Below are 266457 nucleotides of genomic sequence, written 5' to 3'. Positions count from 1 at the left end.
CGTCTGGAAAAAAAAAAAAAAAAAACAGGTGGGAACTTGAAGATATGATTAGGTCATGAGGGCTCTGCCCTCATCAGTGGGTTAATGCTGTTATCAGAGGAGTGGGTTAGTTATCCCGGAAGCAGGCTCCTGGTAAAAGGATAAGTTCAACCCCCAGTTCTGTCTGTGTCTCACACTCTCTCACCCTCTCTCACCATGTGATGCCTGCCACTATGTTATGATGCAGCACTAAGGCCATCACTAGATGCAGTACCATGCTCTTGGACTTCCCACCCTCCAGAACCATGAGCCAAATGAATCTCTTTTTTTATTTTTTTTAAATTACCCAGTCTGTGGTATTCTGTTATAGGCAACAGAAAATGGACAAAGACAATGTGGGGAGAGAGAAGCAACAGAGCAAGTGCAAGGATGGAGGCAGAAGAAAAATAAAAACTATACCCTACTTTGCACTCTACAAAATCCAGCCCATAAAATGACCCAGTTTCACAGAGATAAGACAATTTCAGATCATGACAGGTGCTATGAAGAAAATCAAACAAGACAGAGGTGATAAGAGTATGGCTAGAAGGTAAGGCAACATTGGAGTGGCTGGTAAGAAATGAAATCCCCAGAAAAAGAAGGTGACATTTGAGATGAGACCTTGATGACAAGGATGACCTGGCAATGTAAGACAATCAGGAGAACAGCATTCAAGTCAGGGTAACCAATGAGGCCAAAGGCCTGGAGGCAAAAGGAGCATGGAGTAATATCTTGGTGAGGGAGAGGTGGCAGAAAGTACTGAGGCAGGAGAGGTGATCACAGACCAGATCCTGTTGGTCAAAAAGAGGAGTGTGGGGAGAATTTTAAGCAGGAGCGTGACTGATCTAACCTAGTTTTCTAGATGTTATGGCTGCTTAGTAGAAAAAGACTTGTTGGGAAGGGCCAAAGTGAAGCCAGGAGACCATCAAGGAGGCAGTTTGCAATCCTCCAGGTGAGAAAGTATGGTGGCTTGGACCAGGGTGGTAGCAGTGAGGTAAGCAGTATTGCTCTCCCCACTTTACAGATGAGGAAGCAGAGGCCCAGAGAAGCTAAGTGACTTGATGAAGCTCATGCAGCCCTTAGGTAGCAAGATGCTTAAAATGGTAAATTTTGTGTTATGAATATTGTATTACTTTTTATTGTAATGAAATATATACAACACAAAATTTACCATTTTAACAATTTTTAAGGGTACAATAAGTGGCATTAAGTATATTCACGATGTTGTGTGACCATGACTATTATCCATTTCCAGAAATTTTTCATTATCTCGAATAGAAACTCAGTACCCATTAAACCATAACTCCCCTTTTCCCCCTCTGTGAGCCCCTGGTAACTTCTGTTCTACTTTGTGTCTCTGAATCTACCTGTTCTATATACCTCCTATAAATGGAATCATAAAATATTTGTCCTTCTGTGCCAACTTATTTTCACTTAATGTTTTTGAGACTCATCCAGTTGTCATCGTTTCCTTCCATTTTAAGACTGAATAATATTCCATTGTATGTTATACCACATTATGCTTATCCATTCATCTGTTGATGGAGGGCCGGGACTTTTACCAAGATGTCTGATTCCAACGCTATTCTGGTTGGCTCTGTTGAGCCCTGTGCAGTACCCGCTATAGCCACCAGAGGGAGCAGAGGGAACACCAGGCGGGCGCACTGCAGGCACCGGGCGGTTTCTGGGAAGAAGAGGAACAGATGCAGCCTTTTGCACACAAAATCTTACACGCAGAAACCATGCAAATAGAGGGAAGCTGGCCGCCAGGAAAGCACCCAGACTATAGAATCGGCCACAAGTGGAAGAAAGGAGAAGGAAGGGTTAGGGCTGGAAGGAGCTGCCCCTGTGATCCTGGTCCAACCCCTAAAATGGAAACAGAGGCCTCTGGCCACCCACAGTTTCCCTGACAGCTGTCCTCAGCGTGAACAACCTCCGTGCTGAAGAGCTCAGGAGGGAGGCGGAGGGGGGCCGGTCCAGTAAGGCTCGGGTTCCCATTTCTGCCCTTCTCCAGCAGCGGCGTGACCTCCAACCTGTGGCTTGCACATTTTACGGATGAGGAAACTGGGACTTGGAGCTGTTGATTGTCCAGAGCAAGTGGAAGAGGCAAGATCTGAATGCCACCACGTGCCTTGTGATTCTCTTCTCCAAGCTCAGCGCCCTGGTTTCTTCAGCCGCATCTCATGATATGTGGTCTTTAGGACTCTTCCCCACCTCATCTGGTTGGCCAGCCTCCCTACAGGCGAAACGTACAAGGGTCTGTGGCTCTTGAGGCTGGTCTGACCACCGTGGCCTCCCTCTTCTGAGCACCCAGCCTCTAATAATGCTACCCAAGTTTGCCCTGGCTGGTTTTGGCAGCCACCTCATGTTGACTGAATTTCTGTCAGTTTCAATCCCTCGGCTTTTCTCACATGTGCTGTTGCTAAGCCATTTCTCCCCCACTGCATCCTTGTGCAGCTGGGTCTTTGGATGCGAGTCCAGGAACTGACATTTATCCCTGTCAAATTCATCTTGTTCATTCATCTGACAAACATTTGTTCAGTGCCCACGCCATACCAGGCACCAGGAATACAGGAACGAAAGACAAGGCTCCTGGCCTAAGGAGCTCACATTGGTATTCATCACAGCCGTAGCCACTAGTGAGTGAGGGGCTACTGTGTGCCAGGCATACAGCCTCTGCTGGGTGCTCTATGTAGGCTGTCTTCTTAACCCTTACAGCACTGCAGTGTCGGTGGCATTGTCCCCATTTTGCAGATGGGAAAACCAGGGCTCAAAAACTTTATGAGACTTGTCTGAAATTACATTGCCAGAAGGAAGCAGGCCCAGTATTCAACCTTCCAACTGCTTTGGATCTTGATTCTGTTCTCCTACTTAGACACCTTGTATCCCAGCTTTGGGTTCTCTGAAAACCTGATAAACTTTACTTCTCTGAATTTCATCAACAGCACTGATGAAGCTAAGATGAGATCAGAGCTCTGGGGTGGGCCACCAGTGCCCCCCTGCCCAAGATAAACAGCCATCTATGATTCTGAACACTGTTGGGTTGGCAGATACGAATGCACGCAACAGTGAACTCCTGCCCTCACCCCCAGCACCAGGTTCCCTCCCCTGACAAGCAGCTATGTATACGGTTGCTGTCATTTTTATCATCAGACTGGTCCCTGCTGCCGAGTCCTCTACATGCAGGAGCTCAGCTGTGACTGGCCCTTGCCTTCATCATGATAAAGTTTCATCTGCCAATCCCCCTCCCGAGGAGGGACATGCAAGTCCAAGGACAAGGTTGGTGGGGGAGGGGAGCAGTTGAGGGGATTTCACAGGCTCTGAGTATCTTCCCTTGCATCTGTGACTTCTGTCCCATGCCGTCTGCTCCTGGAAGCTCAGCCCATCTTTATCATTAAGCTCTTCTGCCATGCTGAGGGAGACCAACTGCAGAGCAGGCCTGTGCAAGGGCTGTGGGCAGGAAATAAGGCAGGCAGAATACATGCACTACTTGGGGGTAGGTATAAAATGGGCTCCGAGCTCCCAGCCAGGACCCAGGGGACACCATGCTTCATGACAGAATTTGGGGTTACCACCTCACAGGACGACGTGCACTCCCCTCCTCACACCCCTATGAGCTTGCAACAGTTATCATTCTGCCCATTTTTGCAGGCGAGAAAACAGGCCCAGCAAGTGTGGTCTGGGACAGAGCACTACCTCTGCTAAGAATGTTTCCTGAAAACAGATCTGGGATTTCCAGGGCCCCAAAGGACAGCAGAAAGCAGGGCCCTGCCATGGACACACCAGTGGAGATAAAAGGACTACCGATGATGGCGGTGACTCCAGAGTTTTAAAGACCCTTTGGACATTGTTGAAAACCTCTAGTCTAGCTTTTTGTGCCTGAAGAGCATCTGGGGAATATAAACTCACAAACTCCTGCCAAGGGTTCAGAGAGCAGCCAATACATCCTTCAGGAAGGCCCTGCCTTTGTGGCCTTATAGTTGAGTGGGGAGAAGGCAGATAGATAATAAGCAAGTGTATCATTTCAGACAGTGATGAGTGCTATAAAGAGTGTACGGTTGGTATAGAGAAAGCTGCTCTAGCTAGCATGGTCCAGGAAAGCCTCTCGGAGGAGGTGTGATTTGAGGAGCCAAGAAAGACCCAGCCTTGGAAACAATGAGAAAAGAGATGCTGAGTGGGAACGAGGCTCTCCACCCAAAGCATGGATGGCATAACAGGGAGGAGACCTCACAGCTCAGATAGGAGATCCCAATTGGGAAGTGGTGGTAAGGTGTCCCAGGGAGCCTGACACCTGTCCCCTCCATTCTTCCTTCATTCTCCAAAGCAATGCTCTGAGTCTTCTCCATTTCCTCCCATCTTCAAAATCCATTTCTGCACAAGGCCTAGCCCAGAGCAGGTGCTGGATGTTTGCTCGGTGAATAAACTCCTGAAGGCCAGCAAGGAGGAACTGTGAGGACGAATCAGAGGAGATCCTACCTTCGTCTGCAAGGAATCACTTGAGGGAGTTGACCCCTTTAGGGGGTTCAAGCAGAAAAGACAAAGGGATTCCAGAAGGTGGGAGGAGGGGTCGCCTACACAATTGGAAAATTTCACACAAAAGTCCAGATTTCAAGCTATTTTTAAAATATCTGAAGATCTGGCAACTGAAGCCTGCATATCCCCATGGCAACACCAGCTGGTGCTGAGCGGGCCGCTGCCCCCTTCAGACTGGACATGCGCTCTGCAACTCCCCGTGGCCCCGCGCTCCCTTTCGCTGGCACTTGGCCCACCTCACTTGGCCACATCACCTGGCCCCGTGAGTTGAGTTGGCCAACCCTGGCTTAAGACATCGGATGAACAGAAAGCCGTGCTGGGACATGGGGACAGTGGCATGTGTCCCCTCCGCCTGCTGCTAAGGAGCGTCAGCCTGGGGTCCCGCCCTCCAGTTCTTAGGCAGGTGTCTGGTGTGAGGAAGCTCCGGGATCCACATAATCCGTTCCCTGCGCTGGGTTCTTTGCCAGGTGGCGCGAGGGCTCCAAAATGCAGCCACACCCTCCTGAGGAAACAGGTGCCGTTCCGGTGCACACCAGAAGGGGGCGACTCTCCCGACCGTGCCTTCAGAGCTGCCCATGAGGACATTTCCTAGCCTTGCCCTGGCAGCTGGAGCACAGCCCTCAGAGCGTCCTGTGTCCCTGCACTGTGCCACTTAGGGTGGCAGCTGAGACCCAGGCTGCCTGGCAACATGATGGGCTTGACCAGAATTAGTTGGGCCAGGGCTGCCTCCAAGGGCCCAGGGAGGGCCTCAAGAAGCCCACCCACATGGAAGGGCTTTCGGCCCGTGCCCCAGGAGCTGGAGAACACTCCTCCTGTTCTGGCCTCTCTTCCTCCTCCTCTTCTGGGAGTGTCGGGCCTTGCTGAGGCCTGTGCCCTCAGGGCTGACCCTGTAATTAAATACTGTGTGCCCAACACTGGGCTCAGGCTTTATACACTTTTATTTAAAACCCCAACAATCCCATAGGTAGGTTTTATTCCCCGTTTTGCAGTTACAAGTGATGAAACTGAGGCTTAGGCGGGCATCACTACGCAGCTAACAAGACGTAGAGTCGAGATTCAAATTCAGGCTTGTGCAGCTGGGCACGGTGGCTCATGCCTGTAATCCCAGCACTCTGGGAGGCCAAGGCAGGTGGATCACCTGAGGTCAGGAGTTCGAGACCAGCCTGACCAACATGGAGAAACCCCCGTCTCTACTAAAAATACAAAATTAGCTGGGCATGGTGGCGCATGCCTGTAATCCTAGCTACTCGGGAGGCTGAGGCAGGAGAATCACTGGAACCTGGGAGACGGAGGTTGTGGTGAGCGGAGATTGAGCCATTGCACTCCAGCCTGGGCAACAAGAGCAAGACTCCCCCTCAAAAAAAGAAAAAAATTCAGGCCTGCAGAATCCTCATTCCCTGAACTGCCTCACTCCCATAAAGGAAACTTTAGAATCAGCCTGTGAAGGGAGAGAGAGATTGGGGTTTGAGGGCAGAGGACATCCCATGGCAGGTCAAGCCTGAAACCACCATACAGAGGCCACCAAATCTGTTAGAACCACCCAAGCACAGGGGCTGAATCTGGAGTCCCTAATAAGTCACTGACGAAGCCACGGGCTGAGAGGCCCCCAGTCAGCCACCAGAGAGGAATAGCTCCTGGCCCTTGGGAATTTACGGAATGTCTCGCCATCCCTGCCAGGGACTGCAGTCTGGGGAGCAGGACAGGGGCCCACACGTGCTGCAGAACTGCCTGGAACCACCCTGGAGAGGGTGGTGAGTGGGCAGCCAGCAGGCAGCAGCCACAGCAGGAGCAGGGGCACAAATGGCCCCATGGAAGTTTCATGATGGGTGAGAGACCCAGAATCTGCCCAAAGTAAGGCTAGGCACCACTGAGTGTGACTCGGTGAGCCCCTGGAGCCTCACGGGTCACAAGCCTCAGGAGCTTCCCCACTCCCACCCCCAGGAGGACAGAGAAGCCCAGGGGATTATCGGCCCCTCTGAGACTATCGCAGAGATGTCCCAGCCCCTGAGACCAAGGCCACCACCCTGGATGGAAGAGAAATTCTGCCCAAGCTGCTTCATCCATTTTACCTCCCATTTCCCCCCAACACACCTTACACTCACATCCCTGGGTTGGCAGGTCCCTCTCCGGTTTTATCTTTTGATCCCCACCCTCCACATCCAAGTTCAGTGTAAAGGCCACCTTCTCCAGGCAGCCCACCCTGATCCCATTCCCCAAACCTGGTCATTATTACCCTCTCCTTTGACCCCTGGAATGTATGGACTTCTCCCATGACATTGAGGTCATCTCCTTCATGCTGTGATTGTTTCTGGGTGGCTGCCTCCTCTGAGGCTGGAGGGTAGGGCAGGCACCATAGCTCCTAGAACGGGGCCTCAGATATACAAGCCCATGGCGCACATTGGATGGAGGGAGGGATGGATGGATGAATGAACGGATGGACAGATGAATGGGCAGATGGACAGACAAATGAGTGAGCAGCTAGGAGGGTTGATGGCCCACAGAAAGTTCCATGAGGCCACCTGGAATTGTCCAGAATGCCCAGACTCACCTACTGCTTCTGAAGATAAGACTTGTCATAGCTCCTCCCCTGCCTGAGTGAATTTAAGACTTCAAAGAGTGTCCACTGTGTGGAGGTGCCAGGGAAGCGGGGAATCAGGCCAGTGCTGCTCCCCTCCCTGCACCTCAGTTTCCCATAGATAAGATGAGAATGTCGGACTAGATGATTTCATAGGCCCTTCCAGCTCAAAACACAGGTCCATGCCAGGACCCAGCAGAGAACAGGGGAGACTGAACCCAGGTCAGCTTAAAGGAGCCCCTGGAAGAGTTCAGAGAAAAGATGAAAAGAGAGAAGGTGGGAGGAGGAAGGGTGGGAGTGGGGAGAGAGGGAAGGAGAAAAAGAGAAAGAAAATCTATTTCCATATCCCAAATTAAAAATGCATCTAGCATGTAAGATTTCCCAAATTTATAGTGTCTTTAAAAAAAAAAAGTTAATTTGAACATATTGAATTTAGGATCACAGCATGTAAAAAGTGATAGATCCCCCAATAAGGTGGATTTGACTTGGGGAGGGACTGCCTGGGGCAGAGAATCCCAAAGGGAAGGATGAAGCGTGTGGGATGGGAGAGGAAGGGTGACGGAGGGAGAGGTAGGGTGACGGAGGGAGAGGTAGCGTGACGGAGGCAGGGCTCTTCTGGTCACTTTCTCTCCCACTTTAGCTGAAGCATCCCCCCACACCCACAGTCCCCACTTTAGCCAGAGCACCTCTATTGTCTGCTTTATACATTGATCTTATGAACCCAATATATTGTTTGAATAAAAGGTTTCTGGTGCTTTTTTTTAAAAAGCCACTTAACTAATGAAGAGAAACAAGAGGCACAGAGAGAGTGATTTGTCCAAGGTCATATAACAAGTGCATCACACAATTCCTGATATCACTAATCCAATCACATCCATTAGGGGTTGGGGGGCGCTGCCCGGATGCAGCTGCCCCTGGCTGGGCAGTTCAGATATGTATACTCTGGCTTAACTCCAGCAGCCTCAGCGGGGAGTCACCAGGCTCCTTTAAACAACATTCCACTAGGACAGGAACAGATGGATAACCCAAGCCAATTAGGAACCAGAAAATCTCCAAGAGGCCAAATGCCCAGAACAGGGGGAGCTCAGGGCGGCAGCCCAGCTCACTGCAAGCCTCACAGTCGAAAATCTTCCTAAAACAACCCCTTGGCTGCCTTGGAGCATAATTTAATCTTCCTTTGATGACTCCAGATCTCGCCCTGCCTCAGGCCACTCTGAGAACATCAATAACTGCTGGGCCCAGGTGGGAAGCCGAGGGGCAGGGCTGGACCCAGGTTGACCAGCTGACCCTGCCCTGCGGTAGGAGGGAAGCTCAGTCTGGACCCTGGGGGCTGGATACTGCCTTGGTGGAGAGGGGGGCCCAGGAGGAGAATGGAAAGCCCTCCCCAACCAAGAAGGGGAGCCCTAAAGGGGCCCCTCCCTAGCCCCTAGAGCAGGTGGGAAGGGGCAGCTCCCAGGGGTTTCTGGAGGTAGGAACAGAGAGGTAAAGGCAGGCAGGAGTGATGTTGAAGACCAGCCTAGGTGACTTTTTTTTTTTTTTTTTTGAGACGTAGTCTTGCTCTGTCACCGAGGCTGGAGTGCAGTGGCACGATCTTGGCTCACTGCAACCTCTGCCTCCTGGGTTCCAGTGATTCTCCTGCCTCAGCTTCCCAAGTAGCTGGGACTATAGGCGCGTGCCACATGCCTGGCTAATTTTTGTATTTTTAGTAGAGATGGGGTTTCACCATATTGGCCAGGCTGGTCTGGAACTCCTGACCTCGTGACCCACCCACCTTGGCCTCCCAGACTGCTGGGATTACAGGCTTGAGCCACCCCGCCCAGACCTCTAGGTGGCTCTTTAAGGGAGAGGCAATATATTAATAGTACAGTGCCCCCATAGGCTTCGTAGAGAATGTTGGTTCTAAGGGAGGGAATAGGCTTAGGGCCACCCTGCCCCTGCCCTGTGCTTCCTGGCTGGGGGATGGTGAGGAGGTCACTTAATCTCCCTTTGCCTCAGTTCCCTAATTATTAATGCTAGACTAGTCACAGGGCTGCCGTGAGGGTTAAAAGAGCCTAATGTTGGTGGCTAGAAGTTGAGGTCTTAGACTGAAGTCTCTGCTGAGGAAAAGACCAGAAGAACAGATAGGCTCTCAGGTGAGACTGGACATTTTGCTTTGTTTTGATTTGTTTTGTTTGGCTTGTCTGTATTTCCCATGTTTTATGCAGGAAACACACATTATTATATAATTAAAATAATATTCAGAGTGAAAATAAAACAGCAGGGACTACATTTGGTCCCCAGGGGGAAGCGGCTGATCAGGAGAGAAGCCTGTCCATTGAGGGTGGGATGGAAGGGGGCAGTTCACCTGTGTCAGAGACACAGACACGGAGGTCCTGGCTGCCCCAGGGGCCCAGGAGATGGCAGCCCTGCGTCCTCAGGGATAGATGAAAGTGACATTTTCTGTCTGGGTGTGCCCTAACACTTCCTGAGAGGCAAATCCCCTTCCCCTACTCGGGAGGTGCCAGGCAGGGGAGGTAGCACACAGGAGAATGCTGCCTGCTTACGGGCACCAGTGCCTTTCCCATTGGTTGTCCTCAGCATCAAGTCCTCTGAACATCAGTTGAGAGGGACCTTGAACCCTCAGAGGTCAGGCCAGATTCCTTCCCAGAATCTCCCCTCGGTGAGCCTGCCAGGGCTGCTCGCGTTGGGCGGATGTACAAAACGGAGGCACGTCTCAGACTTCCCATTTGGGCCCGTGGTGTCCAGCCAGCAGCCCTGCTAGGCTCAGCCACGCTGCCCCACCCCCAGCGGCCCTCGCTGAGGCAGCCCTTTGAGGAGAGCTGGGCTTGGTGGGTCCACAGCACTCTCCCTGCCAGTGACGTTAATCCGCAAAAGAAAGTCAAACATTAGCCCGGGAAACAGCTTATGCCTTATATAAGCCCCCCTGGGGGAGGCACAAACACAGCTTGTTAGAGCTGAGCTGCCCTACTACAGCAGCTGCCGGCCCCTAGGACAGAGCAGGGACCTCAACTACACTGATCACCAGCCCCATCGGATCCAGACCCGGCCACCAGGTGAGGAGGGATGGAGGGCCTCCCCAGCCCAGGCACCTAGGAATCCCAGGGATCTCCCAAGGCCAGGCTCCACTTGCGACTAGCCAAGCCCCTAGTGCCCTCTGAGACCTGCTTCGGGCTCTTACAGATACTCCAGCATGGTGGGCCCAGCCCCAGGGAACTGCCAGAAGCCAGGAGGCTCTGAGCTTGGGGAGGCCTTTCCCAGCAGACAACCTGAACTCTGCTAACCCTGTGTATCTGCCTGGAGCAACTGGGGACATTCACCACCCACCCTCTAATCTGTCCTTTGTAGCCAACATCCAAGGCTGGGCCCCTTGGTCCCTGCTACGTGTCCTGCACTGCTCCATGCATGCAGCATGTGCAACCAGCCTAGCTGAGCACACACATGCTCGTGTCCGCAGGTGCACACGCTCACAACACATACCCGAGCTCACGCAGCTGTGTCCTTATGCTGCAGCCTAAATGAGCACATACCCATAGATACCTTTGTGTCCACACACCTGGACACACACTTCCACCTTTGATCCCACAGCCCTCCGTGCAGCTGGGCTCTTCCTCAGACATCCACACAAGAATCTGCGGCTCCACATGCCTGAGCTTCCACATCTTTACACACTTACACATGCTCTGCTCCACACACCTGTGCTCGCATATCCACCTGGTTCACCCTCCCACATATCGTTCCATAGACCCACGCACTACCAGGCACAAATATACCTCTCCCTGGCCTATGCCCTGCCCACAGCTCTGGCTCGTCTTGCCCCAGTGCCATGACCTTCTCGGAGATCCTGGACCGTGTGGGAAGCATGGGCCATTTCCAGTTCCTGCATGTAGCCATACTGGGCCTCCCGATCCTCAACATGGCCAACCACAACCTGCTGCAGATCTTCACAGCCGCCACCCCTGTCCACCACTGTCGCCCGCCCCACAATGCCTCCACAGGGCCTTGGGTGCTCCCCATGGGCCCAAATGGGAAGCCTGAGAGGTGCCTCCGTTTTGTACATCCGCCCAATGCCAGCCTGCCCAATGACACCCAGAGGGCCATGGAGCCATGCCTGGATGGCTGGGTCTACAACAGCACCAAGGACTCCATTGTGACAGAGGTATGCCTGGGCAAACCCTCTCCCTCCACTTACCCACGTACCCCCATACCCTGCACCGCTGGTGGGCAGCAGAGGAGGCTGGGGTCTGGTGTTCCCAGGAACTGAGGACAGGTCACTGGGCAGGCAAAGAGGAAGGACCTGAGTGCAGAAGCTCATGCACCAAGACCCTTGGCTTCTTCCCACTCAGAGTCCAAGCAGTGCTTCAACAAACTGCTACTGAGGGCCTGTTCTGTGACGGGCACAGAGCTAAGCTCTGGGAATACAAAAATGCACCATGCCTGCTCCCAGGGGGTCTACAGCCCGGTGGAGATAGCACCCATTAAGGAAAACACCACACAAATAAGTGTAAAATTGCAACTTCAAAGTGACCTTGCACTATGACCGACCTCTGGGGTGGGTGTGAGAGTGAGGGCGTGGGGAATGGGTGTTGAAGGAATCCTCCCTACAGAAATGCCCCTGGAACTGAGATATAAACATCAGTCAAGGGCCAAACAGGCAGTGAGGGAAAGGAGGAAAAGTCCGTCTTGTGCAAAGACCCCAAGGTGGGAGGGCTGTGGAGGAGGGACCGCACAGAGGGGAGGCTTGAAACACTCCACAGCAGACCCAGAAAATGTCTCATCCACACACACACAGTCACTCATGGGTTCACCTCTCATTCCCACAGCCCTTCACTGATTCATTGACTCTCTCACCTGCCACCTCGGGGAAATCCAGAGTTAAATCAGACTCTTCAATGAACTGACAGGCCAGTCAGGAGCCTATGATAGGATGAAGATGAGAAATTGGGGATTGGCATGTATTGGGCGTCACTAACTGACAGGCACATTTGGGGGCTTTGTAGACACTGTCTTGTTTGATTCCAACGTGATGCTCCGTTGAAGGTGATTTCTATCTCCCCTTACAGAATTTTTAAAAATAAAAAACCTAAGACCCAGAGAAAGGAAATGATTGTCCAGTGCCACATGGCTGGTCAGTTTCAGAACTGGAATTTACAGCTAAAGCCCATAAGAAGTACAGGGAGACAAATGTTTACGGGGGTCCAAATGAGGGAGAAACTGTTGGATTCAAGGGAGGCTTCATGGAGGAGGTGGCGTCTGAGCAGTGAGCAGAGACCAGTGTTTTCATCCTCCCTTGGGTACCATGAACCCCTCAAGGGCAGGAGCCTGTTTTGCCTCATGAGAAGAGATGCGTTCGTTGCAAAGCCCTTACCTGGTGCCAAGCACTATACATCTGTGGGTTCCTGGAGGCCCAGGAGATGTAATCTCTTTAAGAGAAGTATTATCTCCAGTTCACAGATGAGGAAACTGAGGCTCAGCTTGATTCCATGACCTTCCCATGTTATACACGGCTAGAACCTGGCAGAGGCAGGATTTGAATTTAGGGCTATGTTCAGAGTCTGTGTGATTGTTATTCATTTGTTTAACAAATATTTTTATATAAAGTGCTTACTATGTGGTAGGCATTGTTCTAAGAGCTTCACAGATATTAACACTTTTAACCTTCCTGAACACACTGTAAGATAGTTTGTATTGTAATTCTCTCTCTCAGATGGGGAAACTGAAGCACAGAGAGGTTAAGTAGCTTGCTCGAGGTCACACAGCTAATAAGTGGCAGATTCAGGACCCAAACACACACACCTGCCCTCCACACCATGACATTTGCTGCTCTCATATACCTAGATTATATCTCCTCCCTGTCATGTTTGCTACTTTCTCCCCCCAGCACCAAGCATAATGCCTGAAACCCATCAAGTATCCATTTATTGACACCCAGTGCATAATACTGAGGACATAAAGTCGAAGAGCCGCTAGCCCTGCGTTCCCTCCAGGAGCACACCACCAGCGAGACGCAGACCCGCTCTCAAGGATCATGGGCAGTTTGGTGGAATACACACGTTTCCCAAGGCAGGGATTTTCTGCTGCTTTGTTTACTACTCTTATCTGCAGCAGCTAGAATAGTGCCTGGTACAGAGGAGGTGTTCTGTGGAATGAATGAATATGCGCTTTGTACACTCAGAGTGCTCTGAGGCCCAGGGGAGGGTTATCTAACCAGCCTGGAGTGAGGATTGAGGCGGGCTTGCTGGAGTCAGTAATGCCCACACTGGGCATGGAGAGGTAGGAGTTAGTGAGCAGCGCACTCCAGGCAAAAGGAAGGATGGTGGGGGAGAAGGGTCAAACGCAAAGACACAGAGGCAAGAAGAAAGGCCGGGCGCAGTAGCTCATGCCTGTAATCCCAGCACTTTGGGAGGTGAGAGTTAGTGAGCAGTGAACCCCAGGCAAAAGGAAGAGTGGCGGGGAAGGAGGGTCAAATGCAAAGGCACAGAAGCAAGAAGAAAGGCCGGGTGCAGTGGCTCACACCTGTAATCCCAGCTACTTTGGGAGGCCAAGGCAGGCAGATCACCTGAGGTCAGGAGTTTGAGACCAGCCTGGCCAATATGGTGAAACCCTGTCTCTACTAAAAACATAAAAATTAGCAAGGTGTGGTGGTGCACACCTGTAGTCCCAGCTACTCAAGTGGCTGAGACAGGAGAATTGCTTGAACCTAGGAGGCGGAGGTTGCAGTGAGCCAAGATCACACCACTGCACTCCAGCCTGGGCACAGAGCAAGACAACCCCATCTCAAAAAAAAAAAAAAAGAAAAAGAGAGCAAAAAGTCAAGATTGCAGTTTCCAGGGGAAGGCTGGAGGAGTGAGCAGTAGGATATGGAGGTCCCCAGACATGGAGCTAGAGAGGACAGCAAGAGGGCCCAGCTTGGATGCTACAGAGGTAAAGGTGTGGCCTTTGTCCTAAGGGCAATGGGGAGCCAGTGACTGTGGTGGTGTTAAGCAGGAGAGTGACACCACAGGTCACCTTCGAAGGCTCGTCACTCTGACTGCCCCTTAGAGGGTAGTTTGTGGAGTGTTTTAGTCCAGCAGCAGGGAGACCCGTTAGCAAGCTGCACAGGGATCCAGGACAAAGACGACAGATAGAAGGGACAGTCAGAATAGATACCAGGAAGGCCAGGAAGTTGGAGTCTCTGGGACCTGGTAACTGAATGCAACTGAATGATGCAGGGAGTGAGGGACAGGGAGGGAGTCAAAGATGCCTCAATAGCCATAAGTAAGTTTCCAAATGTACAGGTGACTTGCCGTGCACCTGAGACCTGGGAAGACAAAGAGGAGTAAAACCCACCGCCCATGTCCTCCAAAAACACAGAACCTAGCCAAAGAAACAAAAATCTCACAGAGAACAATTAAATCACCATCACAATAACATTTACTGCATGCTCACACTGTGCCAGATGGTTCTAAGCACTTCGGCCACATAAACTCATTTCATCTTCACAATAACCCTCTAAGGTTAGCACCTTTCTTATCCCATTTCACAGATGAGGAAACTGAGGGACAGGTCATTGGCCCAAGGCCTCACGTTTCATACAGGATGGAGTGGGGAGTCAAAGTCAGGAGTCAGGCTCCAGAGCCTATGCTCCTCAGGAATGCACAACCCCCAACCCACAATCCGTGAGGCTGACTGTGCACCCTGCTGCCCAGGGACATCACAGATCCTCCTTCCCTGCCTTTAGTAGCTTCTCCAGGGCAGAGACTGTGCCTCTCTCACCCACCCTGTCATCACAGGACTAGATGCATGGCAAGTGCTCAATCAACACTGAATGAAGGACTTGCCCCCTCAGAGCCTGGCGGGAGAGACAGACGGGAGGGATGTAGACACCGCTCACTGCTGGGAAGTGGCTTCCTTTCCAGAAAACCCCTCGAGAAGCCTCTAGAAAGGCCAGACGGAGAGAGAGGTTGCAGGTCTTGTACCCAGTCAAGCATCAGTTCACGCTTGAGCCAGTTCCCAGTCACCATTTCAGCAGCTGAGATAGTGTGAACCGCCATCCCAGCAGGACGCCGGGGGTCACCAGGCCTCAGGGCACCGCACCCTTCTCTGGGTCAGGTCTGGCCCAGGCATTCATCAGGTGCCAGATCCCTAGAACTCTCAGCTGTGAGAGCACTTAGGAAGTGTCCCTGCCCGGCCATTAATGCATTAGTGGCTGGACCCAGCCAGCCACACTGGTACCAGCACAGCAAGGGCAGAACCCTTTCATCTTTCTGTTTGTGGTTCAGCCATAACAAGTCCAGTTCCATGTGCTTGGGTCAGGTTCTGGTGCCCCTCAGCTAGAGAAGAGCAGTAGCTGGACCTTACCTAGAAGTAGGTCTCTGACACAGAGGCGGGAAACCGATGCGTTGGCTCCAGGTGAAGAGGGTGGTAATGAGGAAGGCAGGGTATTTGGTGAAGAGCGAGATCAGTCCAGGTGACACCTGTTAGTAGAAGCAAGGGGCCATCTCGCAAACAGTGTGGGATCGTGAACCAGAGCTCACAACCTGCCTCTGCCAATGATCAGGAATATCATGATCCCTAGAAGTCTCGGATTCCTCATCCGTAAAAAGGGCTAAGAAAGCAAGTGTGAGGGTGAACGGGGATAACGCAAGCACAGTACTGAGCCCAGGGCCTGGCACACAGCATTCCATCTTCATGTTAGCTGCACTCCTTGCTGGTGCCATGCTTTTTTGCTGTTGTTGTTAATAGGGATGTCTGAGAACTAGAGGGTTTGTCCCCATCACAAGAGAGGGGGATCCCCTGGTAAAAAGGGGAGCCAGCTCTCACAGTTGTTTCTAGCTCACCCAGGCCCTGACTTTGCCTCCCTCCTCAGCCTGGCCCTCCTCTTCTGCTCAGATCCAGCTCCTCCCCCACAGTCAGCAACCTGGCAAGTGACCTCGCCACTCCAGCTTCAGTCCCCTCATCTGTAGAATGGGGATTTTAAGGAGGGTCCCTCTTGGAGGGGGCAAGAGGGCTGGAGGGCTGAGCTGGTGGAGTGCACAAGCCCAGCACTGGGTCTGGACAGGAGTGGAGGCGGTCTCCCTCCCCCTTCTGATCCCCTAAGCTTTCCTGGCAGGGGTGACCACAAATTCCTTTCTCTTGGTGCAGCAGAGAAGGTCAGGATTTTTCAGAATGAGCTTTACTAGGACATTAAGAGGAAACAAAGGCCTTTAAGTCTAGAAAGCATGGGAACACGAATTCTGGACTCTGGGCTCCCTGGAGAGGCACGTACCCCATAGTCCCCACCACTGAACCTCAGCTTGTGGGCCTCAGGGCCTGGGCCTGGCCATGGATGAGCAAGACCCATCTCTCTAAGGGCCCTGGGCTTCGTCTCTGGGCCTTGAGCCTCCCTGCCTTGTCTCCAGGGCTGCAAGAAGCCCGTCCCCCACCCTCTCCAGGGTGGAAGACTGCTCCAAGGAGGCCCCAGGTCAGCTGCTGGAGAAGCAGAGAGGCTGCCCAGTGAGGCCTCTTGTGAGCAGACTTCCACCCTGGGAGGGTCCCCTGCCGGGTCTCTGGTCAGCCGCCTCTGACCCTCCTTCATCCCAATCCCCAGTCCCCAGTTGCCCATCTCTCATCTCCAGCAGCACTTCTGCTTCACACCCCCATTTGCCCACCCTCAGCCCTGCCGGGGGCTCATCCTCCTCCATCTCTTTCCTCGCCTCCAATCTGACTCCTGGGAAAAGGCCTGAGAGCCCCACCCAAACCACTTTTCAAGCCAGCCTGATCCCTATTGACAGCCCTGACCGAGAAAGCCCCTGATTATGTGCGCAGGAGGAGGTGGGACCTTCCTGTGAGCTCTCCAGGATCAGGAACTCACCAGTGAGCACCCACTGTACGCAGGGACCTGGGCTGGTGTTTGCATCCCTTCTCTCGTGACCCTGCAAATCAGGCACTATTGTCCCCATTTTACAGAGGAATACACCGGGCTCAGATCCAGAAGGTGGCCTTCCCAGACATGATGGTGGGTCAAGCTTTTACAGAAGACGGGGGGTGTTGGGAGGTCCTGACTACAGAATCCATGCCCTTTCTACTGCATGAGCTGTCCCTGTGAGCACAGGCCTTACAATGACTTAATGGCATTAATAGTGACAATAATAATAAGACAGCTATTGTGAATTGAGTGCCTATTGTTTTCCAGGTATAAGTGCTGGGTGCTTTTCATTCCTATGTCATTCACAAGCCTGAGAAGCAGGTACTAGGTACCTGTGGGTACTGATGAAGAGGCTGAGCCACACGGAGGTTAAGTAATTGGCCCCAGAACACATAGCTCCTAAGTGGCAGAGCTGGAAACTGATGTCTTTTTGACTGTCCCCAAGATACCTGGCTCATCCTCTCTGGTCCTTTTGCCCCAGCACAGGTTCCTCTAGGGATCCAGGAATGCACATGGGCAGCAGCAATTCTCCCCTAAGCTAGACCTGACCTAGCTCCAAAAGGCCCCTGAACTAAGGCAGGCTGTTTCCTGGTTCAGCCAGCTCCCCGCACACACAGCAGGGCCCCATCCTGCTGATCATGGTCCTGATCACAAATGGCTCGTCCTGACTCTCTACAGCCCACTTTCTGCCTCATGCTCTGCAGGGGCCACCTAGCCTCACTTCTTGCTGCTCACACTTTGGATATGATGTCAGAGCAGCTTATCTGGCTCTGACCTTGACTGCCTCCTTGACCACAATCCCAGCCTATGCTGGGCTATGCTGTCTTACAGTGGCTCACAGTAACAGCTCCCGTGTATGGTGCCTTTCCTTCAGCAGCCCAGGCCTCAGAGCACGGCACGCAGGGAGGCATCAAGGAGCTGTGCTCAGGGCCAAGGGTAGCATCTTGGGTCCAGCAGACCTGAGTTTGAGTCTCTTTCTTGAAATGAATTAAGCTATGCTTGAGCAAGCCACTTACCCTCTGAGCCTCAGGTTCTTTGTCTATAAAAAGAGATAACAATAGTACCTACTTTATAAGGTTATTACGCCATTAATTGCAAAGCTTTCTCCTGAGCATCGTGCTTTTCTCTTTCTTCCCCACCACCTTCCTGATGCATCAGCCCATACAGAAAGGCATGGCAGTGAGTTTCCTACCCTTTCCTTCCAGAACCCAGCTCCCTTGGGGCTCGGCTACATTCCAAGAAAGGAAAAAGATGGTCAAGAACACTGAACTAGGCCAGGCGCAGTGGCTTATGCCTGTAATCCCAGCATTTTGGGAGGCTGAGGCAGGTGGATCACCTGAGGTCAGGAGTTTGAGACCAGCCTAGTCCAACATGGTGAAACCTCGTCTCTACTAAAAATACAAAAATTAGCCAGGCATGGTGGTGGGTGCCTGTAGTCCCAGCTACTCCGGAGGCTGAGACAGGAGAATCGCATGAACCTGGGAGGCAGAGGTTGCAGTGAGCCGAGATCGCACCACTGTACTCCAGCCTGGGAGACAGAGTAAGAAAAAAAGGAACACTGAACTAGAATACTGGGAGCAAGAACATTATGTGGAATTGCCAAAAGTTGATGAGACGGATCAGCCAAGGTCATGCCGAGGACTAAACAGAACCACCAGGAGGTTGAGTAACTGGCTCTGTTCAACCAACAAGTTGCCTTTCTTCCCTCTCTGGGCTTCCTCAGTAAAATAAGGATAATTAAATCCAAGGACTCCAAGTGGCACAGCCTATGCATGGAGACACAGTCCAGGGAAACACAAGTCACACTCAACACTTTGAGTAATAATCAAGACATCTGCTATAGGTTTTCTTAACAGGGCCTCCTCAGGGTCTTGGTACAGAAAGCATGCCAAAATTCTCCCAGCCCTGTTCACTCATTAATTATTTGTTGAGGAAACATTAACATATACTATGTAGCAACTATTCTGCTAGCTATTAGAGATAAAACCTCAAGGCTGGGCGCGGTGGCTCACGCCTGTAATCCCAGCACTTTGGGAGGCCTAGGCGGGAGGATCATGAGGTCAGGAGGTCAAAACCATGCTAGCTAACATGGTGAAATCTTGTCTCTACTAAAAAAAAAAAAAATTAGCCAGGCATGGTGGCGCATGCCTATAATCCCAGCTACTCAGGAGGCTGATGCAGGAGAATCACTTGAACCTGGGAGGTAGAGGTTACAGTGAGCTGAGATTGCACCACTGTACTCCAGCCTGAGTAACAGAGCAAGACTCTGTCTCAAAAAAAAAAAAAAAAAAAAAAAAAAAAAACTCAAATGAGACATTCTCAGTCCTCAGCAAGATTACAGAATACAGGACAGCAAACAAGTGAATAAGCAGTTAGAATGCCATGTAATAGGTGCCCTATTGGAGGTAAGAACAAGAAAGGGAAATGAGGAGCACCTTACCTACCCTGGGCGGCTAGACACTCTTATCCATTTATCGAACTGACAAACACTTATTGACCACCTGTTTGTGCCAGACGACCATAAAAGAAGTTCCTGGCTCTCCAAAAAGACGATATTGACATGAGTTTCAAAGGACTGCCAACACTACTAGAATAAGGGGATCATAACCAGCACCAAAGCAAAGAGAAATGCAATAGCATGGAGCTTCTGTAGTGTAACCTGATGGAATCCAAGGACTTGCATGGCTCAGACTACCATGGAGACACAGTCAAGGGAAACACAAGTCACACTCTTGACACCCTGAGTAATAATCAAGACATCTAGCCTAAGTTTTCTTAAAAGGGCCTTCTTAGGGTCTTTGCACAGAAAGCATGCCAAAATTCTCTCTAAATACCTTCCTCTCTCCCAGAAATTCCAGGATGCCTTTAAAAATCTCTCCCATTTGCTCCACATCTGGTTCCCTCATTGCCATGCTTGTCTAGTCCCAATCCTCTTCCAATCACCCCTTATAAAGCCAGCAGTTCCTTCAAATATTCAGGAATCGTGCCGTATATTAGTTTCCTAGGGCTACCATAACAAAGCACAACAAATTGGGTGGCTCAGAACAACAGATTTTATTGTCTCACAGATCTGGAGTCTAGAAATCCAAACTCAAGGTGTTGGTGTGTCCTCTCCAAAGGCTCTAGGGAAGAATCCTTCCTTGCCTCTGCCAGCTTCTGGTGGTTGCCGGAAACCCTTGGCATTCCCCAGCTTGTAGACGCATCAGTCCAATCTCTGCCTCTGTGGATCATAACATCCCCATGTGTCTCTCTCTTGTCTTCTTATAAGAACACGAGTCATAGTGAATTAAGAACCCACTCTACCTCAGTATAATCTCCTCATATTATAACTTAGCTAATTACATCTACAACAACTCTATTTCCAAATGAGGTCGTATTCTGATCCACGAAGAGTTAAAACTTCAATGTATTTTTTGGAGGGACACAAGTCAACCCATAACAGTTGCAGATCTCAGATCTGAGTTTCAGTCTCTGTCTTGAAATGAACCAAGCCATGCTTGGGCAAGCCACTTACCCTGTGAGATCAGATTCTTTGTCTATAAAAAGAAATAACACGAGTACCTACTTTATAAGGTTATTATGGCATTATTTGCAAAGCTTTCTCCTGATCTTCAGGGAAGATTTGTGTTGGTCTTCAGGGAAAACAGATTTGTGTTGATCTTTAGGGAAGCCATGGCCATATTTTTCTCATCAGTTCTGATGTGCTTCATTAACCATGAAATCTCTGGGAGCAATTTAGAGTGCAATTGAAGTTCAATTTTTTAAAAATATTTAACCACAAATCACTCTTCCTTCCAAGCTTCTAAATGTCATTGAAGGATGATAATCCTCCAGTAGACAATTTTTCCATAGTAGGTTTCCCAGTCTGACTGTGAAGAAAAAACACTTCTCTCCTGCTCACTGGCGTGTGGTTATATCCTCAGCACATACAGCCTAGACACTATCCATATTGACATGCACTCATTCTGGTGAAATGAGGCACATAGCATTTGGAGTGTGGGCCCTATGACCTCTCATGTAGACACTGGCAGATCTCTAACTTCTAAGGCTCTCAATCCCTCTGTTCTTTCTGTGGAATGTTCACACATTCAATTCCACAAGTATTGAGTGCCTAGTATGTATCGGATACTGTTCTTGATAATGAAAGTACAGTAGTAAACAAAACAGACTAAAAGCCTTATCTTCATCAGGCTGATATTCTTGGGAGAGAAACATGCAATAAACCAAAAAGATGGAAAATCATTCAGCATTCTGATGGTATAAGCACTACTGAGAAAATTAAGTAGGGTAGAGAGGTATAGGCTGCTGGGAGTTATAATTGTAAATAGGGAGGTCTCACTGAGAAGATAACATTTGAGCAAAGATCTGAAGGAGGTGCAAGTCAAGTAGCTATCTGGGAGAACATTCTAGAAAAAGAGAACAACATACACCAAGACTCTGAGGTAGGAGCATGCTTGAAATGTTTATGGAGCAGCAAGGCGAACAATTCAACGAGAGTGGAGTATGTGAGGGAGAGGGCAGTAGCAGGTAAGAGCAGAGAGGTGACAGGGATAAAGATGTTGGCTGATTTTCCAGGGCCTCGTAAGCCATTGTAAGGATTCAGGCATGTTCTAAACAGGTCTCAAAAGTTTATTCCAGGAATGATATTTTCTGTAAATTGCTCAATTTTCTGGTAGAAACCAGCTCATGACAGTTATTCTAAAGCCTACATGATCACAAGTATCATGGTAGAAACCAAGATCCAGCAGATCTGGTCTCAGATGGTGGAGCAGGACAGCAGCCTGAAACCTTCCAAGCAGGTCTGACAATTGACCTTCTCATGATCCAAACAGATTATTGATTTCTTAAGGCACTAATTATCATGGAGGTTGGGATAAAAATCTAATTTCCATTTGCAACTTCTTATGGGATGTATCAGGATAGGCTAGGTTATTATAACAACAATAATTCATGGCTCGAAAAATATTGAAGTGTTTCTCTTTCTCATGTAACAGTTCCAAGGTGAGTAGCATTTTAGGCCAATGGGTGGTTCTGCTTCACAGAGTCATTCAGGGACCCAGACTGACAGCAACTCTCCAGAGTTGTTCTAGTTGTCACCATTCCCACCAACAGGAGGGGAAGAAAGCATGCAAGTCCAGACTAGGGAATCCCTCTTAAGCAAATGAGGTGGAAGTAACATACATCTCTTCTACTCACATTCCATTGTCAAGAACTACATGGCCCCACTCAGTACAAGGTCATCAGGGAAATGTGCTATTTACTATGGAAGAAGGGGTGAATGAATTTAGGTGAACAGTAGGTCTCTCCTTTAGATTTTCCTAAAGGGACTTTACACAGCATGCCACAAAGTACCAGAAGTCTCTCTAGATGGCCCCTTGCACATTCCTCCACCTCACACCCCCTTGCTTCTTCCTTTACCTTTGTCCCTCCTCCATCTCCTCCCAACACACATACCATGCAGGCCCCCTTCCCAACTAAAACGGACCACCAGGCTTGCTGGCCATGCTGGGCCACTCTGAGACAGCTGTAGGACCCGGAGATTCCATCCACCACCATTCTCCCTCACTTCCAACTGAGGAAAGTGAGAAAGAGCTCCCTGGAATGTTTGGTTCTTCACCTTTTGGAATGTTTTGCTTCCAAAACATTCTTGTGAGGCATTTCTATTGAATTAAATTCTCCACTTCATCGCACAAGTAATTCAGATGGCTGGAGCAAAGGGTGCATGTTGGGGATTAGCAGATTAGACCAGACAGGTAGGCAGGGGCCAGAGCATGGAGGGCCTCATAAACCCATGTTAATGGGGCATTATCTTTACCGAAAGGGCAAGGAGAAGCCAGTGAGCACTTTAGGCAAGACAGGCACCTGATTTGAGTGGCGTTTTAGCCCTTCAGGTTATCAGGGAAAGAATGGCTAGGAAGGGATGAGGCCGAAGTCCAGTAGACCTGTCAAGAGGTTGCTGCAGCAGCCTCATCTGGGCCTCAGGTTCTTTATCTGTAAAATAGCATGATATTAGCACCTACATAATAAGGTTATTGTGAAGATTAAAGTTAAAACATGGAAAGAGCTTAGAACAGTGCCCAGTACCTAGAACACCCTCAATAAATATCAGTTGTCATTATTAATCTAAGTGCAAGATGATGAGGCCTACACTAAGGCAGTAGTATTGGAAATAGAAGAATCCAGATTCAAGAAATATCAAAAAGCTAGAATCTTGAAGATCAAGTGATTGTGGAGTAGGAGAGGGAGGAAGGAATCAAGAGGGTTATCAGCATGATCTCATTTATATATGGTATCTTTAAAAAAAAGTCCAATTCACAGAAGTAGAGAGTAGAATGATGGTTACCAAAAGCTCGGGGGGAAGGGGCTGGGGAAAGGAATGGGGAGTTACTGATCAAAGGGTACAAAGTTTCAGCTAGATGGGTGGAATACGTTTTGAGATCTGTTTCACAGCATGATGGCTACAGTCAAGAATAATGATGTATTGTTTATTTCACCATAACTAGAAGGGTGACTTTCAAAAGTATCACCACAAAAAATGTCAAGTAAATGAAGTGATGTTAATTAGCTTGATTTAATCACTTCACATTGCATACATATATCAAAACACCACATTGTTTTCATATATGTAATATAATTATGATTTGCCAATTAAAAATGATATAATTTTTTTTAAATAAAAATAAAAAAGAGGCTGGATGTGGTGACTCACATCTGTAATTCCAGTATTTTGGGAGGCCAAGACAGGCAGATCACTTGAGGCCAGGAGTTAGAGACCAGCCTGGGCAACATAGTGAGCTCCTGTCTATATACAAAATCCAAAATTAGCCAGGTGTGGTCATGCACACCTGTAGTCCCAGTTACTTAGGAGGATGGCTTTAGCCCAGGAGACTGAGGCTTCATTGAGCCATGATCATGCCACTGTAGTCAGCCTGGGTGACAGAGTGAGACCCTGTCTCAAAAAAAAATTAATTTAATTAATTAATTAATTAAAAAGAGAAGGTTACCAGTCCCTGAGATTGGGACTTTAATGAGAAGTGGGGTGATAAGTCCCATTGAATCTGGGATGTGCCTGTGACTCTATCCAGGCAGAGTTCTCAAGTGGGACCACTGAATCTACTCCTCTGTGGGTCAGAAGATAGGTTGGGCTGGAGTTGTAGATTTGGAATCTTCAGTATAAAATAGGAATTGAAGCCGCAGGAACAGATGGCATCGCCTGGGGAAAGTGGAGAGAGAGGAGGATTCAGGAAGAGCCCTGGGAAAGCTTCAAGGACTAGGCAGAGAGAAACGAGCTGTGAAGGAGACGAGGAGTGCAGAACAGCAGGAAGCCTGACGGAGGGCGAGATCAGCAGCATCCACATCTGCCAGAGGGCAAGCCAGGCCAGGATTAGGGACGTTCCATTGTGCGCCGTAAAAATGAAACTTCAGTGACCTTGATAAGCACAGATTCAGTGGATGGGTTGGGGGCAGAAGTGAGACATGAAAAGGAGATGAGGATGGAGTGACAGCAAGTACAGCTCCTCGTTCAAAGGATTTGGCTTTGAAGGGAAGAGAGAAATGGAGTGAATGAGGAAAGGAAAGAGGTTTTAAGATGGAGAGATTTGGACACACCTAAATACTGATGAGGAGGAGCAGAGAGAGAGAGAGACTGGATCTGCAGGATGAAGAGAGGTGGCAAGGATAGAGGAACGTCCCTGTAGAGGAGAGAAGGCAAGGTCAAGGGGGTACGCAGAGGGACTGGCCTGGGCTATGTGAGGGGCAGGGAGGAGGCAAACAGGGAAGCAGGCAACTTGGAGAGGAGGAAGCAGTTGAGGCCAGACCTGGATGTGGTAGCTGAGTGGACTTTGAGAGCCATATGACAGGCCACACATGCCTGAGGGATGCAGGTCAGGGGCCGAAGAGCCACAGACAAACCCAAGGAGCTCCGAGCCGGGCTGAAAAAGGAAACGGTCCTTGGGAGGTAGGGGCAAAGTCAGGGCGCTGGGAGAGGAAGCCCACATGTATGAGGCCACAGGCTGAGCATGGCTGAGCAGGCTGTCTACACTGAGTTAGGCTAGCCCTACCTTTCTCTTGTGCAGTGGGACTTGGTGTGCAACTCCAACAAACTGAAGGAGATGGCCCAGTCTATCTTCATGGCAGGTATACTGATTGGAGGGCTCGTGCTTGGAGACCTGTCTGACAGGTGAGACATGGGGGCACAGCCCATGGAAGCATGACCCATGGGGACAACCCTTCCCTACTCTGCTCCACCCGTGCACCCGCAAAGAGGCAAAGAGCTGGGGGAGGGTGGGATGGCTCTTGCTGTGTGGCCTTGGGCAAACCTCACTACCTTTCTGGACCACAGCCTTCTCTCCACCCCAAAGCCCTTACAACTGGAATCTTCCAGCCTTCCTTTTTTTTTTTTTTTTTTTTCTCTTAAGACGGAGTCTCACTCTTATTGCCCAGGCTGGAGTGCGATGGCACAATCTCAGCTCACTGCAACCTCCACCTCCCGGATTCAAGTGATTCTCCTGCCTCAGCCACCCGAGTAGCTGGGATTACAGGCGTGTGTCACCACGCCTGGCTAATTTTTGTATTTTTAGTAGAGACGAGGTTTCACCATGTTGGTCAGGCTGGTCTCAAACTCCTGACCTCAAGTGACCCTCCCATCTTGGCCTCCCAAAGTGCCGGGATTACAGGCATGAACCACCGTGTCTGGCCTCCAGCCTTCCCTTCTTCCAGGGGAAAAAACCTCCAGGTTTTGGGACACAGCGTAGTGGCTGTGTAGCAGTGGAGGCAGAGGAGATGGACTGCTTAGAGATGGGCGGTCCTTTGACCCCTGCTCAGTCAGCTAAGCTGAGGCGGATGTAGAGGAGATCACTCATTAACTCAAACCTCTAATTGCAAACTTGTCAAAAATAGCAATTACCAAGAAAGCTGTGTCTGGGGAGGGAGCTTTATGTGCCCAACAGGGAAAGGTTGGGGGTCGGATTCAGCCCTTTGCCCCACAGCATGCAGAGTCACTCCTCTTGGCAGGCACACTGTGGCTAACCTGGCCCCTCCTCTCCTTCGAGCTACAGGTTTGGCCGCAGGCCCATCCTGACCTGCAGCTACCTGCTGCTGGCAGCCAGCGGCTCCGGTGCAGCCTTCAGCCCCACCTTCCCCATCTACATGGTCTTCCGCTTCCTGTGTGGCTTTGGCATCTCAGGCATTACCCTGAGCACCGTCATCTTGAGTGAGCTGCAGTGGGGCATGGAGCTGGGCTTTGGGGAGCACCATCCAGAAGCCAAAAGAGAATGGGGTCTGGGTCTGGCTCAACCACAGGCTCCCTGTGACCTTGGTCAAGGTGCCACCCCCTCTCAGGACCTCAGAGGCCTCACTTAAATTTAAAAATGACAACAAGCATAGTAATAGCAGCTGTCAATACTGAGGACTTACCCTGGACCTGACACTCTGCTAGGTACACAATCTCATTCAATACCACTTGCAAGTAAGTGACACTATTATTCCCATTTTACAGATCAGGAAACTGAGGCAGAACAAGGAAAGTCACTTGCCACTGGAGAAGCAGTGGTTAAGAGCATGAGTTTGGAAACAGACACACCTAGGTTTGAGTCCTATCGCCTTGAGCCTCAGCTGTGGCATCTGTAAAATGGGGATGATGAACTTAGGGTCAGCATCAGAACAGCAGGAAGACCCAACGGAGGGCGATATCAACAGCATCCGTGGGGAGGATGTCAGTAGCCGTGGGGATGCAGAAGCTGGTGCCCCTTCACGCGGAGGTGCCTGGGACCTAGCAGAACACTAATCTGGTGCTTGGACTCCTCCCACAGATGTGGAATGGGTGCCTACCCGGATGCGGGCCATCATGTCGACAGCACTCGGGTACTGCTACACCTTTGGCCAGTTCATTCTGCCCGGCCTGGCCTACGCCATCCCCCAGTGGCGTTGGCTGCAGTTAACTGTGTCCATTCCCTTCTTCGTCTTCTTCCTATCATCCTGGTATGTGGCCCTCTCCTCTTCATCTGTTTCCTTAGGTGCCCCAGGGCCAAACAGGGGAGCCCATACCTGCCCAGGCTGGCCAACTCTGTGTCCCCGGGCACCCAGTCCCAGAGTCAGGGAAGGGCACTCCAGGGAGGAGGAACTACATAAACAAATGCATGCTGCAGGAGAGAGCAGGGATGGGGGCACGTGGGGAAGGAGGGCCTGCCTGCAGCTGAAGAAGAGGGTAAGTGGAGGTGGACGGGATGGAGACTGGCTGGGAGAGCACAGAAAGCTGGGGGGCCTGGACTTCATATGGAGGGAGGTAGAAAGCCACAGAAAGAGTCTATGGTGCTACAGGCCTGATCAAGTTTCCATTTGTGAAATAATAGCCCAGAAGGACAGACCCAACTGAGTGGGGACAATAGACAGATGGGAGGGGATGGTGCTGGGAGGAAGATTCGGGGAGACTAATCTGGGATATATCTTGAAGGAAGAATCTGGAGAATTGGGGACTGCTGGAGTCGAAGTACAAAGGAAAGTTTAAAGAGAAGCCTGAGCCTGGGAACCTGGGAAAATGGAGGTGCCTGGGTCAGAGACCCAGAGTGGGCAGAGAGCTCATTACCAACATGTTGAACCCGAGGCCACACTGAAAGACAGGAAATGGGTCTTTAGAAGGTAGTCAGAGCTGGCCGGGCACGGTGGCTCACACCTGTAATCCTAGCACTTTGGGAGGCCAAGGCAGGGAGATCACTTGAGGTCAGGAGTTTGAGACCAGCCTGGCCAACATGGTGAAACCCCATCTCTACTAAAAATACAAAAATTAGCCGTGCATGGTGGCGCATGCCTGTAATCCCAGCTACTCAGGAGGCCGAGGCAGGAGAATCACTTGAACCTGAGAGGTGAAGGTTGCAGGGAGCCAAGGTCACGCCACTGCACTCCAGCCTGGGCAACAAAAGCAAAACTTCGTCTCAAAAAAAAAGGTAGTCAGAGCCAAAGAGCAGGAAATCCCACAGGCGCTCAGGAAAAGAAGTGAAGTCTTGGAGCGACCTTTTATTGAGCATCTGCTATGTGCACAGCCCGTTTTGGGCATCAACCTACGTCGTCTCTGATCCTCATGGCTTCTCTGTGTGAGGGAGACATTATTGTCCCCATTTTGCAGATGAGGAAACTGAGGCTCAGAGATGTGAAGCAGTTCCTCAAAGTTACACAAAAAGATGCAAAGCTGGGATGGAACCTCAGCTCGGAAATGAGAATAGCAGCTCCCAGAGGGGATGGGCAACCTAGGCGTGAGAGCACTCAGAGTCAGGAGGCAAAATAAGGGTGGGCGATCAGCAGAGCACAGTTGAGAGCTTGGGCCAGTTCACTGTGTGACTTGGGGCAAGTCTCATGCCCTCTGAGCATCAAGATTTTTCTAGGTGGCTGGGTGCAGTGGCTCACGGCTGTAATCCCAGCACTTTGGGAGGCTGAGGGGCGGATCGCGGGGTCAGGAGTTTCAGACCAGCCTGGCCAACACAGTGAAACCCCGTCTCTACTAAAAACACAAAAAATTAGCCGGGTGTGGTGATGCGTGCCTGTAATCCCAGCTACTTGGGAGGCTGAGGCAGGAAAATCACTTGAACCCGGGAGGTGGAGGTTGCAGTGAGCAGAGATCATGCCATTGCACTCCAGCCCAGGCGATAGTGCGAGGCTCCATTTCAAAAACAGGAAAAAAAAGAAAAATATTTTTCTAGGTAAAATGAAGATAATGTTGCCTGTCACCCAGAGTTTCATGGGCCTGGTACACAGGAAGGCTCACTAACTGTAAGCCATTCCTGCCATAATTCTCGGGAAGAGGAGGATAGAGTGCCAGGCCCTTGCCATGGTTTTGGGAGGAAGTCACTGATAATCTTGGTAAGAGCAGGCTCAGAAGACCATCAGGGCAGGAGGAGTGATGGGCCCAGGAAGCTGCCACCATCAGCTGGGGCAGTGGCCTGAGGCCAGGCAACCAATGTCCACTCCCTGAGGGCCTCACCGGATCCAGGTCACCCACAGGGGCTACAGCTAAAGCTGATCCTGCCTTGGACCAGACTTCTCCAAACACCACTCCTTTCTCCCCACATCTCAACCTCTTCCTTTCCTCTTATCCTGGTGACCCTCAGGAACTGCTCAGAATGAGCCAATCTCAAAAGCATAGCCTGGGGGCAAGGGAGAGTGGGGGTGACTGCCTATTTGCCAATCCCAAGACCCCATGCTGTGCTCACTCCCTCCCCACAACTCCCCCAGCAGAGTTAGTCCTTTGCAGGGAGAATCTGAAGGTCCCAAAGCCTAGTCCCTGACCTCACCTTAGCCTCCATCCCCCTCCCAAGCTGCCCTGTGGCTGCAGCCCTGCCCTTTCTTCTCCAGAGAGACTGGGAATGCAGCCCAAGGAAGGCTGGGGAGGTGGATGTGCAGGACCCTCCAGCAGCAGTCCAGCCTTGAACATGCCATCCCCTCCCCCAGCCCCACCTGCCTTGGCCTAGAGCCTGGGGCTCCTAGTTAAGGAAGACACCCAACAATAACAAGTGGCCCAGGTCGGGGGCAGAGGAAAGTGTCTTCTGGAAGGGGAAGAAGAGAACACTGGAATTTGTGCTGGCTGCAGGCAGCCCAGGGGCAGAGTTTGTCCAAGTTTAAATTCCATGAAATCTGCAGTGAGATAGCTCAGGTTTCTGGTCCTCCTACCCCTTGGCCCTGGCTGTTGATGTTCTTCCAGCCTCTCAAAAGGGGCTCTGGAGTGGGAGGAGCCACTGTGACTGGTCTCTGGCCCCCAGGTGGACACCAGAGTCCATACGCTGGTTGGTCTTGTCTGGAAAGTCCTCGAAGGCCCTGAAGATACTCCGGCGGGTGGCTGTCTTCAATGGCAAGAAGGAAGAGGGAGAAAGGCTCAGCTTGGAGGTAGGGGCTGAGGACTATAGTCTGGGAGCAGAACCCCTGTGCTCCACTCTTGGGCTGGCCCCTCCCCTTGCCTCTGTTCCCCTGGCTCACAGCCTATACCACATCTGATTCCCTGAGCTCCTCTAGAGGCACCACGCCTGCATCTCCCTCTCTTCGTCCTGCCCACTAGCTGGTCATTAATGGCACCCCTCCCCCTCCTCTGCCCGAAGGAGCTCAAACTCAACCTGCAGAAGGAGATCTCCTTGGCCAAGGCCAAGTACACCGCAAGTGACCTGTTCCGGATACCCATGCTGCGCCGCATGACCTTCTGTCTTTCCCTGGCCTGGTAACCCCCCTCTCCCTGCCCACACCCTGCCAAGGAAGGGGTGATAGACAAGGCCTCCAGTAGGCTCACTTAAGGGCAAGGCCTAGGGCATCTGAAAGAGAAGTCAGAGAATCCCCTCTCCTGGGCCACCACAGCCCAGCCCCAACCCCAGAAATCTGCTGCATTCCTGCCCCACACCCAGGTCCAGCCATCAGGGTCTGCTTCCCTCTGGGGTCACAATGCCCCACCCCTCACCCACAGGACAAATGTTCCAGGCCCCTTCCCCAGCTCACATCCCTGCCGCTCAGTGTCCCCATGCTCTCCCTCTCTGTCACTGCCCCCCTCTGGGTCAGCTCTGCCCTCTGGAACCCCACAGAGCAAGGCTAGACCAATGGGTTTCAGACTCGAAGACAAAAATTATGTTTATCTCAAGTTTTCTCCTCTGTCTGACTTTCTCCTGCTCCCTGAAAGCCCTTTCTGTGACCTGGTTTCTGCTTCCCATCCTGGCCATTTCTTTGTGAATAGGATTCAATTTGTCCAGGAACCCTTCAAAGGGATCCCACAGTTCAGAGAGAGGAAGGGAAACATCTGACCCAGGCATACAGCTCAATGCTCACCTCGCCAGTCTGGATGTTAAACTGCTGCCCAACCAGGAGAGATCATTTACTGCCTCCTTTGGTCTCCGAGATTCCCTCCAGTCCTGATCTTCTCTAGAGTCAGTTATTGGCACCTTTGCCACCACACCCTGGACCATGCCCACGTCAGACATGACCAGTCAATCACAGCACTTTCTCCCTGAGCCCAGACACGATCTCAGAAACCTCAAAAGGACACTCAAGCAGCCCCTATCATCAGTTGCAGTTGGCACAAGAAGTGAAGCTATTCATCATCCTGGTGACCCAATGACCAGCATGGGGAGTGGCCTCTGCCTGGCTGCAGGTGCTAACCAATCCTTCTCTGCCTCTCAGGTTTGCTACCGGTTTTGCCTACTATAGTTTGGCTATGGGTGTGGAAGAATTTGGAGTCAACCTCTACATCCTCCAGATCATCTTTGGTGGGGTCGATGTCCCAGCCAAGTTCATCACCATCCTCTCCTTAAGCTACCTGGGCCGGCATACCACTCAGGCCGCTGCCCTGCTCCTGGCAGGAGGGGCCATCTTGGCTCTCACCTTTGTGCCCTTGGGTGAGAGACTGGGGCTACCCCAGAACCCTCTGGAAGAGGCTGCCAGGTTGGGTGCCAGGGACTTCACTGCTGGCTCTGCCTCTAAGTCACTGTGTTACCTTGAGCAGGTCCCTGCACTCTCTGGGGCTCAGGGTCTCTCTTCTAGAAAATAACGCAATTGGGCTAGATGACATGAAAGCTCCTTTCCAGATCTGACTTGGACTGGGCAAAAAGTATGGTGGTATCTGGATAGTGTGAAAATTTTTGAGGTATTGAGAGTGTCCTGAGTGACATCACTGTAGAGATAAGCTGAGATGGTAAAACGACAGAGCTCATGCTCAAGAAAGACCCCACAACCTACTCCATCATGACCTTGGAAAAGCTACGTTTATTTTATATGGGTGTTAGTTGGTTGATAACACCTATACCCTTCCAAAAGAACTTGAGGTATTTTAAGACAAGAACAAGAACATATACAACAAAATATAAATGGAAATAGAGGATCAGAGGCAGGGGAAAACACAAACATAGCAGGACACAGGCATGCAAAGCATTACTCAGCTTTAAGTTTGGATCTGAGCTTCTTGGAAGCCAAAGCAAAAAGGGAGACAAGATCAGCTAAGGAGTGAGAACTCTTAGGTGCTCCTGAACTCCAAGGCCCACCACATTTTCTTCCCTCTGCAGACTTGCAGACCGTGAGGACAGTATTGGCTGTGTTTGGGAAGGGATGCCTATCCAGCTCCTTCAGCTGCCTCTTCCTCTACACAAGTGAATTATACCCCACAGTCATCAGGTAGGTGCTGGACCTGGGGCCAGGCCCAGCCAGAGGACACAGGTCAGGTGGGACTGTGGCATTGTCCTGTCCTCTACCCAGGGGAGCCATCCTTTATGAACCCCACACACAGGCTACCAATCCCTACTCTGAACCCTCGCAGGCAAACAGGTATGGGCGTAAGTAACCTGTGGACCCGCGTGGGAAGCATGGTGTCCCCGCTGGTGAAAATCACGGGTGAGGTACAGCCCTTCATCCCCAATATCATCTACGGGATCACCGCCCTCCTCGGGGGCAGTGCTGCCCTCTTCCTGCCTGAGACCCTGAATCAGCCCTTGCCAGAGACTATCGAAGACCTGGAAAACTGGTCAGTCACTGCCTCTGGCCCCATCAGTGCTCCTCCCTGGGGAAGCAGGTCTGGGCCCAGGGCTTTTCCTTAGCTCTCTGTCCCTAGGTCCCTGCGGGCAAAGAAGCCAAAGCAGGAGCCAGAGGTGGAAAAGGCCTCCCAGAGGATCCCTCTACAGCCTCACGGACCAGGCCTGGGCTCCAGCTGAGGACAACGGAACCCCCTTTCCCTGCCCTCCAGAGACTGATCCTAGCCAGGCACCTTAGGAGTATAGGGAGGCCCCATATAGGTCCATCCTCCTAGGATGAAGCCTTCTGAGAGCTTGGTGAAGGTGTCTCCATCACCACCACCAGAGCCTCCTGCCCAGCCCTGGCCAGTTCAAAGGTTCAGCCATCCCTGCCCTTGTTCTCCCTGCAACCCAGGCCCTGCCATTCTTCTGTCTAGCCCTTCCCCACTGGCCACCTTCCCCCACTGTCCCGGTCCTCTTCCCCTGAGGTCCCCTGATATCCCCTGGCTCAGTCCTAACAAGACTGAGTCTTAACAAGATGAGAAGTCCTCCCCTTCTTGCCTCCCACACTTTTCTTTGATGGGAGGTTTCAATAAACAGCGATAAGAACTCTAGCCATGATGTTCAGGAATGGGGGTGGGATGGGAGCTGGCCACCGTGTGGACACGTGAGCATGCACATCTGTCCATCCACACTTCATGTACGACAGGCCTGTGTACAGGCACCACAGGTACATGCAAGCTGGACTGATGTGAACATGAGCAAGCACATGTGAGTGCTCTGAGGTGTGTACACCACGCCTGTGCATGAAAATACATGTGTGTGTCTACACGTCCCAGCATGCATATGAGCAGATGACTGACCAAGCCCAGAGTGGCTGCAGACAGAAGCCAGAGCCCCTCCAATCCTGATTTCTTTCCCCTGATCACCCCAAATCTCTGATCTATGTCTCAGCCCCATGCCCAGCAGATAGTTTTTCTCGTGTTAACTGAGAAAACTGCAATGGTAGCTGACCGCTGTCAATATCAGAAAACTGCAATGGTAGCTGACCGCTGTCAATATCTGCTGCCATGTTCCCGGTTCCCTCCAGCCACAGCAGAACAGCCAATCCCTCCACCAGCAGCCATCCCTTTCCCTCTGGGGTCTCTGCCCATTCCCTCTGTCTTGGCTGCCGCCCATCACCAGTTAAACAAGCTTAGGCTTCTCCCAACTTAACAAAAATCAACACAAACACATGCCAGGATGTTGTATCTCCTTCCAAGGGCCACACTGGCTCTTTCTCCCCTTCGAAGCCAGACTTCATAAAGGAGCTGTCTGCCTCCCCTGTATCCACCTTCTAGCCTCATACATCTCCCCCACTGCACTCCGGCTCCTACCCCTTCCCTCCCTGGAACCGCTTTCACCAAGGACGCTCATCCCCTCCCTGTGCTGGATCCATAAGTCACTCTTCAGCCCTCCTCTTACTGGCCTTTTGGCAAATTTGGTCCTACTGGTCACTCTCTTCTTCCTTAGTTTCTGAGAGGCCACGTGTTTGCAGCTCCCCCCCACACACTGGCTACTCCTTCTCAGGCCCCTCTGCGGTATCCTATAAATGCTGCAGTGTTCACTTTGCCTATCCTGCCCCCACCCCTTTTCTAAGGATCTGCATCCCCGGAATCTGCCAACTGAACAGTTCCATAATCTGCCATCTCTGGTGGTGACCAACTAGACCACAGGGCACTCCAGATCCAAATCTCATTTATCACATACTCTCTCCTGGGCTAGGATTTGAGATCTTAAGAGGTTCTTATCCATCTCTTTGTCCTTGCCCTGGGAAGGCAGGTTAGCATGAGGCTAGGCTGGCCCAGATGCAGATAGAGCAGAGAAAGCCAGTTGCAGCAAGAGAATAAGGCAGACACACAGAGAAAAAGAGAACAAGAGACCACATGGGCCCAGATAAAAAGAGCTGGTGAGGCGACTTCCACTGGTTCTTAATGAATTCCAGGTCTCGGTTCCTCATCAGCCCTGGATGCGCTTTTTACCCCGGGGTTCTATTAAATATCCCTGAATTCTCCAAATAAATTCCCCTTTCTGTTTAAGCTAACTTGATGGGCTGCTCCTTGTAACCAAAGAGCTCCAAAAGCAGCTCCTCTCGCTCTACCATCTCTTCAACACTGATTTGCCCCAGGAATCTTTCCTAGGAACTCTTCCTGTAACATTCTTCCCCAGCACTGTCCAGTGGAAATAGAATGCAAGCCACATATGTAACTCCAAATCATCTAGTAGCCATTTTTAAAAAGCTAAAAGAAAACAGGTGAAATTAATTTTGAATATATTATGTACATAATATAATAATATTTGACCCACTATATTCAAATATTGCATTTCAGGATTAATCAATATTAACATTATTAATTAGATATTTTATAACCTTAAATTCAGACTAAGTCTTCAAATTCTGGTGTGTATGTTCCACTAGCAGCATATTTCAGTTTGGACTAGCTCAATTCAAGCACTCAGTAGTGGCTACTGGCTACCACCTTGGACAACTCAGACATACTGCAGGGCTTTAATTATCAGCCACAGAGCTAATTACTCTCAAATCTGTATTTAGATATTTGAGAGACAGCTTAATAAATGTGAAAGGGATGGTATTGTACCCCTGCGTCAACCTTCTGGTGACTTCCCACTGGGATAAAATCTAAAGTCTTTCACAAGGCCTGCCATGACCAGGCCCAACCTGCCTCAACAGCTTTGGTTTTTAACACTCTACCTCGTACCCAGAAATCCAGCCTCAACTGATCTTTTTCAGATCCTAGACTGCCCCTGCTCTTCACCATGCCCAGCACTTGGCTTCTCCCCATCCAACTCTACAGCACTTGGCTCATGCCAACTCATCCTTAAGGCCTAGCTTGGATGGATTCCTCTGAAAAGCCTTCTGTGACCACCCCTCAACTGCCCCAGAGCCTGGGTTGAGCACCCTGCTTATCAGACAATGAACTGTGATCACAGTTGTGTCTTAGTGGGTGTTTCCCTGGAAGCAGACTCAAGACAAGAATTTAAGTCCAAGTACCATAGATTATTTGGCAGGAGATCCTAGAAAGCACAAGTAGGGGAGTTAGGCGGTAAGTCAGGGAAGAGAATCAAGAGGCAAGAGGAAAGAGAATGAGAAGGGAAGAAGGTTCTCCCATCCTAGCCCATCTGTCATCCAGCCATGTGGGAAGCTGCTGGGACTGGCCATTTATGATCATGTTGGATGCAGGACTCCCCCCTTGCCAACCTGTAGATAACCTGGGGCTGGCGCCTAGGACCAGCCTTGTGCTACACTGCCCCCTGAGATCTGGCCCTTATGCTGAGAGTGCTATGGGGTTGGATGGGGAGAAGCCACCTAGTTTCTATCTTGGAACCTGGTTTCTACCTATAGAGTTTCTACTGTGGAGCCTAGGATCAGCTGACAACAGAGCCAGCAATGCTTCCCCTTAGTTTGACTGGGTCTCGACCTGGAGGGAGAAGGACTAGGCTCAGGGAGGAATACTGACCCCACTATGCCCCCATCTTTCAGTTGTCCGGAATTCCGAGTGGCTGCCAGGATGTCCTGGCCATGACTATTCCTGTGCTTCAGGGTGCTTATTGCAAGGACACACATGAAGGGAAGGGAAGACACCCAAGAAAATACTTTCCAGGTACATGGTCAGGACTTATGGTGAACTGAGATGTTGTTCAGGACAAACTGGCCACTCACAAGACCCGTTCTTCTTGCAATCCCCAAATCCCCATTCTGGATTCCTCCTTCTCTCCATTGCTGCTTATTCCTCTACAACCCCAGCTCCGCTTGCTTTTTCTACTCCCTCCCTTCTGTCTCTAAGCAGGGACTCCACCTGGCTCGGTACATGGAGATCCAATATGGAGCACCACTTTTGGGCAGAGTCCTCATGCTGCGTCAACTCATAGGTCACTGGCCTCATGTCCAGCCTTTATATGGAAGTCTTTGGATGAATTTCTAATTTCTGCACCATCCGTCAGCCAGGATAGTCAGGCCACAAGGCACAAAGCTCACAGTGTATCTCAGAATTCCTTACTCAGAATGTTGCGAGGGGCCTGGCAGACACTTGGAATCTGCTGGACCCTCCCCAAGTCAATCGTTTCAAACCCATGCTTAGGACATGTGATCTAAGTAAGAGTGTTTTATATGATCTGTAAATTATGTATTTGAAAAATCTCACAAAAGAATAAAAACAAAAATCACAGGTAGTCCCACACTTTAAATCCCAATTATAAAATGGAATAAAGTTATACAAAATCAGGACTTAATCCCAGAAAATCTGGGATATGTGATGGCTGCTGGCATGGTAGGAAGAACAATGGAGTCCAAAGAGTTGAGTTCCAGACTTGTTTGCTGTGTGATCATGGACAAATCCTTTGCCTGCTCTGGGCCTTGGTCTCCTTATGTGTACAATGAGACGTTTTTACCTGAGTGATGGCATTCAACTTAGATGGCATGTGGTTCTATGGCTCTGGGCCAATCAGAGATTCCCATATTTGACCCTTTCTCAGTGAGCATGACCAGAATTTAACTCTATATTCCAGTCAGCACAAGGAAGTCCCATTGTGAGGTTTTAGTGGCCCAGAAGGTTCCCCTAAGGGACAGTTCCTGGCTCTGAAAATCACTTGCTATGAGAGTATGCCCATCCAGAAACTCTCCATGAGCCAGGAGGCTGCTGGGGAATCCCTTGCCACTCAGATGATCCCAAGACCCAAACACAATTCCGGGCCCAGAGTCTGCAATGGAGTCTTTTCTAGACTCAGCCAGGCTCGGAGCTCGTCAGGCATTCAGGAGGGAGCTCTTCTCCAATGTGGGGTTGGCACAGGCTTAGAGAGGGAGGGTGCTTGTAGGGGCCCACTATCCCCTGCTGCCCTCAGCACTCCACCCACTCCCCCATGAGGGCACCAGGTCCTGGCAGGAGACTGGCCCCGCAGTCCCCAAGCTGTTTGTCCAGCTGTCCTCGCATCCCCAGACCACAGGACTCTTATGTATCTTGGCCTGGAGAATGTTGTCAGGCATCTGGACACCCACTGGGTCCCAGCCCAGAACCAACAACGGGTGGGAGGGGGAAGGCTGGGCTGAGTTACATACCTTTCTGGGCCTCCCCTTTTCTCTTTTGTACATATGAGCCCAGATAATTTCCAAAACCCTTTGGGCTGGGCAGTCTACACCTCAACAGCAGCAGTTAAGAACTCATCTTTGAAGTTAGACAGAATGGGTTTGAACCAATCAAAGATTTCATGGATCTCAGAGTCCTGATGAATGATAAATACCCTCCCAGCTTCATGCACAAGGCTGCAGTTTGCACGAACTGTACAACATTCACAAGGCATCTCGACCTCTAACAAGAGAAGTTGGACATCAGACTACATCCCTTCAACAGCAAGACGGAGATTTCTGCCCAGAAGAAGTGAGAAACATCCTTTCTTCTCATGACCCTTGGCATTGGCTCATTTGTATAGGGCCTGGAGTGCTTTCTGTAAAATGATGGAACCCTAATCATCCGTCGTGTTTAGACACATGCCAAGAGAATGATGAAGCTAGGTGGGGGGCAGTCAGCAGGAGCCAGATTACCTAGAGGGATAGTTAGGGACCCAAAATGGAAACACACCATAAAGGGCAAGGAAGAGTCCAGCATGGTAAGCCAAGCTCAACAGTCAAGTGAGGATATAGTGGAGAAGGGTGTTAGAGCAGACACAGGAAGATCAGTTTCCTGATTCAGCCACCCCAGTGGTGGAAGTGGCTGGGTGGGCCCAGGCGGGGAAAGAGCTGCAGGTCTTTGGAGGCCAGGCTATCCAGCTGTCCTCCAGCAGAACAAGGAGGAGGAGAATGTCTCTTCCTGGGGGTTCGTGGAAATATTTTGATAGGAGTCATCTTTCCTTGGCCAAGCAGGTATAGGATTGATTACTACACACACAAACTCTGCAACATCTTTTTTTTTTTTTCTTTTTTAATGGAGTCTCGCTCTGTCACCCAGGCTGGAGTGCAGTGGCGTGATCTTGGCTCACTGCTACCTCCACCTCCCAGGTTCAAGCAATTCTCCCACCTCAGCTTCTTGGAGCAGCAGGGATTACAGATGCGCACCACCTAATTTTTGTATTTTTAGTACAGACGGGATTTCACCATGTTAGTCAGGACGGTCTCAAACTCCTGACCTTGTGATCTGCCTGCCTCAGCCTCCCAAAGTGCTGGGATTACAGGCATGAGCCACCGCGCCCAGCCTGCAACATCTTTTAAGGTAGCGTTTCCCAATCTCAGCACCACTGACATTTGGGGGTCTAGATAATTCTTCATTGTGGGGGCCTGTCCTGTGCATTGCAGGATATTCAGCAGCATATCTCTACCCTCTAAAAGCCAGTAGCACCACCACCATCCTGAGTCATGACAACCAAAAATATCTCCAGACATTGCCAAGTGTCCCCTGGGGGGCAAAATCACCGCCAGTCAAAAATCACCGTTCTTAGGATAAGATATACTTAGGCATATTTTCTTTCTAAAATCAATGTGATAGTCCCACCTTTTCACCAGAAACAAATAAGAAGAGCCAGTAACCACTGAATTACAGGGCATATGAGCTACTTTAAGCTTCTTACCTATATTAGTTCATTTAATGCTCCAAAAACTCAAGGCAGCCAACATAGCTATTATCCCCATCTTGCAAATGAGGACACTGAGGTACAGAGGAGTTTAGTCACTTGCCCCTAGTTCCACAGCCAGTAAGTGTGGAGTGAGGATGTGGGTCCAAGTAGACTGACTCCAGAGTCCATGTTTTATATAATATGAAGTGCATAAGTTAATAACAAGAAGCTGCCATCTACTCTCTCTCACTGTCCTCAATCTGGGATCCAACCAACTGGATCCCATGGAAACCCATCAAATCAGAGCTCCACACTTCCCTGATCACATGTAACTCAGGAGCCAAAACTCTGTTGGAGGAATTCACGTGATTGTCTTAGAGTTGTGGCTAAAAACACAGTGAGTTCATGCTCATTGTTTTAAAAAATAACACTATGGCTGGGTGCGGTAGGTCACTCCTGTAATCTCAGCCATTTGGAAGGCTGAGGCAGGTGGATTGCTTGAGCCCAGGAGTTCAAGACCAGCCTGGGCAACATAGCAAAACCACATCTCTTAAAAATAAATAAATACATGTGTGCTGGTGCACACATGTAGTTCTAGCTACTCAGGAGGCTGAACTGGGAAGATAATCTGAGCCTGGAGAGGTCAAGGCTGCAGTGTGCCAAGATTGTGCCACTACACTCCAGGCTGGATGACAGAGTGAGACCCTATCTCAAAAATAAATTAAAGAGGCCAGGCATGGTGTCTCACGCCTATAATCCCAGCACTTTGGGAGGCTGAGATGGGCAGATCACCTGAAGTCAGGAGTTCGAGACCAGCCTGGCCAACATGGTGACACCCCATCTCTACTAAAAATAACAAAAATTAGCCAGGCGTGGTAGCACATGCCCATAATCCCAGCTACTCGGGAGGTTGAGGCATGATAATCACTTGAACCTGGGAGGCAGAGGTTGCAGTGAGCTGAGATTGCACCATTGCACTCCAGCCTGGGCAACAGAGTGAGACTGTGTCTCAAAAAGAAAGAGAAGAGAGGAGAAGAGAAGAGAAGAGGGGAGGAGAGGGGAGGGGAGCGAAGGGGAGGTGACAAAGGAGGGGAGGGGAGGGGAGAAGAGAAGAAAACAAGAAGAAAAGAAAAGAAAAAAGACACTATGGACAGAAGACAATATGACTAAGGGAAAAATCTGACCCTTGGAAGGGTCAGAAGAATCACTGGAAGAATCACCCGACATTGTGTATGACGTTGGTCTTAGGTCCCACTCCAAGAGCGGCCTCTGACTTCTGTTGTTTCTTCCAAATGAATAAAACCATGGTTCTATAAGATGTGAGCTGTCCCCAGAAGAACAAAGACTGGGGTTGTCACATTTAGCAAATAAAGATACAGGGTGCCCAGTCAAATTTGCATTTCAAATCAATGAAGAATTGCTTAGTATAAGTATGTCTCATGCAATATTAGAGACATACTCATACTTTTAAAAACTCTTCATTGACCTAAAATGCAAATTTGACTGGGCACCCTGTAATTTCCCTGGCAACCCTTCCCAAAAGCAGACTATTTGGATCTCATCCACTAAAAAGGGCAGAAACTCCTCAAGAGGCCACCACACTTCCCAGAGCCCAGTCTCCTTCCTAAAAGGAAGACAAATAGGTCCAATAGATCCCACTCTGGCCCCCCCTGCCCCCAGATGCCCCCCTAATACACCCCTCTCCCTGCTCCTATTCAGTCCACCCTCTCCTGCCCTTTATAACCACTTGGAGAAATTCCACTGACACAAGGAATCCTTGGAGGGTTAATCCTTCTGATACCAAGTCACACTTTAACTCATTCCCTCCAGGCCAAGGATTAAAAACTGCCCATGCAAGGGTCAGGTCTCCAGCAGACCCTGAAAGCTGAGCTGCCCTGACCCCCAAAGTGAGGAGAAGCTGCAAGGGAAAAGGGAGGGACAGATCAGGGAGACCGGGGAAGAAGGAGGAGCAGCCAAGGAGGCTGCTGTCCCCCCACAGAGCAGCTCGGACTCAGCTCCCGGAGCAACCCAGCTGCGGAGGCAACGGCAGTGCTGCTCCTCCAGCGAAGGACAGCAGGCAGGCAGACAGACAGAGGTCCTGGGACTGGAAGGCCTCAGCCCCCAGCCACTGGGCTGGGCCTGGCCCAATGGCCTTTAATGACCTCCTGCAGCAGGTGGGGGGTGTCGGCCGCTTCCAGCAGATCCAGGTCACCCTGGTGGTCCTCCCCCTGCTCCTGATGGCTTCTCACAACACCCTGCAGAACTTCACTGCTGCCATCCCTACCCACCACTGCCGCCCGCCTGCCGATGCCAACCTCAGCAAGAACGGGGGGCTGGAGGTCTGGCTGCCCCGGGACAGGCAGGGGCAGCCTGAGTCCTGCCTCCGCTTCACCTCCCCGCAGTGGGGACTGCCCTTTCTCAATGGCACAGAAGCCAATGGCACAGGGGCCACAGAGCCCTGCACCGATGGCTGGATCTATGACAACAGCACCTTCCCATCTACCATCGTGACTGAGGTGAGCACCTGGGGCTCCCCATCCAGGGGCCAAGATGGGAAGATGGGGGCCTTTGTTAAAAAAAAAAAAAAAGTACATGGAGAAATTAACTGCTGAGTTTTTTAACTGCTGAGTTAAAAAGAAAAATGCTCTCAGCTGTCAGGACCAGAGAGGCAAAGGGCAAAGTGCCGGAGGAAGAGGGTGACATGGACCCCAGAGGACCAGCTGAAGTGGGGGAAGGGGATTCTCTGAAGCCAGGCTCATCTCTGCCTGACCCTTGCTCCTCTCCCCACAGTGGGACCTTGTGTGCTCTCACAGGGCCCTACGCCAGCTGGCCCAGTCCTTGTACATGGTGGGGGTGCTGCTCGGAGCCATGGTGTTCGGCTACCTTGCAGACAGGTCAGTCCTGGGTAGGGTCAAGGGGCTGGGCTGGGCTGGGATTAGGGGCTCAGCTGGGCTCAGGGTGTCTAGGTGGGAGCTTGGCATTGCCAGCCGGCGCTGGTTTGAGGATCTACAGCACCAGCCTCATACTTCAGAGGTCCTCAAAAGGCCCCAGCCCAGGCATCATCCAGGGTGAGCCCTCCTCTCCTGGCTCAGCCTGACCCCCATCAGTCTCCAGGGCCCTGCTACAAGTCTCCCCTCCTCCCACAGGCTAGGCCGCCGGAAGGTACTCATCTTGAACTACCTGCAGACAGCTGTGTCAGGGACCTGCGCAGCCTTCGCACCCAACTTCCCCATCTACTGCGCCTTCCGGCTCCTCTCGGGCATGGCTCTGGCTGGCATCTCCCTCAACTGCATGACACTGAGTGAGAGATTCTTACCAGCCCACTCCCCTCCGGCCACCCAGCCCAGCAACCCCTTTCCAGCCTCCCCTCCCAGCCTGCCCCTCCTGAGCCCTGCCTGCCCTCCAGCCTCTCTCGGGTCTCACCTTCCTGCCAATAGAACAACCTTTTCTCAGGCTCATGCCGCCCTGACCCCTCATTTAAAAACAGGATTGCGGGCCAGGCGCAGTGGCTCACACCTGTAATCCCAGCACTTTCGGAGGCCGAGGCGGGCAGATCACGAGGTCAGGAGATCGAGACCATCCTGGCTAACATGGTGAAACCCCGTCTCTACTAAAAATACAAAAAATTAGCCAGGTGTGATGGCAGGCGCCTGTAGTCCCAGCTACTCGGGAGGCTGAGGCAGGAGAATGGCGTGAACCCGGGAGGCGGAGCTTTCAGTGAGCGGAGATTGCGCCACTGCACTCCAGCCTGGGCAATAGAGCGAGACTCTGTCTCAAAAAAAAAAAAAAAGCAGGATTGCAAACTCCATTGTTAGAGCCAGCAGATCATGTAAGACGGCCAGGTGCAGGAGGCATTAGGGAATGGTGAGAACTGTATTCAAAGGAGAGACACCTTCATCCAGAGACACTACAGGCATGCAGCTGCTCCAGGCAGGAGATCCTAGGGCTGTCATAGCTTCCCCCTCCTCTTTGATTAATGTAAAATAACCCAGTTTTTTTTCATGTTTGCAATTAACTCTAATAATAAACATAGGATGAGGCAGCATCGTGCAGACAAGACACATTTGTGGACTGAGTGTGGTCTCTCCATGGGCCATTGATGAGCATCCTCTGATGGATCAACCCCCGCTTACCCCATGTTTCCCAAATGAGGAATCCAAGGCCAAGAAGAAGGGAAAGGATTTACCCAAGGGCATTCCTCAACCACAGAAGGGAATCCAGGGATTTGGGATTCTCTGGACTAGAGGAATTAACCGGGACTGGGCTAGAGCCTGGGCAAGACACCTAAGAAATCCAACCCCCAAGTCCAGCCTAAGTATCCAAGTCCCTGTCCCAGCAGCCCAATGGGGAGCCCACCTGGACAGGAGGTAGGCCTCTCCAGACCACACCAGAGAGGTGGTCCCACTCCTACTTCAAGACTCCAGGATGGAGAAAAGCCACTGCCTCCTCCAAGATGCTCTGGCCACTGAGAGTGGAATCCAGCCCATAGCTGAGGAAGACCAGAGGAATGGTTGCTGCTGAAGACAGACCAAGTGGCCAGAGGTGCTCTCAATGGAGAAGGAACTCTAGCCAGGAGAATAGGTTGAGGAGGAGCAGAAAAAAAAAAAAAATCAAGAGTGTGGAGGGGGCAGTTCCCAGATATTCTGAACCCAGCTCCTCATCCATACCTCCACTGAAATTCCCCCACTCCCATCACCCTGGCACTCAACTTACTCGATGCATTTTCCACTGAGCCTTGGGACAGGCCAAGGTTTGGATGGAGGGAGGGGCCTTTACTAGCCCAGCAGCCCAGGTAGTTGCAGCATCCTGTCTTAACCCTCTTTCCAGATGTGGAGTGGATGCCCATTCACACACGGGCCTGCGTGGGCACCTTGATTGGCTATGTCTACAGCCTGGGCCAGTTCCTCCTGGCTGGTGTGGCCTACGCTGTGCCCCACTGGCGCCACCTGCAGCTACTGGTCTCTGCGCCTTTTTTTGCCTTCTTCATCTACTCCTGGTGCGTGGGGCCTAGGGTTGGAGGTGGTTGCCACAGGAGCCCAGAGGCTGCAAGGGACAGGACATCTCCCAGAGCTCAGCACACATCCCATCCCACAAATGTAGAGAAGGTCAAACCCAGTCCAATGCCTCTGTGTGACAGATAGGGAAACCAAGGCTGTGGGGAGAAGGCTTTGCCCCAGGATATCCAATTCTCTGGCTTCCCCCACTCCGTTCTCCAGCCTGCCTGCTCTGCTCCCCCTACCCGCAACCAAGAGCTGAGCTTCTGGATTGGGGAATATGTCATTACCAAGCTGGGCACTGCCTCGTGGTCCTAGAGAGAGGGATTTGGCAAGGCCCCTGGGTTCCCAACCTTAAATAAAATCCCATCGCAGACCCCTAGAAAGCCCAGCCCCAGCCCCCCACCCAGCTGACTGGAACTGAAGCCATGCTGACACCCACCCCCACCCCCGCTCCCAGGTTCTTCATTGAGTCGGCCCGCTGGCACTCCTCCTCCGGGAGGCTGGACCTCACCCTGAGGGCCCTGCAGAGAGTCGCCCGGATCAATGGGAAGCGGGAAGAAGGAGCCAAATTGAGTATGGAGGTGAGATCCCCTGAGACTTCCCATGATAACCTCCCAGGGCTTCACCCCCAAACCCCAAACCCAGGACCCAGGGCCCAGGGAACTCCTCTAAGTAAGGGATTAGGCTGGGAGGAGCTCCTTGGGAGGATCCCGGGCCCTGAGCTCTGCCGGTCCCAGCAGGTACTCCGGGCCAGTCTGCAGAAGGAGCTGACCATGGGCAAAGGCCAGGCATCGGCCATGGAGCTGCTGCGCTGCCCCACCCTCCGCCACCTCTTCCTCTGCCTCTCCATGCTGTGGTAGGCCCAGAAAGACAGACAGACTGAGACAAAAGGCTGGCTGGGGCAGGAGGAGACACAATGGGTGAAAGAGGCCAGAGAAGAGGGCAGGAAGGTCAGCAGACCTGCTGTGAGAAGCAGTAACCCCACACTAGGGATCATCCTTAGGAACCAGATGCCCCCAGCCTTGACTCAGTCCCAGTCTCCACACGGGACACCAGTCTCCCCATCTTGTCCTTTCACTAGCCCTGTTCCAATGTGGAGACACCTCATCAGGACCAGTGGGCTCCAGAGTCAATAGACTTACATCATGAAGGCAGAGACCAGTCTGGCTTGCAAAATATTCATAGATTTTACTGGCCTGATGGTGCCTGCCAGAAACACAGGCACAGGCAACAAGATGACTAAAACTCATCTCCAAAGAACACTTTGGCCAAGGCCAAAGAAAATCTTCCTTTCCCTTTGCAACACTCCCCATTATCCTTCCTTCCCATCACCATAGCAATCCCATGACAGTTAAGGGAAACATAGTCAGAAGGAACAATCCTGCCAATGAATTATTTGCTTCCAATTTGGGATTTATTCTCAGTCATGGGCTCTAGCCAATAATCTTGAGCTTCGTTTTTTGGGCTCTTGACATCTTAAAAAGCACAACACTCATCCCAGGACCATGGACAGGTCCCAGAAGGCTCTCTCTACTCTCCCAGCTGCCTTGGCCCTGAAGATGGCTTGGGTATGCACCTGCCCTCCCTCAGTCCAGCATCAATTGATAAGATGAAAACTAAACCTATGTAAATCCTACAGAGCAACTAAGTGAAAATTCCCCCAATTAACTGCAACCCTAGTTATCAGAAGATTGGCAAATTTGGAGTATTACAGGACTACCTCAATACTTAAACTCTGCAGTTTAATGATATGGTTAAATGAAGAAATATTAGCCAAGGCAGATTCCAGCTCCTTAAGCAGGGTACCCAATGCAGTTCCCCCACTGTTTTGAAAGAGCACCCCACTTTAAGCCTTCCTAACAAACTCCATACTCCTCTCTTCTCTCTGCTAGGTTTGCCACTAGCTTTGCATACTATGGGCTGGTCATGGACCTGCAGGGCTTTGGAGTCAGCATCTACCTAATCCAGGTGATCTTTGGTGCTGTGGACCTGCCTGCCAAGCTTGTGGGCTTCCTTGTCATCAACTCCCTGGGTCGCCGGCCTGCCCAGATGGCTGCACTGCTGCTGGCAGGCATCTGCATCCTGCTCAATGGGGTGATACCCCAGGGTGAGCACCCACGAGCACCTTGGCCCCTTCTCCTCAGCCCCATCCCCACACATAACCCAATATCTCAGAAGGGAGGGGGCCAATTCCTCCTAGCCTCCACTCCCAAGCTCCTGCTATCCCCCCTTCTTTCTCTCTAGACCAGTCCATTGTCCGAACCTCTCTTGCTGTGCTGGGGAAGGGTTGTCTGGCTGCCTCCTTCAACTGCATCTTCCTGTATACTGGGGAACTGTATCCCACAATGATCCGGTGAGTGGGAGCCTAATGGGAGAATGACAGCCTTTTCCTGGGGAAAGACATTCTTCTGTGCACAGGTCAGACCCCAGAGCTAAATCAAGTACATCCCAGCCCAAAGGCCCCTCCCAACACTCATCATTGCAAGGCACATAGTAGCCACTGAGTACACACCTCATGGCCTAGCTAACACAGGTGTTACTGTCCTCTAAGCCCTTACGGGACCCTAGAAGATCTCAAAAGTAGCCACCAACTGGGGCAGGGTAAGGAACCAAGAAGACACATCTCAGAGACAACAAATTGAAGTCTTCCTTTAATCTCCAAAACACAAATTAGAAGCTGCCACCACATCTACATTCCATCTATAAACCAAGTGATATATCTGAAAGCAAAGGCCACAAACATGAAAGCAATTTCCTATCTCAAGATTCACTCCTGATAATATCCCAGCAATAGGAATAAATATAGTATTGCTTATTTGAGTCCTAAGATGGAGGGCAGTATTTTTGCATTAAGAAACAAGAATGGGGGCCCGGCACGGTGGCTCATGCCTGTAATCCCAGCACCTTGGGAGGCCAAGGCAGGTGGATCACAAGGTCAAGAGATCAAGACCGGCCGGGCACGGTGGCTCACGCCTGTAATCCCAGCACTTTGGGAGGCCGAGGCAGGCAGATCACGAGGTCAGGAGATCGAGACCATCCTGGCTAACAAGGTGAAACCCCGTCTCTACTAAAAATACAAAAATTAGCTAGGCGTGGTGGCAGGCGCCTGTAGTCCCAGCTACTTGGGAGGCTGAGGCAGGAGAATGGCGTGAACCCGGGAGGCGGAGCTTGCAGTGAGCCAAGATGGCACCACTGCACTCCAGCCTGGGCGACAGAGCAAGACTCCATCTCAAAAAAAAAAAAAAAAAAAGAGATCAAGACCATCCTGCAAGACCATCCTGGCTAACCAACATGGTGAAACTCCGTCTGTACTAAAAATACAAAAATTAGCTGGGCATAGTGGCACACACCTGTAGTCCCAGCTACTCAGGAGGCTGAGGCAGGAGAATAGCTTGAACCTGGGAGGCGGAGGTTGCAATAAGCTGACATCGCGCCACTGCACTCCAGCCCCAGCAAGAGAGTGAGACTCTGTCTCAAAAAAATAAAATAAAATAAAATAAAATAAAATAAAATAAAATAAAATAAAATAAACAAGAATGGGATGCAAAATTTACATGAGATAACAAAGAAATGTCAGGCTTCCCTGGGCTACTTGGAGTGGGCCTGTAAGGTCTGCAAAGTGGAACCCTGAGGGTCATGGTCCTGTGCCCTTACCAGATTTCAGATGAAAGAGCAATAATCCGAAGCACTCACTATGTACCAGGCAGTGTCTTAAACTTTTCACAAATATTAATTCATTTAATCTGCATAACAAGCCATTGTGGTAGGCACTATCATTATTCCCATTTACAAACGTGAAAGCTGAGGCAAAGAGAGGTTAAGTGACTTCTCCAAGATCATGCAGCTAACAAATGGTGAAGCATGCATTTGAACCCCAAGCAGTATGTCTCCTGAGTCAATGTTTTTAACCTCTTCTCTCATGAAGAATGTTCTTAACATGCAGATTCCAGCTCCCTCCCCCTAGGGATTCTAATCCAATAGGTGTATGTTGGCTTGTTGCAACTATAACACAATTCCTCCAGGTGATCTGAGAACCATAGGTGTACCACAACTGAATCATTTGACAGCTGCAGAAACTGAAGCCCACGGAGGGAAAGGGGCTTGCCCAAAGTCACACAGCAAGTTAAGGGCAAAGGCAAAATTCAATCTTAAGTCTCCTTATTCTCTGGCCAGAACCCTTTCCAACTTCTCTTTTTCAAAAGATCACCAACAGCTGTGGTGGGGGAGGACCATTTGAGCCCAGGAGTTTAAGACCAGCCCTGGCAACACAGAGACCCTATCTCTACAAGAAAAAAAAAAATCGCCAAATTGGTTTGCTAATCAAATGGGGAAGAGAGGAGGTACCGGGAGTGTCCTGGGGGCTGAGCCTGAGCTGCCACCCTCCAAATGGGACCAGCATCTGGGCATTCATGCTGGAACTCTAACCAACACCCATCTGCTGCGGGCCCTGCAGGCAGACAGGCATGGGAATGGGCAGCACCATGGCCCGAGTGGGCAGCATCGTGAGCCCACTGGTGAGCATGACTGCCGAGCTCTACCCCTCCATGCCTCTCTTCATCTACGGTGCTGTTCCTGTGGCCGCCAGCGCTGTCACTGTCCTCCTGCCAGAGACCCTGGGCCAGCCACTGCCAGACACGGTGCAGGACCTGGAGAGCAGGTGGGCCCCCACTCAGAAAGAAGCAGGGATATATCCCAGGTAACACATGCAGGGTGGGGTGGTATTGAGACTCAAGCCCAGGCTTCCTCTTCTAGCCCAAAGCTCTGTGTCCCTTTGTCCCCAATTGCCTGAGCTTCTCCTAGAATCCTTCCTGGGGATCCCAGCTCCAGGGAGCAGTAGGTATTTGGGGCAGAGAGCAGGTGTCCAGGCATAGCTGAGCGGAGACCCCCTGGGAGCCTCCATATCCCGGCCCTGGCCTGGAGGCTGCATACCCAGAGTGCCATTCTTCTGCCGCCCTGCAGGAAAGGGAAACAGACGCGACAGCAACAAGAGCACCAGAAGTATATGGTCCCACTGCAGGCCTCAGCACAAGAGAAGAATGGACTCTGAGGACTGAGAAGGGGCCTTACAGAACCCTAAAGGGAGGGAAGGTCCTACAGGTCTCCGGCCACCCACACAAGGAGGAGGAAGAGGAAATGGTGACCCAAGTGTGGGGGTTGTGGTTCAGGAAAGCATCTTCCCAGGGGTCCACCTCCCTTTATAAACCCCACCAGAACCACATCATTAAAAGGTTTGACTGCGCACCATCTCTCTGTGTCTCTCTTGTCTCAAAAGGAATGGCCACTCCATTTTAGTCAGCTTCCAGCCCAAGAGGCCATACAGTCCCCTCCCACCCACTCCATCCCCGGGACTTTACAAACCATCCCAGAAAATTAGAAAAGACTCTTGCCTTTGCCCCTTTCTATCCCTCCCTCTTCCCTCCCCCATCCTCTAACCTATTCAAATATTTCTGTGAGATTTAGCTAAATATCTAATGCTCCTCCCTTCCCTGTCAGGCTGGAAACTGACAAGGGCTGAAATGACAGGCTGAAATGAAAGCAGCCAATCAGAGGCTTTGTTTCAAGCTCCTCCCACTCTGAGAGCAGATGGGAACCTCTGACAGCAAAGGAGAAGAAAAAGGACAATAGCTGGCCAGGTGTGGTGGCTCACACCTGTAATCCCAGCACGTTGGGAGGCCGAGGCGGGTGGATCACTTGAGCCAGGAGTTCAAGACCAGCCTGGGCAACATAGCGAGACGCTGCCTCTATTTAAAAAAAAAAAAAAAAAAAAAAAGACAACAGCTATGACTTCAGGATGTTGGCCCCTCTAGCAGCATGCTCAGGATGATGGAATCTCTAGATTCCAGCAGGGTCTGGACTCAAAACCCGCTCTAGATTAGCCTGCTAGCTAACCTAATCCTGCCTGCTGCACTACCTGAGCTCTCTTGGTTGTTCTGCCTCCTGTAGGCTCTGGGCTGGTGGAGGGAAGAGAAGAGGGAAGGGGGAGTGGGGAACATACCCAGTGAGACCCAGCACTGAATGCTAACTATGTGCCAGGCACTGTCCTAAGCCATTTGCCTATATTAACTCATTTACTCCTCCCTGTAACCCTTGGAGATTACTACAATTATTCCCTATTTTACAGATAAGAAAATCAAGACACAGAGAGGTTAAGTAACCTGTCCAGTTCACACAGCTGGTAAATTGTGGAGTCAGGATGAGAATCCAGACAATCTGGCACCAGGATATGTGTGCCTGACCCCTCTGCTGCCAGGAGCTGTGAGGCATTGAAACTTTAGCCTCTTTCACCCCCAGGACCCAGCTTCTCCTCCTTCCTTCTGGGCTGAAAAGAAAAGGACGAGAAGGGGAGGAAGGGAGATGATCATGGGAGGAACCATGTGAAAGGAGTTGGGGGGAAGGCAATTTAAGGGTTACAGTCAGGAAAAGACCAGGATGTCCAGCATCTGTGTCCTCAAAATAGCTCACTTCAGGGAAGCCTGGGGCAGCCCGAGAAGGGCAGCCCGAGAAATGCAGCCCTGTTCACACCTACAGGTGGCAGGAGTGAGGCCTGCCGCACCCTGCCATAAATGCTCGCTGGCACACTGCCTGGAACCCTATCCCCAGCAGCCAGCCTGGCCCGCGAGCCAGCCCCTTATCCCCCAGGGGAAAGTCTACATTCATTACTTGAGCTGTACACACTGCCTTCCAGGTGGGACCCTGGCCAGGGGCTCAGGTTGACTTAGGGCAATCTGGAAAGAGAGGTTGGCCTGAAGATCCCCTGAAAAAAAACCACACAGCCCGGGGAGAGCTCACAGCAACTCAGACAACAGGACTCTCAGGGCAAATCTGGGCACAGCAGAAATCACCACAACCCACCTCACCTCCTGGAACATCTGAAGCCTTGGTGTTCCCCCTTGGTGCTGAAACTCCTCATGCTCCCATTGGTTGCTTGTGGGTCATCAGCCCCAGTCATCCTGCAGTTTCTCAGGCAGCACTGCCCTCATGGATGAGCCTCGTGGAGTGTCTGGACTGAGACCGGGAGTCGAGACACATGGATTTAGCCCTGCTTCTGCAGATCCCGGGTTTTGAGACCAGTGACTTGGCCTACCACTGGCTCCAGACCCTGCCAGCAACTCTGACATGCCCTGGCTCCTCCTGCAAGTCTCTCATCTCTGTGCTCAGATCACCTGGTATCTGCAGATGCCTCAGCAAGGCTGCCCAGAGCCAGCTGTAGCCTGCCCCAGCTGCACCCCAACTGGTAAAAGTCCTGGGTGCTGATTCAGCCAGCTCAGACCATTCACACAGAATCCATTCCCCTAGCTCCTGGCCTGGGACTTCCTATACTCATCCTGTGCCCTTGACAAAAGAGAACCCTACCTTCCTCCCACTTCTAAGTCACCAGTAAGTGACTTCTGACCTTGCCTCCCCAAGGAGTCAGCCCCAAACACAGGCTCAGATCCCATCCTCTAGCCTTGGCCCTGAGGCTGAGTTGGGACACTGTCATGCCCCACCAGAGTGGCCTCAGATGCTCTCCCCCTTTTTTTTTTTTCCTGAGACAGTGTCTTTCTCTGTTGCCCAGGCTGGAGTGCAGTGACACGATCTCAGCTCACTGCAACCTCCGCCTCCCGGGTTCAAGGAATTCTCACTGCAATGTCAGCCTCCCAAGTAGCTGGGATTATAGGTGCATACCACCACACCTGGCTAATTTTTCTATTTTTAGTAGAGACAGGGTTTCACCATGTTAGCCAGGCTGGTCTTGAACTCCTGACTTCAAGTGATCCGTTCGCCTCAGCCTCCCAAAGTGCTGAGATTACAGGCATGAGCCACTGCACCTGGCCTATCTCCAGTTTTGACCACAGGTCCTATCCTCAGCCAGCTTGGCAGGGCCTTGTAGCCACCCTCAGTTTCCTGGCCAGGATGGCACACTCAGGAGGATCCTCAACTGCCTGGTCCTGTAGAGTGCCACATTCTCAGGGCTCCATGCCATCATCCCAGGTCCCACCTTGACAGCCCCAGTTTCACACCACTCCAAGCCCCTCCCTTAGGCTCTTCTCTCCCCTTTCCTGGGAGTTTGCATGACCCATTTGGGTCACATATAGAGCAGATGCCCAAATAGCTAAATTTCATATCATGTGGGAAGCTGAATAATGGTCCCCAAATATGCCCACATCCTAATCTCTGGAACCTGTATGTTACCTTACATGGTAAAAGCGATTTTGCAGTTGTGATTAAACTAAGGATTTTGAGATCAGGGGTGGGTTATCCTGGATTATCTGGGTGGACCCGATGTGGTCACAACAGTACTTATAGGAGAAAGGCAGGAGATCAGAGTGGGTAGTAGATGAGACAACAGAAGCAAGAGGGTGGAGTGAAGCAAGAAAGGACCAAAAAGAATTTTTAAAAAACACATTCAAGTCAAAACAGAGACCATAAACCTCAATTCATTCAATAACTTATCATTCAAACCACTAAGTAAACGCATTTGGTGTTGTCAAAAAAAAAAAAAAAAAAAAAGAAGGAACCACCAGCCAAAGAATGCAAATGGCCTCTAAAAGGCAAGGAAATGGATTCTCCCCTAAAGCCTGCAGAAGAAACGCAGCTGGGTCGACATATTGATTTTTTTTTCTTTTTTTTTTTTTTTTGAGGCGGAGTCTCACTCTGTCACCCAGGCCGGAGTGCAGGGGCGCAATCTCGGCTCACTGCAACCTCCACCTCCTGGGTTCAAGCAATTCTCCTGCCTCAGCCTCCCGAGTAGCTGGGATTACAGGCACGTATCACCATGCCCAGCTACTTTTTGTATTTTTTGTAGAAATGGGGTTTCGCCATGTTGGCCAGGCTGCCTTCCGAGTTCAAGTGATTCTCCCACCTCAGCCTCCCAAATAGCTGGGACTACAGGCGTGCACCATCATGCCCCGCTAATTTTTGTATTTTTAGTAGAGACAGGGTTTCACCATGTTGGACAGGCTGGTCTCGAACTCCTGACCCTAGGTGATCCGCCTGCCTTGCCCTCCCAAACTGCTAGAATTACAGGCGTGAGCTACCACGCCCTGCTGACATATTGATTTTAGACATCTGGCCTCCAGAATTACAAGAGAACAAATCTGTACTGTTTTAAGCCACTAAATTTGTGGCAGTTTGTTAACAACAGCAATATGAAACTGATATGCATCCCTTGTTCTTAGATTCCTCCAGGGAGGCCTCTGGAGATTTTCTTTTTCCCATGCACTATAATTTTTGTAGGGATGGGTTGTAATGTCTGGATCATCACAGGCCTCACCTCTTCCTACTGTCTTATAGCTTGTCGGATTCACAGAGTCTAAATTAGCCACTAGCCCTTGTAGACACTTAAGTTTGGGACTCCTAGACTGCTCTGTGCTACACTCCCACCACTACCATTCCTTGTGTTTAAAAATTGTGAAAGGAAAATTGTGTCATAGGTGCAGGAAGCAAAAGGAAAACACTGACTGGGTAGACTCCATTGCCCCACTGCACCTCCTCTTTCAAGAAAACCATTTGGATGTTCTCTGAGATGTGACTGTCTCCATGTGGTTCATGTCATAGTCATAGAACAGCGGAAGACTCTACTGCAAAAATGCTGTAGTAATGACCGGGTGCGGTGGCTCATGCCTGTAATCCCAGCACTTTGGGAAGTTGAGGCAGGCGAATCACCTGAGGTCAGAAGTTCAAGACCATCCTGGCCAACGTGGTGAAACCCCATCTCTACTAAAAGTACAAAAATTAGCTGGGTGTGGTGGTGGTTGCCTGTAATCTCAGCTACTCAGGAGGCTGAGGCAGGAGAAGCTTGAACCTGGGAGGTGAAGGTTGCAGTGAGCCGAGATCGTGCCACTGCACTCCAGCCTGGGCAACAAGAGCGAGACTCCTCTCAAAAAAAAAAATTCTGCAGTAATAAGCTAGATGAACTTGAGGCTCAGTTCCCTGACCCATTCTAGTGAGGTCTGCTCCTCCTAAACCCCTCCCCCGATAGAATCCTGCACCCCAGTAGCAATAGTAAGTGCCATGTGAACCACACCCATAGAAGAGACCAAGCAGCCTGTAAGGGCTGAATGTAGGGTTTAGATGTAGGTGGCGGACAACGTTGAGTCTGGATGGATGTCCAGAACTGTGGCAGCCATCCTGTAACCCAGAGGGAAACCGGAGCATGGACTAAGGCAACCAATGAGGATATTGTAATGGAAAGATGGAACTAATCTGGGGTTTGATGATTTAACCCCACCAATTTAATCAATACTGGCACCACCTACCTCTGCTCTGATTGTTAAGGGTAACAATTTAAGTCCTCCTTATACTTTAAGCCGGTGTGAGTTCGTTTTTCTATGATTTGTGGTCAAAGATATCTTATATTTTTACAGCTTTATTGAAATACAACAGACAGATAATTAGTTGCTCAGGTGGTGGTGGTGTTGGTATTGTTGAGACAGGCTCTCGCTCTTGGCCCCAGGCTGGAGTGCAGTGGTGAGATCACAGCTCACTGCAGCCTTAACCTTCTGGGCTCAAGCAATTATCCCATGTCAGCCTCCTGAACAGCTGGGACTACAGGCAAGGGCCACCACTCCTAGCTAATGTTTGTATTTTTTTGAAGAGACAGGGTCTCCCTATGATGCCCAGGCAGAGTCGCTCATATTTACAGTGTAAAATCGGATGAGTTTCAACACATGCATACATCCATGAAACCATCACTACAATCAAGACAATGAACATATCCATCACCACCAAAAGTTTTCTCATGCTCCTTCTAGACATAGGTTTCTACTTCTCTTGAACCAGATTCTCTTGCCCAGATTAGTTTCATCTTTCCATTATATTATCCTTAAATATCAAGGAGTGGAATGGCTGAGTACTATGTAACGTGTATGTTTAACTTTTTAAGAAACAGCCAAACAGCCGGGTTTGGTGGCTCATGCCTATAATCCCAGTAACTCAAGAGGCTGACGCAGGAGGACCCCTTGACCCCAAGAGTTCAAGACCAGCCTGGACAACATAGCAAGACCCTGTCTCTAAAAAATAAAAATAAATAAACAATTTTAAACCATGTTTTTAGTAGAGACAGGGTCTCGCCATGTTACCCAGGCTGATGTCAAACTCCTGGCCCCAAGTGCTGGGGTTGTAGGCATGAGCTAACACACCAGCCAAAATTTTACAAAAAGAAATAGCCAAACAATTTTCTTAACATTTTATATTCCCACCAGCTGTATATGAGAGATCCAGTTGTTCCACATCTTTGTCAAAACTTGGTATGATTGCTTTTTTTGTTGTTGTTTTTTGAGATGGAGTCTCTCTCCGTAGCCCAGGCTGGAGTGCAGTGGTGCGATCTCTGCTCACTGCAACCTCCACCTCTTGGATTCAAGCAATTCTCCTGCCTCAGCCTCCTGAGTAGCTGGGATTACAGGTGCGCACCACCACACCCAGCTAATTTTTTTGTATTTTTAATAGAGATGAGGTTTTGCCGTGTTGGCCAGGCTGATCTCGAACTCCTGACCTCAAATGATCCACCTGCCTCAGCCTCTCAAAGTGCTGGGATTACAGGCATGAGTCACCATGCCTGGTCTGACTGCTGTTTTTAACTTAAGCCATTCTAGTGAATGTGTACTGGTATCTTATTGTAGTTTTAATTTACATTTCTCTGAAGACTAATGATCTAAAGCAACTGTTCACTTGCTTATTTCCATCTAGACCTCTTCTTTGGTGAGGTGTCTGTTAAAAAAATTGCACATTTTAAAATTTTGATTGTTTGTTTCATATTGTTGAGTTGGAAACTTTTTATATATTTCAAAAACAAGCCCCTTGCCAGATATGTGTTTTGCAAACGTTTTCTCCATGTTTACAGCTTGCCTTTTCAGTTTTATAACAGTGACTTCAAAGAACAAAGTTTTTAAACTGTGATGAAGTCCAGTTTACTGATTTTATAGTTAATGCTTTTTGAGTCTTATTTTTTTTTAATCTTTGCCAAACCCAAGGACACTGAATTTTTCTCCTTTTTTTAATAGAAGTTTTATAGTTTTAACTTTTATATTTAGGGTCTATGATCCAATCTGAGTTATTTCTGTAAATAACATGAGGTAAACAGATTGTGGTTCATTGCTTTTTGCATATGGATATCCAATTGTTCCAGCACCATTTGTTGAAAGATTTTCTTTTCCTCATTGAATTGTCTAAACATCTTGGTTAGAGATCAGTTGGCTACATACGTATGGCTCTATTTCTGAACTCTATTTTGTTCCATTGATCTATTTGTCTTTACATAAATCCCACACTGTCATAATTGATGTAACTTTGTAGTTAGCCTTGAACTCAGACGGTGTAGATTCTCTAACTTTGTTCAACTTTTTCAAAGTTGTTTTGGCTAGTCTGGATGCTTTGCATTTCCATATAAAATTTAAAATCAACTTGTACATTTCTACCAAGAAAACTTCTGTGATTTTTATTTGTATTATGTTGAATCATAAATCATCTTGGGAAAAACTGACGTCTTAATAATATTGAGTGTCCCAATCCATGATATAGTTCTCCATTTATCTAGGTCTTCGCAATGATGTTTTGTATTTTCATTGTGTAGGTTTTGTACATCTTTTGTCAAATTTATCCCTACAGATTTCATATTTTTATACTATGTTAAAAGAAAAACTTCAGACAAAATAAATGTAACAGATTTTATTTGAGCATTAAAGCATTAATGAATGGGGCAGCACTCAAAATCAGAAGAGGTTCATGTAGCTGCACTTAAGCACTACAAGCAGATCTTCATAGTCTGAACACAGAAGTAAAGAAATAAATTGGCTACAGGTAGGCATTTGTTTTGTTTTGTTTTCTTTGTAGACACAGGGTTTCACCATCTTGACCAGGCTGGTCTCGAGCCCCTGGCTTCAAGTGACTCCCCTACCTTGGCCTCCCAAAGTGCTGAGATTACAGGCATGAGCCACCATGCTCAGCCACTATTTGTCTTATTTGGGTATGATCTGGTGGAAAGTTCCTAGTTATATAACTAACGGCTAACTGGCTATTTGTGATTGGCTGAAGCTTGGTATCTGGTTTGGTTTTGGTTTTTCAAAATTAATTAGTTACAAAGAATGCCACTAGGTTAAGTTTCAGTTTGCTTGTATAAGGGTTCTGGATACAGAAACAATTCCAGGTTAATAACTTCCTGCTTATTTTGCTTTAACAGCTATTATGAATGGTATTCTTATTTCAATTACCAATTGTTTGTTGCTAGTATATAGAAATACCACTGGTTTTTTAATATATCCTACTTGCATCCTGAAAACTCACTAAAATCACTTATTAGTCTCAATAGCTGTTTTGTAGATTCCTCAGGATCTTTGGTACAATCATGCTGTTTGCAAATAAAGGTATATTTTTTTTTCTTCCTTTCTGGAATTATTTTATTTCTTTTTGTTGCTTTATTACATTGCCTAGAATCTCCAGTACACTGTTAAATAAAAGTGGTGAGAGTGAATATCTTTGTCTCTGAACTTAGGGGAAAAACATTGTCTTTCACAATTTAGTATAACGTTACCTATATTTTTTCCATAGTTGTCTTTTATCAATTATTTTTTGAGATGGGATCCTTCTGTGTTGCCCAGGCTGGTCTTGAACTCCTGGGCTCAAGGGATCCTCTTTCCTCAACCTCCTGAGTAGCTGGGACTACAGGCATGTACCACCACACCCAGCTTATCTATTTTGAGAAGTTCCCTTTATGCCTAGTTTGCTGAGAAGTTTTATCATGAATGGATATTGAGTGTTATCGAATGCTTTTTCTGCATCTATTGAGATGATTATATGGTTTTTCTTTTTTAGTCTATTAGTATGGTGAATTATATTAACTGATTTTTTTAATGTTAAACAAATCTTGCATTTCTGGAATAAACCCCACTTGGTCAAGAAGTATTATCCTTTTTATAATTTTTGTTAAATTTGATAAAATTATATTAAGAATTTTACATCTATGTTCATGAGAGATACCTGTCTCTAGTTTCCCTTTTTGTAATGTTTTGTCTGGTTTTAGTATCAGGGTAATTTCGGCCTCATAGAATGAGTTGTGAAGTCTTTCCTACTTTTCACCTTTCTGTAGGTGTTTGTGTAGAGTTGGTATTATTTCTTCCTTAAATGTTTGACAGAATTAATCAGTTAAGTCATCTGTTCCTGGAATCTTCTTTGTGGGGTGGTTTTTAAGTATAAATTTAATTTCATTTAACATTTCTTGTAGTGCAGAAATGTTGCTGCTGTGTTTTTTCAACTTTTGTATGCCTGAAAAGGCACTGATTCTATTATCATTTTTGAAAGATATTTTTACTGGTAGAGGGTTTTAGGTTGACAGATTTTCTCTTTCAGCTTTTAAAGGTATTTCTCCATTGTCTTCTGGCTTACATCACTTTTGACAAGAAATCTGCTGCTATTCTTATATTTTTTGCTTTACATGAATGTGTCTTTTTTTCCTCCAGCTGTTTGCAAGCAGGATTTTATCTTTATCCCTGGTTCTAAGCATTTGATTATGATGCACCTTGCAGTTTTTATAACATCATCATATCCGAGTTAATTTACCTTCTTGGATCTGGGACCTATAGTTTTTATTTTGAACTTTTTTGTTTGTTAGGTTGGTTTGTTGTTTTGTTTGTTAGGTTGGTTGAGACAGTGTCTTCCCCAGGCTGGAGTGCAGTGGCACAATCTTGGCTCACTGCAACCTCTGCCTCCTAGGTTCAAGTGATTCTCCTGCCTCAGCTTCCCAAGTAGCTGGGACTACAGGCGTGCACCACCACACCCAGCTAATTTTTGTATTTTTCAGTAGAGACGGCTTTCACTATATATCGGCCAGGCTAGTCTCGAACTCCTGACCTCAGGTGATCTGCCCTCCTAGGCCTCCCAAAGTACTGGGATTACAGGCGTGAGCCATCACACCCGGCCTATTTTTGAACTTTTTTCTGGGTCACAATAAGTTACTTTTCAAGGCTTGCTTTTAGGTTTTGTTAGGTGAGAGCAGAGATGCTGCTAATTTTTCCTCTCAAGTGATCTTTCTGAGTTCTCTACCCAGTGCCCTGAATGCTATGAGTTTTATCTTCACTGTGGCTGGTGGGAAGATAAACTGTTCCTGGCCTGTGTGAACTCTGTGAATCATCTAGGTTCTTTCACCAAATGTATGCATCAACCACTACTCACCTGAAGATTCTATTAATAACAAAACCCCCTACAAATCTCCAGTGTTCTATGCAGCTCTCTCCTCTCCAGTCCTCTGCCCTGTGAACTCTTGCCACCTGGGTCTCCCCAGACTCCCAACTTTGTTTCCTCAACCCAGGGAGACTTCTGGGCTCTAAGTAGATCCCCTCTCCCTGTTCTGCAGCCTGCAAATTTTCTCCAGGAAGTAAACTGGTTCATAAGGCTCATTCTGTTTGCTTGCCTCTCTCAGGAACAACTGTTCTGAACTGCTTATTGTCCAATGTCTAAAAACAGTTATCATACAAACCTAATTTGTCAGGTTTTTTTATTAGTTAAAGGCAGGAGAGCATTTACTATTTACTAATCCCTGTTCCTCCATCTTGGTTGGAAGCAGAATCCTAACAACTGATATATTATTGTAGTCTCATGACTTCTTGCCGAATACATTTCCATAAACAGAAATGATTGAAGACATTAAAGACAATATTTTCTTATTTCTATGCATAGCATAACGACGGCATTGCAACATAACTAAAGAAGAAGACATCACTCAGAAATCCTTCACTTGGTTCCAGCTGTCAGAGGCATTCAAACCAGAGCAACTCCATCTTTAATAGGGGCTAGGTCAAATAAGGCTGAGACCTACTGGGTCGCATTCCCAGAAGGTTAGGCATTCTTAATCACAGGATGAGATAGAAGTTCGGCAGGATTGGTAGCACAAGATACAGGTCATAAAGACCCTGCTGATAAAATAGGATGCAGTAAAGAAGCCCACCAAAACCCACCAAAGCCCAGATGGCAATGAAAGTGACCTCTGGTCATCCTCACTGTCCATTATATGCTAACTAACTATAATGCATTAGGACGCTGAAAGACACTCCCACCAGCACCATCACAGTTTACAAATGCCATGGCAACATCCAGACGGTACCCTATATAGTCCAAAAAGGGGAGGAACCCTCAGTTCTGGGAATTGCCTGCCCCTTTCCTAGAAAACTCATGAGTAATCCACCCCTTGTTTAGCATATAATCAAGAAATAACCCTAAAAATAGCCAACCAGTAGCCCTCAGGGCTGCTCTGCCTGTGGAGTAGCCATTCATTTGTTTGCTTATTTCTCTAATAAAATTGCTTTCACTTTATCCTATGAACTCACCTGAAATTCTTTCTTATGTAAGGTCCAAGAACGCTCTTTTGGAGTCTGGATCAGGACCCCTTTCCAGTAACACAGCTACGTGGAGGATGAGGTGGCAGGATGGCTTGAGCTCAGGAGGTCAAGGCTTCAGTGAGTTGTGATCATGCCACTGCACTCCAGCCTGGGTGATAGAGTGAGACCCTGTCTCAAAAAAAGAAAATGCATCTCTTCTGCACCACGTATGGAACCAATTGAGAGACACAGCTGTCAAATACCTTACCATGTGGCCAAAAACAATAAAAAGCACATGCTCTCTGAAGGTAAAAAGGGCCCAAAAGAAAAGAAGAAGAAAGTAGCTATACATGCTCTATTCCTTCTCCCAGATTCACCAATCAAATAACCCACTCCTTATTCCATAAGGAAACAAGAAGCCAGAAGAATGGAAGTTTCTCCCTCTACTCGCTACCCAGCATCCCCCTTTAGAGAGGAAGAAAGACACTTTCAATTATACAAGGAACACTGTTGTTTTAAATGCATTCAGAATGGAAAAGGAAAAGTTCCAGTCATCAGGAAATAATAAACTTCCAAAACAACTCTCCCATTGTAAAAAAAAAAAAAACTAGAAAACTGGGCCCAGCACGGTGGCTCATGCCTGTAATCCCAGCACTTTAGGAGGCCAAGGCAGGCGGATCATGTGGTCAGGAGTTCGAGACCAGCCTGGCCAACATAGTGAAACCCCATCTCTACTAAAAATAAAAAATAAAAATAAAAAAATTAGCCGGGTGTGGTGGCAGGCACCTGTAATCCCAGCTACTTGGGAGGCTGAGGCAAGGAGAATCGCTTGAACCCAGGGGGCAGAGGTTGCAGTGAGCCGGGATCATGCCACTGCACTCCAGCCTGGCAACAGAGTGAGACTCCATCTCAAAAAAAAAAAAAAAAAAAAATCCTAGAAAACTGAAGGAAATGTGAAAAATAACAATGTTCAGACATTGGACAACAGGCAGCGCAGGACTGTAATTTCTGTGAGAAGGGAAACAGATTATTTAAGGCCTACTATTAGGTTGATGCAAAAGTAATTGTGGTTTTTGTCATTACCTTTAATTGCAAAACCTGCAATTACTTTTGCACCAACTTTTATCACCCAGGCCTTCTTCCTGGGAGCAACTTCTGGACTGCAGTGTGGAGATGTGGAATCCAAACAGAGCCAGCAACCTCACTGAGCTGAGGAGAATAAAAGAGAAGTTCAGGATGGCCAAGGCAGCTAGATTTCTCAGGAGAGGAGAGAGCTATGCAAACAAATCTGCAGAATATAAAAAGTACTCCTACAACTCAATAAAAAGAAGTCAAACACCCCAATTCAAACATAGGCAAAAAAAAATTACACATACGCTTCACCACGGTAGATATATGAATAGCCAATAAGCACATGAAAAAATGCTCAACATCATTAGTCATCAGGAAAATGCAAGTTAGACCACAATGAGATGTCCCTTCATATTCATATAAATGGCTAAAATGAAAAGACTGGACATATCAAGATGTCGGCAAGAATGTGGAATAACTGGAACTCTCATCCATTGCTGGTAGAAATGTAAAATTTGGAAACACTTTGGAAAACAATTTGACAGTTTCTGATAAAGTTAAATATATGACCTAGTAATTCCACTTCTAGGTATTTACCCAAGAGATATGAAAGTACATGTCCCCTCACTATACACAAATGTTCATGGCAGCTTTCTTTATAATAGCCAAAAACTGGAAACAACACAAATGTTCATCAACAGGTGAATGAATAAGCAAACTGTGGTTATACACATAATGGAATACTATTCAGTATTAAAAAGGAATGGGGCCAGGCGCGGTGGCTCACGACTGTAATCCCAGCACTTTGGGAGGCCGAGATGGGCGGATCATGAGGTCAAGAGATTGAGACCATCCTGGCCAACATGGTGAAACCCCGTCTCTACTAAAAATACAAAAATTAGCTGGGCTTGGTGGCGCACACCTGTAGTCTCAGCTACTCGGGAGGCTGAGGCAGGAGAATCTCTTGAACCCGGGAGGTGGAGGTTGCAGTGAGTGGAGATCACGCCACTACACTCCAGCCTGGCAACAGAGTGAGACTGCATCTCAAAAAAAAAAAAAGGAATGAACTACTGGCACACTACAAGGTGGATGAATCTCAAAAACATTTTGCTGAGCAAAAGAAGCCAGACACAAAAGAGGATATACTGTATGATATCATTCATTTGAAACTCCAGAAAAGACAAATCCATTGCCTAGGGTAGAAGATGAGACTTGGCTAGGATACAGTACTAGGGAATTGCTGGGGTGGGAGAGGCAGGAGATGAAAATGTTCTATATAGTGGTTACATGGTATAAAAATTTATCAGAGCTGCCTGTAATCACAGCACTTTGGGAGGCCGAGGCAGGTGAATCACCTGAGGTCAGGAGCTTGAGACCAGCCTGGCCAACATGGTGAAACCCCGTCTCTACTAAAAATACAAAAATTAGCCGGGCGTCGTAGTTCACACCTGTAGTACCAGCTACTCAGGAGGCTGAAGCATGAGTATCTCTTGAACCCAGGAGGCGGACGTTGCAGTGAGCTGAGATGGCACCAATGCACTCCAGCCTGGGCAACACAACGAGACTCTGTCTTTAAAAAAAAAAAAAATTGTCAGAGCTTGTAAAAATGTACCCCCAAAATTGATGCATTTTATTGCATATACTAAACCCTAATAAAGTTTTATTCAGGTGCATGAACCATGTTCAACTAATCAGTACTCCCACCTAGGGCCTTGACTCTTGCGATAGAACACAAAGCTGCAGGAACATTTGGGAAATGACACACAATAGCAATGACTGTGAGAGTCCAGGGAGGAGTGGAAATCTCCAGGGAATACTCCAGTGGCATCCTAGCCAAACTGTTTCCTGGCCTCCCTCAGCTCCTGCCCATTTCTGAGCCAGATTCTCATCAATTCCGTGAGCAGCCCATTATCCTTCCAGTGATTTTTCTACAGCTTACATTAGCCACAGTCTGTTTTTGTTGTTTACACCCAACAACCCTGACTAATACAGCCATTCTATCACTCAGCCTAAGAGGCTTCCCTGGCTTCAGTTTCCCTGTGCTTCTGGGTTATGGCTCTTTTTTTTTTTTTTTTTTTTTTTTTTTGAGACGGAGTTTTGCTCTAGTTGCCCAGGCTGGAGTGCAATGGCGCGATCTCAGCTCACCACAACCTCCACCTCCCAGGTTCAAGCAATTCTCCTGCCTCAGCCTCCCAAGTAGTTGGGATTATAGGCATGGGCCACCACGCCTGGCTAATTTTGTATTTTTAGTAGAGACGAGGTTTCTCCATGTTGGTCAGGCTGGTCTCAAACTCCCGACCTCAGGTGATCCACCCACCTCGGCCTCCCAAAATGCTGGGATTACAGGCATGAGCCATTGCGCCGGACTTTTTTTTTTTTTTTTTTTTTGAGAGGGAGTCTCCACTGTTGCCCAGGTTGGAGTGCAGTGGCACCATCTCAGCTCACTGCAACCTCTGCCTCCTGAGTTCAAGCAATTCTCCTGCCTCAGCCTTCTAAGTAGCTGGGATTACAGGTGCCCGCCACCACGCCCGGCTAATTTTTTGTATTTTTAGTAGAGACAGGGTTTCACTATGTTGGCCAGGCTGGTCTCGAACTCCTGACCTCGTGATCCACCCACCTCGGCCTCCCAAAGTGCTGGGATTACAGGCGTGAGCCACCGCGCCCAGCCCAGGTTATGGCTCTTATGATGGAAGTATTAGCCAGGACTCTTTCAGATGTAAGTGACACAAAACTAACTGGCTTAAGCCCCCGCTCCAAAAAGAAAAAAAGCAGATAGCAGATTTGCTGGCTTCCATGATTCAGGCACCTGACATCATCATGGATCCAGGTTCTTTTCAACCCTCTCCTCAGCAGGTCAACAACTCCCCTCATGACAGCAAGAGGGCTGCAGTGGCTACAGGCATCACCCCCTCACACAGCATCCAAAGGCAGAAAAGGAAGTTACTCCTCACATATCTGTTTGGAAGAGCAAGACATCTCTTTTGAAGACCTTTCCCAAAAGCCACCTCCCCCACAATGGGCTTCCTGCCACATTTCTTGGCTAGAATTGTGTTACATTACAGATATAAGTGACAGCCTTGGGCTGCCATAACAAAATACCACGGCTGGGTGGCTTAACAACAGAAATTTATTTTCTCACAGCTCTGGAGGCTAGAAGTCCACAATCAAGCTGTCATCAGGTTTGGTTTCTCCTGAGGCCTCTCTTTGGCTTGCAGATGGCCGCCTTCCCACCATGTCCTCACATGGCCCTTCCTCTGGGCACGTGCGTCCCACCCTGCTGTCTCTCTCTCCTCTTGTAAGGACACCAGTCACACTGGATTAGGGCCCCACCCCATGACCTCATTTAACCTTCATTACCTCCTTAAAGGTCCTATTTCCAAATATAGTCACACTGGGGGTTAGGGCTTCAACATATGAATGAGGGGGACACAATTCAGTCCATAACAGGGGCCAAGATGTCAGAACACCTGGATTCGCCTGGGCCCTGTGCATGGTGCAGACCCCAGTATGCCCAGACCCTTGAAGAATGTTAAAGCACCTGATGGCTGTTTATCACGTCACATACACTGGTACAATTCTGGAAAGGGGAAAAAAATTGGGGGTGAACTACAGAAGATATTATGAGAAAAGAGACCCTACTGACACAAACTTCTAACAAAGAATTCCTCCTTCAAGTGAAGGTTGAGCTGTGTCCTGGCCCTCGTCTAGGGCCGAAGGCCCAGGCTCCGGGATTCACGCAGAGGTGATGCTCACAGGTTAAGGGATGCCAAAGCCCACGTACCACGGCATTTCTGCATGGGCTCTTCAGAGTCTCCCCAGTTCAGTCTGGCTGAGAGTGAGGTAGGACCTGGCCCTGAGAAAGGAGAGCTCAGCTCAGGCTTCATGCTCACACCAGCTTGGGCCCCCCTTCACACTTGGTGCTTTCCCTTCCTCCCCACCTGTTCCAGTGTAGTGAAGAGACTCAAACATGTCCCTCCTTCACAGGAAGGTACTTTCCTCTGCCAAATCCAACTTTACTTGCCCATTTGACCTCCTGGAACAAACCATTGACCTGATGAGTCTTATAATTAAATATCTGACTCTTGAGTCAGTTTAACTTGGTGCTTTAAAAGAAGTTATAAAAACTACTGGGCCAGGCACGGTGGCTCACGCCCGTCATCCCAGCACTTTGGGAGGCCGAGCCAGGCGGATCACCTGAGGTCAGGATTTCGAGACCAGCCTGGCCAACGTGGTGAAACCCCGTCTCTACTAAGAATACAAAAATTAGCCAGGCATGGTGGCAGGCACCTGTAAATCCCAGCTACTTGGGAGGCTGAGACAGGAGAATCACTTGAACCCAGGAGGCGGAGGTTGCAGTGAGCCAAGATCATGCCATTGCACTCCAGCCTGCGTGACAAGAGTGAAACTCCATCCCAAAAAAAAAAAACAAAACAAAAAACAAAACAAACAAACAAAAACAAACTACTGCTGGCCATTAGGAGGCCTAGGGCTACAGCAGACCCAGGAACTGATAAGTGCAGGAGACAAAGGCAGCCCCTCTCCTCCCCTCTCCTCCTCCTCCACTGGAAGAAAGGAAACAGGTTGCTTGATTTGCAGACCCAGCCCCCAGCCACTTGACCAGGCCTAGTTCCATGGCCTTCAATGACCTCATGCAGAAAATGGGGGGTGTCAGCTACTTCCAGCAGATCCAAGTCACCCTGGTGGTCCTCCCAGTGCTCCTCCTGTGTTTGCACACCACTCTGCAAAACTTCACTGCCACTGCCTCTCCCCACCCAACCCCTGCTGCCCCCACCTGCCAACGCCAACCTCAGCAAGGACAGGTGGCTGGAGGCTTGGCTGCCCCAAGACTGGCAGGTGTGGCCTCAGTCCTGCCTCCACTTCACCTCCTCCCAGTGGGGACCACCTTTTCCTAATGACACAGATGCCAACAACATGGGGCCACAGAGCCCTGCACCAATGGCTGGATTTATGACAACAGCACTTTCCCAATGACCACTGTGACTGAAATGAGGATAGCTGGGCCCTCTGCCCCCTTCCAACCCCTGTGCCCTCATCTTACCATCCCACCTACAGACGCAGACTGTGCAACCTTGACCCAACTTTGTCTGAATTTGGGAAGACCCTGGAGCTTCGAAAAGTTTTACCCAGAACGGAGCTAGGGAGCTTCCTGGCAGAGAAGACATGGAGTCCTTGCATAGAGCTGCTCCCTGCCTCCCAGCCCCCACCAGAGAGAGACACTGCTACAGGAATTGAATGGTCTACTTCATTTTCTCAAAATGTCAAAAAACCCTGAGGGATAAAACAATCCCATAAGGTGAAGAGGTGATACAGAGAAAGGGAGAGAGGAGGAGTGCAGGTGGTGAGGGCAAAGGGGACATTCCTGAGCAGGGAATTCTGGACTCAGAGTCTTAGAAACAGAAACAGTTTGCTGACTTCATCTAGAAATAGATCTTAGCAGCTGGGGCCAGGAGATGGAGAGCAGCCAAGGAACTAAGACGGGAAAGAGAAGATGGTTATGGGGCGGGGTTGGCGGGGGGAGGGTCCTTTCATCTCTAGTGATTTAATGCCCCTCCCCGTAAACATACACACACACACACACGTGCAATTGTAGTCACCCTGGCCTGCTGAGTGGTTCATCAGGCTGCATTCTGTACTTAGTAGCTGTCACATTGATCATGTTCTTAACATCTGTTCTAGTCAATGGTCTTTTGGTCATAAAGAAGAGAAACCCCGTCGAATCAGCTCTTGGGAAAAGAGGGCATGACTGCAAGGATACAGAGATTACAGGGAATTCAAGAACAGGAAACAAAGTGTGTTCAGGCCTCAGGGAAACTGAAACCAGGAAATGGAGCACGAGAGGCATCTCTGTACACTGACTCCATTCCTCTCTCCTACTTAAATCCATTTCATCTGTGTGCTCTTCTTAAGGGATGACTACCAGTCCCAGCTCTGATTCATTATTTCTCAGATTTAGAGCCCATCAGCAACCAGAAGATTTCTCTGTATCTTAATTCACATTCCTAGAACAGGCTCTGATTGGCTTAGTGCCTCATATTGATGCGCCTCCCCCTCCCCACTTAAGTCAGGTGTCCACACTTCACCTTATCAGTGTGCCAACGGGGAGTGCAGTGAGATTTTGCCGGCCCATTGTCCATTAGTCACAGCCGTGCAAAGAAAAGATGCCCTTGGTTGGGTGCAGTGGGTCACACCTGTAATCCCAGCACTTTGAGAGGCCGAGGCAGGCGGATCACCTGAGGTCGGGAGTTCGAGACCAGCCTGACCAACATGGAGAAACCCCATCTCTACTAAAAATATAAAATTAGCCAGGCGTGGTGGCGCATGCCTGTAATCCCAGCTACTCGGGAGGCAGAAGCAGGAGAATCACTTGAACCCAGGAGGCGGAGGTTGCAGTGAGCCGAGATCGCACCATTGCACTAGAGCCTAGGCAACAAGAGCGAAACTTCGTCCCAAAAAAAAGAAGAAAGAGGCTGGGCGCGGTGGCTCACGCCTGTAATCCCAGCACTTTCGGAGGCCGAGGCGGTTGGATCACGAGGTCAGGAGATTAAGACCATCCTGGCTAACACGGTGAAACCCCGTCTCTACTAAAAATACAAAAAATTAGCCGGGTGTGGTGGCAGGCGCCTGTAGTCCCAGCTACTCGGGAGGCTGAGGCAGGAGAATGGTGTGAACCCAGGAGGCCGAGCTTGCAGTGAGCCGAGATCGCGCCACTGCACTCCAGCCTGGGAGAAAGAGCGAGACTCCGTCTCAAAAAAAAAAAAAGAAGAAAGAAAAGATTCCCTGAGAAGGGCTGCAGTCAGGCATAGCCCCACCAAACCTGCCTCATGCAGCAACTCTCTGAAACTGGTAAAAGTAGTTAAGCAATATTCCTACTAGAAAGACCCAAGACACAGAAGCAGAAGGTAACCAATATGGCTAGTCTTCCTCTGATGCATGTAGGCATCATATGCAATCCCCTCCATGCATAGTTATGGACACTTTCTTCATTATTTGCTAGCCTCAACCCAAGTTCTTAGATATCCTTGTCCACCACCTTAACTTGTATGTTATCCTCCCAATTCAGCTTCCCTATTTCGCTTCTGAAACTCTACTCTCTGTGTTCCAAAGCCAACAATACTCCAGGAACTATCAACCTACCTGTTGCTCTTCTGTTCAAAACAGCAGGCAGTTCCATCCAAAAGCCTAGATTCCTTGCTGTCCAGAGAACCTGGGTGAGTGAGCATCTTGGATTTCCTTCTAAATGGGGACTCGGTAGTAATCTCCTTACCATCAGGTTATCTCAATAGGCACTGTGGATGGGACCATCATCCACTACCACATATGGGCATGGGGCACTAAAAGGCCTATTTTATGAGCACAGCCAAGATGCCTCTTCCTTGGGCCAATAATGTCAAAGCCTATGGCTGCATCAGGAGAACATCTCATTAGGAGGATGGTTAGCTTGCATGCATAACCTAAGGTGAAGCTGGATTGTTAAGCAAATGAAATGGCTCATAAGCCAACAGGGGTTACTTAAGAACAAGACATTCAGGCTGGGCACAGTGGCTCACACCTATAATCCTAGCACTTTGGGAGGCCAAGGCGGGTGAACTGCCTGGGCTCAGGAGTTCGAGACCAGCCTGGGCAACATGGTGAAACCCTGTCTCTACTAAAATACAAAAAATTAGCCTGGTGTGGCGGTGTGTGCCTGTAATCCCAGCTACTCGGGAGGCTGAGGCAGGAGAATCACTTGAACCTGGGAGGCAGAGGTTGCAGTGAGCCAAGATCGCACCATTGCACTCCAGCCTGGGCAACTATAGCAAGACTCCATCTCAACCAAAAAAAAAAGACATTTTATCATTTCATTGCAATGAAGACACCCCTGCCCCAAGGCAATGTGGCTATAACTGGTAAGCACAATACAGGTAGGTCACCAGAGAAAGACAAGCCCCAGGATGCCCCTCAGGAGGAACTCCTGAAGAACCCAGTCTCCCAAAGGGATACTTCAGCACTCTGAATGCAAAGCAAAAAATTAATAAATATACATGCAGGTCATGGGTTTTAATAAAAAGGCTAGCCAGGTGTAATGGCTTACTTACATAATCCCAGCACTCCGGGAGGTTGAGGTGGGAGGATCGCTTGAGCCCAGGAGTTTGAGACCAGCCTGAGCAACATAGTGAGACTCTATCTCTATTAAAAAAAAAAAAATTAATTAGCTGAGAGTGGTGGTTCATGCCTGTAGTCCTAGTTACTAGAGAGGCTGAAGTAGGAGGATTGCTTGAACCCAGAAGTTCAGGGCTGCAGTGAGCTTGTTACTACAGCAACGTCAGTTCTTGCCTCCTCAGAAGAATTCGACTGAGGGACACAAGGCAGAAGAGACCGAGGCAAGTTTTAGAGCAGGAGTGAAAGTTTTTTTTAAAGCCTTAGAGTAGGAATGAAAAGAAAATAAAACACACTTGGAAGAGGACCAAGCAGACACCTTGGAGGTCAAGTGTCCCCTTTGACATGGGACTTGGGGTCTTATATGCTGGCCTACTTCTGGCGTCTTGCATCCCTTTTCCAGTGGAATGCCCCCAGAAGTTTATATACCAGTTAAACTCCGCCATTTTGCCTCTTAATGCGCACGCTTGAACTCACTCGCCCAACTCCTGAGATCTTGTTGAGAAGCTGCCAATCACCAGTTACAGGTGTTTTTAATCTTTTGTGAAACTGCCTTTCCCTGGCGATAACTGCAACCAATTATTACTTTAGAGAGGCAGTGTGACAACTGCCTGATCATCACCTGATGGTCGCCTGACATTGCTGGTAGGGTGGGGGGACCCCTCTCCTGCCCCACTCATGCCTGGCTAGCTACCTACAGTAACAAGCTATGATCGTGCCACTGCATTCCAACCTGGGTGACAGAGATATCCTATCTCAAAACAACAACAGCAGCAACAACAAAACCCTGCCTGACCCCTCCTGTTATTTTATTTTGAATTAAATACCCTGGGTGATATGGTTTGGCTGTGTCCCCACTTAAATCTCACCTTGAATTGTAATAATCCCCATGTGGCAAGGGCAGGGCCAGGTGGAGATAATTGAATCATGGGGCAGTTCCCCCCCCATACTTTTTCTTATGGTAGTGAATAAGTCTCACGAGATCTGATGGTTTTATAAATGGGAGTTCCCCTGCACAAGCTAATTAAATTTTTTTTAAATAGAGATAGGGTCTCACTATGTTGCCCAGGCTGCCTGCTACCACGTAAGATATGGCTTTGCTCCTTCTTCACCTTCCACCATGATTGTGAGGCCTCCCCAGCCATGTGAAGCTGTGAGTCCATTAAACCTCTTTTTCTTTATAAATTACCCAGTCTCAAGTATGTCTTTATTAGCAGTGTGAGAACAGACTAATACACTGGGCAATAACTAGCGACATCTATCTGAACCTATATTCATTAGGACTCTTGTTTGCAAGTGGCTGTAATTCAATTCTAGCTAACTTGAGCATAAAGGGGTTGTGTAAAGGCTCCCATTACCAAAGCAAAGATGGATGATAGAGGTGAAGCTGGCTCTAGGGACACTGGGAACCAGGGTCATGTCATCAGAATTCTTGTGTGCTCTCATCTTTGCTTGTCTTTCCATGCTGGGCATGTCTGTTGTGCACGGGATCCTTCACACAGTGGCCACTTACCATTCTGGGCTCACCCCTAGTAACCTCGAAACCAGAGAGAGAAAATAAACGTTTCTATCTCCCACCTCCAACTTTGAAATATCTCCCACCTCCAACTTTGAAACACTGATTGGCTGGCCTGAGTCATGTGCCTACACATTAGTCCAATGACTGTAGGGCAGGGGGCGTGAGTTATTATGAATGACCCAGCCTAAGTCTCCTGTTCACTCCCGCATTGCAGATGGATAACAAGCACCATTTCACCTCTCTGCTTCCTGGTTCCACTGTCATTTGTTTTCTCTTTTCCTCCTTTTCTTTCCTCTGAGGCCAGTCTCATAGCATCTGTCACTGATCACCGCCTTTATCAAGTTAGCAGTGCAGGGCTGCCCTGGGCAGTAATTCTCAGTCTCCCTCAAATCCACCACTGTCTCTTCTTAGGTTTTGGTTCCTGTTAGCGATAAAGTAATTCTCTATACTTGAGGCCCAGGAATACACAGAAATATGAGATCCTCAGGGGTTTCAGGTGTACATGAAGAGAACTCAAATGGTGAAAACCATAATAACCCGAAGGTGGTACAAGCCCCCATGCAACTATTGCTTTTGCAGATGAGAAGCACCTTAGAGCAAACCAGAGGTTGAGAGATTCTTGCTAAGTAATTTTTATGCATCAGTCAATTGTTAATCTGGACTACATGTAGAATTTCATTGTTAAACTGCATATAGATTTTTCTTTGCACTCCTCTGACTTCTTGCCTCTTTCCTACATTCTCTTGCTTCTTATCTTCTCATTCCTCAGTTCCTGTCCAGGCTGTCCTCATCCCACTCACCATGACGTGTCCCACAGGCATCTCCACAGCCATACTCCATTCATGTATTTCTATTAAAGTGCTGTCAAATCAACTCCCAGTTTTCTTTGATATTACCCCAGAATCTCTTTCAAATAAAAGTTATGTGGCCGGGCACGGTGGCTCACCCCTATAATCCCAACACTTTGGGAGGCCGAAGTGGCTGGATCACCTGAGGTCAGGAGTTTGAGATCAGCCTGGCCAACATGGCAAAACTCCGTCTCTACTAAAAGTACAAAAATTAGCCAGGCATGGTGGCAAGCACCTGTAATCCCAGCTACTTGGGAGGCTGAGGCAGGAGAATCACTTGAACCAAGGAGATAGAGGTTGCAGTGAGCCAAGACCACGCCATTGCACTCCAGCCTGGGCAACAAGAGTGAAACTCCATCTCAAAATAGCAGTTATGAGAATAAAGTAGGGAAAAAGGCCATTCCTGTTTGGAGAAGGTGTTCAAATGCCAGTATCTCAAATTTTACATCATGTGATATTTGCATCCACAAGATACTAAAAATACCACAGTAATAATTACATTCACAAATAAGGATTTCTTGCCGACAAAATCAACATTATCAAGTAACTATGCTTGAAGGATGAATTCATTTGGATATATATTAACACATTTTAGAGCCATGCCCTAATCATTCTGGTCATTCCAGTCCCTTTTCCTTTTTTCTGTTAACAAAAGAAATGACAGTTTAAAAATCCATTCAAAAATCCATATATTTAATACAAAAATGAGTTCTTAATTTTAAAGAAAATGCCACAACTATTTGTCATTTTAACTTAATTTTAATGGTACCTCCTTCAGCACTATGGATTTTCTACAGGGTATGGAGCTGTTTTACTCCAGTTACAAAGGAAGTACTTTCAAATCAAGAATTTTTTCTTATCTTAATTTAAAAGAACAACAAAATTATTCATCAATAAAAAGAAATGGGGGCCGGGTGTGGTGGCTCACACCTGTAATCCCAGCACTTTGGGAGGCCTAGGTGGGCAGATCACCTGAGGTCGGGAGTTCAAGACCAGCCTGACCAACTTGGAGAAACCCTGTCTCTACTAAAAGTACAAAATTAGCCAGGTGTAGTGGTGCATGCCTGTAATCCCAGCTACTCAGGAAGCTGAGGCAGGAGAATCGCTTGAACCCGGGAGGTGAAGGTTGCGGTGTGTCAAGATCACACCATTTTACTCCAGCCTGGGCAACAAAAGCAAAACTCCGTCTAAAAAAAAAAAAAAAAAAAGAAAAGAAAAGAAAAAAAAAAGAAATGAGCTATCAAGCCATGAAAAATCTTGAGGGAAACTTAAATGTACATCACCAAGTGAAAAAAGCCAATCTGAAAAGGCTATAGCCTGCATGGGTCCAAGTATATGACATTTTGCTTTTTTGTTGTTTTCAGGGGGGCAGGAGTTGTTTGTTTTGAGACAGGGTCTCACTCTCTCCCCTAGGCTGGCATGCAGTAGGACGATAATAGCTCACCGTAACCTCAAACTCCCAGGCTCAAATGATCCTCCTGCCTCAGCTTCCCAAGTAGCTAGCACTACAAGCATGCACCACCACACCTGGCTAATTTTTTTTTCACTTTTTGTAGAGATGCGATCTCACTATGCTGCCCAGGCTGGTCTCAAACTCTTGGAGTCAAGCCATCCTCCCACCTCAGCCTCCCAAAGTGCTAGGATTACAAATGTGAGCCCCTACACCAGGCCCAACTGAAAAAGGCAAAACTATGGAGACAGTAAAAGGGTCAGTGATCACCAGAGTTCAGAGGGGACAAAGAGACAAATAGAACACAGAGGATTTTGTAGGGCAGTGAAACTACTGTATGATACTGTGATGGTGGATACATGTCATTATTCATTTGTCAAAACATGTAGAATGGGCGGGGTGCAGTGGCTCACGCCTGTAATCCCAGCGCTTTGGAAGGCCAAAGCGGGTGGATCACAAGGTCAGGAGTTCGAGACCAGCCTGGTCAACAAGGTGAAATCCCATCTCTACTAAAAATACAAAAATTAGCCGGGAGTGGTGGCACGCACCTGTAGTCCCAGCTGCCCGGGAGGCTGAAGCAGGAGAATTGCTTGAGATATATATATATATATACATATATATATATATATATATATATATATATATATACACACACATATATATATATATATACACATATATATATATATATACACACATATATATATATGTATATATATACACATATATATATACATACATATATACACACATATATATATACATACATATATACACACATATATATACATACATATATACACACATATATATATACATACATATATATATACACACATACATACATATATATATATACATACATACATATATGTATGTATGTGTGTGTGTGTATATATATATATATATATATATATATATATATATATATAATGTACAACACCAGGAGTGAACCCTAATGTAAACTCTGGACTTAGAGTTCAATGTATTCATCAGTTGTAACAAATACCACTCTGGTAGGGGTGTTGATAATGGAGGAGTGTGTGTATGTAGGGACAGGGAATATATTAGAAATCTCTGTAACTTCCACCCAATTTTGCTGTGAACCTGAAACTGCTCTAAAAAATAAAATCTACTTTAAGAAAGAACAACAGACTGGGTGCGGTGGCTCACGCCTGTAATCCCAGCACTTTGGGAGGCTGAGATGGGTGGATCACTTGACATCAGGACTTCAAGACCAGCCTAGCCAACATGGTGAAACCCCGTCTCTACTAAAAATACAAATATTCGCCAGGCATGGTGGCGTGCACCTGTAGTCCCAGCTACTCAGGAGGCTGAGGCAGGAGAATCGCTTGAACCCGGGAGGCGGAGGTTGCAGTGAGCTGAGATCATGCCACGGCACTCCAATCTGGGCAACAGAGCAAGCTGTCTCAAAAAAAAAAAAAAAAAAGAACAAGAAAATTTACGTTATTGGTTTAGTGCCAATTGTTGTTTATTCAGGGTTACAGATAACCATAACTCTCAAATATGCTTATGCAAAAATGAAAAGTTAATGGAAGGATGCAAGAGTATTTCACAGAACACGGGGTCAGGAATTTGAGCCCAGCCTTGTGAAGGACTAAGACCACTCAACTTGACTCTCCATCTACCCTCTGGCACTGACTGAATCCTGGTCCTGACTTCTCTCTAACTGGATTACTTCATTTTACCCTCCCCTCTCACCATGACCTCCTCTTCCTCCTCCTCCCTCTCTCCTGTTTTCTCAACTCTACTTTCACATTGGCCCAAACTTTGGGTCCCACTCCAACGTTGGGTGTCCTTACAAATCCCACTTCTCTGAGCCATATTTCCTTTTTTTTTTTTTTTTTGACACGGAGTCTTGCTTTGTCTCCCAGGTTAGAGTGCAGTGGCACGATCTTGGCTCACTGCAACCTCCACCTCCTGGGTTCAAGCGATTCTCCTGTCTCAGCCTCCCAAGTAGCTGGGATTACAGGTGCCCACCACCATGTCTGGCTAATTTTTGTATTTTTAGTAGAGACGGTGTTTCATCATGTTGGCCAGGCTGGTCTCAAACTCCTGATCTTAGATGATCCGCCTGCCTTGACCTCCCAAAGTGCTGGGATTACAGGAGTGAGCCACCGCGCCTGGCCCATATTTCCAAATTCATAATATAGACTCTCGTTAGCTCAGTCTAGCCCTGGGGTCAGGTGTCCTCAGTTGTGTTGGGAAGAGACAGGCTCAGGAGGTAAAATAAGACTTCAGGAGGCCCGAGGAGGATGAGGGGTTAGTGCTCAGAATAGGAGAATACACTGAGCAGGCAGCCCAAAAGCCATCTTTTCCATACTGTAAAATAACTTGGCCAGGCTCAGTGGCTCATGCCTATAATCCTAACACTTTGGGAGGCCAAGGTGGGTGGATCACTTAAATAATCCAGTTGTAAGTGAGCTGTGGTCCCAGCTACTCAGGAGGTTGAAGTGGAGGATCACTTGAGCCTGGGAGGCAGAGGTTACGGTGAGCTGAGATCGCACCACTGCACTCTAGCCTGGGCAACAGAGTCAGACCCTGGAAAAAAAAAAGAAAAGAAAAGAAGAAAGAAAGGAAAGAAAAGAAAAGAAAGAAAATAGTAACTTGAATAATTCTCACCAGGAAATAATGAGAAAGATTGTGAAGCAGGGGAGGAAGCCGCTCCTTATGTGCTAATCCCAATGTAAGATCCTCCTCCCCACCAGGAGAGACAGATTATTTTCCCCAGGCCTTGTGTGGGTGCCCATCATGCCTGGCCAAGCCTGCCTGAGGTCTCCCAAGAAGACAGTGGCAATCCTTGGATTAGAACCCAGGACTCCTGGCCAGGTGTGGTGGCTCATGCCTGTAATCCCAGCAATTTGGGAGGCTGAGGCAGATGGATCACTTGAGCTCAGGAGTTCCAGACCAGCCTGGCCAACATGACAAAACCCTGTCTCTACTAAAAACACACACACAAAAAATTAGCTGGATGTCGTGGCTCGCACCTGTAGTCCCAGCTACTTGGGAGGCTGAGGTGGGAGGATGGCTTAAGCCTGGGAGTCAGAGGTTGCAGTGAGCCAAGATCACGGCACTGCACTCCAGCCTGAGCAACAGAGGAAGACCCTGTCAAAAAAAAAAAAAAAAAAAGGAACCCAGGACTCCCAATTCCCACCCCAGAATTTTTTCCATCCCTCCAAGGTGCTTTCCTGCTCATCTGTGCCCTCCTCAAGCAGCCACACTCTGCCAACCCAGGCTGAAGTCATGCCTGCCCTGCTGCCATCCCCATCCACAGGTTTGTCATCCAATCTGCCCGCTAGCACTCCCTCGGTGGAAGGCTGGACCTCCCCCTGACGGCCCCACAGACAGTGGCCCAGATCAGTAAAAAGCAGGAAGTAGACACCAAGCTGAGTATGGAGGTGAGAACCCCGAGACCTGTGTGACACCCCTCCAGGGCTCTGCCTGCCCCCACCTTCACCCTAGAATCCAGCACATCATGCTTCCCAGGGCAGGGACTGAGGTAAAGGGCCCCTGGGGAAACCCAGGCCCTGAGCTCCATCTACCCAGGCAGGTGCTCCAAGCCAATCTGCAGAAGGCCATGACCACAGGCCAAGCCCATCACTCAGTGCTGCAGTTGTACGCTACCCTGCTGTTTGCTGCCTCTTCCTCTTCCTCTGTGTTTTGGGTTACATTTAGAAAGGCCTTCCTCTCCCCGTAAGTATAAAACTATTCGCCTAGATTTTCTTCAAGCACAAATGTATTTGTTTGAGCTTTCATGTTGTATCATAGTTTCATCTGAAATTTAGTTTAACATAGGGTAGGAAGTAGAATTCTATTTTTTTCTATTAGAAATTCTATTAGAATTATAGTAGAATTCTATTTTTTCTCCAGCCTGGGCAAAAAGAGTGAAACTCCATATCAAAAAAAAAAATGGATTAGTGGTTGCTTGGGATTGGGTAGGGGATAGAGATGAATGTTTGGGGATTGAAAGCTAAAGGATACCGATTTTCTGTTTGAGGGGATGAAAGTGTTCTAAAATTACCATGGTGATGGTTGTACATATCTATGAGTATACCAAATATCATTCGATTGTATACTCGAAATGGATGGCTTGTATGGTATGTGAATTACATATAAATAAGGCTGTTACAAAATAAAGTGTTCACTGTTATTTGAAATTCAAAAATATTAAATTCATCAGCATAGACTTGTTCATAGATTTTTTCTGCATCTTTTTAATGACTCTGCGTCTTTAGTTCTGTTTCTTTTTTATTCATAATATTTGCTTATGTCCTCTATCCTTCATTTTTTGATTATTGTTACCGAAGATTTGTCCATTTCATTGATATTATTAAAGACTAACTTTTTGTTTTGTTGAGCTTCTATATTGTATCTTAGTTTTCCATTTAATTTATTTATGGTATTATCGTTATTGTTGATATTGTTGTTGTTGTTTTACAACTAAGGTAAATTGTCCCAAATGAACTTAATGAATAGTCCCACCTTTCCTGGCTGGTGTGAAACACCACGCTTATCACATACTATTTCTGGACTATTTCATCCCATTGATTTGTCTGTCTATTCTGGTGCCAATAGTGTTCTGTTTAATTCTTAATTATAGTGTGGCGCATAAATGATTGTCTTCTTGTGGACAGCTTCTCACTGTGCCCTTCACCAGGGCTGAGGCAGGACACAGAACACATCACATCTCAGAGCAAAGCTTCCCCACAAAGTGTCACTAAACATTGTCGATTTTTCCAAGACTCCATGGGGAGATAAAGGAGATGCTTATATCACATACCACACAGCATAAAAAACTTAATAGGCATTTCTGTCCTCCTTCAAATCCTTCCTTGGCTAACAGCTGTACATGCTTCCTCCCTCTCCTGACTCTTCTCCCATTTAATCTCTGAGGTCTCCTCCACTGTCCTAAAAATTCATGTCTAGCTGTAAACTTGTATTCGTCACTCAGCAAAGCAAAACTCCTGCCGTTAAATAAATCTTTACTTCTTAGAATTTATCAGTTCATCAGATCAGTTGTTACTTGAGCTATCCAGTGGGGAGGGACAGACACACGCACACACACACATACACACACAAAACTTCCCAGTACAATCAACTTATAAATGCAAGCATCCACCAAAAGCTGATCTCTTAGGTCGGGGAATTAGGAGGGGAAAAGGGAGACCTATTGCTAAGCAAAAAATATTATTTTTTCCCAGATAATTTTTTTGGGGGGACAGTCTCCCTCTGTTACCCAGGCTGGAGTACAATCAAGCAATTTCAGCTCACTGTGGCTTCTGCCTCCTGGACTCAAGTAATTCTCGTGTCTCACCCTCCTGAATGGCTGGGATTACAGGCATGTTCCACCATGCCCAGCTAATTTTCCCTTTTGTAGTTTTAGTAGAGACAGGGTTTTGCCATGTTGGCCAGGCTGGTCTTGAACTCCTGGCCTCAAGCAGTCCACCTGCCTCAGCCTCCCAAAGTGCTGGGAGTACAGGCATTAGCCACCACACCTGCCCTTTCCCAGATAATTTTTAAATGTTACCTAATTTCTGGCCAGGTGCCGTGGCTCGTGCCTCTAATTCCAGCATTTTGGGAGGCCAAGAAAGGCAGATCACTTGAGCTCAGGAGTTTGAGACCAGCGTGGCCAGCATGGTGAAACCCTGTCTCTACTAAAAATACAAAAATCAGCCAGGCACAGTGGCACACACCTGTAATTCTAGCTACTCAGAAGGCTGAGGCAAGAGAATCACTTGAACCCGGGAGGCGGAGGTTGCAGTGAGCCGAGATCGTGCCACTGCACTCCAGCCTGGGTAACAGAGTGAGACGGTCTCAATAAAGAAACAAATGAATAGAATTAAGGGAAGATTTTCTTATCTGCAATTGAAAGATTAAAAACTCCACTCACACACAGCACAGGGCTAATGTAAGGTCTAAAGGAGAGAAGAGATGTGAGAGTAGTTTGCCAGCTGCAATTGCTATGTAGATGTGTCATGGCTCCTACCCAGAGTACATCCTCTCTGCTCCTGCCCCAGGTCTGTAATAGTCTTCAGCTCCTGCCCCAGGTCTGTAATCGTCTTCAGCTCCTACAGTTCAGTCATAAGTCTGCAAAGTTTGGAAATCAATATCTACCTGATCCAAGTATTCTTTGCAACTGTGAATCCACTATTTTATTTGCTGGGCTTTTTGGTCACCAGATTTCTGGGCCGCAGGCCTACCCAAATGGCCTCCTTGCTGCTTTCAGAGATCTATATTCTGGCTTGTGCAATGGTGCTCCTGAGTAAGCATCTGCCGCACCTCTGCTCCTGTCCTAATTCTTTCCCAGACCCAGACCCAAATCTGCCCCAGGCCAGCTACCTAGAAGGGTGGAAAAGACCCAAGATTCCTTCAAACTTTTCCTAGCACCTTGCCATCATCTTTGTTCCCTTCCATATCAGTTATTCCTCTGCATTACAACGGTCATGTTAAGAAAAGACTATGCTACTGGATCTACGAACTGCATCTTCATCTATGCAAGAGAACTATGCCTATAATAATATAGTGAGTGAGGTTTTGGGGAGGGATCCTGGGATAGGACAATCAGGCCCTAGAGCAGATTTCAAGTTGGAAAGGGCACAAAGGTCAATCAACTATTTTTTAAGGCAAGAAAAGAGGACAAAAACATGAAAATCAAGGTAAATAAAAGACAAAAGGTAAGATGGTATCAATAACTCCAAACATCTCAGTCACCGCAATAAATGTAAATGAATTAAATTTACCAATTCAACGGCAAAGATACTCCAGGTAACATTTTTTTTAAATCTAGTTCATGCGGCCGGGCGCAGTGGCTCATGCCTGTAATCCCAACACTTTGGGAGGCCAAGGCGGGCGGATCACGAGATCAGGAGATCAAGACCATCCTGGCTAACACAGTGAAACCCCGTCTCTACTAAAAACATACAAAAAAAAATTAGCCGGGCATGATGGCAGGCTCCTGTAGTCCCAGCTACTCGGGAGGCTGAGGCAGGAGAATGGTGTGAACCCGGGAGGCGGAGCTTGCAGTGAGCGGAGATCGTGCCACTGCACTCCAGCCCAGGCAACACAGCGAGACTCCGTCTCAAAAAAAAAAAAAAAAAAAATCTAGTTCATGCTATTTACAAGAAACTCATCTAAAGTTTTGTATATATAAATGTTAAATGTAGAGAGATGGAAAAAGATATAGCAGACAAATATTAACCAGAAGAAAGCTGATTAGCCACACTAATAGTAGTCCAAATAAACTTTAAGACCAAAAAAAAGATGCAATGGTTAAGAATCTGGCTCTGGAGCCAAAGTTTTTGGTCCAAATGCTCAGTTACCTTAGTTGTAAAACAACAACATCAACAATAACAATAATACCATAAATAAATTAAATAGAAAACTAAGATATAATATAGAAGCTCAACAAAACAAAAAGTTGGTCTTTAATAATATCAATGAAATGGACAAATCTTGGGTAACAATAATCAAAAAATGAAGGATAGAGGACATAAGCAAATATTATGAATAAAAAAACAGAACTAAAGACTTAGAGTCATTAAAAAGATGCAAAAAATCTATGAACAAGTCTATGCTGATGAATTTAATATTTTTGAATTTCAAATAACAGTGAATAATTTATTTCATAACAGCTTTATTTATGTGTAATTCACATACCATACAAGTTATCCATTTCGAGTATACAATTGAATGGTATTTAGTATGCTCATAGATATGTACAACTGTCACCACAGTAAATTTTAGAACACTTTCATCCCCTCAAACAGAAAATCTGTATCCTTTAGTTTTCAATCCCCAAACATTCATCTCTATCCCCTACCCAATCCTAAGCAACCAGTAATCCTTTTTTTTTTTTTTTTTTTTTTTTTTTTGATATGGAGTTTCACTCTTTTCGCCCAGGCTGGAGTGCAATGGCATGATCTGAGCTCACTGCAACCTCCGCCTCCTGGGTTCAAGCGATTCCCCTGCCTCAGCCTCCCAAGTAGCTGGGATACAGGCACCTGCCACCATGCCTGGCTAATTTTGTATTTTTAGTAGAGACGGGGTTTCACCATGTTGGCCAGGCTGGTCTCGAACTCCTGACCTCAGGTGATCCATCCACCTCAGCCTCCCAAAGTGCTGGGATTACAGGCATGAGCCACCGTGCCTGGCCCCACTAACCCATTTTCTATCTCTATAGATTTGTCTTTTTTGGACATTTCATATAAATGGAATCATATACTATGTAGTCTTTTATGACTGGCCTCTTTTAGCATAATGTTTCAAAGTTCATTCATGTTGTAGCATGTATCAGTACTTCATTCAATTTTATAACTGAGTAATATTCCATTATGTGGAAATACCAATTTTGTTCATCCATTTATCAGTTGATAAACATCTGAGCTGTTTATACCTTTTAGCTATTATAAATAATGCTGCTATGAACATTTCTGTACACGTTTTTGCATAGGCATATGTTTTCATTTCTCTTAGGTATAGATTGAAGTGAAATTACTGAGTCCATTGGGTAACAGTATCTTTAACTTTTTGAGAAACTGCCAGACTGTTTTCCAAAGTGGCTACCCACAATCAGCATGTATGAGGGTTCTATATCCTGACCAACACTCATTACTATCTGATGTTTTTATTATAGCCATTCCTAGTGGGTGTGAGGTAGTATTTTTTTCTTCTAATTTTTATTTCAGGTTTGGGGGTTCATGTGCAGGTTTGCTATATAGGTAAATTGCATGGCACTGGGGTTTGGTGTACAAATGATTTTGTCACCCGGATAGTGAGCACAGTACCTGATAGGGTCGAATTTTTTTTTTTTCTTTTTTGAGATGGAGTCTTGCTCTGTTGCCCAGTCTGGAGTGCAGTGGCACGATCTCAGCTCACTGTAACCTCTGCCTCCTGGGTTCAAGCAATTCTCCTACCTCAGCCTCCTGAGTAGCTGGGATTACAGGTGCACACCACCACACCCAGCTAATTTTTGTATTTTTAGTAGAGACGGGGTTTTGCCATGTTTGCCAGGCTTGTCTTAAACTCCTGACCTCAGGTGATCTGCGCACCTCAGCCTTCCAAAGTGCTGGGATTACAGGCGTGAGCCACCACACCCGGCCTATAAATTCAATGCAATTCTGATCAAAATCCCATTGGCCATACTCAAGAAACTGGCTAAGCAAATTCTAAAATTTACATAAAAGTGCTAAGGGCCAAGTGGAACTAAGATGCTCTTTTTAGAAAGAACAAGGAAGAAAAAATTGCCCTACCAGAAGTTAGTACATATTATAAACTCTTACTTTATCACTGTAGTGATTAAGACAGTAGATGATGGTGCAGGAAAAACAAAATAGGCCAGTGGAGAAGATCAAACCCAAAAACAGACCCACACATAGAAGAAACTTGAGGCCAGGCGCTGTGGCTCACGCCTGTAATCCCAGCACTTTGGGAGGCCAAGGTGGGTGGATCACAAGGTCAGGAGTTCGAGAACAGCCTGGCCAACATAGTGAAAACCCGTCTCTACTAAAAATACAAAAAAAAAAAAATTAGCTGGGCGTGGTGGTGGGCGCTTGTAATCGCAGCTACTCGGGAGGCTGAGGCAGGAGAATTGCTTGAACCTGGCAGGTGGAGGTGGCAGTGAGCTGAGATCAGATCAGCACTCCAGCCTGGGTGACAGAGCAGGACTCCATCTCAGAAAAAGATTAAAAAAAAAAAAAAAGGAACTTGGGAAGTGACAGAGGAGGCACTGCAGATCACTAGCTAAAACACGGGCTATTCAATAAGTAGTACCAGGATGTGTATTTACCCACATAGGAAAGAAATAAAATGCAATCCATATTCCAACCTTAAACACAAATGAATTCCTGCTGAAGGGAGGAGAATTTAAGACATAAAAAGTGGTAGCAAAAAAAAAAATTGATAAATTTTTCTACTTTAAAGTGTTTTAATTTGGGTCATCTGTTTTACTATATATAAGGTGAAAAGAGTAAAAGACAGAATTTCCAAGGATTTGTATTCAGAATTTATAAAGAATTTCTGGAAATTGATTAGAAAAAGGATTTCTATTTCCATTAAAATAACAAAATTACACCGAAAATCATCCCAAAAAAAGGTATATTTTTAAATAACCTTAAAAGCACCAAGGAGCTAGAAAGATAGTAAGGAAAAGATAACCTTAAAAGCACCAAAAAGCAGCCGGGCGTGGTGGCTCATGCCTGTAATCCCAGCACTTTGGGAGGCCGAGGTGGGCAGATCACAAGGTCAGGAGCTCGAGACCAGCCTGGCCAACATGGTGAAACCCCGTCTCTACTAAAAATACAAAAATTAGCTGGGTGTGGTGGCATGCGCCTGTAATCCCAGCTACTCAAGGCAGGAGAATCGCTTCAACCCGAGAAGTGGAGGTTGCAATGAGCCGAGATTGCACCACTATACTCCAGCCTGGGTGACAGAGCAAGACTCCATCTCAAAAAAAAAAAAAAAAAAAAAAAAAAAAAGCACCAAAGAGCTAGAAAGATAGTAAGGAAAATGGGGCCGGGTGTGGCAGGTCACACCTGTAATGCCTTTGGGAGGCAGAGGTGGGCAAACTGCTTGAGCCCAGGAGTTCAAGACCAACATGGCGAAAACCCATCTCTACAAAAAATACAGAAATTAGCTAGGTGTGATGGCATGTGGCTGTAGTCCCAGCTACTCAGGAAGTTGAGGAGCGAAGGATCACTTGACCCCAGAAGGTTGAGGCTGCAGTGAACCAAGATCATGCCACTGTACTCCAGCTGGAGCAACAGAGTGAAACTTTGTCTCAGAAAAAAAAAAAAAGAAAGAAGATAGTAAGGAAAATCTAGGCCAATCATCTAAGGAAAAGTGCAAACCCAGAGAGGTAAGCAGAGCATCTGAACACAAAACCAAACACTATATATAATGAGAAAATGTATATGCATTCTCTTCAGCATCAGAATCAACTATTTAACACAGTATTCGGGGGCCTGACCAATACCACTCTAGTAGGAAAGAAAAAGATATAAGAAAATTAAAAATTAAAAAAGAAAAGTTAAAAATCTCATTACTTAGAATATGTTCTAAAAATCTCATTACTTGGAATATGTTCATCTACCTAGATAAATGAACAAAATCAACAAACAATTAAAACTAATAAGAGAGTTCTGCAAGGATGCTAGATACAAAATCAAATTACCAAAATATCAATAGCAATAGCTTAGAATCAATAATCTAGAAAATATTGTTTTGAAAAGTAAGACACCACTCAGAATAGCACCAAAAGATATATCTCATTAGGGAATTAACAAAGGACACCCTGTTAAATTTGTTTGCAGCTTTTCTTGATGCAAGAAGAAACAGAATTGAGAAGAGAGCTTGGAGATAGACATGTAAATATGTAAATTTGATTATATCAAAAAGGATTTCTGCTTACTGAAGGACACAATGGACAAATTTAACAGATAGATGACAGATTGAGAGGAGAGATTTGCAACTCTTTTTTTTTTTTTTTTTTTTTTTCGAGACAAGGTCTGGCTCTATTGCCCAGGGTGGAGTGTAGTGGTGCAATCTCGGCTCACGGCAACTTCCACCACCCGGGCTCAAGCCATCCTCCCACCTCTGCCTCCTGAGTAGCTGGGACTATAGGCGCTTACCACCACGCCCAGCTAATTTTTGTATTTTTTGTAGAGACAGGGTTTTGCCATGCTGCCCAGGCTGGTCTCAAACTCGTGAGCTCAAACGATCCACCCGTCTTGGCCTCCTGAAGTGCTGAGATTACAGGTATGAGCCTCTGCGCCTTTAACACTGACAAGACTCCTTCGACAAGAAAAAGAAAGGAACACTAGTAGTAGACACATGGGCAAAGAAAATGAATAGACATTTTACAGAGAAAGAAATCCAGAAGATTAATCACCACGTGAAAAATGAGATAGTGGCTGGGTGCGGTGGCTCACGCCTGTAATCCCGGCACTTTAGGAGGCTGAGGCGGGCGAATCACGAGGTCAAGAGATTGAGACCATCCTGGCCAACATAGTGAAACCGCATCTCTACTAAAAATACAAAAATTAGCTGGGCATGGTGGCACATGCCTGTAGTCCCAGCTACACAGGAGGCTGAGGCAGGAGAATCGCCTGAACCCGGGAGGCAGAGGTTGCAGTGAACCGAGATCGCACGACTGCACTCCAGCCTGGTGACAAAGCAAGACTCCATCTCAAAAAAAAAAAGAAAAAGAAAAAGAAAAATGAGATAGCACTTTACAGCCATTAAACTGGCAGCATTAGAAAGCCAGGTAATGGCAGGTGTTACAGGCCATGTTAGAATACAGGACCCCTATATCCTCACGTCTCAAATGCACTGCTGGTGGGAGTGAAATTGGTACCACCATTCTGGAAAGCAATTGGCAGCATTCACACCCACGAACACACACACACACACACACACACACACACACACACACCAGTAATTCCCTTCTTGGGCCTGTATCTCAGAGAACTTCTCACAAAGGCCCTTATGGAGACGTGTACAAGGACATTCACTGCAGTATTGTTTGAGGTCATGGGTGTTGGCAACAATCTAGATCCCCATAGCCGGGGGAATGAGTGTTTAGGTAAAATGTGGAGACCGGCACACCATGGCATAGTATGCAGCAGCAGGTAAACACCATAAAATCTCTTTAAAACAAAGTGCTGAATGGAATGAAAAATAGAATAAGATCTATTGCCTATACCACTTAGGCAAATTAAAATATTTGCACACAAAACAATATACATTTTTTTTTTGAGACGGAGTCTTGCTGGTTGCCCAGGCTGGAGTGCAGTAGCGTGATCTCGGTTCACTGCAACCTCTGCCCCCCAGGTTCAAGTGATTCTCCTGCCTCAGCCTCCTGAGTAGCTGGGATTACAGGCACACACCACCATACCCAGCTAATTTTTGTATTTTTAGTAGAGACGGGGTTTCACCATGTTAGCCAGGCTGGTCTCGAACTCCTGACCTCAAGTGTTCCGCCCATCTCGGCCTCCCAAAGTGCTGGGATTACAGGCATGAGCCACCGAGCCCAGCCAACAGTACACATTTTACAAGAACATATACAAATAAAAGAGTGCACATCAAACACAAGACACTAGTTGACTTTGGCAGGAAGGGAATTAGAAGTGGGTAATGGTGATAAAGGGGAATAAACATTAAAGGGTAAAACAAGGGGCCATTGCAAAGACAAAAATAGAGGGTCATGAAATGAGGAGTATGATTAATTCAACCCTCTGCACCTGACGTTAAAAGAGAACTGCAGAGAAGGAACCATCAGATAGCTAGTTTAGATAAAATGATCAGAGCAATCAGGAAAGTCTCCTCAGTAAAGATCAAAAGTAAAAACCAAGTTAAAGATCAAGTCTGGGCTGGGCACGGTGGCTGACATCTGTAATCCCAGCACTTTGGGAGGCCGAGACAGGCAGATCACTTCAGTCCAGGAGTTTGAGACCAGCCCGGCCAACATGTCAAAACCCCGTCTCTACTAAAAATACGAAAATTAGCCAGGCATGGCGGCGGGTGCCTGTAATCCCAGCTACATGGGAGGCTGAGGCAGGGAGAATTGCTTGAACCCAGGAGGTGCAGGTTGCAGTGAGCCGAGATCGCACCACTGCACTCCAGCCTGGGTGACAGAGCAAGCCGTCGACTCCCAAAAAAAAAGACCAAGTCTGATGGTTTTAATGTGTAAACAAAGGGACAGGGCACAAGATAAGAGAAGAGGCAGGCAGAGACCAGTCATATAAGGACTTATAAGAAGGTCAGATTGGCCGGGCGTGGTGGCTTATGCCTGTAATCCCAGCACTTTGGGAGGCTGAGGTGGGTGGATCACTTGAGGTCAGGAGTTCAAGACCAGCCTGACCAGTATGGTGAAACCCTGTCTCTACTAAAAATACAAAAATTGGCTGGGCATGGGGGCTCACGCCTGTAATCCCAGCACTTTGGGAGGCCAAGGCGGGCAGATCACGAGGTCAGGAGATCGAGACCATCCTGGCTAACACGGTGAAACCCCATCTCTACTAAAAATACAAAAAAAAATTAGCCAGGCGTAGTGGTGGGCACCTATAGTCCCAGCTACTCAGGAGGCTGAGGCAGGAGAATGGTGTGAACCCAGAAGGCGGAGCTTGCAGTGAGCTGAGATCACACCACTGCACTCCAGCCTGGGCAACAGAGCGAGACTTCATCTCAAAAAAAAAAAAAAAAATTAGCCAGGCATGGTGGCGCATGCCTGTAATCCCAGCTACTCGGGAGGCTGAGGCAGGAGAATTGCATGAACCCAGGAGATGGAGGTTGCAGTGAGCCAAGATCACACCACTGCACTCCAACCTGGGTGACAAAGCAAGACTCCATCTCAAAAAAAAAAAAAAGAAGGTCAGATTGTATTCTAGTAATACAATGGGACATCACTGGATGGTTTTAAGCAGAGGGTGAAATGATCTGAATTATGGTTTTAATTTTTAAGAGAACACTTTGGCTTCTGCATAGAGAATGGGGTGGGGCCAGGGAGTCAGGGTCAAGGCCAACAGTAGAAATGGGAAGAACTGTCAGGAGGCTACTGCAATAGTACAGGCAAGAGGTGAAAATCACTTGAAGTGACATGTTTGTGTTAGTTGATTTTCATGCTGCTGATAAAGACATAGCCAAGACTGGGCAATTTACAAAAGAAAGAGGTTTAATGGACTTACAGTTACACATGGCTGGGGAGGCCTCATAATCATCGTGGAAGGCAAGGAAGAGCAAGTCATGTCTTACATGGATGACAGCAGTCAAAAAGAGAGCTTGTGCAGGGAAACTCATGTTTTTAAAACCATCAGATCTGGTAAGGCTTATTCACTCTCATAAAGACAGCACAGGAAAGACCCGCCCCCATGATTCAATTACCTCCCACTGGGTTCCTCCCATGACACATGGGAATTATGAGAGTTACAATTCAAGATGAGATTTGGGTGGGGACATACCCAAACCATATCAGTGGTGGACAGAGGTTGTAGAGATAGAGAGAAGGGAACTAACCCTGTGTGAGTTTGGGAGGAACAGCTATCCAAATTTCTATTTTGGATGTAGAAAAATAAGGGAACAGGAGGCATCAAGGATAATTCCTAGATACTTGAGCTTGAGCAAGTAGGTGGTTAGAAGTGCCATTTACTAAGATGGGGAAGTCTGGGGGAGGAGCAAGCTTGGAGGAAGAAATAAAGAGTTCCTTGACCATATAAAATTTGAGAGGCCTTTTAGACATCCAAATGAAGATGTAGAGTAGCTTGATATGTAGCCTGGAGCTGGAGAGACAGGTTGGTTGAGAATTTGTTCACAGTCACACAGTAAATTCAGATTAGAACTGGAACCTAGACTTCTCAGGTCCAAAATCATTTGCTCCCCCTTTCGTTTTAGCTAAATTAAATGCAATCATTTGACCCTGTAGCAAATGTGAAAAGAGGAAGCCAGGGTGGCAGGCAGTGTAAGGGCACCCACAAGTCCCACGGTCCTCACCAAGGTGCTCCTCCTTCCCATAGGCAGAGGGGTCTGAGCATGACAACAACTGTGACCAATGGTGGCACCATCCTAAGCCTACTGGTGGACATGGCTGCTGAGTTCTACCCTTCTCTGCCTCTATTTATCTATAGTGTGGTCCCTGTGGCTGCCAGTATCATCACTGTCCTCCTGCCAGAGACCCTTGGCCAGCCACTGCCCAACATGGTGAAAAGGTGAAGGACCTGGAGAGAAGGTGGGCTGCACCCTCCCCCAAGCTTCTTTTGTCATAAAAGGCCAGACCACAGGAGAGCAGGGACTTAGCCAGGGTCATGCAGCTGGTCCCTGATGGAGTCAAGGCTGAAATCCAGGCCCCCTGAATCCTATTCTCACACATTGGCTGAGTCCCAGGAAACCTCCCTGAGACTCTCAGCTCTTGGAAATAGTGGGTGGCTTTGGATATAAAGTAGGACAACTGAGCACAGACACCTAAAAAGAAACCCCCAACTCTACTCCTGAACGCTGCTTCTCCTTCCCTCCCAGGTGGAAAGAGAAACTGGGGCAGCAGCAACAGGAACAGCAGATGGTCCCACTCCAAGCCTCCTGAGGACTGAGAAGGAGCAGAGGGTGGAGAGGAGGAGCCCTGTATCTCTTGGATATCCATGCCAGGAGGTGGATGCAGAAATGGCAGCCAGTAGAGGGCAGGGCCTGTAAGGTCTCAGAGAAATGCTTCCCATGGGCCCTACACTCCTGGCCAGACCCACCCAAGACCACTTTATTAAAAGTAACTATGGAGCCAGGCCTCTAGTCCCAGCTACTTGGGAGGCTGAGACAGGAGGATCTCTTGGGCCCAGGAGTTCTAAGCACTATGCTGATGGGGTGTCTGCACTAAGCTCGGCATGATGACCTCCTCCAAGCAGGGGACCACCAGGTTGCCTAAGGAGGGATGAACTGCCCCAGGTCAGAAACAGAGCTGATCAGTAGTGGGATCACACCTGTGAACAGCCACTGCTCTCCAGCATGGGCAGCACAGCAAGACCCTGTCTCTTAAAAAAAAAAAAAAATGCACAATTTATCCCATTGTTCCCCTCCGGCCCATACATAGTGGCCACTTCACATTAGTCAACCTTTGGTTCAAAATGTCCTTCAGTGATTATCTATGTAGAAAATCCAGTGGAATCTACAAAAATACTGCTACAACTAAAACATGATTTTAGCAAGGTTGCAGGTTATAAGATCAATATAAAAAAGGAATTGTGGGCAGGCACGGTGGCTCACGCCTGTAATCCCAGCACTTTGGGAGGCTGAGGTGGGCAGATCATGAGGTCAGGAGTTCAAGACCAGCCTGGCCAATATGGTGAAACTCCATCTCTACTAAAAATACAAAAATTAGCGAGGCATGGTGGCTCACGCCTGTAGTCCCAGCTGCTCGGGAGGCTGAGGCAGAAGAATCGCTTGAACCCAGGAGGCAAAGGTTGCAGTGAGCCGAGATCACACCACTGCACTCCAGCTTGGGTGGCAGAGTGAGACTCCATCTCAAAAAAAACAAAACAAAAAGAATTGTGGCCAGGCGCAGTAGCTCATGCCTGTAATCCCAGCACTTTGGAAGGCCAAGGTGGATGAATCACCTGAGATCAGGAGTTCGAGACCAGCCTAGCCAACATGGTGAAACCCCGTCTCTACTAAAAATACAAAAATTAGCTGGGTGTGGTGGCGCATGCCTGTAATCCCAGCTACTCAGGAGGCCGAGGCACAAGAATCACTCGAACCCGGGAGGCGGAGGTTGTGGTGAGCCAAGATCACACCACTGCACTGCATCCTAGGCAACAGAGTGAGACTCCGTCTCAAAAAAAAAAAAAAATTGTGTTTCTATATACTAGCAATAAACAATCAGAAATTGAAATTTAAAAAACAATGCCATTTACAATAGCATCAAAAAATATAAGGAGACAGCAAAAAGATCAGTGGTTGCCAGGGGTTCAGAGGGAGAGGAGAGAGATGAGCAAGCCAGCACGAGGGATTTTTTAGGGCACTGAAACTATTCTTTATGGTACTATAATGGTAGATACATGACATTATACATATCAAAACCCTCAATAACCTATAAGGTAAGTAATAGCATTATCCTCAAGGTGAGGAAGGCTAGGAGATACACTTGAACCTGGAGAGTTGGCTTGGCAGAATTCAGGGATGTGTATACACACACACACACACACACACACACAGACACACACACACACCCCTTACTCCTTACCTTTCTTGCCATTTTCTCTGCTCCCTTAAAGGTTTTCTTTTGGTGATAGAGAAAAACGTTATGTGTCTTTGCTCCTCCTCCTCCCACTTCAGTCTTTCCTGGAAGGGTAAAAGGAACTAAAATGAAGGCAGCCAATAAGGAGGCTTTGTTTGAGGCTCTTCCCCTCCCTGAGGCAGGTGCAAACATCTGGAAACAGGAGGTAAGAAGAAAGGAGAGAAGAATGCAGAGGGAGGGGGCAATAGCCCCTCCTCCCTAGGCCAGATCCTGGCTGCAGGAGCAGTTTGCCACCTTACATCTGGGCCTTTGCCCAGGAAGTTCAACCCCCCAGCTAACCTTAGCTTTTCTGTTGCACTTTTGGACTTTTCTGTAGCACTTCTGGACTTTTCGGTAATCTGCCTCTAGAGAGCCCTAGGCTGGCAGTAGTGAGGCCCCAGAAGGAAAAACAGCCGGGAGAGTGCCTGAGGTCTGATCTCCTCCATCCTCCATCCTCAGGTCTTGCCTCCTCCCCAACCCCTCCCTGCCCTTCCTGGGCTGGTAGGAGCCAGTGCTGATGGCACTGGGGAGACCACATGAGCAGGATGAAGGACAGCCACGATGTGCAGTCCAGGACAGAACCCAGGATGCCCAGTGCCTGTTCTGCTGCTCACATCAGGAAGGACCTGAGGGTGCAGGCCATGAGGTGCTCTGGCAGGGACTGCAGAGTGGCCAGAGTGGGGTGGGATGCAAGCTGTGGCTGCCCAGCGCAACAGTTAACCATTCATCAGGTCCATCTGCCCACCCAAGGCCTGCTCTGGGCTAATGAGACCCTGCCCTGGTCCTAGGAGCCTGACTCCAGCCACATCCAGAGACAGGCATGCACTGTCCCAGCCCCAAGGAGAGGAGGAAGAGGGCTGGCATGACCCACACCTGGCCCTGCAGGGGAAGGGGGCAACCATGCTAAGGCTAACCCAACACACAGGTACTGGACAGGTGCTAGATTCAGTCTCCAGACCCACCCCGCTTCCTTGCCCTGATCCCATCTCCTAGCCTTGGCCTGACAACCCCCAATCTACCAGCCCAGCCTTCAGAACCTAAACGTGGCTCTGACCCACCCCCCAACCCCCCACCTCTCGGCCTTGGTGCTGCCCCTGAGACCCTATTGCCAGGGTCAATCTAGAGGCCTCATTCCCCCGGTCCTGCCTCAGCTGAGAATGCAAGGATCTGAACGGCCTTCTCTCTCAGCTTCTCCACCTGCTGCAGGTGGCTTCCTGATCGGATGGCTGATTCAGGGCAGTCCTCAACGTGAGCCAGGTGAGTGCCCTTTCCTCCACGTGGCCCCACCCCTGTCCCTGATGCCCCGCCCTTCCCTGGTTTTTAACTGCCTCTCAGCCAAACTTGCACCACCACCAAGCACAGAGTTTCTGTCCATTACCTCACCAAGACTCGCTAATACAGGCGGGGCGCGGTGCCTCACGCCTGTAATCCCAGCACTTTGGGAAGCCGAGGTGGGTGGATCACGGGGTCAGAAGATCGAGACCATCCTGGCTAACATGGTGAAACCCCATCTCTACTAAAAATATAAAAAATTAGCCAGGCATGGTGGCGGGCACCTGTAGTCCCAGCTACTCGGGAGGCTGAGGCAGGAGAATGGCATGAACCCGGGAGGCGGAGCTTGCAGTGAGCCAAGATCACACCACTGTACTCCAGCCTGGGAGACAGAGCAAGACTCAGTCTCAAAGAAAAAAAAGACTCGCTATTACAATTTCACACACCAGAAACGTCTTGTCCAGCCCACTGCCATCCCCTGGGCCAGGCTTCTCCACCTAATTTCTTCCTGGCCCATTGTTTGGTGTCCCTGTCCAGTCCATCCTCCCATGACCCCAGAAGGATCTTGAGTCACTGGCCTGCCATCTAGGGCCAAGACTAGCGTAGAGTGAGTGAAGCAGTGAAGCAATGGACTTACCTCTCCTGTCTGAGCCCTGCATGATCCAGTCTCTTTTTTTTGAGTCGGAGTTTCGCTCTTTCACCCAGGCTGGAGCCAAGTGGCACCATCTCGGCTCACTGCAACCTCTGCCCCCGCTCCCCCCACACCCAGGGTTCAAGCAATCCTCCTGCCTCAGCCTCCTGAGTAGCTGGGATTACAGGCACCTGCCACCACGCCCAGCTGATTCTTTTCTATTTTTAGTAGAGATGGGGTTTCACCATGTTGGCCAAGCTGGTCTCAAACTCCTGACTTTGTATCTGCCCACCGCAGCCTCCCAAAGTGCTGGGATTACAGGCATGAGCCACCACGCCTGGCCCTGATCCAGTCTTTAATTGAAAGTTTGATATTTTATTCATCATGAACTTTTGCATTAATTTTGATTTTTAAAATACTACATTAAAATATTATTCATCATAATTGTTGAGTTTTTTAGCACCCTCTTAAATTTGCACCTCACCCCACCCTAGTCCCAACCCTGCCCTGCACACATACCTTCCTCGGCTGCCCACTGCTTAAGGGACATTCAGTGACTTTTATGAATGGCTAGGGCCAGGCTCTCTGGGCTCCTCTCTATGTGCCCACTGCCCCAACTCCCAAACCTTTGCATGATCTCTATCATAATCTTTATCTTGTAGAATCCTGATGGTTTGTTTACTATTACCTAGCCAAAGATAACACTAGCACAAAGTCCTTGAGGCAGGAAAGTGCTTGGTAGGTTCTTGGAACCGCAAGGCCAGTGTGGCTGGGGCAGAGCAGTGAGGAGTCAGTGGTAGGAAACGAGGCTCAGGAGGAAGCAGGAGCTGCTCCTGTGGGAACTGACGCTTTATTCTGAGAAAGCTGGAGAGTCGTTAGAGCATTTTGAACAGAGGAGAGACATGATGTAACTTACATATCAAAAGGGCCTGAGACAGTAATCCAGGTGAGAGACAACACTAGCAAAATCACAGTGGTTGCACTCCGGATGTATTTAAGGAAAAGACAAGAGGATTTTCTAATGGATTAGATTTGGCATGTGAGAGAAAGAACAGAGTCAAGGGTGACTCCAAGGTTTTTGGCCTGAGCTACTGAAAGGACAGGGTTGCCACCTGCTGAGATGGGCAAGGCTGCGGATAGAGCATGTTTGGGGTTTGGGATGAGTCATGACTGAGATGATTCTACACATCCAAATGGAGCTGGCAGGCAGCACTAATGACAGTGGTAATAATAAGCATAGCTCCAGCCGTAGAGCTCACTCTGAGCCAAGCATTTTTCTAACACTTTCCACGTCTAAACTCATTTAATCCTCATCATGGCCCTAGGATGTAGAGCTATTATGATTCCCATTTTACAGATGAGGAAATATTGGATAGACAAGACTGGTGTTCAGAAGAGAGCCTGGGCTAGACATATACATTTGGGAGTCATCAGTGTGTGGGTGGCATAAGCTCACCTGGAAAGTGGGTATGAAGGTCCAAAGACTGAGCCCAGACGGGCGTGGTGGCTCACACTTGTAATCCCAGCACTTTGGGAGCCTGAGGCGGGTGGATCACCTGAGGTCAGGAGTTCAAGACCAGCCTGGCCAACATGGCAAAACCCCATCTCTACTAAAAATACAAAAATTAGCCAGGTGTGGTGGTGCATGCCTGTAATCCCAGCTACTCAGGAAGCTGAGGCAGGAAGAATTGCTTGAACCCGGGAGGTGGAGGTTGCAGTGAGCAGAGATCATGCCACTGTACTCCAGCCTGGGCGACAGAGCAAGACTTCGACTCAAAAAAAAAAAAAATGCTGAGCCCAGACACTCCAAAGTTCAGAGCAGGATGGTGAGGAACATCAGCAAAGGAGAATGTGGAACAACAGCCAGGGGAGTAGGAAGAGACCCAAGACGGGGTGTCCCCAGAGGCTGAGCACAGCAAGGATTTCTAGAAGGAGGAGGTGCTGAAGAAAAAGCATTTTGGAAACTGCACATTGAGATCATGATATGAGGAGACAATTTTGGGTTGGGCACTGGCCACTAACATCTGGAAACTGGAGGCAAGAAGAAAAAAGAGAAGAACACAGAGGCAGGGGCAATAGCCCCTCCTCCCTAGGAGGGAGCCTTTGGCAAATTACAGGGCCTCAGCTTCCCCATCTGTAAAATGGTTCTTTAGAGATTCCCCAGCTAGGACACCCTGTGGCAGGCCCTATCCTCAGCACCATCTCAGGACTGAACCAAGCTGAACCAGGCTTACCACCCCCATCCCTCTCCTGTCTTCTCCTTACCCTGCCCTTGGCCCCAACCCCCGCCTCCCACCATTTATCTCATTAGCATTTTCTGTTCATAATCTGTAATTTTGCCTCTAAGGGGTTCCCTTACCTTGAACCAGGCTTGGGGGTTGGAGGCAGTGTTACTCTAAATAGTTGTCCTCAACTCCTGAGATTCACCCCTCACTCAGCCAGGGTGCTCAATTGCTCTCCTCTGGCCCAGGCCCCTGGCTCAGGCCCAAAAACCAAGTCGGTTGCAGCTGCAGCTGGAGAGAGGAAAGAGGCTGCCTATTAACCCCCTAGAACCCAGAATCTCAGAAACTGCTCTGGAGAGGAAGGCTGGACGCCACGGGTGGGCAGTGGGACTAGGGCTTGGAGCTGCAGATTAAGGTGCAGGAGCCTGGAGCTGGGAACCAGGAGACTTGGGGCTAGAGGCCTCATGTAGGGGATAGGGAATGAGGTCTGTTGATTGAGGGCTAAAGAGGGAGGCTTGAAGCTGAGCCTAGGAAATTTGGGACTAGGGCCTGGGATTAGGAACCAGAAAACCACATACTGGGGCTGAGGGTAGCTGTCACACTGACCCTACCAGAAGAGCCCAGACAGTGCCCCTCAGGTCCTCTGGGAACTGGAAAGGACCAGGGAAGGGGCAGCGGGATGAAGTTGAGCCCTCTAGGGGGCTGAGCCAGGGAGGTCATATGAAGCCGGGCACAGGAAGGGCTCCCTAAAGAGAGTACAGTAAGGGATCCAGAGGTGGGCAGTGTCCGGGAAAGGCTGGGGCTAGGGAAAAGAATCCTTCAAGGGGGCAGGAGTAGAGGCCGAATGGGTGACGGGTGGTGCCTAAAACTATCACATCAGAGCTGGAGGTTTTCTAGATAAGCCAGTCCAGAGTGACCCACCTGTGTTCCTCAGAAGCCAGTCCTACGAGACGCTCCATGTAAAAAAAGATCCTGTGGAGAAATAAGTTTGGGAAATGCTGATCGTTCTCTTTGCCTCTCAGAGACTCTCAACACATGTTTGCCATTTATTTGCTCGGAGAGGTTCCTGCAGTAAAGAAAGCCTAATTAATTTCCCATTTCATCACAGAGGACTTTTTAAAAAAATAAATAAATAACATCCACTAACTTCCACAAAATAGACTGAGGAACACTGGGCTAGCCTGAGTTCCCATTTTACTTTCAGAGAAACTGAAGCTCAGAGAACGGAGGGATCTGCCAGGCCACAGAACAGAGTCAAGCCCCAGGTGTCCCATCTTCAAGGAACATCAGAGCTGGGAGAGCCCACTGAGGCTACCAGGTCCGACTTTGCCTCCATCTCCACTCCAAGTACAGAATAGACTGAGGGTGAGAGAGAGGCCATGACTCCTTCTACAAGGCGCTAGACAGGGCCCCGCGACTTGACTCAGTCTGGCGCCCTGACATACCACACAACCTCCAAAACCAGATCACCCTTCCTGGGCAGGCCTGCACCCTCTGCATAGGGCCAGCGTCTACTGACCATCCTTCTACCTTCCCTCACCTTTTTATCCTGTTCCTGGGAAATGCATGGGCTCCACTGTGCCCTAATACCTTTCCCAAAATCATTTTGTCTCCCCAACAAGCTCATAAGCCCCATGGTTTCTGGGCCCTGGTTTCTCCTGTTCCCTTCCCAGTGTTGAACACAGTGCTGGGCATAGACTCCAGTCTGAACCCTTAGGATGGAGCTTCATTACCAATCTGGAGGAGGCAGGACATGCTATGGGCTGCACTGTGTGGTTTTTAAACTAGTGAAACTCTGGTGACCTGTCCCCTGAATGCAGGGCAAGGGAACAAAGGGTCCCCATAAGGAGGGCTACAGCTGGGGCTGGGCTTTTATTCATGTGTTCCTTCAGGCTAGGCTGTTATAACAAGAAAACTAGAGCAGAATGGGCATGTGCTCAAGAGAGAAGTCGTTCACGCCTGGGGGAAAGACACAGGGATACAAGTGAGGAGGCTTGGGCCCAAACAGAGTTGTCCCCCACCATCCAAACCCCAGACGGACACAGCCCTGCTTCTCCCTCTCTCCCTGCATTGCTACCATTTCCTGTTGAGAGGTTGCCCTTTGGGAAAAGCCTTCCTTCCTCCTTCCTTCATTCCTTCCTTCCTTGGACAAGGTCTGGAGCTGAGACACGCCCAGCCCCACTATCTCTGTGGAAAGGGGGCGGGGGCAAGTAGGACAGGGAAGGTTGTCTACATGCACCCTATACCCTCTGGCCGGGCACTGCTCATTCTCGGTCTCCTCGAGGGGCTTCTTGCAAACCCCCAAGATCCCCAGGGAGCGGAAACTCTAGGCGGCAGGCCCCTCTCCCTGCCCTGGCCTCCAGCTGCAGAGCTCAGGTCCTAACTCGATTGTGCACCGTTAATCACTGCGTGTGCCTGCCGGCAGAGTAAACAGGTGGCCTCAGAGATCCTCTCATTCTCATCAATCTCTGCCCCCGTCAGACCTCCGTCAGCAATGGGACTGGCAAGAGGCGCCAAGGGGGCGGGGAAGGGGGGCTGTGGGGCCAAGGTCATGTCAGGTCCTAACAAAAAGGCTGATTGCCCCACAGTGGGAGCCAGAAGAGGAGAAGGAGGCAGGAGATGATGTGGATACATCGCCATTGACATTTGGGGAATCTTTAGGATAGGGGCAAAAGCAATGATTGGAAGTCAACTAGTCTGGCTCTGGCATGTACTAGCTGTGTGACCTTGGACAGGTTACAGAACCTCTTGGTGCCTCGGTTTCTTCATCTGTAAAATAGGAATAATAATTCTACCTGCTTCGTCAAGTTATTACGAAAATTAAATGAGTTAAAACGTAAAACACTGAGAGGGTGACAGCACATTGCTGGTGCTATGCAAGTGTTTGTTAATATAATGGGACCACAAAATGAAGCACTGCAGGAGACATCGATTTAGCAATTTCCCAGGAAACTCCCTCTTACAGATAGCAGACAGTGTTCTCAGGCTCCAAGCTGGGGGCAAAACCTGCAAACTGGGAAGGGGTTAAGAGGGCAGATTGTTACCTAACCTCCCTTCGTGGGGCAGTCGTGAAGATTAAATGAGAAAGTGCACGCAAAGATGTTATGAATGCGGTAGCCAGGAGCAAGCCCTCAATAAAGGGCAGCCAGCTCCTATCGCCTTCCTAGCGTTAGCTCTGCACAACCCCTTACCCACCCCGCGCCAACAAAAGGCCTGCACTGGGGCATGAAGGGGATATAAGTGCTGTTATTCCTCTCCCTGAGAAAGAGAGTGGGCGCTTGGCACCGGGCCCCCCTCCCAGCCCAGGCACTCTAGCCCGTCGCCCGGCCCCTCCTAGGTACGGAGCTGGGTGGGCCCCTAGGGGCCGCGGCAGGGGCGCGGAGGGTCATGGGCGTCACCGAAGCGGCCCCGGGCGGCGGTGACTGAGGTGGAGAACCCCTGCGAGCCAATAAACAAAGGGTAGGGTAAAGGGCAGCCCCCGACCCACCGACGTACTTGCGGCGCCTGCCTAGGGGTGAGGGTCTCGCGAAGACGCGAGTACATTTGACACTGAGGGGACATTTAGGATCGCGGCAAAAGCAATGATTGGAATTCTACTGGCCTGACTCTGGCACCTACTAGCTGTGTGACCTTGGACAGGTTACTGAACCTCTCGGTGCGTACTTGCGGCGCCTGCAAGTGTCTCAGGAGAGGAACCGGGCTGAGGCTCCACTCCCCCGGCGCCTTCCCACCCACCCTTCGTCATCGTGGGCTTCAAGCTTTGGCCTCCGCCTCGGGGGGTGGTGGGGGGGAGACTCGAGGACTCGGCGTCCAGGGAACTGGGAGAGGAAGCCAGCAAGGGAAGGAAGGGTGAAACTTCGCCGGGCTGGGAGCACGGGGACCCTGAAATCCGCACTGCCTCACCCGGGTCACGACCCTGGACGAGCGGATTCCACTGTACAGAGTTGGGGGTTGCCTTGAGACCTGGACCTGTTCTGACCCCAAATTCCCGTCCGAAGCTCCGCCGGGCTCCAGCAGTTTCACGTGGGACCTACACCCGCCTGGGCCCGGGCGCGTACACCCTGTGGCGGAAAGCTGAGGAGCCCAATGTCCGCAGACCCAGCGAAGCAGGGTCGACGCCGTGAATCAGGTGTTTCGAGAAGCGAGGGGCGCGAGCTTCCATAGTGCGGGGGAAGGTGCCTGCTTCCTGCGTCGGGGCCGCACTTTCACGGTACATCCAACTCCAAGGCGGCAACCAGTGGCCTGGACTTCCAGGTTGTGTCCTCATAGGCGGGGACAGAGGACGCTTAGGGATGCCCTGTGGGAACGCAGCTCCTCTCCACGGCCCGGTCCAGCGGGGAGTCCGAAACGCCACGTTGCGTTATCTCAGTTCCCAGCATTCACTACCCCTGGCAGGACCCCGGGCGCCGAGTCAACTCAGCGGAGTCTCCGGCCGGGCTATAAGGACCCGGGAACGGCAGGAAAACACGCGAGGCGCCGCTTTCGCGACCGCCCCAAACCCATCTTTTCTTCGGGAACTGCCCGCAAGACTTGGGGCTGGGGAGTGGAGCTGCTTCTCCGCACTCCCACTGCCCTCCGGAGCCCAGCACGTAGCCGGGCAGGAAAGGTGAAGCGTCTACAAGGCCTCAATTTCGAAACCGGACTCGGAAAATCCCGATTTCCTGTCCCAATAAGATGCCTTTATTGTGGCCGCGTCCGCTCTCGCCTCGGACGGCGGGGACTCTGGGGGCCCCTTACTGGGCCTGCTCTATACGCAGCCCCGCCCTGGATTTGAGTTTCTTGTTTTACATCTGGGAATTAGTCTCTCCAGGAGTCCTGGCGGGAGGGAGTGGGGGGAGAGAGGAAGTTGAGGACCTAAGGCCATTGAAGGTGAAGATGCGAGGAGGGGCGCCCTTAGGCCGACCCGCTGCCTCCCACCCGGACTCAGAATGTGTGCCCCAGGACAGAGGAAGCGGCACTGTAAAAGTGGCACATTTAGCTGGGTTTGAGTTTCTGACACGGATTAAAACCAAGGGCGGAGACTTACACTCCGGGTCTGCAGCGCACTCCCGGAGCCTGCTCATTCATTCCTCCACCCACCTGCGGCCTTGCCGGACCCTGGGAATCTTAAAAATGCTGTCCCACAGTCCCTGCCGTCTCTGGAACTGCAGCAGGTGCTCAGCCCCAGGATGGCTCCAGGCGCACTGACCTCATCCTCCATGAAACCACAGGGACCCACGCCTCTTGTAAATCTACTCATCTGTAAAATGGGAATAATGGAACCTCCCTCATAGAGTTGTGAAAGTAAATTAAAGAATATAGGCCGGGCGCTGTGGCTCACGCGTGTAATCCCAGCACTTTGGGAGGCCGAGGCGGGTGGATCAGGAGGTCAGCATATCAAGACTATCCTGGCTAACAAGGTGAAACCCCGTCTCTACTAAAAATACAAAAAATTAGCAGGGCGTGGTGGCATGCGCCCGTGGTCCCAGCTACTCGGGAGGCTGAGGCGGGAGAGTCGCTTGAACCCGGGAGGCAGAGGTTGCAGTGAGCCGAGATCGCACCACTGCACTCCAGCCTGGAGGAAAGAGCGAGACTCCGTCTCAAAAAAAACAATAAAATAAAATAAAATAATAAGAATATAGAGGCCGGGCGGATGCGGTGACTCACGCCTGTAATCCCAGCACTTTGGGAGGCCAAGGTGGGTGGATTATTTGAGGTCAGGAGTTCGAGACCAGCCTGGCCAACATAGCGAAACCCCGTCTCTACTAAAAATACAAAAATTAGCTGGGCGGTAGTGGCGCGCGCCTGTAATCCCATCTACTCGGGAGGCTGAGGCAGGAGAATCCCTTGAGCCTGGGAGGCGGAGGTTGCCGGTAAGCCGAGATCACGCCACTGTACTACAGCTTGGGCGACAGAGTGAGACCCTGTCTCACAAATATATATATATATATATATATATATATATATATAGAGAGAGAGAGAGAGAGAGAGAGAGAGAGAGAGAGAGAGCACTTAGCAGTTCCTGACACATAGTAAGTGCTCAATAAGTGTTATAAAAAAGAACTGCCGGACGCGGTGGCTCAGTAATCCCAGCACTTTAGAAAGCTGAGGGGGGCGGAGGCGGGCGGATCACTTCAGCTCAGGAGTTCAAGACCAGCCTGGCCAACATGGTGAAACCCTGTCAATAAAAAATTTAAAAAAAAAAAAAAAAAAAAAAAAAGCCAGTGGGGTGGCGCGCGCCTGTAGTCCCAGCTACTCAGAGTGGGTGAGGGGGTAGGGCTGCGGTGGGAGGATCGCTTGAGCCCGGCAGGCAATTGCAGTGAGCTCTGATCGCGCCACTGCACTCCAGCTTGGCCAAGAGACCGAAACCCTGTATTAAAAAAAAAAAAAAAAACCGCAGTGATGGCTTTCACTTTTTGCAGACGCACGTGCCACGTTTTACCTGCAGAAGCTCAACTAACCCGTCAAACAGCCTGGTCGGGGAGGTATTTCTACCCTTCTTGTCACTGATGAAGAAACTGAGACCTAGAGAGGGGGCCTAGCTTGCTCAGGCCGCTTCAACTAGAAAAAGGCCAAGCTGAATTCGCATTCAGGGCACTCTCCTCTTGCACAGTAAGGGGGCCGAGACTGGGGCCGAGCCGCGCAAGGGCGACTCCACGTTCCCTTGGTGGCCTGGAGGACTGAATTCTCGACCAGGCGACCAAAAATAACAACCAGCAGGAGCCGAGACCCGAGAGTCAGACCCCACCCAACCCAGCCAGAAATGAGGGAGAACTGGAGGGGGTCGCGCGGGGGCGGGGCCAAAGCCCCACGTGCGCCGCCTGCAGCCGCTTCAAGAAGCCCTTTGTCGCGAGCAGCCGCGTTCGTGCCGCACTCGGAGGCTTAAAATAAAGACAATGTTCCCAGCCTCCCTGCGGCTAAATCGGGCGCGAGTGCGGGGGTGGTGAGCGAGCCGGGCGGGAGCGCTTCTCCAGGCCGTACCTCTCTTCTCCCCTCCTGCCTCAGTTTCCCCATCTGATAAGGGTGAGCTAGCCAAGTCTGGGCGGGGACGTCAGAAGAGTGATACAGTGGTGGGGGTGGCGGGGGGCGTCATCCCCCTGCGTCCGCGACTGCACAGACTTCAGAAGAAAGCCGCGTGGGACAGAGGGGGGCACTCAGGAGGAGGCAGGGGAAAGCTGGACACCCTCCCCACCCGCCCACAAAATAAGTGTTTTTATTTCTAAAGGGACGTGTGCAGAGGCGGTGGGAGAAGAGAAAAGGGAGACCAAGGAGACTGGGGGGAGGTGGCAAAGAGGGAGCCTGATTCAGATTCGGAAATGGATGTTGAGCGTGGAGGCCTAACACCCCCACACTCAGCCACGTGTACGCGCACAAGTACACGCAGCCCCACCGCGCCGCCCAAGCCGCAGCCGCAAACCCAGGGCAGCCCAGCAGGGGGCATCCCGAGTCCGCGCCCAAGGGTAGGGACTGGTCAAGTTCTGACCCAACCCTGACCGGCTGGGTGACCCTGGGATGGAAAGGGGATGCTCACTTAGATTTCTCTCCAAGCTGCAGCGTCTGCTTGACTTCAGCAGGGAGGAGGACTGGGTGCCTGCTGGAACCCCAGCTGGCTTTGAGAAGCACAGATGCCCCCACATGTACCTGCCACGTGTGCCCACCAGTAGCTGCTGACCAAACCCCAGGAACTCCAGTTTCAGCTCCACTTGGCTCCATTGGCCAACTGGGCTCCTGGGTGAGAAAGCCCCAGGTTACCCTCAGGCACCAGCATTGGCGGGGTTGTGGGGGCGGGGGGCGGCGCTTGGTGGGGAAATGAGTAGGGGAAACCCCTGCCCCAGACTCCAGAGCCCTGGGCTTAGAGCCAAGTGACCTGAGCCCAAACACCTGCCCACCACATGCTAATCATACCTCTGCTCTTCAGATTTCTCACCTACAAAATGGGGATAATTGATGCTCCCATTCCTTCCCACCTCTCACCCCAAGACTTCGACACAGCCCAGTGGGCAAAGAACACAGCAGCCCCAGAAGGCAGTCCCTGCAGCCTCCAACTCTCCTCCCCAGTCAGCTCCCGGGGAGGTCTCTAGGGCCAAACAGAGGCGGTGCAGGACCCACATCTCTAGGGCAAACGGCCCCCCAGGGGTTCTATCTCTGAGGAAGCTCAACACAGAAGTCCAGACCAGCCTGGCAGGGAGGGATGCTGGCCTCACCCAGTAGGGCTGAGGGAGATTGGGAGGAGGGCTCATCTCCTCCCAGGTACACACCTGTGAGCCCTGAGTGGGAGTCAGGGGAGACAGAGCTTGACAAGCTGGGAGGAGAGCTGTCTGTCTGCCTGTCTGTCTTCCAAGTGGAAGCTTGGGGTGGAGCAGGCAGGTAGAGGCTGCCTCACTTGTCAGAATTAGCAAGTTCCACAGTTGGGCAACACTCAGCCACACATCAGATACAGACACACGTGTGCACACGCGTCCTGCCTCCAGACTGATAGGGTCACACCTGCACTTACACAGGCTGCATGGTGACATGAGTACACAGGGACACACATATGCAAGGCACTCAGCCGCACATGGGGCAGGCACCTGGCCCTCTACTCATCCCCGAAAAGCAGACACCCATATACCCTCACAACAGGCTATGCATAGCCCAATGCTAGCGCACACAGCCCAGCATGCGGGCACGTTCACTCAGCCCCCGGGCGGGTGCGCCAGCCCTCTGGGTCTGTTCCAAGTTGGAGCCTCTCACGTGAGGCCCAATGTGTCATTTCCAAACAGAAGGAATCTAGCTCTCTCACAGCAGGGAGGAAGAGCAGGGTGTGTAGTTGGGTGGGTGGGTGCGTGGGCATGTGCAGGGGGGAGGGCGTGTGTGCGAGGGAAGCAGGCATGTGAATACCAGGGCATGTGTGTTGGGGCATGGTGCACAGGGGCTGGGGGCTCTAAGGTTGGGTGGGGGGAGGAGCCCAAGGAAACAGTGTGCCTTTGTGAGGGTGTGTGTGCCGCCGGGTCTGTGCAGTGGGTGTGGGTGTTTGTCTCCCTGTATCCGCCTTCTCTCCCGTCCGGGACTTTTAGCCTTCCTGGGCTCGCCTTCCTCATGTCCTTTCTCCTCCCTCTTGGGGCTCAAATTGGGTGCCCTGGTGAAGGAGGGGGGCACACTCCAGAACCTAGTCCAACCCCAGACGCTGCCTGAGGCTTCCCTCCAGCTCCCCTCCCTTCCTTTTCTCCCTTTCCTCCCTCCCTCTCTTTCCCTTTCTCCCTCCCCGCTAAGGCTGGCGTGCCAGGGGGTGGGACATGCCAATCACTGGCTGTGCCTCTCCCGCTGCCAGCACAGGGCGCAGCTCCCCCTGGGAGCCAGGTGTTTGGGTCCCTGGAGACGCCGCAGGCCCCCAGGGAGGCAGTGGGGCTGAGGACCCTACAGACCCCTCTTCAGCCCCGTGGTGAGTACATTTGGGAGGGCTTGGGAGGGGCTGCACTAAGGTAGAGGGTAGGAGGGTCCTGGGGAGCGGGGGAGGGCAGGGATCAGGATGAGATGGAAATAGGGATGGACTCACAGAGATAGGAGGAGGCCAGGGAGGGGTCTAGAGGGCAAGGGGGCTCTGTAGCATTGAACACTGACTGCTCCAAACACTCGGCCTCCTGGCTTTGAGTGGATATAGCTGATGTTTTTCTGGGCTTCTGCTGGCAGAGGAGATGGAGATCCCCCTCAGGAAACTGGACCTGAGGCCCAGAAGGGATTAGGCTGCCTGGTAGCAAGCAGAACCCCCAACACCCTAGGGGCAGAGTGGGAAGGGCAAAGGGCCAGGAAGCAGCCCTTGCCACCAGCATCCTGTGGGAGGTTGACCCCCATCTTGATGGGGGTGCCAGTCCCAGAACCTCCTGTCCTCCCTCAGGGCACCCTGAAACCCACCACCCCCGTCCACCTCAGCTCCCCCAAGATGGACTGAATCAGGCTGCTGGCCAGATAGAGAAGCTAGAAGCCAAGGTGGGTGTCAGGCCAGAAGCCAGCAGGAGACCAGGCAAAGAGCCCCAGGGCTCTTTGGGGACAAATGGGCATGTGGGTGGCCACACTAGCCAGGGAAGGTGGCCCTGACGTGCGCAGGGGCCCAGAGGACCCTCCTTATGTTTCTAGTATCTTGGGCTCCCGCAGGGTGGGTCTCAGTCCTATATCCAGGCAATGCATGGATACCAATGGGCACCCACGCCAGGTACTCACCCCAGTGCCCGCAGACTGCACAACATGGGGATGGGCTAGGGGCCAGGAACTCTGATGCTTGTAGAGTTGTCAGCTCCTGGGCAGGCCAGCTGGGGAGGGGGTCGTCAGCTCTCATTAGGTCATCCAGACATGTGCAGCTTAGAGGTTATCAGAGCCAATGGAGAGGGGTTCACATCTTTGCACAAAACACACCTGCAGCTCCACCCAGACTGACCCAAGACCCCTGCCCAACTGGCTGGAAGGAGTCAGGCAGTCTCCAGTAGCCAGACAGTCTCCTTTCTCAGGGTAATCAGCTGTTCAGTGGGCTGTCAGATGAGAGTTCTCTGCCCTCTGACCTCAGCCACCAGGCAAGCTGCAGTCGCTATCGCGGCTGAGATATGAAAGGGAAGGAGATAGTGAAATGGGCTGCAGAAGATGTGGGTCTTGGCTCGCAGCTGACAGCTGGCGGTTGGAGTTCTGAGAACTGGATTCTGAAGTGTAATGGGGAGTCCAAAGTGTCAAGAAGGGGCTAACCAGAGGTCATGTCAGACCTAGAAAGGAGGCTTTCTATTGTATGGAGGGACTGAGGCTGAGAAAGGGAAAGGGACATGCTCATGGTCGGAGAAGGGATATGTAGGGATCCAGCTGGGGCTCGGACCCCTTCTCCGCATCCTCAGCACAACACTGCGCTGCCGCCTCCATGAGCAGGAAGATGGGGTGGGAGAGCAGGGGGCGCAGTAAGCTCTGAGACGCAGAAGCTTGGGCTCCCAGCAGGCGGGGAGAGGTGGGTGAATTGCGCTGGGTTTCTGCTCTGCTGTGGTGCCATGGTGATGCCTACAAGGATGGAGGAGGGAGGGAGAGAGAAGAAAGGAAATGAGGAGGAGAGTGCAAGGAGCCAGGAGCAGGGGGCTTGCGGAGAGGAGGATGAGGGACCCAGAACCTCTGATGCCACACTGGCAGAGTGAGGTCTAGGGTCCAGCTGCTCATGCCCAGGCTCTGTCATGGTCTGGCCAAAGTCAGGCAACTGCTTAAGATCCATCATGGGTGAGCAAATTTGGCAGTGATTCTAGGGCTGATGCTTCTCTTCCAGCTAAGCAGTGTGTTTCATGTAGCATTTAACTGATGGCTGCTGCCCTCCACAAGACTAGTTGGCCCTCCCAATGGCAACTGTTGAGCCTTAAAAATGTGATAAATTCTGTTTACTCCCTCATTCTCAAAGCCAGACATCAGGGGTGGAAGTTTTGTGCACCTTAATGGGTCAAGAGCTGCTGTCAAAGAAAAGTTAACCCCGAGGGGAGAGCTGCCTCGTATGGGCTGGCTTCTGGGGTCAGGCCCTAGCAGAAGGGATCAGTGAGTAGACCTGGCCAGAAGGAGCGCCCTCCTCATTGCATATGTGAGGCCTCAGGTGCCCAACCCCACAGCCCCCTCCACATACCTCCCACTCCCCAATGTTATCCCCTCTTCCTAACCAGGACTCTACCAGCTTCCAGGCCCAGAATCACAAGATGGCTCCGCTCCTCCCTCCTAAATATCTTCCCCAGCATCCCCTCATTCCCTCCCTCCCCTTCTGTACTCTTTGGCCAGCGGTACGTTCAGAAAAGCCTGGTGTTCAGGAATCCCTCTCCCCATTTCCCTTTCCCTGCCTCCCCCAGTGGTTCTCTCCACTCCCAGTTGCTCTCACAAGCCAGATCCCCAGCCCCTAGGGATTGGTCCTGGGCGCTGGGAGTCAACAGTCTGGCCTGCTGTAATAAAGGCTCTGACCTCATCCCTTAACCCTTTGAGCCCAGGCTAACATTCTCCTCTCCCCAGTGACAAATGCTTTGGCACGTCCATGTCTGTCCTGGCACCTCACTTAGCTTCCCTGCAGCCGGGTGAGGCAGGGTTTCCTTGGTCCACTTTACAGACAAGGATGCTCTTGGCTGTTTTTCTCCTATGCTCTCCAGCCAGGCAGGGCCTCACTCAGGGAAGCAGGGACCTGGCAGATGAGATGTGGGAGCTCAAGGGAGAAGAGGGGCCTCTGGACCATGCTCTGGACCTGGTCCTGACCCCCACAGGTTCACCCTCAGGCTCCAGGGTCTGAAGTTGAGTACACACACGTACATTTATTCCACAGGTATTTATTGAGCAACTACTATCTGCCAAGCCCTGGGATAAAGCATTGAATGAGACAGACGCAGCCCTTACCCTGCCCTTTAAAGAGCTCCAGTAGACCCACCCTCTTCCCACAGCACTGTTATCACACATCACACAGATATACGACAGACACTGCCGCGCACACAAAGGAGGCCAGATTCTGAAAGAAGGACCGATTGCTCATCGTTAACTGATTCAAAGTTGGGCTTGAGTAAGCTAGCTGAGGTGGGCAAGGAGGCTGGCAAACCCCCGCAACCCCTCAAGGGCAGGAGTAGGGTTCAAGAGGTTGGTCTCGGAGGCAGACGGCCTGGATCCAAATCCTGGTTGCATCGCTGATGAGCTGTAAGGTCCTTCAGGTCTTGAAGCCTCAGGTTAGGCCTTTTGCAAACTGGGGATAGCAGGACCTACTTCACAAGGAGTTGTAACAGGTAGATTAGATCGAGTTTATAATGTTTATGTATATAATGCTTAGAGCCATGTCTGGTATATAGTATGCAGCCAGTAAATACCAGTTACTATAATATGAGTAATTTTTCTTTGCTGCTATTATGTGTAAGGAGTATTAGTGATAGTATTAAAGCCTTCTAACAGCCTTCATCAGGAGGCCACAGTCCTGGAGAGAAGCCCCTCCTTGCTTCCTCACTATCTTCCTGAACTCCAGGTGAAACACCCTCTGAGGATGAGTCCCCACAAAGCTATGGACCCACCTCCACCATTCCCAGCCTTGCTCAGCAATGCATATACCCTCACACACAAACACTCATCCTAGGAGTTCACCCCATTCCACAGAAGGGCCACCAGGTCAGGACGGTCATTTACCCAAGGTCACATAGCAAGACAAGAGCTGGCAGCTAGGCAGAGGCAGTGCCAAGGACTGCCTCGGGGGGTCTTCCTGCTGCCCACTGCAATCCCCATTGACAAACTCACTGCATATGTGAGCCCCAGCCCCCATGGATGCCTTCACAGGACGTGCCCTGCAAATGCAGCTTCAAGCCCCCTTTTCAACCAGCTGGCTGTCCTAAGTCCCTCCTTCTTTAGGGATTCTAGAGCTACCACTGAACCCCATACCCTAATCCTCAGCCTAGGGCTGGTCTCCCCAGGGGAATCTGCCACAATCATGGGAAACCAGATTCTTTCACAGCCACCATCTCACTGATCCCACAGGAACCTTGGACAGGTAGAAGACTGCCCCACATCGACAGTTAAGGAGACTTGGACAAGGTCACACAGAAGGGACTAGAGCACGTCTCCAGGAATCTTCTCCTGAGCTCTTTCTCTGTCCAAGAGAGGGCTGGGGGTGAGGACCTCTGCTTCTGATATAGAGGAAAGGCAGTCATTCATTGATGGGTCTGTTCTTGTACTGCGTCATAGGGGGCAGAAGATCTAGACGGTGGCAAGAATCAGGTTCCAATTCTCTGGAACCTCTGGTGACTTCTCTACCTGCCACCTGCCCCAGGTGAGAGGCCTTAGCCCTCATCCGCGTAAGTGGGGCAGAGGGGTTTTGCTGAGGTGGAAAGAACACAGGCTTGGAGCCCACAGGTCCGGGTCAGAATCCCACCTCCACCACTGCTGTGGGACCATCAGAAATCTACTTTGCACCCTGAGCCTCAATGCCCTTACCTATAATATAAAGATAGAGCCCCCCATGGGATGTCCACTGAGGTGTCCTGTGATTAAGGGAAAGAATATATATTAAGTGCCTGCCATCCAGGAGGCATTAATTATGGTGGTTAGCAATACGACTATTAAAATGGGAGATTTGGAAGGAATTTCCAGACATCAAGGCAAGGGACTGCCGGCTTCCTCACCTCCAAGGACCCCTCTAGGAGAGGTCCTCACCTCCAAGGACTCCTTGAGTTACTTCTTCTCACAAGTCCCCTGTTCTGAAAGCATTTTTTAATTCACCAAAGTTATAGCTAGCCTTGTGATGGGCACCGTATTCGCAATCTGAGTTGATGACATTTCCAGCCCCAAGTGAGATAATGTAAGTTGAGCCTTCAGCCTTGCCTCAGGGACTTGGGTTCTTTCTGTTCAGCACCTTGAGATGTTGGCTTCCGGACTTAGTAAAATCTCCCCAGACACCAGGCTTGTCCAACTCCTCCATTGCAAATGAGCAAACTGGGAGGCAGAGTAGGGTCGTGCCTGGGGTCTGGAGGGGAAGCGGCATGGTGGGAAGAGGCTGGGCACTGGATCAGGAGAAGGAGTGGAGAATAACAACAGGGCCGGGTGCTGTGGCTCATGCCTATAATCCCAGTACTTTGGGAGGCCGAGGCAGGTGGATCACCTGAGGTCAGGAGTTCGAGACCAGCCTTGCCAACATGGTGAAACCCTGTCTCTCCTAAAAATACAAAAATTAGCTGAGTGTAGTGGCAGGAGCCTATAATCCCAGCTACTCGGGAGGCTGAGGCAGGAGGATCGCTTGAATCCAGAAGGCAGAGGTTGCAGTGAGCTGAAATCACATCACTACACTCCAGCCTGGGTGACAGAGTGAGAGTCCATCTCAAAATAATAATAATAATAATAATAACAATAAGGCTTTAACTTTTTAACTGAGTGTCTGTTTCAGTGCCAGGCACTCTGAACGGTATCATCCTCACAGCTGGGGATGAGGGCAGCAGGGGAATGAAAGGTCGACTGGTTACTGATGGTCACACAGCAAGGAAGGCTCAGCGCCAAGCTTCAAACCCAAGACTGGGAACTACAAGGCCAGGACTAGGGTGAATCAAGCAAGGCACTCGCTTCAGAGCAAAATTTAAGAGGGGGACGTAAAAATACTCACTAAACAAGAGAAATAATATCATAATAATATTTTTTTAAATCAAATAGCAAATTCCAGCCCACAGGCTGGCTGTCTGTCTTTGTAACTAAAGTTTTATTGGAACCAGGGTCAGGATTAGGGTGAGGTGAGTGAGAAAGGGCTGTGCAAGTGCAGGGTGGACCCTGTCTTTATTTAACATGTTGTTCATCTTGGATTTTTTTGCATTAACTTCCATTTTTGTAAATATTACATTAAAATATTTTCTTGAAGACTAAGTTTTGGGGCACCCCATACATTTCGCATTGGAGGCAAGTGCCTGATTTTCACCTTACCCTAGTCCTAGCCTGCTGAGGTATAAGGAGTCAAGCTTTTTTTTTTTTTTTTTTTTTTTTTTTTTGAGACAGGGTCTCACTCTGTCACCCAGGCTGGAGTGCAGTGGCGTGATCGCGGCTCACTGCAACCTCTGCCTCCTGGGCTCAAGTGATCCTCCTGCCTCAGCCTCCCAAGTAGCTGGGACCATAGGTGCCCGCCACCATGCCTGGCTAATTTTTATATTTTTAGTAGAGACAGGGTTTCACCAAGTTGCTGAGGCTGGTCTTGAACTCATGAGCTCATGTGATCCGTCTGCCTCAACCTCCCAGAGTGCTAGGATTACAGGCGTGAGCCACCACGCCAGGCCTAAGGAGTCAAGCTTTAAAGGCTGCACCATGCCCAGGCAGATGAGAGGCCCCTGCAGCAGGGCAGGGTGCAGCCTCTCAGGCTAGCAACCTCCTCTTGTCTAACTCAGCCTTTGCAGGTCTTTGCCAAGGGCCCAGGGATACAGAGCTGATCCAAACTACCAGGAGAGTATGGCATGGGGGGCAGTACCCAATCTAGGAGCCAGGAGACCTTGGACTAGACAATGCCTTCTACTCCCTTTTCTCTGGGCCTCAGCTGCTCCCTGTGAGCGATGGGCATTAAATAGCACTAAGCTCAGAAGATGACAGTGACAAGAATTGCACAAATTCTCAAGGGTAGTGTCTACCAGTGGCCTCACTGGGGAAAGCCCCAGCCTAATCCCAGCCTCCAGCCCAGTGGCTGATTTTGTTTAAGGGAAAGGGTACAGCAAAACTCAGTAATCAAGACAAATCATATTTTAATGTAATATTTTTAGAATTCGAATTAGCAAACTATGATCCCCAGGCTGGCCTTCGGTTTTTGTAAATGAAATTTCACTGGAACAAACTGCTTGGGCTCAAATCCTAGTTCCTACCTTCCTTGCATGATCTCGTACAAATTCCCTTGCTTTTCTCAGTCTCAGCTTCCTTATCTATAAAATGGAGACAATAGGCCAGGCGCGGTGGCTCACGCCTGTAATCCCAGCACTTTGGGAGCCCGAGGCAGGCAGATCACAAGGTCAGGAGATCAAGACCATCCTGGCTAACACTGTGAAACCCCGTCTCTACTAAAAATACAAAAATTTAGCCGGGCGTGGTGGTGGCAGGCGCCTGTAGTCCCAGCTACTCAGGAGGCTGAGGCAGGAGAATGGTGTGAACCCGGAGGCGGAGGTTGCAGTGAGCCGAGATTGTGCCACTGCACTCCAGCCTGGGTGACACAGCGAGACTCCATCTCAAAAAAAAAAAAGAAAAAGAAAATGGAGACAATAGCTGCAGTGAGCCGAGATCGCGCAACTGCACTCCAGCCTGTATGACAGAGCGAGACTCCATCTCAAAAAAAAAAAATGGAGACAACAGCCATCCCTTGATCCTAGGCTCCTGTTAAGATTAAATAAGATTATGCATATAAACCCTTTAACAGCAACTGGCACTCAGGGAGCTCTCAATAACAACAATGAGCATTATTATTACTAGTTGCTATTGTCATAGTATCAGACATTTCTTTTCTTTTTTTTTTTTTTTTTGAGACAGAGTTTCACTCTTGTTGCCCAGGCTGGAGTGCAATGGCACAATCTTGGCTCACCACAACCTCTGCTTCCTGGGTTCAAGCAATTCTCCTGCCTCAGCCTCCAGAGTAGCTAGGGTTACAGCCATGTACCACCACCCCTGGCTAATTTTGTATTTTTAGTAGAGACAGAGTTTCACTATGTTGGCCAGGCTAGTCTTGAACTCCCGACCTCAGGTGATCCACCCGCCTCGGTCTCCCAAAGTGCTGGGATTACAGGCGTGAGCCACCGCACCCGGCCAAGAGGTAGACATTTCTAGGCAGCCTAGCACCCTCATTGCTACACATCCTGAGAGTTAAAGGAGACCTACTGTTTACCATGTGCCAGGGCCATTCTAAGCACCTTACATGCATTGATTCATTTAATCCTCATCACCTGAAAAGAGGTGACAGTCTTGCTAATGGGTATTATCCCATTTTTCAATTAAGGAAACCTAGGCATATAGAAGTTATATCACTAGCAATAATCACACATCCAGTGAACAGGATAGACTAGATTCAAATCCAGATAGTCTGGCTCCAGAGTCCAGGTTGCACATGCCCCCTCATGTGCAAACTGTCCCAGACACACAAGCACACACTGCCAGCCACAGTCCTTGCTCATTCTGTCCCCCACTGAACTCGCCACGCTGTCAGTGACTTGTACACACTGAGGGTTCACGGCAAACCATGGAGATGCCCTCAGCCACAAACCACCCAGGCCACCTATCACAGCAGCCTGTCACAGGCCAGGTGCCCAAGGAACACCAGGGCTCAGTGGGCCCTTGCCTAACATCTCTCCCTTGGAATTTTCCCAACAATATAGCCCCTGGAGGCCACAGCTGAGGGTCAGGGGACCCTCAACCTCTTCAATGGTCAGATGGATGCCTGAGGCCCAGAGCAGGAAGGGACCCACCAAATCACATGGCAGCAAGCCCCTGGCTGAGCTGCCTGGACCTTTACCCTTCCATCTGGCTTCACTGTGGCTGTGGGGGCCTCCTGCCCAGCCAGCAGGTTGTTAAGGGCCCCGGCCTTTCTCTTTACCCAGGCTTAGTGCCTGGAGCAGATTCCAGATCCAAGAAAAGTCTGGGGGATCTTCCCATTTCCCTTGCTTCTCCTCACTCAGCTGGGGCCCAGGAACAGAGCCAGGAGAGGGAGGGAAGCCTCCCACACCCCATGGGCCCAGACCCCCACTGAGCTAGGAGCTGAGGCCCTCATCCCTGCTTCCTGCTTTTGCCCCAGACCTTCTTTTTTTTTTCCTTTTGGTTTTTTTTTTTTTTTTTTGAGATGGAGTCTTGCTCTGTTGCCCAGGCTGGAGTGCAGTGGCACAGTCTTGACTCACTGCAACCTCCGCCTCCCAGGTTCAAACGATTCTCCTGCCTCAGTCTCCCAAGTAGCTGGGGCTACAGATGCGTGCCACCACGCCCGGCTAATTTTTTGTATTTTTAGTAGAGATGGGGTTTCACCATGTTAGCCAGGATGGTCTCGATCTCCTGACCTCATGATCCGCCTGCCTCTGCCTCCCAAAGTGCTGGGATTACAGGTGTGAGCCACCACGCCGGCCTGCCCCAGACCTTCTTACTAGCAACTGAGTGTCTGAGTCCAGCACAATTTTCCCTGCTGCCCTCATAGAGAATTCAATTCAGCCCCAAATACCACCCCCTACATACGTATGTAAACCCGCATGCGCAGAAAAACGTGCAGAAAAAAATACATGCACGCACACACCCCTAAGGCCCCTCTGTTCCCATCTCTCTCTGTTTATCTTCTCAGGAACTCCCCTTTCTTCCCATCTCTCCTTATTAGTGGAAGAATCCCACTGGAGCACCACATACCCGGGGAGAGTGAGAATGGCTTCTTTTCTTTCTTTCCTGTTTTAGGACACATTTCTGTTCTTGCGGGTTCTTATCATACTTACTATCTCTGTCACCATGGCCAAGGCTTGCAGCTGCTCAGAGCCACAGTTCCCTCACAGTGAGATGGGCATAATAAGAGCCCTTTCTCCTAGAGACGTACAGCAGTTAAATTAGATAATTCATTTAGGTGGTTAGTACTGTGTCTGGCATGCAGTGACTACTCAGTAAGTGAGGGCTTTAATAAAGTTGAGTGAAATGCTTTGAGAATTTGGCAGGACTGTATACAAAGTGAGTTTCCCAACTCCTGCAACCCGAGTTATGTAAGATAGGAATTTGTAGTAATTTCCCAGTAAGAAAATGGAGGCCTGGAGTCTGAAAGGTAAAACTGGAATGAAGATTCAAATCCCTGGATCCCAAAGCCACTCCACGCTGCTGGCAAATCCACTTATGGCTGGGAAAGTGCATGATAAATGACCATGAGTGGGCACCGGTAAGGGAGGGTGATGCTATCTGGTCTGAAGCTCTGCAAGGGCAAGAATTACATCCCTAGCATCTTCCAATAAGGTCTATCAGAAATGTCCAGTGGCCCAACCAAAGCCCATGTCCTCTCTTTTCAGGTGATGACTTTCCCCTGAGGAAGCCCTGTAGCGTGCCTGGAGGAAGGGGCTCTCCAACCCCAGCCCCACCTAGCCACCATGAACACTTCAGCCCCACCTGCTGTCAGCCCCAACATCACCGTCCTGGCACCAGGAAAGGGTCCCTGGCAAGTGGCCTTCATTGGGATCACCACGGGCCTCCTGTCGCTAGCCACAGTGACAGGCAACCTGCTGGTACTCATCTCTTTCAAGGTCAACACGGAGCTCAAGACAGTCAATAACTACTTCCTGCTGAGCCTGGCCTGTGCTGACCTCATCATCGGTACCTTCTCCATGAACCTCTATACCACGTACCTGCTCATGGGCCACTGGGCTCTGGGCACGCTGGCTTGTGACCTCTGGCTGGCCCTGGACTATGTGGCCAGCAATGCCTCCGTCATGAATCTGCTGCTCATCAGCTTTGACCGCTACTTCTCCGTGACTCGGCCCCTGAGCTACCGTGCCAAGCGCACACCCCGCCGGGCAGCTCTGATGATCGGCCTGGCCTGGCTGGTTTCCTTTGTGCTCTGGGCCCCAGCCATCCTCTTCTGGCAGTACCTGGTAGGGGAGCGGACAGTGCTAGCTGGGCAGTGCTACATCCAGTTCCTCTCCCAGCCCATCATCACCTTTGGCACAGCCATGGCTGCCTTCTACCTCCCTGTCACAGTCATGTGCACGCTCTACTGGCGCATCTACCGGGAGACAGAGAACCGAGCACGGGAGCTGGCAGCCCTTCAGGGCTCCGAGACGCCAGGCAAAGGGGGTGGCAGCAGCAGCAGCTCAGAGAGGTCTCAGCCAGGGGCTGAGGGCTCACCAGAGACTCCTCCAGGCCGCTGCTGTCGCTGCTGCCGGGCCCCCAGGCTGCTGCAGGCCTACAGCTGGAAGGAAGAAGAGGAAGAGGACGAAGGCTCCATGGAGTCCCTCACATCCTCAGAGGGAGAGGAGCCTGGCTCCGAAGTGGTGATCAAGATGCCAATGGTGGACCCCGAGGCACAGGCCCCCACCAAGCAGCCCCCACGGAGCTCCCCAAATACAGTCAAGAGGCCGACTAAGAAAGGGCGTGATCGAGCTGGCAAGGGCCAGAAGCCCCGTGGAAAGGAGCAGCTGGCCAAGCGGAAGACCTTCTCGCTGGTCAAGGAGAAGAAGGCGGCTCGGACCCTGAGTGCCATCCTCCTGGCCTTCATCCTCACCTGGACACCGTACAACATCATGGTGCTGGTGTCCACCTTCTGCAAGGACTGTGTTCCCGAGACCCTGTGGGAGCTGGGCTACTGGCTGTGCTACGTCAACAGCACCATCAACCCCATGTGCTACGCACTCTGCAACAAAGCCTTCCGGGACACCTTTCGCCTGCTGCTGCTTTGCCGCTGGGACAAGAGACGCTGGCGCAAGATCCCCAAGCGCCCTGGCTCCGTGCACCGCACTCCCTCCCGCCAATGCTGATAGTCCCCTCTCCTGCATCCCTCCACCCCAGTCCCCGGGAAAGGCCGGTGGGAAGAGGGCAGGGGCTGCATCCTCAGCCCCAGGGCCCTGCTCAGGCCTCACCTGGCTTCCCAGGACCCTGGGTCACCTTCCTGGGCAGCCCAGAGAGACCCTGCCAACTTTCCAGACTTCGCTATTCCCAGGCAGGGAGGGAAACCCGGGGAACTGGTTTTTCTGTTCCCTGCTGGGTGGGAATGCGCTCTTCACCAGGAAGAAGGCCCGGGAGGAGGATCCGGGCTTTGGACTCCTTGTTTGCCTTTAGGCAGGAAGTCAGGAGCCAGCAGGGCGGGCCAGGAGAAAGAAGGCTTAACATTAAGTATTCCTTGGCCCAGCAGCGGCCCAGATTGCGGTGTGAGATGGTGCCCCCTGGGGGGCACAGCCAGAAACTGAACTGGCCGCTGGGAGAAAAGCCAGATGACAGGGAGCTGGGGAATCCCCTCGCTTCATAGGCAGAGCCCGCCCACCTGGGCCCTAGGCATACTCTCCAGGATTGTCCACAAATGTCCTCAGAGGGTCCCTAGGTGGGTCAACTCCAAGGCAAATGTCCAAGCATCAGCAAGACAATGACACTGGAAGGGTCCGGCTTGGCTAGTCACATATCAAGTCCCGAGGCAGCAACAGGACCAGGAGCCAGGTGTCCTGACTGTCCTACAATATCATTTTCCTGGGAGTGGGAGTCAAGTGTGCCTGCTATCCAGCCGCAAATCCATACCCCCTGCCCCAGAGAAGCCTCAGTCCCTCCCTCCTGGCTCACAGCCACCACCTGGATGGATCTGCTCCATGCAGATCTAGCCAGGCCTCCCGCATGCTGCCTGCCTCCGGCCCTGCCCCACACAGGCCTGGCCCAGCCAGCAGGTTCTCTCCTGTGAGCTCCCCAATCCAACCCATGCATGGCCTCCCAGCCACCCGGATCTCCAGGCCCAGCCTGGCCCCAAATGTTCTTTCCTTTCATCCTCAGCAAGTGCTGAGTCTGTGAATAAAGCCACATAACCAGCGGGCACTAAGGGGCCTTCCTAACTGTGTTGGCTCAAGGCCTTGGTCTCAGGCCAGGGCTGAATGGGGCAGGGAGGGCCCAAGTACTTTGGAATGTGGGCCGTGGCCGTGAAAGTGGTTCTAGGAGGGCCAGCACTGCATGGTTGGATCTACTAAAGCCTGGGGACCCCAGCACCGTGGAGTCCCTGGCTCAGGTGAGTGGGGCTATAAAAGGCAGACCTGACCTCTGGAAGTGAGGCAGCTAGGTGAAATAAACCAACCCTGCCCACATCCCTGCATATTCTCTATTGGCTCTGCCATACCCGGGGAGAACAGAACTCTTCCAAACCCCCATTTACACATGAGGAGATAAGGCCCAGAGATCCAGGAGGATTGTTCAGGGTTACCCCACAGAGCAACACCCAGACTTCCAGGCAATTCATAACCTCCTGACCTCTGGACTGAGTAGATGACAGCCTAAAGTATTTAGGCCAAAACACTCCATCAGGATGACCCTCAGGTCAGGTTATAAGGCACTTCTTTGGTGAAGGGTCCCCAAAGCCCAACGCAAAGGAATTCTAGAGAGGTTAATCCCGTAGCCTGGAGTAGTGGTTTCCAAGACGATCATTGGGTTCAGTGATTTGCTAGAATGATGCATAGAACTCAGCAAAGTTATTATCCTCACAGTTTATTACAGTGAAAGAACATAGAGCATAAAACAGCAACAGCAAAAGGTGCACAGAGCAGAGACCAGGAGAGACCAGATACAAACTTCCAGCTGTCCTCTCCCAGTGGAGTCGTGCAGACAGTGCCCAATCTTCCAAGCAATGATGTATGACAAAAAAAAATGAAGTACTGCCAACCAAGAAAGCTCACCAGAGCTTTGGTGTCCAATGTTCTTACTGGAGGCTGATCGTGTAAGCATAGCTGACCACCCACATGGCTGACCTTACTTAGTCTCCAGCCCTTCCAGAAGTTAAACTGATACCATGTGGCCCAAGGAGCAAAGGTAAGCAAAAACACTTACCAGGCAGGATATTCCAAGGGTTTAGTGTTATCTTCCAGGAGCCAGGCAAGGCCAAACCTTTCTTTGAAATGTGCAAATGTGCAGGATTCGGATAATCCAGACTTGCTGAGTGAATCTTTCAGTTCACAGTGGTTCTGACCAGTAGCCCCAGTATCACCTGGGAACTTGTTAGCTATGAGAATTCTCAGGGTCCTCCTAGATTTACTAAATCAGAAACTCTGTGGAACTCGCCACCTATTTTTAACAAGCCCTCTAGGTGTTCTGATGCAGGGTAAAGTTTGAGAATCATTGGCCTAGAGGGATGAGGTCCTGGGTGGAGCTAAGCCCTTGCAGAGAGAGGAGTGGAGATTCAGCCCCCTTATAGCCGTTGGGACTCCCAGAAGCCTTTGGAAGAAAGCTTCCAACACGATAGGAAATGGTATCCATTGAAGATCTAAACAGGATAGGCTAGCCAGGAACTACAGCACTGTGAGAATGACCCTGCTGTTTGGACCTTCCTGTTTGGAAGGATCCAAACCCCATATCCCCTTCCCACCAGCACAGCTTACGGGGTTGTGAGCTCAAGTTCCTAAGAGGGCCCCTCCCTTACCACTGCTCCCTCACAGCCCTAAGGCCCCTTTAAGGCTAAATGCCCTGCCCCATGTTAAAGGCGTTGAAACTGAGGTCCTGGGAGGCAGAAGGACTGAGCAAGCTGAGCAGTGCTGGGAGAATAGGAACTTTGGGGCCAGATTAACCTGGTCTCTACTGAAGGCCAGAAGTGGAGGGGGTAAATCTGGTATTCACATCAGGAATGGAGCTAGCAGTTCACACTTGTCCCTTGTCCCAGATGCAGGTCTGACCTGCCATGTCCCTCACTGAACAACCTTAGGCATGTCTCTTCTCAGTGTCTTCATCTCTGAAACGGGAACAAGCCCTTTGCAGAAGTGTTAGGAGGATGAGAGAGATTGTAGGGAAATGCCCTCAATGGCTCTATGATCAGTGTTACCACGGGACAGGGCTGCTCACCGGTAAATGCCAGAAACCAGGACTAGTTTCAGACCCAGCTCTGACCCTACACCTCCAGCCTGAGCTTTGAAAAGCCCATGCCCCCAATCCAGGGAGAAGAAACTTAAATCCCATCATGGCTTGGTTAAAGCAGTTTGGGGGAACAAGTTTCGGCGGGAAAGGGTGTGTGCATTCCAGGAAGGCTTCCCGGAGATGGGGTCTGTGCCCTCAGTCCTCTGAAGCTAGATTCCTGCAGGCCCAGCTGCCAGAGAATTGGGGAAATGGGATAAACCCAAAGAGAGAGGGTGGCTGGACATGGCAACTGTCCACCCCAAACACTCCACCACTGCCCCGTTCTGAGAGTCTTTCTTGGCCCCAGAAACAAGGGCGACTACACGCCTGAGCTGGAAATAGGGAAAGAATGAAGCGGCTTTTTGAATGCTGTCTTCCCCTCTACTGCTACCAACCCCTTCTCCGGCCTGGAGAAGTTAGGATCCTCTCTCCTCCTGCGCCACCTTCCTTCCACTCCCACCGTGTTGCTTTAGCGCCATCTGCCGGCAATCACAGGAATAGCTCTGCCAAAACACGGCTCTTGTAACCCGCCTGAGCCTGCTTATCAGACAAGACCACAGGACAAGATGGAGTAGGTGATTCTGGCCACCCCAGTCCCTGCCCCCAAGTCTCAGCAGGTACATCAGACCCCAGAAGAATCAGCTTCCTTGGATACCACTATAAACTTGCAGAGACAGGCCCTACCTCTCTGGCCAGTATACCAAATTCACCAACAAGGAGATAGAAGGTAGGGGGCTTGGCATCTAGGAACAGCTCCAACTTCTCCTAATCCCCCATGGCCCCAGGCCTTTGGAATCCTTGGTTTTATTCTTAGGACACTGGCTGGGATTTCACAGGACTCATGCTGACCCAACTGGAAATTTAGACAAGTACCTGCTCACCTTTAGAGCACAAAAGTCTTTTGAATGGCCAGGTTCCCCACACCAGCCTCAGGCTCTAAGGGGCTTGAGAGAGCTTGAGGTTATTGCTTCTGACATCGTTGTTGTTAGCACCTTTGGTAACATACACACACTGGATAACCCCACAAATCAGACTATCACACAAAATAAGCCTGAAAACAGTTCTCACTCTTCACTGTGAGTCCCTGTCCTTCCCCTGCCCTTGAGTTTCACTTTCTCTCTTGATATTCCTGGCCTGGCTAGCACCACCATTCACACGTTGCTCAAACCAGAAAGCTGGGAGTCATCCCAGACTCCTTCTGTCTTTTACTCCCTGTACTCAGCGTATCTCCTGAATTGTTCACAAATTCATCCAGTTGTCTACATCCCCACTGCCTCCAAACTAGTCCAGGCTTCTTGCCCAAAGTGCCAAAACAATCCCTTAATTCAGGGATTAGCAAATTTTTTCTATAAAGGGCCAGACAGCAAATATTTTAGTTTTAGACTCTGCAGACCAAGAGACAAAATCAAGAATATTGTGAAGGTACTCCAATATTACACAGTCTCTGTCACAACTATTCAACTCTGCTGATGCAGTCAAAAGCAGCCATAGACAATATATACTTAAATGAGCATGGCTGTGTTCCAAAAATATTTTCTTTGAATATCACTGAGATTTGAATTTCATATAATTTTTCTTGTGTCACAAATACTATTTTTGTTTATTTTTCAGCCTTTTAAAAATGCAAAATTCAGGCCAGGCGCGGTGGCTCACGCCTGTAATCCCAGCACTTTGGGAGACCGAGGTGGACGAATTGCCTAAGGTCAGGAGTTCGAGACCAGTCTGGCCAACATGGTAAAACCCAATCTCTACTAAAAATGAAAATAAAAAAATTAGCCAGGTGCGGTGGTGTGCGCCTGTAATCCCAGCTACTTGGGAGGCTGAGGCAGGGGAATTGCTTGAACCAGGGAGGTGGAGGTGGCAGTGAGCCGAGATCGCGCCACTGCACTCCACCCTGAGCAACAGAGGGAAACTCCGTTAAAATAAAAAATGCAAAATCCATTCTTAGCTAATGACTGGTACAAAAACAGGCCCACCAGACATAGTCGGCCAACCCTGCCTTAATTGGTCCCACTCCCATCCATTCTCCATGCTCTAGCCAAAGTGATTTTGCCAAAACACAGATCTGATGCTTTCAATTCCTTGCTTACAGCTAGCCAATCGCTTAAAATAAAAATGCAAGCTCCTTAGCCTTCAAAAGCCTTCCCATTCAGCCCTACTTAATTCTTCAGCCTCTTCCGTGACACCTCCCTTACAGACCTTAGTCCCAGCCTCTGGAATTCTCCTGGTCCTCACACAGGCCCTCAGCTTACTTCTTCATGGTTTTACTCCTTTCAGTTCCTTTGCTTGGATCAGTCTTTTCCTACTTCACCTGGGAAATGTATATGCCTTCTTCAAGAGCCAGAGAAAAAAACAGCCCCCACCTGAGAGGGTTGCAGGGTGTCCTCGGAGGGACAGCAGGTTTCGGTTGAAGCTAGACGGTGGAGGAGATGGTCAGAAAAGAGGCTCAGATGCAGAGGCACTGGAAGACCACTAAACGGAGAGGGCACAGCAGAGAGGTCTGGGAGGAAGGGCCCAGGCAGTAGAGGGAGGGGATATGTGGGACACGTGGGGAAGGGTAGGGAAATGGCAGTTAAAGCAGAGAGAGGCCGGGCGCGGTGGCTCACGCCTGTAATCCCAGCACTTTGGGAGGCCGAGGTGGGCAGATCACCTGAGGTCAGGAGTTTGAGATAAGCCTGACCAACATGGAGAAACCCTGTCTCTACTAAAAATACAAAATTAGCCAGGCATGTTGGCGCATGCCTGTAATCCCAGCTACTCAGGAGGCTGAGGCAGGAGAATCACTTGAACCTGGGAGGCAGAGGTTTCGGAGAGCCGAGATTGCACCATTGCACTCCAGCCTGGGCAACAAGAGCGAAACTCTGCCTAAAAAAAAAAAAGCAGAGACAGACCCACATGAGCCTCCAGTAGTCCTCCCCGAAGACCCATCCTAAAGGGCTTTTTGTGCACTGGGCCAGCTCCAAGGTCCTGGAGAGGATGGATAGTGTCTTTTTATGGCAATCTCTGCCATCACCTCACTCCCAGTGCCATTCCCCCACACCTACTGTGGTCCTCTCTTCTGGTTATCTGGAGAGATACCTCCGCTGAGGCAATGCTTAGAAAGGGGTCCATCTGTGGGCAGTGGAGGTGCTTACTTAGAACCACTTTGCTAATGGCAGGACCAGGACAACCAGGGCTGTCCAAATCCAGAGCTAAACCAAGGTTTTGTCTCAACACTAACTCCTCTGCTCACAAGCTGGATGACTTTGGGCAACTTTTTTAACCTCCATGAACTTTCATTTCCTTACTGGGAAAAAAGAGCTGCTATACTTTCCTGATGGGGAGTTCAGTTCAGATAAATAGTTGCCAGGCCCCCACTCTGTTTCAGAGACTGTAGGAGCAGGGAGCAGAGAAGTAAATAGAACATAGTCTCTGCCCTGGAGAAGCTCACATTCTAAGAGTTTTTCAAAATGTGGGTTGTGACCCCATTAGTGAGTCATGAAATCAGAGTCATGATCAGCTTTTTTTTTTAATGAACTTGTTTAAAGTAGATTTGAAAATACGGGGGTGTGACACATAATGAGGGTAAGTAGTACTTTTTGAAACTTTTGTTTCACTTTAGAAAGGGAAAACAGATACATGTTTGCATGCACCAGATCACTAGGTAAACTATTTCTAATGGTGGAACATGGTACTAGGAGTTTGAAATCCCCTGGACTGGGAGTCACTGAAAGGACTAAAGGAGATAAAGTATGTGGATTAGTTTCCTAGGGCTGCCGTAACAAAGTACCACAAACTGGGTAGCTTACAACAGAAACCCATTGTCTCACAATTCTGGAGCCTAGAAGTCTAAAATCAAGGTTTTGGAGCAGCCGTGCTCCTTCTGAAACCCGTAGGGAAGACTCTTTCCTTGCCTCTTCCACTTCTGGTGGCCACAGGCATTCCTTGTCTTACAGCTGCCACACTTCAATCTCTGCCTCAGTCATCACATGGTGCTCTCTCATCTGTCTGTGTCTCTCTGTCTCTTCTCTTCTTATAAGGGTACCAGTCATGTTGGATTAAGGGTCAACCCTACTCCATTGCGACCTCATCCTAATTAACTATATCTGCATTCTGTGGTACTGAGGGTTAGGGCTTCAATATATCTTTTTAGGGTACACAATTCAACCCATAACATTATAGGACAGTGCCCAGCACCACGTCAGGCTCTCAGGGAGAGTTCTTTGAGCTTGTCCCCCGCAGAGAGCCAGCCCAGGAGCCTTCAAGCACCTGTAACTCTAGGGCTTCAAGTCTGGGTGCTTGAGTTGGGAAGTACTAAACCATCAGAACCTCTAGTTTCCTGTTCTTGAAACCCAATGCAGAAATCTTGCAAAGCCAAAAAATACTATGCCTCAACATACTCCTCAGAGCATACCAGATCTTGAGCCTCTCCTTCCTAATTCAAACTTCCCTATTGCCTGGAATCCCACCCTCTTCTTTCCTCCTCTCTTCTCCCAGTCCCCCCAGAGGAGATGATATGGAGTACAGCAAGAGTTTGGGAGCCAGAGTTTTTTTGTGAACATGGATGAGTCACTTCATTATTCCAAGCTTCAGTTTCCTCATCAATAAAAGGGGGACAAATCATGCTAAGCCTGTCATATGTTAAACACTCAGAAAACACTGGTTTCCTTCCCCATCCCTGCAGTCTTCACTTTCCCTTTATTCCTCTCTGCCTCTGCCCAACCAAGTCTTGGCCAGCACACTTCAGACCCTGACCTCTCAGCATCTGTAAGCACTTGGCATATTGTCTGTGACACAGTAGGCAATAATTTTTTTTTTTTTTTGAGGCAAAGTCTCACTCTGTCGTCCAGGTTGGAGTGCAGTAGTGCCATTTCAGCTCACTGCAACCTACACCTCCTGGGTGCAATCAATTCTCCAGCCTCAGCCTTCTGAGTAGCTGGGATTACAGGCGCGCACCACCACGCCCAGCTAATTTTTGTATTTTTAGTAGAGACAGGGTTTTGCCATGTTGGCAAGGCTGGTCTCGAACTCCTGATCTCAAGTGATCCACCCACCTTGGCCTCCTGAAGTGCCGGGATTATAGCCATGAGCCACAGCGCCCGGTCAATAAATGATTACTAAATGACATTTTTGCTGCCTTGGACACCTGAGAACCAGACAGGAAGTCTATCTGCTTCTCTGACTCTATTAGCATTCTTCTTTTTTTTTTTTTTTTTTTGAGAAAGAGTCTCACTCTGTCACCCAGGCTGGAGTGCAGTGCAGTGGCATGATTTCGGCTCACTGCAAGCTCCGCCTCCCGGGTTCATGCCATTCTCCTGCCTCAGCCTCCCGAGTAGCTGGGACTACAGGTGCCCGCCACCACGCCCAGCTAATTTTTTGGTATTTTTAGTAGAGACGGGGTTTCACCGTGTTAGCCAGGATGGTCTCGATCTCGTGACCTTGTGATCCACCTGCCTTGGCCTCCCAAAGTGCTGGGATTACAGGCATAAGCCACTGCACCTGGCCTAGCATTCTTATCCCTCTAACATACAGACAAACTCTGAGTCTTGAGACTCCCTCAAGATGGATGTTATTGGCCCTATCTCACGGAGAAGGAAACTGAGGTTAAGAGGTTCAAGCAGGGATAGAGCAAGGATTCCACCCCCAAATGATCTCAAAGCCCATGCTTTCCTCCTCTTTTTTTTTTTTTTAGACGGAGTTTTGCTCTTGTCGCCCATGCTGGAGTGCAGTGGTGCAGTCTCGGCTCCCAAGTTCAAGCAATTCTCCTGCTTCAGCTTCCCAAGTAGCTGGCACTACAGGCACGCGCCACCACACCTGGCTAATTTTTGTATTTTTAGTAGAGACGGGGTTTCACCATATTGGCCAGGCTGGTCTCAAACTCCTGACCTTGTGATCCTCCCACCTCGGCCTCCCAAAATCTCACTCCTGGGATTACAGGCATAAGTCACTGCGCCCAGCCTCCTCCTCTTAAATCTGGCCACCATCCTGGCTGGGTGACCCATTCAACTCAATAGTGCCAGTGTCATGATGTCTTCAGCCCCAAGGACCTTACCCTCTACCCTGTGTCAGCCAAATCCAGAGCCCTCAACTGCTCCCGCTTCAAGAGCTAAAACCCCAATGTCTTCCACTCTCACTCTCCCACCCCCTCAGCCTCTCATCTTCCTCCAGGCCCTGTCCTTGCCCATCCTCAGCAAGTGCTTTCTTTCCCTGAGCAGCCTGGACCCTGCAGTCTTTCCTCAGCACCACCAATACTCATGATCCCCCGACCCCTTGCTTCTACCACAAATTCACCACCCTGGGTCAATGCTACCATCCATCTTCTCTGACCCGACACATGGGCAGTCAGGCACTGCTGGAAAAAGCTCCCACTCTCTGGCAGATTGGCACCAGAACAAATGTAGGGTTCCTGACCTCTGCTCAGGAGCCTCATGGCTCCACCTCACATCTTTGTGCTTGTCCTTAGTCAACTCACTTGCCTTATTCCCAAAAGTGCTTGTTCTCAACTTCCACCTCTCTTCATGGCCGCTACCTCTGACTTGCTGCCTGCATGATTTTTTTTTTAAGAGTTGGGGGGCCGGGTGTGGTGGCTCACACCTGTAACTGCAACACTTTGGGAGGCCAAGGCACGTGGATAACCTGAGGTCAGGAGTTCAAGATCAGCCTGGCTAACATGGTGAAAACCCGTCTCTACTAAAAATACAAAAATTAGCCAGCCATGGTGGCGGGCAGCTGTAGTCCCAGGTACTCGGGAGGCTGAGGCAGGAGAATTGTTTGAACCCAGGAGGCAGAGGGTGCAGTGAGCCGAGATGGCACCATTGCACTCCAGCCTGGGTGACAGAGCAAGACTCCGTCTCAAAAAAAAAAAAAAAAAAAGAGAGAGAGAGAAAAGAGCTGGGGGGTCTCACTCTGTCACCCAGGCTGGAGTGGCTCACTGCGACCTCACATTACTGGGCTCAAGGGATCCTCCCACCTCAGCCTCCCAAGTAGATAGGACTACAGGAGCACACCACCACACCCAGCTAATTTTTTTTATTTTGTAGAGACAAAGAGTGTCACTGTGTTGCCCAAGCTCGTCTCAAGCTCCTGGGCTCAAACAATCCTCCTACCTCAGCCTCCCAAAATGCTGGGATTATAGGCGTGAGCCACCACCCCTGGTCTCCATGTTGATTTAAATGAGACAATATTCTCAAATTCTTTGTTTGATTAAGAAATCTTGCAGTCACTGGGTTTATTCTACTTCATGCGCGTGGGAGAAGAGGAATGTGTCAATGCTCCCCCTCTGGCTTAACAAAGAAAACTCACAGGTATTTATACCTTCTAGAAAACACAGATGTGAATTTAAATATTATTGCCAGGGCAACACACTATTAAGGAAGACAAGCAATCAGAATCACAAGCTTTTTAAAAGTTAAAGGTTACTTTCGCAGGACAAAGCAAGTCTCATAAAGTTAACTGTCTGACGAGACTCCCTTGTTAGAAATAACATTTGCAAAGATGGTTTTACGATGCAAAAAAGAATCTGCTTTTTATTTCTGCTGCTGCAGAAGGAGAGGGCACATTTTCTCTTTCTTATCATACTGTGGTTATTTTTTTTTTTTTTTTTTTTTGTCACCACCAGTTAGAAGGACCTGGAGTCTTCAAGGCAGCACCAAGAGAAACAAAGGCAGGCTGAGAGGTTGATCTCAAGCCAGTTGTTCCCGCCACCCACTACATGGCAATCAACTTGCAAATCTCTCAAATGGTGGCTCTCCCACACTCCTGCATCAGAGCTTGTCAAATTTGAGTGTGCATAGGAATCACCTGGGATCTCATTAAAATGCAGATTCCGGGTCAGGCGCGGTGGCTCATGCCTGTAATCCCAGCACTTTGGGAGGCTCAGGCAGGTGGATCACCTGAGGTCAGGAGTTCAAGACCAGCCTGGTCAACATGGCAAAACCCCACCTCTACTAACAATACAAAAATTAGCTGGGCGTGGTGGCACGTGCCTGTAATCCCAGCTACTGGGGAGGCTGAGGCAGGAGAATTGCTTGAACCCGGGATGGTGGGGGGTTGCGGTGAGTGGAGATGGCACCACTGTACTCCAGCCTGGGTGACAGAGCAAGACTCAAAAAAAAAAAAAAACACGCAGATTCCGGCTGAGCACAATGGCTCACATCTGTAATCCCAGTGCTTCAGGAGCCTGAGGTGGGAGGATTGCCTGAAGCCAGAGGTTTGAGACCAACCTGGGCAATGTAGTAAGACCCCATCTCTACAAAAAGTTAAAAAAAAAAAAAAAAAAAAAGCCAGGTGTGGTGATGCATGCCTGTAGTCCTAGCTATTCAGGAGGCTGAGATGTGAGGATCCTTTGAGCCCAAGAGTTTGATGCTGCAGTAAGCTATGATGGCACCACTGACTCTAGCCTGATTGGCAGCAAGACCCTGACTCAATAGGTCTGAGTAAACCTGAGAATCTGTATTTCCAACAAGTTGTTACTGTGGTTGCTACTGGTCCCCAGACAGACACTGTGAATAGGAAGGTCTGAGGGGTTTATTCACAATTTCTCCTTTCTCCCCAAACCTCTGACACTTGGAGGTTTATCACACCCCATAAATCTATACAATTATTATTAATTCTCAATTAATTTTTTGTTTTTTGAGACGGAGTCTCACTCTGTCACCCAGGCTGGAGTGCAGTGGTGCAATCTCGGCTCACCACAACCTCCGCCTCCCGGGTTCAAGCGATTCTCCTGCCTCAGCCTCCCGAGTAGCTGGGATTACAGGCATGTGCCCCCACGCTCAGCTAATTTTGTATTTTTAGTAGAGACGGGGTTTCTCCATGTTGGTCAGGCTGGTCTCAAACTCCCGACCCCAGGTGATCCACCCGCCTCAGCCTCCCAAAGTGCTGGGATTACAGGTGTGAGCCACCTCGCATGGCCCCCTCAGCAGCATTTGACAGCATTTACCTCTTCCTCCTCACTTGATCCCCAGGACCACACCCCTCTGCCTATCTCACTGTCCCCTCATGCTTTGTCTGTATTGCTGGCCCACCCCCATTTCTCCAACGTCTGAAGAGCTGAGTCCTGGGGCCTCTACTTTTCCCTCTCTGCACTTACTCCCCTGATCACCTCCTATTGTTTCATGGCTTTAAATACCAGCTGTGCAGAGGACTCCTAAATTCACATCTCCAGCCCAGGCCTCTCCGTGAATAGCAGGGCAGTATGTCCAGCTGATGTCTTCACATTTGCACTTTAATGGCTAAGATTTCAAAGGCATTAAAGGCCCAAACTCAGCTGCCTATTTCTCCTTTTAAGTCCACTCCTTCTGCAGCCTTCCCCATCTCATTAAATGGCAAATCCAATCTTCTAGCTGCTCAAACCAAAAATCTTAAAATCACCGTTGATGAGGCAGAGGTTGCAGTGAGCCAAGACTGAGCCACTGCACTGCAGCCTGGGTGACAGAGCAAGTCTCCGTCTCAAAAACAAAATGAAAAAATAAAAATAAATAAAATCGGGCTGGGCTCAGTGGCTCACACCTGTAATCCCAGCCCTTTGGGAGGCCAAGGTGGGTAGATCATGAGGTCAGGAATTCGAGACCAGCCTGACCAACAGGTGAAACCCCGTCTCTACTAAAAATTCAAAAATTAGCTGGGCGTGGTGGTGGGTGCCTGTAATCCCAGCTACTCAGGAGGCTGAGGCAGAAATGCTTGAACTCGGGAGGTGGAGGTTGCAGTGAGCCAAGATCGCACCACTGCACTCCAGCCTAGGTGACAGAGCGAGACTCCGTCTCAAAAATAAATAATAAAATAAAATAAAATCACCATTGACTATTCTATTTCTAGGGCCACACTAACCACATCAGCATCATTGTGTGAATTTTAAGAGGGTGTCCCTGCAGAGCAGTGACAGTATCATGGGTGCGTGATTTGGCAACTGGATGGAGCCCTGTGTTTTGTTTTTTAGATTTAGGGTCTCACTCTGTCGCCTAGGCTGGAGTGCAGTAGTGTAATCATGGCTCACAGCAGCCTCAACCTCCCTAGCTCAAGCAATCCTCCCACCTCGGCCGCCCAAGCAGCTGGGACTACAGGCATGTGCCACCATGCCAGGCTATTTATTTTATTTTCTGTAGAGTTGTGGTCTCGCTATGCTGCCCAGGCTGGTCTCAAACTCCTGGCCTCAGACAGTCCTCCCACCTCAGCTTCCTGAGTAGCTGGGATTACAGTGGAGAGAGCCCTTTGTAAGAAATAAGAGGTGATCCCCCTTTGTCCTTGAACTCGGGACACGCAAGGGCCATTGCAAATGGAACATGTTCTGAATTTCAGCACCACCCACATCCCACCCAGGGTGGCCAATGCCTCCGTGCAGCACGCCTTTGTGCCCAGCCACACACATCTTGGCAGAATGTTTCTCGGTGGCAGCATCCCAGGCTGTTCCAGTTAAAAGACAATTGTACTTCCTGCTTCTTGGCGCTTGCTTCCTGTCCGTTTTCCAAGTCTGGTCCTGCTTCCTCTTGGCAGTTCCTGGTGGCCTTCCAATAAATTCTTTTGCTGCGTAAGAAAACCAGGTGCTCCAGCTGGGCGCGGTGGCTCACACCTGTAATCCCAGCAATTTGGGAGGCCAAGGTGGGCGGATCACGAGGTCAGGAGATCGAGACCATCCTGACTAACACAATGAAACCCCGTCTCTACTAAAAATACAAAAAATTAGCCAGGCGTGGTGGCAGGTGCCTGTAGTCCCAGCTACTCGAGAGGCTGAGGCAGGAGAATTGCTTGAACCCAGGAGGCGGAGCTTGCAGTGAACCGAGATCACACCACTGCACTCCAGCCTCGGCGACAGAGCAAGACTCCGTCTCAAAAAAAAAAGAAAAAGAAAACCAGGTGCTCCAACTGATACTATCTAGAAACATGTACAAATCCTTCTCATCCTTCAAATTAAAAAAAATCAATTTCTCCACATTCCCCTGGAAGTGCTCTGGAGAAGATCACCCAGAAACCACTGATGCTCTCCTTGTCACCAAATCTGAAGGCCACCTGGGACAGTTCTACGGATACCAACTGGCCTCTTCTTGTCTTCCTATCACCAGCCCCAGGCTCTGTTCTCTGCCTTCTATGTGGGTCTCTCTTCAACTGTCTCTAGTCTATAGATGTTGCCAGTCCTTGGGGCTCCAATCTCACCCTTCTGCCCTTCTCCACCCACACACATCATTTATCCTCATGGCAAATCCCCCACCTCTACCCCCAGGGCTCCCAGATCTTGCCCTCTGCTGAGCTGTAGACTCTCCCCTGCTGGAAACCTCCACCTGCAAGGATAAGGGCACCCAGCGTATCTGCATGGAGCTGATCAGCTTTCCACCCTCAGCTACTTTTCTTTTTTTTTTTTTTTTTTTTTTTTTGAGATGGAGTCTCACCCTGTTGCCCAGGCTGGAGTGCAGTGGCATGATCTCAGCTCACTGCAACTTCCTCCTCCCAGGTTCAAGCAATTCTCCTATCTCAGCCTCCCAAGTAGCTGGGATTACAGGTGCGCACCACCATGCCCGGCTAATTTTTTGTATCTTTAGTAGAGACAGGGTTTCACCATGTTGGCTCGGCTGGTCTTGAACTCCTGACCTCATGATCCACCTGCCTCAGCCTCCCAAAGTGCTAGGATTACAGCATGAACCACTGTGCCTAGCCTCCTCAGCTACTTTTCTTCCTGCCTCCACTACTCAGCTTGATGGCCCCAGCCTGCACTCCGAGTCACCTAAGCTAGAAACTCAGGAGTCACAGCACAGCCCTTCTCCCTTCATATCCAGCCCATCCCACCTAGGTGGTCACAAATCCTGGAGTCTCTTCTCTTGACTCATTTCTCCAACCCATCCCCTTCTCTCCAAATCCACAGCCTGTCTTCTTGACTTTTTTTTTTTTTTTTTTTTTTTTGAGAGAGAGAGCCCTGCTCTGTCACCCAGGCTGGAGTTCAGTGACACGATCTCAGCTCACTGCAACCTCTGCCTCCCGGGTTCAAGCGATTCTCCTGCCTCAGTCTTCTGAGTAGCTGCGATTACAGGTGTGCACCATCATGCCAGCTAATTTTTGTATTTTTAGTAGAGATGGGGTTTCACCATGTTAGCCAGGATGGTCTCGATCTCCTGACCTCATGATCCTCCCACCTCGGCCGCCCAAAGTGCTGGGATTACAGGCGTGAGCCACCGCGCCCGGCCTCTTGTTCTTTTTTTGTTCTTTCTCTTGTTCTTAGCTGAGCTTGTTACATGGGTTCTAGTGTCCCATCCCAGACCTTCTGAATCAAAACATCCAGGAGAAAAATTCAAGGCTTTTCTTTCTTTTTTTTTTGAGACGGAGTCTCGATCTGTCACCAGGCTGGAGTGCAGTGGCGCAATCTCGGCTTATTACAACCTGCAACCTCCGCCTCCAGGGTTCAAGCAATTCTCCTGCCTCAACCTCCCAAGTAGCTGAGACTACAGGCACACGCCACCACGCCCAGCTAATTTTTTTTTTTTTTTTTTTTTTTTTTTTGAGACGGAGTCTCGCTCTGTGGCCCAGGCTGGAGTGCAGTGGCACGATCTCGGCTCACTCCAAGTTCCGCCCCCCAGGTTCATGCCATTCTTCTACCTCAGCCTCCTGAGTAGCTGGGACTACAGGCGCCAGCCACCACACCCGGCTAGTTTTTTGTATTTTTAGTAGAGACGGGGTTTCACCGTGTTAGCCAGGATGGTCTCGATCTCCTGACCTCGTGATCCGCCCGCCTCCTCCTCCCAAAGTGCTGGGATTACAGGCGTGAGCCACCACGCCCAGCCACTTTTTGTTATTTTAGAAGAGACAGGGTTTCACCATGTTGGCCAGGATGGTCTCAATCTCTTGACCTCGTGATCTGCCCGCCTCGGCCTCCCAAAGTGCTGGGATTACAGGCCCAAGCCATTGCGCAGGAGAAGGCTTTTATTTCTAATCATTGCCCTCGGGCATAACTCAGCACACTTGGGAAACACTGATCTGCTTTAAGAATCATTTGGGGAAGGTGGCTAAAAATAAACTTCCAGCCAGGCACGGTGGCTCACGCCAATAATCTCAGAACTTTGGGAGGCCAAGGCGGGCGAATCACCTGAGGTCGAGAGTTTGAGGCCAGCCTGAACATGGTGAAACCCCGTCTCTACTAAAAAAAATACAAAAATTGAGTGGGGCATGATAGTGGGCACCTGTAATCCCAGCTACTCAGGAGGCTGGAGCAGGAGAATCGCTTGAACCCGGGAGGCGTAGGTTGCAGTGAGCCGAGATTGTGCCATTGCACTCCAGCCTGGGTGACAGAGTGAGACTGCTTCTCAAAAAAAGTAATAAAATAAAATTAAAATAAACGTCCAAGCTCACACCCTTGGAGATTCACAGCATATGCCCCTTGGAGATTCTGATTTGGTGTAAGTTGGATGGGAAAATTTTTTCCAGAGGATTCTGCATAACCAGGCTGGGAACCACTGATCTACATGATGGGGTAAAGTACAGACAACTTGAGCCATGGCTGTTAAAGCCCTTTGTGCTTCAGCCTCTGGTTGGCTCTCACCACTCTCCCAATTTGTCCAAAATCACACTTTATGTCCCAGTTACAGTTCCTCACATTCGTCAGGCTGTCTCAACTGAGCAGTGGTACATAATGTCACCTATACCCGGTGGCCTTTTCCTTCACATGCATAACGTGAATGCCTTCTGGTGCCTCAATCTCAGCTCAAATGAAGGCTCCAGGAAGCTTTTCCTGATCCCTCTGGGGTTAAGCTCCTCCTCGGTCCATCACAGGGCCTGGTGCTCTACAGCCTTTATCTCACCCCCGGTTACTTACACATCTGCTTTCACTCCTGATCAGTGAAAATCAGATCAGCAGGACAGTATTTTAGTTCCGTTTATGTCCCCAACATGTAGCACATCAATTGGAACCAGAAGAATGGCTCAGGCTGACAGAGATATCCACCCTGACCCATGAGCCAAAGGCAGGTAATTGGCCAGGGATCCCAGGAAGGACCAAGTCCATTGGCACATGGGGCTTGACCATGGTACTAAGGCCTGGGTCTGAATGGCAGCTCCATTGCTGTGTCTAGAAGGGTCCCTTTACTTCTCTGAGCCCTCAGCCTCCATGAACAGGGTTCCCACAGTCCTCCTAGGTGTGTGTCATAATGACTTAAAAGTGAAAGTCATTAAACCAATGACTTGCTACATTGTTACATTATCTCAGTTTGTGGTGCCCTTAACCCTTAAGAGAGGTTCTCAGTGCTTATCATTTCAAGCGCTTGGTCCTTTGGAGGTTGGAAATCATGTCAGAACAGGGTCTTGTTCACCCCTGTACCCAGAAAGTTGAGCATGGTACCAGAGACAGAGCAGTAACTCAAAAATGCTTGCTAACAGCCGGGCGCAGTGGCTCATGCCTGTAATTCCAGCACTTTGGGAGGCCAAGAAGGGCAGATGACTTGAGGTCACGAGTTCAAGACCAGCCTGGCCAACATGGTGAAACCGTCTCTACTAAAAATACAAAAATTAGCTGGGTGTGGTGGCAGGCACCTGTAATTCCCAGCTACTCAGGAGGCTGAGGCAGGAGAATCACCTGAACCCGGGAGGCGGAGGTTGCAGTGAGTCCAGATGAATACCACTGCACTCCAGCCTGGGCGAAAGAGCAAGATTCCATCTCAAAAATAAATAAATAAAATAGTAAATTTTATGCCATGTATCTTATAATTTTTTTTTTTTTTTTTTTTTTTTTGAGACAGGGTCTCACTCTGTCACCCAGGTTGGAGTGCAGTGGTGCAATCATACCTCACTGCAGCCTCAACCTCCAGAGTTCAAGTGATCTTCCCGCCTTAGCTTCCAGGTTAGCTGGGACTACAGGCACATGCAACCATGCCCAGCTAATTTTTTTTTTTAATAGAGACAGGGGTCTCACTATGTTGCCCAGGTTGGTCTCAAACTCCTGGCCTCAAGAAACCCTCCCACCTCAGCCTCCCAAAGTGCTAGGATTACAAGCATGAGCCACCAGTTGGCCTTACTATACTTTTCTTAAGTGAAAATCTCCCTGGTGGTCTAGTGGTTAGGACGGGGGAAAAGATGAAAATTAAATAAGCACATAACCATAATGAGGCTCCATCCATAATAGCACTAAGATAAAAACTGTGTTAAGAGGGGAGTCCAGGAGGCAGAGGAAGGAGGAAAGGGGGAGGGCTGGAGCTGGGACCCTGGGAAAGGACATGGACAGGGAAGGGTGGGGAGCCTCAGGAAGAGGCCCAGAGCAGGCAACAGCCAGAAGGTGGGGCGGGTGTGGGGGTGGTTGCTGAGAGAGAAGGGAAACCCTAGGCAGAGGGAAGCCAAGGCCCAGCAGGCTGAGTGTCTTCTCAGGAACTGTGCTGACAGCCTCAGGATCCTGGGCCTTAATTTGGGTCTTTTAATGTCTTGATCTCTCCCCTACACCAGGAAACCCTCAGAGGCCCAGGCCCACTCCAGGACACAGCCCATGGGAAGTGAAGCCTGCACCAGTGACCCGCGTTTTTTGTTTTGTTTTTTTTTTTCCGAGACTGAGTCTTGCTCTTTTGCCCAGGCTGGAGTGCAGTGGTGTGATCTTGCTCACTGCAACCTCCGCCTCCCAGGTTCAAGCAATTCTCCTTTCTCAGCCTCCCGAGTAGCTGGGATTACAGGCGCCCACCACCATGCCCGGCTAATTTTTGTATTTTCAGTAGAGACGGGGTTTTGCCATATTGGTCAGGCTGTTCTCGACCTCCTGACCTCAGGTGATCCAACTGCCTCGGCCTCCCAAAGTGCTGGGATTACAGGCACGAGCCACCGCACCCAGCCAGCATTCTTTTCTGTAAGAAAACTAAGAGAGCCGAACTAACTCCAAGGGCCATGAGGCCTGCGCAGATCACTAGTACTGCAACAGGATCCCAACAGCAAATACTGCAGATCTGCTTGCACAATAAACGCAGGACCAGCCAGGCACGTGGCTCACGCCTGTAATCCCAGCACTTTGAGAGGCCGAGGTGGGCGGATCACGAGATCAGGAGATCGAGACCATCCTGGCTAACACGGTGAATCCCCGTCTCTACTAAAAATACAAAAAAATTAGACGGGTGTGGTGGCGGGCGCCTGTAGTCCCAGCCACTCGGGAGGCTGAGGCAGGAGAATGGCATGAACCTGGGAGGCGGAGCTTGCAGCGGTCGCACCACTGCACTCCAGCCTAGGTGACAAGAGTGAGTCTCAAAAAAAAAAAAAAAAAAAAAGAAACGCAGGACCCAAACACTTCTTAACACTTCTTACCACCTCCACTACTACCATCCTAGAAAGTATTCTAGGTTGCAGGAACAAACCATCTTAACTGGCCTCCCTGCAAGCTGGCTAGTAACAGCCAGTGAAGTCTGTTAAATTCCAAGCGAGACCATGTCACTCTGCTCAAAACCCTCCAACAACTCCCATTCCACTCCCTCAGACTCTATGTGTAGTGAAGAATTCTTACTTGGAAGTCTGGCCTTTACCCTCGGCTACTGGTAAGTGCCCTCTAGACCCATGGAATGTCCTGACCAACAGGAGTGTCAGTGATAAATGTGATTTACGATCTGAGCTTTGGAACAGGCAACCTCTGGGGGAAATGGAGACAACTAAAGGCCTTAGCCCAAAGCTCTCACAGGGGCTGAAGATTAAAGGTCAGCCACAGGGCACTATGTGATTAAACACCAGGGGAAACTCGGCACACCCAAGGATCAAGTGAGCTTCTCTGGTTATATCTCCGTCATGGCCGGGAAGAAGTACCAGGACTCCATTGCAAGATAGCAGGAAGCTTCTTATTTAGCTCCCTCCCAGACCCCGCCCCAGGCCTCTCATCTTTTGGCTGGCTCTGGGTATGCTTTTGCTGTAATAAAACCATAATCCCAATACCTTCCTGAGTTCTGAGTCACTCTAGTCTATTACCTACCTGAAGGTGGTCATGGGGACCCCTGAACTTGCAGCTGGTATTGAAGTGAAAACAGACTTGTGGGGACCATGCCCTCCAACCACGTAGGCTGCCAAACTCTCTGCACCCTACGTGACCACCTTATTACAACTGTCATGATCTGCCCACTCCTTGCCGATGAGACTTCATCCCTTACTCCTTTCCTCATTCATATCAGCCAGGCTCCCACCCCTCAGTCCCAGGAAGCCCCTTCCCCAGATACTCACCAGGTGAACTCCCTCACTTATTAGGCCTTTACTCACAGGTCACCTCCGTGGTGAGGCCTCCTTTGGCCCCCTCTACCCTGAAACACCTTTCCTGCTTTACTTTTTCCTCCATAAAAACACTGTCACCATATCCTCTGCACTACAACAGCTGTGTCTTTTTTCTTTGCTCCCCAAAGGGTATGAGCCCCAAGGAGGCAGGAATTTTTGTACTGTGTTCCCTGCTGTGACCCCAGAACAGGGACAGTTTCTGGTATGTGCTGAGTGTTCAACAAATTCTTGAATGCATGACCTCTAGTATCCTTTAGAAATACCTTTTAAAAACCAGACCATCCCACCCCTACTCTCCGTGAAAGGCCAAGTCTGCAAAAACAGGAAAACTAACTATGTTTGGCTAGAGCCCTTTGCTGAAGGGGATGAAGTTAAGAGTCGGCAAGACCCAAGATGTCCAGAGAGCCCCGTGGCCCAGCATGGGTGAGGCATGGGTGCTTTCCCAGCCCTGACACCTCCATGCTGTTGACTTTGGGAGGCCCCCTCTCCTCTGGCCCTGGGACCCTACATAAATAATGAAGGAGTTGGAGGAGACGCATGGGAGGGGAGGAAGGAGAGAAATTCCTGCTATGAGAGAAGCAGAGGGAAGACTTCACCATGCAGGGGTGACTTTTATTTGAAGGCAGAAAACACCCTATTTGGGGGTTCACTCATAATCTGCAACAGTTTGTTTGTTTGTTTTTAAAAAAGAGAAAAATCAGAAGCCAAAGGGCCTGGGAAGGAAAGGAGAAGGGTAGTGGGTCCATGTCAGGCTGAAGTCAGGCCGCGTAGGGGAAGCGGAGCAGCAGCCCTTCGTGAGGCTCCAGTTTCAGGCGTTCCAGCTCAAGAGGGGAGCCCTCCTCACGGCCTGGCTGGGTGCTGAGCAGGAGGTCAGCCTTGGCTGGCAGGCTGGCGCTGGCAGGCAGGTCGGAGGCCTGCAGTCCAGCCGAGAGGCCCACATCCCCAAAGTTAAGCACTACCAGAAAACGCTCATTCTGGTCCCAGTGGCGGATATAGGAGAAGAGTCCAGGCCCAGCGGAGAACGCGTGGAAGTCCCCATGCAGTAGGGAGCGCTCCTTACTCCGCTGGTCACTCAGCCGCCGGAACAAGGAAAGGAGGGAGCCAGGGTCTTCACTCTGGCCCTAAGAATGATAAAAACATAGCAGAAGCGTGTGAGGGGCTCCCCTGGGTACAGACTTCTACAAGCCCAGCCCACCCTCCACCGGTCAGTTTCTACCCATCTAGAACTCTTACCTTCACAGTCATGTTGGCACTTACAGCCCCTGGGATGTCAGGGAAGCTGGACTCATCCCACAGCATGACTGGAGCCTCCATAGGCTGAAAAGCAGAGAAAATAGGACTTTAAAAAGGCCTGGGGTCAGGCATGGTGGCTCACATCTGTAATTCCAGCAGTCTGGGAGGTCAAGGCCAAGAGGATTGCTTGAGCCCAGGCATTTGAAACCAGCCTCAGCAACATAATGAGCCCTCATCTCTACTACAAAATTTTTAAAAATTAGCTGGGTGTAGTGTTACATCCCTATAGTCCCAGATACTGGGGAGGCTGAGGAGGGAGGATCACTTGAACCCAGGAGTTTGAGCTTGCAGTGAGCCATGACTCCACCACTGTACTCCAGCCTGGGCAACAGAGTGAGACCCTGTCTCAAAAAAAAAGCCCTGGGCCCACTGTCCCGTATCCCTCTTCCCATTCACATCCTCATCAATATATAACCTCCCCAACTCATGTCTGGCTAACTTTTTTTTTTTTTTTTTTTTGAGACGGAGTCTCGCTCTGTTCAGGCTGGAGTGCAATGGCACGATCTTGGCTTACTGCAATCTCTGCCTCCTGGGTTCAAGCGATTCTCCTGCCTCAGCCTCCCCAGTAGCTGACCATAGGTGTGCACCACCACACCCAGCTAATTTTTTTGTATTTTTAGTAAAGACGGGGTTTCACCATGTTGGCTAGGCTGGTCTCGAACTCTTGACCTCAGGTGATCCACCCACCTTGGCCTCCCAAAGTGCTGGGATTACAGGCATAAGCCACGACACCCGGCCTGGCTAACTTCTACTGGATGAGTGAGGCAGGCTCCCACCTCAGGGTCCTCACACATACACTGTTGCCCCTCAGCCAAGAGCTCCCAGATGGCTGCCAGCCAGCTCTCTCACTTCCCTCAGGTATCTGCTTGGTTATCTTACCAGGTCTCCTATGGCTACTCTCTATAAAACAAGCCCCATCATCCCCTAGTCTCTAGGCTCCTTACCCCGCCTTCTTTTGCATAGCACTGATCAGCAGCTGGCGTTTTATTTATGCATATCTAATTATCTAACCACCTCCAGCTCTCTTGTGCAATGCTGTATCCTCAGTGTAACAGACAGAAATTATTCTATAAACATCTGTGGAATAAATGAATAACTGGTTCTATAAACATCATGCTGATGGCCGGGTGCAGTGGCTCGCACCTGTAATCATAGCAGTTTGGGAGGCCAAGGTGGGAGGATCATTTGCACCCAGGAGTTTGAGAACAGCCTGGGCAACATAGTGAGACCACACCTCTACAAATTTTAAAAATTAGCTGTGGCCAGGCACAGTGGCTCACACCTGTAGTCCCAGCAATTTGGGAGATCAGGGCAGGCAGAGCGATTGAGCCCAGGAGTTGGAGACCAGCCTGGGCAACAACAGTGAAAGCCTGTCTCTACAAAAATTAGCCGGGCATGGTGGTGTGTGCCTGTATTCCCAGACCACCTGTATTCCCAGCTACTTGGGAAGCTGAGGCAGGAGTATCACTTGAACCCAAGAGGCAGAGGTTGCAGTGAGACATAATCGCACCACTGCAATCCAGCCAGATCAACAGAGCAAGAACCTGTCTCCAAAAAAAAAAAAGATCAGCTGGGCATGATGGCACGCACCTATCTATGGTACATATCCCAGCTACTCAGGAGGCTGAGGTGGGATGATCACTTCGGCCTGGGAGGCGGAGGCTGCAATGAACCAAGATCATGCCACTGCACTCCAGCCTGGGCGACATAGGGAAATGCTGTCTTAAAAACAAAAACAAAAAACAAACAAACAAACAAAAAAAAAAAGTCGGGGATCAACAGTAACCCTGTATCTAAAGCTAGTGAATGCCTTTGTAGTAGTATCCCTACCATGTATTTCTTTCTTTCTTTTCTTTTCTTTTTTTTTTTGGAGAAGGAGTCTCCCTCTGCCGCCCAGGCTAAAGTGCAGTGGCACAATCTCAGTTCACTGCAACCTCTGCCTCCAGGTTCAAGCGATTCTCTTGCCTCAGCCTCCCCAGTAGCTGGGACTACAGGCGTGCACCACCACACCTGGCTAATTTTTGTATTTTTAGTAGAGACTGGGTTTCACCCTGTTGGCTAGGCTGGTTTCGAACTCCTTACCTCCAGTGATCCACCCACCTTGGACTCCCAAAGTGCTAGGATTACAGGCATGAGCCACCGTGCCCAGCCACTGCCATGTACTTCTCCACTTATTTATCTGGCTCCCTCACTAAACTATGAGCTCCTGAGGGCACAGAGCCTAGCACAGTACCCACTGTCCAAAGAATAAAGGAATGAATAAATGAATGGTGGCTACCATAGCAAACATCTGCCAGGTACCAGGCATTACCATTAAAAACATGCCCTCATTTAATACTAACCACCCTTCAAGAAATGCAGTAACACAAGGGATGACCAAAATTCAGAAAGGTAAAATAATTTGCCCAAAGCCACATAGCCACTCAGCTACTGACTAAGAATCAAACGCGTTTTCACCCCAAGGCTCACGTCTATGTGCCGCCATCCCCAGAATCATCATTGTAAGATGGATAAACAACCTCCCTGTGACAGAAAGACAGCAAGCAGTACCTGTCCAGGAAGGGCAGCTGCATCCAGGCCAATCTCATCCCCGTAGCTGAAAACAGGGGTCCCTGGCAGGGTGAAGAGCATCAGCTGGTAGAGTCGGAGAAGTTGAGCCGGCAAGAAGGAAGTCAGGAGCCTTGCCTGAGACAACTACAGGGAGAGACACTCCAGTGAGCCCCATAACCCACCTCTGCCTCTGTCTCCCAACAACCCTTTCTTCTCCCATCTGCCCCCTTTCCCACCAGCATGGTACTCACACTCCAGCTGCACCAGCGATTGCCAGTGGCATTCAAATACTGTGTGACTAGGGATTTTGTATGCTCCCCAGTAGAACCAGAATCAGACAGGTATGAGCTAGTCAACAGCAAGTCTTTGTTGGATTCGAGTAGGCTCAGGATCTGCTGAAGGTCGGAGGAGTTAGTCCCCGCAATCAAGAGCCTGCAGAGGGGAGGGAGGAGTTCAAGGTTAGCACAAGAAAGAATGGGGCCAGGCGCAGTGGCTCACGCCTGTAATCCCAACACTTTGGGAGGCTGAGGCGGGTGGATCACTTGAGGTCAGGAGTTCGAGACTGGCTTGACCAACATGGAGAAACCCCGTCTCTACTAAAAATACAAAATTAGCCAGGTGTGGTGGCCCGCGTCTGTAATCCCAGCTACTTGGGATGCTGAGGCAGGAGAATCGCTTGAACCCAGGAGGCAGAGGTTGCAGTGAGCCAAGATCACGCCATCGCACCCCAGCCTGGGCAAAAAGAGCGGAACTCCATCTCAAAAAAAAAAAAAAAAAAAAAAAAAAAAAAAAAAAGCTAAAGAAAGAATAAAGGTAAAGAAAATGCTCTAGACTAGGAATCCCCCCTTCTTAGGCCTAGCACTCCACTGAGGGGTTCCCACATTGGAGCTGAGTCAGCAGAATGGCTCCTGCACCCACCTGTCTTCACTGAAGCCCTTGGTGATATTTTGCCACTCAGCCAAGAATGAGGATGCATCCTAGAAAGAAAAAAGCAGAATCAAGGACCAGAGAATATTATGAGGCTCTAGCTGAGTCCCTCTGTTCTCGCCCAAGCTTTGTCCCTAATGTGGAAAGGGAACTCACCTTCAGATTCTCTATGTCCCGAACCTGGAACCCATCCACGCCAGCTTGCAGCCAAAACTCCAGAGCATCCTATAGGGGGCAGAAGAATAAAGGACAGACATCAGTTCTCAGGAAAAGGCTCAGAAAATTCCAGCCCACACTAAACCTCACCCACCACACACTTCCCCGGGAGCTGGGGAGAGTCCTGTGCCTTGCCTGGGTCTTCCCCACCTGCACTACAAAGGCTTAGCCTTTGGACCCCTCCAGCTCTACCCTTCCACTCATTTTCTTAGTGCTACAGCATTTTACTTCTCATTCTTGCCTCTGGCAAATCACACAGCTTCAACTTTGAAAGCCACAGAAAAGGCCCCAGAGAAAAGGTATGTCCATAAACATAACTTCGTTTAACACTTAGCATTGGAATGTTAGCATACCTATTTTAGAGATGAAGAAACAGACCCAGAGAAGCAGGGAGACGCGTCCACAGTCATAATCAGTGAGCAGCAGACAGGATCTAAAATGTCAGTCAAGATCCCCCCTCTCCCAGTTTCCTGAGGCCTGGGGAAGGTGTGAGTACAATAACTGCTCAGAGCAAGGCCAAGGATGAAAGATTGAAATTCAAAGCATAGCCCCAGGGCAGTTTAGATTTGAAAAGAGGCCAGTGCTGCTGAATGGAATCCTGGCAGTCCTGCACACACTGTGGAACTTCACCCCCATTCTCCTTTTCTTCCCTTTCTCTGGGCCATGTACTCTCTCCTCTGGTCTCCATTTCCATCTGAGGGTACCGCCCCTCATGCCAAACCATCCAAAAACATTCCCTCATCAGCAACTTTTAAAGGGTCCCCTAGTAACTGGCAAGGCCTAAACTGGATGATCCCGGGGTCCTACCCAAATGCTGGGAGTCCAGAATTCTATCTTAGAATCACAGCTACCAGCAGTGTCAGTATCTGCTTCCATTTTTGTTCTACCCATTCTGAACAGGTCAGTGTCCTAGGACCCAGACATCAGGAGCTAGGTGACATTCAAAGCCCTACTCCTAGCCTGCTGGGTACACATTTGAACCTATGGCAAATTATATACCTTGTATGGTTATACAGAGAATTAGAAAACATCTATAAAATACTTGGCATAGAGTCCCAGACACATAGGAGTACCCCAGTGCTTATAATTTCAGACTGGGCTCTATTCCAAACACATCAAACAAGAACTGGGAAACCAGTCAGGACAGGATTCTCACAGAGAAAGGGCTTCCTCTCCCAAAAGAAAGAAAAATCAAACTTCCAGACTGACTTCTGAGAAGGTCCCTTCCTGGCACTGTCTCATCCTCAGAGTCAAGGAAATAAGAAAAATAAGAGGTCAGAAAAGGAACAAGAAAAACAGGTGTGCTATTGGCCTATCCTTTGGCTATAGGAGGAGGCATTCCTCCTTGGTCCTAAGGAGCAAAGGGACCCTCAGCTGGAGTCAGGCTGGGTCTACAGGGCTTGCTGTGAAAGGACTGTCCCAGCCCCAGCATCTGACTTCCACCAGCCATCAGCTCCAACACTCACCTTCACCTTGGTGGCCACAGTGTCAACCTGAGTGGAGAACCACGAGTTCTCACCCCGGTAGTTGGGAGTAAGGTCCAGAATGACACGGATGCCTAAAACAACGGAGGAAGACGCAATCATGAGACAGTCTATGAGTTAAGGGAAAATAAGGAAATCACAAATGCAAGTCACTGAGTGTTTCCTATGTATTACTTGGTACAAAAGCTTGAATTTGAACCCGGGCAAAATTCATTCCATTGAAACAGATGTGAGCAAGGAAGGGCCTTAAGATATGGGAAGGCAGGCCAGGCGAGTTCAAAACCAGACCGGTCAACATGTTGAAAATTGTCTCTACTAAAAATAAAAAAATTATCTGGGTGTGGTGGCACACGGCTGTAGTACCAGCTACTCAGGAGGCTGAGGCACGAGAATCGCTTGAACCCTGGGGGAGGAGGCTGCAGTAAGCTGAGATCGTTCCACTGCACTGCAGCCTGGGTGACAAGAGTGAGACTCCATCTCAAAAAAAAAAAAAGATATTGGAAGGCAGAAAGTTTATAGTGCAGAGAAGTGGCCCCTGTGTTCCCCACTCCCAAAGTGAACCTTTTTAAACATGTGTCTATATCGAGTCGTAAAACAATATTTGGGATTCCCCCCCCCCAAAAAAACCTACTGTTTTACAAGTTTAAAACCACTGGTTTAGTAAATATCTATATTTTGCAAATAAGGGCACTGAAGCCCAGAAGTTAAATGACCTGCTCAAGATTCCACAGCCAAGTAGAAAGCCCCCAGACGACTGGACAAATCCATTTTAGGCTGAAGACTAACAAATCTCCCCTCTACCTGCCCTAGGAAAACTCAGAGCCAGTTAGCAGGAAACCAGACAAAAGTTCTAGCCTACTTTTCCTCTGGCCAAGTCCTTTCTAGCTGTTTCCTTGGGAACCCCAGGATACCCACTCTTTTTTTTAGCCGATTGCAAGAGACTGTCAAAATCTTCCTTGGAGCCAAAATTGGGGTCGATCTGCAGCAAGTCAGTCTGAGCGACATCATCCTTCTGGTTCTTGTGAATTGGACCCAGCACAAGGCCCTTCACCTTCAGAGAGCTCAGGTAATCGAGACGCCCCTTCAGACCTGAAATGGGGGCTGGGTTAACAAGTGAGGCCCCTCTGAGAGGCCCCTGACCTCCCCACCCTCCCTTCTCCCAGCGCCTAAGGGTGGGACGGGGAGGGGGCAAAGGGGGAGAGAGGGAGGCAAGGCTGAATCACGAGACTCAGAGGAGCTGATGTAAGGAGTCCTGCACATTACTTCAGAAACCGGTTGCAACTGGCTTCTGGCGCCGCGGGGAAGGAGGACGCTGAGTCACCCACCCTCGTGACGGAGTGAGGGGCGGGTCGGCTTTCTTCAAAGAAAGGAGGGAAGGACAATGTGCCGGGGAGGGGGTGGGGGAAGGGGGAACAGTCGTCGGTACGGGATGGAGGGAAGAACCATCTAGATCCGTCTGGGGACAGGGGAGGGGGTCGGTGCAAGCCACCAGATTCAACCGGAGGTACCCGGGACGGGGGCGCGCTGCACTCACCCGCCAGGTTGCCCGCGCCGTGGCCCTGGAAGGCCTGAAGGTCGCCGATGCGGTAGAGGGCGCCCGTGTGCCACCACTTCTGCGCCGGTAGCTCGCGACAACGCGGCGCTCGCACGATTATGACCACGGCACCAGCAAGCATGCCGAGCCAGCCGAGCCAGAAGAGCAGCAGCAGTGCCCAGCGGGTGCGTACCCAGCCGGGGCTGCCTGCCACCTTCAGCAGCTCCTCCTTGGACAGGCCCGTGAACTTAGCCGCGGCTGCCGCCTCCGCCTCGTCTTCCGCCACCTTGATCTTCACCAGACCATTCTTCTCGGCTCCCGCCAGGGACATGGCCGCCCCAGACGCCGCGTTCATCGGCTGCTTCTCGGGCTCTAACTCATTCAGCTCCACCTCCTTCATATCCACCTCGGTGTCCTGGCTCATGGTGCCTGCAGAACCGGCGACACGACGCAGCTTGCGGTCAGATGGTGGCTCAACCCCTACCTGGACCCTCGGACCCAGAACGCTCTCCCCGGCCTCTGTGCCTCCGCGCAGTTTCGGCTACTGCATCTGCTCAGCAGCAGGCGCGGCCTCTGGGAAGGGGCAGCGGAGCCCCGCCCCGGCCCGCCCCTTAAGGTGGAACCTCGGGGACTGCCCCAGCCGTGGGCGGCTCAGGGTAGTAAAGTCAGGAACACGCCTCCGACAGTACTTCCTGCATGGTCCAATTTCTCATCTCCAACCTGTCTAACCCTAAAGTTCTTTTCAACCTGATTCTGGGAAGGCCTGGCACGGAGCCACCTTTAAGTGGACTAGGCCTGTGATCCTGCCCCAAATCCCGAGGCCCCTCCAGTGTCCTTTAGGCCTTACCGCCCCCAAACGCCCCTCTTCTTCCATTCCGGCAGGCTAGTGACTACCCCAACACCATCCTCCATTTGCCCCTGGTTCACGGCTCCGGCCGCCGTCTGGTTTTCCCAACTTTGCATGGCTACTTGCACTCTCAGAGGCAGCCAGTCACAACTTCTGCCTTTTCCCCCACCAAGGCTTGCCCTCTCAGGCCTCTGGGACTTGGCGCTAGACCTCTGCTAGACCTCTGCTTCCGTGCACGGCTTACTCCCACTCGTTTTTCAAGACTCATCTTGAATTCATTTCAAGAAATTCCTCATGCAGCAACTATTTATTGTGTACTCACTACAATACTTTGCTTTGTTAACTTTATTGAATTTAACACTAATCCAGCCTTCTTCACAGTACTTTAAAATGAATGGTTTGGGCAGGAAGGTTGAGGTAGACACCCCCCTTCTTATCCTACCCCACCCCCAGCTGCTAGCACCTGGATGTTTGGCAGCTAGGAATCAGACATCCAGAAGAGACTGATAGGGCTGTAATGAACATAACAGAGCTAGGTCTCAGAGGCATCCACCTTTTTTGTGGAATAGACCAGAAGATGCCATGGCCAGACTCTTACCCACCTTGCAGGAACTCCCACAGTTATCCCCAAACTCCCCCAAGGTCCTGTCTCCCTATCACTTCACTATGTTAGGCCTTGGAGGCAGCTGGTACTGCAGAGGCTTTGAAGAAGCCTAGAATTCCCTCCACAGGGTCCTTGGATTGAAGTGGGGCAGAGACAGGGTTCACAGCAGGGAACTACCGGACATCAACACCGTGGGGTGCCAACACTCTCAGGAACTCCTTGTTCCTAAACAGTGCCAGTTGGGCTACTTTCAGAGAGGAGCTGGAGGAAATCGGTTCTTTCTCCCTTTCCCACCTAGGCTGGAAGCCAAGATTGCTGTGTATTTGGAAGAAAGCAAAAGCCAAGATCTGAAGTAATAGCATAGAGAAAAGGGTCACCCTCTGCTAGTCCCCTCTGCAACCCCAGGCATCCAACCCCATCCCCACCCTAGGAACAAGGGGTGCACGGGGCAGCCCCTGGGAGAAGGCAAGCAAGTGGGTTCAGACCAGTGCTCAAAGATAATAAGAGATCCAAGGTGCCCTGCATGTGCCAGATAAGAAGTGCCAACCAGAGGTTCTGAATGGACTATATCTCGAGCACAAAAGCTCAAGGCTGGGCGCAGTGTGACTCATGCCTGTCACCTAGCCCTTTAGGAGGCCAAGGAGGGAGGATTCCTTGAGGCCAGGAGTTTAAGACCAGACGGGGCAACATAGTGAGACTCCATTTCTAAATAAATAAAAAAATAAATTTTAAAATTATCTGGGCCTGGCTGGGTGTGGTGGCTCACACCTGTAATCCCACCTACTAATCCCTGTAATCCCACTTCTCATGCTGTGGCATGAGAATCGCTTGAACCCAGGAGGTAGAGGTTGCAGTGAGCCAAGAATGGGCCACTGCACTCCAGTCTGGGTGATAGAGCAAGACTCTGCCTCAAAAAAACTAACAGGCCAGGTGTGGTGGCTGACACCTGTAATCCCAGCACTTTGGGAGGCTGAGGGTGGCGGATAACTTGAGGTCAGGAGTTCGTGACCAGCCTGGCCAACATGGTGAAACCCCATCTCTACTAAAAATACAAAAATTAACTGGACATAGTAGCACACGCCTGTAGTCCCAGACTTGGAGGGGTGAGGCATGAGAATCGCTTGAACCCGAGAGGCAGAGGTTGCAGTGAGCCAAGATTGCGCGGCTGCACTCCAGCCTGGGTGACAGAGTGAGACTCTGTCTCAAAAAAGAAAAAAAAAGGCCAGGCGTGGTGTCTCACACCTGTAATACCAGCACTTTGGGAGGCCGAGGCAGGTGGATCAAGAGGTCAGGAGACCGAGACCATCCTGGCTAACACAGTGAAACCCCGTCTCTACTAAAAATGCAAAAAAAAAAAAAAAAAATCAGCCAGGCGTGGTGGCGGGTGCCTGTAGTCCCAGCTACTTAGGAGGCTGAGGCAGGAGAATGACGTGAACCTGGGAGGCGGAGCTTGCAGTGAGCCAAAATCGCGCCACTGCACTCCAGCCTGGGATACAGAGCAAGACTCCGTCTCAAAAAAAAAAAAAATTATCATCTGTAATTGGTGATGTGCCCCTGGAGTCCCATGAGATGCCAACACTCAAGGGAAGCAAAAGCAGGAGGATCACTTGAGTCCAGGAGTTTGTGAGGCTGCAGTGAGCCATGGTGGCACCACTGCATACCAGCCTAGGAGACAGAGCGAGACCCTGTCTCTAAAAATAAGTAAGAACAAGGTTGAGAACTGTGGGGTCAGAAGCTGTCTTTGAGATGGTCCAACATGACACAGTATCTCACTCACAGATCCTCATGGCTCCAAATGGCTGAAGTCAATTCCTTTTGTTTTTTGTTTTTTTTTTTTTGAGACAGGGTCTCACACTGTCACCCAGCATGGAGTGCAGTGGCGCGATCTCAGCTCACTGCAACCTGTGCCTCTCAGGTTCAAGCGATTCTTCTTCCTGAGCCTCCCCAGTAGTTGAGATTATAGGAGGCGTGCACCGCCACACCCGGCTAATTTTGTATTTTTAGGAGAGACAGGGTTTCACCATGTTGGCCAGGCTGGTCTTGAACTCCTAACTTCAGGTGATCTGCCCGCCTCAGCCTCCCAAAGTGCTGGGATTACAGGCATGAGCCACTGTGCCCAGCCTGAAGTCAATTCCTTCTGCATGCATAAAGAGGATAACAGCTTGCCTCTCCAATCTTATCAGCCACCACCTGCTTCACAGGCACTAGCCTCCAGCCACATCAGCCTTCAAACACCTGCCAGACTCACAACACACCAGGCTTTTTCAGGCAGAGCTCTGCATCTTGTACATGCCATACCTCTGCTGTTGGCCCTTCCTGTTTGTCCACTCAACCTCATGAGTTCCTATTCATTCAAGATCTAGCTCAAGTGACAGCTTTTCTCAACTCCCCAGACAAAATTACTTTCCCTCCACCATGCATCTGCCTCTGCTACAATCATGTCCCATTTGTTTATTACATTTGTTTGTCTGGATGTCTCTTTGTCCTTGAAGACAAGTGGCAGGAGCCTTGTGCTATTGTGGACGAACCTGCCTATTCGGAGGCAGCATATAGTAGGCACTTCGCAAGTGTTTGGTAAATAAGTGGATGAACTATGTCAATCAAAACCAATATCTCCCTTCTTAGAAACAACTAAACAGGCTAGGCACGGTGGATCACACCTGTAATCAGCACTTTGGGAGACCAAGGCAGGCAGATCAATTGAGGTCAGGAGTTCAAGACCAGCCTGGCCAACATGGTGAAACGCTGTCTCTACTAAAAATACAAAAATTAGCCAGGCGTGGTGGTGGGCACCTGTAATCCCAGCTACTCCGGAGGCTGAGGTGAGAGAATCACTTGAACCCAGGAGGCAGAGGTTGCAGTGAGCCCAGATCGCACCACTGTACTGCAACCTGGACAACACAGCAAGACTATCTCTCAAAAAAAAAAAAAAAGAAAAGGAAGAAGAAAAAAGAAACAACTGAAAAAAACTAGCATGTGAAGACAAAGGCAGGAAAATGAAAAGGAATTTAAATAACGCTGTATCATATCAAGATAAACCTGTTGCTGCAGGAAAACAAACCAAGACTTGTAACTGTTCAACCAAAATAAAACAAACTGCCAGGCACTGTGGCTCACCTGTAATCCCAGCACTTCCGGAGGCCGAGGCAGTCGGATCAATTGAGGTCAGGAATTCAATATCAGCCTGGCTAACATGGTGAAACCCCGTTTCTACTAAAAATACAAAAATTAGCCAGGTATGGTGGTGCGTGCCTGTAATTTCAGCTACTCAGGAGGCTGTGGCAGACAAATCACTTGAACCCATGAGGCAGGGATTGCAGTGAGCCAAGATCGCGCCATTGCACTCCAGCCTGGGCAACAAGAGCAAAACTCTGTCTCAAAAAAATAATATAAAATATAATAATAAAACTAATAAATTAGGAGATGGAGGACAGGAAAACAAAAAGACTACAGAGAAAAGACTAGAGAAATGGACCAGAGGTGAGTAAAGAGCCTCAGATCCTGCCATATGTGTTGATATAAAGCTTAATATTTACTATAGGAACACAAAGAATATAATTTTTCAAGAATTTAGCCTTCAAGAGAAGGCTGGGCAAAGCAAAGGAAAAAAAGCAGTTTGGCAGCCCAGATGCCAATAAGGTCCACTTTACACTCAGACAGACAGATGGCGGTGGAGCCCTGAAATGCAGGGGGCCAAGTATATAAAGAAAGTTCCTTTCTAACCCTCTGCTGCAAAAATCCATGTCACATGCTTCCTAACACATGAGGATTATTACTTGATCTTAGCCTGAAAACAGGACATTTATTTTTCCTCAAACATGTAAAAAGGATTGACCAGGCACAGCAGCTCATGCCTTTAATCCCAGCGCTCTGGGAAGCTAAGGCAGGAGGATCACTTAAGCCCAGTAGTTTGAGACCAGCCTCGGCAACATAGGGAGACCCCATCTCTACAAAAATTAACAAATTAGCCAGGCATGGTGGCTCACCCCTGTGGTCCCAGTTACTAAGGAGGCTGAAGTGGGAGGATCACTTGAGCCCTCAGGTTGAGGCAGCAGTGAGCTGTGATCACAATCACACCATTGCATTCCAGCCTGGCTGACAGGGTGACCCTATCTGAAAACAAACAAACAGGCTGGGCGCAGTGGCTCATGCCTGCAATCCCAGCACTTTGAGAGGCTGAGGCGGGCGGATCACCTGAGGTCAGGAGTTTGAGACCAGCCTGGCCAACGTGGTGAAACCCCATCTCTACTAAAAATACAAAAATGAGCTGGGCATGGTGGTGGCTGCCTGTAATCCCAGCTACTCAGGAGGCTGAGGCAGGAGAATCGCTTGAACCTGGGAGGCAGAGGTTGCAATGGGCCCAGATCGTGCCATTGCACTTCAGCCTGGGCAACAAGAGCAAAACTCCATCTCGAAAAATAAACAAACAACTAAAAACATCTAAGAAGGACTTTTTTTTTTGAGATGAAGTCTCGCTCTGTCGCCCAGGCTGGAGTACAGTGGTGCGATCTCAGCTCACTACAAGCTCTGCCTTCCAAGGTTCACACTATTCTCCTGCGGACTCCAGGTGCCCACCACCACGCCCAGCTAATTTTGATTTTTTTGTGTATTTTTAGTAGAGACGGGGTTTCACCATGTTAGCCAGGATGGTCTTGATCTCCTGATCTCGTGATCCACTCGCCTCGGCCTCCCAAAGTGCTGGGATTACAGGCGTGAGCCACCGTGCCCGGCCACATCTAAGAAGGATTTCTAAAGGCAGAGAGAAGATGGGAGGACAGCTAGAAACTCTTCAGGAGACTGTCTCTGTCCAACAGCCTCCATAAATCTTCGAAAGCCCAAGACTCTATTCCAAAGACCCAGAAACAAAACATCAAAGCTGCCTCTAAAATACCAATCAGCCAGAAATCTTGAAGATTTTAGCCATTTGAAAAATGAGGCCAGTGTGGTGGCTCATGCCTGTAATCCCAGCATTTTGGAAGAATGAGGCGGGCAGATCATTTGAAGTCAGGAATTCGAGACCAGCTTGGCCAACATGGCAAATCCCCATCTCTACTAAAAATACAAAAATTAGTCGCACACGATGGCGGGTGCCTGTAATCCCAGCTACTTGGCTGAGGCAGGAGAATCCCTTCAACCTGGGAGGCGGAGGTTGCAGTAAGCTGAGATTACACTGCACTCCAGCCTCGGTGACAGAGCAAGACTCTGTCTCCAAAAAAAAAAAAAAGAAAAAGAAAAAGGAAAGATGGGTGAGGAATTGAGCATTTGGAAGTCAAAGCGTGGCTGAAATTAAAGCAGAGAAAAAGACTCCAACTAAAGCAGTTCACTTCGCAGCTACTATCTGAAGAACCCATGTCAGAATACTATTAATTGTTACTATGAATCCTATAGGAGGGACACTGGCTGCTAAAGAAGAGACCTGTCAGGGTTGTCTTACTAAAGGGTGAAGAATGCAAAGTGGGGATAAAAGCCAGAAAGAGTGAAAGAAATAGAACCAAAGTCATCTCTTAGGAGAAGAGAAATAAATGCACCATCTGAAAAGTATCCAGTATTCAAGTAAGTTAGACAAATGAAAAACATTGCAGCAAGCCATTCTCTCAAATGAAACCAAATACTAAAAGATAAACACCAGAGAAATAGCAGGTCAGTATGTGGAAAATATGGGGTAGTACTTTTAACATATTATCCTTGGATTAATGACATCAGATATTCAACTGATCAGAGACAGAATACTTAATCTCATCAAAAAAGATAAGTAGCAATAAGAGACCTTAAAATGATCACTGAGGCCCTCCAACAGCAGCTATTTCTGCAGTCATGATCACACAATACTGCATCCTCATTTTCTCCCTCCCCTGGCCCTCCAAAACTTTGTCATCACACTCTGAGGAAGAGAATCACTAAGCGCAGCCTGCACTCAAGATGTACAGAGTTAAACTCTGTATCTCTGGGCAGAGGGAAGATCTACATAAATTATTTGAGACTCTTTCTCCAAAAAAAAAAAAAAAAAAAAAAAAAAAAAAAAAAAAATTAGCTGGGCATGGTGCAAGTACCTGGGGTCCCAGCTACTTGGGAAGCTGAGGTGGGAGGGACCACTTGAGCCCAGGAGGTTGAAGCTACAGTGAGTTATGATTGCACCACTGCACTCTAGCCTGGGCAACAGAGCTAGAACTGGTCTAAAATAATTAAAATAAAAATTAGAAATAAACAAAAAAACAAATAACTGATGAGCCTGGCCAGGTGCCATGGCTCACGCCTGTAATTTGGGAGGCCAAAATGGGAGAATCATTAGAGCCCAGAAGTTTGAGACCAGACAGGGCCACGTAGCAAGACCCCGTGTCTCTATAAAAAAAAGTTTGATTTTAATTAGCTGGCCGGGTGTGGTGGCTCACACCTAGTACTCCCAGCACTTTGCAAGGCCAAGGTAGGAGGATTACTTGATCCCAGGAGTTCAAGACCAGATTGGGCAATATAGTGAGACCTTGTCTGTACAAAATTTTTTTTTTTTTTTGAGACAGAGTTTCGCACTGTCACCCTGGCTGGTGTGCAGTGGTGCGATCTCGGCTCACTGCAACCTCTGCCTCCCAGGTTCAAGTGATTCTCCTGCCTCAGCCTCCCAGAGTACCTGGGACTACAGGGGCCCACCACCATGCCCGGCTAATTTTTGTATTTTTAGTAGAGACGGGGTTTCACTAATGTTGGCCAGGCTGTTCTCGAACTCCTGACCTCATGATCTGCCCGACTTGGCCTCCCAAAATGCTAGGATTACAGACGTGAGCCACCAGGCCCGGCCACAAAAAATTTTTTAAATTAGCTGAGTGTGGTTGCACATGCCTGTAGTCCCAGCTACTCGGGAGGCTGAGGTGGGAGGTATCACTTGAGCCTGGGAAGTTGAGGGTGCAGTAAGCTGAGATCACACCACTGCACTCCAGCCAAGGCCACAGAGCGAGACCCTGTCTGAAAAATATATATATATTTTATAATCAATAAGGTGAAAGAGAATATAAAATATTGAGAAGTAGATATTTAGAGTATGGTATGCTGTAACAGAAAATTGAATTTGAAATATCACTCATTCTGCAACTAAAAAATTGGTTAGGCCAGGCACAGTGGCTCACGCCTGTAATCCCAACACTTTGGGAGGCCAAGGCGGGCGGATCACCTGAGGGCAGGAGTTAAACACCAGCCTGACCAACATGGAGAAACCCCATCTCTACTAAAAATACAAAATTAGCCAGGTGTGGTGGCACATGCCTGTAATCCTAGCTACTCAGGAGAATAAGGCAGGAGAATCACTTGAACCGGGGAGGCAGAGGTTGCAGTGAGCCGAGATCGAGCCATTGCACTCTAGCCTGGCCAAGAAGAGTGAAACTCCGTCTCAAAGAAAGAAAAAATTGGTTAATTTCAACACCAAGTCTCTTAAAAGGAGGCTGGACTATAGAGAAACTAAAGACAAATTCTGTTTTCTGTTTCTTGGGTTTTTTTGAGACAGGGTCTCTCTCTGTTGCCCAGGCTGGAGTGCAGTAATGTGATCTTGGCTTACTACAGCCTTGACTTCCTCAGCTTAAGCAATCCTCCCACCTCAGCCTCCTGAACAGCTGGTATTACAGGAGCATGCAACCATGCCTGGCTAATTTTTGTATTTTTTGGTAGAGACAGGGTTTTGTCATGTTGTCCAAGCTGGTCTCGAACTCCCGGGTTCAAGTGATCTGCCTCCCAAAGTGCTAGCATTAGAGGCGTGAGCCACTGCACTCAGCTAATGAATTCTTTTTTTAAAAAAGCAGAGGGCCAGGTGCAGTGGCTTACGCCTGTAATCCCAGCACTTTGGGAGGCCAGGCAGACGGATCACAAGGTCAGGAGATCGAGACCATCCTGGCTAACATGGTGAAACCCCGTCTCTACTAAAAATACAAAAAAAATTTAGCCAGGCGTGGCGGTGTGTGCCTGTAGTCCCAGCCACTTGGGAGGCTGAGGCAGGAGAATGGCGTGAACCCAGGAGGCGGAGGTTGCAGTGAGCTGTGATCACGCCACCGCACTCCAGCCTGGGCGACAGAGCAAGATTCCATCTCAAAAAATAATAATAATAATAATAAAATAAAGATTTGATGTCATAAAGAAATTAGTGCTCCCCAAACAATCTAAAAATCCAAATGCAATTCTAATACAAATCTTAATATCTGGTGGTGAGAACTTTGTAAGATGACTCTATAATTCATGTGCAAGAGAAAAGGGCAGAGAATAGTAAAGATATCTTTAAAGAAAAAAAATCGTATTTTTAAAGACAAATTCTACCAGATAGCAAGCATGTTATTTGCTAAAATAATAATTACCTGTAACCTCAGCATTCTTGGAAGCTAAGGCAGGAGGATCACTTGAGGCCAAGAGTTGAAGACCAGCCTGGGTAACACAGTCAGACCCCGTCTCTACAAATAATAATAATAATAATATTATATAAAGTATGGTTGGGCACAGTGGCTCACGCCTGTAATCCCAGCACTTTGGGAGGCCGAGACGGGCGGATAACCTGAGATCAGGAGTTCGAGACCAGGCTGGCCAATGAGGCAAAACTCCGTCTCTACTAAAAATACAAAAAATTAGTCAGGCATGGTGGCGGGTGCCTGAAATCCCAGCTATTTGGGAGGCTGAGGCAGGAGAATTGCTTGAACCTGGGAGGCAGAGGTTGCAGTGAGCCAAGATCACGCCACTGCACTGCAGCCTGGGCAACAGAGCAAGACTTCACACCAAAAAAAAAAAAAAAAGATAAGCCCTACCAGGCAGCAGGCATGTTATTTGCTAAAGGAATAATTACCTGTAATCAGGCCGGGCGCAATGGCTCACGCCTGTAATCCCAGCACTTTGGGAGGCCAAGGCAGGCGGATCACAAGGTCAGGAGTTTAAGACCAGCCTGGCCAATATGCTGAAACTCGTCTCTACTAAAAATACAAAAATTAGCCAGGCGTGGTGGCGGGCGCCTGTAGTCCCAGCTACTCAGGAAGCTGAGGCAGGAGAAACACCTGAACCTTGAACCCAGGAGGCGGAGCTTGCAGTAAGTGGAGATCGCGCCAGTGCACTCCAGCCTGGGCAACAGAGCAAGACTCCATCTCAAATAATAATAATAATAATAATAATAATAATAATAATAATTATTATTATTATTATTACCTATCATCTCGGCATTCTGGGAAGCTGAGGGAAGAGGATCACCTGAGGCCAAGAGTTCGAGACCAGTCTGGGCAACACAGTGAGACCCCAACTCTACAAAAAAAAAAAAAAATAATAATAATAATAATGTATAAAGTAACAATCATAGTATGCTAAAGACACAGGGATGGGCAAGTGTCCAACGGAACAGAAAACGAGCCTAAAAATAACTCATGCATACTTGAAACAATATACGACAGAGATAATATAATCAGTGGGGAAAGAATGAACTATTTACCAAATGGTACTATAAAAAAATAAAATTAGATCACTACTTCACACCAATCACAAAATTATATTCTAAGTAATCAAATAGGCCAGGCGCGGTGGCTCACACCTGTAATCCCAGTACTTTGGGAAGCCAAGGCGGGCGGATCACAAGGTCACGAGATCAAGACCATCCTGGCCAACATGGTAAAAAAAACCCCATCTCTACTAAAAATACAAAAATTAGCTGGGCGTGGTGACGCACACCTGTAGTCCCATCTACCTGGGAGGCTGAGGCAGGAGAATAGCTTGAACCTGGGAGGCAGAGGTTGCAGTGAGCCGAGATCACGCCACTGCACTCCAGGCTGGCAACAAAGTGAGACTCTGTCTCAAAAAAAAATAAATAAATAAGTAAATAAATAAAATTTCAGAAAAAAATAAGAATATCTTTCTGACCTCAGGATAAGAAAAGAGTTTTAAAGAAGAAACAAAAGAGGCCAGGTGCGGTGGCTCACGTCTGTAATCCCAGCACTTTGGGAGACCAGGGCGGGCAGATCACAAGGTCAGGAGTTCGAGACAAGCCTGGCCAGAGAGCAGCCTAGCCAACATGGGGAAACCCCGTCTCTACTAAAAATACAAAAATTAGCTGGGCGTGGTGGCAGGCACCTGTAATCTCAGCTACTCAAGAGGCTGAGGCAGGAGAATAGCTTGAACCCGGGAGGCAGAGGTTGCAATGAGCCGAGATCGCGCCACTGCACTCCAACCTGGGCGACAGAGCAAGACTCCAACTCAAAAAAAAAAAAAATACACAAAAGAATAAATCATGAAGAAAAAGACAAATAAATTGTGCAACATTAAAAGAGAAAAAATTATGCATCACAATTTGCCATAACAAACTGAAAAGACAAGCCACAAATAGAAGACATACTATCTGAAACTAATATAGCTAACAAAGTAGATGAAACATATAAATTATCACTAAAAACCAGTACGAAAAAAACCAATAATCATCAAGAAAAAAAATCACCAAATAGAAATTCTATTCTTTTTTTTTTTTTTTTTTTTTTTGAGATGGAGTCTCGCTCTATCACCCAGGCTGGAGTGCAGTGGTGCAATCTCGCCTCACTGCAACCTCCGCCTCCTGGGTTCATGCCATTCTCCTGCCTCAGCCTCCAGAGTAGCTGGGACTACAGGCGCCCGCCACCACGCCTGGCTAATTTTTTGTATTTTTAGTAGAGACAGGGTTTCACCGTATTAGCCAGGATGGTCTCGATCTCCTGACCTTGTGATCCGCCCATCTCGGCCTCCCAAAGTGCAGGGATTACAGATGTAAGCCACGGCACCCACCAAATAGAAATTCTATTCTAATCACATAATAGAAATAGCCAATTCAGGCCAGGCGTGGTGTCTCACACCTGTAATCCCAGCACTTTGGGAGGCCAAGGTGGGTGGATCACTTGAGGTCAGGAGTTCAAGACCAGCCTGGCCAACATGGTGAAACCCTGTCTCTACTAAAAATACAAAAATTAGCGGGGCGTGGTGGTGCAAGCCTGTCGTCCCAGCTATTCGGGAGGCTGAGGTGGGAGAATCACTTGAACACGGGAGGCAGAAGTTGCAGTGAACTGAAATCACACCACTGCACTCCAGCCTGGGCGACAGAATGAGACCGTCTCAAAAACAAAAAAGCCAATTCACAAAATTAGATATACAAAAGAATGGTAAAGATTACAAAACCTCATTAGTAATCTGGAAAGTGCAAATTAAAATGGCAAGAAAATAGAATTTCATGTCCGTCAGATTGGCAATATGAAAACATCTGACTAAACCAAGTGATTAGGAGGATACAAATTGCATAAGTGGCAACATTAGTTGGTACATCCGTTCTAGGAGAGCAATTTGCAACCGCCTATAGAATGAAAATACCCTTGGCCGGGCACGGTGGCTCACGCCTGTAATCCCAGCACTTTGGGAGGCCGAGGCGGGCAGATCACGAGGTGAGGAGATCAACACCATCCTGGCTAACATGGTGAAACCCCGTCTCCACTAAAAATACAAAAAATTAGCCAGGCGTGGTGGCGGGCGCCTGTAGTCCCAGCTACTCAGGAGGCTGAGGCAGGAGAATGGCGTGAACCCAGGAGGCAGAGGTTGCAGTGAGTGGAGATCGTGCCACTGCACTCCAGCCTGGGCAAGAGAGTGAGACTCCATCTCAAAAAAAAAAAAAAAAAAGAATGAAAATACCCTTTTACCCACCAACAGTCCTAGCTAGATTCATACCCTAGAGAAACTCTCACACATGTACACAAAACAATATATAAAAGATTTCACTGCAGCACTGGTTATAGTAGTAAAAATTTGGAAATTTGAAAAATAGGCCAGGCGTGGTGGCTCACACCTGTAATCCTAGCACTTTGGGAGGCCAAGGCAGGCAGATCACCTGAAGTCAGGAGTTTGAGACCAGCCTGGACCACACTGTGAAACCCCGTCTCTACTAAAAATACAAAAATTAGCTGGGCATGGTGGCAGGAGGCTGTAATCGCAGCTACTCAGGAGGCTGAGGCAGGAGAATCACTTGAACCTGGGTGGAAGAGGTTGCAGTGAGCCAAGATCATGCTATTGCACTCCAGCCTGGGCGACAAGAGTGAGACTGTCTCAAAAAAAAAAAATTTTTTTTGAAAAATAATTTGTAGAACATTTGTAAAATAATTTGTAGAAAATTTCTAACTAGAATACTAGAAATGACTAAATTTGAAAGAACCAGGACATAAAAGATAGGCAAAAATGTGTCAAAAACATAATGTTAAAGAAAAAAGGGGTCAGGCATGGTGGCTCATGCCTATAATCCCAGCACTTTGAAAGGCTGAGGTGGGAGGATTGTTTGTGGCCAAGAGTTTGAGACCAGCCTGGGCAACATAGTGAGATAAACATCTTAATTTTAAAAATTAAATTAAATTTAAAGAAAGAGGGAAGCAGCCGGGCACGGTGGCTCACGCCTGTAATCCCAGCAGTTTGGGAGGCAGAGATAGGCAGATCAAAAGGTCAGGGGATCGAGACCATCCTGGCCAACATGGTGAAACCACGTCTCTACTAAAAACACAAAAATTAGCTGGGTGTGATGGTGCACGCCTGTAATCCCAGCTACTCGGGAGGCTGAAGCAGGAGAATAGCTTGAACCCGGGAGGCGGAGAGTGCAGTGAGCCAAGGTCGGGCCACTGCACTCCAGCCTGGAGACAGAGCGAGACTCTGTATCAAAAAAAAAAAAAAAAAAAAAAGAAAAGAAAAGAGAAAGAATAAAGGGAAATAGGCCAGGCACGGTGGCTCACACCTGTAATCCCAGCACTTTGGGAGGCCGAGGTGGGCGCAACACCTGAGGTCAGGAGTTCAAGATCAGCCTGACCAACATGGAGAAACCCCATCTCTACTAAAAATACAAAAAATTAGCTGGGCGTGGTAGCGCATGCCTGTAATCCCAGCTACTCAGGAGGCTGAGGCAGGAGAATCACTTGAACCTGGGAGGCGGAGGTTGCGGCGAGCCGAGATCAGTCCATCGCACTCCAGCCTGCACAACAAGAAACTCCATCTCAAAAAAACAGAAAGAAAAAGAAAAAGAAGAAAAAAGAAATAGCAGATTCACCTTAAAGTTTTTTCCAGAAACCAAAAGATACGGTGGAATGTGACAGTCTGAATTTTAACTGACATCTGCCCCAAAAGGTAGAACCACAGCATTCATGGAGGTAATGCAATACTATATTGACTTGTAAAAAGGATGAGCAAGTTTAAGTTTTTATTCAATCTCCCTGTTCCAAAAATCTATCTGATAAAGTATCCTCAAGTACAGAACTGATGAGATGTTAGAGGATAAGAACAGATACTATTCTGGCTCACAGACCAAAAAAGCAGGGCCAGATGCGGTGGCTCACCTTGTAATCTCAGCACTTTGGGAGGCTGCGGAGGGCGGATCACCTGAGGTCAGGAGCTTGCAATCAACCTGGCCAACATGGTGAAGGCCCATCTCTATTAAAAATACAAAAATTAGCCAGGTTTGGTGGCACACACCTGTAATCCCAGCTACTTGGGAGGCTGAGGCACGAGAGTAGCTTGGACCCAGGAGATAGAGTTTACAGTGAGCCAAGATCGTGCCACTGCACTCCAGCCTGGGCAATAGAGTGAGACCACCCCCCCACCTGCCAAAAAAAAGCAAAGAAACTACCACAATTAACATTCCCATCAGGATGGATCACCTGAGGTCAGGAGTTCAAGACCAGCATGGCCAACATGGTGAAACCCCGTCTCTACTAAAAATACAAAAATTAGCTGGGGATGGCGGCAGGCACCTGTAATCCCAGCTACTTGGGAGGCCGAGGCAGAAGAATCTCTTGAACCCAGGAGGCAGAGGTTGCAATGAGCCAAGATCGTACCATTGCACTCCAGCCTGGGCGACAAGAGCAAAACTCCATCCAAAAAAAAAAAAAAAGTGGCTGAAAAAAGTGGGCATGCTGGAATAGATATACGTACTATACTGTACTATGTGAGACCAGAGAATGGTGTTCCAAGAAAGGACCCGAAGGACACATTTACAAGACCATCAAGAATATACTGGTGACATCGGTGGACATCAGCATCACTTAGAAATTCAGTGGTGGCTTCTGAGCAGTCCACAGCTGATGACAGGAGAAGCAGTCAGAGCTGAGCTACTCAAGATATACGGGGAAGTATCTCCCAACACGTAACAGAGGCTGGGTAGCATTGCTTAGCTGCCAAAAGCCAGAAATATGCAACTACCATAAAACTGTCAATGTTGCAGGGGTAGCCATGAGGCGTTTGATTCACAGAGTTGTGGATACAATAGAGCATGGCATCCTTAGGGGAAAAATATGCGGATAGCCAAAAAGGATGCTACTAAGCATCTACAAACAGAAAAAGGCAAGAATAGAGGAGGAAGAGGCAGCTAAGGGCAATCACCACAATAAACAGGCAAAATCCTTGATTCAGCTCCTGGATCTAAGCCAACTTTTTTTTTTTTTTTTTTTTTTGTGGGGGAGACAGAGTCTTGCTCTGTTGCCCAGGCTGGAGTGCAGTGGTGCAATCTAGGCTCACTGCAACATCCTCCACCTCCAGGGTTCAAGGGACTCTCCTGCCTCAGCCTCCCTAGTAGCTGGGATTACGGGCACACGCCACCATGCCCAGCTAATTTTTGTATTTTTAGTAGAGATGGGGTTTCGCCACATTGGCCAGGCTGGTCTCAAACTCCTGACCTCAAGTGATCTGACTGCCTTAGCCTCCCAAAGTGCTGGGATTACAGGCATGAGCCACCGCACCTGGCTGAAACAACTTTCACATCCAAAACTCAATTACTGAAGAGGTACACAAATCCCTACGAAAGGATGCTAAAACTGTAACGGTTCTGCCAGTTCCTCCTAAAAGGGAGAATGTCAACATATCACTTACTCAGATAACGGTACACTGGGTAAAGGGAAATGCCTAAACACTTTGAGGATTTTGGGCACAAGATCTGAGCTGACATTGAGACCTGGAAACCCAAAGCTTCATCATGATTCCCACATTACAGTGGGGACTTACAGGTGTCAGGCAGTAACTGAAGTCCTAGCCAAAACTTACTAGCTCATAGTAAGTCTGCTTGTCCATGGACCCATCACTAGATATTTCCTCAGTTCCAAGTGTTTAAACGGGGACTGGGCATGGGAGGCTGAGGCAGGAGAATTGCTTGAACCCAGGAGGTGGAGGTTGCAGTGAGCCGAGATTGCACCACTGCACTCCAGCCTAGGCGACAGAGTGGGACTCTGTCTCAAAACAAAAAAAAAAATTAGCGGCCGGGCGTGGTGGCTCACACCTGTAATCCCAGCACTTTGGGAGGCCGAGGCGGGCGGATCACGAGGTCAGGAGGTCGACACCATCCTGGCTAACACAGTGAAACCCCGTCTCTACTAAAAATACAAAAAATTAGCCAGACTTGGTGGTGGGCGCCTGTAATCCCAGCTACTCGCAAGGCTGAGGCAGGAGAATGGCGTGAACCCGGGAGGTGGAGCTTGCAGTGAGCCGAGATCGCGCCACTGCACTCCAGCCTGGGCGACAGAGCGAGACTCCGTCTCAAAAATAAAAATAAAAATAAAAAAAATAATTAGCCAGGCGTGCTGGTGCGCGCCTATAGCCTCAGCTGCTTGGGAGGCTGAGGACCAAGAATTGCTTGAACTCGGAAGGTGGAAGTTGCAGTGAGCCCAGATGGCACCACTGCAAGCCAGCACATTCCATCTCAAAAAAAAAAAAAACCAAGTATTTAACAGGATTGATATACTTAGGAGTTGAAGTAATCGCATTGGGTCCTTGGCCTAAGAGGTAAGACCTATCATAGTGGGACAGACAAAGAGATCTCTAAAACCCCTCCCTCTCTTCAGCTATGATAGTAAATCAAAAGCAGTATCACATCCTGGGGAGGGACAGAGATTAGTGCCACCATTAAAGACAAAAAGAATGCACGGGTGTGGTGTCTGTCACATCCAGACTTAGAAATATATCTCCAGCCCACATACCGGCTAAGCTGCCAACTTTGACTCAAACTCTGAGCAGGAAAGGGCTCTGCATCAAGTCTAGGATGCAATGCACACTTAAGCCATGCAATCCAGCAGATCCTGGGGGTTCAAAGTATCAGTAGCGAAAAAAAGATTCAGTGTAGAACTTATGGCAAGCTCCTATGGCAAAAGCACAATGCAAGTCCCTGAGATTCTGGAGCAAGGCCAAGCTGTCCAAAGCAGGGAAGTAGGTGCCTTTTGAGAAACAGCATCAGGGCTGTTACTGGAAAGCTTGACTATGAAGCATCCAGAACTGCCCCATTATGAATTGGGTCTTGTCAGACCTATCAAGTCATAAAGTCAGACAGACCCTTTAGTCAGATATAAAGATGGAAATGGTATATTCATGATGAAGCTGAAAGCAGAACCAGAAAACATTAGTACATTGCATGAGCAGGTAGCCCAGATACCCATGTTACCCACTGCAGTTGTAAAAGCACCTCTTCCCTGGAAGACCACCTCAATGTCACACTCCTCCACAACCCAGGAAATTCTATTTATGTTGGGCCAGGTATAGTGGCTCATGCCTGTTTCCCAGCAATTTGGTCGCTTGAGCCCAGGAGTTGGAGACCCGCCTAGGCACCATAGTGAGGCACTGTCACACTCCAAAAAATTAAAGAATTAGCTGGGTGTGATGGCACATGCCTACAGTCCCAGTTACTCAGGAGGCTGAGGTGGGAGGATCCTCTGAGCCCAGGAGTTCAACACTGCAGTGAGCCGTGATCACACACTGCATTCCAGCCTAGGTGACAGAGTGAGATCCTGGTTCAAAAAGAAAAGAAATTGAGGCCCAGAGTGGTGGCTCACGCCTGTAATCCCAGCACTTTAGGAGGCTAAGCCAGGCTGATCACTTAAGGTCAGGGGTTCGAGACTAGCCTGGCCAACATGGTGAAACCCCGTCTCTACTAAAAACATAAAAATCAGCTGGGAGTGGTTGCAGCGCCTGTAATCCCAGCTACTCAGGAGGCTGAGGCAAGAGAATCGCTTGAACCTGGGAGGCAGAGGTTGCAGTGAACTGAGATCACGCCACTGCACTCCAGCCTGGGTGACAGAATGAGACCCCATCTCAAAAAGAATTTGAGCCTTTTCTCCACTGTCACGTCTCTGCCAGTTCCCTGACAAGCACTGGTCATTTGCATATCCTTCTCCTCTATTAATTGAGGCAGTGCCTCTTGCTGCCAGGTGGGGGCAGGGTTGCTCCTTGAACAAACACTCTCCAGACCTCTCTAAGAGCAAAATCATTTGGTAAGGTAGGACAGTCAATGAATTGGCTGAGAAAAGATCATTTAAAAATTTACAGCATTCCCAACATAAAGAGGCAAACTGAAAAAAACTTATAGAGGTAACTAATAAATGTATATTGAGTCCTATTTGTGAATTGTATTCTGCTAGACAATAGAGATAGCAGGATGATTTACCTAGATAAAATCAAACCCCAGGGAGTTGACTGTGGGTGAGAAGGGGTAGTTTAGGCTTGGGGGAGGGGTGGCGATAGGGAGGAAGGGCTTTTTTCCTGTAGAGATGGGGGTTTCATCTTACTATGTTGCCCAGGCTGGTCTCAAACCTCTGGCCTCAAGGGACCCTCTCACCTTCGCCTCCCAAAGTGCTGGGATTACAGGTGTGAGCCATTGGCCCTGTTAGAAGCAGGGCTTTTTTTTTTTTTTTTTTTTTTTTGAGACAGAGTCTCACTCTGTCGCCCAGGCTGGAGTGCAATGGCGTGATCTCAGCTCATCGTTGCGATGAGCTCATCGTTGCCTCCACCTCCCAGGTTCAAGCAATTCTTATGCCTCAGCCTCCCGAGTAGCTGGGATTACAGGCACACTCCAACATGTCCAGCTAATTTTTGTATTTTTAGTAGAGACGGGATTTCACCATGTTGCCCAGGCTGGTCTTGAACTCCTGACCTCAGGTAATCCGCCTGCCTTGGCCTCCCAAAGTGCTGGGATTACAGGTAAGCCACCGCGCCTGGCCTAGCAGCACTTCTTAATGGCTGTATTGATCAATTTGGGCTATAGCTTAAAGACAATGGAGAGGCACTGAACTGATTGTGAGCTGAAGTGGGACCTGACCAGACTTTTTTTTTTTTTTTTTTTTTTTGAGAGAGGTTTTGCTCTTGTTGGCCAGGCTGGAGTGCAGTGGCACGATCTCAGCTCACCGCATCCTCCGCCTTTCTCAAGCGACTCTCCTGCCTCAGCCTCCTGAGTAGCTCGAATTACAGGCATATGCCACCACGCCTGGCTGATTTTGTATTTTTAGTAGAGATGGGGTTTCTCCATGTTGGTCAGGCTGGTCTCGAACTCCCAACCTCAAGTGATCCACACGCCTAGGCCTCCCAACGTGCTGGAATTACAGGCATGAGCCACTGTGCCCGACCGACCAGAGTTTTTATTCGTAAAGATCACTCTGACTACAGTGTGGAGAATGAACTAGAAGGGAAGAAGCCAGAGCCAGGAAGCCAGACTGAGTCTGTTACCTAGGGATTGCTTTGGGAGGCCAAGGCTGGAGAATCACTTGAGCCCAGGAGTTTGAGACCAGCCTGGGCAACACAGCAAGACCTCTGTCTATTCAAAAAGCAAAATAGATTAGCTGGGCACGGTGGCCCATGCCTGTAGTCCCAGCTCAGCCCAGAGGATTGCTTGTGTGCAGGAGTTTGAGGTTACAGTGACCAAGAGTGAAACCCTCTTTTTTTTTTGAGACAGGGCCTCTATTTGTTGCACAATTAAAGCTCACTGCAGCCTTGAACTCCTGGGCTCAAGCAATCCTCCCCACCTCAGCCTCCCCCAGAACTGGGACTATACACATGCACCACCACACGCAGCTAATTTTTATTTTTGTAGAGACGGGCTCCATATGTTGCCCAGGCTGGTCTCAAACTCCTGGGCTCAAGTAGTCTGCTTGCCTTGGCCTCCCAAAGTGCTGGGATTATGTGGGGGAAAGAAAGAGAGATCACACTGTTACTGTGTCTATGTGGAAAAAGGAAGACATAAGAAACTCCATTTTGATCTGTACTAAGAAAAATTATTCTGCCTTGAAACACCGTTAATCTGTAACCCTAGCCCCAACCCTGTGCTCGCAGAAACATGCACTGTATTGACTCAAGGTTTAATGGATTTAGGGCTGTGCAGGATGTGCTTTGTTAAAAATGTGTTTGCAGGCAGTATGCTTGGTAAAAGTCATCGCCATTCTCCAGTCTCGAGTACCCAGGGACACAGTGCACTGCGGAAGGCCGCAGGGACCTCTGCCCAAGAAAGCCTGGGTATCGTCCAAGGTTTCTCTCCACTGAGACAGCCTGAGATATGGCCTCATGGGAATGGAAAGACCTGACCGTCCCCCAGACACCCATAAAGGGTCTGTGCTGAGAAGGATTAGTGAAAGAGGAAGGCCTCTTTGCAGTTGAGATAAGAGGAAGGCATCTGTCTCCTGCTAGTCCCTGGGAATGGAATATCTCTGTATAAAACCCGATTGTACATTCTATTTACTGAGATAGGAGAAAACCGCCTTATGGCTGGAGGTTAGACATGCTGGCGGCAATACTGCTTTTTTTTTTTTTTTGAGACAGAGTCTCGCCTTGTCGCCCAGGTTTCACACCATTCTCCTGCCTCAGCCTCCCAAGTAGCTGGGACTACAGGCGCACGCCATCACACCCGGCTAATTTTTTTTTTGTATTTTTAGTAGAGACGGGGTTTCACCATGTTAACCAGGATGGTCTCGAACTCCTGACCTCGTGATCCACCCACCTCAGCCTCCCAAAGTGCTGGGATTACAGGCGTGAGCCACCGCGCCCGGCCAATACTGCTCTTTACTGCGCTGAGATGTTTGTGTAAAGTCAATCATAAATGTGGCCTACGTGCACATCAAGGCACAGCACCTTTCCTTAAACTTATTTATGACACAGAGTCCTTTGCTCACATGTTTTCCTGCTGACCCTCTCCCCACCATTACCCTATAGTCCTGCCACATCCCTCTGGCTGAGATGGTAGAGATAGTGATCAATAAATACTGAGGGAACTCAGAGACCAGTGCTGGTGCGGGTCCTCCGTATGCTGAGCGCCAGTCCCCGGGTCCACTTTTCTTCCTCTATACTTTGTCTCTGTGTCTTATTTCTTTTCTCAGTCTCTCGTCCCACCTGACGAGAAATACCCACAGGTGTGGAGGGGCTGGCCCCCTTCAGGATTACAGGCGTGAGCCGCTCCACCCAGCCTACTTTTTTTAAAATGCCCTCTTTTCTAGTAGATTCTATGTCACTCACAAGAGGTTGCAAACTCACAATCAAAGGCCACCTTTGGCCCACGGGCATATTTTGGTTTTTTGTTTGTTTTTGAGACTCACTCTTGTCCCCCAGGCTGGAGTGCAGTGGGGTGATCTTGGCTCACTGCAACTTCCACCTCCCGGGTTCAACCACTTCTCCTGCCTCAGCCTCCTAAGTAGCTAGGATTACAATCGCCTGCCACCGCACCCACACCACGCCCGGCTTATTTTTGAATTTTTAGTAGAGAAGGGTTTTCACCATGTTGGCCATGCTGGTCTCTAATGTGGGGAAAAGCAAGAGAGATCAGATTGTTACTGTGTCTGTGTAGAAAGAAATAGACATGGGAGACTCCATTTTGTTATGTACTAAGAAAAATTCTTCTGCCTTGAGATTCTGTGACCTTACCCCCAACCCCGTGCTCTCTGAAACATGTGCTGTGTCAAACTCAGGGTTCAATGGATTAAGGGCGGTGCGAGATGTGCTTTGTTAAACAGATGCTTGAAGGCAGCATGCTCCTTAAGAGTCATCACCACTCCCTAATCTCAAGTACCCAGGGACACAAAAACTGCGGAAGGCCGCAGGGACCTCTGCCTAGGAAAGCCAGGTATTGTCCAAGGTTTCTCCCCATGTGATAGTCTGAAATATGGCCTCGTGGGAAGGGAAAGACCTGACTGTCCCCCAGCCCGACACCCGTAAAGCGTCTGTGCTGAGGAGGATTAGTATAAGAGGAAGGCATGCCTCTTGCAGTTGAGACAAGAGGAAGGCATCTGTCTCCTGCCCGTCCCTGGGCAATGGAATGTCTCGGTATAAAACCCGATTGTACGTTCCATCTACTGAGATAGGGAAAAACCGCCTTAGGGCTGGAGGTGGGATCTGCGGGCAGCAATACTGCTTTGTAAAGCATTGAGATGTTTATGTGTATGCATATCTAAAAGCACAGCACTTAATCCTTTACCTTGTCTATGATGCAAAGACCTTTGTTCACGTGTTTGTCTGCTGACCCTCTCCCCACTATTGTCTTGTGGCCCTGACACAACCCCCTCTTCGAGAAACACCCACGAATGATCAATAAATACTAAGGGAACTCAGAGGCTGGCGGGATCCTCCATATGCTGAACGCTGGTTCCCCGGGTCCCCTTATTTCTTTCTCTATACTTTGTCTCTGTCTTTTTCTTTCCTAAGTCTCTCGTTCCACCTTAGGAGAAACATCCACAGGTGTGGAGGGGCAACCCACCCCTTCACTCTAACTCCTGACCTCAGGTGATCCGCCCACTTTGGCCTCCCAAGGTGCTAGGATTACAGGCATGAGCCACCACGCCCGGCCAAAAAATTTTAAATTCAACATTTCAACGTGAGTAAATACACAATTCTGGACTTCTGGATTCTTTTGAAAACTGACTATCTGATCACACAGAGACAATATTGTCGCAAGGCAACAATCAGCTGGAGCTGTGAAAGGGCTGCCCAGTTCACCAGAGTCCCAACTCAGTTCATTTCACTTACCTACATTACTTAGCTGATTTCTGTACGTGAGTTGGAGACCCCTAACCTAAATCCCCTCTTTTCCACTTCCACTGCCATTATACTTGTTAGCATTGAATCCTCTTGCCTAAACTACTATGGCAATCTAATTAATGCCCTTGTCTCCATCTTATCCCCCAATGTCTTATCACTTTCCTACTTAAAAACTCTCCCCGGTTTTTTTTTCTTTTCTATGTATAATTCAAATGATTTAGCTTTGCATTCAAGGTCCTGCTTATCTGGCTTTCCCCAGGAAATACTTTCCAGTTTTATATTCTAATACTCCCCTTTTGCCCATCTTTCATGAATTGTAGCTACACACTTCCTTCTTTTTCTAGCACCAAGCTTGTGCTCCAGTTGTTCCTTTAACTGGAATTCCCCTCCCAAGTCTTTCTACCCTTTCAGGCCCAGACACTCTATAAAGCATTTCCCGACTGCCATTCCCACACACAACCTCCCCAGCCTTGTCTGTCTACTCTGGGCCATCTTGATTTTCCAGTTTATCTGTCCCACATTTTTTTTTTTTTTTTTTTTTTTTTTTTGAGACAGGGTCAATCTCAGTCATCCAGGCTGGAGTGCAGTGCAGTGGCTTGATCACAGCTCATTTGCAGTCTCAACCTCCTGGGCTCAAGCAATCCTCCCACCTTAGCCTCCCAAGCAGCTGGGGCTACAGGCATGCACCACCGCTCCTGGCTAATTTTTTCTATTTTTTTTGTAGAGATCGGTATGGGTTTCTCACTATGTTGCTTAGACTGGTCTTGAACTCTTGGGCTCAAGAGATCCTCCCGCCTTGGCCTCCCAAAATGCTGAGCCAGGCCGGGTGTGGTGGCCCACCCCTGTAATCCCAGCAGTTTGGGAGGCTGAGGCAGGAGGTCACCTGAGGTCAGTAGTTCGAGAGCAGCCTGGCCAACATGATGAAACCCCGTCTCTCCGAAAAACACAAAAATTAGTGTGGCATGATGATGGCGGGAGCCTGTAATCCCAGCTACTCAGGAGGCTGAGGAAGGAGAATCGCTTGAACCTGGGAAGCGGAGGTTGCAGTGAACAGACATCCCGCCACTGCACTCCAGCCTGGGCGACAGAGCAAGCCTCCGTCTTGAAAGAAAAAAATGTTTGGCCGGGCGCGGTGGCTCACGCCTGTAATCCCAGCACTTTGGGAGGCCGAGGCAGGCGGATCACCCGAGGTCAGGAGTTCAAGACCGGCCTGACCAACATGGAGAAACCCTGTCTCTACTAAAAATACAAAATTAGCCGGTCACAGTGGCGCATGCCTGTAATCCCAGCTACTCAGGAGGCTGAGGCAGGAGAATTGCTTGAACCCGGGAGGTGGAATGCAGTGAGCTGAGATCGGGCCATTGCATTCCAGCCTGGGCAACAAGAGCGAAACTCCGTCTCAAAAAAAAAAAAAAAGAAAGAAAAAAATGTTTATAAAGTGTGCTTGTACACGTAGATGTTTACCACAAACGACTGAACTAATGTTGTCCGGTCTCAGTAAAACAGTCTATAGCTGACTGCAACCATATTGATCAGGCAGGAGTTGCAGCAGGCAGCACCGCCGGAGCTCTTTAGGGTTCCCCATCAATAAAATGGGGGTTGTCATCCTACCTAGCTCTTGGGATTTTGGTGGATTAATCGATTCATATAGTGTGCTTAAAACGGTGCTCCATAAATGTTAGCTAATGTTGGCCCGTAGTAGTCCAAGATCTAAAGAAAACGCACCAGAAGGCAGGACATAGGGAACCAGTTAGGAAAAAATCAGATCCTGTCTTCAGTGAAGCACTTACGTCCTGACATACTTTCCCGAAATGGCCCCACCAAAGGGGACCTCCTCCCGAGCTTAGCCCGGGATCCAGTACCTGAGTCGTCCCCCGCGCTGAGACCCTGGACACCAGCCTCCGAATGTGAGCCAGGCAACTGGCGCGGAATCGACACGACGGCGATCGAGGCTTCAGGAGGCTGTAGCTCCATGGAGGCGGATCCTGCACACAGGTTTGGGGTGTGTGGGCAAGGGGCAGCTCAGAACAGGGTTAGAGGGTAGGCAGTCGTGACCGTCAGTCCAGGATCGCCGTGAGGCAGTGATCTCACCGCTCCTGCCACATGCACTGGGTGAGAAAACCAAGCCGCAATGCGGTCGGTGAGCCAGCACGCTCCCGTAGGACGCATGCGCGCCTTTTTCGCGCCGCAAGTTCAGGTGGCGCTTTGTCTACGCCCTCCTTCCCTGGAACTCTCTACCCACAACTCCCCGGGGTCGCATGCGGTCAACGTATGCGCGTGCGCTCGCCGTAGCCCCGCCCCCAAATCCCGTGGGCCTCTGCGGCATGGTATTTAATCGTCTCCCCGGGGAGATTCGTTCTCATTTTTCTACTGCTCGTGGTAAGTGGCTTCGTGGTCTTTATAGCTGTTACTCTTTTGTACTTTGTCTTTTTCTTTTATTTTCTTTTGAGCGATTGTGCGAACATAGCATAGCACGCACTATGCCTTCTGTGTTGTAGCTGCCTGGCCAGGGCGACTGGCGGATAAGGTCTTGTGCGTGGCCTCGAGGCTTAAAAGTAGCAGTGGGGCTTTGTGAAGGACAAAATGGCGATGGCGGGCCGTGTAGGTCCCCCTTCCTATGATGAGGACCTTTTCACAGACCTGTACTGAGCTCCGTGAGGATAAATAACTCTGAGGAGATGGGCCCTGCAAGCCTCTTGCTTAGCCGTCTGTTCAGAAAATAGCGTTTTCGAAATGCCCTGAGTTGACCTAATGTCTTATTGGGCTCCTGTCTGCAGGATTTACGCGCACGTTGGAACCGAAGAGAGCTCTGTTGTTGCAGTAAGTTCTTACGGCCATTTCTTAATCTCTGCTCTTTCGTTGAGTGTGTGGAAGTTGCTACGGGGATGATTTTACGAACTGAACTCTCTCTTTCTGATGGATTAGTGGAGAAAACAGAAAATTCTGAGTAGCACTGTACTGTACGCAACAAATGTCAGGGCCCTATTGATTTGTCTGAGGTGTTAGTGAAGGGTGTTATTTTTTCAGATGTTCAGCCCACAAGAGCTTACTGGTGAAGGAATGGGACAAGACCCATCTTTATGCAAAGCCAGCGTTACAGTAATGTTCCAGGTAGGTGTACATGGTTTATGCTCTTACAGAGGAGACCTTGTAGATAACCACTCCATGATGAACACAAAATGACAAGCATATGGCTGAACTTTCAAGTGATGTCATCTTACTACTGAGAAGTGAGAGAGAGGTCTTAAGGGGTCTTTGAATGACTATTTTTAGGTACATAAAATGCTTTCCTCTGTTGTCTACAGCATCTCATAATCTATCCTGGGGAATTCAGCTGCCTCCCAGGGTGAATACAGGTAATTATCCAAATTGGTGTATGTCATCTTTGTAAATGTTCAAGAAAACAAGTGGCCGGCGGAACAATGTTTTTTGGCGCCTTCCATCTTGTTCCTCTTGAAATGATTTTCTGGGGAGGGAGATCGCAACCCGGTACTACAGTTCTTGTAAGGGTGTGCTGTTACCCTCATCCATATATCGATCACGTTACTGTCAGATGATTTGAATTGATAAGCTGATGTTCTGTGAGGTACAAAAGTTAATAGCATGTTAGAGTTCTGATGGCAGTTGTTGTTTATGAATAAGCTTCATTCCATCCTAATACCTTAAAATAACTAATTTGCTTTCCTTTCCAGGTATTCCTGATGACAGTCTGCCTCTATCTTACAGTAAGTTGTTTTTCGAATTCTATGGGCCTATTATCTAATAGATAACTTAGCCATTTTGATATTTGTTACCAAAGCCTGCTTAACCCATAAAGTTTTCTGGTTCCTCTTGTTCTCTGTAGTGATGTTTCTAGATAGATGCCCACTGATATATGCCCCTTTTTTCTCAGATAGATGCCCACTGATCTGCCCAGGGTCAGACGAATGCTTGTCAGTTGTAGCTTTCCAGGATTCTGCTCCAATGAGGAGGAAACATCCTGCCTTACCCCTGTTTTAGCCTGGGAACCAGTAATTGTGAACTCACCAGGGTTAACATGAAGAGGGCATGAGAGCTTATTCCATAAGGAATTGTCTGAGACATTTGGTTACCTTTTCTTAGTTTGTCCATTAGCAACCGTAACTAAAATAGTTTTGGCTGTTTGGGATAATTAGCTAATTGAATGATTTTTTGATTCAGGAGCAGCTTGTTGCTATATACCATTGAAAAGCCTTCAGAGCTGAGAGGTTAGTTGATATTTTTTGTTCCTTACAGCTTATGCCACCAAGTAGGCAGTTTCTATGATGAATCAAACTAGCTCACTATGACCGACAGTGAAAATACATGAACACCTGAGAAACTGGAGAACGCAGGGAGTGGGGGGTAACCATGTCTGAGGAATCTTTCACCCACAGCTTTGTTTTTCTCTAGGTACTACTAACCAATAACCTGCTTGGCTCAAAGGTGAGTAATTTCACGGTATTCAATGCACTCAGTATATAGGGTAGGAAAAAGTGCCTTTTTAGGCCTGTGTTTGTGATGACTTACATGGAATCTCGTTCGGCTGATGACTTGCTGTTGAGACTCTGAAATCTGATTTTCTGAGAATGATGGGTGGGAACAACATAATGCGGGATATGAGAAGCACTACTGACTTGGTCTTCCTCCTTTCAGGGCCAGCACCTTCTCTCTAAAGCCCAAGAGGAGTTTGAGGTAAATGGCTTTGCAATAGTTACCATCAATGGCTGCTATATAAAATTTTCTGTGATTTTTGTGTGTGATAGCACTGTGGTCTGGGTGAATGTACACAGACATAACTGGCTTAACCCAAAGTCTTTGATCTCCTGAACCACCAGTGATGAATTGCTGCTCACCAGTGATGAGTTGAATACCGCCCCAGTCTGATCAATGTGTGACTGAAAGGTATTTTCTGAGCTGTGAGCCTGCCTTCCAGTGACATGTTCTAAAAATTGCAAGTTATTTGAGGAGGCTTTACAGCCAATAGGAAGTTCTTGGGCTAAGTAGTGTTTCCTATAAAATGTGCCCTGAAACTTCTTTCTGCCAAGCAATAGATACAATTGAGAGATTGTAAAATGTGACATAGAATGAAAGTCTCTCAAGACTACATTTTTCTTTCTTGATTTTGCAGGAAAACTAGGTGTCTGTGTTCACTCCAGGCTGAAGTTACAGGTGAGTAAACCTAAATGTAAGGTGGACTATGCTAAAAATTCCCAATGAAGAAACTTTCACATGTCTTACTCTCTGTCCTAGTCCCAGAGCCTGTAAAGGTGAACCCACTGGGACTGGCTGGGGGAGAAGAGGAAGATTTGTTCCAGAAGGAACTGTCTGAGGGATGATAAAGATTTCTATACAGAGAAAGGGAGTAATCATCACTTGTTGAAAACATTGGTTTTATTTTTTCCAGGTCTGAGCAAATAAGGTGTATAAAAAATGGTAGGTATCTGTTTAAATATTTAACTGATTTTATAATAGCAACCTTTTGCTCCTAGGTTACATAGTGTTAAATATTGTGTTCATTTGTATTTTCCAATCCAATAAGAACTTTTTTTTTTACCTCTGCAGGAATCTGTCTTGGAGGACATCAGAAGGTGAATTTTCCAAGTTCTTGGACAACCTAGCTGTTGAAAAGCTTTCTGGGTTTGGGGGGTATTTCAGATGTACCTTAAAGTGTTAGCAGACACAGATTAAGACACTGGGAGCCAATGAAACAGCAGTTGAGGGTTTGCTGTGTATCACATTTCTGTATTTTATCACCCCCTTCCTGCAACATTATTTATCTGGAATCTACCTGCCCTTTTGTTTTTTAGATACAAGGGCTTGGTTTTGTTACCCAGGCTGGTTTCAAGGCCATAGCTTTAAGAGATCCTCTCACCACAGATTTCCAAAGTGCTGGGATTGCAGGTGTGATTCATGGCACCCAGACTTTGCTGCCTTTCTTACATGATCCAGGCCCAGAACCCAAACTCAGGCACTGTATAGATGACCACTTTCGTAAACTACTGACCTAGCTTGTTGCCAATTGTTGATTGAACTTCCCATAACTCCACTTCGTGTCTGTTCCTCTGTATACAGCCACCTTCTGTTCCCGTCATGAGCCTTTAGGTCTCCATTTGCATATTGCAAATACTATGTTCCATGTAGGTAGCTCATTCAGGGCCTTGCTCTTCACTTCAAAAAAGGTTCCCTTGAGGACTGGCTGTCAATTTGTGTTGCTGTGTTGGTTGTTGATGAAAATAATAAAATGATTGATTACATAGTCCTGTTTACTTTTTTTGTGTGTATGTGTCTCTTAGCATCAGTGTGTAAATTTCCATGGGAAACTGGCTTTCCTCTCATGCTCCCTGAAGTACCTGGAACTTGAAGGGACATCTGACAGTTTGCCTGATAGGCAGTGTGTTAAATGAGTAACCTGAGTAGAACATCCATCTTTTTTTTTTTTCTCTTGCCTAGTCTTAGAGTACAGTGACATGATCACAACCTCACTGCAGCTTCAAGCTTTTGGGCTTAAGCAAACCTACTTGACTTTAACCAGCAGCTGGGGCTGGGACTACAGACACCACACCCAGCCCAAATCTGTTTTTTCCTGGGGGAAGCAAGGGACAATGGAGTCAAGCTGGAGTGCAGTAGTGCCATCTCGCCTCCCTGCAGCCTCCACCTGGATTGAGTGATTGTCCTGCCTCAGCCCCGAGTAGCTGGGATTGCAGATACCTGTCACGAAGCAAGCCTAGTTATTGGGATTTTAGTAGAGGTTTCACTATGTTGACCAGGCTTAGTCCTGACCTCAAGTGATCTGCCTGCCTCCCAAACCTGTGCCTTTTTTTTTTTTCTGAGGTGGAATCTCGTTCTTGTCACCCAGGCTGGAATGCAGTGGCATTATCTTGGCTCACTGTAACTTCACCACCTGGGTTCAAGCCATTCTCCCTGCCTCAGCCTCCTGAGTAGCTGGAACTACAGCCGCATGCCACCACACCCGGCTACTTTTTTGTATTTTTAGTACAGATGGGGTTTCACCGTGTTAACAGGATGGTCTCGATCTGACCTCATGATCCGCCTGCCTCGGCCTCCCAAAGTGTTGGGATTACAGGTGGGAACCACTGCACCCAGCCAAATTATGCTTTTTATTTTATTTTTTTGAAACGGAGTTTCTCTGTTATTTCCCAGGCTGGAGTGCAATGGCAGGATCTCTGCTCACCGCAACCTCCGCCTCCCAGGTTCAAGCGATTCTCCTGCCTTAGCCTCCCAAGTAGCTGGGATTACAGGCATGCGCCACCATGCCTGGCTAATTATTGTGTGTGTGTGTGTGTGTGTGTGTGTGTGTATATGTATATATATATATATATATATTTTTTTTTTTTTCAGTAGAGACGGGGTTTCTCCATGTTGGTCAGGCTGCTCTTGAACTCCTGACCTCAGGTGATCCACCCGCCTCGGCCTCCCAAAGTGCTGGGATTACAGGCATGAGCCACGGTGCCTGGCCAAATCTCTGCTTTTTAATTGGCCTTGAGGAAGAAGGGAAAGCACAGGGACAGTGCCAACCTGTGGATACTATGGGGTACAGAGTTGTGTATGGTTAGGTCAGCAGCTCTCAATTTTTTCAGACGGTCTTGCTCTGTCACCCAGGCTGTGGTACAGTTGTGCGATCACAGCTCACTGCAGCCTCAACTTGCTGGGCTCCAGTGATTCTCCCACCTCAGCCTCCCAAATAGCTGGGACCACAGGTGCACACCACCATGCCCAGCTAATTTTGTATTTTTGTTAGAGACAGTTTCACCATATTACCTAGGCTGGTCTTGAACTCCTGAGCTCAAGCAGTCCACCCAACTCTGCCTCCCAAAGTGCTGGGATTACAGACATCTGCACCTGGCTGCTTTTCTTTGTTTTTTGTTTTTTGTGGGTTTTTTTTTAAGCCACCAGGTATTAAAGCCGGTTCTCAATCTTTTTAACCAGGCAGAATATGTTTGGAGAGATTTCTTCAGTTTTTTCTGTTTTTTTTTTGTTTGTGTGGTTTTTTTTGTGTGTGTGTTTGTTTTTGTTTCTTTTGAAGCTCTTTGTCACCCAGGCTGGAGTGTAGTGGTGTCATCATGTCTCAACACAGCCGCAAGCTCCTGGGCTCAAGCGATCCGACACCTGAGTTTCCCGAGTAGCTGGGACTATAGGGACATGCCTACTATGCCCAGGTAATTTTAATTTTTTGTAGAGATAGTCTCACTATGTTGCCCAAGTTGGTCTCGAACTGGGCTCAAGTGATCCCACTGCCTCAGTGTCTCAAAGTGTTGAGATTACAGGCATGAGCCACTGCACCCTGCATCCCTCAGAAGAGCAATTTTTTAAATCTTCCCTGAGCTTGGAGACTCCAGCCTGCATTGACAGGTAGCCCCCCTTTGGGTGATTCTGTTGTAAGCCACCAGATAATGACTACCCTTATATTTCTCAAAGTGTTTGGGAGAATGGACACCAAGTAGTGATAAATTACGGGATTTTTACCTGTTTTATTTTTTATTTATTTACTTTTTTTTTGTTTTTTGAGAAGGAGTTTCGCTCTGTCACCCAGGCTGGAGTGCAGTGGTGTGATCTCGGCTCACTGCAACCTCTGCCTCCCGGGTTCAAGCGATTCTCCTGCCTCAGCTTCCCAAGTAGCTGGGACTACAGGCGTGTGCCACTACACCCAGATAATTTTTGTATTTTTAGTAGACACGGGGTTTCACTATATGTTGGCCAGGCTGGTCTCGAACTCCTGACCTCAGATGATTCACCCACCTCGCCCTTCCAAAGTGCCAGGATTACAGGTGTGAGCCACCGCACCAGGCCCTGTTTTTAATTTTTGTTTGTAAATTTTAGGATTTCTCCGGTCAGAATTATAAGAACAGCAACTCAGCTGAAACAACACACATTTTTTGCTCATTAAATGGTAGCCACATAGACTTGAGAGTTGTCAGCACAATAATTTACAACCACAAGAATGGAAGAGTCAATTCTGAGAAGACCACCCAAGGACCCTAGGGGAGCACCAGAATTTAGAGATGGAGGATCAGCAGAACAGAAACTTAGAAAAGCAGTGCAAGCAGTGGGAACCTGCACGGTACTGACTTGCAAACTGAGGGAAGTCTCCCCACTGCCCACAGCTGAATCTTTTGTTAAAGCCACAAAGAAGTCAGGTGGGGACTGGCCAGGTGCAGCGGCTCACACCTGTAATCCCAGCACTTTGGGAGGCAAAGGTGGGCTGATTACCTGAGGTCACAAGTTCAAGACCAGCCTTGCCAACATGGTGAAACCCCATCTTTACTAAAAGAAATGAGCCGGGTGTAGCGGCATGCACCTGTAGTCCCAGCTACTCAGGAGGCTGAGGCAGGAGAATCTCTTGAACCTGGGAGGACTCCAGCCTGGACGACACAGCAAGACTGTATCTCAAAAAAAAAAAAAAAAAAAAAAAAAAGGCCGGGCACAGTGGCTCACACCTGTAATCCCAGCAGTTTGGGAGGCTGAGACAGGCGGATCACCTGAGGCCAGGAGTTCAAGACCAGTCTGACCAACATGGAGAAACCCTGTCTCTACTAAAAATACAAAATTAACCGGGCATGGTGGCATGTGCCTGTAATCCCAGATACTCGGGAGGCTGAGGCAGGAGAATCGCTTGAACCCGGGAGGCAGAGGTTGTGGTAAGCTGAGATCGCACCATTGCACTCCAGCCTGGGCAACGAGAGAAACTCCATCTCAAAAACAAAAAAAGAAATGAGACTGGGACAATATGGAGAAATGGAGGAGAAGGCCAGAATGATTGAGGCCTGGCTCTTCACATTTCTTCTGTACATTAATGACTCAGACTACAAGGTCTTTAGCAAGAACCTCTTCCCTAAGCTCCAGAGGAGCTTGCAGTGAGCCGAGATCACACCACTGCACTCCAGCTGGTTGACAGAGCGAGATTCCATCTCAAAAAACAAAAAAAGAAAAAGAAAAAAAAAAAGAAAATCACCTGGCCACAGTGCCTCAGTCTCCTCTTCTGTAAAAGGGAACATTAAAAGCACCTACTTATCTCTTAAGGTTGTTAATACATATAAAGTACCTGTAATGGTGCCTGGCACCATTGACCAGCAGGCTAGAGACCTTGAGTCAGTCATCACCAGAGAACAGAGGGAAGGAAAGCCAGGGCCCTACATGGGACATTTCAGCAGAGTGTGAATAGAGGGAGAAAATGCAAATACCTGGCCAGGCATGGTAGCTCATGGCTGTAATCTCAGCACTTTGAGTGGTGAAGGCAGGAGGGTTGCTTGAGGCCAGGAGTTCAAGACCTGCCTGGGCAACATAGCAAGACCCCATCTCTACAAAAAATTAAAATTAGCCAGGCATAGTGGTGCATGCCTGTAGTCCTAGGTACTTGGGAGGCTAAGGTACTTGAGAGGGTGGCTTGAGCCCGGGAGGTCAAAGCTAATTCCTAGAGAACCAGGGAGCAGATAAAATTAGCAAGGGTAAGGTTGATGGCCAACAGGTAAGCCAGTGTTTCTTTTGTATTTTTATTTATTTATTTATTTATTTATTTTTTGGAGACCAAGTCTTGCTCTGTCGCCAGGGCTGGAGTGCAGTGGCACGGTCTTGGCTCACTACAACCTCCACCTCCCAGCTGCAAGCGAGTCTTCTGCCTCAGTCTCCTGAGTAGCTGGGATTACAGGTGTGTGCCACCATGCTGGCTAATTTTTGTACTTTTAGTAGAGAGGGGATTTCACCATGTTGGCCAGGCTGGTCTCGAACTGCTGACCTCACGTGATCCACCCGCCTCAGCCTACCAAAGTGCTGGGATTACAGGCGTGAGCCACCGTGCCCAGCCACCAGTGTTTCTTTCCCAGGACCTGCCCAACTCCAAGCCAGAGTCACCAGTGACAGAGCACGAGTATTGCCATCTTGGACAAGCACTGTCATTTTAAGTTCACCTTGATCAAAAACTGCCTAAATCCAAAGGGCATCAACCTAATGGCTAAAGTCACCATGACCATAAACCACAAATGATATCTCCATCCAGAAACATTCCAAACCCCTCCCCGACCAGAGACATGCCAGCCCCGAGATAACCTCCACTCCAGAGACATTTAAACCCCGCCATAAATTTCTCCCCAACACAGAAACATTCCAAGCTTCTGATAAGCCCCCTCACCCTAAAACCAATATATACTCTTAGTCTGTAAGAGAGAACGCTCCTGGGCTGGGAGCGGTGGCTCACGCCTGGTAATCCCAGCACTTTGGGAGGCTGAGGTGGGCAGATCACCTGAGGTCAGGAGTTTGAGAGACTCTGTCTCAAAAAAAAAAAAAAAGAGAATGCTCCTGACCAAAATTGGACAGAAGCCCCTCTCAGGTTTATTTATTTTAGAGAAATAAACTTGTCTTTGACTGTTAAGCCACATTTCGTGTTTCTTTCCTTTTTTTTTTTTTTTTTTTTTTTTTTTTGAGGCAGAGTTTCGCTCTTGTTGCCCAGGCTAGAGTGCGGTGGCACGATCTCAGCTCACTGCAACCTCCGCCTCCTGAGTTCAAGCGATTCTCTTCTCTTGCTTCGACCTCCCGAGTAGCTGGGATTACAGGCATGTGCCACCATGCCCGGCTAATTTTTGTATTTTTAGTAGAGACGGGGTTTCTCCATGTTGGTCAGGCTGGTCTCAAACTCCTGATCTCAAGTGATTCGCCCTCCTCAGACTCCCAAAGTGCTGAGATTACAGGCGTGAGCCACTGCACCCATTGTCTTTCCTCTTTCTTTAATTCTTAAAATCACGAGGGAATATGGGCCCAGGTTAGCCACTCAAGTCCTGGAGCCAAAGATCATCCCAGTCAGCCCTTCACCAGGGCTGCCCACAATGGCCCAAGGACCTTTAGATCCTGTTCCTTCATGTCTGTCCAGCCCTTTCCGGATTTCTGTGGCCTTTTATCAGATATTTGGACACCTTCAGTCAGGTTCCCCTGTCTCTCTGGGGCTGTGGTTGTTAGTGTGTAGATTAATTTAATGGGCTTCAGCAGGGCTCCAAGAATCCCCCCAAAAACTGTATGCAAAATTGTGTAAGGCAAATATGCATTGATTTTGGGAAAGCATTCAATAAATTCTCAGAAGAGTTGGAGGATGCAATAAAAATGAAAAACCCAGCCTAGCCACCATGGTGAAACCTCATCTCTACTAAAAATACAAAAATTAGCTGGGCATGGTGGCGGGCACCTGTAGTCCCAGCTACTCAGAAGGCTGAGGCAGGAGAATTGCTTGAACCTGGGAGGCAGAGGTTGCGGTGAGACTATCTCAAAAAAAGAAATAAAAAATTAAAAAATTAAATAAAAATGAGGCTGGGCACGGTGGCTCAAGCCTGCACTTTGGGAGGCCGAGGCGGGTAGATCACCTGAGGTAAAAAGTTTGAGACCAGACTGGCCAACGTGGTGAAACCCTGTCTCTACTAAAAATACAAATACAAAAAATTAGCCAGGCGTGGTGGTGTGCACCTGTAATCCCAGCTACTTCAGAGGCTGAGGCAGGAGAATCCCTTGAACCCAGGATGTGGAGGTTGCAGTGAGCCGAGATCACACTACTGCACTCCAGCCTGAGTGACAGAGTGAGACTCTATCTCAAAAAAAAAAAAAAAATTTTGTAACATTCTCGTCTTCAAAAAAGAAAAATAAAAAAAGGCCAGGTGCCCTGGTTTAAGCCTGTAATCCCAGCATTTCGGGAGGTTAAGGAAGGAGGATAGATTGAGGTTGGGAGTTTTGAGATCAGCCTGGCCAACATAGCAAGACTCCATCTTTATATTAAAAAATAAAAAGAAAAAAAAGAAAAGCAGGCTGGGTGCGGTGGCTCACGCCTGTAATCCCAGCACTTTGGGAGGCCGAGGCGGGCAGATCACGAGGTCAGGAGATCGAGACCATCTGGCTAACACGGTGAAACCCCATCTCTACTAAAAACACAAAAAAATTAGCCGGGCATGGTGGCGGGCGCCTGTTCCAGCTACTCAGGAGGCAGAAGCAGGAGAATGCTGTGAACCCAGAAGGTGGAGCTTGCAGTGAGCCGAGATCGTGCCACTGCACTCCAGCCTGGGTGACAGAGTGAGACTCTGTCTCAAAAAAACAAAAAACAAAATAATTTAGAGACTCCGCACGGTGGCTTATGCCCGTAATCCCAGCACTTTGGGAGGCCTAGGCGGGTGGATCACTTGGTCAGGAGTCCAGACCAGGCTGACCAACATGGTGAAATCCTGTCTCTACTAAAAAAAAAATACAAAACGAAAAGGCCAGGCATGGTGGCTAACGCCTGTAATCCCAGCACTTTGGGAGGCCGAGGTGGGCAGATCACGAGGTCAGGAGTTCAAGACCAGCCTGACCAAAATGGTGAAACCCCGTTTCTTTTTTTTTTGAGACGGAGTCTTGCTCTGTTTCCCAGGCTGGAGTGCAGTGGTGCGATCTCCACTCACTGCAAGCTCTGCCTCCCAGGTTCACACGATTCTCCTGCCTCAGCCTCCCGAATAGCTGGGATTACAGGCGCCCACCACCACGCGCCCAGCTAATTTTTTGTATTTTTAGTAGAGACGGGCCTCCAACACTTTGGAGGCTGAGGTGGGCGGATCACCTGAGGTTGGGAGTTCAAGACCAGCCTGACCAACATGGAGAAACCCCATCTCTAGTAAAAATACAAAATTAGCTTGGCATGGTGGCACATGCTTGTAATCCCAGCAACTCGTGAGGCTGAGGCAGGAGAATAGCTTGAACTCAAGAGGCAGAGGTTGCGGTGAGCTGAATTGCGCCACTGCACTCTAGCCTGGGCAACAAGGGCAAGACTCCGTCTCCAAAAAATAATAATAATAAATAAATAAATAAAAATAATAAAGTAAATAAATAGTATTAAATAAAATAAAAGTAGGGTGTAAAATGAGGCAGGACACAGGCAACTACTGTTTTTATATAAGTCTTTTAACACTAGTTGACAATTTAAGGTATATTAGTTTCATGAAAATAAAACATGAATTTTAAATTTTTATTTCATTTTATTTATTTATTTATTATTTTTTGAGATAGGGTCTCCCTCTCTCACCCAGCCTAGAGTGCAGTGGTGTGATCATGGCTCACTGCAGCCTCAACCTCCCAGGCTCAAGCAATCCTCCTGCCTTAGTCTTCCAAGTAGCTGAGACTTCTGGTATGTGCCACCACACCCGGATAATTTTTGTACTTTTGTAGAGACAAGGTTCGCCATGTTGTCCAGGTTGGTCTCGAACTCCTGGCCTCAAGTGATCTTCCTGCCTTGGCCTCCCAAAGTGCTAGAATTACAGGAATGAGGCCCTGGGCCCTGCCCCTGTACTAGTTTCTTATTGCCCCTGTATTCGTTTCTTATTGCTGTTGTAACAAATTACCCACAAACTTAGCGGCCAAAAACAAAACAAATGTATCATCTTACGGTTCTGGAGACCAGAGGTCCAAAATGAGTCTCAATGGGCTAAAATCAAGGTGTAATGACAGGGCTGCATTGCTTTCTGGAGGCTGCATGGGAGAATCTATTTCCTTGCTTTTTCCAACTTCTAGCTGCTGCCCACAACTCCCTGGCTGATGACTCTCTTCCATCTGCAGAGCAAGCCCTGGCTGCTCAAATCTTCCTCAGGTTGCATCACTCAGACTCTCCTGCCTCCCTCTACCCCTTATAAAGACATTTGTGATTACTCTGAACCCACCCAGAAAATCCAGGATAAATCTCGCCGTCTCAAAATCCTTAATTTAATAATATCTGCAAAATACCTTTTGCTATGTAAGGTAACACATTCAGAGGTTCTCACTGACCATCTCTGGGGTGGGGAGGGCATTATTCTGCTTATTATCCTCTTTTTTTTTTTTTTTTTTTTGAGACAGAGTCTCGCTCTGTCACCCAGGCTGGAGTGTAGTGTCATGATCTCAGATCACTGCAACCTCTGCCTCCCAGGTTCAAGCGATTCTCATGCCTCAGCCTCCCAAGTAGCTGGGACTACAGGCATGCACCATCATGCCTGGCTACTTTTTGTATTTTCAGTAGAGACAGGGTTTTGCCATGTTGCCCAGGCTGGTCTCGAACTCCTGGCCTCAAGTAATCCACCCGCCTTGGCCTCCCGAAGTGTTGGGATTACAGGTGTGAGCCACCACGCCCGGCCCCCTGCCTACTACTCTCTTGATGTGGCACCTCTCTGAAGGCTCTGGGTTTACTTATGAGAACTTGTAGAAATTTCTTTTGTTTATTAATACCAGTGTCATAAAATCATAGATTATCAGAAGCTTTGCCGGTTGACATTTTATCAGTGAGAATGTTAACGCCCCACTCCTGCCTGGAGGATCTCAGCCATGCAAGACGCTTTGATGCAAAGACACCGCCTCTATTTCCAACCCAGGTTAAGGGGTTTCCAACAGAACGATCCACGTTTATATTAATAGAGCTTCCAAGAAAGCAAGACCTTAAGTCCCTTCTCAGCCAGGGCCTCATATTAATCCCTTTCATTCTGGCGAGCTTGCTTTGATCGATTAAAAAAAAATCGCTCCATTTCAATTTTACCTACACTCTCCTCCTCCTCCTTCGCCCCAGTCCTCTAACGACCCTGCCTCTGCCTTCGAGGAGAGGCCCTGTGGTTTCTCGGTCGGACTTCCGGGTGGGATGCCTTGCCGCGTTGCTGGTCGGCCTGAAAGTAACTCTAAAGAGTGCGTGGGTCGGAGGACATCGGGGCTGAGGCGTCAGCACCTTTCTCCCACCGCGGGATCCCGGGTTTGAGGATCAGGAGCCTCTGAAATGGCTTTCTCAGGGCATCTTTCCCTCTCAGTGAAGGGCCAGATGTTTGCTGGCGGACAGTACAAATGCAAGGTGCGGGTCGTGCCTCGCCCCTATGTCCTCAGTTCTCACAAACTCCGGAGAGTGAGTGTCACCATTTCCCCCGTTTAAATGGGGAGGAAACAAGAGCCTAAATACCAAGCCCAGGCCATTAAGTCAGGAACTGGAGAGCAGGGAGCCCAACCTCCTTTTTTGGACTCCAAAACCTGTGCTTTGACACCGCGCCGCGGCTTCTCCCAAGAAAGGTCCCGGAGAGGGGCGCCGCCACCTGCAGCACTGTCCCGCCGCCCCCTGGAAAGCCGAAAAACCCCTAGGATGGGAGACTAACGCCACAATCGGGGAAAAGGAGGCCACGCGGGCATTGAAATCACGACTGGTGTGTGGACCAATCCCAGGATCCTAAAAAAGCGAAAGGGGCGGGTTTATGCAAAACAAACTGAGCAGGGAGCAGGCGGCGGAAGAAGTAGAGGACGTTTAAATAGGGCTGTTTCCAAAATATAGCCACTACTATAAAGAAAGAATAATGAAAACTGTGTTTCGGAATTATAATGTATTGGGAGATAATTTAACATTTAGTGCCTGGATAGTTACCATAACTGGTTGGAAGATGGGAAGGATAAGGCCGCCGAGGCGACCGAAGTAAAGGTATCGCTTCTCGGCCTTTTGGCTAAGATCAAGTGTAGTATCTGTTCTTATCAGTTTAATATCTGATACGTCCTCTATCCGAGGACAATATATTAAATGGATTTTTGGAAATAGGAGATGGAATAGGAGCTTGCTCCGTCCACTCCACGCATCGACCTGGTATTGCAGTACTTCCAGGAACGGTGCACTCTCCCTTCGGGGAGAGAACAACCGTTGTTTAATGGAAGATTTCGATCAGTTAGGGTACAAGCTAAATAGTTATGTTCTTGTTGTTTGAGTTGGATTAGGTGTTTTTATCGCTAGTGTGTTGAATGACGCGTGTTTGAGTGTCTTGTTGAGAGAAGGTTTTGTTTTATAACTGAGCACGGAGCGTAGTATCTCCATGTGGTCTTCAGCAATCTTCATACTTCAGCCTCTGGGGTAGTTGGAACTATTGAGCGCTTGCCACCACCCCCGGCTAATGTTTTCCATTTTTATTTCTTATTTATTTTTTTTGAGACGTCGTCTTGCTCTGTCGCCCAGGCTAGAGTGCAATGGCATGATCTCAGCTCACTGCAACATCCGCCTCCCGGGTTCATGCGATTCTCCTGCATCAGCCTCCCGAGTGGCTGGGACTACAGGCGCCCGCCACCACGCCCAGCGAATTTTTATACTTTTAATAGAGACGGGGTTTCACCATGTTGGCCAGGGTGGTCTCCATCTCTTGACCTTGTGATCCGCCCGCTTCAGCCTCCCAAAGTGCTGGGAATACAGGCGTGAGCCACCGCGCCCGGCCTGTTTTGTATTTTTAGTGGAGACAGGGTTTCACAACGTGTTAACCAGGATGGTCTCGATCTCCTGAGCTCGTGATCCGCCCGCCTCGGCCTCCCAAAGTGGTGGGATTACAGGCGTGAGCCACCGCGCCCGGCCTGGTTTCGCGTTTGATGTGTTAAACCTAGGTCGCGCTCGGGGTTTCAAGCGTGAAATCCTAGCACTTCGGGAGGTTGGGGCGGGCGGATTGGGTAATTCCAGCCTGACTAACATGGTGTGAAAAATCCCGTCTTCACTAAAAAACCAAAAGAAAAGTGAATCAGGCCTGGTGGCGGGCGCTCTAGCCTGAGAGACAGAGCAAGATTCCATCTCAAAAAATAAATAAATCTTCGCGTTAGATAAAGGGTTTACTTGTAAACTGGTAATTTGTTGCTTTTCTGTGTTAATCTCTAGGTAAAGTAGCGACTTCCCTCTCCTATTTACGCATGCGCTATTACTGTATTTCTACTGAGCGATGACTTTCTCTGCGTTTCTCATGTAGCATAGCACAGAGTACTTTTAGTTGTTTTTGTTTTTTTTTTTTGAGACGGAGTCTCTGACGCCCAGGCTGGAGTGCAGTGGCGCAATCTCGGCTCACTGCAAGCTCCTCCTCCCGGGTTCACGCCATTCTCCTGCCTCAGCCTCCGGAGTAGCTGGGACTACAGGCGCCCGCCACCACGCCCGGCTAGTTTTGTTTTTGTATGTTTAGTAGAGACGGGGATTCACCGTGTTAGCCAAGATGGTCTCGATCTCCTGACCTCATGATCCGCCCGCCTCGGCCTCCCAAAGTGCTGGGATTACAGGCGTGAGCCACCGCGCCTCGCTGTCCGCCTCTTGAAGAGTAAACGAGGCCGGGCGCGGTGGTTTAGTAATACCAGCTGTAATCCCAGCTACTTGGGAGGCTGAGGCAGAAGAATCGCTTGAACCCGGGAGGCGGAGGTTGAGGTGAGAGGAGATCGCGCCATTGCACTCCAGCCTGGGCAACAAGGGCGAAGTTCTCTCAAAAGAAAAAAAAAATCGTCGGTTTCCTTTTCCCATCTTTCTTTCGTGACTTATATTCCAGAACGAAGCCCCACACATCATTAATGATTTGAATCGTTTCTAAAGTGTTTCTTAAATCGTTTCTTAAATCGTTTGTTGTTTCTTGTCTAACAGTCCAGAACACATATTACATAATGGAGCCGGGAGACAGACTAGGGCTGGCTTGATCCGGCCACGCAGTCCAGGAAAGGTGCTTTTCACCCCCAAGTGCAAAATGATCAATGTATTCTTCCGATCTACATAAACAAGCACCTCCTGGTTTCATTTTCGTAAAGCAAAACAAGCATGGAAGCTTTACTGTTTCGGCTCTTCAAACTTCCAGCAACTACACTGCGCTGCATCGGACTCGACGCCCGCTGGTGACGCACACGCTGCGCCGGAAGTGTGAACTGTCTGCCTCCAGGCTTTGTCATGGCGGCTGCTGCTGCACGCTGGAACCATGTGTGGGTCGGCACCGAGACTGGGATCTTGAAAGGTGGGTGGCAGGCTCGGGCGTCGGGAAGTGCAGGGGTGCACTCGCGCCCCTGGCGTGACTGACGCCTTCGTCTCTCAGGGGTAAATCTTCAGCGAAAACAGGCGGCGAACTTCACGGCCGGAGGACAGCCGCGGCGCGAGGAGGCAGTGAGCGCCCTGTGTTGGGGCACCGGCGGCGAGACCCAGGTGAGTGGCCCCTGGTCGGGCCGGAGCTGGGGGCCTGGGGCGCAGCAGCCTCGCTCTCCTCGCCATCTTGCCCTTCTTTGCCGCAGATGCTGGTGGGCTGCGCGGACAGGACGGTGAAGCACTTCAGCACCGAGGATGGCATATTCCAGGGTCAGAGACACTGCCCGGGCGGGGAGGGCATGTTCCGTGGCCTCGCCCAGGCCGACGGGTAAGACCAATCCCCTCGCTAAACTCAGGGCCGAAGGGAGAGCGTTGATGCTCCCTGAGGATACTGGAATGATGGCGACAGGCAAACTCTTAGTGACACGGCTTTGAATGGGTGACAGGGACCTGGGTTTCTGCCTTATGTAGTTCATACCTGTAACACACATTTATTGAACACCTACTGAATTCCAGGCACTGGGAGAAGTACAGGGGCTGCCGGTAAAATTTCTGCCTTCAAAAAGTTCTCATCCTCTAAGGTTTTTCACCTGACTCCATTATAATCCTCTAAGTAACCATGGGCAAGTCATTTAATAGTTTTGTGTGTGTGTGTGTTTGTTTTTTGTTTTTTTTTTTTTTGGAGACGGAGTTTTCGCTCTTGTTGCCCAGGCTGGAGTGCAGTGGCGCGATCTCGGCTCACTGCAACCTCCGCCTCCCGGGTTCAAGCGATACTCCTGCCTCAGCCTCCCAAGTACCTGGGATTACAGGCGTCTGCCACCACGCGCGGCTATTTTTGTATCTTTAGTAGAGACGGGGTTTCACCGTATTGGCTAGGCTGGTCTCGAACTCCTGACCTCAGGTGATCCACCTGCCTCGGACTCCCAAAGTGCTGGGATTACAGGCGTGAGCCACTGTGCCTGCTTGTCATTTAATAGTTTTAAGCAAGGCTGGGTGTGGTGGCTCATGCCTGTCATCCCAGCACTTTGGAAGGCCGAGATAGGTGGATCACTTGAGGTCAGGAGTTCAAGACCAGCCTGGCCAGCACGGTAAAACCCCTTCTCTACTAAAAAAATACAAAAATTATCCGGGTGTGGTGGCTCATGCCTGTAATCCCAGCTACTTGGGAGGCCGAGGCTGGAGAATCGCTTGAATCCGTCCCGCAGAGGTTGCAGTGAGCAGAGATCGCACCAGTGCACTCCAGTCTGTGAAACAGAGCAAGACTCCATCTCAAAAAAAACAACAAAAAAAGTTTTAAGCATGCATTCATTAATTCATTATTAATTCATTTATATTTTTTGAGACAGAGCCTCACTGTGTCACCTAGGCTTGAGTGCAGTGGTGCATTCATGGCTCACTACAGCCTCAACCTCCCGGGGTCAAACGATCCTCCCGCCTCAACCTCCTGAGTACCTGGGACCACAGGCAGGTGTCACCCTGCCCAGCTAAATTTTTAAGTTTTTTATAGAGATGGGGTCTCACTGTGTGCCCAGGCCAGTCTCAAACTCCTGGGCTCAACTTGAGCTCAACCACCAACAAGGTGATGTAGCTCTGAAAGCAAAGATTAGGAAGGTGCTAAGTGGTTGGATGACTGGCCTTGCTTTCTTCCAAAGATGATGAAAGAGGGCTGTGAAGCAGGCTGCATAGGTTTGGTGGTGGTAATTCTGACAGGTGAGGTCTGGAAAGCCTGTGGGGGGGACTGGATGTCTGAACTGGTTCTTGAGGGATGGGTAGAATTTTGACTGGTGGAGAAGGGGATAAGGGTATTCTAGAAAGAGGGTACTGCCTGGGAGAGGCCAAGGACTGGAGGCATGCTACAGGGTACATAAATAGGATAAATAGCATTTGATTTGGAAGTTGATAACAAGGAAGCGTTTTTTTTTTTTTGTTTTTTGTTTTTTTTTTATATACGGAGTCTCACTCTGTTGCCCAGGCTGGAGTGCAGTGGCACAGTCTCGGCTCACTGCAACTTCTGCCTCCCAGGCTCAAGCGATTCTCTTGCCTCAGCCTCCTGAGTAGCTGGGATTACAGGCATCCGCCACCACGCCCAGCTAAGTTTTTTTTGTATTTTTATTAGAGACAGGGTTTCACTATGTTGGCCAGGCTAGTCTGGAACTCCTGACCTCAGGCAATCCGCCCACCTCAGCCTCCCAAAATGCTGGGATTACAGGCGTGAACCACTGCACCCGGCCAAGGAAGCATTTTAATACAAGATGAACACTATATTAGGTTGGGATTAAATGTAAAGGGCTTTAAGTGCTAGGTTGAGAGATGTGCACTTTTATTGGTGTTGGTGAGTTATTCATTTATTGTTTTTGTTTTTCTGAGAGACGGAGTCTTGCTCTGTCACTGAGGCTGAAGTGCAGTGGCATGATCTCGGCTCACTGCAACCTCCACCTCCCTGGTTCAGGCGATTCTCCTGCCTCAACTTCCCAAGTAGCTAGGACTACAGGCATGTACCACCACACCCAGCTAATTTTTGTATTTTTTAGTAGAGACAAGATTTCACTATATGTTGGCCAGGCTGGTCTGGAACTCCTGACCTCAGGTGATCTGCCTGCCTTGGCCTCCCAAAGTGCTGGGATTATAGGCGTGAGCCACTGTGCCTGGCCAAGTTATCAGTTTTTGAATAGGAAGTACCATAGTCAGCACTGGGAGCCTGTAGGAGTATGGAGGATGGATTGGAGACAGCAACTGGGAGACTTTTGCCACAGGTCAGGCAAGTCGATACAGAGCCCGAACCCAGCTAGGGAGGGTTGGCAGGTGTGAGAAAGAACATAGGCGCAGGCTGTGCAGATCCTGGGGAGAGACTTGCTTGGACTTCTCGGGAGGGATATTTTAAGCAAGAGACTGACATTTAGTGCCTGAAACTCAGAGCAAGGAACCCAAGAAGTTGGTGTTTGACTTTGACCAAGCCCTAAATTCAGACCAGCCCTAGTAAGCAACTCAAGATTCAGACAGACCAGTACAGCCAGATGCTAGACATAGCTGTGAACAGCAAAAGCACTCTGGAATATCACAGAGTTGATTTCTAGCTGTGGTTGTAACATAGCTGAGTGGCAAATTAGTTTCTCAGCGCTTCTATTTCCTCACTTGGTAAACCCTCACCCTGTTGAGAAAGTTGAATTAACAGATTAGGAAGCTGGAAGCTGTCAAGCCCTGCCTAGAGCCCAGTGACCTAGAGGCTTCCTTCTAAACTGGACTGTTAGTAGGGAATCTGGTTGATATGAGTTTGGGGCCTAGAGAATACTTTTATACTTTTTTTTTTCTTTAAACATTAGTCAACTGTAGTAGTAAGGAGGAGAGAAAGATTAGAACAAGGAGTTTAAGCACTTAAAAAATCCCAACTCTATCCTTTCTCTGCAGCACCCTCATCACATGTGTGGATTCTGGGATTCTCAGAGTCTGGCATGACAAGGACAAGGACACATCCTCTGACCCAGTGAGGCTCCCCTGCCCTGATGGTTGGGGGAGGTGGGCTGGGGTAGGTGCCTAATGATCACGCTGGGGAAGGGAGGATTAAGGACTCTGGAACGGACTCTTATCTCCTATTCTTTACAGCTCCTGGAACTGAGAGTGGGCCCTGGGGTGTGTAGGATGCGCCAAGACCCAGCACACCCCCATGTGGTTGCCACAGGTGGGAAAGAGAATGCTTTGAAGATATGGGACCTGCAGGGCTCTGAGGAACCTGTGTTCAGGGCCAAGAACGTGAGTGACAAGAGTGTGAAGGAGCTGTTCCTGAAGTCGAGGGAGGCTGAGGCCACTGACGATGCATTAGAGACTAGATGGACTTAGGGGGCGAAGGAGGGCTGAAAACAGGGGCACATCGAGCCCCCCATAGCCCTGTCCTCCATCTGCCCACCCCACCAGGTGCGGAATGACTGGCTGGACTTGCGGGTTCCCATCTGGGACCAGGACATACAGTTTCTCCCAGGATCACAGAAGCTTGTCACCTGCACAGGGTACCACCAGGTAAGGTGTCACCTCACACCTGCCTTCTCCTGGGATAAAGCAGCCTCCTGGAGAAATGGCCCCCACGGTTTGACACAACTGCTCTTCTCACCATTCTGAGTTCAGAGGAGCAAGCGCTTCCCCGTCTGTTCCAACCCTGTCCCTGAGCCCATGACCTTCCTCTACTGTATTCTAGGGTGGAGTTTCCTGAACTATGCCTGTTTTCCTCCCACCTGGAAGAGAGGAAAGGAGAGTGGATCCCCTTCACTGTGGGAATTATAGGGTGCAGGTGTCAGAGGACATTGGGCTGGGTGTTAAGAGAACTGGGTTCTGGTCCTGATGCAGCCTCTCTGATTTGCTTTGGGACCCAGGCCTGAGCCTCCCATCTCTGGCCTCAGCTCCTCAGCTTTACAGGAAGGGCCCGAATGGGGAATCTTTATGGTTTGTCTCATTTGAGGTCTTGAGACACGGGCGGGGCTGGGTCACTGTATTTGTCCTATTTTCTTTGCTTCTGCACATTGAAGTCTGATCTTGGTCATATGCCTCTGCTCAAAACACATATGAGGGCATCCTCTTTCCTCCTTCATTCAGGCTAACCCCTGCTTGAAATTTAGCACCTACTGACTACTAGACCAACTTGCTTTTCTGTCCCTCCATTTCCCCTAGATGGGAGTATGGGGGGATGGAATGCTCACACACTTCCAACCTAGGGGACCTCTCCCCTCAGCTCTGTCCATTTATGCTGCTAAGCAGCTCTCCTGACACCCTGATGCTCAGAGAAGAGGCATACATCTAAGATGAGAAAGTTTCTGGGAGTGGATCATAAATAAGAAAGCAGTGTGCAGGGAGGGGGTGAGGATGCAGAGACGCCAGAGGGTAGGTGCAGGGTGAGGATACTTTTGTGATGCTTCAGCCTTCCTCTAGGTCCGTGTTTATGATCCAGCATCCCCCCAGCGCCGGCCAGTCCTAGAGACCACCTATGGAGAGTACCCACTAACAGCCATGACCCTCACTCCGGGAGGCAAGTGAGTGTTTAGAGGGGAAGGGGTGGGAGGGTGGGGCTTGAGAAGGGCTCCAGGAGGTTACTGCTGATCCCACTTGCCTCTGGTCTCATCCTCAGCTCAGTGATTGTGGGAAACACTCATGGGCAGCTGGCAGAAATTGACCTTCGGCAAGGTGAGTGGACTAGGGTACATTGGGGGAAAGGAAGGAGCAGGGAGAAGGGTCAGGATTCCCTCTAAGGTGGTGCAGTGGGGCCAGTGAGGCCTCATTCAGGTGCCAGATTGCCTGGGTTTAAATCCTGGTTTCCCTAAAAGCTGTATGACCTTAAACTAATTATTTCAACTCCCTGTGCCTTAGTTTCCTCACCTGCGAAATGGAAATATTAGTAGAAGCTCCAGTCTCAGGGTTTTGTTGCAGATTAAATGTTGAAATGGAAAGTGATTGGAACAGGAAACAATGAATGGTTGGTTATTGGCCAGCCAGTTATCACGGATGCTTCCCCCCTTCTCTAGGGCGTCTACTGGGCTGTCTGAAGGGGCTGGCAGGCAGTGTGCGTGGGTTGCAGTGCCACCCTTCAAAGCCTCTACTAGCCTCCTGTGGCTTGGACAGAGTCTTGAGGATACACAGGATCCAGAATCCACGGGGTCTGGAGCATAAGGTAAGTTGTCTCTCCCACCTCCAACTCATGGTCTTGTGGAGGCCCCGCCTCCTGTGCCCTCCGTTCATGTTTCTGTCTCAGCATGCCTGGCTCCTTAAGGTCCCTCATCTTTTGCAGGTTTATCTCAAGTCTCAATTGAACTGCCTCCTCTTGTCAGGCAGGGACAACTGGGAGGTGAGCAGTTGGGCCCGGGAATGTGGGAGCCAAGGGCATAGATGTGAGGACCTCCCTATGGAGAGGAAAAGGAGGCAGCTGGAATGCAGACTTGGGACTATCTGTTTACCTGCCTGGTCACTTAATTTCTCTGAGAGGCATTAACAGTTAAAATCCTGAGAGGGTTATTGCCAACAGCATGGATGGGGTTGCTTTCTAGGAGCAGGGAATAAAGGTGGTGGTACCCAGAGGGATTCTTTCTCAGCCAGGGTCTCCTTCCCTGTGGGTTTGTCCCTGTGCCCCTGACTACTTTTCTTTTTTTTTTTTTTTTTTTTTTTTTTTAAACTTCTTTTTGTGGAGATGGGGTCTCCTTATGTTGCCCAGTCTGGTCGCTAAGTCCTGGGCTCAAGCAATCCTCCTGCCTTGGTCTCCCAAAGTGCTGAGATTACAGGTGGGAGCCACCGTGCCCGGCCCCCCTGACTCCTAAGCTTTCTTCCCACTCACCAGGATGAGCCCCAAGAGCCTCAAGAACCCAACAAGGTGCCCCTAGAAGACACAGAGACAGATGAACTTTGGGCATCCTTGGAGGCAGCTGCCAAGCGGAAGCTCTCGGGTTTGGAGCAGCCCCAAGGAGCTCTCCAAACGAGACGGAGAAAGAAGAAGCGGCCTGGGTCCACCAGCCCCTGACGCCCCTGTGCCCACTTTGTAAATAAACTGCTGAACACCCACCATGACCCTGAGCCTTTTGTGATGGGAGAAAGGAATGAGGGGTAGCTTGGGGTGGGGGCTGCCTGAGCTGGGGCGACGGGATATCTGATGTCACAAAAGCCGGGCCTGGAGGCAGGCAGGCTGGCGTGGGTGGCACGGAGTCCAGGGCCACGCGGGGCCATGGGCTGCTGCCAAGACAAGGACTTTGAGATGTCTGATGAGCAGTCCAAGGAGGAAGAGTCTGAGGACGGCAGGGAAGATGAGACCACAGACACACAAAGAGGGCCCAGGGAGTGTGAGAGGGGGCTTCCCGAGGGTAGGGGTGAGCTCAGAGGCCTCGTCGTCCCCTCAGGCGCCGAAGATATCGACTTGAACTCCCCGGACCATCCGAATCACAAGTCGAACGAAAGCCTTCTGATTACCGTGCTGTGGCGGCGACTATCCACGTTCGGTCGTCGGGGCTCCTCGCGGCCAAGCAAGAGGCAACCAGACCAGATTCGGAAGCAGGAGAGTCCGATCCGAGAAGGCAACCAGGAGGAGCCGGAGAAGGGATGACCCCAGACCTGCTCTCAGTCCGCCCCAACCTCCAGAGAATAAAATTTCTAACGTATACCTGCACGACCACTCTGGGGGACTGGGCGCGGACACCACCGGGCAGCTGGTTCTTTAAGGCTCCTTCCCGGAGGCGGGCCCAGCCCCCTGAGCGCCTGCTGTAGTACTCTGGGGCGGGGTCACGGTGGCGCCTTAGCCAATGGGAGGGCGGGATCGCTCTTGCGTTTGGGTGTGGGGCGTGTCTTTCGGGTCGCTGGGCTTGAAACGCGTGGGACCGCCCCCTCGTCACTGGGGGTGGGGTTACGTGTAGGTGACGTGGCCGCTTCCAGTCTTTGGTCGGGTTTCGGCGGCTTCAGTGCTCGGGGAGGAGGCAGTGACGGCCGGTGAGATTGGAAGTGGCGGCGGCGGCAGGCGGCAGAGGGGAGGTAAGATTCGCTTTAAGAGGGGATCTGGCCGCCGTGTCAGCTCTGGGGCAGTGGTTTTACGGGGGCGACGACTGGCGGGGGGAAGGGAATCAGGGGCGAGCGGGCAAGTCCTGCCGGCCCGGCTCCGGGTGAGCGAATTCCTTGCCGTCCAATCAGGAAAGCCTCTGTTGAGAGAGACGTCGGCCTTAGCTAATGAGTGGTTGAAGTCTTCCAGAAGGCGGACCTTGGGCGGGGGGTGGGACTTCCTGTTTCAAATAAACACCCAGAGGTTTTCCCCCTCCGCCCACCGAAGTGTGTCAGTCTTTGGAGGTCCGTCACTGGCCCTCCCGGAGGGGCCGAAGGAAACCGCGGAAACGAAAGGGCTGGGTTAGGGCCCGGGGCAGTTACACGGGCCGGGCCGGAGTCTCAGGACCACGGGGTTGGCTCTGGCCCTGTCTCTGCTTCAGGGTCCCCGGCCCGCGCTCTGGCCGCCAGAGCCAAGTTGGAAGAAGAGTCTGAAGCGGGTTCGACTTGGGACAGGGGAAAAGCGGGGCCCTTTCCGCTGCTGGTCCGCCCCAGGATTTGCGAGCGTCCTGGGCGCGAAAGTCCACGAGAAGTGCAGAAGGGGCTCGGGGATTTGTTGATTGGGGTGGGGCGGGGGAGTTTGGGTAAAGAAGTTGCCTGGGGAATGACACTCTCCCCTCCACAACAGTCCGAGGTTATGCGTCTCAATGATCCCGCGGAAACGCTACGGGTCTAAGAACACGGATCAGGGTGTCTACCTGGGTCTCTCAAAGACACAGGTCCTGTCCCCTGCAACTGCTGGCAGTAGCAGCAGCGACATCGCCCCTCTGCCCCCCCCAGTGACCCTCGTCCCTCCCCCTCCCGACACCATGTCCTGCCGGGATCGGACCCAGGAGTTTCTGTCTGCCTGCAAGTCGCTGCAGACCCGTCAGGTAAGGACCTGGAGTGGAAAAGGCGAGGAGTGAGCCTTACTCAAATCTAGGAAGGACTGTGCTCCACCACTGTTAACCGAAGTAATTTTGGGGGGTACCTGATGGAACTGATAGGCTTGGATGGGGCCTGTAGGGTCTGCTATAAGCAACAGAGAAGAGGTCGGCTGGCTAACTAGGGGCAAGGACTTAGACTTTTTTTTGTGAGGAATCCTTTGGAGGGCAGGATTGCTATTCTGGAGGGAGTACTTCAGAGAGTACTTGGCTGCAATATAATTGGTGTGAATAAGGAACAAGTTCTAGGAAGAGCCTTTAGCTGAGAAACATGCACCTTGAATTTTCCAATATACTTCTACCATAAGTTTGCTCTGTAACCATGAGAAAATTAGTTAATCTAGTTACATATTAGTTTTTATCTCTGTAAGATTAAGGACATTTTCTAGATAAGTAATTTGTTGTTTTTGTTTTGTTTTGAGATCTGTTTTTCAACTCTGTCAACAGGCTGGAGTGTAGTGGTGTGATGATAGCTCACTTGCAGTCTTGAACTCCTAGACTCAAGGGATCCTCTTTCCTCAGCCTCCTGAGCAGCTGGGACTACATGGATGCACCACTCAGCTAATTTTAAAATTTTTTCGTACAGGCAGTGTCTCACTATGTTGCCCAGGTTGGTCTGGACACCACACCTGGCCCTAGATCAGTAATTTGTATCAAAATCACTTAGGGTTGGATGTGGTGGCTCATACCTGTAATTCCAGCACTTTGGGAGGCCTAGGCCAGAGGATGACTTGAGGCCAGGAGTTAGAGACCAGCAGGAGCAACAAAGCAAGACCCTGTTTCTACAGGAAAAAAAAAAAAAAAAGCTGGACGTGGTGGCATGTGCCTGTAGTCCCAGCTACTTAGAAGGCTGAGCGAGGCCCAGTCTCTTCCTCTCTCTCTTTTTTTTTTTTTTTTTTTTTTGAGAAGGAATTTTGCCTTGTCGCCCAGACTGGGGTGCAATGGTGCAATCTCGGCTCACTGCAACCTCCTCTTCCTGGGTTCAAGCGATTCTCCTGCCTTAGCCTCTCGAGTAGCTGGGATTACAGGTGCCCGTCACCACGCCCGGCTAATTTTTGTATTTTTTTTTAGTAGAGATGGGGTTTCACCATGTCAGGCTGGCTTTGAACTCCTGACCTGAGGTGATCTGCCCTCCTCAGCCTCCCAAAGTGCTGGGATTACAGGTATGAGTCACCACACCTGGCCTCTCTCTCTCCTTTTTTGGAAACATGGTCTCACTCTGTCACCAAGGCTGGAGTACAATGGTTCTATCTCATCTCACTGCAACATCTGACCTCCTGGGCTCAAGCAACCCTCCTGCCTCAGGCTCCTCAGTAGCTGGGATTATAGGCATGTGCCACCACATCTGGCTAATTTCTGTTTTGTTAGTAGAGATGGGGTTTTACCATGTTGCCCAGGCTGGTCTCGAACTTCTGGGCTCAAGTGATCCGTCTGCTTTATCTTCTCAAAGTGCTGGGATTACAGGTGTCAGCCACTGCACTCAGCTCCTCTTAAAAAAAATTTGGGAGTGCTATTTATTTATTTATTTATTTATTTATTTTTGAGATGGGAATTTCGCTCTTGTTGCCCAGGCTGTAGTGCAGTGGCACGATCTTAGCTCACTGCAACCTCCGCCTCCCGGGTTCCAGTGATTCTCCTGCCTCAGCCTCCCAAGTAGCTGGGATTACAGACATGCGCCACCATGCCTGGCTAATTTTGTATTTTGAGTGGAGACGGGGTTTCTCCATATTGGTCAGGCTGGTCTCAAACTCCCGACCTCAGGTGCTCTGCCCGCCTCAGCCTTCCAAAGTGCTGGGATTGCAAGCGTGAGCCACCGTACCCAGCCGGGAGTGTTTTTTTCAACAATCCCAGTGGGACCCGAGTAAGCAGTTTGTGTTTGTTTGTTTGTTTGTTTGTTTGTTTGTTTTTGAGACAGTCTCTCTTTGTTGCCAGGCTGGAGTGCAGTGACGTGATCTGGGTTCACTGCAGCCTCCACCTCTGGGTTTAAGTGATTCTCCTGCCTCAGCCTCCCAAGTAGCTGGGAATACAGGCGGTGCCAGGACACCCAGCTAATTTTTGTATTTTTAGTAGAGACGGGGTTTCACTGTGTTCGCCAGGATGGTCTCTGTCTCTTGACCTCGTGATCTGCTTGCCTCGGCCTCCCAAAATGCTGGGATTACAGGTGTGAGCCACTGCACCTGGCCAAGTAACTGTATTTATTTATTTGTTTGTTTGTTTGTTTATTTATTTATTTATTTATTTTGAGACGGAGTCTCGCTCTGTCACCCAGGCTGGAGTGCAGTGGTGGGATCTTGGCTCACGGCAGCCTCCACCTCCCAGGTTCAAGTGATTCTCCGGCCTCAGCCTGCTGAGTAGCTGGGACTACAGGTGCATGCCACCACACCTGGCTAAATTTTTGTATTTTTAGTAGAGATGGGGTTTCACCATGTTAGCCAGGTTGGTCTCAATCTCTTGACCTCGTGATCCGCCTGCCTCAGCTTTCCAAAGTGCTGGGATTACAGGCGTGAGCCACTGCACCCGGCCGAGTAACTGTATTTTTAAATATTTTTACTGATGGCTGGACATGCTGGCTGGCACCTGTAATCCCAGCACTTTGGGAGGCTGAGGTGGGAGGATTGCGTGAGCCTAGGAGTTCAAGACCAGCCTGGGCAATATAGCAAGACCCTATCTCTACAAAAAGTTAAAAATTAGCTAGGTGTGGTGGTGTGCCCTGTAGTCCCAGCTACTTGGGAGGCTGAAGTTGGAGGATCACTTGAGCCCAGGATGTCGAGGCCGCAGTAAGTTATGATCATGCTACTATATTCCAACCTGGGAGACAGAGTGAGACCCTGTCTCAAAAACAGAAAAGTTATAAAGAAGTGTTTTTCAGCTCATGGTAAAGCTGCTCTTCTGTATGATCTCCAAGAGCTTTGCAATCATCCTTATTGATTTCCTGATTTGAGGAATAGAATGGCAATACTAGATACCATTTATTTAGTGCTTACTATGTACCAGGTAGTTGACTGAAGTACTTTTCAGCCTTTTTGTTATTTAACCTTAGCAACAATAGGAGATGTGTGGATTGTCTTCATTTTATAGAAGAGAAAGTAGAGATTTAGAATGTTTTAAGTAACTCGCCCCAAATCCACCAGCTAGTAGTAAGTGGTGAGTCAAGATTTGAACTCAGGTCTACCTGCTCTTCAAATCTGGACTCTAAACGACTACCACTCATAAATCTAGATCATCTGATGGATGCCACCAGCACTAGAGATAGGTTAGTGGACACCTCAGGAAGAGTGAAAGCTGGAACTGGGGAAGGGAGAACTAAAGTTGTCACCTCCTGCCATTGCTTTTCAGAATGGAATCCAGACAAATAAGCCAGCTTTGCGTGCTGTCCGACAACGCAGTGAATTCACCCTCATGGCCAAGTGAGTTGAGAGAAGCTTTCTGGTGGGGTGATACAGTGTCTGAAGAAAAGTAGACTTGCAATCAGTGGCCTTGGCTGTGAAGTCTGGGATTGGTTATGCTGGAGCTTATGTGGGAAAAGGCGTCCTGCCCTTTCCCACAGTCTGACTAGTGGTCATTTGCAGGCGCATTGGGAAAGACCTTAGCAACACATTTGCCAAGCTGGAGAAGCTGACAATCTGTGAGTGTTCTTGGGGTCTTTCAGAAGTGGGGCAGTAAATCAAAGAGGGTTGAGGACTATATTCCCTGAGCTTTGTCCTTGACCTCACCCATTGTGGCTTCTTGTTTGTCTCTGTAGTGGCAAAGCGCAAGTCCCTCTTTGATGATAAAGCAGTGGAAATTGAAGAGCTAACATATATCATCAAACAGGTGAGCTACTAGCCATCAGGAGAGCCCAGCATTCCAATCAGATCACTTCTGTCTTCCTGTCATTTTCCATTGCCATGGGGACCCAGAGCAAGTTTCTTTTTTTAGAGAGGGGGGTCTCACTGTGTTGACCAGTCTGGAGTGTAGTGGTGTGACCTAGCTCACTGCAGCCCTTAACTCCTGGCCTCAAGCTTTCCTCCAGCCTGAGCCTCCTGAGTGGTAGAGACTACAGGGACATGCCCTCATTCCTGGATAATTTTTTTTTTTTTTTTTTTTTTGAGGCAGAGTTTTGCTCTTTCACCCAGGCCGGAGTGCAGTGGTGCGATCTTGGCTCACTGCAACCTCCACCTCCCAGGTGCAAGCGATTCTCCTGCCTCAGCCTCCCCAGTAGCTGGGACTATAGGCACCCGCTACCAATGACTGGCTAATTGTTTTATCTTTAGTAGAGACGGGGTATGCCAGGCTGGTCTCGAACTCCTGACCTCAAGTGAGCCGCCCACCTTGGCCTCCCAAAGTGCTGGGATTACAGGTGTGAGCCACTGCACTCGACTGTAATAATAACTTTTATTTTATTTATTTATTTATTTATTATTATTTTTTGAGACAGAGTTTCACTCTTGTTGCTCAGGCTGGAGCACAGTGGCGCGATCTCAGCTCACTGCAACCTCTGTCTCCTGGGTTCAAGTGACTCCCCTGCCTCAGCCTCCCGAATAGCTGGGATTACAGGCACGTGCCACCGCGCCCGGCTAATTTTGTATTTTTAGTAGAGACAGGGTTTCTCCACGTTGGTCAGGCTGGTCTCAAACTCCTGACCTCAGGTGATCCGCCCACCTCAGCCTCCCAAAGTGATGGGATTACAGGCGTGAGCCACCGCGCCAGGCCAATAATAACTTTTTTTTTTTTTAAGACGGAGTCTCACTCTGTCGCCAGGCTGGAGTGCAGTGGCGCGATCTAGGCTCACTGCAACCTCCACCTCCCAGGTTCAAAACGATTCTTTTGCCTCAGCATCCCAAGTAGCTGGGATTATAGGCGCGCGCCACCACACCCAGCTAATTTTTGGTATTTTTAGTAGAGATGGCATTTCACCATGTTGGCCAGGATGGTCTCAATCTCTTGACCTCATGATCTGCCTGCCTTGGCCTCTCAAAGTGGTGGGTTTACAGACATTAGCCATTGAGGAATTGTGTGTATGAAAATAGTTCTGTTGATGCCTCTCGAAACTACAGTGCCTTTGACTCTTCCCTTTTCCTGAGTACTGTCCGGGGGCTTTGTTGGTCATGCCCTAGACCCGAGATTTTGGCCTTTGAAAGGGTTCTGTGGCCAAGAGCATGGCCTCACAGAATGGAGCAGGGCAGTAGGCTGGAGGAGTAAACAAGTTATTTACAATGGATGAAGGCCTATTTTGCCTCTTTGTAGCTCTTCTCTGCAGGGACTGAGCCAGAGCAAACACTAGACCTTGGAAAATCCTAGCAGGCCCATCTGGTCTGACTGTCTGAGATACTCTCACTCTGGCTAGTAACTTCCACCTTGTCCTTCCTACCAGAGATGGCCATCGTGAGAGATGCTGACTAAGGACTCCTTGGCTAATACTTTGTTTTTCCTTGGACTCTTTTACCAGGACATCAATAGCCTCAACAAACAAATTGCTCAGCTCCAGGATTTCGTGAGAGCCAAGGGCAGCCAGAGTGGCCGGCACCTGCAGACCCACTCCAACACCATTGTGGTCTCCTTGCAGGTGGGACCTGGGGAGGAAGGGAGGGAGGCAAAGAGGAAGAATGTGGAGCCTTCTTTGGTTGACCCTCTCTCCTTTTCTTCTAGTCGAAACTGGCTTCTATGTCCAATGACTTCAAATCGGTTTTAGAAGTGAGGACAGAGGTGAGAACAATCTGCGTAGGAGGGGTAGGAATATGGGAGTAAAGATCCAAGAGGGAAATGAAGAAGGGACAAGTTCTACAGGGTCATGGGGCCAATGGTGGGAGTCTCTTTAACATGCCTGCTTTCTAGTGGCTTCAGGTCCTTTGCGTTTTTCCCCAACCCCAGAACCTGAAGCAGCAGAGGAGCCGGAGAGAGCAGTTCTCCCGGGCACCTGTGTCAGCCCTGCCCCTTGCCCCTAACCACCTGGGTAAGTCACAGGTAAAACGGGGAGCCCTGGGAGGTAAGGTTACTTACTCTGGTTGTGATGGCATCCTCTAAAGGCACGGGTTGGGTAGGAGAGTGGAAGGTCAAGGAATTTTCTAGGCTTTATCTCTCAGAGGCCAAACCAGATGGTTGAGATTCGTGATCCACATTTAGACTCCCACATTCTCACTGTTGGGGTGAATTCAGTTATATTCAGAATAATGATAATTTCTAATTTTTTTTCGTACACTTTATTCACATTCTCTCATTTAATTTTCACAACCACCCTTTGAGAAAGCAACTATTATTATCCCCCATTTTACAGGTGAGGAAACTGAGGCTCAGAGAGGTTAAATGACCTGTCCAGGGTCACAAGGCTAGTAAGTGCTAGAGCTGGGATTCAAACCCAGAGCATGTGGGCTTTGAACCTGCTTTTAACTGTTAAGGTGTGCCACATCCTGTTTTCTCCCCCAGGCGGTGGTGCTGTGGTTCTGGGGGCAGAGTCCCATGCCTCCAAGGATGTCGCCATCGACATGATGGACTCTCGGACCAGCCAGCAGCTGCAGCTCATTGACGAGCAGGTACCCAGGCTCTGAACTAGGTAGAATCAGCTTCTCCATTATCCTCTGTGGTTCCCGAGAGAGTGTTTGGAGTGTGCCATGGGCAGAATGGCAAGCTGGGAGGGTTGTAAAAATGCAGGTCTGACCCTGAAGAAGCTGTTGGTGCTCATGTGCTCTCTCCCTCTCCTGAAGGATTCCTACATCCAGAGTCGGGCAGACACCATGCAGAACATTGAGTCGACAATTGTTGAGTTGGGCTCCATCTTTCAGCAGTTGGCACACATGGTTAAGGAACAGGAGGAAACCATTCAGAGGTGAGATACACTCTCTCGCCCCAAACAGAGGAGCTTTCTCTTCCCCGTGGATTGGCATCTTAAAGTCCCCAGGGACTGCTTGATGCCTTTTGGAAGATAGAGTGAATTCTGCCCACCCATGGGACCCAGTTCACCTGCTTCCATCCACCCAACAAGTTTTTATTGAGCACCTGTTCATGTGAGGCACTGTTCCAGGTGCGGGAGATACAGTGGCAAGTAGAACAGTAAAGTCTGTCTGGAGCTGCTTTGTAGCATGTGTAAGTGTATGGAATTTGATAGGGCAGATGAGGACAGCTGTGGAAAAGAACTGACAAGGCTGGCACAGTGACTCACACCTGTAATCCCATAGGCAGCACTTTGGGAGGCCGAGCAATGCAGATCGCTTGAGTTCAGGAATTCAAGACCAGTTTGGGCAACAAAGCAAGACCCTGTCTCTACAAAAAAATACAAAAACTAGCTGGGCATGGTGGCATGGGCCTGTAGTCCCAGCTACTCGAGAGGCTGAGGTGGGAGGATGGCTTGAGCCTGGGAGGCAGAGGTTGCAGTGAGCCAAGATCGTGCCACTGCACTCCAGCCTGGGTGACAGAGCCAGATTCTGTGTCAAAAAAATAAAAATAAAAAATTGACCAACAAAATTTCAGGGAGTAATAAAGGCTGTATACAGAGTTAAAATAGGATGATGTGTTAAGAAAGTAATGGATGGGTACGGTGGCTTACACCTGTAATTCCAGCACTTTGGGAGGCCCACACAGTCAGTTGAACTCAGGAGTTCAAGACCAGCCTGGGCAACATGGTGAAACCCCATCTCTACAAAAATAAAAAAATTAGCTGGACATGGTTGCGTGTGCCTGTGGTTCCAGCTACTCGGGAGGCTGAGGCGGGAGGATGACTTAAGCATGGGAGGTTGAGGCTGCAGTGAGCCATGATGGAACCACTGCGCTCCAGTCTGAGTGACAGAGCAAGACCCCATCTCAAAAAAAAAAAAGAAAGTGACTAAGTAGGTATATCAGATTGTGTGGTAGGGAATGCTGCTCTGAAGACATGACATTTAAGCAGAGACTTGAATGACAAGAGGGATCCAACCAGGCAAAGAACAGAGAGTGTTCTAGGCCGAGGAGACAGCTAGAGCAAAGCCTTGTGATGGGACAGTCTCACCATAGCAAGAATCAAGAAGGCCTGCGTGGCTAGAAAGTAATGAACAGGGATAGAGAAGTACAGGGTGTACTGGAGGGATGTAGGCAGAGGCCCAACAATGGGCTGGCCTCTCTGTTCCTCTGGTGCCTCCTGCTACTACAAGAGTTTTTATCTGCTCCTCCTCTGTGGTGCTTAGCATTCAGTCAGTCAGTTATGGGAATATAGCAGTGGACAAAAGAGACAAAATCCTTGCCCTTGTGGAACGTGTATCCTAATAGGGAGATAGATGTGAAAAAGTCATAATAAATAGTATGTTAAAAAAAAAAAAGGTCGTAAATGCCAAAAAAAAAAAAAAAGATAGTCAACACAGGATAAACTAATCAGGAGTGCCAGGTTTGGAGGGAGGTAGGCCCTATTAAGAAGGTGGCATCACACTTGGGAGAAGGTGAGGAAATTAGCTACATAGACCCTGGCAAAGGCCCGCAGGTGACAATATGTTTGATGAGTTAAAGGACAGCAGAGACTACTGCAGCTGGGATCAATGAGGAAGAGAGTTGTACAAGGTGTGGTCAGAGGGGAACTGTGAGACCTCTTGGGACCATTGGTAGGCTTTAGCTTTTACTCTGAGTGACATAGGGAGCCATTGCAGGGGTTAGTTTTTCTGTGTTTGAGACAGAGCCTTGCTGTGTCGCCCAGGCTGGAGTGCAGTGGCATGATCTTGGCTCACTGCAACCTCCACCTCCTAGGTTCAAGTGATTCTCATGCCTCAGTCTCCCGAGTACCTGGGACCACAGGTGTGCACCGCCATGCCCGGCTACTTTTTGTATTTTTAGTAGAGACAGAGTTTTGCCACATTGGCCAGGCTGGTCTTGGACTCCTGGCCTCCAGTAACCTGTCCACCTTGGCCTCCCAAAGTGCCGGGATTACAGGTGTGAGCCATCACAACTGGCCAAATACATTTAACTTTATTTATTTATGCATGTATTTATTTATTTATTTTTATTTTTGAGATGGAGTCTCACTCTGTCGCTAGGCTGGAGTGCAGTGGCAGAATCTCGGCCCACTGCAACCTCTGCCTCCTAGGTCCAAGTGATTCTCCTGCCTCAGCCTCCTGAGTAGCTGGGACTGCAAGTGCGTGAGACCACGCCCAGCTAATTTTTGTATTTTTAGTGGAGACAGGGTTTCACCATGTTGGCCAGGATGGTCTTAATCTCTTGATGTCATGATCCGCCCACTTCAGCTTCCCAAAGTGCTGGGATTACAGGCATGAGCCACCATGCCCGGTGTTAATTTTATTTTTATTTATTTATTTACTTTTGAGGTGGAGTTTCACTGTTGTCCAGGCTGGAGTGCAATGGCACCTCTCGCCTCACTGCACCCTCCGAGTTCAAGCAATTCTCCTGCCTCAGCCTCCCGAGTAGCTGGGATTACATGCACCCACACCACTCCCAGCTAATTTTTGTATTTTTAGCAGAGATGGGGTTTCAGCATGTTGGCCAGGCTGGTCTCGACCTCCTGACCTCAGGCAATCCGCCCACTTCGGCCTCCCAAAGTGCTGGGATTACAGATGTGAGCCACTGCGCCTGGCCACATTTAACTTTAAAACAAAAAGTATAATAGTGTATACTCTGGGATTTGTAAAGTACATAGATACAACAAATTTAACTGTAGAATAAAGGATGAAGCAAGAGGGTTTCAAGATTTTGACAGGTTTTTCTTTTTTTTGAAATGGAGTTTCGCTCTGTTGCCAGGCTAGAGTACAGTGGCTCGATCTCAGGTCACTGCAGCCTCCACCTTCCAGGTTCAAGTAATTCTCCTGCCTGAGCCTCCCGAGTAGTTGGGATTATAGGTGCCCACCACCATGCCCAGGTAATTTTTGTATTTTTAGTAGAGACAGGGTTTCACCATGTTGGCCAGGATGGTCTCGATTTCTTGACCTTGTGATCTGCCTGCCTCGGCCTCCCAGGGTGCTAGGATTACAGGTGTGAGCCACCGCACCTGGCCTATTTTGACAGTTTTTATGAAGTAGGCTGTGAAAAGTTAATAAGGTGTATTTTGTAATCCCTAGAGCAACCATTGAAATAAAACAGAAACTCAACAATGACATATAGCAAGAAGAGCAGCAACCAAATTGAAATGGAAATAGAATTTTAATCAAAATTTCAATTAATTCAAAAGAAGGACAAGAGAGGATAAACAGAGGAACGAAAAATAGAAAATAGTGCCGGGTGCAGTGGCTCACGCCTGTAATCCCAACACTTTGGGAGGCCGAGGCAGGCGGATCATGAGGTCAGGAGATCGAGACCATCCTGGCTAACATGGTGAAACCCCGTCTCTACTGAAAATAGACAAAAAATTAGCCGGGCGTGGTAGTGGGTACCTGCGCAGCTGCTTGGGAGGCTGAGGCAGAAGAATGGTGTGAACCCAGGAGGCGGAGCAGTGAGCTGAGATCGCGCCACTGCCCTCCAGCCTGGGCAACAGAGTGAGACTCCATCTCAAAAAAAAAAAAAAGAAAAAGAAAATAGTAAAATGGCAGCCCTAAATCCAACCTTATTAAAAATTACTGCTGGCCTCAAGTGATCTCCCCACCTTGGCCTCCAAAAGTGCTGGGATTACATATGTGAGCCACCACACCTGGCCAGATTCCGCCCTTTTTTTTTTTTTGAGACAGAGTCTCGTCGTGTTACCAGGCTGGAGTGCAGTCGCGTGATCTCGGCTCACTGCAAGCTCCACCTCACAGGTTCACGCCATTCTGCCTCAGCCTCCCGAGTAGCTGGTACTACAGGCTCCCGCCACCACGCCCGGCTAATTTTTTTTGTATTTTTAGTAGAGACAGGGTTTCACCATGTTAGCCAGGATGGTCTCGATCTCCTGACCTTGTGATCCGCCCGCCTCGGCCTCCCAAAGTTCTGGGATTACAGGCATGAGCCACCGCACCCGGCCGATTCTGCCCATATTTTAATCTCCGTCCCAGACCTGTCTCCTAAACTCCATATATCCATATTCCTGTTCAACAACTCCACTTACTGGCCTGGGAGCGGTGGCTCATGCCTGTATTCCTAACACTTTGGGAGGTTGAGGCGGGTGGATCATTTGAGGTTCAGGAGTTTGAGACCTGCTTGGCCAAAATGGTGAAACCGCATCTCAACTAAAAATACAAAAAAAAAAAAAATAGCTGGGCATGGTGACACATGCCTGTAATCCCAACTACTCAGGAGCCAGAGGTGGGAGAATCACTTTAACCTTAGAGGCGGAGGTTGCAGTGAGCCGAGATCGTGCCATTGCATTCCAGCCTGGGCAGCAAGAGCAAAACTCTGAAAAAACAAAAACAAAAACACAAGCTGGGCGTGGTGATGCACATCTTGGTCCCAGCTACTGTTCCCAGTAGCTGAAGTCTGAGGCAGGAGGATCTCCTGAGCCCTGGGGGCGGAGGTTGCAGTGAGCAGAGATTGGGCCACTGCACTCCAGCCTGGGTGACAGCAACACCCTGTCTCAAAAAAAAAAAAGTATTAAAAAGTTAAATGTATTTTAAAGAAATTAAGAGGAAGACTTGGTAATAGTGCTCACATATTTACCATCTTCAGTGTTCTTCATTCCTCCTTGAATAGATCTAAGTTTTCCACTGGTATCTCTTCCCTTTATCCTGAAGAAGCACTTCCTTTGGTTTTTTTTTTGTAGTGGAGATCTGCTGACAACAATTTCTTTCAGTTTTCTTTCATCTGAAAACTGAAATCTTTTTCACTAACTAAATCAAAACTAAACTTTTTTCACCTTCTTTTTTTTTTTTTTTTTTTTTTTTTTTTTTTTTTTTCAGACAGAGTCTCACTCTGTTGCCCAGGCTGGAGTACAGTGGCACGATCTCGGCTTACTGCAAGCTCTGTCTCCTGGGTTCACACCATTCTCCTGCCTCAGCCTCCTGAGTAGCTGGGACTACAGGCGCCCACCACCATGCCCGGCTAATTTTTTTTGTATTTTTAGTAGAGACGGGGTTTCACCGTGTTAGCCAGGATGGTCTCGATCTCCTGACCTCGTGATCCACCTGCCTCGGCCTCCCAAAGTGCTGGGATTACAGGCACGAGCCACCGCACCCGGCCTCACCTTCATTTTTGAAGGATGTTTTCTCTGGATATAGAATTCTGGATATACAGTTGTTTTTTCTTTTTTTTAACTTTTTATTTATTTTTTCCTGAGACAGGGTCTCACTCTCTTGCCCATGCTGGAGTGCAGTGGCACGATCATGGCTCACTGCAGCCTTGACCTCCCACCTCAGCCTCCTGAGTAGCTGGAGCTACAGGCATACACCACCACACCAGGCTGATTTTTTTTCTTTTTTTTTTTTTTTGGTAGAGACGGGGATCTCACATGTTGCCCAGGCAGGTCTCAAACTCCTGGGCTCAAGAAATCTTCCCACCTTGACCTCCCAATGTGCCTGGCTCATACAGATTTATTCTTTTTTTTTTTTTTTTCTGAGACAGAGTTTTTGCTCTTGTTGCCCAGGCTGGAGTGCAGTGGTGCGATCTCGGCTCATTGCAGTCTCCACTTCCTGGATTCAAGTGATTCTTGTGCCTCAGCTTACCGAGTAGCTGGGATTACAGGCAACCACTAGCATACCCAGCTAATTTTTTTTTTGTATTTTTAGTAGAAATGGGGTTTCACTATGTTGGCCAGGCTGGTTTTGAACTCCTGACCTCAAGTGATCCTCCCACTTCCGCCTCCCAAAATGCTGGGATCACAGGCATGAGCCACAGCACCTGGCCCTATCATGTCTTTTTTTTTTTTTTTTTTTGAGATGGAGTTTCACTCTTGTCACCCAGGCCAGCATGCAGTGGTGCGATCTTGGCTCACTGCAACCTCTGCCTCCTGGATTCAAGTGATTCTCCTGCCTCAGCCTCCTGAGTAGCTGGGATTACAGGTGCCCGCCACCACGCCTGGCTAATTTTTTGTATTTTTAGGAGAGATGGGGTTTTGCCATGTTGGGCAGTCTGGTCTCGAACTACTGACCTCAGGTGATCCGCCCACCACGTGAGCCACCACACCCAGCCTCTGAGTTTCTTTTATGTGTAAATTTGTCTTTAAATTTAGGAAGTATTTGGCTATTATTACTTTAAACATTTTTCTGCCTCTTTCTGTCCTTACCATCTGGAAATATATACATATATATGTTTCCAGGTACATGTCTTATATAATAAGTTTATATTTATTTTATGTATATTTTCAGGTCAATCTGCTGTTAAGCCCATTTGGTGAATTTTTTTAGATAATTTTCAGTTTCAAATTTACACTTGGTTCTTTTTTAGAGATTATGTTTCTCTGCTGTGATTTACTACCTTCTTAGTGAGTACAAGCATATTTTCCCTCAGTTATAATAGCTGCCTTAAAATTTAATTCTCATCATCTGGATTATCCTAGGGATGGGGCCATTCATTGCCTTTTCTCTTCTGTATGGGTCACAGTTCCCTGTTTCATTGTATATCTACTAATTGAGGATTTTATCGTACATGTTATTGATATGAAGAGTCTGGATTATGTTATGTTTCTATAAAGAATGTTGACTTTTTTGTTTTCGCAGGCAGTTAACTTGGCTGAACTAAGATCATTGTTTTTTATATTTCCTCTGTGGTTTATGTAATTTATGGAATGATTGGTATAATAGGAGGTACCCAGGCATTACTGGAAGCAGAACCTCGAGGATTGAGAAATAGTCATTGGATTCAGCAATGTAGATATTGTTGGTGACTTTGAGTCAGATTCAATAGAGGGATGGAAGCAAAAGCTCGAATGCAGTGGCGTTTAAGAGAGAATGAAGCTAGCCATGGTGGCTCTTGCCTGTAATCCTAGCACTTTGGGAGGCTGAGGCAGGTGGATCACTTGAGGCCAGGAGTTCAAGACCACCCTGGGCAACATGGTGAAACCCCGTCTCCACTAAAAATACAAAAAAATTAGCTGGGCATGGTGGCGTGTGCCTGTTATCCCCAGGAGGCTGAGGTTGCAGTGAGCCGAGATCCCGCCACTGCACTCCAGCCTGAGTGACAGAGCAAGACTCTGTCTCAAAACAGAAAAACAAACAAACAAGAATGAGAGAGAGCAATTAGAAAGAGTAGGAATAGATGAATAGACAGCTCTTTCTTTCTTTTTTTTGAGACAGAGTCTTGCTGTGTTGCCAGGCTGGAGTGTAGTGGCGCAATCTCGGCTCACTGCAACCTTCGCCTCCCAGGTTCAAGCGATTCTCTTTCCTCAGCCTCCCGAGTACAGTCACGTACCACCACACCCCATACCCAGCTAATTCTTCTTTTTTTTTTTTTTTTTTTTCAGTAAAGGCGGGTTTCACCATGTTAGCCAGGGTGGAGAATGGACAGCTCTAAGAGTTTTGCTTCAAAATGGAGAAAGGAAATGGAGTAATAGCTGATAGGAGGAAGTTATTCAGAAGTTTTCTTTTTTCGTTTTTTTACTATGAAAATTTGGGGGTTAGGCAAAGTTAATCCTAGTGCTCTGGGAGTTCAAGGCGGGAGGATTGCTTGAGGCCAGAAGCTCAGGACCAGCCTAGGCAACATAGCAAGACCCTATCTCTCCAAGAAAATGAAAAATTAGCCTGGCATGGTGACATGCCTGTAGTCCTAGCTATTTAGGAGGCTCAGCGGAGAAGATCACTTGAGTCTAGGAGTAGGAGGTTACAATAGGCTATGATGGTGCCATTGTACTACAGCCTGGGCAATAGAGTGAGACCGTATCTCTAAAAAATTTTTTAAAATAAAAATTTTAAGTTTACCAGTAAGTTGAAAGAACCATAATAAACACTAATATAGCTGCAACCTACATTCAACAGTTAACAGTTGGCCAGATTAGCTTTATCTTTATTTTTCTGAACCATTTCACAGTAGGTTGCCGATATCGTGACACTTAATCCTTAAATATTTTAACATGCGTCTCCTAAGAATACACAAATTCTTTTTAAAAACCACATCCAGTACTCACTTCAGCAGGACATATATTAAAATTTGAATAATACAGAGGTTAGCATGGCCTCTGCACATGGATGGCACAAATTTGTGAAGCTTTCTGTATTTTTTATTACCTGGGTGATGAGATAATATGTATACCAAGCCCCAAGACACGCAATTTATTTATAGAACCAACCTACACATGTACCCCTGAAACTAGAATAAAATTTAAAAATTAAATAAAAAAATAAAAACCAGACTGGGCGCGGTGGCTCACACCTGTAATCCTAGCACTTCGGGAGGCCAAAGCGGGCGGATCACCTGAGGTCAGGAGTTTGAGACCAGCCTGGCCAACATGGAGAAACCCCATCTCTACTAAAAATACAAAAATCAGCTGGGCATAGTGGTGCATGCCTGTGGTCCCAGCTACTTGGGAGGCTGAGGCAGGAGCAGTGCTTGAACCTGGGAGGCAGAGGTTGCAGTGAGCCGAGATTGTGCCACTGCACTCCAGCCTGGGCGACAGAGCGAGACTCTGTCTCAAAAAATAAAAAAAAAAAAACCACGCCGTTATCCTATCTATGAAAATTAGCGATTTCCTAATATTATGTATTATTCAGTGAGTGTCACAACAGAGTGATACTCTGTCTCAAAAAATAAAAACCACACCCAGTTATGTCTGTGAAAATTAATGATTTCCTAATATTATGTATTATCCAGTGAGTGTTACGACAGAGCGATACTCTGTCCTAAAAAATAAAAAATAAATAAAATAAAAACCACACCCGGTTGGCTGGGCATGGTGGCTCATGCCTGTAATCCCAGTACTTTGGGAGGCCAAGGCGGGCGGATCACAAGCTCAAGAGATCAAGACCATCTTGGCCAACATGGTGAAACCCCATCTCTACTGAAAACAGAAAAATTAACTGGGCGTGGTGCTGCGTGCCTGTAGTCCCAGCTACTCGGGAGGCTGAGGCAGGAGAATCGCTTGAACCTGGGAGGTGTAGGTTTCAGTGAGCCGAGATCGTACCACTGCACTGCAGCCTGGCAAGAGAGCAAGACTCCATCTCAAAAAAAAAAAAGACACCCAGTTATCCTATCTGTTAGAATTAACTATTTCCTAATATGTGATATCCAGTGAGGGTTTACATTTTCCCAGTTGTCCCCAAACTGTTTAATAGCTTTTTAAATATTAAATCAGAAAGCCAGGCATAGTGGCTCACACCTGTAATCCCAGCACTCTGGGAGGCCGAGGCAGGCGGATCACCTGAGGTCGGGAGCTGGAGACCAGCCTGACCAACATGGAGCAACCCCGTTTCTACTAAAAACACAAAATTTGCTGAGCGTGGTGGCGCATGCAGGAAAATCACCTGAACCCGGGAGGCAGCGGTTGCGGTGAGCCAAGATTGCGCCATTACACTCCAGCCTGGGCAACGAGCGAAACTCCATCTCAAAAAAAAAAAAAAAATTAGCTGAGCGTGGTGGCACCTGCCTGTAATCCCAACTATTTGGCATGCTGAGGCAGGAGAATCTCTTGAACCTGGGAGGCGGAAGTTGGGTGAGCCGAGATCACGCCGTTGCACTCCAGCCTGGGCAACAGAGTGAGACTCTTATCTAAAAAAAAAAAAAGGAAGAGTCCCGGGTGCGGTGGCTCACACCTGTAATCCCAGCACTTTGGGAGGCAGAAGTGGGTGGATCACCTAAGGTCGGGAGTTCGAGACCAGGCTGATCAACATGGTGAAACCCATCTCTGCCAAAAATACAAAATTAGGGCGTGGTGGTGCATGCCTGTAATGCTAGCTACTTGGGAGGCTGAGGCACTAAAATCACTTGAACCCAGGAGGTGGAGGTTGCAATGAGCCAAGGTTGTGCCATTGCACTTCATCCTGAGCAACAAGAGCGAAACTCCATCTCAAGTAAATTAATTAAATTCTTCCTCTTTTCTGAGCATCGCTATAGGCTTTAATTATAGGTTTTAATGTATTGGTTGTCTTATTATTAGTTAGGGCAATGATTATTGTGAGTGCTCAAGTTGTTCCAAATATGTCTGGTGGGAGCCTAGAGGGTTTAAAAGGCTGAGAGAAAATAAAGGTATGTTAGCATGCCAATGGAAATGATGCAACGGATAAATTTAAAAATGATAATATAGGAGAAAGATGGGAGAATTCTTGAAATGATGTCCTTGAGAAGGTGAAAGGAAGTGGGCTCCGGGGCATAAATCAAGGCTTGGCTCTAAGAGGAGCTGGCGATAGGTGGGAAGACAGAGGCTATTGTAGCAATGCTCGGGGTGGAGCGGCATTTATCTTCAGACCACTTCAGTCTTCTCAGCTCATTAAGAAGAAAAGCCAGTAGAGGAGAGGAGGTGTAGGAGGTTTTAGGAATCCACTCCTGCCCACTTGATCTTATCCCTTTAGCAGGGTCCAACCCTGATTGATCTTTATTCCCCACGGTATCTAGCAGAGTGCTTTTACTCTACGTTGTTGATCATGTGAAACTGAGTGAACACCTACATTTGTATAAAGCCGGTTTCTGAACATCAATCCACTAAGCAGCCTCACACATTTAACTGGCCAAGGTAAAAGAAAACACTTGGAGATTCTGATTCGAGAGATGTGAATGGAGTGGGCTTTTCAGGGAGCTTCATTTTTACAAATTCCATAGGGGGTTCTGATGAGCATCCAGGTTTGGGAACTACTGATTAAAAGAAAGTTTGTTTATTCAACTACTATATGTTGAGCACCAGCCATTTATAAGGTACCGTGAGTACAGCTGTCTTGATCCTAGAGTCAGGAGAATTGACTGATTTTTTTTGTTGTTGTTTGTTTGAGACAGTCTCACTCTGTCACCCAGGCTGCAGTGCAGTGGCATTATCTTGGCTCACTGCAACCCCTTCCTCCCAGGTTCAAGTGATTCTCCTGCCTCAGCCTCCCGAGTAGCTGGGATTACAGGCATGCACCACCATGCCTGGCTAATAATTGACTGATTTTTTTTTTTTTTTTTTTTGAGACGGAGTCTCACTCTGCCACCCAGGCTGGAGTGCAGTGGCAACCTCCGCCTCCTGGGTTCAAATGATTCTTCTGCCTCAGCCTCCCAAGTAGCTGGGACTACAGGCACGAGCCACCATGTCCGGATAATTTTTGTATTTTTAGTAGAGATGGGGTGTCACCATATTGGCCAGGCTGGTCTTGAACTCCTAGACCTCGTGATCCGCCCACCTCGGCCTCCCAAAGTGCTGGGATTACAGGCGTGAGCCACCGCACCCGGCCTAATTGATTTTTATCTATTTCAGCTGAGACCTAGGGAACCCCTTGCAGAATTATGCCATAAACACCATAGCTCCCTGAGCTATGTTGTATTTTGAATATTAGAATATTAAGTCTGGGCGTGGTGGCTCACGCCTGTAATCTCAGCTCTTTGGGAGGCGAGACAGGCGAATCACGAGGTCAGGAGATCGAGACCATCCTGGCTAACACGGTGAAACCCCATCTCTACTAAAAAAAATACAAAAAAATTAGCCGGGTGTGGTGACCGGCGCCTGTAGTCCCAGCTACTAGGGAGGCTGAGGCAGGAGAATGGCGTGAACCCAGGAGGCGGAGCTTGCAGTGAGCCCAGATCACGCCACACGCCACTGCACTCCAACCTGGGCAACAGAGTGAGACACCGTTTCCAAAAAAAAGAATATTATAGAGTCAGTGAAACAGAATTATAAAAGATATGGAGGGCCAGGCGCAGTGGCTCATGCCTGTAATCCCAGCACTTTGGGAGGCCGAGGCGGGCGGACCACCTGAGGTCCAGAGTTTGAAACCAGCCTGACCAACATGGAGAAACCCTGTCTCTACTAAAAATACAAAATTAGCCAGGCATGGTGGCGCATGCCTGTAATCCCAGCTACTCTGGAGGCTGAGGCAGGAGAATGGTTTGAACCCGGGAGGCGGAGGTTGCTGTGAGCTGAGATCGCACCATTGCACTCCAGCCTGGGCAACAAGAGCAAAACTCCATCTCAAAAAAAAAAAAAAAAAAAAAGGTATTTGAGTTCTTTCCTCAATCCATATACATCTAAAATAAAGTTATAGCATATAGGCAACTTTACATTCTAGTCTTCCTTGAAACAGTGTCATAAGTATTTTTCACTGTTAGCATGTGTTTGCTCATTGGTTTAGCAAACATTTGTTGCTGCTGTGAGCTAATCCTGCTGGGTCTGAGGATAAAAGGGTGAAAGACCATTCTGGTCCTCCTGGAGCTCACTAGTAGGAGAGACATAAGTTGACAGTGACAGCTCAGTATGATAGGGCAAGAAGAGAAGGGGATGAGGCTGGGTGTGGTGGCTCATCCCTGTAATCCTAGCACTTTGGGAGGCCGAGGCAGATTACTTGAGGCCAGCAGTTCAAGAAAGCCTGTGCAACACAGAGACCCCGTGTCTATTAAAAAAAAAAAAAAAGGGATGAGAGAACTCAGAGTAGGTACTGCTCCTAGATGGGGCCAAGGGGCCTTCCCAGAAGTGATACCAAGCTAAGACTTGGAGGGAATGCCAGCCCAAAAAGGGGAAAGGAGAAGCTGTTCCATGTGAGGAAAAAACAGCACAGAAATGAGAAAGAACTTGGTAGATACAGGAGTGCAGAATTATTCAGCATGGCTGGGGGAGTGGTGAGAGGCAAGGCCAGGTCACAGATAACCTGTGTGTCACAGCAAGAAATTTGGTGTCAGGGAGAGAACATAAGAAGAAGCAAGCGGATTGATGCTGGGTGAGAATTAGGTTTGTTCTGGGTGTGCTGAGTGCCTCAGACTTCATGGGACAGCTAAATGACAGAGTTTAGTAGGCATTTCATGTTCTGATGTTTGGAAGAGAAGGCAGTGCTAGAGGTAAGGACTTAGGACAGTGGCCTCTTGGTGAAACCCTGGGCATAGACCACCCAGAGACTGGGTAAAGTGAAAAAAAGGTCAGGACAGATCCCCCATGGAGTCAGGGGGTATGTAGAGAAGGGAAGAATCTGGCCAGACTGAGGAGGAAGGTTGAGGAAGATGAGAGAAGAAAGCAGAGAGAGAAATGTGTCCTTAGAACTTGGGATAGAAGAATTTTAAGGAGTGGTTATTTCTCCTTGCTCCTGAGAAAGAAAGTTCGAGGTAAGGATGTGTTTGAGTCAGGAGGGGCTTGAATTAATTGGATCAGTGCCAGTATTTTCAGTGGAATGGCTCAGTAGCAATTTTACAGTATGTTGGAGCATAAAAGAAATAAGGAAGTAGAATTTATGGGCAACCATATACAAAATAAATTTATGAAAGGATGCCATCTTTAAAATAGGTGTAGACATTCATATGCTTCCTCCCTGCATGCCAGTGGATCTGGGTTTCAGCACTTGCTCTAGAAACCACTGATTAAGTCTGAAGTTTTTTGGGATGCAGATTCTTGGGCCCCAACCTAGAATTTCTGGTTGTGACACTTGAGAATTTTTATATTTGAGAATTCAACAGGTGATTCTTATTTTTCCTAAGGTGTGAAAACCACTGATCTAATGTTGCTCAGTCATTTTCCTTTTCACCTCATAAAATATTCAAACTACAGAAAAGTTGGGAGGATAGCACAATAAACACTCATATTCCCTTCACCTGTAGTCACTAACTTTTTTTGTTTTCATATTTGTTTTTTTCTTTTCTTTTGAGACAAGGTGACACTCTGTCACTCAGGCTATAGTGCAGTAGCGCAATAATGGCTCACTGCAGCCTCAAACTCCTGGGCACAAGTGATCCCCCCACCTCAGCCTCCCCAGTAGCTGGGATAACAGGTACATGCCACCATGTCCAGCTAATTTTTAAATTTTTTTGTAGAGACAGAGTCTCCTATATTCCCCAGGCTGTTCTTGAACTCCTGAACTCAAGCAATCCAGCCACCTTGGCTTCCCAAAGTGCTGGGATTACAGGCGTTGGCCAGATCTGGCCACCAATTGTTAACATTTTGTCACTTTTTTTCTTTTTCTTTCTTTTTTTTTTTTTTTTTTGAGATGGAGTCTTGCTCTGTCACCCAGGTTGGAGTGCAGTGGTGCGAGATCTCAGCTCACTGCAATCTCCGCCTCCCGGGTTCAAGTGGTTCTCCTGCCTCAGCCTCCTGAGTAGCTGGGGTTACAGGTGCACGTCACCACATCCAGCTAATTTTTGTATTTTTAGTAGAGACAGGTTTTCACTATGTTGGTCAGGCGGGTCTCAAACCCCTGAACTTGTGATCCGCCCACCTCAGCCTCCCAGAGTGCTGGGATTATCGGCGTGAGCCACCACATTCAGCCTTTCCCCTCTTTCTTTTGCCGAATTATTTGAAAGTAGGTGCAAATTTCATGCTGTTTTATTCCTAGATACTACAGCATGCTAATAATAAGGCATTCTCCTGAACAGCCATAATGTCTTTTTTTTTTTTTTTTTTTTTTTTTTTTTTTTGAGACAGAGTCTTGCTCTGTTTCCCAGGCTGGAGTGCAATGGTGCGATCTCCACTCACTGCAAGCTCTGCCTCCCAGGTTCACACCATTCTCCTGCCTCAGCCTCCTGAGTAGCTGGGACTACAGGCGCCCGCCACCACGCCTGGCTAATTTTTTGTATTTTTAGTAGAGACGGGGTTTCACCGTGTTAGCCAGGATGGTCTCCATCTCCTGACCTCGTGATGCACCCACCTCGGCCTCCCAAAGTGCTGGGATTACAGGTGTGAGCCACCACGCCCTGCCCATAATGTCATTTTCAAACTAAGAAAATTAACAGTTCTCCAACATGATCCAGTAATCAGCCCATGTTCAAGTTTCCCCATCTGATTTTTTTTTTTTTTTTTTTTTGAGACGGAGTCTCGCTCTGTCACCCAGGCTGGAGTGCAGTGGCACGATCTCGGCTCACTGCAAGCTCCACCTCCTGGGTTCAAGCCATTCTCCTGCCTCAGCCTCCCGAATAGCCGGGACTACAGGTGCCCGCCACCATGCCCGGCTAATTTTTTGTATTTTTAGTAGAGACAGTGTTTCACCATGTTAGCCTGAATGGTCTCAATCTCCTGACTTCGTGATCGGCCTGCCTCGGCCTCCCAAAGTGCTGGGATTACAGGTGTGAGCCACCATGTCCGGCCCCCATTTGATATTTAAAACAAAAGTTTTTATCTTTTTTCTTTCAATTTAAGACCCAGGAAGATTCACATTTTGTATTTGATGTGTGTCTTCAGTGGGCCTTTTGTTTTATTTTTCATGACATCAACTTGTTTTGTTCAATGTTAAATTAAATCTAACACTGATTAAATTAGTGCTGCGATGATTACATTAGTAGGCACTTGATGAGGTTATCCCTTTTATTGCTGATGTCAATTTAATCACTTGTTCAAGGTGCTAACTATCAGATTAAGCACACTCATCCCTTGGTATTGTGGGGCATTGGCTCCAAGAGCCCCAGAGGAAACCAAAATCCATGCATCCGCAAGTCCCATAAAATCTTGTCATATTTGCATGTAATCTACTCACATCCTCCAATATACTTATTTATTATTATTTTTTTAGTAGAGACAAGTGTCTTACCATGTTGTTCAAGCTGGTCTCCAACTCCTAGGCTCAAGTGATCCTCCTGCCTGGGCCTACCAAAGTGCTGGGATTACAGCCTGGCCAAAACTAGGGTCCATATACCTTTTTTTTTGGTGTTTTTTTTTTTTTTTCCCCCTGAGGCAGTCTTGCTATGTCACCCATGCTGGAGTGCAGTGGCACAATCTCACTGCAGCATCAAGCTCCTCAACCTCCTGGGTTCAAGCTATCCTCCCACCTCAGCCTCCCGAGTAGCTGGGACTGTAGGGTCACACCAGCACACCCAGCTAATTTTTGTATTTTTTGCAGAGATGGGGTTTTGCCATGTTGCCTAGGCTGGTCTCAAACTCGTGAGCTCAAGCCATCTGCCCACCTCAGCCTCCCAAAGTGCTGGGATTACTGGCCTGAGCCACCATGGTTGGCCATAGAGCTTTTTTTATCCCCTGATTTCCTGTCCGTGTCATTATGTTTTCCTTTTTCACTCAGAACCATGATTTCCTGACTGCAATGGTCTGTGAACATTTTTCCCCTTACAATAAATATAATACATACTCACCAGATAAAAATGTAAATACTGATGAGGAAAAATTGTAACTAACATTTTCGGGGCTCTTGTGGGTTAGGGACTTTATACTAACTCATTGAAGACAGACAGTAGCCTGAGAGAAGGTAGGGTTTGGGTTATCCTCATTTTGCCGGTGAGGAAAATGAAGCTTGAAGTTAGACTAACTTAGAGTCTTAAGCTAATAAATGGCAGAGTTGGTTTTCAAACCAGAAATAACTTGTTTATAGTACCCTTCCAAAGCCTTTTCTATACACAAATATATATAAGAATGGGATCATATTGTGACCATCTTTCCATGTCAATAAATGGACTTCAACAGCATTCTTTTTAATCCAGTGTCCTTTTGTTTCCTCTTCTCCCGGCCTTGTCCCCAGGATCGACGAGAACGTGCTAGGAGCCCAGCTGGACGTTGAGGCCGCCCATTCAGAGATCCTCAAGTACTTCCAGTCTGTCACCTCCAACCGGTGGCTCATGGTCAAAATCTTCCTCATCCTCATTGTCTTCTTCATCATCTTTGTGGTCTTCCTTGCTTGAACCCTCTCTACTCTGAGGCACTCTGTTGGGGTTTGGGACCCTCCTGGGAAGGCAAGTGGCCAGTGCTGCCACTGAGCCTGTGCAGGGTACTTGGGAGAAAGGCCCTGTTTCCCTGGAACTGCTAAGAATGACCACTGCCCCTGATCCCCCACCCCTTGCCTCTGGCCACCCTGTCCTCCCCCCACCACCCTCAGGCCTATGAAACACACAGGGTTCTAGATTTGAACTCTGCTGTGAAGTGACTGGAAGGGAGCAGAGGCCAGCTGGGGGCCAGTGGGGGAGGTTGTTTCCACTAGGAGATTTTTATAAACCCTCTCCAGCCTCTCCCAAAGGAAGCGTTGGCAGCAAAGGGAGATGATGCCCTTACCCACCTTCCTGTGAGTGAAGAGAGGAAGCAGCCCCAGGGACCAATTTTCCCAATTGACCTCTTTCTTCCTCTTTCACCATGTGAGGCAGGGAGCCCTGAGCCCTTCAGCTGCCTGCACAACCCCTGACATTGGCTGCTGGTGACTCAATCTGCCAAATGTGCTGCAGCTCGTTTTCTCCCAATTACAGCAAGACTGTCAGCCTCACTAGCCATGTCATCATTTCTGGGTGGGAGCGTCGAAGGGCCTAGGCAGCGAGTGGAGAGAGCCCACTGCCCAGTACCAGAACTGAAAGGGTTGGGCTAATGGCTCTGCCAGGTATCACTGCTGACACAGGCTATTTTGGGCTCTGACACACAGCTGCCTCTAGGCAGGGGAGAACCAAGTGTTGCAACACTTCATTAGCGTGGAAACTTCCTTTCACACAGGGGAGCAGGATCCCAGAGGGGGTCCCTGATTGGGGGCAACTTCCAGGACTATCTCAAGCAGTGTTTGGACCTGTTTCATCTGTATCCTCCAACTATTTGGCCGTAATTCTTCCTTGAGCTAAGCGAGGCAGAAGCTCTGCCTGCTTCCAGGAGTGGAAGGTGAAGAATTTGTTCCCAACTCCAGTTGAGGCTTTTGATTCCCTCCAAGCACTTCACCAAATCAAAGCCAGTCACAGAGAATGGAGACACCTGCCCAGAATACCCACCGTCCAGGGAGATTAGTGTGCTTTGTTCTTCCTGACCGAGACTCACAACCACATTCTGAGGTCACTCGAGTGCCCCTGTCTCATACATTCCAAAGGAAGTTGAAGCTATAGAGACAACAGTCAGGGGCTGGTGGTGGTGCTTTTGGGGGTCTAGGAGAGCCCAAGGCCCTGATATTTTAAAATGTCCTCCTCGGCATCTCCAGCAAGTTGCCACTGCTGGTGAGCTTCACTGTCTGCCCCGTTGACACGATGGGTTTCTAGTAGGGGACGCCATTGATGGAAGGTCTGTGAAGACAATGCTCGCCAAACCCCTGACAGATGTCGTATCATTTGACTCAGCAACTCAGGGCGGGGCGGGGTGGGGGAAATTCATAACACAAATTCATTTATTTCACAAATATATGTTGAGTTTTTACCATGTGCCAGGCATAGTACCTGCCGAGTCAAGCCCTCGAGGAAAAAAAGCCCTTAATTAGTCAACGTTCGAGCTCACATTCTAATTCTCAACTTCGTGATTTGTTAATCCATCTTATAGGCGAAGAAAGCGAGGTATAGACAAGGAGCCGAGCTGAAACACTGGCTAGATTCCGGTAGGGGTCTGAGCCATCACTCCCACCTGGAGGCGCGGTCTCCATTCCTCTGAAGCCCTTTGTGCGGCCCCCTTCCTCACTGAGTTCTGGGCTGCGGCGGCAGCACTGTGCTCTAGCACTAACTCTGAAGCTGCCAGGGCAGCGTCAGCGGACAGATGAAAAGGTGCGGGGACATGCTGGCTGCCAGCCGGGGTTCCGCAAGTTCAGGTCTTGGGCGGGGCGTGGAGGGCCAGGCCCCGCCCCTCGAACGACGGCCTTAAGTGTGCGCACGCGCAGGGGGCCGCGCTTTCTCCGGGCGGCGGCACCGCCCACAGCCTGGGACGTCAGCGGCGCGCGACGTGCTTTGCTGTATAAATGCGGTGGCGCCCGGCGTAGGGACACTTCGGTCCTGAGCGCTTGGGAGTTAGGTTGTTTGCCGGCGTAGCGGCCAGCGCCTGAGCCCGCCCTTGATCTTCGCTGTGGCATGGCGGACGAGGGGAAGTCGTACAGCGGTAAGTGCTGGTCTTCGGGTCGGGAACTGGCTATCTGGGGCGCGGGTGGGCGGCGCCGGCCTAGGCCTCAGCCCCCGGGGCGTGAGGCCGCTAGGGGCCCGGCGTCCGCGGGGAGCGGCGCGCGGGGGGCCGGGCACTCGAGGTGGACACCCGAGTTGTTGACTCCTGGATTCCTGCTGGCATCCTGGTGTTGGGGGACCTGCGGCTCGGAGCGGATGGCTCGGGGGTAGGGTGACGGGATTCCTTTGAACTTTGTGGGTGGTTGATGCCTGTCAGTTAGGTTTGGCGGCCTGACTCTTCCTTTAATGTGAGTGAGTGCCCTGCTCGTGGGCTGCCCTGATGCCCTATTTTTTACTGCGTCCAGTCGGTCTTGAACTCTCGGGCCTGGGCTTTGGCTTAATATTCGAGACTTACACATCAACTGGATATTCTAGTCTGAACACTACACTGGGTGTTAGTTCTTTGTAGTAAGTTAGGAGTGCGTGGTGGAGGTTGAAACCGTGAATTTAAAACTCTCGTTTTCCACCCCCTTAATGTGGAATAACAACAGCATTTCTTAAGAGTGTGTGTGGGGAGGGGAAATGAGATCATTCCTATCAAGTGCCTGAAGCATAGTGGCCGGCACTGGAGAAAGTTCTCAGTGAATGTTAGCTGCGCCTTCTATGTTCTTTTTTCCTAGGGTCATTTGTTGAGATTCATTGTTTACAGAGTGCTGGGTATTAGGCAGACCTCTTTTGGGAGTTAGGGACCTTTTTTAAGACGCCAGTCCTACACAGCATGAATCAGAAGGTCATCTTCCTGGAGAGCATTCCAGGGTCCCTGGTTAAGCACCCTAGCCTGGCACTGCCACTAGAGCCTGAGTCTAGAATTTGTCTCCTGAGTTAAAGGACATTTCTGGCCATGGAAACGAAGAGCTCCTCACAAAACTTCAAAGTGGCAGTTTGAGAACAAGGAGAATTTTTAGAGGATCCTTAAACTGGTCATATTTGTAACTGGCGTCTGCACTGTATAGACAAAGTACTGAGTGGCAGATTTCAGGTGGCTTTCAGAGGTCTGATTTGTGTTCAGTTACACTTTTGGGTCTCACATTTCTACATCCTGCTTCTCTCTAATTCCAGTTTCTACTTCATTTTTCAAAAGCCCTACACAGTTTTCCAGTAACTTTTCCCTGATGCTGCCCTCCCACAGAGAGGGTTCTTTCCTGTGGATAGGGAGCGGAGTTTGCATGGAGATGGCCTCTGTCGTTAGTATGTATCTCTTCCAATAGTTCAGAGTACTAGAAGCTATGATTGCCACACCAAACCGGACCAGTTACTTACTTCTAATTTGTGTTCCTGTTTCTAACTCTAGAACACGATGATGAACGCGTTAATTTCCCTCAAAGAAAGAAGAAAGGCCGGGGTCCCTTCCGGTGGAAATATGGTGAAGGAAACCGTAGGTCTGGAAGAGGCGGTTCTGGTATTCGGTCTTCCCGCCTTGAGGAAGATGATGGAGATGTGGCAATGAGTGATGCCCAGGATGGTCCCCGAGTACGATAGTGAGTGACCAGTTGGTCTGGTTTGAATTTAGTGGCTCATGAGATTATATGGCCCTTTTACTGTCCATGTCATTTCCTTTCCCACCTGTTAGAGTGAGAAATGCCAGGACTAGCTTAGTGATTAAACAGTCTTAGTTGTAGTCCCACTAACAGTGCAGGAAGGCCTTTGAGAAGACTTTCCTAGCATTTGTGGTCATTTTATTCTCTGCTTACCCACAGCAACCCCTATACCACCCGACCTAACCGTCGGGGTGATACTTGGCATGATCGAGATCGCATTCATGTTACTGTGCGGAGAGACAGAGCTCCTCCAGAGAGAGGAGGGGCTGGCACCAGCCAGGATGGGACCTCAAAGAACTGGTTCAAGATTACAGTGAGTACTTTGAGAAAGTAGATGGTACAGTAGAGATAGGAGGCCACGCTGAGAGTGGAGATGTTTAATTTTATTCCACAAAAATTATTATTATTATTTTTTTTAAATGGAGTCTTGCTCTGTCACCCAGGCTGGAGTACAGTGGCGTGATCTCGGCTCACTGCAGCCTCCGCCTCCCGGGTTCAAGCTATTCTGCCTCAGTCTCCCGAGTAGCTGGGACTACAGACACCCACCACCACGCCCGGCTAATTTTTGTATTTTTAGTAGAGACGGGGTTTCACTGTATTGGCCAGGCTGGTCTCGAACTCCTGACGTCATGATCTGCCCGCCTTGGCCCCCCAAAGTGCTGGGATTATAGGCATGAGCCACCGCACCCAGCCCAAAAATTCTCCTTGTCATCTGATTACTCCACACTCAAGTATCTATCTTTTCTCCTAGGAATCAGTATCTTCCAACACCTTAGAGCAGGTTCAGAGAAGGGGTGGAAGAGAAATATGAAAATTTTGGTTGGGGGAGGGAGTAATTCCTCTGGATGTCTTCATTTGGCTCAGGCTGAGTGTGGGGCTTGGAGTCCCTGGAGTGCCCTGGAGTTCTCTGAGGGGCAGGCAAGGTGTAAATAATATCTTGGAACTTTTAGAATAAATAAAATTGATTTTTTTTTGAGAGATTATAAGTGTAAATGGGCTGGGTACAGTGGCTCATGCCTGTAATCCCAGCACTTTGAGAGGCCGAGGTGGAGGATCACTTGAGGCTGGGAGTTCAAGACCAGTCTGGGAAATACAGCAAGACCCCTTCTCTACAGAAAATTTTAAAATTAGCCGGGCATGGTAGTACATGCCTGTAGTCCTAGCTACTCCAGAAAGCTGAGACAGGAGGATCGCTTGAGCCTAGGAAATGAAGGCTGCAGTGAGCTATGATCGCACCACTGCACTCCAGCCTGAGTGACAGAGTGAGGCCCTGTTACTAAGAAAAAATAGTAAGTGTAAGTAGACAGAAAGGAGTTAAAGAATCTATGTGTATCTCAAGTAGAAAACCTAGTACTGGTCCTTTCTTTAGATAGTCTTTAAAAGTTTGGTAGAAGGTATAAAAGGCATTGTATTGGGTCTGCTATTCAGCCTTACTTATCATTCCCTTCTTTTCTCTTTCTCTCATTTCTAGATTCCTTATGGCAGAAAGTATGACAAGGCATGGCTCCTGAGCATGATTCAGAGCAAGTGCAGTGTGCCCTTCACCCCTATTGAGGTAAGACAAGGCCTGAGTGGCTGGCTGGCCAGGCACCAGGGATGGTGAAGGGGCAAGCTGGACTCCCAGCGTAATGCCCCTCCCCAAGGGCTCTGGACTCCCAGTGTAATGCTCCTGTTTCCTCTTGTAGTTTCACTATGAGAATACACGGGCCCAGTTCTTCGTTGAAGACGCCAGTACTGCCTCTGCATTGAAGGCTGTCAACTATAAGATTTTGGATCGGGAGAACCGAAGGGTGTGTTTAAAGGGCCTGGCTTGGCTGGAGGTGGAGGTTGGTGCTCAGAGCAGGGACTGGGTCTTGTTCTTGCGGCTTAGGCTTCCCTAGAGTTTTCTGTGCCCTCTGTGTCTTCCCTCCAGATATCTATCATCATCAACTCTTCTGCTCCACCCCACACTATACTGAATGAACTGAAGCCAGAACAAGTAGAACAGCTAAAGGTGAGGCAGGCTCAAATTAGATGTTTCCAACCCAGTCTTACTACTTCTCACACCCCCACCCCCCACACACAAACCCAGTGACCACTAAACCCTTCTTTTTCCTCTAGCTGATCATGAGCAAACGATACGATGGCTCCCAACAAGCCCTTGACCTCAAAGGCCTCCGTTCAGACCCAGGTATGGTTGACAGCAGTAGTTCTCAGATAGGTGGTGATAAGGTGGGATCTGTCAGGGAGGGAAAGTTTGAGGATGTTTTACTGCTAATGCTGGCATGGGCAAACCCTCTCAGTCTTCCCTTTCCTTCCCTTCTGCTTCCTGAAGATTTGGTGGCCCAGAACATTGACGTTGTCCTGAATCGCAGAAGCTGTATGGCAGCTACCCTGAGGATCATTGAAGAGAACATCCCTGAGGTAAGGCCTTTGGCCCAGTATTAGGCATGAGGAAGCAGGGTGTGTTAGATAGGAAGTGGCTGGAGGGCAGATTCGTCTCTGATCCACTTGCTGGTGGTGCCTCCTCTAAACTCTTCTCTCCTCACAGCTATTGTCCTTGAACTTGAGCAACAACAGGCTGTACAGGCTGGATGACATGTCTAGCATTGTTCAGAAGGCACCCAACCTGAAGATCCTAAACCTTTCTGGAAATGAAGTGAGAATTGATAGCTCGGCTATATTTTTGAAGGGGTGGGTAGAGGGTGTAGAGAGTTTGTCCAGTGATGGCAAGAGGCAAGAGAGAGAACTCAGGCCAGATGTGCTGGTTTGCAACTCTAATCCTAACACTTTGGGAGGCCAAGGCAGGAGGATCACTTAAGGCTAGGAGTTTGCACGCCTCTAGTCCAAGCTGCCCCAGGGGGCTGAGGTGGGAGGATTGCTTGAGCTCAGGAGTTCAAGGCTGCAGTGAGTTATGATTGTGCCGTTGCATTCTAGCCTGAGCAACCTGTCTCAAAAAAATTTTTTTAATTTAAAAAATAAATTAGTCGAGCATGATGTCACATGCCTGTAGTCCTAGCTACCCAGGAGTCTGAGGTGGGAGGATCTCTTGAGTCCAGGAGTTTGAGGCTGCAGTGAACTATGATCATGCCACGGCACTGAACTTGGGTGACAGAGTGAGACCCTGTCCCAAAAAAAAAAAAAAAAGAAAAAATTTTAAAAGATTAGAAAAGATCTCAGAGCTAAGCGTAGGGACTGGGGGTATGGGGAGCCAGCTGGCTGTCTTCACCAGGGTCTCCTCCCTTTGTTCCTTCCACCCTTTGCAGTTGAAGTCTGAGCGGGAATTGGACAAGATAAAGGGGCTGAAGCTAGAAGAGCTCTGGCTCGATGGAAACTCCCTGTGTGACACCTTCCGAGACCAGTCCACCTACATCAGGTCAGTTGTAGCCTGTGTCTCCCCTCCTGGGGACCTTCACCCCCTGGGAGGCTGAGCTAATGCATCCTGACCAGGGCCCGTCTGCGGAGATGTGCAGCCCTGAGCTGGAACCACCTGTCCTTTGAGAGGATCGCGTGCTCCCCACTTTGGTCTGTCTGTGTCTTCCAGCTTTGTCCTGAGATGTTCTCTCTTCTCTTCTGACTTGACTATCTGTTTGCTGGGTCTGTGGCCTTTCTCTTTCTTCCTGAACACAACCTTTTCTAGAATCTCCCTACCCTGTTGTTCCAGGAAAGGCATCTCCCCTTTCTACTCTAACCAGAGGGTATCTTGTACATACCCTATAGATGGGGTTGCCTTGTGCCAAGAGCCTGGTGTCCATGGGTTGAGGAAGCCCTCCCTACCTGGGACTTCCTACTGAGATGGGCCTTCCCTCCTTTGTACTGTGATGGCCCCTCTTGCCCTTGCGCCAAGAGGGACCCTTTTCTCAGGATCCACTTGCCCAGGGCTGTTGCTGTCCATGCTGAGGTTGAGGCCTCCTAGGGGCTGGTGGCATGCAATCTGTCTCTCTTGCCCAGTGCTATGAGCTGGGCTCTCCCTGAAGAAGAAACCTGGGTTCCCCAAGATGTGACCAGAGCTGGGGCCCCGCCAGCAGGCGAGGGAATCCCAAGGCAGGTGCTGGGCGTGGAGGCCACGGGGGCATAGGCTACCAAGGAGACAGAGAACTGACCCCCTCGGGGGCGCTGCCTCTCCCTCACTCACACACTGCACGTCACCCTGTTTGGCCCCGGTGGATGGCTGGTTAGCCAGAGACGGGTAAGATTCCTCAGGGAAGGAACAACCTAAGACAGGCACAGTCGCAGAGGGGCCATCAGGAGAGAACTTGGGGGCAACAGAGGTGGGGCATGGACCCTCACCCCCACAATCCTACAGGGGCCTGAACCCTCACACCTTCTGAGGGAGGTCTCCTGCCCCCATGGCTGCTTTGCTTCCCACGCCCAGTTCAGATCGGGACCCAGGTAGCAGACAGAGACCTGGCCAACAGCAAGTGCCCACTCACCACAGCAAGGATTTGTTTCTCATTTCTACCTTGGACCACAGGGATGGGGCAGCTGAAAGAAAGGGCTGTGTCAGGGTGTCTTTCTCCCTTTTCTCCCTCATTTTTCTAGATGCTTTTTTGCCTTGTAGTTCTTTCTCTTTTTCTTTGCTTTCTCTTTCCTTTTTCTGTCTGTCTCCTATACCTCCCCATCTCTCCCTTGCCCCTGCCCCATCTTGCCTTTTTCTCTTTTTCCTCCTTTTCCTTTCTTATTCCTTTGCCTCTCCTCTTCCTGAGCCCCACCTGCTCATCTCCCTGCCCCAACATCCTGTGCCATCCCTGTGGTGTGTTTGGGTCTTGGCCAAAGCCAGACCTGGCAGAACTGATGGATACCTGGTGAGGCAGCGGAGCCCCTGGGCTCCCACCCCATTCCCTCCTCCCGGGGCTGCACAGGTGAGTAGGTGGAAGGTAAGGGGGGCAGGGAGGGGAAAGAGGTCCTGGGCTTAAAGCCTGGGCTTGGAGTACTGCTCCTTGACACTCAGGGTCAGGCAGAGAGAAAAGAGACAGCCTTCAAGGCAGTCCATGTCTGGGTGCCCCGGGTCAGGTGGGGAGTGGGGGCCATTTTTCCCTGAGCACAGGCTGGGAGGGAGTGGAGGGATGAGCAGGATGGGATGGGCTGTCCCTCGGGTTTGGTATATTTGCTCCTAGAGCAGCCCAGGAGGCACGGTGGCTCTGAAGCATCACTCACTTCTGTCCCGTTCTTGACAGCGCCATTCGCGAACGATTTCCCAAGTTACTACGCCTGGTAAGTCCATAATTTTTTCATTCTAACAAGCACAGCATCTCTCACTCACAAGGATTCCTGGATAGGTTTCTTTTTCTTTTTCTTTTTCTTTTTTTTTTTTTTATTTGAGACGGAGTTTCACTCGTCGCCCAGGCTGGAGTGCAACAGCATGATTTCAGCTCACCGCAACCTCTGCCTCCCAGGTTCAAGCGATTCTCCTGCCTCAGCCTCCTGAGCCCAAGTAGCTGGGATTACAGGCATGTGCTACCACACCTGGCTAATTTTTGTATTTTTAGTAGAGACAGGGTTTCACCATGTTCGCCAGGCTGGCCTTGAATTCCTGACCTCAGGTGATCCACCTACCTCGGCCTCCCAAAGTGCTGGGATTACAGACGTGAGCCACTCGCACCAGGCCCTTTTTTTTTTTTTTTTTGGATGGAGTCTTGCTCTGTTACCCAGAGTGCAGTGGTGCAATCTTGACTCACTGCACCGTTTGCCTCCTGGGTTCAAGTGATTCTCCTGCCTCAGCCTCCTGAGTAGCTGGGATTACAGGCATGTGCCACAATGCCCGGCTAATTTCTTTGTGTATTTTTAGTAGAGATGGGGGTTTCATCTTGTTGGCCAGGATGGTCTTGAACTCCTGACCTCAACTAATCCATCCACCTTGGCCTCCCAGTGTGCTGGGATTACAGGTGTGAGCCACTGCGCCCAGCCTGGATCCCTGGATACTTTTCATGATGCGTTTACACTTGACTTCTGACCCTTCTCTCTTAGTTCTTCAGTCTACTTATGCACCCAGCCTTTTTCTCTCTGGTTTAAACTGTCAACTTTCTTTTTTGTTTGTTTTGTTTTTTGAGACAGGGTCTGGCTCTGTCATCCAGGCTGGAGTGCAGTGGCACAATCGTAGCTTACTGCAACCTTCGCCTGCCAGGCTCAAGTGATCCTCCCACTTCAGCCTCCCAAGTAGCTAGGACTCCAGGCACGCACCACCATGCCCAGCTAATTTTTGTATTTTTTTTGGTAGAGATGGGTTTTGCCACGTTGTCCAGCCAGGCTGGTCTCAAACTCCTGAGCTCAAGCCATCTGCCTGCCTCGGCCTCCCAAAGTTCTGGGATCACAGGTGTGAGCCACTGGGCCCAGTCTACACTGTCAACTTTTACTTCCTTTCCACAGGATGGCCATGAGCTACCCCCACCAATTGCCTTTGATGTTGAAGCCCCCACGACGTTACCGCCCTGCAAGGTAGGAAGCATGGACAGAGTAAGAACTTGTGTGTGGAGAGAATACTGCTTCCATGTTCCTAATACCTGTTTGATTTCAGGGAAGCTATTTTGGAACAGAAAACTTGAAGAGTCTGGTCTTGCACTTCCTGCAACAGTAAGTATCCCAGGGTCCCCCCTCCCCACCCCGAGGTTGAGGGGGAATGGTGGGCAGACCCAGGCACACATCAATCTTTTTGTTTTGTTTTTTGTTTTGTTTTTTTTTTTTTTTTTGGACAGTGTCTCACTGTGTCACCCAGGCTGGAGTGCAATGGTGTGATCTTGGCTCACTGCAACCTCTGCCTCCCAGGGTTCAAGTGATTCTCCTGCCTCAGCCTCCCCAGTAGCTGGGACTACAGGTGTGTGCCACTGCACCTGGCTAATTTTTGTATTTTTCGTACAGATGGGATTTCACTATGTTGGCCAGGCTGGTCTCCAACTCCTGACCTCATGATCCACCTGCCTCTTCCTCCCAAAGTGTTGGGATTAGAGGCGTGAGCCACCGCACCTAGCCATTTTTTTTGTATTTTTAGTAGAGACAGGGTTTCGCCATGTTGCCCAGGCTGGTCTTGAACTCCTGGGCTCAAGCTATTCACCCATCTCAGCCTCCCAAAGTGCTGGGATTACAGGCATGAGCTTCCATGCCCGGCCACAACTCACTCTTGGGAGCTACTGGGTCCTTGTATGGCTGTAGACCACAGAGCCCATACTTTCTTTTTTGTTTTTCCCATAGGTACTATGCAATTTACGACTCTGGAGACCGACAAGGGCTCCTGGATGCCTACCATGATGGGGCCTGCTGTTCCCTGAGCATTCCTTTCATTCCTCAGAACCCTGCCCGGTTAGTATCACATCCCAGAATCTGCCCGGGACCACTGGGTTTCCCAGCAGATACAGGGCACACCTGCTGGCAGCACTGCTCTGAACACCACGTCCATTCCTTTTATTCCCCCAGAAGCAGCTTAGCCGAGTATTTCAAGGATAGCAGAAATGTGAAGAAGCTTAAAGACCCTAGTAAGTGTGTGATACGAACAAAATATGGGAAAAGGGCATGGGAAGGAATCAGTCAGAACTCAGGAGTGTGTGGCAGCACCACTGAGCTTTCTCCTCTACCCACAGCCTTGCGGTTCCGGCTGCTGAAGCACACGCGTCTCAACGTTGTTGCCTTCCTCAATGAGTTGCCCAAAACCCAGCACGACGTCAATTCCTTCGTGGTAGACATAAGCGCCCAGACAGTAAGCTCCTGCTTGCGCCTGACAGAAGCCTAGAATTGGGGTGGGGGTGGCATTTAATAGGCAAGGGGGGGCACTCAGGCTCTGAGAAGTGTACATTGTACCTGATGCTGCTTCTCTTTCAGAGCACATTGCTGTGTTTTTCTGTCAATGGAGTCTTCAAGGAAGGTAAGAATCTTTAGAGTCCCGAGTTTGTAGCGTGGTCCCACCCCCAGCTGGAATTTTCCTCAGCACTCTTAGCTTCCCAGCTACTTTCTCTCCCATTTTCTTTTTGAGCTCCTTCTCCCATTCTGCCCCCAAGCCGTCTTGGCTTGGCCTACCTCTCCACCTGTCCTGTCTGGATGTGGGAAAAGCCTGGGGATTAGGAGGACTTTGGAGTCAGGCAGTTCTTAGTTTCCATCCTAGTTTTGGTTGTGCGGGGCTGTGGACAAGTAACATTACCTCTAAGACAGATTCTTTATTTGTAAGATGGGGTTAGTAATAGCCGTCTCATAGTGGTGCTATAGGAAGTAAACTGAAGTGACTTACAAAGTGCTTGGCCTGGGGCCTGGCATACAGATGCTATCAGTGGATTAGTAGTTATTACTTTTTTTTGAGATGGAGTCACACTCTATCACCAGGCTGGAGTGCAGTGGCGCAATCTTGGCTCACTGCAACCTCCGTCTCCTGGGTTCAAGTGGTTCTCCTGCTTCAGCCTCCCGAGTAGCTGGGACTACAGGTGCGCACTACCACGCCCAGCTAATTTTTGTATTTTTAGTAGAGAAGGGGTTTCGCCATGTTGGACAGGATGGTCTCGATCTCTTGACCTCGTGATCTGCCCACCTCAGCCTCCCAAAGTGCTGGGATTATACGCATGAGACACTGTGCCCGGCCGTAGTTATTACTATTGTCCTTTCTGACCTGACCCTTCACCCCACCTGTGCTTCCCTTATACCCTTATATACTTAATCATTCCTCTCTGACTTGCTAGGATTCTTTATATCAAAGACCATGATTCAAGAAGCTGTTTGTAAACATAAAGCACTAGTGACCCTAAGGTGTTGTTGCTGTTCTTATTGCAGTGGACGGAAAGTCCCGGGATTCTTTGCGAGCCTTCACCCGGACATTCATTGCTGTTCCTGCTAGCAATTCAGGGTAAGTATTCTGCTTTTCGCATTGGATACCAGTCCTAATCCATGGCCAACAGTGTGGTAATTGGAGGGTAGAGTCAGTCTTTGGGGTGATTTCAGAAAGGCAACAGGAAATCAGAGAAAGCTCACATAGTAGTTAAGAGCCAGTTAATAGCTTGGCTCTGGAATTGTACCGTCTGGGTTTTCATCCTGGCTCCACCACTTCTAGCAAGTAGGCTGCTGCCTCATCTGAAAATTCATATAACAATATTCATTTCCTAAGTTTGTTGTGAGGATGAATTAAAAGAGCTAAAGTCCATGCGTTGGGAGAACCCTAGTGTGTTTAGTAGATAATCCTTCCAAACATTGATTCCATGGGAGGGGATAAATGATAAAAGGTAACAATAGCTAAGAGTGGGAGGGGGACCTTGTGGATATTGAAAGAATCAGAGAATAGGAATGATGTTGGGAGGATGATGTTATCTCTGTCTAGCTTTTTAAGTGCTCTTTGTCCTCAAGGCTATGTATTGTAAATGATGAGCTATTTGTGCGGAATGCCAGTTCTGAAGAGATCCAAAGAGCCTTCGCTATGCCTGCACCCACGCCTTCCTCCAGCCCGGTGCCCACCCTCTCTCCAGAGCAGCAGGAAATGTTGCAAGCATTCTCTACCCAGTCTGGCATGAACCTCGAGTGGTCCCAGAAGTGAGTGCGGGGCATGTGTAGGATGGGGATGCACTGAAGTAGGGCTAGTAGTAAATAATGAGGGCTCCTGACAGTTTTTTTGTTTTTTTTTTGGAGACAAGTTCTTGCGCTGTCATCCAGGCTGGAGTATAGTGGTGATCATAACTCACTGTAGCCTCTAATTCCTGGGCACAAGCTGTCCTCCCACCTCAGCCTCCAGAGTAGCTGGGCCTATAGGCATGTGCCACCTTATTTTATTTTATTATTTTTTTTTTTTGGAGGTGGAGTCTTGCTATGTTGCCCAGGCTGGAGTGCAGTGGTGCGATCTTGGCTCATTGTAACCTCTGCCTCCCGGGTTCAAGCAATTCTCCAATCTCAGCCTCCCGAGTAGCTGGGATTACAGGCACACACCACCATGCCTGGCTAATTTTTGTATTTTTTTTTTTTTTTTTTTTTTTTAGTAGAGACGGGCTTTCATCATGTTGGCCAGGCTGGTCTCGAACTCCTGACCTTGTGATCTGCCTACCTCGGCCTCCCAAAGTGCTGGGATTACAGGCATGAGGCACTGCACCCAGCCAAATTTTTATTTGCTTGTTTGTTTTGAGACAGGGTCTCACTCTGATGCCCAGGCTGGAGTACAGTGGTGTGATCACAGTTCACTGCAGCCTCAACTGCTAGGGCTCAGGTGATTCTCCCACCTCAGCCACCTGAGTAGCTGGGACTACAGGCATAGGCCACAGCACCTGGCTAATTTTTTTGTATTTCTTTGCAGAGATGGGGTTTCACCATGTTGCCCACCTAGGCCTCCCAAAGTGCTGCGGTTATAGGTGTGAGTTACTGTGCCTGGGCTCCTGAAATTTTAAAAGGCAAAACTTTTGGCTGCTTAAAAAAACCTAATAGTTGGCTGGGAGAGGTGGCTCACACCTGTAATCCCAGCACTTTGGGAGGCTGAGGCGGCCAGATCACGAGGTCAAGAGATCAAGACCATCCTGGACAACATGGTGAAATCTCGTCTCTACTAAAAATACAAAAATTAGCGGGGCTTGGCGTTCCACGCCTGTAGTCCCAACTACTCGGGAGGCTGAGGCAGGAGAATTGCTTGAACCTGGAAGGCGGAGGTTGCAGTGAGCCGAGATCACGCCACTGCACTCCAGCCTGGTGACAGAGCAAGACTCGGTCTCAAAAAAAAAAAAAAAGCAAACAGAAAAACACAAACCTGATAGTCTATAAAAAATTTGCCTGTGTATAAATTAACATAAAAAACTTTAAAGGTAAAATGGAAGTTCCTTTTCATATACTGTTCTGCAACTTAGTTTCTTTACTTACACCATGAACATCTTTCCCTACCACTGTAAAAACTATCTTGAGCTTCTTGACAGCTATTTAATATTCCTTATCTTTGAGAAGCCATTGGTAGAACATCTGGACTTTTACTAATGTCTCATTTGTATAAATAGTGCAAGGATGTATAAGAATGTACATATTTGTTGGCAAACTTGGGTGCTTTTATGGAGTGGACTTTCAGCTGGCATTTACGAGTCAGAGTTCTTACAGAGCTGCCTGTTCTTCCACTCCAGGTGCCTTCAGGACAACAACTGGGACTACACCAGATCTGCCCAGGCCTTCACTCATCTCAAGGTAAGGTCTGGAAATACAGTGGCAAAAAGACTAGGATCTCTGGGCCTCCAGGAGGTCAGGTTAGCTGAGTGGGGTTGCTGAGTGGCGAGGGTAGGCCTACCTCTACTGACCTTCATTTTTCTCCAGGCCAAGGGCGAGATCCCAGAAGTGGCATTCATGAAGTGATCGTAGTCATGCCTCAGAAGCAGTCCCCCCTGTAAATAGTCCTTGGATATTACCGTCTGGTTGTCGTCTGTCATCTCCTCCTGTCTGGCCCGAGGCCGCCCCGTGACTGTGACCGAGGGAGGGAGGGCTGCCTGATCCCTCTCCTCGCCTGCCTTCTGGAAGACTTCAGAAGATTGAGCCTCACTGGTGCCAGGAAGCCAAAGCTTACTTTGTAGAACTGACACTAAACTACCCGAAGGACTTAGGTGCTTTGTGTACTTAACCCCAGGACCTCCTTACTTTTTAATATAAAGAGTGATGTTGTATTTCGTGTTCTGCACTTTTTAATATAAAGAGTGATGTTGTATTTCGTGTTCTGCGTGCTGGATTGGTTGTCTCCTCCCAGCCCTGAGCGAGGGGGGCGGGCCCTCTAGCGGGGGCGCCCAGGGAGGGCGGAAGGCGGCTCTGCGGCAGGAAGCCCCACCCCGGAAGTCGGCTGGCCATGGCGGCGCCTTGGAGGCGATGGCCCACGGGGCTGCTAGCCGTGCTGCGGCCCCTGCTCACCTGCCGGCCCCTGCAAGGCACGACGCTGCAACGGGATGTGCTGCTCTTTGAGCATGATCGGGGCCGCTTCTTCACCATCCTCGGGCTGTTCTGCGCGGGCCAGGGCGTCTTCTGGGCTTCCATGGCTGTGGCAGCCGTGTCCCGGCCCCCGGTTCCGGTGCAGCCTCTGGATGCGGAGGTCCCAAATCGTGGCCCCTTCGACCTGCGCTCCGCGCTCTGGCGCTACGGTCTGGCCGTCGGCTGCGGCGCCATCGGTAAGACGTGGGCTGGCTTCCCACTGTGACAACGTGGGGTGGCGGGACACGACCTTCCCTATACAGGCAGGGAGAGTCAGGGACTCCCTATCCGAGAGTGGCGGGCGGGCTTTACCCCACAGAAATGTGAAACACTGGCCGGGCGCGGCGGCTCAAATGCTGGGAGGCCGGAGGCGGGCGGATCACTAGGTCAGGACATCCAGACCATCCTGGCTAACACCGTCAAACCCTGTGTCTACTAAAAATACAAAAAATTAGCTGGGCGTGGTAGCAAGCGCCTGTAGTCCCAGCTACTCGGGAGGCTGAGGCAGGAGAATCAATTGAACCTGGGAGGCGGAGGTTGCAGTGAGCCGAGATGACGCCACTGCACTCCAGCCTAAGCGACCGAGCGAGACTCCCCTCTCAAAAAAAAAAATTGGGAAACAGTGATGTCTCCGAGCGCCGTGCCCTGTCATAGCCTAGGCTGAGGGCTGCCCTTCACTCTGCGACCTTGAGCAAGGTCCTTAAAGCTCTCCATCTTCCCATTAAAATGGAAACGGACATCTATTAAGGTTGTTGGGAGGAATAACAAGATTACTGGGTATAACAGGAGCTCAGTACTGCACTCCAGCCTGGCCGGCAGAGTGAGACTCAGTCTCAAAAAAAAAAGCGCTCAGTAAATACTACTTTCATCCCACAAATTTCTTATTCAGAGGGCACTGGAAAGGTCGGTACTTAGATGCCCAGTGAAAACCCCTCACCCCAATCTCTGCCCTGCCTGCAGGAGCCCTCGTACTCGGTGCTGGTCTTCTCTTCTCTCTCCGGTCTGTGCGCTCAGTGGTGCTTCGAGCTGGAGGGCAGCAGGTGACCCTCACCACTCATGCCCCCTTTGGCTTGGGGGCCCATTTCACAGTTCCTTTGAAGCAGGTATCTTGCATGGCCCACCGGGGTGAAGTCCCTGCCATGCTACCTCTGAAAGTCAAAGGCCGACGCTTCTATTTCCTCTTGGACAAAACTGGACACTTCCCTAACACAAAACTCTTTGACAATACTGTGGGTGCCTACCGGAGCTTGTGAAGAAATGACCTCAAGTCACTCACCTCTCCAAGAGGAGGATAAAAACTGAACCTTGGGGAGCCAGGTGTGTTGGTTCACACCTGTTGTAATCCCAGCACTTTGGGAGGGTGAGGCAGGAGCACTGCTCGAGCCCAGGCTGGGCAACATAGCGAGACCTTGTCTCTATTTACAAAAAAAAAAACAAAAAAAAACGCCAATCTTAGAATGGAGTAACAACCAGGGTCACACAAGGAGGTCAAGATTCATTAACAACAAATAAAGGAGCAGTCATCCCTAGGGCAGCTGCCTAACAGTACCTCTAAGTTTCAGTCCATGTCTGCTTAGCCTTCACTCCTTCCTCCTATCTAGTTGTACTTTAACATCAAAAACTCACTACTAAGATGAAGACAGTAATATAATATTTTGGTACAAAAACAGCTGCAGGAAGAGGTGGAGGGGGGCCTGTCATTATGTTTCCCCCCCACCCCCCAACGAAAGGAAAACTAAGACTCCCAACATAAACAGGGCCTTGAGGGGGGGGATTACAGGCACTTGGGCATGGAGTCTTCGGCTGCAGGAAGCACTCCGCTTATTCTTCAGGAATGGGAAAGGCGTGACCCAACGAGAGCATCTGTCTCAGAGCTCCACTCAGGGTCACCCCTCTCCAGAGGCCGGTATGGGGTGGCTTCAGACTTCCACTGCACGACCTGGAGCACCAAGACCACACACCACAATACCAAATTCACCCAAGAAGAGGTCTGTAGGAGACAGGGACAGGATCGTCAGGAGTGGGACCATTTCAAATCCAGTCCTTCCCACCCACACACCACTCTGAACTGCTGAATTTTAAGCTGACAACCCCTTCAGCTCCTCTCACTGGTAGGCCAAGCTCACAATACACTGGTGAGCACCCACACAGCTACAGATATTTATGTCAGTTTTTCCTCCTATCCTTGGGTCTCACTTCAGCATTGTGTAGGTTGGAGTAAAACTGCAGAGCAGTTCCAGGGGGTGTCCATGGAATTTTCTGGGCTTCAGAACAGCTGTGAGGTCAAAGAGACAGTTGTGAGAAAGCGTGATAGTTTATATCCGAGGCACACCTGTGCCCAGTGCCCTGTGAGTTGAGAGCAACTGATGGGGATAAAAGGAAATTATAGGACCCCGCTGCAGAGGGAAGGTAGTCAGCCCCAGCCAGGCTTCCCTCCCTCTCCCATTACCTAATTGTAGTGTTCAAGGAGATGATGGAGTTGCAGAGAGACCTGGTGCCAAATCGAAGGATACAGGCAGACACCAAGACCAGGAAGACGGCTATAGCTGAGATGGCCAGTGCAATGCGCAGCCCTATAGCACCTCTGAAAGGGAGAGAACAAGCCTTGTGGTGGAGGTGAGGCTCATCCTACCTCAGCCCCTGGCCCTCAGGGTTAGGCAGTCACCTGTGGGAGTCCTCGATGCAGCTGCTGTAGATCCAGAAGAGCAAAAGCAGGAGGCAGTAGAGGGCCAAGAGGCCAGAGGCCCCAGCTACAAAGTAGCACAGGGATGGTGCTGAGGGACGGGATAAGGCCAGGGAGGAGCCATTCAGGGTGGCCACACCATACAGGGGACATCTACCACTGAAGGAGCCCTGTGGAGAGAAGCTGCTGAGTCCTAGATTTCAGGTTAATGTCTCTAGATACAGTCTCTTGGTAGGGTGTTAGTGATAACTTAGGAATGGTCCTGCATTCCAGGAAGTTATTTGTGCACCGTCAATTCCTATTTCTGGGACAGGGATATTGATGGAGAGGGCCTGCTGGGGAATCACACCGGCAGTGGCCAGAAGGATCAGAAAATAGGCAATGAATATAGAATGCAATGAGCTTCAGAGAAGCCTCACAAGTTATGGTCTCTGTGCAGAAACCTTAGAGTAAACCCAGGCCTTGTATATCCTTCAACAAATAACTATCTGTGAGGTGCTTTTTTTTTTTTTTTTTGCTGGAGTGCAGTGGCGCCATCTCGGCTCACTGCACGCTCTGCCTTCTGGGTTCATGCCATTCTCCTGCCTCAGCCTCCTGAGTAGCTGGGACTACAGGCACCCGCCACCATGCCTGGCTAATTGTTTGTATTTTTAGTAGAGACAGGGTTTCACCGTGTTGGCCAGGATGGTCTTGATCTCCTGACCTCGTGATCCGCCTGCCACGGCCTCCCAAAGTGCTGGGATTACAGGCGTGAGCCACCAGGCCCGGCCAGTGTTTTTGTTTTTGTTTTTGCGATGGAGATTCGCTCGTCACCCAGGCTGGAGTGCAATGGCACGATCTCGACTCACTGCAACCTCCGCCTCCCAGGTTCAAGCGATTCTCCTGCCTCAGCCTCCGAAGTAGCTGGGATTACAGGCATGAGCCACCACACCCGGCTAATTTTTGTATTTTTAGTAGAGACAGAGTTTTGCCATGTTGGCCAGGCTGGTCTCGAACTCCTGACCTCAAGTGATCCGCCTGCCTCAGCCTCCCAAAGTGCTGGGATTACAGGCGTGAGTCACCGCGCCCGGCGGATCTCTGAGGTTTTCTCATGGTGTAAAATAGGCACACTAGTGCCTACTTTATAGGCATTAAATGAACCCATGTTTATTAACCAGATTACCTGGCTGGGGTAAACGATGTAAATTATTGGCTTCTACCTTTACGTCAGCGTTTTCTCCATCTCTCATTTTGTCATTTAACACACTGTGCTACAATCATGTGGCAGCTTGATCATCTCCACTACACTATGCTTTATTTCTCGACAAAGCTCAGCACAAATGGCTTCTGATTTAACGGATGGACGCAGGTTCTGCACTGACTTCTGTTTCGGAACCACAGTAAGGCTGTGCAGCAGGAGCCACGAAACCCGACTCCACCTAGTGCTTTAAGACGCTACTGACCCGTCCCTTTGGCGAGGGGACAACTTCGAAGTATGACCTGGCCAGGAGGAGCCACAAAGCGCGATTAGCCTCGCTGCATTTCAGGTACAGGCCGGCGCCAGCCGTGCCTCACCAGGTCCACCGGCTCCGAGCAGCAGCAAGCCCGGTCGGAAAGCGAAAGTGGCCTCGCCATGTCCAGACCGGCCAGCTCCCCCGCCTACCTGACCCCGCCCCGCAGCCGCACCTGGGTCCGAGTCATCGCCGCGGCCGCCACGGCCCCGCACAGGAAGGCGGCAGCAAAGAGCGCAAGCTCGACGCGCTGCAGCCAGGACAGCGCCATGGCGCCCTGACCACCAGGAAGCGCCGCTGCAGCAGCACCCCGCCCAAAGCCCACCTTATCCGGCGCGACCCACGAAGGTGGAGACGTCATTTCCGGGGGCGGGATTTATTTACAAGGAACGAAGGGGCCACTGACTCAGAGCGGCAAGTACAGCGAGTAGTCCGAGAGCGCCCACCGGCGGGCGGGGCGGCTGGTACGGCCGATCATGGGCAGTTTCTGCACGTAGCGCGAGGCCGGGCTAGGCCCGTACGGCGCGGGGAAGGCAGTCTGGAAAAGGCGCCCGCGGCAGCGCCTCCCAGCCTGCCGCCCGGCTATGATGAAACGAAAGTGCGGGGCGCCGCGCGGGGCGAAACGGCTCTTCTGGAAAACGTCGCGGGTGCCGGTCCCGGGGCCCTGCTGCCGGGGTGCCCCGCGCGCCCGATGCACGCGCGGCAAGGGCCTGCTCTCAGAGGCGGCGGGCCCAGAGGCCGACGCGGGGCCGCCTCCGCCGCTGCCCCGGGGGCTCTCGTCGCCGTGCGGGCTGACTATGGCGCTTGCCGTCAGCTGCGGCATCTTCCGCACCGAGTCCGGGGCTGCCGCCGGCTCCTTCTTGTCCCCGGGCGGCCGCGGAGCCGTGGGTGCAGGCTGGCCGGTGCCAAAGCGTGTGGCCAAGCTGTCACCGAAGAAGGCGTAGAGCTCCCGGTAGATGTCGGCCAGGGTCACCGAAAGAGAAGGGTCCTCCGGCCCCGCGCCCCCTGGCGGCAGCGGGAGGCCGGACCCAAAGCTGGGTTCTGCACCGCCCCCGGAGGACGACTCTTGAAAGAGAAGGCTGTCCCATGGCAGGTCGTCCAGGCGCCGGCACCCCCTGCCACCTGGGCCACCCCTGTTGGGCTCTGCTGCCTGGGCCTTCATCTTCAGCAGTCGCTCTACCGCCACCTGTAAGAGCCAAGGACTAAGATAGGCAAAAAATTCGAGGAACCTGGGCCCATCAAATATTCCAAAGTAAGCCTGCTTGGCTGCTAAGCTCATGCAGGGAAGGGAGGCTGGAAGGGGACGGTACTCACCAGAATGGCTCCATAGACTTTGTGTCCATCTGCTTTGACCTGGGCATTAGATACTGAATAATCATCCAGCACAGCCTGCAAGTTTGTCCAGTAGGTGGACAGGTGTGGGTACAGGACTCGTTCTACTGCCTGGAAGGAAGAGAAGGAATACAGTTAGCATGTCTTTGATACTTATTCCCTCTCAAGGACCCTTTCCCATGAAAGACCTACCTTTATCTCTGATCCTAGACAGGGCTCAATCCTCCTAAATTCCCTGATTGGCATATTCAACCATATATTTATTTGGAACCTACTGTATACCTAAGCTAGGCATTGGGAATAAAGATAAGGTACAAAGGGAGACAATAAAAAATATACCCAATATCACTGCCCTGTGTGCTAAATAATGCTCATTACTGACAACTCCAAAATTTAGTTTGCATACTGCTACCCTATACAATCAGGCAAGTACTGGCTTCACTTAGATGTAAACTGAGACTCAGTTCAAACAATCTGCATAAAAACAACCAACCAGAGACTTGGACTCTGATTATACAATTTAAAATCCTGTGATTGGACAGGCGCTGTGGCTCACGCCTGTAATCCCAGCACTTTGGGAGGCCGAGGCCAGTGGATCACCTGAGGTCAGGAGTTCAAGACCAGCTTGGCCAAGATGGTGAAACCCCATCTCTACTAAAAATACAAAAATTAGCTGGGCGCAGTAGCAGTTGCCTGTAATCTCAACTACTTGGGAGGCTGAGGCAGGAGAATCACTTGAACTCGGGGGGCAGAGGTTGCAGTGAGCCGAGATCACACCACCGCACTCCACCCTGGGAAGCAAAGTGAGACTCCGTCTCAAAAAAAAAAAAAAGAATTAACTATAAGGAAAATACCAGCTGGGCCTATAAGGAAAATACCAGCCGGGCGCTGTGGCTCACGCCTGTAATCCCAGCACTTTGGGAGGCCAAGGCAGGCGGATCAGGAGGTCAGGAGTTCGAGACGAGCCCTGGCCAGCACAGTGAAACCCCGTCTCTACTAAAAATACAAAAAATTAGCCAGGTATGGTGGTGAGCGCCTGTAATCCCAGCTACTCGGGAGGCTGAAGCAGGAGAATCGCTTGAACCCAGGAGGCAGAGGTTGCAGTGAGCCGAGGTCGCGCCATTGCACTCCAGCCTGGGTGACAGTGTGAGACTCTGTCTCGAAAAAAAAAAAAAGGAAAGAAAATACCATGCCAGAATTTACAAAAGTCTACAGACACTCAAGAAAAAGATAGGCGAGGTGCAGTGCCTCACGCTTGTAATCCCAGCACTTTGGGAAGGCCAAAGGATCACTTAAACCAAGGAGTTTGAGACCAGCCTGGGCAATGTAGGAAGACCTCATCTCTATTAAATAAAAAAAGAAAAGAAAAAGATGATCTAAATCTTATTAAAGTAAATATAAAAAAGAAATACTCCCCACATCATTCTGTAAGGCCAGTATAACCCTGATTCTAAAACCAGACAAGGACAGTACATGAGAGGAAACATGTTTAATTTCACTCCTGAATATAAACCCTTTTAAAATTTAGCAGACCCACAAGTAAATTAAAATGCATTACAGTCCAATAAAAGCTTTGGGTTTTTTCTTTACGACTATCCCATGACATAGTTTAGTGTATCATGGAACTATAAAGATTGTTTACTATCAGGAAATCTGTAATAACATTGGAAAACAAAAGCTGAAAAGCCTTCGGATCATTTCAAAAGATGCAGAAAAACCATCTGATAAAAATCCAATATAAATTGATGATAAAATTAAGAATATAGGCCAGGCACGGTGGCTCACACCTGTAATCCCAACACTTTGGGAGGCCAAGGCGGGCGGATCATGAGGCCAGGAGATCGAGACCATCCTGGCTAACACGGTGAAACGCTGTCTCTACTAAAAATACAAAAAATTAGCCGGGCATGGTGGCGGGCGCCTGTAGTCCCAGCTACTCTCGGGAGGCTGAGGCAGGAGAATGGCGTGAACCCGGGAGGCGGAGGTTGCAGTTAGCCAAGATGGCGCCACTGGACTCCAGCCTGGGTGTCAGAGCGAGACTCCGTCTCAAAAAAAAAAAAAAAATTAAGAATATATATATATGGCCAGGCACCGGTGGCTCACGCCTGTAATCCCAGCACTTTGGGAAGCCGAGGCGGGCGGAACACGAGGTCCAGAGATTGAGACCATCCTGGCCAACATTGTGAAACCCCGTCTCTACTAAAAATACAAAAATTAACTGGCCCTGGTGGTGCGTGCCTGTAAGTCCCAGCTACTCAGGAGGCTGAGGCAGGAGAATCACTTGAACCCGGGAGGTGGAGGTTGCAGTGAGCCGAGATCACGCCACTGCACTCCAGCCCGGGCGACAGTGTGAGACTCTGTCGCCCGGGCTGGAGTGTAGTGGCGCCATCTTGGCAAGATTCCATCTCAAAAAAACAAAAATCTCAAAAGCAACAAATAGAACTTATTCCAGGTATACAAAAGTGGTTCAGAAGAAGAATCCATTAATACACCTAGCATATCAACAGAATAGAACTTGTCATATTAAACCACATAATCGGCTGGGCGTGGTGGCTCATGCCTATAATCCCAGCACTATGGGAAGCCGAGGCAGGCAGACCACTTGAGGCTAGGAGTTTGAGACCAGCCTGGCTAACATGATGAAACTGCCTCTCTACTAAAAATACAAGTTAGGTGGGCATGGTGGCACGTGCCTGTAATCCCAGCTACTCGGGAGGGTGAGGTGGAAGAATTGCTTAAATCCAAGAGGGAGAGGTTGCAGTGAGCTGAGATCATGCCACTGTACTCTAGCCTGGGCGACAAGAGCAAAACTCCGTCTCAAAAAAAAAAAAAAAAGATCCTCCCTCTTAATATTATCACAGTGGCAACACCTAACTTTTTTTTTTTTTTGAGACAGAGTCTCGCTCTGTCGCCCAGGCTGCAGTGTAGTGGCGCAATCTCGGCTCACTGCAAGCTCCGCCTCCCGGGTTCACGCCATTCTCCTGCCTCAGCCTCCCGAGTAGCTGGGACTACAGGCGCCCGCCACCACACCAGGCTAATTGTTTGTATTTTTAGTAGAGATGGGGTTTCACCGTGTTAGCCAGGATGGTTTCGATCTCCTGACCTTGTGATCCGCCCACCTCAGCCTCCCAAAGTGCTGGGATTACAGGCGTGAGCCACTGCGCCCGGCGCCAACACCTAATTTTTAAAGCGTATAATCATTTGATAATTTCTACAGATGCTAAAAAGGTATGACAAAATTCAGTATCTATTCATGTGTAAAATGCTCAATACAACAGGAATTGAAGGTATTTCTTAATGTGATAATATAGAACGGGCAGGAATTTATAAAATGTGGGGACATCAGTATCTGCCATATAGGACTTTCGAAAGGATAAGACATTTACATTCAGAAAGTCAAGTATCACTGAGCCTGGCCTAAGGCCAGAACTCAATACATGGCAGTGGCAGGCACACACTATTTTGGAGATAACGATGCACAAGTACTATTTTTCTAACACAAATGGGAGTTCTTACGGCTGTGTGAGAAAGGCCAGGGTGCTCACCTTCCAGCCAAGAGCATGCAGCCCCACCACGGCTCCATAGTGGCAGCAGAGCGGCCGCACAGGATCTGCCAGGATCTTCTGCAGGGATAGCAGGATATGCTGATAGAGGCCACTTACAAGGTCCCCATGAGTCCTGTGGGAGCACCATTCAGTTAGGGAGGGGAATGAGGCATGGTGCCACCCAACAGGGCACAAGACAACACAAAGAGAATAGCATCTGTACAGCACACTCGGGAGTGCTGGGGTTAAGTGAAGAAGGCTGCCAGGGGTGACTGGCCTAGGACCTGAGGGCTGAAGAACCAATACCTTGGCGTATTTGTAATCCATTTTCAGAATCCCAGTGTGTCACAGCACACCAGCTAGGACGCTCCTAGGGAAAAGGTTCCCCATCTTCTCATAGACTCTCAAAGCCAGAGGCTTCGCCCCATTTCCTTACCCCAACCCACTTGGCTCTGCAGCAATCCCACCCGCAGGTTTAGGCCCAGTGGCTACCAGAAGATGTGGCTGAGCAGGAGGGCAGCCCCATCCCGCAGAGTCCAGTGGTCATTCAGGGGGTTGATGGAGGCAGCCAGTGGCTCCAGGACACAGTAGAGGACACTGCCCACCAGACAGCGGACATAGGGCCCCAAGCACAGGTGCGGATTACGAAATAGGCTCCGTGCCACCTGCAGCAGCCGGTGCAGTTGCTCCAGGTCATGGCTTACAGATTTCACCTGTTGGGAGAAGAGGGTAGCTTACAGGGACATGAGGGGACAGGCAGGAGCCCACCATTCTGACAGCACTTGCCATGAGCCCTACACCTGCTGGGTCATCTCTTCCTTATAAAACATTCTCCCTGTCCCAGCCTGGTCACTTACCCCACTGACCACATAAACAAAGTAAGGCAGGAGTGCCCCAATCTTGGAGTTCGTCTGCAAGTCCTGGAGTGCAACCTAAAAGGAAGGGCCCAGACTGCATTGGATCCACCAGAAAATTGTAAAACATGAATGCGGTATTCTTCTGGAAGACAGTGTATCACCTTATTCATGTTTTACAATTTTAATGTTCATATTCTTTGATCTAGCAATTCTATTTCTATAAATGTAACCTACAGAAACTCATTCACATATACCTGCATATGGCCCTGAATACAACCTGAATGTCCAACTTTTTTTTTTTTTTTTGAGACCGAGTCTCGCTCTGTCGCCCAGTGGCACGATCTTGGCTCACTGCAAGCTCCACCTCCCAGGTTTTACACCATTCTCCTGCCTCAGCCTCCCGAGTAGCTGGGACTACAGGCGCCTGCCACCACACCCGGCTAATTTTTTCTATTTTTTAGTAGAGACGGGGTTTCACCGTGTTAGCCAGGATGGTCGCGATCTCCTGACCTCGTGATCTGCCCACCTCAGCCTCCCAAAGTGCTGGGATTACAGGCGTGAGCCACCGCGCCCGGCCATCCAACATTTTTAACTGAGAAAGGCAATCTATAAAACCAGATGCTTAATATAATACCACTTAGGTTTTTATGAGAGTAATCATAGTTGATACAGAGAAAAAAAAGTAGGTGGAGGAATAGACTTTTCAGTTTCTTTTTCTTTTTTTTTTTTCTTTGAGATGGAGTCTCGCCCTGTCGCCCAGGCTGGAGTGCAGTGGCTCAATCTCAGCTCACTGCAACCTCTGCCTCCTGGGTTCAAGCAATTCTTCTGCCTCAGCCTCCCAAGTAGCTGGGATTACAGGCGCCCACCACCACGCCCAGCTAATTTTTGTATTTTTAGTAGAGACAGGGTTTTGCCATGTTGACCAGGCTAGTCTCGAACTCCCGGCCTCAAGCAATCCACCCGCCTCGGCCTCCCAAAGTGCTGAGATTACAGGCGTTAGCCACCGTGCCCGGCCCTTTTTTTTTTTTTTTTGAGATGGAGTCTCACTCTATTGCCCAGGCTGGAGTGCGGTGGCGCGATCTCGGCTCATTGCAACCTCTGCCTCTTGGGTTCAAGCGATTCTCCTGCATCAGCCTCGCAAGTAGCTAGGATTACAGACGCATGCCACCAAGCCCGGCTAATTTTCTGGTATTTTTAGTAGATATCCAACGGGAAATCACCATGTTGGCCAGGCTGGTCTCGAACTCCCGGCCTCACATGATCCACCCACCTCGGCCTCCCAAACTGCTGGGATTACAGGCGTGAACCACCGCACCCAGCCACTTTCTTTTTCTATGTTTTTATATTATATGTACTTCTACAGTAAACATGTACTAGTATTACTTTTTCGTTTTTCTTTGAGACGGAGTTTCGTTCTATCAGCCAGGCTGGAGTGCAGCAGCGTGATCTTTTTTTTTGAGATGAAGTTTTGTTCTTGTTGCCCAGGCTGGAGTGCAATGGCACAATCTCAGCTCACAGCAACCTCTGCCTCCCAGGTTCAAGCGATTCTCCTGCGTCAGCCTCCTGAGTAGCTGGGATTACAGGCGTCCACCACCACACGTGACTAATTTTTGTATTTTTAGTAGAGACGGGGTTTCACCATGTTAGCCAGGCTGGTCTTGAACTCCTGACCTCAGGTGATCCACCTGAGTGGTGTGATCTTGACTCACAGCAACCTCTGCCTCCTGGGTTCAAGCAATTCTCCTGCCTCAGCCTCCCGAGTAGCTGGGATTACAGGCACCCACCACAACAGCCAGTTAATTTTGTATTTTTAGTGAAGATGGGGTTTCACCATGTTGGACAGTCTGGTCTCGAACTCCTGACTTCAAGTGATCCGCCCACCTCTGCCTCCCAAAGTGCTGGGAGGCCAAGGAAGGATTGCTTGAGGGCAGGAGTTTCACCAGCCTGGGCAATACAGTGAGACCCTGTCTCTAAAAAAAAAAAAAAAAAAAATATATATATATATATATATATATAGGCTCACGCCTGTAATCCCACCACTTTGGGAGGCAGAGGCGGGTGGATCACCTGAGGTCAGGAGTTTGAGACCAGCCTGGCCAACACGGTGAAACCTCATCTCTACTAAAAATGCAAAAATTAGCCAGGCATGGTGGTATGCCCCTGTAATCCCAGCTACTTGGGAAGCTGAGGTGGGAGAATTGCTTGAACCCAAGAGGTAGAGGCTGCAGTGAGCCAACATCACACCACTGCACTCCGGCCTAGGTGACAGAGCAAGACCCCATCTTAAAAAAAATGTTTTTTTAATTAAAATAATAAATAAAAATTTAAATGTTCATAGAATTAGGCCGGGCACAGTGGCTCACACCTGTCATCCCAACACTTTGGGAGGCCAAGGCGGGTGGATCACCTGAGGTCGGGAGTTCGAGACCAGTCTGACCAACATGCTGAAACCCCCGTCTCTATTAAAAATATAAGGCTGGGCACGGTGGCTCACACTTGTAATCCCAGCACTTTAGGAGGCTGAGGCAGGTGGATCACAAGGTCAGGAGATCAAGACCATCCTGGCTAACACGGTGAAACCCCGTCTCTACTAAAAAATACAAAAAATTAGCCGGGTATGTTGGCGGGCACCTGTAGTCCCAGCTACTCGGGAGGCTAAGGCAGGAGAATGGCATGAACCCAGGAGACGGAGCTTGCAGTGAGCCGAGATCGCGCCACTGCACTCCAGCCTGGGTGACAATGCAAGACTCCGTTTCAAAAACAAAACAAAACAAAACAAAATTAGCCGGGCATGCTGGCACACGCCTGTAATCCCAGCTATTCAGGAGGCTGAGGCAGGAGAATCACTTGAACCTGGGAGGCAGAGGGTGCGGTGAGCTGAGATCATGCCATTGCACTCCAGCCTGGGCAACAAGAGCGAAACTCTGTCTCAAAAAAAAAAAAAAAAAACAGGTCTAGAATTTACAATTTCAACTTTGTGCCCCAACTTGGGCCCACTCGCTCACCTTCATCAGTTGCGGATCATCCCCTAGCACAGCACGAGTCACCTGGTGATAGTACTTGAGAAGGTCATCTGTCAGTGAAGACACAGCACTGGGCACTGCCAGAGGACAGGCAGGAAGCAGGGACAGGTGGAGAGCTGGCCCTCTCCTGGCCTCTCCAGCCTCCTCCCCCTCAACCACCATCCCCACACACATCCACAAGAAGCCTTTCTGACAGGACAACCAGGGCAAGAGACTGCTCTTAGAGCCTGCTCAGCCCTGACCATCTAGGCTCTGCACACCTCTGTGCTCTGTCCTGTCTTCCACCCACCCTCTGCCAGACGGACTCCTGAGAGCTTCAGGCTCTGTGAAGCTCTGCTCAGCATACCCTGGGGGTGAAACACCGCCCCAGCATGCTGCCCAGACTTCTGTCTTAGCATCCAACATGCTGCATTATGACTAGTTACAGGTCTGGGCCCCCATCTCCAACTCTGAGCCCTCCATGCAGAGCCCAGCGCCCACTCAGACCATGGCACAAGGCAGGCATGGGTAAACACATGTTAGACGCAGACTCGGGGGCACATAGGCACCACCCTCAGAACCTAAGGGAGAAAATTCATCCAAAGAGCCTGTTTCCTACATCACCCCTTACCCGATCCTTGAGGTGCCAGGTTCCCTTTGCCATCCAGGTAGGAGACATGAACTAGAAGCAGTGCAGAGAGATGTGTCAGCCTGGCGTTTTGCCCCTTAGAGTACCGCCTACCCCTCCAAGTTCTGCCTCTTCCACCAGCCAGCCCATCACCACTTCTCTTCACGGCCCAACTCCCATCCCCAACCCATGCAGGACCCCGGCAGCCACCTCTGACAGCTGTCTCAGCACAGCCTTTGGGGATGTTGGTAGCCAGGGCCAGCTCCACCAGGTTCACCTCTCGATCCTCAGGAAAGTAGAGTTCACCCTCCCTGGCGGGGCGCATGGGCAGTGCCTCCTGTGATCCGTAACCACACACAGCCTGAGGAAAAAGGGAATTGGAGAGCAGCCTGAATCCAGGGAGGGAGCAGGCGTCAGGATCCAGGATGAGGCTCCACTGACCAGAGCAGAGAGCCCACGTTTGAAGGAAGTCCAGAAGTCCCAAGAAAAGTGGTGGAAGCCTGGGACTCAGAGCCACCACTGGGGACTTGCCTGGAGCATCCGGGGCTCCCTGGGTCAAGGGAAAGAACATGGTCGCTCCTCCCATAACTGGAAGGGTCCTGAGCCCCACACCAAGCACTGGTCCTCCTTATTCACACTCACTCAACTTTGAAAACTCACTAATGTCTTCTAAACATAGCCTTCCTCTCTCAACTCACCGCTCCAGAAAAACCACACCATGAGGCCCTAACACCCACACTGTTGCTCAGGCTCCTCCCTTAGCCTGAATGCCTTCTTTTCCTCTTGGCCTAGTTTAAGCCAAGCTCAAGTTCTTCACCACCCTTTAAGGGCCAGCTCCAGTCCCACCTCCTCCAAAAAGCTTTCTCTAACCTCTGGGCCTCCAGTGGCCTCCTCTCCCTCTTTTCTGAACACATAGCCCAGGTGGGCTGGGCCTAGCACCTGGTCTGCTGTTGCTATCAGGGTCTTGCTTCCCTTATGTGTGCGTTTAGTCTTTTTTTCTTTTTTTTGTTTTGAGACAGAGTTTTGCTCTTTCGCCCAGGCTGGAATGCAGTGGCGTGATCTCGGCTCACTGCAACCTACGCCTTCCAGTTTCAAGCGATTCTCCTGCCTCAGCCTCCCAGGTAGTTGGGATTACAGGTGCCCACCACCACACCCAGCTAATTTTTGTGTTTTTTTGGTTGTTTTTTTTTTTGACATGGAGTCCTGCTCTGTCACCCAGGCTGGAGTACAGTGGCACAATCTCAGCTCACTGCAACCTCTGCCTCCCAGGTTCACGCGATTCTCCTGCCTCAGCATCCTGAGTAACTGGGGTTACAGGCGCCCACCGCCACGGCCAGCTAATTTTTGTATTTTTAGTAGAAACGAGGTTTCACCATGTTGGGCAGGTTGGTCTCAAACTCCTGACTTCGTGATCCGCCGGCCTCCACCTCCCAAAGTGCTGGGATTTTAGGTGTAAGCTCCTGTGCCCGGCCTTTTTTTTTTTTTTTTCTTTTTTTGAGACAGGGTCTTGCTCTGTTGCCCAGGCTGGAGTGCAATCTCAGCTCACCACAACCTCTGCCTGCTAGGTTCAAGCGATTCTCATGCCTCAGTTTCCTGACTAGATGGGATTACAGACATGTACCACCAGGCCCAGCTAATTTCTGTATTTTTAGTAAAGAAGGGGTTTCGCCATGTTGGCCAGGCTGGTCTTGAAGTCCTGGCCTCAAGTGATCCGCCCACCTCGGCCTCCCAAAGTGCTGGGATTACAGGCATGAGCCACCATGCCCGGCAGCGTTTGGTCTTAATGTCTCACCACATCGCCAGCCCTGAACTGGACATGGAAGTGGCCTCATGCCACCTGAGCCCTCTGTAGCCTGCACCCCACTCACCTCCACGCTGCTCCATCTGAGGGCCCTGTTGAAGTCCTCAACCGTCAGCTTCCGGCGTTTGGTGTGCTTCATGAACTGAGAGCTATTCTGGGAGGGAGGGAACAAAAGCCAGAGTCAAAGGATGTGAAGCAGGGGGCATGGGAAACCCCAAATGAAGTGGGCCAGACTGGAGAGAAGGCAAACAGGAGACCACGCTTAGGGATCAGAAGCCTAGATTCCGTCTCTGCTCCTGTACAAAAACACCCCCCGGGTGTCACATCTTCTGTCAACACCTCAGTTTCTCACATGCAGAATGTGAGTATCTACCCGCTCTGCCTGCCCAACAGGGCTGTTGTGAGGAGCACATGGGAAGATGCCTGGCAAGCGCTTTGTCTGCTGGAAGCCCAGACAGCTACAAGTAGAGTTCTGTAAAGGCATGGACTGTCTCTGTTGTATGGAGCAGGCACCCAGTGTACACTTGAATAAATCAGCGAGGGTGGAGGTTAGTAAAAAGGCAGAAACAAGGAAAGTTGGAGGTATCAGGGGGTGAGGGGAGTGTACCTGCGTGGCCTCTCTCAGACGATAGCACACGTCCTCTGCGAGCAGCGCCGCCACCTCATCGCTCAGCTCCAGGCCCGTGCTCTCCGCCATGAGCCGGACAGACTCCCGAGGGATCTCCACAAACCGCCGCTCTTCTCGCTCTGACATGGCCCCAGTGGAGCTGGGAGTGGAGAATGAAGACTGGAAAAGCTGCCCAGCCTCCCGGAGAGCCCAGGAGTGTGATCCAACACCCTCCACACCAGCCTTGCTGCTCGTGCTCTGGAGTTTCTAAACAAGGAGCTCTGAGTACCCAGATGAGGAAAGTGAGGCTCAGAGAAGGAAACAGACTGGCCAGTGGGTCAAGAACGGTGAAGCTAGACAAAGTCCAAAGTGTTGGGGTTCACAGAACTAGGTCCCATTCCTGCCCTGTCACCTTCTATGTGAATTTGGCCAAGGCCTTCATCAGTCTGAGCCCTTGTGTCCTAAACTGTAAAACAGGCACAATAATTCCTGCCCTCTCTAGCTCACAGGGTTGCTGTGAAAATGAGATGACTGATATGATTTGGCTGTGTCCCCGCACAAATCTCACCTTGAATTTTAATAATCCCCACGTGTCAAGAGCGGGACCAGGTGGAGATAACTGAATCAAGGGGACATTTTCCCCCATGCTGTTCTCCTGATAGTGAGTTCTCAAAAGATCTAATGGTTTTATAAAGAGCTTTTCCCCCTTTTGCTCGGCACTTCTCCTAGCTGCAGCCACATGAAGAAAGACATGTTTGCTTCCTCTTCCACCATGACTGTAAGTTTCCTGAGGCCTCCCCAGCATTGAGTCAGTTAAACCTCTTTCCTTTATACATTACCCAGTCTTTTCTTTTTTTTTTTTTTTTTTGAGACAGAGTCTCGCTCTGGCGCCAGGCTGGAGTGTAGCAGCGCGATCTCAGCTCACTGCAACCTCCGCCTCCCGGGTTCAAGTAATTATCTGCCTCAGCCTCCTGAGTAGCTGGGATTACAGGTACCTGCCACCACGCCCGGATGGCTAAATTTTTTTTTTTTTTTTTTTGAGACGGAGTTTTGTTCTTGTTGCCCCCAACTCTCCTGCCTCAGCCTCCCAAGTAGCTGGGATTACAGGCACGTGCCACCACGCCCAGCTAATTTTTGTATTTTTAGTAGAAACAAGATTTCGCCATGTTGGCCAGGCTGGATAGTAGCTGGGCTTTCTGCCTATGTGTTTGGTCTTCCCCAGTTTGGCTGCAGTGCCTAAATGCTGGAACCTGTTTTGTTCACAGGGTATAGCACAATAAGAAACCGACAAAAACAGCAGCTGATGACTCACTCCAACAACGCACAGCACCAGAAGGTAGGCTCCCGTGCGCCAAAGTGATGCATCCACACCTCAGACAGGAAGGCCCAGATCCAGGATGACCCACCCAGGCATTGCCCCCACTACTCCTCTGGCAGGGGATCAATGGGTCACCAGTGACGTCCAGGTCCCTACATCCAATGGACAGCTATGTGGCTTCTGTGCAGCACTCCTCCCAATGGCTCCCCATTGTCTTTGAAATAAAGAACAAATTTGGGCCGGGCGCGGTGGCTCACGCCTGTAATCCCAGCACTTTGGGAGGCCGAGGCAGGCGGATCACAAGGTCAGGAGATCCAGACCATCCTGGTTAACACGGTGAAACCCCATCTCTACTAAAAATACAAAAAATTAGCTGGGCTTGGTGGCGGGCGCCTGTAGTCCCAGCTACTCGGGAGGCTGAGGCAGGAGAATGGCGTGAACCCAGGAGGCGGAGATTGCAGTGAGCCGAGATCACGCCACTGCACTCCAGCCTGGGCAACAGAGCAAGACTCCGTCTCAAAAAAAAAAAGAAATAAAGAACAAATCTGAACAATGGCTCTGGAGGCTCTGCATGTACTGCCTACTTCTGCAATACCTCTTACCTCTTATCTCCTACTTTCTTGTGTTCTGTATTCCCACCTGTGTCCTCCTTTCAGTTCCTCAAATACACCTATTTTAGGACCTTTGAACACTGCTTCCTCCACTTGGAACTCTCTCCTCCCTGTCCTCCACCCCCAATCCCTTTGTCTAGTGAACTGCTACTCACTCCTTCAGATTTCAGTTCAAATGTCACTTGCTCAGGGATGTCTTCCTAGATCCTCCAATGTCCTTGCATTCTGCCTCCAAACCAGTCGTAAGAATTTGTAGCTGGACCCAGTGGCTCACGCCTCTAATCCCAGCACTTTCGGAGGCCAAGGCGGGCGAATCACCTGAGGTCAGGAGTTCAAGACCAGCCTGACCAACATAGAAAAACCCCCATCTCTACTACAAATACAAAATTAGCCAGGTGTGGTGGCACATGCCTGTAATCCCAGCTACTCGCAAGGCTGAGGCAGGAGAATCGCTTGAACCCGTGAGACAGAGGTTGCAGTGAGTCAAGATCGCACCAGTGCACTCCATTCTGGGTAACAAGGGGAAAACTCCGTCTCAAAAAAAAAAAAAAAATTGTAGGCCGGGCGCAGTGGCTCATCTGTAATCCCAGCACTTTGGGAAGCCAAGGCGGGTGGATCACAAGGTCAGGAGTTCTAGACCAGCCTGGACAATATGGTGAAACCTCGTCTCTACTAAAAATACAAAAATTAGCTAGGCATGGTGGTCCGCGCCTGTAGTCCCAGCTACTCCGGAGGCTGAGGCAGGAGAATTGCTTGAACCCGGGAGGTGGAGGTTGTAGTGAGCCAAGATCGCACCACTGCACTCCAGCCTGGGCGACAGAGCAAGACTCCATCTCAAAAAAAAAAAAATTTGTAATTATAGGCCAGGCATGGTGGCTCACGCCTGTAATCCCAGCACTTTGGGAGGCCGAAGCTGGTGGATCACGAGGTCAGGAGATGAAGACCATCCTGGCTAACACGGTGAAACCCTGTCTCTACTAAAAATACAAAAAATTACCCAGGAGGCTGAGGCAGGAGAATCACTTGAACCCAGGAGGCAGAGGCTGCAGTGAGCCGAGATTGCACCACTGCACTCCAGCCTGGATGACAGAGCTAAACTCAGTCTCAAAAAAAACACAAAACAAAAAACAAAAACAAACAAAAAAAAAAGATCTTCTAAAAGAAAGAAAGAAGAACTATTCTTTTTTTTTTTTTTTGGAGATGATGTCTGATGTCTCACTCTGTCACCCAGGCTGGAGTGCAGTGGCTTGATCTCGGCTCACTAAAACCTCCGCTTCCCGAGTAGCTGGGATTACAGGCCTGTGCCGCCACACCTGGCTAATTTTTGTATTTTTAGTAGGGATGGAGTTTCGCCATGGTAGCCAAGCTGGTCTGGAACTCCTGACCTCAGGTGATCCGCCCACCTCGGCCTCCAAAGTGCTGAAATTACAGGCGTGAGAGCCACCGCACCTGGCCCGACGAGCTTTTTTTTTTTTTTTGGAGACACAGTCTCGCTCTGTCACCCAGGCTGGAGTACAGTGGCGTGATCTCGGCTCACTACAACCTCTGCCTCCCTGGTTCAAGCAATTCTCCTGCCTCAGCCTCCCGAGTAGCTAGGACTACAGGCATACGCCGCCATGCCCAGCTAATTTTTTGTATTTTTAGTAGAGACGAGGTTTCACCGTGTTGCCCAGGCTGGCCTCGAACTCCTGAGCTCAGGCAATCCAGGTGCCTCGGCCTCCCAAAGTGCTAGGATTACAGGCGTGAGCCACCGCGCCCGGCCACGAATAGCACTGTACTATGCCTGAGACACAGCTAAGTGCTTTATATGGATTACTTCACTATATTCTCAATAATAAGATATTATTATGTATTTCGTCTATTTCACAGGCAAGGAAATCAAACCTCAGAGGCTAAATGTTCCATGACTTCTCCAAGATCATGAAGTAAGCACTGAGTAAGTAGGGAGGGGGAGCAAGGACTCAACCCCTTGCTCCTAATCTTTACTCTATACCGCATTCAGGAGCCGCCAGCTGTATGGGGAACAAGGCCTGGATCCCACCCCAAAGACATGGATTGGAGACCCACCCCTTGGTGACCCTAGACCCGCCAATAGATCGTTGTGAAGCTGCAGTTTCCCTATCTGTAAAATGGGAGCATTTAGTCCACCAGCGCGAAAGGCACGGAGGGAGTTTCCCTATTATATGACCGTACACGAAATCTAGACTGTGACCAAAGTCTCCCGCTCCTCAGCCTCCTCTCCTCCGCATCCTCAGCCACTAGTCACGCTGGAGAGGAGGCGTGGGAACTGACCTCCGCGGGCCGGGCCTCGGCAACGCGCATCCTCCCACCCGGCCTAGCCCAGCCCAGATCGGGGAGGGGGTGCGCGGGGGGAGGAGGTCAGGGGTCACTGAACTTGGGTCACGTGGTCAGCCAAGGGGGCGGGCCCTCGCGGTGCGGGCTCCAAGACTGGTGAGTAAGCAGTCGGCGTCGGGAATGGGGAGTCCTTGGACCAGAGCAAGGCCTGCTCACCTGAAGACCCCGGCGTGGCGAAGGCTGCTACCGAGACGACGGCGGCGGGGGCGGTGGCGGCGGCGCCCACTCACGAGCTCACACTCATTCCCTCTCCCGGGGCCCCGGCCCCGCCCTCCCCAATACAGCCAGTCGGCGGGCGCCTTGGAAAGTTTCCGGCCCTCCAGGAGGCTTCCTGGCTCTTGATTGGCCAGTGTGAACAGACTGTAGAGACCGGCGGTCACGTGACGCTGAAGATTCCCGCTTCTTAAAGCAACCTCTCTTGCTACGTTTGCGAGTAGGTGTGTATTGTTTTAACACACGTTTAATAAGCATATTTTATTTTTTTTACCACCACAATAGTAACGAGGAAATAAACAGTCTCAAAGACAGCGTCTTGATTTTCTTTGTCTTGTTTGCTCGCGAGTTTCTGAGCACCCGCATTTTCGCGACTGCAGCAAAGCTTTAGATTTTGGTGTCTGGCTTAGTTTTCCTGCCCGGCCTACCTCCCCAACATCACATGCCACTTCCCCTTCCTGAAGGGATAGATGGGGCTCTCGGTAGGTGTTCTCGGCAGGCAGAAGGGACTTCTGACCCGGCCGAACATCCCGTGCAAGCTCCGGACTCCAGGGTTCTGCTCTTTCTGCACCTACTTCGCATTCTCCCCACGCCTGTGAACCAAATACAAGCCCTGGCCTACCTCGCCTTGCATGACCGTTGGACACGCACACTGACAGCTCTCTTTCTCCAACTCCCACTGCAATAGCAGCTACTTGGGCAGTTCTTAATTGATAAGCAGTGGGCTTAGTGAGTAAAGGATGGTATTTGGAATCAGACCGACCTGGGTTAAAATTCTGACACTGCCTTTGGGCAAATTACCTAATATGGAGTAATAATGCGCACTTCACAGGGTTGTTGTAAATTAATGTCTGTGAGAGTCCCTGGCAGAGTTGGAGGTTAAACTTCTTTCCCGGCCGGGCGCGGTGGCTCACGCCTGTAATCCCAACATTTTGAGAGGCCGAGGCGGGGGATCACCTGGGGTCGGGAGTTCAAGACCAGCCTGATCAACATGGAGAAAAATCCATCTCAACTAAAAATACAAAATTAGCCGGGTGTGTTGGCACATGCCTGTAATCGCAGCTACTCGGGAGGCTGAGGCAGGAGAATTGCTTGAACCCGGGAGGCGGAGGTTGTGGTGAGCCGAGATCGCGCCACTGCACTCCAACCTGGCCAACAAGAGTGAATCTCCGTCTCAAAAAAAAAAGAGAGAAACTTTCTTTCCCTCACATGTCACAAGGCATACAGTGAATTCCTTTAAGTTCACCCAAGATGGGGTAGTTTGCACTGAGTGAACTGTGGGAACATTCTGCAAGGGAGCATGAATGTACACATTTTTTCTCTTTCCCCCTCTCAGGGTTAGATGCTGCTGCCGCTGGAAAAGAAAATCCCCTGGGACCCGAGCTGGCAAAGCCAGATGGATGCGACTGTGGTTGCCATGGCAACCCCACCTAAGGAGAATGTGACCCTGCTGAGTCTCTTCCACTCATATTCAGAACCATATTAGAAGTGGTTTCAAGTGTCTGCCCACCTGTGCGTTAAGGGAAAGAGAGAGGGCGCTCTCCTCTAAGGTCTGACTGAGCCTGAAGTCAGCTTAGCCAGACCTGGGCAGCTGGCTGACCTCCTTGCTTAGGTTTACTGTTCTGGACAGCCATCAGCAACCTTGGAGACACTAGAAGATGGGAGGGAGACCGGGACTGCCCGGGACCTATTAGATGTAGTGAACCTGTATCCAACCTGTCTGGAGCTCATTTGCTCCCAATCTGAGTGGAGGCAGGAACCAGGGAAGGCAGTAGTGAGACCTCCATGGCCACAGATGGGAGAAAGGTGGCTCGCTCCACACACCCAATGCCTGGCAAGAACTATGATGGCTTTGGTGTCAGACTTTTTTTCTTTTTTCCTTTTTTTGAGACGGAGTAACACCCTGTTGCCCAGGCTGGAGTGCAGTGGCGCAATCTTGGCTCACTACAACCTCCACCTCCCAGGTTCAAATGATTCTCCTGCCTCAACCTCCCAAGTAGCTGGGATTACAGGCACTTGCCACTACCACCAGCTAATTTTTGTGTTTTTAGTAGAGACAGGGTTTTCACCATGTTGGCTAGGCTGGTCTCCAACTCCTGACCTTGTGATCCACCCGCCTCTGCCTCCCAAAGTGCTGGGATTACAGGCATGAGCCACTGTGCCTGGTCAAAGTCAGACTGTTTTTATTCATTTATTTTTATTTTTATTTATTTTTTGAAACTGAGTCTCGCTCTGTCGCCCAGGTTGGAGTGCAGTGGCGTGATAGCTCACTGCAACCTCTGCCCTCCCAGTTTCAAGTGATTCTCCTGCCTTAGCCTCTGGAGGAGCTGGGATTACAGGTGTCCGACACCATGCCTGGCTAAGTGCTGTAAGTTTTGTATTTTTAGTAAAGATGGGGTTTCGCCATGTTGGCCAGGCTGGTCTTCAACTCCTGACCTTGTGATCCGCCCGCCTCAGCTTCCCGAAGTGCTGGGATTACAGGCATGAGCCACCATGCCCGGCCAATTTTTTTTTTTTTTTTTTTTTGAGACAGAGTCCTTGCTCTGTTGCTAAGGCTAGAATGCAGTGGAGCAATCTCAGCTTACTGCAACCTCCACCTCCCCGGTTCAAGCGATTCTTGTGCCTCAGCCTCCTGAGTAGCTGGGATTACAGGCACGCACCACCATACCTGGCTAATTGTCGTATTTTTAGTAGAGACTGGGTTTTGCCATGTTGGCTAGGCTGTTCTCAAACTCCTGACCTCAAGTGATCCGCGCACCTCGGCCTCTCAAAGTGCTGGGATTACAGGCATGAGCCACCACAACAAGCCCAGACTGTTTTTAAAAAATCACAGCTCACCAGCTGTGTGACCTTAGGCATATTAGTTCACCTGTCTGACCTGTCTCATCAACTATAAAGCGGGATAACGAAATCTACTCCATGGAACTGTTGTGAAGATTCAGAAAAGTGTGTAAAGGATTTAGCATGTTGCCAAGCACATGGTACTCTATTAGCCTGTGACCGCTTTAGGAGGCTGTAACTTTCAGAATCCCTTAGTACCAACCTTAAAAGCTCAGAAGAGGCGGGGCGCGGCGGCTCATGCCTGTAATCCCAGCACTTTGGGAGGCCGAGGCGGGCAGATCACCTGAGGTCAGGAGTTTGAGACCAGCCTGATCAACATGGAGATACCTTGTCTCTACTAAAAATACAAAATTAGTTGGGCGTGGTGGCACATGCCTGTAATCCCAGCTACTTGGGAGGCTGAGGCAGGAGAATCCCTTGAACCCAGGAGGCGGAGGTTTCGGTGAGCCAAGATCGTACCATTGCACTCCAGCCTGGGCGACAGAGTGAGACTCTGTCTCAAAAAAAAAAAAAAAAAAAAGCTCAGAAGAGTTCTGGAAACCATCTCCAGGGCATCCCCACTTGTTCCCTTCCCCACTAGAGTGCCAGGCTTTTTTTTTTTCCTTTTTTTTTTTAATTAGTGCCAGCCTTTTCGATGCCACACCCTACATCCTCACCAGCACCCACATGCTCAGGATCCATGAGCTGCTTCTCTGTCCATCAATTTCTTCCTTTCAGGCTTGGTGTTATTCCCCTATTTGAGAACTTAGGAAGAACTCCAGGACTCCAGTGATCCTCCCACCTCAGCCTCCTAAGTACCTGAGACTACAGATACACACCACTGCACTGGCTTTGGGATGCATTATATAATAATTATGATAATTAAAAGTTGAGTGCCCATCATGGACCAGGCTCTATGCCAGCCACTTGAACATATGATGTCTGATACAGCAGCCTCCAAAGAGGGTTTTCTGCCCATTTTATAATGAGGAAACAGAAGGTCATCCAGCTAAGACTCTTTTCTTTTCTTTTTTTTTTTTTTTGAGATGGAGTCTCACTCTGAAGCCCAAGCTGGAGTGCAGTGGAGGGATCTCAGCTCACTGCAACCTCCCCCTCCCGGGTTCAAGCAATTTACCTGCCTCATCTCTTATCCTCTTGAGTCCAGCTAAGACTTAAACCAGCTCTGTATCAATCCAAATACCATGCTTTCTTGTTTTCTGCCACAGAGCTCTGTTTCCCAGGGAAGTCAAAGAAAGTTAAAGAAAAAATAATAATAATAATTGAAATGAGATTTCATAGATTAGTAGATAGGAAATGGACAAGCTGGGAAAGGGCATTCCAAGGTAGACAAAATAGTATTGCAGAGGTATAGTGCCAGGGAAAATTGGCATGTTTCTTTAATCCTGTAGGCATTTCATACATTTTTTGTCACCCTAACTAGATTGTGAGCCCTTTTACATCTTCAGTTCAGTTTAGTATAGTGATATACTATTGTTTATATACCCAACTTAGGAAAGGCTGTGTTGAGATCCTACAGTCTGTGTCATTACTAGCCTCTTATTCATCTCTCCCTGTCTGCTGTCTCCTCTCCCTTCTTTCCCAGCTATGCTCTTGGTTACTTTTAAGGGCAGGAGAAGAGCAAACACTCTGGAACTAGATCAGGACCCAGAATGCCACTAATGATGGTATCATTTGCTGGAAGCCAAAGACCCAACATCAGAGCCTTGACTTCAGTGAGGTCACCTTTAAACCTGGACAAATGGGTTAGTCAGTTCCCCTGGGTGGCTGAGGCTAGTAGAGGCATCAGTCTAAGAAAAAGAGGGGCTAGTAAGCAGCCAACTCCACAGCCTCTTTAAAGAGTTATTGTTCCTGCTAAAAAAAAAAAAAGAAGATAACACTTCCATGAGAACCAAGGACTTTTTATACTTAGAACACATACTGAAAAATGAGGAGGCAGTAGTTAAGCTACAAGAAGCACCAGATGCCTTCTGGGATGAGTTGCCTTCCTTGCCTCCACAACAGCAGCCAGACTGGACCTCTGGACAACATGATAAGTGTGACAATCACACTTCCTAGAGTAGGACCAAGGGTAGGAGGCCACCAGGCTCAGCTTACAAGCCCTGCGAAACCAGAAAAAGCATATCAGTTAGAACCGGAATTTAGGGTAGCCACAACCATGTACTCCTCATCCCAAGGCAAATGTCCTGGATCTTTCAAGCAGACAGCATGAAAGTTTCTTCTGTCTCTCTGATTTGGGCATTGAATCCTATATTACTCCCCACCCCCACACATCCCTTCTCCAGGCAATAACCCCAGCACCTATGATCAGGCACTCACCCAAGTAATCGTCCATCAGGGAGCCAATAGCAAACTGCAAGAAAGATGGTAAAAAGAAAGTGAAGCCAAGATGAGCACAGAACCAACCTCCACCCTGCAGCCCCAGGCCTTCTGCCCATCCATCCCTTCTTCCTGGCAGAAGAGCACAGAACCCCCTGAAACTGTGGGTGGTAAGAAATCGACAGCTCTCGGCCAGGCGCGGTGGCTCACACCTGTAATCCCAGCACTTTGGGAGGCCGAGTCGGGTGGATCATTAGGTCAGGAGATCGAGACCATCCTGGCTAACATGGTGAAACCCTGTCTGTACTAAAAATATAAAAAATTAGCCAGGTGTGGTGGCGGGCGCCTGTAGTCCCAGCTACTCGGGAGGCTGAGGCAGGAGAATGGCATGAACCCGGGAGGCAGAGCTTGCAGTGAGCCGAGATCGCGCCACTGCACTCCAGCCTGGGTGACAGAGCAAGACTCCGTCTCAAAAAAAAAAAAAAAAGAAAAAAGAAATCGACAGTTCTCAGCTCAACCTGGTATAGGTAGAGAGGTGGGGAAAAGACTCACAATGTCATTCTTGTCCACACGGGTCCCCACAATCTTTAAGCGGATCTCATCGTCCTGCTGAATCACAATATCCTGAGGAGAGGAGGGAACAGTGTACAGATGCTCCTCAGTTTATGAGAAGTTACATCACAATCACTTCACTGTAAGCCCGGGGGCATATTGAATGCACATCACTTTCACACCATCGTAAAGTCATAAAATCATGAATCAAGCCATGGTAATTCGGGGACCATCTGTACTCAGCCATCCCCAGGCCAATATTCTCCCTCAGGATGGCTGATTCTCTCCTTGTCTCCCTGACTTCTTTCTGTCCACTCACCTCATCCATTGTCTTGTAACATGGTGGGTTGGAGTTAGGATCAAACTCCATCTCTGAAGGGATGGACTGAAAGGAAAGTGAGATCTAGGTTAGCACTTTAAATGGATGCTTCAATAGATGGTGATGAATGAGTATCTGTCTTCCTCAGCCCCACCCAGTGTGCCCAGACTTACATGTCGAGAGATGAAGCAAGACATGGGCCCAATTTCTGTGAAGAGTCCAACCTAGAAAAAAAATGAGTGATCTTACGGCCGTGCACGGTGGCTCACGCCTGTAATCCCAGCACTTTGGGAGGCCGAGGCCGGTGGATCACGAGGTCAGGAGTTTCAGACCAGCCTGACCAACATGGTGAAACCCCGTCATTACTAAAAATACAAAAATTAGCCGGGCATGGTGGCGTGCACCTCTAATCCCAGCTACTCAGGAGACTGAGGCAGGAGAATCGTTTGAACCCAGGAGGTGGAGGTTGCAGTGAGCCGAGATTGCACCATTGCACTTCAGCCTGGCAACAGAGCAAGACTCTGTCTCAAAAAAAAAAAACAAAAGAGTGATCTTGCCTTTTCTTTGTCCCCTCAAGTGTTGTGTTTTTGTTTTTTGCTTTTTAAATTTTGAGACAGGGTCTCACTCTGTTGCCCAGGTTGGAAAGTAGTGGTGCGATCACAGCTCACTGTAAATTTGAACTCCTGGGCTCAAGCGATCCTCCCACCTCAGCCTCCCAAGTTGCTGAAACCACAGGTGCACACCACCATGCTAGGCTAATTTTTAAAAACTTTTTGTAGAGACAGAGTCTTGATATGTTGCCCAGGCTGTCTCAAACTCCTAGGCTCAAGCAATCTTCCCACTTCTGCCCCCCAAAGCACTGGGATTATAGGTGTGAGCCAGCGCACCCAGCCCTTTTCTCTTTTTTTTTAAGCTTTCATTTGTATTTATTTACATATTTACTTTGAGACAGAATCTCACTCTGTTCTCCACTCTGGAGTGCAGTGATGCAATCTCAGCTCACTGCAACCTCCACCTCCCAGGTTCAAGTGATTCTCATGCCTCAGCCTCCCGAGTAGCAGGGACTACACGCACATGCCACAATGCCTGGCTAATTTTTGTATTTTTAGTAGAGATGGGGTTTCACCATATTGGCCAGGCTGGTCTTGAACTCCCACCCTCAGGTGATCTGCCCACCTCAGCCTCCCAAAGTGCTGGGATTACAGATGTGAGTCACCGCGCCCAGCCTAAGCTTTCATTTTAAAGTATTAAAGAGCTTAGGCCTGGGACGTGTTAGTCCAAGATTTGAACACCTGTTGGCCACATGATCTTGGCCAGTACACTTAATTTCTTCCAAGCTTCAGCTTCTGTAAAAAGCACCCACTGGCCGGGCACGGTGGCTCACGCCTATAATCCCAGCACTTTGGGTGGCTGAGCCAGGCAGATCACCTGAGGTCGGGAGTTCGAGACCAGCCTGACCAACATGGAGAAACCCCATCTCTACTAAAAATACAAAAATTAGCTGGGCATGGTGGCGCATGCCTATAGTCCCAGCTAGTTGGGAGGCTGAGGCAGGGGAATCGCTTGAACCCAGAGGCGGAGGTTGCAGCGAGCCGAGATTGCGCCACTGCACTCCAGCCTGGCAACAGAGCTAGACTCCGTCTCAAAAAAAAAAAAAAACCCACCTTTTAGAGTCATTGTGAGTCTCTGCACATCACCTAGCCCATAGTAACTACTCAATCAACACAGGCTTTTATTGTTATGACTATTAATACTGACTCTCTTGCCCTCTGAGTTAGGCAGGGCAAGATTACCATATAATTTGAAAGTGCAGGCCGGGCGCGGTGGCTCAAGCCTGCAATCCCAGCACTTTGGGAGGCCGAGGCGGGTGGATCACGAGGTCAGGAGATCGAGACCATCCTGGCTAACACAGTGAAACCCCGTCTGTACTAAAAATACAAAAAATTAGCCGGGCGTGGTGGTGGGCACCTGTAGACCCAGCTACTTGGGAGGCTGAGGCAGGAGAATGGTGTGAACCCGGGAGGCGGAGCTTGCAGTGAGTGGAGATCTCGCCACTGCACACCAGCCTGGGTGACAAAGCGAGACTCCGTCTCAAAAAAAAAAAAAAATAGCCGGCCATGGTGGCACGTGCCTTTAGTCCCAACTACTTGGGAGGCCGAGGCAGGAGAATCACTTGAACCTAGGAGGCAGAGGTGGCAGTGGCCAAGATCGCACCACTGCACTCCAGCCTGGGCAACAGAGCAAAACTCTCTCAAAAAAAAAAAAAAAAAAAAAAAGTGAAGTGACTTAGCCAAAGGCACAGAGTTATGAAGTGGAGCCAGAACCCAACCCAGATCTTCCGAGAGACTACCCCACTGCCTCCCCTATGTATGGTCTCACCTTGTTGACCTGAGTGACAACAGCATCCACGACCTCCCCTTTAAATGGCCGGAAAACAATGGCCTTGTACTTAACTGGATAAAGGACAAAGCCTCGGCCTGGCTGGATCACACCAGCACCAATATTGTCAATGGTGGTGACAGCAATTACAAAGCCATACCTGCAAGGAGGATGAGAAACAGGAAGACACTGTGTGTCCAAGAGCCTCTAAAGACATCTGCAATAAAAGTCGCTGAGCTCTTGGGGGTAGGGTCGGGGAGAGCAAAAGGACAAGTAGATAGCACCTCTGCTCCCAGAGAGCTTAATGACCAAAAGAAGACAGAACAGAGATCAGTATGTGTAAGACCAAATGCTGTTCTGGTAATTTCACAATAAATGTCCAAGAAGGCTGGAGTCCTTGAGGCAACAGATCTCAATCTTCGGGATGCCTGAGAATCATCTTCTTAAAATGCAGATTCTCAGGTCTGCCCCAGACAGTCTTGATTCTGTAGGGAATAAGGAGGCTCAGGAATCTGCATGTTCCTGCAGGTTTTTCTGATGCTGGAGGCCCAAGTACTCCACTGCCCTGAGCTGGGTCCCAGCTCATTAATATCAGAGAGGCCCCTCTGTGCAAAGCCCAGAGATGGTCAAATCCCAGGCTACTTCCTTCCTCCCCCAAACTCTCGATCTGCTTTTTCTGGTCATTCATTCAGAAGATATATAGAGGCCCATGGTGTGTGGTCCCTGGGCACAGGGGATAAGAGAAAACCAGCAGAATGACAGAGGGAGAGCAGACACAGGAACAATGATTACACTGTGAGCTCCACAGGGGCTGTCCTCATTCTATCTTGTTCCCATTCTACCTTGTTCTGAGCCCAACACGGGTCCTGGCACACACCAAGGGTTTTTAAAATGTTTGAGGAGTCAATGAATGACCCATCTCAGCTGAGAGAAGGAAGTCTTATTGTCCAGCATTGCAGAGGGCGCCCTGGGAACCCAAAGCAGGAAGCAACTGGCTGCCTGAGAGAGGAGAGGGGTCCCCAGAGTGGGTGGCAGGACGAGTAGGAGTTGGGGAGGGGTTGCAGGTATAGCGCCCCGTGTGCGCATCGAACGATCTGGCGGTGCGGTGAGCTCGACACTCACTTCCCTGTGCAGGTCCCCTCCACCTCGGTGAAGAGCTTCTGCTTCACCGTGTTGAGCAAGTTGGGGCCGAAGTAGCGCGGGTGCAGCAGGATTTCGTGCTCTAGGGAGATCTGCGGAGAAAAGTGGGATGGCGACCAGGCCAGGCGCTGGCAGGTTATTGGACGACAAGGGGAGTCTCGCGCCGGCGCCTGGCCTTGCTCTTCCTTTCCACCCAGCCCTTGCCGCCACCCTGAGCCCTGCTCACATGGTAGAACATCTTCCCAGACCAGGTAGGCAGGCAGAGTCCACACCTCCGACAGTCCCTGGGAATCCACCGGAAACACTTAGACGCCGCAACCCCAGTTCCGCGCTTGCTGCGACTAGGAGGGCGGAACACCACCTCCTCCGCGAGGGCGGAACTCCACCAGCTCCGCGGGTCTGATTGGGCCTCGCCGTCGTGGGCGAGAACCACTAAGCCCCGCCCCTCACCCCCGCCCCCCAGCCATCAAACGACAACTTTTTTTTTTGAGGCGGAGTCTCCCTCTGTTGCCCAGGCTGGAGTGCAGTGGCGCGATCTCGGCTCACTGCAACCTCCGCCTCCCGGGTTCAAGCGATTCTCCTGCCTCATCCTCCCGAGTAGCTGGGATTAAAGGCATGTGCCACCACACCTGACTAATTTTGTATTTTTAGTAGAGATGGGGTTTCTCCATGTTGGTCAGGCTGGTCTCAAACTCCCAACCTCAGGTGATCCACCCACCTCGGCCTCCCAAAGTGTTGGGATTACAGGAGTGAGCCACCGCGCCCGGTCGGCAACTATCTGAATTGCTTGAACCTGGGAGGCGGCCCGAGATCTTGCCACTGAACTCCAGCCTGGGCAACAAGAGCGAAACTCCATCTCAACAGATAGATAGATAGATAGATAGATAGATAGATAGATAGATAGATAGATAGATAATAGATAGATAGATAGATAGATAGATAGATTGATAAATGCTACCACTTACTGCTTTCTTCCTAGATGCCTGGGCAACAAGAGCGAAACTCCATCTCAATAAATAAAATAAATAAATAAATAAATGCTATCACTTACTACTTTCTTCCTAGATGCCAGACACTGTGCTAAGCGCTTGATATAATTCTCTCCCTTAATTCTCATAATAATCTACAGAAATTGGTGTAGAAATAAAAAAAAAATGTTTACGAGCCTTAGCCAAAAGGCCAAGAAGCTACAGAAAATAATGAAATTTAGGCCGGGCGCTGTGGTTTACGCCTGTAATACCAGCACTTTGAGAGGCCGAGGCGGGCAGATCATGAGGTCAGGAGATTGAGACCATCCTGGCTAACATGGCGAAACCCCGTCTCTACTAAAAATACAAAAAATTGGCCGGGCGTGGTGGCAGGCGTCTGTAGTCCCAGCTACTCAGGAGGCTGAGGCAGGAGAATCGCTTGAACCCGGGAGGCGGAGGGTGCAGTGAGTTGAGATCGCGCCACTGCACTCCAGCCTGGCGACAAAGCAAGACGGAGTCTCAAAAAAAAAAAAAAATTTAAGAGCTATTGGAAGCCCAAAAAACACTTTAAGCCTCGAGAGAGATATGACTGCGAGTCACATATAGTTTACAACTTCTGTTCTCAGATTATAGATTAACTCTTTTTTTTTTTTTTTTTTTTTTTGAGACGGAGTCTTGCTGTGTCGCCCAGGCTGAAGTGTAGGAAATCCATGACTATTTCATCCTCTGTTAAAAAATGTTACATGCGCCGGGCACTGGTGGCTCATGCCTGTAATCCCGGCTACTCGGCTACTGGGGAGGCTGGGGCAGGACAATTGCTTGAACCCGGGAAGCTGAGATTGCAAAGAGCCGAGATCGCTCCACTGCACTTCAGCCTGGGATGCAGAGCAAGACTCCCTCTCTCTTTTTTTTTTTTTAATAGAGACGGGGTTTCTCCATGTTGGTCAGGCTGGTCTCGAACTCCCGACCTCAGGTGATCCGCCCACCTCGGCCTCCCAAAGTGCTGGGATTACAGGCGTGAGCCACCGCGCCCGGCTGACTCCCTCTCAAAAAAAAAAAAAAAAAAAAAAAAAAAAAAAAAAAAAGTTACATGCAAATCACGAGATCAGAAGTTCAAGACCAGCCTGGCCAAAATAGTGAAAACCCATCTCTACTAAAAATACAAAAAATTAGCCGTGTGTGGTGGCAGGTGCCTGTAATCCCAGCTACTCCAGAGGCTGAGGCAGAAGAATGTCTTGAACCCGGGAGGCGGAGGTTGCAGTTAGGCAAGATCTTGACACTGCACTCCAGCCCAGGCAACAGTGCGAAACTCCAAATAAAAAAAAATTGGAAAAAAAAAGTTACATGTATACTTCCCAAAAAGAAACATTGTCTATAGCCAACCAAATTGCTATAACTATGTACCAATCTTCTGTGAAAAATGTAATCCTGCTAAAAAGTCATGTGTGCTTGCCTATATAAATGAAAT

At 49.2% G+C, this 266457-nt stretch overlaps 12 protein-coding genes, 4 long non-coding RNA genes, 12 other non-coding genes and 2 pseudogenes across 76 annotated transcripts, besides 56 other annotated features; 22 read left to right on the top strand and 8 right to left on the bottom strand.

The window, feature by feature from the left end:
* Positions 5046-5627: an enhancer, noted in NCBI's record as "H3K27ac-H3K4me1 hESC enhancer chr11:62787753-62788334 (GRCh37/hg19 assembly coordinates)". NCBI's record gives its function as "activates a minimal SCP1, AML or CMV promoter by ChIP-STARR-seq in naive H9 embryonic stem cells {active_cell/tissue: H9 hESC(naive)}" and the evidence as "EXISTENCE:reporter gene assay evidence [ECO:0000049][PMID:30033119]".
* Positions 5094-5280: a silencer, noted in NCBI's record as "fragment chr11:62788100-62788286 (GRCh37/hg19 assembly coordinates)". NCBI's record gives its function as "represses an EF-1alpha promoter that drives an FKBP-Casp9 reporter gene in an ReSE screen in phorbol 12-myristate 13-acetate-treated (for megakaryocytic differentiation) K562 erythroleukemia cells {active_cell/tissue: K562(+PMA)}" and the evidence as "EXISTENCE:reporter gene assay evidence [ECO:0000049][PMID:32094911]".
* Positions 8018-8517: an enhancer, noted in NCBI's record as "H3K4me1 hESC enhancer chr11:62784863-62785362 (GRCh37/hg19 assembly coordinates)". NCBI's record gives its function as "activates a minimal SCP1, AML or CMV promoter by ChIP-STARR-seq in naive H9 embryonic stem cells {active_cell/tissue: H9 hESC(naive)}" and the evidence as "EXISTENCE:reporter gene assay evidence [ECO:0000049][PMID:30033119]".
* Positions 10067-33084, top strand: SLC22A8 (solute carrier family 22 member 8). 5 transcript variants are annotated; one of them, NM_001184733.2, is made up of 11 exons: positions 10067-10179; positions 11198-11282; positions 25085-25188; positions 26066-26220; positions 26819-26987; positions 29756-29879; positions 30089-30204; positions 31152-31366; positions 32030-32138; positions 32281-32484; positions 32572-33084. In NM_001184733.2, the coding sequence occupies exons 2-11, from the start codon at positions 11223-11225 to the stop codon at positions 32669-32671; spliced, it is 1356 nt and encodes a 451-aa protein (NP_001171662.1). In that variant the 5' UTR covers positions 10067-10179; positions 11198-11222; the 3' UTR covers positions 32672-33084. The 5 variants fall into 5 exon arrangements, with proteins under 5 accessions (NP_001171662.1, NP_001171661.1, NP_004245.2 ...); NM_001184732.2 differs by having other exon boundaries at positions 10946-11282; NM_004254.4 differs by having other exon boundaries at positions 10925-11282.
* Positions 10208-11062: an enhancer, noted in NCBI's record as "H3K27ac-H3K4me1 hESC enhancer chr11:62782318-62783172 (GRCh37/hg19 assembly coordinates)". NCBI's record gives its function as "activates a minimal SCP1, AML or CMV promoter by ChIP-STARR-seq in naive H9 embryonic stem cells {active_cell/tissue: H9 hESC(naive)}" and the evidence as "EXISTENCE:reporter gene assay evidence [ECO:0000049][PMID:30033119]".
* Positions 26540-27457: an enhancer, noted in NCBI's record as "H3K4me1 hESC enhancer chr11:62765923-62766840 (GRCh37/hg19 assembly coordinates)". NCBI's record gives its function as "activates a minimal SCP1, AML or CMV promoter by ChIP-STARR-seq in primed H9 embryonic stem cells {active_cell/tissue: H9 hESC(primed)}" and the evidence as "EXISTENCE:reporter gene assay evidence [ECO:0000049][PMID:30033119]".
* Positions 33085-40940: 7856 nt separating the features above from the next.
* SLC22A6 (solute carrier family 22 member 6) lies at positions 40941-49311 on the top strand. Of its 5 annotated transcripts, none has more exons than NM_153277.3 (10): positions 40941-41586; positions 41861-41964; positions 42217-42371; positions 43898-44066; positions 44525-44648; positions 44808-44923; positions 45960-46174; positions 46312-46420; positions 48653-48724; positions 49027-49311. In NM_153277.3, exons 1-10 carry the CDS (start codon positions 41218-41220, stop codon positions 49112-49114), a joined length of 1521 nt encoding a protein of 506 aa, NP_695009.1. In that variant the 5' UTR covers positions 40941-41217; the 3' UTR covers positions 49115-49311. The 5 variants fall into 5 exon arrangements, with proteins under 5 accessions (NP_695009.1, NP_695010.1, NP_695008.1 ...); NM_153278.3 differs by having other exon boundaries at positions 48653-48763; NM_153276.3 differs by having other exon boundaries at positions 48521-48724.
* Positions 41254-41804: an enhancer, noted in NCBI's record as "H3K4me1 hESC enhancer chr11:62751576-62752126 (GRCh37/hg19 assembly coordinates)". NCBI's record gives its function as "activates a minimal SCP1, AML or CMV promoter by ChIP-STARR-seq in primed H9 embryonic stem cells {active_cell/tissue: H9 hESC(primed)}" and the evidence as "EXISTENCE:reporter gene assay evidence [ECO:0000049][PMID:30033119]".
* Positions 66877-67171: a silencer, noted in NCBI's record as "tiled region #15118; HepG2 Repressive non-DNase unmatched - State 24:Quies". NCBI's record gives its function as "represses a minimal TATA promoter and a strong SV40 promoter by Sharpr-MPRA in HepG2 cells {active_cell/tissue: HepG2}" and the evidence as "EXISTENCE:reporter gene assay evidence [ECO:0000049][PMID:27701403]".
* On the bottom strand, positions 69580-105748 carry LOC105369333 (uncharacterized). The gene is made up of 5 exons (XR_002957251.2): positions 105467-105748; positions 96212-96356; positions 95428-95581; positions 91133-91230; positions 69580-69611 (listed from the first exon to the last, which is right to left on the bottom strand). It is a non-coding gene; the product is annotated as an uncharacterized LOC105369333 (long non-coding RNA).
* On the top strand, positions 89674-89926 carry RN7SL259P (RNA, 7SL, cytoplasmic 259, pseudogene; annotated as a pseudogene).
* Positions 91303-91811: an enhancer, noted in NCBI's record as "H3K4me1 hESC enhancer chr11:62701569-62702077 (GRCh37/hg19 assembly coordinates)". NCBI's record gives its function as "activates a minimal SCP1, AML or CMV promoter by ChIP-STARR-seq in primed H9 embryonic stem cells {active_cell/tissue: H9 hESC(primed)}" and the evidence as "EXISTENCE:reporter gene assay evidence [ECO:0000049][PMID:30033119]".
* Positions 99720-100485: an enhancer, noted in NCBI's record as "H3K27ac-H3K4me1 hESC enhancer chr11:62692895-62693660 (GRCh37/hg19 assembly coordinates)". NCBI's record gives its function as "activates a minimal SCP1, AML or CMV promoter by ChIP-STARR-seq in primed H9 embryonic stem cells {active_cell/tissue: H9 hESC(primed)}" and the evidence as "EXISTENCE:reporter gene assay evidence [ECO:0000049][PMID:30033119]".
* Positions 101864-101923: an enhancer, noted in NCBI's record as "active region_4868". NCBI's record gives its function as "activates an Ori minimal core promoter by ATAC-STARR-seq in GM12878 lymphoblastoid cells {active_cell/tissue: GM12878}" and the evidence as "EXISTENCE:reporter gene assay evidence [ECO:0000049][PMID:35858748]".
* Positions 103687-104221: an enhancer, noted in NCBI's record as "H3K4me1 hESC enhancer chr11:62689159-62689693 (GRCh37/hg19 assembly coordinates)". NCBI's record gives its function as "activates a minimal SCP1, AML or CMV promoter by ChIP-STARR-seq in naive H9 embryonic stem cells {active_cell/tissue: H9 hESC(naive)}" and the evidence as "EXISTENCE:reporter gene assay evidence [ECO:0000049][PMID:30033119]".
* CHRM1 (cholinergic receptor muscarinic 1) lies at positions 104030-117229 on the top strand. Of its 2 annotated transcripts, none has more exons than XM_011544742.3 (2): positions 104030-104070; positions 114730-117229. In XM_011544742.3, the coding sequence occupies exon 2, from the start codon at positions 114808-114810 to the stop codon at positions 116188-116190; it is 1383 nt and encodes a 460-aa protein (XP_011543044.1). In that variant the 5' UTR covers positions 104030-104070; positions 114730-114807; the 3' UTR covers positions 116191-117229. The 2 variants fall into 2 exon arrangements, with proteins under 2 accessions (XP_011543044.1, NP_000729.2); NM_000738.3 differs by lacking the exon at positions 104030-104070 and adding an exon at positions 104545-104690.
* Positions 107547-116501, bottom strand: CHRM1-AS1 (CHRM1 antisense RNA 1). Its single transcript, NR_199052.1, has 3 exons — positions 116293-116501; positions 115063-115305; positions 107547-107982 (listed from the first exon to the last, which is right to left on the bottom strand). It is a non-coding gene; the product is annotated as a CHRM1 antisense RNA 1 (long non-coding RNA).
* A 19818-nt stretch (positions 117230-137047) lies between the features above and the next one.
* On the bottom strand, positions 137048-169799 carry SLC3A2 (solute carrier family 3 member 2). 5 transcript variants are annotated; one of them, NM_002394.6, is made up of 12 exons: positions 169527-169799; positions 155071-155163; positions 154239-154331; positions 144461-144889; positions 143842-144015; positions 142909-143000; positions 141383-141451; positions 141218-141276; positions 140551-140731; positions 140300-140443; positions 137690-137773; positions 137048-137577 (listed from the first exon to the last, which is right to left on the bottom strand). In NM_002394.6, exons 1-12 carry the CDS (start codon positions 169636-169638, stop codon positions 137215-137217), a joined length of 1893 nt encoding a protein of 630 aa, NP_002385.3. In that variant the 5' UTR covers positions 169639-169799; the 3' UTR covers positions 137048-137214. The 5 variants fall into 5 exon arrangements, 4 of the variants coding, with proteins under 4 accessions (NP_002385.3, NP_001012680.1, NP_001012682.1 ...); NM_001012662.3 differs by lacking the exon at positions 155071-155163 and adding an exon at positions 149029-149124; NM_001012664.3 differs by lacking the exons at positions 154239-154331; positions 155071-155163.
* Positions 143537-144736: an enhancer, noted in NCBI's record as "MED14-independent group 3 enhancer chr11:62648644-62649843 (GRCh37/hg19 assembly coordinates)". NCBI's record gives its function as "activates an origin of replication core promoter dependent on BRD2, BRD4, P300/CBP and CDK7 cofactors, and independent of MED14, by STARR-seq in HCT116 cells {active_cell/tissue: HCT116}" and the evidence as "EXISTENCE:reporter gene assay evidence [ECO:0000049][PMID:35650434]".
* Positions 143537-145271: a biological region, named in NCBI's record as "MED14-independent group 3 enhancer GRCh37_chr11:62648644-62649843".
* Positions 144021-144300: an enhancer, noted in NCBI's record as "active region_4867". NCBI's record gives its function as "activates an Ori minimal core promoter by ATAC-STARR-seq in GM12878 lymphoblastoid cells {active_cell/tissue: GM12878}" and the evidence as "EXISTENCE:reporter gene assay evidence [ECO:0000049][PMID:35858748]".
* Positions 144380-145271: an enhancer, noted in NCBI's record as "NANOG-H3K27ac-H3K4me1 hESC enhancer chr11:62648109-62649000 (GRCh37/hg19 assembly coordinates)". NCBI's record gives its function as "activates a minimal SCP1, AML or CMV promoter by ChIP-STARR-seq in primed H9 embryonic stem cells {active_cell/tissue: H9 hESC(primed)}" and the evidence as "EXISTENCE:reporter gene assay evidence [ECO:0000049][PMID:30033119]".
* Positions 144721-144990: an enhancer, noted in NCBI's record as "active region_4866". NCBI's record gives its function as "activates an Ori minimal core promoter by ATAC-STARR-seq in GM12878 lymphoblastoid cells {active_cell/tissue: GM12878}" and the evidence as "EXISTENCE:reporter gene assay evidence [ECO:0000049][PMID:35858748]".
* Positions 145641-145690: an enhancer, noted in NCBI's record as "active region_4865". NCBI's record gives its function as "activates an Ori minimal core promoter by ATAC-STARR-seq in GM12878 lymphoblastoid cells {active_cell/tissue: GM12878}" and the evidence as "EXISTENCE:reporter gene assay evidence [ECO:0000049][PMID:35858748]".
* Positions 159208-159366: a silencer, noted in NCBI's record as "fragment chr11:62634014-62634172 (GRCh37/hg19 assembly coordinates)". NCBI's record gives its function as "represses an EF-1alpha promoter that drives an FKBP-Casp9 reporter gene in an ReSE screen in phorbol 12-myristate 13-acetate-treated (for megakaryocytic differentiation) K562 erythroleukemia cells {active_cell/tissue: K562(+PMA)}" and the evidence as "EXISTENCE:reporter gene assay evidence [ECO:0000049][PMID:32094911]".
* Positions 163970-164874: an enhancer, noted in NCBI's record as "H3K27ac hESC enhancer chr11:62628506-62629410 (GRCh37/hg19 assembly coordinates)". NCBI's record gives its function as "activates a minimal SCP1, AML or CMV promoter by ChIP-STARR-seq in naive H9 embryonic stem cells {active_cell/tissue: H9 hESC(naive)}" and the evidence as "EXISTENCE:reporter gene assay evidence [ECO:0000049][PMID:30033119]".
* Positions 166043-167017: an enhancer, noted in NCBI's record as "NANOG-H3K27ac hESC enhancer chr11:62626363-62627337 (GRCh37/hg19 assembly coordinates)". NCBI's record gives its function as "activates a minimal SCP1, AML or CMV promoter by ChIP-STARR-seq in naive H9 embryonic stem cells {active_cell/tissue: H9 hESC(naive)}" and the evidence as "EXISTENCE:reporter gene assay evidence [ECO:0000049][PMID:30033119]".
* Positions 167018-167991: an enhancer, noted in NCBI's record as "NANOG-H3K27ac hESC enhancer chr11:62625389-62626362 (GRCh37/hg19 assembly coordinates)". NCBI's record gives its function as "activates a minimal SCP1, AML or CMV promoter by ChIP-STARR-seq in primed H9 embryonic stem cells {active_cell/tissue: H9 hESC(primed)}" and the evidence as "EXISTENCE:reporter gene assay evidence [ECO:0000049][PMID:30033119]".
* Positions 167992-168967: an enhancer, noted in NCBI's record as "NANOG-H3K27ac-H3K4me1 hESC enhancer chr11:62624413-62625388 (GRCh37/hg19 assembly coordinates)". NCBI's record gives its function as "activates a minimal SCP1, AML or CMV promoter by ChIP-STARR-seq in primed H9 embryonic stem cells {active_cell/tissue: H9 hESC(primed)}" and the evidence as "EXISTENCE:reporter gene assay evidence [ECO:0000049][PMID:30033119]".
* Positions 168968-169941: an enhancer, noted in NCBI's record as "NANOG-H3K27ac-H3K4me1 hESC enhancer chr11:62623439-62624412 (GRCh37/hg19 assembly coordinates)". NCBI's record gives its function as "activates a minimal SCP1, AML or CMV promoter by ChIP-STARR-seq in naive H9 embryonic stem cells {active_cell/tissue: H9 hESC(naive)}" and the evidence as "EXISTENCE:reporter gene assay evidence [ECO:0000049][PMID:30033119]".
* Positions 169790-169849: a silencer, noted in NCBI's record as "silent region_3434". NCBI's record gives its function as "represses an Ori minimal core promoter by ATAC-STARR-seq in GM12878 lymphoblastoid cells {active_cell/tissue: GM12878}" and the evidence as "EXISTENCE:reporter gene assay evidence [ECO:0000049][PMID:35858748]".
* Positions 169910-170089: an enhancer, noted in NCBI's record as "active region_4864". NCBI's record gives its function as "activates an Ori minimal core promoter by ATAC-STARR-seq in GM12878 lymphoblastoid cells {active_cell/tissue: GM12878}" and the evidence as "EXISTENCE:reporter gene assay evidence [ECO:0000049][PMID:35858748]".
* SNHG1 (small nucleolar RNA host gene 1) lies at positions 170023-173930 on the top strand. 12 transcript variants are annotated; one of them, NR_152581.1, is made up of 12 exons: positions 170023-170043; positions 170442-170484; positions 170692-170775; positions 170970-171020; positions 171357-171389; positions 171844-171890; positions 172075-172107; positions 172318-172356; positions 172793-172833; positions 173069-173097; positions 173227-173252; positions 173472-173930. It is a non-coding gene; the product is annotated as a small nucleolar RNA host gene 1 (long non-coding RNA). The 12 variants fall into 12 exon arrangements; NR_152583.1 differs by lacking the exon at positions 170970-171020; NR_003098.2 differs by having other exon boundaries at positions 173227-173930.
* Positions 170200-170279: an enhancer, noted in NCBI's record as "active region_4863". NCBI's record gives its function as "activates an Ori minimal core promoter by ATAC-STARR-seq in GM12878 lymphoblastoid cells {active_cell/tissue: GM12878}" and the evidence as "EXISTENCE:reporter gene assay evidence [ECO:0000049][PMID:35858748]".
* On the top strand, positions 170277-170343 carry SNORD25 (small nucleolar RNA, C/D box 25). Its single transcript, NR_002565.1, has one exon. It is a non-coding gene; the product is annotated as a small nucleolar RNA, C/D box 25 (small nucleolar RNA).
* Positions 170542-170616, top strand: SNORD26 (small nucleolar RNA, C/D box 26). Its single transcript, NR_002564.1, has one exon. It is a non-coding gene; the product is annotated as a small nucleolar RNA, C/D box 26 (small nucleolar RNA).
* Positions 170825-170896, top strand: SNORD27 (small nucleolar RNA, C/D box 27). Its single transcript, NR_002563.1, has one exon. It is a non-coding gene; the product is annotated as a small nucleolar RNA, C/D box 27 (small nucleolar RNA).
* Positions 170917-171891: an enhancer, noted in NCBI's record as "H3K27ac hESC enhancer chr11:62621489-62622463 (GRCh37/hg19 assembly coordinates)". NCBI's record gives its function as "activates a minimal SCP1, AML or CMV promoter by ChIP-STARR-seq in naive and primed H9 embryonic stem cells {active_cell/tissue: H9 hESC(naive and primed)}" and the evidence as "EXISTENCE:reporter gene assay evidence [ECO:0000049][PMID:30033119]".
* SNORD28 (small nucleolar RNA, C/D box 28) lies at positions 171213-171287 on the top strand. The gene has a single exon (NR_002562.1). It is a non-coding gene; the product is annotated as a small nucleolar RNA, C/D box 28 (small nucleolar RNA).
* Positions 171623-171747, top strand: LOC124900306 (small nucleolar RNA SNORD22). Its single transcript, XR_007063001.1, has one exon. It is a non-coding gene; the product is annotated as a small nucleolar RNA SNORD22 (small nucleolar RNA).
* SNORD29 (small nucleolar RNA, C/D box 29) lies at positions 171940-172004 on the top strand. The gene has a single exon (NR_002559.1). It is a non-coding gene; the product is annotated as a small nucleolar RNA, C/D box 29 (small nucleolar RNA).
* SNORD30 (small nucleolar RNA, C/D box 30) lies at positions 172176-172245 on the top strand. Its single transcript, NR_002561.1, has one exon. It is a non-coding gene; the product is annotated as a small nucleolar RNA, C/D box 30 (small nucleolar RNA).
* SNORD31 (small nucleolar RNA, C/D box 31) lies at positions 172515-172582 on the top strand. Its single transcript, NR_002560.1, has one exon. It is a non-coding gene; the product is annotated as a small nucleolar RNA, C/D box 31 (small nucleolar RNA).
* On the top strand, positions 172873-172998 carry SNORD22 (small nucleolar RNA, C/D box 22). The gene has a single exon (NR_000008.2). It is a non-coding gene; the product is annotated as a small nucleolar RNA, C/D box 22 (small nucleolar RNA).
* Positions 175169-175228: an enhancer, noted in NCBI's record as "active region_4862". NCBI's record gives its function as "activates an Ori minimal core promoter by ATAC-STARR-seq in GM12878 lymphoblastoid cells {active_cell/tissue: GM12878}" and the evidence as "EXISTENCE:reporter gene assay evidence [ECO:0000049][PMID:35858748]".
* Positions 175279-175468: an enhancer, noted in NCBI's record as "active region_4861". NCBI's record gives its function as "activates an Ori minimal core promoter by ATAC-STARR-seq in GM12878 lymphoblastoid cells {active_cell/tissue: GM12878}" and the evidence as "EXISTENCE:reporter gene assay evidence [ECO:0000049][PMID:35858748]".
* Positions 182908-183521: an enhancer, noted in NCBI's record as "NANOG-H3K27ac-H3K4me1 hESC enhancer chr11:62609859-62610472 (GRCh37/hg19 assembly coordinates)". NCBI's record gives its function as "activates a minimal SCP1, AML or CMV promoter by ChIP-STARR-seq in primed H9 embryonic stem cells {active_cell/tissue: H9 hESC(primed)}" and the evidence as "EXISTENCE:reporter gene assay evidence [ECO:0000049][PMID:30033119]".
* Positions 183425-183494: an enhancer, noted in NCBI's record as "active region_4860". NCBI's record gives its function as "activates an Ori minimal core promoter by ATAC-STARR-seq in GM12878 lymphoblastoid cells {active_cell/tissue: GM12878}" and the evidence as "EXISTENCE:reporter gene assay evidence [ECO:0000049][PMID:35858748]".
* Positions 183522-184135: an enhancer, noted in NCBI's record as "OCT4-NANOG-H3K27ac-H3K4me1 hESC enhancer chr11:62609245-62609858 (GRCh37/hg19 assembly coordinates)". NCBI's record gives its function as "activates a minimal SCP1, AML or CMV promoter by ChIP-STARR-seq in primed H9 embryonic stem cells {active_cell/tissue: H9 hESC(primed)}" and the evidence as "EXISTENCE:reporter gene assay evidence [ECO:0000049][PMID:30033119]".
* On the top strand, positions 184099-184289 carry RNU2-2 (RNA, U2 small nuclear 2). Its single transcript, NR_199791.1, has one exon. It is a non-coding gene; the product is annotated as an RNA, U2 small nuclear 2 (small nuclear RNA).
* On the top strand, positions 184099-193003 carry WDR74 (WD repeat domain 74). 9 transcript variants are annotated; one of them, NM_001369449.1, is made up of 13 exons: positions 186318-186401; positions 186480-186586; positions 186673-186794; positions 187813-187930; positions 188489-188957; positions 189872-189947; positions 190067-190213; positions 190376-190477; positions 191381-191481; positions 191577-191632; positions 191971-192116; positions 192234-192290; positions 192777-192997. In NM_001369449.1, the coding sequence occupies exons 7-13, from the start codon at positions 190103-190105 to the stop codon at positions 192954-192956; spliced, it is 753 nt and encodes a 250-aa protein (NP_001356378.1). In that variant the 5' UTR covers positions 186318-186401; positions 186480-186586; positions 186673-186794; positions 187813-187930; positions 188489-188957; positions 189872-189947; positions 190067-190102; the 3' UTR covers positions 192957-192997. The 9 variants fall into 9 exon arrangements, 8 of the variants coding, with proteins under 8 accessions (NP_001356380.1, NP_001356382.1, NP_060563.2 ...); NM_001369451.1 differs by lacking the exons at positions 187813-187930; positions 188489-188957 and adding an exon at positions 184099-184339 and having other exon boundaries at positions 186041-186401; NM_001369453.1 differs by lacking the exons at positions 187813-187930; positions 188489-188957 and adding an exon at positions 185698-185830 and having other exon boundaries at positions 186041-186401.
* Positions 184105-184224: a silencer, noted in NCBI's record as "silent region_3433". NCBI's record gives its function as "represses an Ori minimal core promoter by ATAC-STARR-seq in GM12878 lymphoblastoid cells {active_cell/tissue: GM12878}" and the evidence as "EXISTENCE:reporter gene assay evidence [ECO:0000049][PMID:35858748]".
* Positions 184105-184749: a biological region, named in NCBI's record as "OCT4-NANOG-H3K27ac-H3K4me1 hESC enhancer GRCh37_chr11:62608631-62609244".
* Positions 184136-184749: an enhancer, noted in NCBI's record as "OCT4-NANOG-H3K27ac-H3K4me1 hESC enhancer chr11:62608631-62609244 (GRCh37/hg19 assembly coordinates)". NCBI's record gives its function as "activates a minimal SCP1, AML or CMV promoter by ChIP-STARR-seq in naive and primed H9 embryonic stem cells {active_cell/tissue: H9 hESC(naive and primed)}" and the evidence as "EXISTENCE:reporter gene assay evidence [ECO:0000049][PMID:30033119]".
* Positions 184945-184994: a silencer, noted in NCBI's record as "silent region_3432". NCBI's record gives its function as "represses an Ori minimal core promoter by ATAC-STARR-seq in GM12878 lymphoblastoid cells {active_cell/tissue: GM12878}" and the evidence as "EXISTENCE:reporter gene assay evidence [ECO:0000049][PMID:35858748]".
* Positions 185125-185294: an enhancer, noted in NCBI's record as "active region_4859". NCBI's record gives its function as "activates an Ori minimal core promoter by ATAC-STARR-seq in GM12878 lymphoblastoid cells {active_cell/tissue: GM12878}" and the evidence as "EXISTENCE:reporter gene assay evidence [ECO:0000049][PMID:35858748]".
* Positions 185925-186064: an enhancer, noted in NCBI's record as "active region_4858". NCBI's record gives its function as "activates an Ori minimal core promoter by ATAC-STARR-seq in GM12878 lymphoblastoid cells {active_cell/tissue: GM12878}" and the evidence as "EXISTENCE:reporter gene assay evidence [ECO:0000049][PMID:35858748]".
* Positions 186135-186474: an enhancer, noted in NCBI's record as "active region_4857". NCBI's record gives its function as "activates an Ori minimal core promoter by ATAC-STARR-seq in GM12878 lymphoblastoid cells {active_cell/tissue: GM12878}" and the evidence as "EXISTENCE:reporter gene assay evidence [ECO:0000049][PMID:35858748]".
* Positions 186535-186654: an enhancer, noted in NCBI's record as "active region_4856". NCBI's record gives its function as "activates an Ori minimal core promoter by ATAC-STARR-seq in GM12878 lymphoblastoid cells {active_cell/tissue: GM12878}" and the evidence as "EXISTENCE:reporter gene assay evidence [ECO:0000049][PMID:35858748]".
* Positions 186765-186894: an enhancer, noted in NCBI's record as "active region_4855". NCBI's record gives its function as "activates an Ori minimal core promoter by ATAC-STARR-seq in GM12878 lymphoblastoid cells {active_cell/tissue: GM12878}" and the evidence as "EXISTENCE:reporter gene assay evidence [ECO:0000049][PMID:35858748]".
* Positions 191865-193674, bottom strand: STX5-DT (STX5 divergent transcript). The gene is made up of 2 exons (NR_135084.1): positions 193591-193674; positions 191865-192345 (listed from the first exon to the last, which is right to left on the bottom strand). It is a non-coding gene; the product is annotated as an STX5 divergent transcript (long non-coding RNA).
* Positions 193067-193587, top strand: TEX54 (testis expressed 54). The gene has a single exon (NM_001395459.1). It carries the CDS (start codon positions 193158-193160, stop codon positions 193530-193532), a length of 375 nt encoding a protein of 124 aa, NP_001382388.1. The 5' UTR covers positions 193067-193157; the 3' UTR covers positions 193533-193587.
* Positions 193347-193396: an enhancer, noted in NCBI's record as "active region_4854". NCBI's record gives its function as "activates an Ori minimal core promoter by ATAC-STARR-seq in GM12878 lymphoblastoid cells {active_cell/tissue: GM12878}" and the evidence as "EXISTENCE:reporter gene assay evidence [ECO:0000049][PMID:35858748]".
* Positions 193417-193486: an enhancer, noted in NCBI's record as "active region_4853". NCBI's record gives its function as "activates an Ori minimal core promoter by ATAC-STARR-seq in GM12878 lymphoblastoid cells {active_cell/tissue: GM12878}" and the evidence as "EXISTENCE:reporter gene assay evidence [ECO:0000049][PMID:35858748]".
* Positions 193857-193946: an enhancer, noted in NCBI's record as "active region_4852". NCBI's record gives its function as "activates an Ori minimal core promoter by ATAC-STARR-seq in GM12878 lymphoblastoid cells {active_cell/tissue: GM12878}" and the evidence as "EXISTENCE:reporter gene assay evidence [ECO:0000049][PMID:35858748]".
* Positions 193857-219048, top strand: STX5 (syntaxin 5). 5 transcript variants are annotated; one of them, NM_001330294.2, is made up of 11 exons: positions 193857-193954; positions 194798-194889; positions 198277-198347; positions 198510-198565; positions 198683-198753; positions 200369-200485; positions 200569-200625; positions 200791-200872; positions 201343-201449; positions 201621-201742; positions 218280-219048. In NM_001330294.2, exons 2-11 carry the CDS (start codon positions 194827-194829, stop codon positions 218437-218439), a joined length of 906 nt encoding a protein of 301 aa, NP_001317223.1. In that variant the 5' UTR covers positions 193857-193954; positions 194798-194826; the 3' UTR covers positions 218440-219048. The 5 variants fall into 5 exon arrangements, with proteins under 5 accessions (NP_001317223.1, NP_003155.2, NP_001231595.1 ...); NM_003164.5 differs by having other exon boundaries at positions 194646-194889; NM_001244666.3 differs by having other exon boundaries at positions 194646-194889; positions 218242-219011.
* On the top strand, positions 209841-209942 carry RNU6-118P (RNA, U6 small nuclear 118, pseudogene; annotated as a pseudogene).
* Positions 219950-219999: an enhancer, noted in NCBI's record as "active region_4851". NCBI's record gives its function as "activates an Ori minimal core promoter by ATAC-STARR-seq in GM12878 lymphoblastoid cells {active_cell/tissue: GM12878}" and the evidence as "EXISTENCE:reporter gene assay evidence [ECO:0000049][PMID:35858748]".
* Positions 220020-220209: an enhancer, noted in NCBI's record as "active region_4850". NCBI's record gives its function as "activates an Ori minimal core promoter by ATAC-STARR-seq in GM12878 lymphoblastoid cells {active_cell/tissue: GM12878}" and the evidence as "EXISTENCE:reporter gene assay evidence [ECO:0000049][PMID:35858748]".
* Positions 220176-220675: an enhancer, noted in NCBI's record as "H3K27ac hESC enhancer chr11:62572705-62573204 (GRCh37/hg19 assembly coordinates)". NCBI's record gives its function as "activates a minimal SCP1, AML or CMV promoter by ChIP-STARR-seq in primed H9 embryonic stem cells {active_cell/tissue: H9 hESC(primed)}" and the evidence as "EXISTENCE:reporter gene assay evidence [ECO:0000049][PMID:30033119]".
* Positions 220468-233778, top strand: NXF1 (nuclear RNA export factor 1). 5 transcript variants are annotated; one of them, XM_047426247.1, is made up of 21 exons: positions 220468-220579; positions 221930-222116; positions 222336-222489; positions 223648-223731; positions 223862-223966; positions 224089-224169; positions 224277-224346; positions 224491-224579; positions 224707-224814; positions 225422-225531; positions 227333-227369; positions 228522-228590; positions 228670-228725; positions 229341-229448; positions 229563-229621; positions 229727-229842; positions 229965-230007; positions 230901-230973; positions 231510-231650; positions 233207-233267; positions 233394-233778. In XM_047426247.1, the coding sequence occupies exons 1-21, from the start codon at positions 220552-220554 to the stop codon at positions 233430-233432; spliced, it is 1818 nt and encodes a 605-aa protein (XP_047282203.1). In that variant the 5' UTR covers positions 220468-220551; the 3' UTR covers positions 233433-233778. The 5 variants fall into 5 exon arrangements, with proteins under 5 accessions (XP_047282203.1, NP_006353.2, NP_001074960.1 ...); NM_006362.5 differs by having other exon boundaries at positions 231468-231650; XM_047426246.1 differs by lacking the exon at positions 220468-220579 and adding an exon at positions 220819-221826.
* Positions 233137-233206, top strand: MIR6514 (microRNA 6514). The gene has a single exon (NR_106769.1). It is a non-coding gene; the product is annotated as a microRNA 6514 (primary transcript).
* Positions 233773-233922: a silencer, noted in NCBI's record as "silent region_3431". NCBI's record gives its function as "represses an Ori minimal core promoter by ATAC-STARR-seq in GM12878 lymphoblastoid cells {active_cell/tissue: GM12878}" and the evidence as "EXISTENCE:reporter gene assay evidence [ECO:0000049][PMID:35858748]".
* On the top strand, positions 233902-254788 carry TMEM223 (transmembrane protein 223). Of its 4 annotated transcripts, none has more exons than XM_047427581.1 (4): positions 233902-234229; positions 251243-251313; positions 253776-253831; positions 254546-254788. In XM_047427581.1, the coding sequence occupies exons 1-3, from the start codon at positions 233914-233916 to the stop codon at positions 253800-253802; spliced, it is 414 nt and encodes a 137-aa protein (XP_047283537.1). In that variant the 5' UTR covers positions 233902-233913; the 3' UTR covers positions 253803-253831; positions 254546-254788. The 4 variants fall into 4 exon arrangements, with proteins under 4 accessions (XP_047283537.1, XP_047283535.1, XP_047283536.1 ...); XM_047427579.1 differs by having other exon boundaries at positions 253909-254788; XM_047427580.1 differs by having other exon boundaries at positions 253776-253842.
* Positions 233993-234502: an enhancer, noted in NCBI's record as "active region_4849". NCBI's record gives its function as "activates an Ori minimal core promoter by ATAC-STARR-seq in GM12878 lymphoblastoid cells {active_cell/tissue: GM12878}" and the evidence as "EXISTENCE:reporter gene assay evidence [ECO:0000049][PMID:35858748]".
* Positions 235508-238506, bottom strand: TMEM179B (transmembrane protein 179B). 4 transcript variants are annotated; one of them, NM_199337.3, is made up of 5 exons: positions 238381-238506; positions 236698-236885; positions 236482-236616; positions 236229-236307; positions 235508-236022 (listed from the first exon to the last, which is right to left on the bottom strand). In NM_199337.3, the coding sequence occupies exons 1-5, from the start codon at positions 238474-238476 to the stop codon at positions 235861-235863; spliced, it is 660 nt and encodes a 219-aa protein (NP_955369.1). In that variant the 5' UTR covers positions 238477-238506; the 3' UTR covers positions 235508-235860. The 4 variants fall into 4 exon arrangements, with proteins under 4 accessions (NP_955369.1, NP_001350529.1, NP_001350530.1 ...); NM_001363600.1 differs by having other exon boundaries at positions 236524-236616; NM_001363601.1 differs by lacking the exon at positions 236698-236885 and having other exon boundaries at positions 238358-238506.
* MIR6748 (microRNA 6748) lies at positions 236023-236093 on the bottom strand. Its single transcript, NR_106806.1, has one exon. It is a non-coding gene; the product is annotated as a microRNA 6748 (primary transcript).
* Positions 238566-254512, bottom strand: TAF6L (TATA-box binding protein associated factor 6 like). 3 transcript variants are annotated; one of them, NM_006473.4, is made up of 11 exons: positions 254418-254512; positions 249978-250137; positions 249438-249524; positions 247780-247930; positions 247573-247623; positions 246945-247039; positions 243940-244014; positions 243575-243795; positions 243083-243215; positions 239520-239648; positions 238566-239391 (listed from the first exon to the last, which is right to left on the bottom strand). In NM_006473.4, exons 2-11 carry the CDS (start codon positions 250122-250124, stop codon positions 238612-238614), a joined length of 1869 nt encoding a protein of 622 aa, NP_006464.1. In that variant the 5' UTR covers positions 250125-250137; positions 254418-254512; the 3' UTR covers positions 238566-238611. The 3 variants fall into 3 exon arrangements, with proteins under 3 accessions (NP_006464.1, XP_005273771.1, XP_016872589.1); XM_005273714.3 differs by having other exon boundaries at positions 246945-247012; XM_017017100.3 differs by lacking the exons at positions 243940-244014; positions 246945-247039; positions 247573-247623; ... (2 more) ...; positions 249978-250137; positions 254418-254512 and having other exon boundaries at positions 243083-243452; positions 243575-243655.
* Positions 238876-238985: a silencer, noted in NCBI's record as "silent region_3430". NCBI's record gives its function as "represses an Ori minimal core promoter by ATAC-STARR-seq in GM12878 lymphoblastoid cells {active_cell/tissue: GM12878}" and the evidence as "EXISTENCE:reporter gene assay evidence [ECO:0000049][PMID:35858748]".
* Positions 239236-239435: an enhancer, noted in NCBI's record as "active region_4848". NCBI's record gives its function as "activates an Ori minimal core promoter by ATAC-STARR-seq in GM12878 lymphoblastoid cells {active_cell/tissue: GM12878}" and the evidence as "EXISTENCE:reporter gene assay evidence [ECO:0000049][PMID:35858748]".
* Positions 248400-248449: an enhancer, noted in NCBI's record as "active region_4847". NCBI's record gives its function as "activates an Ori minimal core promoter by ATAC-STARR-seq in GM12878 lymphoblastoid cells {active_cell/tissue: GM12878}" and the evidence as "EXISTENCE:reporter gene assay evidence [ECO:0000049][PMID:35858748]".
* Positions 253923-254062: an enhancer, noted in NCBI's record as "active region_4846". NCBI's record gives its function as "activates an Ori minimal core promoter by ATAC-STARR-seq in GM12878 lymphoblastoid cells {active_cell/tissue: GM12878}" and the evidence as "EXISTENCE:reporter gene assay evidence [ECO:0000049][PMID:35858748]".
* Positions 254253-254662: a silencer, noted in NCBI's record as "silent region_3429". NCBI's record gives its function as "represses an Ori minimal core promoter by ATAC-STARR-seq in GM12878 lymphoblastoid cells {active_cell/tissue: GM12878}" and the evidence as "EXISTENCE:reporter gene assay evidence [ECO:0000049][PMID:35858748]".
* Positions 256225-256274: an enhancer, noted in NCBI's record as "active region_4845". NCBI's record gives its function as "activates an Ori minimal core promoter by ATAC-STARR-seq in GM12878 lymphoblastoid cells {active_cell/tissue: GM12878}" and the evidence as "EXISTENCE:reporter gene assay evidence [ECO:0000049][PMID:35858748]".
* On the bottom strand, positions 259198-264328 carry POLR2G (RNA polymerase II subunit G). Its single transcript, NM_002696.3, has 8 exons — positions 264248-264328; positions 264004-264113; positions 262882-263041; positions 260676-260726; positions 260503-260568; positions 260184-260255; positions 259632-259665; positions 259198-259414 (listed from the first exon to the last, which is right to left on the bottom strand). Exons 1-8 carry the CDS (start codon positions 264257-264259, stop codon positions 259401-259403), a joined length of 519 nt encoding a protein of 172 aa, NP_002687.1. The 5' UTR covers positions 264260-264328; the 3' UTR covers positions 259198-259400.
* Positions 264120-264319: an enhancer, noted in NCBI's record as "active region_4844". NCBI's record gives its function as "activates an Ori minimal core promoter by ATAC-STARR-seq in GM12878 lymphoblastoid cells {active_cell/tissue: GM12878}" and the evidence as "EXISTENCE:reporter gene assay evidence [ECO:0000049][PMID:35858748]".

This window comes from Homo sapiens, chromosome 11 (genome assembly GCF_000001405.40).
Source record: "Homo sapiens chromosome 11, GRCh38.p14 Primary Assembly".
Taxonomy (NCBI): Eukaryota; Metazoa; Chordata; class Mammalia; order Primates; family Hominidae; genus Homo; species Homo sapiens.
This window is presented reverse-complemented; position numbering and strand designations above follow the sequence as displayed.

What these genes read in the sequence shown, in the direction of transcription:
- SLC22A8 (NM_001184732.2), top strand. Translation starts at nt 10,950, where the DNA reads ATGACCTTCTCGGAGATCCTGGACCGTGTGGGAAGCATGGGCCATTTC. An exon ending in CTTGGAGACCTGTCTGACAG is followed by an intron (nt 25,189 to 26,065) that starts GTGAGACATGGG and finishes TTCGAGCTACAG; the next exon opens with GTTTGGCCGCAGGCCCATCC. An exon ending in GAGAAAGGCTCAGCTTGGAG is followed by an intron (nt 29,880 to 30,088) that starts GTAGGGGCTGAG and finishes CTCTGCCCGAAG; the next exon opens with GAGCTCAAACTCAACCTGCA.
- SLC22A6 (NM_004790.5), top strand. Translation starts at nt 41,218, where the DNA reads ATGGCCTTTAATGACCTCCTGCAGCAGGTGGGGGGTGTCGGCCGCTTC. An exon ending in CCTCAACTGCATGACACTGA is followed by an intron (nt 42,372 to 43,897) that starts GTGAGAGATTCT and finishes CCCTCTTTCCAG; the next exon opens with ATGTGGAGTGGATGCCCATT. An exon ending in CAATGGGGTGATACCCCAGG is followed by an intron (nt 46,175 to 46,311) that starts GTGAGCACCCAC and finishes CTTTCTCTCTAG; the next exon opens with ACCAGTCCATTGTCCGAACC.
- CHRM1 (XM_011544742.3), top strand. Translation starts at nt 114,808, where the DNA reads ATGAACACTTCAGCCCCACCTGCTGTCAGCCCCAACATCACCGTCCTG.
- SLC3A2 (NM_001012662.3), bottom strand. Translation starts at nt 169,638, where the DNA reads ATGGAGCTACAGCCTCCTGAAGCCTCGATCGCCGTCGTGTCGATTCCG. An exon ending in CAAGAATGCTGAGGTTACAG is followed by an intron (nt 149,125 to 154,238) that starts GTAATTATTATT and finishes TTGTATTTTTAG; the next exon opens with TAGAAACGGGGTTTCACCAT. An exon ending in AAGGGCTTCAGTGAAGACAG is followed by an intron (nt 140,732 to 141,217) that starts GTGGGTGCAGGA and finishes TCCCCTCTGCAG; the next exon opens with GCTCTTGATTGCGGGGACTA.
- WDR74 (NM_001369447.1), top strand. Translation starts at nt 186,338, where the DNA reads ATGGCGGCTGCTGCTGCACGCTGGAACCATGTGTGGGTCGGCACCGAG. An exon ending in GGCCTCGCCCAGGCCGACGG is followed by an intron (nt 186,795 to 189,871) that starts GTAAGACCAATC and finishes CTTTCTCTGCAG; the next exon opens with CACCCTCATCACATGTGTGG. An exon ending in CCTGCACAGGGTACCACCAG is followed by an intron (nt 190,478 to 191,380) that starts GTAAGGTGTCAC and finishes GCCTTCCTCTAG; the next exon opens with GTCCGTGTTTATGATCCAGC.
- TEX54 (NM_001395459.1), top strand. Translation starts at nt 193,158, where the DNA reads ATGGGCTGCTGCCAAGACAAGGACTTTGAGATGTCTGATGAGCAGTCC.
- STX5 (NM_003164.5), top strand. Translation starts at nt 194,665, where the DNA reads ATGATCCCGCGGAAACGCTACGGGTCTAAGAACACGGATCAGGGTGTC. An exon ending in AGTCGCTGCAGACCCGTCAG is followed by an intron (nt 194,890 to 198,276) that starts GTAAGGACCTGG and finishes ATTGCTTTTCAG; the next exon opens with AATGGAATCCAGACAAATAA. An exon ending in TAACATATATCATCAAACAG is followed by an intron (nt 198,754 to 200,368) that starts GTGAGCTACTAG and finishes CTCTTTTACCAG; the next exon opens with GACATCAATAGCCTCAACAA.
- NXF1 (XM_047426245.1), top strand. Translation starts at nt 221,751, where the DNA reads ATGCTGCCCTCCCACAGAGAGGGTTCTTTCCTGTGGATAGGGAGCGGA. An exon ending in GTCTTGCACTTCCTGCAACA is followed by an intron (nt 228,726 to 229,340) that starts GTAAGTATCCCA and finishes TTTTTCCCATAG; the next exon opens with GTACTATGCAATTTACGACT. An exon ending in GAAGAAGCTTAAAGACCCTA is followed by an intron (nt 229,622 to 229,726) that starts GTAAGTGTGTGA and finishes CTCTACCCACAG; the next exon opens with CCTTGCGGTTCCGGCTGCTG.
- TMEM223 (NM_001080501.3), top strand. Translation starts at nt 233,914, where the DNA reads ATGGCGGCGCCTTGGAGGCGATGGCCCACGGGGCTGCTAGCCGTGCTG. An exon ending in CGTCGGCTGCGGCGCCATCG is followed by an intron (nt 234,230 to 234,992) that starts GTAAGACGTGGG and finishes CCCTGCCTGCAG; the next exon opens with GAGCCCTCGTACTCGGTGCT.
- TMEM179B (NM_199337.3), bottom strand. Translation starts at nt 238,476, where the DNA reads ATGGCGCTGTCCTGGCTGCAGCGCGTCGAGCTTGCGCTCTTTGCTGCC. An exon ending in CGGCGATGACTCGGACCCAG is followed by an intron (nt 236,886 to 238,380) that starts GTGCGGCTGCGG and finishes TTCTCTCCACAG; the next exon opens with GGCTCCTTCAGTGGTAGATG. An exon ending in CCAACCTACACAATGCTGAA is followed by an intron (nt 236,023 to 236,228) that starts GTGAGACCCAAG and finishes TGTCTCCTACAG; the next exon opens with ACCTCTTCTTGGGTGAATTT.
- TAF6L (NM_006473.4), bottom strand. Translation starts at nt 250,124, where the DNA reads ATGTCAGAGCGAGAAGAGCGGCGGTTTGTGGAGATCCCTCGGGAGTCT. An exon ending in GTCTGAGAGAGGCCACGCAG is followed by an intron (nt 249,525 to 249,977) that starts GTACACTCCCCT and finishes CCTCCCTCCCAG; the next exon opens with AATAGCTCTCAGTTCATGAA. An exon ending in TGCATGCTCTTGGCTGGAAG is followed by an intron (nt 239,649 to 243,082) that starts GTGAGCACCCTG and finishes TCTTCCTTCCAG; the next exon opens with GCAGTAGAACGAGTCCTGTA.
- POLR2G (NM_002696.3), bottom strand. An exon ending in GTTACAAGACAATGGATGAG is followed by an intron (nt 260,256 to 260,502) that starts GTGAGTGGACAG and finishes TCCTCTCCTCAG; the next exon opens with GATATTGTGATTCAGCAGGA. An exon ending in GTGTGGACAAGAATGACATT is followed by an intron (nt 259,666 to 260,183) that starts GTGAGTCTTTTC and finishes TCTTTCTTGCAG; the next exon opens with TTTGCTATTGGCTCCCTGAT.